The sequence below is a fragment of the Strix aluco genome, chromosome 12 (genome assembly GCF_031877795.1).
Source record: "Strix aluco isolate bStrAlu1 chromosome 12, bStrAlu1.hap1, whole genome shotgun sequence".
Classification (NCBI taxonomy): Eukaryota; Metazoa; Chordata; class Aves; order Strigiformes; family Strigidae; genus Strix; species Strix aluco.
The window spans coordinates 15,026,999-15,251,513 of NC_133942.1; the positions used below are offsets into that span (position 1 = coordinate 15,026,999).

At 42.7% G+C, this 224,515-nt stretch overlaps 1 protein-coding gene across 1 annotated transcript; it reads left to right on the top strand.

Moving 5' to 3' along the window:
* Nucleotides 1–13,716: 13,716 nt before the first annotated feature.
* Nucleotides 13,717–207,221, top strand: ADAMTS17 (ADAM metallopeptidase with thrombospondin type 1 motif 17). Its single transcript, XM_074837324.1, has 22 exons — nt 13,717–13,786; nt 14,506–14,867; nt 24,949–25,114; nt 41,138–41,310; nt 52,548–52,631; nt 53,231–53,388; nt 59,660–59,703; nt 88,776–88,881; nt 109,537–109,677; nt 110,985–111,135; nt 125,273–125,374; nt 127,022–127,167; nt 132,343–132,509; nt 135,208–135,335; nt 146,406–146,526; nt 162,486–162,643; nt 166,934–167,093; nt 169,100–169,235; nt 183,173–183,377; nt 187,736–187,888; nt 203,568–203,745; nt 206,949–207,221. The coding sequence occupies exons 1-22, from the start codon at nt 13,717–13,719 to the stop codon at nt 207,098–207,100; spliced, it is 3,261 nt and encodes a 1,086-aa protein (XP_074693425.1). The 3' UTR covers nt 207,101–207,221.
* The last annotated feature ends 17,294 nt before the right edge of the window (nt 207,222–224,515 follow it).

A 224,515-nucleotide genomic window follows, 5' to 3' on the forward strand; every position in this document is an offset into this window, starting at 1 on the left:
AAACTGTGAAGAATTAAAAAAAAAAAAAATTTGCTGATTTAGAAAGAAAAACACCATCTCCACAGGCACTTCCCCCAGCTGTGGGTTTGAAGAACAACAGACAACCAGTGGGCAGAAATGAAAGTCCATGCTGAGAGTAAGAACACAGCCCAGTTGTGAAAATGCCCAAGAGAGTTGGTTTGATGGCCGTTAGCTGCCCGAGAGCTGGGGAGCCTTTCTGTGTGGGGCAGCAAACGAGCCAAGAATGTACCTCTGAGTGATTTTGCTGGTCGTGTTCAAAATCACCAAAAATGTCTGTTCCTGTGTCCTGGTCAGTTTTACGGGCTCCCTCCTGCTCTGTCTGTGCCATACAGAGCCACGGTTTTGTTTCTTGCCTACAGAATTTGAGCTTTGGCTGCCCAAGGTGTGGATGTTGAGGAGGATGAACGCCTCTGGCTTGTTGAGGGTCATGCAGGATATTTGTATTCCCCCTGAGAATGTGATTTCATCTTAGAAAATTTATGAAATTATGTGATGCCCACGCTTTAGAGACAGAGAGTAAGCAATGTCTGTCAGACAGCAACACAGTACTGTGAATGACCAGCATCATGGAGAGGGAGCTGAGCTCTCCTGAGCTGAGTTTCATGAATAAGAAGAAAAGTCAGAAGAGGGCTTGGTCAACTCATTGCACAGGTTTTTCTTACAGATGTAGGTGTGAAAGACTCATTTAAAGGTTGGTTTCTCCAGCTCTTCAGTGGGAAGCATCTTCTCTCCCTCTGTCTCTGTATTTCTGCATGATGGTTTGTGGAAGGTGCCAAGCAAAGTCAGAGCAGTCACCACTCCCCTGAGAGAAGCCAACACCAAAAGCTTGAGAGGTGGATACCGAACCAGCAGCCCAGGATAATCCCTCCCCTACTCTGGTGTGGGGCAGAGGTATGTTCGTGCTCTAAACCACGTTTTGGGGGAGAAAGGGTGTTACCGTGAACAGCTGCAGCTCTCAATATTCTTGCCACTCACGTGTACCACAACCAGCTGCTCTGTGCTGCAGGGATTGGGCACATCCTGAGTGAGGAACTGAGTTCAGCCTTAGGTTAATTTCTTTGAATCCCCACTGCCCAGTTCATGTTTGCCATCCTGGCACTCAGGTTTTTGGTCTCCATTGCTGCTTAAGCTCATCAACAGAGATTTCTCCATGCCCTGTCTCTGCTTCAACCTGTAGTAGCAGCAGTGTTTGCACACACTCCTGAGGGAGCACACTTGCCTACTGAAGTGTAAGCTATTTGGTAGATCACACATGAGAGGGGAAACTTCACAAAGTACTGGGACATAATGTGGGAGAGGGGAAATCATTGGCCAGAAAACTAGCATTCCTGCAGGGAAAAAAAAATAGTTTCACTTTCTGTCCTGTCATCCATGTGTGTTAAGATCTTAAGCAGCAGAGAGGAGGTAAAGGCTTGACATTAATCCCTTGTCAAAGAATGGGATTCCCAGTTGAGGAAATGGAGGTGATCAAAGCAATGTAATCTTCACCCTAGCTGACTACAGAGAACTTCAAGTAGGGGTCTGAAGGTTTATTTAACTGAAGTACCCTCTGTGGGATTACTTGAAGTTTCTAGCTTAATAGAAGACAAGGCTGAAAGCACAGGTCTAAGCTTCAACATAGACTCTGCAAATACAAAGTCATAACAACCCATGTAGGATAATGATGTTGATGTTCCAATAGTCCAAAGATTTATGAAAATATCTTCTATTTACTCAGCTGGAAAGAGCCCTGTTCTTCTGGAGTTTTGTTACCCCATAAAGCATTCAGAGGAGACCCCATAATCATTTCAAAGTCAGAAACATTAAGTGGAATAACAAGTATAAACCCTATCCACAGTGACTTTGAAGTGCAAGAAGCATGTCCTTGTAGCTGTAGAATATTACTCTGCTTTGAGCAGGGTGGGAAGAAACAGCTCCCAGGCAGTTGTTTCAGGTGGTGAAAAGTCCATATTTTTCCTACCACAAAAGAAGCTGGTCTAAAAAAAGTTAGAGTTGAGCAGTGAAGTAGATGATTAAATTCCCACTGAAATTTTCCCTGATGCTGCTGAGAACTGGATCCAGACCTCAGGCGATCAGATGGAATGAGAAGGGCAGCATGGCACTGCCTTCTCCAGCCATCAGGTGCGGGGCACAGCCTGTGTTTCCTCCTCCTCTAGCCCAGGGCAAAGTCTTCCCTGGAAAAAGATCTTCCATCTGCAGGACCCTCACCTGAAGAGACCTGCCTTTGCCCTAACTGGGCATGTGGCTCCTGAAAGACATCCCTGGGAAAGCACTCCCTCCCCTTTCAAGCCTGAAATTTCACTTCCAGCAAGCAGTCTGCCTCCTGTCCTCTGCGTTGTTCAAAATCTCAGTAAGGACTGACTCTAAAGTCTGTGATCCAAGGCCAAATTTACCAGGAAGAGGTAAATGATGAGCTGTGGTTATCACAACTACCTCAGTGGGGGAGTGAGTGAGAGGGCTGCTGGGCTAGAGGAGAAAAGGGACCAGAGAGAAACTGGAGCAAAATGGCTGGGGCAACACAGCAACAGTTTAAACACAGAGCTGACATCACCAAGAATCACAGAGCAAAGCAGTAACAGGGCTAGGAAGAAAACAAGCCCCAGGAGAAGAAGGAAGAGGAAAAAGACAGTAGTTCAGTAATGCTGGGAATCAGCCCTTTCCAAGCAGCAGAAGCCAGCTTTGCCTGGACTCTGAGATGAACTCTGTAGCCAGGACAACTCCTTTTCCCTGAGCACCGGTGGTTTCAGACTGAGCCCAGCTGATGAGTTCCCAAGGCAGGAGCAAAGGCGGCAGGATCTGGGAAACACTCCTTTAGAACGTTCCCAGTGTGTGAGTGAGGGGACAGGGAGGGACTCAGCTGGGCTGGGCCAGGGTAGCCACAAGTGGAGGCCAGCAGACCTGCAGCTGTGGCAAGGACCCCAAGGTTCACCTCCAGTTGCTGGGCAAGCCTGACTCCCCCTTAAACCTCGGCGTTGGTTTTGTGCTTTTCCTGGCTGACTCCCCAAGAGTCCTAGAAGAATGTCTAGAAGACTTTAGTGTTTGCTTTCTACAACAAAGAGCAGAAGAAAGCTGCTAAAAGGCCTTTCGAGTGTCAGCACCTATGGGTAAGTTTCTTGGTTATGCCATGGGCTGCATACAATGCAGGAGAAGTCCTAGTAGTTCAGGAGAAGAATTTGTGTGAAGCAGGAGCTAAATCTTATCTGGCTGTGCTAAATCTTATCAGGCTATGTAAATCCTACCTAGTTCCTTTGCTATTTTAAAGGAGGAATTATTCAGCAACCAAAGAATGTTTCCCACATTTCCCTATTGCAAAGGGCAGTGCTGTCAGGTAGCGGTTGTATGTTTGGAGCTTTTTTTCCCTTTCGAATCCTTTGGATCCTTCAAGGATGGCACTTGAGCACAGAACAGGACACTGTAGCTTTTGCCTGAAGTAAGGACTATCCTATAACCCATATGATACTGCAGGGCACGCACAGCATTTATTGAACTTGGAAATTGTCCCCACATCCACTTTTGTGCTGCAGTTTCCCCTCCTGCACCCAGTTGTGATTCTGCTCTGACATAAAATCCAAGAAAAAGGGAAGCTGGGATGCTTACCCCTTCCCCTGCCCTGGCACGCATGGCCTGCGTGAGGGAAATTGTAAACCAGCACTGCCACATCTCTATGCTGTGGATTGCAAATATGGCTGCTCCATCTCTTGTGGGCAATGATTTTTAATTTTTTTTTAACATTTATAGACTTATCCAAAGCAAACATCAGAGCTTAGCCACAGCTTGTGGGGTTAGTCCCACATCCTGACGGATGCAGCCTGCAGCTGAGAATCCTTGTTCTGGGCCATGGAAGGGCCACACTCCTTTCACTGAATGTTAATGAGAAGAAGACAAATTCCTGCTCCGTAACACAATGTTGAGAACAAAGAAACCTTTAAATTTTTCCTTTTTTACATATCAGAGAGGATTTTACTGCCTGTGGAGGGAATGGATGCTCCACTGTCCTGTTGTGTGATAGAACCGTAGGTGCCCGTGTGAAACATGCAGCAAACGGTGCTGTTGGTCTCCGGGCCGAGGCAGCCGGCACCGGGCACGGAGGAAATGTCTCATCTACGGAAAGTAAATGTTTCTCGGGCCTTCCCCCCGGGTTCTGGCTGACAGGTCCCTGCGGAAAGCCCAGAGCAGCACCGCTGGTCTGGCTGCGCTGCAGGCAGTGATGAGAAACCTCGAGTACCTGTGCCCTCACAACCGCGCGTGTTGGCTACCTGGTTATTGCTGCGAGGGCCCACGAGGTGGCAATAGCAGGACACTGCTCCCTGCTCGGACACGGCTCCCATGTAGCAGTTTTGTCCATCTTTTTGCTCTTTAAAATGACGAAATTCTACTGAAGATCGGGGTGCAAAAGTGTTTCTTGCAACTGGTAATTTCCGCTTGGTCGGCCTCTAAACCGTGAAGCAGGTGTCTGGTACATGGCTGGTAAAAAAGCACTACAGATTTTACTGAGAGCGAGTGTTTGGTACCAGTCCAGAGGACCGACAGTGTCCTGAGGGCTGGCATCTACCTGGGTGTCACCAGTGACCCTTTCCCGGAGGTGCAGCACTCTCCTGCAGACTTCCCCGGCCCCAGAACTGTTCCTGGTGTGTCTGATAAGGGCTGGGCATGAAAGGATGTTAAATCTTCTCCTCTGACTCTGCTTTACCACTTGTACTTTTTTGTATTGTCTATTTAAATTAGGTATTTGTCAAGCCACAGACTCCATAGCTGCTGGTAAGTGAAGCCCCATTCTCACCTAGATCTTTAATGTCTGTAATGCAAGTAAGGAGGATAAAACTCTTGGAACTGCTGTTCCACCTTAGGAGACAGACTCTCCCCCCCCAAGTAAATGAGGTGCTCTGTGCTTTGCACCATTGCCAAGAATAAAGCAAAGCTCTGAGGGTAGAAGGGTTTGGGCCAGGCTCAGTGTGTGCGTGTGCAAGGGAGGGAGCAGTGGGACATCACCTCCCCAACACAAAAGACTGAGGAGCAGTTGCATCTCAAACCCCTTAAATCCAGCAGGGGCTGAGTGTTACAGCCAGAGCACCCCGAGGAGTTGGGAATGCCAAGAAGTGGCTTTGTGTAAGGAAAAAAAACCTGTCAGCGTGCACTGGGAGGGCACCCTACCCCGTGTACTCACCCTAGCAGTGCTCAGCCTGCCTGGTGTGTTAGCGAGGGAGGATGGGAGCTCCCTGAGGACAGCCTGGCCCCAGGACATGTCCATCACCTACTGCTGAGTAGGTTGACCAGAGAGAGGGGGAATGTCTGTGCTTGTGGGCTGAGGGCTGTGAATAGCCCACCTTGCATCACCTGGCAACATCCCCCCACCAACAACTTTTACAAGGGCAGAAGGATGAATTAATTGGGTGCTGGCTGGGTGCTGGAAAAGACAAGGTACCAGGCCAGCTGTGCAGTGAAAAGGGGCTGCATCGCCCTGACAGGTACGATGGGCAGGGCCACAGACTGAGCTTTGGGTTTTGTGCTCCAAGAACATTGTCCTAAACCACCTCCAAAACCACCACAGTGTCCTGGCATGGGGCACCACTGAAAAGTGCTCCCTATAGAAAGCTGTTCCCAAAGTTCTTTAATGCAAATAAGTAGTGGTCACTGCAGCCCCAGGCTGAAGCAGTGTTAGATGTTGGACAAACTGGGCTTTTGCATAAATGCAGAGCAGAGAGACAAACAATGAAGACCAAAATCTAGCAGTTCTGGTTTTCCTCCGAGGATATCTCAGGGTTGGGGGAGGGGGGGGGCACAGTGCATACCTCCTCCCTTATTGCTGCTGTGGCTGGTTCCTGCCGGGAGGAAGTTTTGGGCTTGGGCTCCATGAAAGGTGTGTTGAGGAACCCAGCGGCTCCAAGCTGTGCTAAACGCTGGCTGCAATGGCCCACTGAGCCAAGCAAACAGCCTGCGCACTCCCACGCTCCCCTCGAGCCTCGGCAGGAAGAAGGGATCTGTTGGTTTAAACAAGCTTCTTTAATCCCATTTGGCACAACCCTTGTGGTCAGGCTGCACTCAACTATGACTGTGTAGAGAGCCGGCAACGGGTTTGCTTTGATAGTGGATGAAGTGTTTCCCTGAGCTCTCCCCATGCATGGTTGTGGATGGGGAGGAGGGACTCGGAAGCTGTAGACCGTGGGTGGCAGCCCCCGTGGCTCCCATCTGACCCCAGCTCTTCTCTAGGTTTCTCTTTCCGAGCCAGGAGGCAGCTGGATTTGACTTGACTGTCCCAGCAGAGATTGAAGCTTTGAGGTTGCCTGTCTGGCACTCGCTGTGCGTGGGGTTTGCCGTGGGCTGGCACCTAGCTCTTGGCGCAGTTTCCTCCACCACAGCTCGCAGACGGTGCCGGTGGGACTCCTCACTGCCAGCAGGTTAACTGAAACGCATCTCCTCTCATTCCTTGTGGGTGTCCAGCCCAGAAAGCCTGAAAGCAGGCAGTTATAAGTCCTAGAGTGACGCTAATATTTTGCTTTTATGAACAAATACTTGCAACTCAGCCAAAGTCAATTGCCAGCTCTGTTGGGAGAGAGGATCTAGCATCAGAGGAGGATCCCGATTCTGTTCTTGGTTTACTGTACAACCTTGCAAATAATGACAATATTGGCCCCAAATGGACTGGGATGAGGTATTGGTGGCTGTTGTTGATTAAAGAGCAGGATGTGTTTCAGACTCCAGAAGGGTTGCTCCCTCCAGACCTCGCACTGGCCCTCCATCTGGCCGGTTCTTACCTAGTGACTCCGAGCAGACTTTGCTGACGTGGGCAGTCGGGTTTCCGTGCTGGCTGTGAAGGAAAAGGCAGCCCTTGTTGTTGCTTAGAAGAGTGTTTGTGACTTGCACAAACTCTATCAAAATGCATGGCGTTACAGATGTGGCCCTGCAATGGTCACAGCGCATCCTGCCTGCCCTGCTCCTTTCTCCCCTGAGAACATAGATGTTTTGCTGCTTTAGGTCAGCTCAAGAGCCCAAAATGTGGGGCTCTTTCCCCACGTGGGTGCTCCAAGCGATCCCTAGGCTAGACAACTAACACAGATATGCAACATCAGTTGACCAAATGTCCCACTTTGCATCTCCAGGCTGTGAGCTCATCCTAAAGGCTGTGGGACAGTGTGTGCTGGAGGCTGAGTGTCCACAGCTCCCTCTCTGTGGGGGGCTGTTTGTCCTCCTGGGACAGTGCTGGGGAATTTGCTGACTCAGCTGGGGGTGATGGGGAGGGAGCATGAAGACTGAGTGATCCAGAGGGGGAGAACTGCAGAGCAGCCAAGTCTGGGGAGAAGGTTAGCAAAACTGTATTGTTCATTTTTAAAAGCTCCAGGCAGTCAGAGGTTTTGGGCTGTGAACTCTGCACTGCTTCTGACAGTGGTGTTACAGTAATGCTTCTGCACAGCTCTGCATCCAAATGGGAGCAACCAGGAATATTTGCACAAACTTGAGCAAAGGATTGCTCCTGGGGGGAAAAAATAATTCTGTATGCTATTGCTTTGTTGGTGCTATCACTGCTCATGGATAAAAGGTGGAGGTTTTTGATTGATAAATTTGTGTAAAAGTTAGTTCAAATGGTTTGACAAAGCTTTGAGGGCAGCTTGGGAACAGCTCGAATATGAGACTAAGGAAGAAGGGTTAGAGAACAAAAGTCCAGAGAAACGATTACCTGAGCACATTGGCTTGGGGCTGTTTCACTTTCACAAGAGAAAAGCGTGATTTACAGCCCCAGGCTGGGGGGCCAGCAGGGCTTGGCCTTGGGACACACTCTATCCTCAGCTCTGTGCTACCATCCAGTGGTGCTTGTGCTTGGAGGACAGCCCTTTCCACCTTGGCACGTGCCCCTGCTCCTGACCCTGCAGCTCTGGTGGGCCATGAGGAGAGGCACCCCAGCTCTGCAGTGCCTCTCCGGGGATGGGAAAGCACTTTGCTGGCCAGAGGAGAGCAGGCTCCTGTGCCATGACCCACCTTGGAGCCCCCGCCACAGCACCCGTCGAGGGCCCCTGACCCCCGGCAATCCCTGCTCGTGGGGATATTGAGTTTTCTGTTTGCTTTGCAAGTGTAATTGGCCAAGACGCTGTGAAGGGAGGAGAGAGTGCTCAAGGGAGAGGTGTTAAAGAAATAGGAAAACATTATTAAGAGTGTTTTAAGTTGGCAGTTTCCCTTATTAGTACTTTCATGATGGAAAGAAGCCACTTTAGGTCTGTGCAGTTGCACTGGGCCACCACATTCAGGCCCCTGTAGACATCCACGCAGATGGCTGTGCTGTCTTGTGCATCACCTCCATCTCTCTTCCAAGCCATGCACCACCTTCTTGGCTTACAAATCTCCTCCTCTGGCTTCTTGGGCCCAGCTGCAAGGAATATGCAGAGAAGGAGGAGCCTTATATGAAATATTTGGTTTTGGGAGGGTGAGCCTTGTCCAAGGCAGGTGTTGGATACAAAGGGAGATGTTTGAGAACGAGAAGGGGAACACCAGATGTGGATATGACCAGCTGAAGGACAGTGCCAGGGAAAGAGGAAGGTGGCGCCTGCATGACAGGTTCTGCTGTTGTCAACTCCAAGCATTCAGAACATCTGCCTCCACACCAAAAAAAAAATCAACGGCATCGTTTTTTGAGAAAGGATTATTTTAAACAATCCTGTGGTTGGCAACTTCTTCACTTGCTCCTGGGCAATAAGCCTCTAGGCTTCTCACAGCTCACATTTCCCAGCCTGTCATGGGGTCAAACATGGAGTGATGGAGTTAAATGAGAAATCAGTCTCATGATTGCAGGAGCCAAGGCCTGAAGAGGAAAAACCCAAACAAACCATAAAACAGAACAAAAGAAAGTGCCAGCTATTCCCAGGTTCCTGATAACATCATCAGAGGTGGCAACACTGGACTTCATAAAAAGCCTCGCTGAACTTTAGGGTCAGCCTCAAACAACGACAGCTCTTTCCTTTGTCCATTTGTTCCTGCATGCCTGGGGAGTGACGTGTGGCTGATTATTATTGCCTGGGTGATGGCTATCTATGCGCAGCTCTCAGATACCAAACAGACCCTGGACTAGCCTTGTCTGTGTTTAAAAATCCCAGTGTGGTCTGGATGGAGGTGGAGGTGCACTTACGTTTCTGATCTCTCTACATGACATGCTGCCTGCACTGGAGGGAGCGGATTCTCCCGGCACCTGCAGCAGTGTTACTCAATTGGGAACATGTTCTTTTATATTCCTGGCTTTTCTCACCCACAGCGGCATGCGCGTGATGTCATTTTCTGCTCCTGACAGCATTGCACCCTGATCCCTCCAAATATCTGTGCCAAGGCAGCGAGACACCCTGGGAGGTTTTGTACAGACAGTAGTGGCACCAGCGTGGGAATGTAGCCAGACCTCCACCCTCATGGGGGCAGGTGGGAAGCAGCCTGGCATTTCAGGAGTCCATTCCTCAATCCCTGTCCCCCAGAGATATTTTTCTTCTCTTTTCTCTGTATTCCATGGAAATAGGATATTTTTCCCCATTGCAGCTGGGTGAAGCTGTGAGGCCCCTGGAGATCGACAGAGGGGAGGGGTTTGGTGGGAAGATCTCCAGGGAAAACCTCACGCGATGCACTTGCTGTTTGTGAGCCAGACGCATCTCAACCAAAGCAAACTCCCTCTGACAAAAGGGAACCCCTGTCAGCCTTTGAATAAGGCTCCCTGCTAGCACAAAGAAAGGGATAACTTACCTTAACCGAAGCAGGCTGCATGCTCCCTTGAGGACATAGGGGCTGGTGGCTCAGCTCTGTCTCTGGACACCTCCAACACCACAGTTGCTTTTCTTTCTGCTCCTTATCCCCAGGAGCTCAGGAACAGACTGTCCATTTTAAGCCAGACTTGACAGAGAAGTCCCAGAGGGTGTTTTTCTCTCACAGGCTTGGGAGAATTCAGGCTGTTGGAAGGAAAAACCTTGTAAGTGCCTCTGCTGAGGGCTGCCCCAGAAGTATTAGACACTGGAGACTCTGTATGAAGGAGCACACCCTTAAACACCCTCTATCCAGGGAAGAAGCTTTAATCAAACCTCTGGCTCACCATGAAAGACCAATCAGTAGGAAACCCACTTCTGGCACCCCTATTTATATTTACTTGATTGTTTTAAATCACAAAAGAGCTTTTCTTGGTCCCTACTTGCCATTAAGCTGTCTCTGGCTTCTTTGGGGGAGCGTTTGCACAGGTAACAGCAGAACCTGCCAGGTCCATGCCCATCCAGCCTGGCCAAACTCTGCAGCGTCTGGGCCGGCAGCGGGGAAGGGATCCGGCTGCCCAAAGAGCGCAGCCAGGCGAGGAGCTGCAGGGAGAGCAGGGAAGGCATCGGAGTGTCCAGGGCAGGAGAGCATCACCCGTGAGGTCAGGATTGCCCGCTTAGGACCAGGACAGGAAGGGTTTGGAGAAGGGTGGCTGGAGAGAAGGGAGAAGACTGAGGAATGGCCAAGTTAACCCTTCGCATGCTGGCATTTTCCAGGCAGCAAGCCAAATGACTGCTCGGGAAGATGTATATAACACATGTCTGCAGTCTCCAAAGGGTTATTAACTGTGCAATAATGGCCATGAAACTTGGCTTTCTCGACGTACATTTAAAATTGCAAAAATATAAAACATGGGTTTTGAAGGGGGAGAGGGCTTGTTTTCTAGAAACTGCAGGGCCAAATCCACTCTCTGTGATGATGATAGGAAGAGAAACACGCCCCCACCAACACACACACACACTGGCTGGGGGCAGGGGAGAAAGGCAATCACCAAACAGGACCACAGCCCCCTCCTGTCACATGCGTTATCCTTATCAGCAACAATTTCAAGGTGTTTCTGAAGAGCCCATGGTGTTAAATTAATAAAGAAATTCTGTGTCTCACTGGAGCTTTGGGATTTGGATTCAATAAAATCCCTGCTGCTCCTAAGACAGTTTCCTCTTTTGTTGTGTGGGTACCTCTGTGGGGGCTTGTCCCTTGCTCCTGGCTCCAGCCCTTGCCGACACCAAGGCCTGCCTGTGATGTTGCCTCTGTTGTGGGGCGTTGCAGCCTCTTGGGCCCCTGCCCAGATGCTCTGCAACTCCGCGATGCTCAGCAGGGACCAGCCCTACCCCAATGCAGTCTGTGCCGACCAGCCCAGCCACTGAGCGAGTCCTTCCATGCAGTAAGTTACAGACTTCTCTTTATTAGTGCCCCTCTTTCCCCACACTATTAAATTTTTTCTTTCTCTGTATTGTTATTATATTTTTGGCAGAGGACTTTGGAAGGTGAGAGAAAGGATCTACTAAAAAGTGAAGCAAATCTAAACCCCCTCGCCAAACCCTTTTGAGGGGAGAGACGAGGCACCAGCTTCGGTCCCTTAGCAAATGAAGACAGCTGGTGGTCTGGGTTTAAACATGACTGTTTGGGGCTCAGGCCAGATTTGGCAGCTCACAAATCAAATTGCCTCTTGGTTCTCAGGAGTGGAGGATTGCCACGGGTGGAAGAGCTGTGGGGGAGCTGCTGCCCAGAGCTGCTGTGCCAGCCGGAACCCTGGCCTTGGAGGGAGGCGCTGAAATTGTTGGTTCACAACAGGTCAGGAGAGAAAATCAGGCTCTGAGGTTTTGTTTTAACCGTGTTAAGTTACACTACTGACATACAGCAAGGCAGTCAGTCCCAAACTGAGTTTTTGTCTTACTTGAATGGGTTCTGGGCCAGCCCTTTTGCTTTGGTAACTTCTTGTTAGAGAGCAGACTGAGCCTCGAAAGAGACGGGAAAACACAGAGCTATTAAATCTCACCTGATCTCATGTTAAGAAAGTGAATTTGAGCTGTGGGTCTTGGCTTCACTCAGATTTTGTCTGCTGGGAGCTGGTTGCAGGTCTTCAGTTTCTCTCTTGCTGCTGACCACTGGTAATGTCCTCCAAGTGCCACCTCACCGGAGGGACAAGGAGCTTCCTCGAGACCGCAGCAGGAGGTGGGGTGTCTGTCTGCAGCCCTGCCAGTATGGTGCTGCAGAGGCCCTGCACAGGGTGAGTCCTTCCGAGGGGCTACGCCAGCCCACTGTGTGCCGCAGGGGGTCCCTCGATGCCTGGGAAGAGCCCAGCCAGCGGCGTGAAGGGCTGGAGGCGGCTCTGAGATTCCAGCTCTCAAACAGACCCTCTACTTGTCACAGGAGCAGATCTCAAAGAAAACATGGCTCTTGTTGCTTGTCCAATGCCTGAAAGAGAGAAAATGGTGTTAACCTGCTCATCTCTTACCAGTCCTTTTCCTAGATTCAAGCGGCCCTTGTCTTAGCACTATCCCAGTTGCCTGCCCTCGTAGGGATGAGCATCCAAACCTAACTCCCCTTGCTTGCGACTCAGAGACATTGCCACTGTCAGTACAACTCTGGACAATTCTTGTGTAAGTGCTGCACTGAGATCTGCCAGAGTCATTCACACTCTTTTATGGGCCTTCCTTTGAATTCTTCTACGATTTCAGTAACAAAGTTGCAGATTTTTGCAGAAGTTTAAACTCTAGGACACTGCTCTGCTGGGCCGCAGCAGTTTAAAGCTGCTAACACGTTGGGTCTTTACTGCCTTCCACGACTCAGCCATGCCAGGAGCACAGGATCGGATCCAAAGCCCACCGAATGCAGCGGAAATCTGTCTACTCTTGGAAATCACCCTACTGCTTTCAACAGCCCCTGGACCAAGCCGACTTCTCCTGACCCCTGGGCAGCGGAGGACACGCAGGACGTGGCCCAGCCATCAGTAGGGAAGGAGCTCTTGTGGCTGCAGGATCTCAGTTGAAGTGGGAACTGGTTGCACCTGGGTGAGGATGTGAGTGTCCTCCGCACACGGAGTGGCACGGGAAAGGGAGCTGACAGGTAGCTTCCTCCTCTCCCAGACAGCCCTCTTAACTAGCTTGAACAACGTCCCCCCTGCTTTAAATCAGCGTCCACCACCGTAAAAATCAATTTTTGTATCTCCTGAGCTTTATGAGCTTGTTTCTTGTTTTCATCTATGTGATGAGTGCTTCCAAGAGTAGGTAAGATCATTGCCTAAAATCTTTGTGCGCTCATATATTGCCAACCTCATTTTTTCCCTGATCTTCTGAGTCCTGGGATCAGTATTTCAGATGGTCGTGGAAGAGGCTGCAGGAAATGTAGAAATGGCTGATTTTTTCAAGCGAGCTTCTGTGGCGGCATCTAAATTCTTTTAGTAGTGAAGAAAGGGGTAGGCAGAAAACGTGATGGAGGAGCCCACCAGTCGGCTGCTTTTGGTCAGAGCTCCCATGCCCTTGCTAGAGTATTTCCAACAGCTTCACGGGCCCCAAACCAGTTGCAGGGCCTGGAGAACTGGCTGCAGAGACCCCGGCACCGGGCACTTGGCAGGGGGTTGAAACGGTGGGGGGGTCACGACACCGGCTCTGCCCGGGTGCGGAGGGGGCAGGAGAGGGCGCCCCCTGCCGGCCGCCCCCACCCACGTGCACCCCTCCCCGCGCGGCCCAACCCTCCGCCCAACGCGTTCAGCTCACAGCCAATGGGGGAGCGCGGGGCGTGGCTCGGCGGGCGTCTGAGCCAATGAGGGCGCGGGGCCGCGGGGAGGGGCGTGGCCGGGCGCCCACCACGCCGGGGCTGTCGGCGCCGCTGATTACTTTTTCCGAGGGCGGGGAGGGCTCACTCCGGCCCGCGCCGCCGCCGCCGCCGCCTCCTCCGCTCCGCGCTGGGCCCCGCCGCTGCCATAAAATGTTTGACGGCTGCCTCCTGCCTCTCGTGTTTCCCTGCCTGCTGCTTTGGGGACTGGACGCCGGCACAGGTAGCGCTTCCCTCCCCCGGCTCCCCGCGCCGGCGTCCCCTTCCCCGGCGGCGCTGACAGCCCTCGACGCGGGCAGCCCCGTGCCGCGGGTCCGGCGGGGCGGGCGGTGGGCGCCGGCCCCGGGCGGCAGCATGCAGGCGCGGACCGCAGGGCATGCACCGGATCCCCTGCGTGGCCGCGGTCCCAGTCTGCAGGATGAATCGCTCCAGGCTTTTGTATTTTCTTTTCCTGTCCTCTCGCTGCTGCTGCTGTAACGTTTCATGTGGAAAGCTGCTGACTGTCCTTGGCTGCGGCTTCGGCTTGCTCTGCTTTTCCCCTTCTCCCTGCAGATTTTTATTGGGGTTGGTGAAATGCGATGCTTGTGTCTGAGCTATATATTTTTTTTAATGATACAAGTAGCTTTAGCATTTGCTTTATTCCTCTCTTCCCTGTACATTTTTGTCTCTAATATATGTGTGTGTGTATGTATAGAGAGAGAAATAAATCCTTTTCCTCCGCTGGCTCCATTGTCTCTGCAGCCTGTCCACAATTTCCAGTGCACGAGTATTTGCGCTGAAATCCGAGCGCGGGGCTGTCCTCGCCCCGGCAGGACGGGGCGTCCCCGCGGAGGGGCTCGGGGGGGGGCTGGCGGGGCGCGGAGCCCCCCGTCCGCCCCGTCGGGCCGCGGGACCGGCCGGCGGGGGTGCGAGCGCCTGAGCCTCTCTCCTTCTCGCCTGCAGCTGGCGGAGCGGAGCTGGAAGTGGTGATCCCGGAGCGAGTGGCGCTGGAGAAGATCCACCTGCTGCCGCCCGCCCTGCGAGGGGATCGCGGCGGCCCCCGGCGCCGGCGGGCGCTGCCGCGGCAGCGGGCGGCGGCGGAGGCCCTGCTGCTCCGCCTGCCCGCCGCCGGCGCCGAGCTCTACCTGCACCTCCGCCGCGACCTGCGCTTCCTCGCCCGGGGCTTCGTGGTGGAGCAGCGGCGCGGCGAGGCGCGGCGGCCGCCCAGCCCCCGGCGGCCCCCGGAGGAGCGGCTCTGCTTCTACACGGGACACGTCCTGAACCGCAGCGACTCCTTCGCCTCCCTCAGCACCTGCGCCGGGCTGGTACTGCCACCCCGACCCGCCTCCTCCCTCCCCGACCGTCCCGCGGCGAGCCCCTCCGCAGCCCCCGCGAGGTGCCTCCTGTCAGCCCCGGCCCCGGGGAGCCGCCCGACCCCCTGCCCCGCTCCCAGCCCGGCGGCGGCGGGAAGCGGCCCTTGAGCCCTGCCCGCGCCTCACCTCAGCGCGGGGCACCTCCTGCCCGTCCCCTCGCCTCCCCGGGCCCCGGCGAGCGTCTCCGGTGTCCCCCCGGGAAGACTTTCCTGTCAGCCCCGGCTCCCCGCTGTGGGAGCGGCCCCCGCCCGCCCTGCCCCGCGAAGGCGGGAAGCGGCCCTTGGGCCCTGCCCGCGCCTCACCTCAGCGCGGGGCACCTCCTGCCCGCTCCTCCGTGGTCCTGACCGTCCCCTCGCCTCCCCGGGCCCCGGCCAACATCGCCGCTGTCCCGCTGTGGGTTTTCTGTCTGCCCCCGGCCCTCCGCTGTGGGAGCTGCCCCGTCTTCAGCCATGCCTGAGGGGCTGAGGGCCTCAGCCACAGCATGTCCACTGTGGGTGGGTGGTGGGGCCTGAGGACCCTCTTCTTGTCACTATAGCTCCGCCATCTTGCTGGTGGCTGGGTCCTGCTGTGGGGGATTTGGTCTCTTGCCTGCCCGGCTCACTCCTCAGCAGAACATCCCGGGACAGCGGGCTCCTCAGCTCTTCAACTCGCCCTTTCCACCCGGCTCGTGCAGTCAGTGGTGGTGTGTGAGGGTGTTTTGTGGGAGCTGTGGCGTAGGGACACACGGCGCTCAGGCATGGTGAGAGGAACCATCCCGCTTGGGGATGCTTTTCCCGCCTCATGTGTCAGGATTTCTCTACCTGAGGTTGTAGTGTTTCTGCAGGTTCCCAGGAGGGCCTGGGCTCTCCTCTGAGCATTCTGATAAGAAGAGGTGATCTTGCATGGGACAGCCTTTCTGTTTCTCACTGGTGAAGACAGAGATGCTTGAGACGATGGCTAGTTTGTAATTACTGTTGATAACTTGAAAGTACTTCAGAAAGTCACCGGGGTGTTAAGCATAGACTCCCAGTACATGGTCCTGGGTTGTGTCCTTAGCTTCTTGGTACAGAGCTGTTGGTGGAGGTTTAGACTTAAAACTTTGCAGTAAGAGGCACTTGTGCTCTGCACTTGGGGCTTGGGCCTTCATTCCTGAACCATATGAGGGCGCTGTGCCTCAGGTTTAAAAAAAAAAAAAAAAAAAAAAGTGTCTCTGAGATGCTGAGTACTTGAGTGGCACTGTAAATTGAGCTGTATACCATTGAGGGCTTTCTCAGAGTTTAAAACTGATATCTCTAGTTCAAGCTTTAAATCACTAACAGCTCTACGCTTTTGTCACTAGGCACGTTTTGTTAATCCTGTTCATGAAGTGCTGGGCTTCCAAAGCTACCAACTCCAGCAGAGCTGAAAAGCACAAACGGGCAGAGGAGGAAACCTTTTTAAAAAGAGGAATGTAGTTGTAGGCACAGTATTAACTGCCTGAGATCAGGGAATGGAGGAGGGGGAGTTAAAAAGATTGGCGATATTCCCAGTAGAAAAGTTGGAAAAGAAACAGGACTAGTTAGTCTTTGTTCATTACTCTGCAAATACGAACCGCAATATTGCAATATCTGTTTGTATCACGTGAATTCTAAGCAACGACTAAATTGACATAACTGAGCTAGATGAGCTTGGGATCAAAAAGTGATCGGTGTCAAAGCTGCTTGGTTGTGGCACCTCTTGGGGACCAAAGCCCATAGTGCCACATGTGGAAGTGGCAGTGCTGGTAAAGCTCTCCTTGCCTTCACCTGTGCGTCTGGTCCTGGAAGTGCTGAGGGTGGTGTGGACAGATGTGTTGAGAAGGATGTCTTTCTACATGTTGGGATGCTCCTTTCCTATTAGAGCAATCCATTCATTTAATCTTCATTCAGAAAATTACCAGGAATGGGAAAGAGCTAAAAGCAGGCAGGTGCGTAATACTTACGAATGAGTTAAGTTTTATAACACATTTGTGAACTGAAAATTAGACAACAGAAAACTGAAGTGTCTTTAGGATGAGCCTAAACTTAAGATGAACCTCATTAACTTTTGAAATGGTTTCATTAAAGTGATTCACATTACCATGTATATAGACCTTCTTATTCTAGCTGAATGGACCTTTTGGCTTCTTAAGTCTATTCTTAAACATCAAACATATTGGATTTTAGCTGCCTTCAGTGTTTATGCAGCCTTTTGCAGTGGCCGCGCTATATCAGCATACCTGTAGCTATGCAATTTAGTGGTAAGGTATTTTCTGGGATCAGAGGAATTAAGAGTTTGCCTCAAATTGTCTAGGAAGTCTTGAATCTGCCATGAGTGCCACTGAGATCGGGTGACTCTAGAGCCCAAATTATTTGTCTCCTAGTCTGGCAATTTAAAATACCAGGACCATCACTACAGCGGGTTTTGAATTTTCACATTGCTTCCTAAAGCCCTGTTTGCAGCAGAAAGTATAAGGCTTTGCCCTCAGCAGCAGCGCAGCTTCACAGGTGGGGATGTGGACAAGGTTTGCACACTGGGCTAGAAGAAAGACCTTGGTGGTGGAAGCCTTGCGGCCTGTTTATCCTGGCATTTGTCTCCTGAGCAGTGCTGGTGCTGCAGCGGGAGATTTCCTGAAAGCTCCAGTGTGGGAGTGCTCATTGAACTCGAACTGGATAATCAGGACATCGTATTCAGAAAAGCTGGTTGCTAAGAAGTAGAGTAGGTAATAATACTGTATCCTGATTTCCAGCTGGCTCAGACTTTGTCGTAATCATATTCTTCCACTATGCCATAAATCACACAAAAAGTGATATAAAATGATCAGGGCAAGTAGAGTTCTAATAAAAACAAAATCCCTGACACAGTGGCATGAAAACTGAGCTACAACCAGACTGAGCAATTGCTTCCTGGTAGTGATATCAGATTTCCAGTGTGGCATCTGAAGGCTGTGTTTTGTTTTTTAAACTCTGCTCGCAGATGCTGCTGTTAACCAGTATGTGGTCTGTTGTAGTTTCCTGCTACAGCTTGCAATTGCGTTGAGAAGGGTGGCCGTACTCTTGTCAGGACGTAGCACGTTTAGGACTGGTGTACCTAAGGTCTCATCTGCACAGTTAACGGATACTCCAGCCCTCCTGTTCCTCTTGACAACCTGGGAATTGCAGCAGAGACAAGAGGTACTATGTTCCTGAAAAGCGCTGCTGCCTTCAGCTTGGCCGGACTGTCCTGTCTGGGGAATGCAGTTGTGTAAACACTTGGATTCTGACCCCACCGCAGGACTGAACTGTCCTTTCCTGGTGCTGGGGAGTCACAGGCAGGAGCAAAGTTCTGCAACTTGTCTGACCAACACTAGAAGACAGTAGGCGATAAAGGAAGTTGTCTCTTTTTTGGAAAGTTCCAGCTTTGTAAGGCCACAGTGTGCATTACCTTGACTTATGTAGTGGACTAAGGTCTCTGCTTCTAAGCCTGGGATCAATTCCTAGATGACATATGTTAGGTCTCTCTCCAGCAAGGAAATTCCAGTTTGATACATCGCAGAACTACTCATCCACTCCTTTCAGGTGCAATTTCAGTTACTTTTTGACTGTTGCTCTCAGTGTGCTGCCCCTACCCTCTGTGGCAAAGTTTGGCAGAGCAGCGTTACCTTCTGTAGAGCTTTTTGGAATAAAGCCTGGAGAGCACAGCAGAGGACCCTTTCAGCACCCTGTATTTGTGCTGTGATTGCAACGATGCTTCTTGCGAGTCCCAGCAGCGCTTATCAGTCCTGCAGACCCACGAGAAGAGAGGTAGGCAGGGTGCTGTGCTCTTTGGGAAGACTTCTTCCCCAGTTGTACATTGCAGAATGCTGCCTCAAGCTATCCGCAAAATGTGGGATTCCCAAAGACTTTGTTTGTTGTATTAATTTTTGACTTTTTTTTTTGTACTAGGGTCACTTTCACATGCTGAAGTGCTGGATTGCTATGCAGTTTGTTGGACTGCAGCGTCAGTACCCTACAACTGGTGTAGGCTTTTCATGTTTCTTGTACCTAAATTTTGGAATCAGTTACAGTTTTAAGAGGGTCGTGAGCTCACGTTAAAATGAGCATTAGGTTTTGACTTAGAAATGAACTTGAAAACTCTTGTCTGTTCAGGAACTGTATCTGAAAGCTGAAAAACACTGGGATGCATTTAGAGGCAGAGGTTTAATACTAAGTAACTTCTCATCTATTTTGAAATTCAGAATCTTTGGGTTTGGGTTCAGGACTGCTCTTTAGCCTGTCTCTAGTTAAAGTGGATTGTCCTCAGTTAAGATAAGAGGTTGTGGCTCCATCCTGTTCAGGCTTGTTCATATAACTTTTTCACACCCCATTTTCGTCTCCTTTGAACTCAGTGAGACTTCCCTTGTGCAGACTGGATCGGTGGAAGTGGACACACATTACAAGGGCTCATGAAATGAGAACAGTGATTTTCTCTTTATAGGATGGGATAGAGTAATTGAAGCTACACCCTAAGAAATGCATGCTGGAAGTTGGGAAACCTTAAACATTTTGCAGTATTGTCTCATACAATCTACGCAGAGAAGAAAAGGGTTTCTTTTCTTCCAAGCTTCATGCACATTTACCTTTGTTAAGCCTCATGCAACTCCTGGTGTACAAATCTTGCAGCTTGTTAAAATATTTCTGAATGGTGGCTCTTCATTCTGGTGTGTCCCCTTCACTTGGTACCATCCACAGGCTTTGTGAGGGTGTAGATGTAGATGACCTTTGGCAAATATGGGCAAGGAGAGATGATGGAGCATCCATCTGGACTTTGTGTCAGCCAGGTGTTTTGTTTTTTTCAGGAAGGTTGGGCAGAGATGCTGTAAGTCTGCTGGAGGTGATAAAAGAAAATGCTGATTATTATAAAGTCATGACTCTGCATTTGGATACTAAACAAGGTTAAATGCCAGATGTATTTCCCAGTTATCTGCAGTGCCTGGGAAATTCTGCCCCTGCTATATTGCCCATGTTGCTGTTCATCAGTGATGTTGTGGGACCAGATGCAAACACTCTTTGGATGCATAGCTGCCTCTAGGGTCTCTGAACTCCCGCAGCTTTCCAGGTGGGTGTGAGTGCCTATGCAGGAACTGTGTGTCTCAGTGTGGTTTTGGATCCAATATGGAAGGTCAGTCAGGGCAAAGAGAACTGAGTATGTTGGACTGGAGCCTCCAGGGAATGAGCAGTACCTCAAAGGATAGTGAAACAGTAAATCTGCTCTGTCCTTGAGAAGAAGAGGAAGAAGGATACAGAAGAGGCTACAGTCTATTGGTTTTAAGCCTGATTCTAGTCATTAAGGGCAGAGCGAGCAACATAGATGGGCACTTCCAAAAAGTACTTCCCAACAGTTCATCCTGTCTCTTAGGTACTTCAGGTTGGTGAATTGTCCCTTTGGAAGTGTTTGCCTTTCTTTGTTGACTGTAGAGGGAGATGATGCTTGGTTTAGAGCAGATGTCTGAAGCTTGGTGATCTCAGTCCTTGTCCAGCGATAGTGTTTTCTGCGTGCAACAGGGTGGCACTGCCCTTCAGGTGACTGCAAGAGCCTCTGCTGTTAGAGGAAGCAGGGCAGTGCAGGCATGCTAGGATTATAAAATGATGTGGTTTCCCCTGAGGAAACCTTCATCTCTGCCGAATTCTCTTGTCTGGGAGAGGAGCTGTCTGGCATTCATCCATAGATGGTCCATGAGATGAAAAGTTAAACCTCTTAAAATTACCGTGCTGGGTTTCTTTGTGCTGAGATTTTCTTTGCTCTTCCACAGTGGACAAAGGGAGGCACGTTGTGGTTTCCTTGTTTAGCAGACTCGGAGGCTGGGGCAGGCTGGGACAGAGGTGCAGTCAGATATTCCTGGGCATGAGGTGCTCTCATAACTGAGTTTAAACCTGAAATGACACTAGAGCAAGACATAATTTAAAGCTCTTGTTTTAAATTTGCTTGAATTGCACTTGTAAATAATAACTAACTTAAAATTGAAGCATGGTTAATAAGGACAGGACTAAAAGCCATGTGAAGTTTATTAAACTGTATTTGCAGTGATTTTTGTTCTTCACTTTAAATATTAACTTCCTTTTAGCTTTGAGGAAATGTTAAACTAAGATTTACAGTGTAACAGTTGAGAAATTGAGAAGGGGATGGAATTTGTCAGATGTTTAAAACTGTTCTCTTTTCAGCGTGTTTGTACGTATGTAACTAATGAACACTTAGGAGCACAAGAAAAATCTGTTAAAGATTCAGCATTTCACAGATCTTGTTCAACGATGTTGTGAAAATAAAAAGGGCTGGAAAAACAGTGTAACTGTTGGAGAGTATTAACGTGTGGGAAGGTCCAGAACCACGTGCAGAGAACATTGGAGATTTGGATTCCTGTCCCGAGTTAGCCCTCGAGCTGTTGTAGCTCCACCAGTACTACCAGGGGACAGAGACAGAACAGTGAAGCCAGTGAAGCAGGACGATTACAAGTGCTATTTGAGTGCCAGCACTAACAGTGCTGTTGTAAGTTCAGTGATACGGTGTGAGGACCTTCCTCCTTTCCCTGCTGTCATTTAGCCTGAGAAAAGCTCCAACGGCAAGGAAGATAATGTGTGGAGGAAGAGTGAACTGCTGGTAGTACAAGAGTAGATTAGAGAGCAACCAGGTTGCTCGAGTGACCAATGTATGTATAAAACTCTGGATAAGAGCATGTGAGAATATTTTGGTGGTTTGGAGAACAGGGCCTTTTTTGCTACTAAGCAATGTTGAGCTGACTTCTAAATTAAGGATATGAAATATTCTTAATATGAAAGGTCTAGCCACTGTTAAGCACAGTGGTGAGTGGGGCTGTAGTGGGAAGTGTGGATTATTGTTTATTTTAATCAACTTGTCAGTTTGGTCACCTGCCTTTTTGAGACTGAAATCATTCCAGCCTTTCCTGTTAGGTGAGCTGCAGGATTCTGTCAGCTCTATGGTCCTGTCATACTGATTGTAAAATCCAGGTTAGATTAATAATGAGGATGATGATGAATTTCTATGCACCTCTGAATTGTCAGGGCTCCTGATGACTCCTCTGTCTCGGGTGCTTTGGGATGGTGGGGCTGGGCAGCAGCTGCTTCTCCGGACACTGGGCAATACTGGGGTCTGGCACAGTGGCAGGTCCTGTTCGTATGGGCTCTCACAGCGAAAGAAGGATGAGAGGGAGTATCCCAGCTTTTGATATGCATCTCCCCAGGCAAATGTAAATTGGCAGATCCAAAGCATTTTATTTAATTGGAATGATTTCCAGAGATGTGGGAAAAATAGCTCTGACAGTTATGTGGCCTTCTGTTTTACTTCTTTATCTTCAAAATCCAGCTTTCTGCAGTCCCTGAACATCATACAGACTAGAGAAGAAAAGCACAGAGTATTTGTCTAGTGCTGATGTCTGGTATCTCATGCTGAGATTAGCACAGTGTAGTATCTGGTAGTTGGAGAATTTGAGGGAGGCAACACGAGGAATGCATTTCTTAGGGAAAAAGGAAAATAGTGACCAGAGTATTCAAGTTACTAGGTCCAAAAGATCGCATCTGGGCCAACGGGTTTGAGGACTCTTTAGAACCCAATTGGCAAGTTTGGGGAAAATTTTAACTCCCTAGGAATACTTTACAGGCCCAATCCTGCAAATCCTTCCTGCTTGAAACTCTACTTGGCTTGTCAGATTAAACTTGAGATTGCTCCTTAACCTATTCCAGGGTGAAGACCTCTTTCCCTCCATAGGTTTCACAATTCCAAAGCAAATGTGAAACATAAGTCCTTTCCAATGGTTTAAATTATTTTCACACTTGATGCCAGAAAGTTGGGATAATGTCGGGTGGTGATGAAACTGACTTCTTCTTACATATTTTTGGCACCAACAAAAATGGTTGGCAGTCTTTCAGGAGCTCTGGTGTGGCTTTTAGTACCATGGCACCAGATTTACAACCCTTCTTCTAAATAATTAAAACCTATATTAAAAAGGGGGGCTGGGGCTACCTCCCAGCTGGAAGATTGGAACAAGGAGGGGAAGTAGTGGAGAGCATCGTAAAGGAGGCTGGAAGAATTAGTCACTAGAGCTTTTGCTGTCTCTGAAACAACTCTGACAAAGCCCAGCTTGTAATTTAAATGAAGAGGCAGCCCTTTTGGAAACTCCAGGGCAGAGTGGGTCTTGTAAACTGGTATGCATTCTGTAGGGCCAAGAAATAATGTCAATTTTTCTTTGTAAGTGGGAGCCCTTCTGGGAGGTGTCAAGGCATTTTATACTTAATCAGTGACCGTGCTCCAAGGGCAAGGTCTCTTTTGAAAGCCCCCAAAAGAGGTGTCTCTTTAGAGACAGGGGACTAATTGTTACTGCTGTGCTTTGCAGCCATGGCAAATAGAGACACTGATTTTTTTTTTTTTTTTTTTCCTAAGTGGACTTTTGAAATTAGTGAGCCTTTTTGAGAGATCCTGGTTTTCCCTGAATGTTCTTCAGTTAGTACGGCTGTCAAAAGAGGAGAGCTCTCATTTCTGTTAGCAGAAATTTCTCTTGCTGGAAATACTAGGCCAAAGGGATTTCCTGGGTGTACGTGAGGACTGAATTTGGCAGGGAGGTGTGGAAATGTACAATATACATTATGTATGTAATGTATATTATAAATCATATTAGTGCAGTCAGCTGTTGAATATATAGTATTTGCATGTACGTGCAGAGCATTTATTTGGATGGTTGCCTGGCTGGCACAGAACACAGTGTGGGGGCAAAAAAAAAGTCTGGTCTCTCTTTATATGTTTAGGATGGGTGTTATAGGCATGCAACCTAGCAGGACCCATTTGTAAGCTCCTTCACCTATAAGGGGTACCATAGGCACAATCCGATGCCTCCTGGCAGGCCAGATGAGGCCTTCTGTTGCCAGCAGGAGAAGTTGGATCAGACCTAGAGTTCTCTCAGGGGGTATATGGCAAAGAGCTGTGTTTTGAGACTTTTAATTGCAGTACAAATAATCATTGGATTAGTACAATGAAAAGTAAGAAACCCTCATTGTACATATAACACATTGGAGAAAGTGAATAACTCAGTGTTGATTACTAAACCTGGAGGCTTTGTTAAGTTTTAAGGTGATATCTTTGCTTTCAGTCTCTTCTTTTTATGCCAGAAAAGGAGTGGAAAAGGCATAAAAGATCCTTAAAAACTCTGGGTTGCAAACAGAGGAGGGCTCTCCTGGGGCAGAAGCTGCCTTCCAAAGATGTTCTTGCCAGCCCTGGTGTAAGGTCTGGCCTTGGTGCAAGAAAGGCAGGGGTTTAGTGCTCTGACCTGTAGCCTATGGAGTCTACTGTTATTTAGACAGGGTCTTTGCCTTCCTTGTGTTACTTATCTCAGGGATGGTGGAAAACCTCATAAATGTGAAGGTACGACAGTCCATTCCCGGCTTGACCTCTGAAACCCAACCCATGGCTTGCAGGGAGAGCAGTGGCCGCTGTTGTAGTTGAGAAGAGGTATTTGGTCCCCATACAAAAAATTGTGGGTGGCACTGCAAGTCATATTTATGACATCAATTCGCTTAGTCTGCAGGAGTGATATACATAGGCGGTCTCCTGTTTGCAGGCAATCTCACCTCTTTGCTCTACTGGGATAGTAAATGCCATTTAATAACAATGCAATTCTAGTTGGCAATTTGAAAGGTGACTATGACAGGATTTCTGTGAATAGGGTTTATTTGTCCTCGTGTGAGCTGAGCATCTCAAGACATACGTATTTATGCTTCCAGCTAGAGCACCACTCTAGCTCCAGAGGGAGAGGAAGAAAGGCAGGGAAGGGTGTTGACAAGAGCCTTCACCTTTTTCTTTGTACATGTACAGTGCACAGTGTTTCTCAATAGCGCTCAGTGATATAAGAAATAAGCATGATAAGCAGATGAAGTTCTTTAGCCTGTATTATGCAGACTGAACGTGATCCTAATCACTTTTCACATCCTCACACTAAATAATGATTGCAGTGAAATGGTTTAGGTTCAGACTGAGTTAATAGACAAGGCTAGGATACCAAACTGATGGGGGTGTTTTTGTTCTCTTTTGCGGACAGGTTGGCTATATCCAAATTGGATCAGAGCACATGCTAATACAACCAGTGAATACATCAGAGACCTCATTTAGTGGAAAAGAACACTTCATCAGGCGTAGACGATCCACAAAATCAAGCCATCCCATGAAGTCGCACATTCCTGATGAGCACTGCAAGGTTGTAGCAGGTGAGCTTGAAGTGGCTCAAGAGAACAGCCATGAGTATGCAATTATATTTTTAACTGTTGTTCTGCCAGATATGTCTGTATTTTGTAATTCAAGTGTTCGGGCAGCTGGAGCTAGTGAAAATGGCATGCGTGAATGAATCCTTCTGCTACTTCAGGCAGAAGGAGTCACATCACAAATATAAAAATCATTAGGACATATGCTGTAACATTCAGTTTGTGAGAAGATGAACTTTATGGTGAGTCAGAGTAAACTTCTGCTTTGACCATGCAGTGTGACCACTGCTCAGGAAGGTATTCACAAGGTTTCTAGCCAAGGCCCAAATTCTGGAACTGAAGTCAGTGGTGAGGGGTGTTCTTTCATCTCACCTTTTCACAAGAGTTGTGCAAATCAGGCATGGATAGAATGGTGATCCTTGCATTTCAGAATAAGGAAAGTGTCGTTTCAGATAATTTCAAGTAATTTAATCACAAGTATCATCTGTGGAGTCCAGCTCCAGGGATGCAGCTCATAACAGAATGAAAAGATATCTGGAGAGGGGAAGAGACGCACAGTTTCTCTTGTAAAACAATCTGCTTTCTTTTTCAGTTTCTCACATGTCATCATTTTTACTTTGTGCAGAGCATACGATCCATAATAGAGTATATCAGGGTACACGGTCAACTCAGCAGACTTTTTTTTTGGTTTTTATTGCTTTTGTATGGGCTCACGTGCATTTGAAACTGGCAGATGTAGTTCAGCAAGGTAATTTTTTTTTAGCTAGGAACTTGATTTTGCTTTTTCTTTCTGGTGTTTGACTTGTCAAACTTAAGCTCTAGCTATCATGCTATAGGGATTTTTGTTTCTAGGGATTTTTGTTTCTTTGAGTGGCAACTTTTAAATTGTCTGCTTTAAGGTTTTGTGAGATAAATGAAACTTTTTTTTCCTCTTGCCTTGTGTTAGAGGGAATGAGCTCACAGAGATCGCAAAGAAACTTTTATGGTCTTTGGCTTTCCATGGAGATCTGTGAACCTGGGATTTGAGGTCTGGGAGTCCAAAATGCGATAGCAACTCCTATAGATATCCCTAGGATAACTTTAATCTAGCTAGATTGGATATTGAGGCAGCTACAGCTGTGACAGCAGGGATCCTGTGTGAGTTAGGTGGTGGAGTGCTTGAGCAGTTTGTGTCTGCCATCCTGCTATGCTGGCTGTGGATACAGTAGCAGCTGAAATGCAGATGTGCCCCCTGTGTGCGAAGCTCTTCTGGACCAAACAACCACCTCTCAAGCAATTTCTGGTGCTCTTCTGCTTAAATAGTTTAGCAATATGAGGTATATTGTTTCAGTGGGGTTTCTGTAGTATAACAAGAGTTGGGAGGTGAACCAGCTTCCTGAGAAATGGCAATGATTTAGATTTTAATTGCGTGTCTGGCAGTTAATAGTAGACATTCTCTAATACTCTGGATTCAGTTTCCAGTGTCATGCTGACACACCTTGCCAGTGTTAGGATCCTGGCTTAAATCCTATGGGTCTCCATGGGTATGTGAGGTGCTGGCAGTGTGTTCCAAAATCAGTCTTCAGTTATGACCCAGTGTCACAGTGTTAAAGTTGTTTTTTAAATTAAAAAAAAAAAGTGAGGATTGTGGATCTGATTTTGACCTAGAGTCCCCATTGGAATGGGAGACTATTAGTAAGGAGATCCAGTTTTTTGGTGATGGTCCTCCTGCCAATATTTTTCTCCTGTCTTTTACCTTCCTCCAATCATGGCACCACAGAAGGTCAGTAGCTTTATTATATTTTTGCACTCAGAGTGTGTGCCTGTGAGCTGCTGCAAACCTTGCTGGTGTTCTAATGCTTAACAGCTGAAACCCTGAAAAGATGCAGCTGTCTTGCACCCTCTTCATTTAGGTGGGGTTTTTTTGTTTGGTGTTAATAATAAAACAGCTGTTGATATTATTTCCTATCACTTTTCAAGAGAAAATGGCTAACTCTATTCACTGATCATATCCTGTCTTCTCCCATTTTTAAAGCCAAACAGTCAGATTGTCAGCTAGTATAAACTGATCTAGTTTTTGGCTTCTCTGGAGCAATTGAATTTTATCCTTTCTGGAAATCTGTGTGGATGCATTGCATAGAAGATATTTTTTATGAACTCTGCGAAATCCCTTGTCTAGGTTTCAGTGTGCCTGTATATTCTGTTCCTTTTGTTCCTCCCCTGCGCCATTACCCCACTAATATTCCAGCTTCTGCCTTCTACTGGATGGACTGCATATTAAATGGAGGCAGTAGGTTAGGGCATCTGGGCTGGCAAAGGGACAAAATGGGAAGTAGGACTGGCAGGTTTAATGGGTACAAGAGTAAGACTCGCTAGTATGGGAACAGTTGAGTGGTTGGGAACAAGTGCTTTTACTGGACGTAAAAGGGACACAGCAGCAGCAGAAGGCACAAAAGGCGTCCCTATTGGGAACAGCAGTGGAAGCAGAGGTCTGAAGGACGAACTTAAAGTTTGTCTGTGTGTCTTGGGTTTTGTATTTAATCAAGCCTGTGTACCAGCAGAGATGACTTGTGCTTGCTCATCAGGTTGCTTCCTAGCTGGCACTGCTTGTTGATAAATCCTGTAGCCAAGACCTTTATTTTCTCTTGTGTGGAGTTGAGCTGTTAGTAGTTCAGCAGGTTTATCATTCTCATGGGTTCAGACTAAGCCAATCTTCTTTTTGATTCTCTGAGTATGAAATCTTGGTTCTGGTTAGAGTTACAGATCCCCTATGTCTCTTTTTAGAGGAAACATTTAGAGGAAAATTCAGCACCACTCTGATTTCCTAGCCAAGTACTGTAGGTGCTGCAGTAGAAAATGCATTACAAAATTTTTACACTGTAAAATAAGTCAGCCATTAGTTAAAAACTGAATTGAACAAAAATCAGTCCAGGAAATCTGCCTCATCCTTTTGCCACTGAACCTTTTGACCTTCTGTCTAGGGACAAGGTGCTGCCTGTCCTTGGCAGGACTGAAATTCCCTCCCTGAGAAGAGGGGCTAAAGGAAAGCAAATCGGGGAGACACTGGGTAATTATATGGGATCACAAATGCAAAGAGGTGGTGGGTGAGTACCAAGGTAGCAGAACTGAAAAATAAGACACTAAAAGGGGATGCTGCTAAAAAGTGTTTCTAGTAACACCTACTGCTTCCTGAAGGCTTCTGGGGACCCACTACATGCTGCTCTTCTCTGCTTTGTCCAACAGGCCCCACAGTTACTGGGATCCTCCTTGCAAGTTTTGTCCTCCTCAGGTTGGCCCAGAGGCAGGTCCTGAGCTTGGGGGAACTTCATGGCATGGGCGAGGTGGACCCTTGGTCTGACGTGATGTGATTGCACTTAACTCTGTGTGTCAGCAAAATTAATTGCATATCTGTTAGGTTCCTAATCCACGGACAGCCTGAGGAACTAGAATTTCCTACTGCAAGCAAAGTTGTTGAAGTTATTCGTATTTTTTGGGCCAAGAGCACGCGTGCACACACATGTACGTACACGCACACACAACTACCATAGCTTAGCTCATGCAAAAGTGGTGCCCAGGCTACATGAGCTGAATGTTCTGAGTTCTGAGGCAGAGGGAGATTGGTAGTCTTCTGTAAAATTTATTTAAGGCTATGGATCTTGTTCTGTGATTGGATTTTTTCCTACCTGATGCTAATTGAGGGGCTAAGCTAGGGTTGGATTTGGGGAGAGCATGGGCTTCTCTAACCCTTGGTGAGACCAGGACAGCTTTAGTCCTTTGCCCATCAGGGAAGTGAGGAAAATCTGGGACTGTGCGATGCCCTGCCCTGCCCTAGGATCACACAGGAGTTTGCAAACCAGCTAGGAACAGAATTTTATATCCCTTGGGTGCTGATTCTTTGTGTTGGCTGGAGGCTGGCTGTGCTAAAAAGGGAGCAAAGCACCCGCCTGCTGCACAGCGGGGAGTGCTGCTTGCTCGTGCAAACAGCCACCGGTTCAAGTAGCCATGTCATAAAATAATGAAATTGCTCATGGGCTTTGCCACTTAAAGGCAGACTTCTGAATGTTTTTCATTGTTGCGGGAAAGAAATGTAAGTCATGGCTGTTAATAGGCTTAGCACGTTAACGACCTAATTGACTCCTGTCTGGTTTGGATTAACTTTTGTGCACAAGGAGTTTAGAAACAAAAAATTTAATCCTTTCTGACACACAAAAGGTCCATTCCTAATGAAATTGTATGGAAATGATGATCTAGAGGCATGCTTCCAGAGTTTCTCCTGGGATAAGTTCTCTTTACTATGGTACTCACCAACATTGGCGAAGTGAAGGACTGATCAGATTTGTACTAGAAATTGTTTTTCACTGGCTTGTAATTTGGCTCACCCAGGCTAAAACTTGGCAAGAAAGAATGGATGTTGTAAATACATGAGATATTTACATGCTAGACATTTTAGATACACATCCTGTATTGTGAAACAACATAAACAGAAAAATACATGTCTGTGTAAATACAATATAAAGTGACTATTTTTCAAAGCCACAGACTCGACATGCTTGAGCATTTTCCAGTCCTTTGCTGTTGTTCTTGTATTTTCTGAACAGACAAGAATCACCTCTAAAGATATTTTCTTATTAAAATGATGTAATTCAGCAGTACCTAGCATGATCTGGGGTTATTTGGTAGTCAAAAAAAACGCAAAGCATCAGGTGCTGAATTTTTAATGTTAGTTATTGATCATGTCATAAGAATTTAAACAGAGCTAAATTGCTTAATGGCAGATTTCTGTTGGCAGCAATGGTCCTGTAATATATGAGCTTGATTGTAAGAAAAGATGCAAGGTGATGTAATGACTTGTGTGAGTATTTGTAGGGGGAAGAGGAAAGCATTTTAAGAAAGCAAAATGGACTTAATGAGGAAGTGCCATGTGTCAGCACTACTGAAGGGATAGAGAGAACAGCTTTCCAAGGGCATTTCTGGTACTTTCCTCGCAGACCCCAGCCGTGGGAGAAGGAAACTGAGCCGAACAGTTCCTTGTTAATGTTAGCAGTCTGGTTTGATAAGTGGTTGTTAAAATCTCTAAAACAACTTCTTTAGTCTAAGTGGTGTAACATGTCCTACAGCACTCAAAATTATTTTTAGAGCTGCAGGAGAACTTTGTGGGAGCCAAATTTCTCCTGGAATAATCTGTATAAGAGGATTAATCTGGCTGTAGTCAGAAATGGGAAAGTACTTAGGGTCTTGCATGACTGGATCTTTGAGATTTGCATCTGAAAGTGCCTACTAATGGGTTAAAAAAAATTCCAGGTCTGCAGATTCAGGGCTGATGTTTTAATTCCTTTGTTTAAGTTCTGAAGTGCTCAGCAGCAAAGGATGGATCCCATCACCGTGGGCCAGGTGCTATTGTTAGTCATATGATATGTGTATATGTATTATTTTTATCACCTGTCATCCAGCAGGAGAAAGAGTTCAAGTCACAATGCGCATTTCTGCTCAGGCATGAACATGAGCCCCTGTGAGGCAAACAGAAAACCTATTAAAAGGTTTCCAGGTGCATATGCTGTGAGGGGGAAGGAAGGAAAGGTTGGGTTTCATTTGCTCTGAAGCATGGTGTCATTAGGAACATGGGAAATAGCTTCACACCGGTGATGTAAAACACTTCTTTGGTTCTCATCTCTAGACACGGGGCTGCATCTGGGGCACAAACCTGCTATCACACACTGTTCTGATTTTAAAGAACAAGTTTGATGACTTTCTTGTCAAAGGTCCTAGACTAGTGGTCTTTCTGGAGAGAGAATGGAGTCATAGGGAGTTTTGTAGGTTTTAATACATATAAGTAAGAATTTCTCTACAGATGAGCCAGGTGTGGAGAGAAAGAGATCTCTTTTAGTGCATCATACATGATTTTTGCAGTGCCCTCAGGTTTGGCCTAGATCTCCATGAATAGAGTTCTCAATTTATTTGTGGGGATGGGAGGTCGCTGCAGGGCTGATCTGTGTTTCAGCAGTACCTTGTGATTCCCGCCAATCTCAGACCCCATAGGAAGAGGTCCTGGCAGAGAGGAGATGGGCAGACCAGAGAGGGCTGCAGGGGAGCTGTACCGTCCCCTTTACTAACCCTCCATAGCTAAGAATGGGTGTAGAAAACACCTGAGATAGGGCTTCTTTCATTGCCTCATCTCTCTGTGACTTTGTATTATGTGCAATAAAGCTGTTTCCATTGACAGTATCTACCACACCCTCAGCTGCAGTAAATGGATATAGTTATGTTAACTATCATGGAACAACGGTTGAATGAAACTAATTTGCTGAGATCCGGTAACCTATTTGGCATATTTCCTATGCCATCAAAGTCTATGGATGGGAAAAAAAATTCAGTTTTTCTTGGTGAGAGAAAATATCAGTGTTAAAGACAGAATCAAGCCATGTTATGAAAGCGTAGGAATCTCCTCCAACCGTGTCATAAAACTTTCTGTTTCTTTGGGAAAAGTAAGTTCTGTTATAACTTTTCCAAAGGTCTCCAGTGATGTATTAAAGTCCCCTTACATAGAAGGGATTTGATATAAAATACAGTCTAGGAGCATGAGAGAGAGCAGCTTGTCTTTGGAGGGAAGGTTGTTATTTCATGTTTATGATATAGACCTCATACATTACTCTTAAATGTGGGTTTGTTTTAAACCCTTTTGTCAGTTTAAATGAAGCAGTTTTCATTTAATGCAAATGTGCTGCATGGAGAGGAGCATATAGTGAAAAAACGGGAAGATCAACATTTTAATTCACAAAATAACAATGCGTTTCTTTTCTGTATAGTTACTTCTCAACCTGTTTTAACAATTGATCAAAGCTGGTAATAATTTAAATAAGTGCTAGTATGCAGGTATCAAATGTAGGGAACGCTTTCCCCGAACAGGTATAAATCCTAAACACATGTTACTGCTACGTTGCATTTCCCCATCTTTAATCATTGTCTCTTAGCTGTGTTTTCTCTGCAGGTTTGACTTGGCCTGAAATAGCAGTTGTTATGGCCAAAAAACATCTGCACTAAAAATAGAGAGACGTAATGCAACCTGTATTAGTCCATATTAGGAAGCATCTGTTGAAGAATTAAAGCAAGGATTTCAACAATGGGCTACGCACAAGATGTAATGTGATTAAGTGTTTGCAAGCATAGAAGTATTCCCTGTATCAGAAATTCAGCGCTTTACCCATGGGAGAATGTCTCACTTGTGTGGATAAATCCCTTGGTTTCTCCAGGTTCCCGCTCTTTCAATCGGGGAGTCTGGATTTTCCCTGTAAGTGTGTGATTGTTTCCTTATGGCTGATAAACAGCAGCCTTTTGGAGCAGCCTACCATTCAGAAGTGTCCTTTTCCATCACATGTGGCAAGTGAAGTTTTATTGCCGGTCTGTTCTGGATGAAGCCCTCAGCATGAGGGCAGCATGGATAATGTGGAGCAGGAGGGACGCCAGTTTCTTCTTCCTTGACTGGCACGGTGCAGAAGAGACCAAAAAAGAAGATACACAAATAGGTGTACTAAATGGATTTCTTCCCCTTCCAGAGCAGCTGCACGCAGTAGAGCTGTACTGCTCCTTCACTTGGTTCCTAATAAAACCAAGTGCTAGTTTTCACTGGAACTGAATGAAATCTAAACTGGCAGGTGGTAATGAGCTAGCTTGTCTGGTGTACACCGTCCTTGTCTCAGGATGTTCACGGGTATTCCAGCAGTCATTCTGGCTAGAAAGACAGACTGGTGGCTCCAAGGAGACTAAGGTACAACACTTACCTTTTAGCTGTCTTTTGTTTCTTCCATATTATCATAAATCATTGCTCAGGGTTAAAGCCAAGAGTTGGGAATTGGGACTCTGTTGGCCTCAACTCCTAATGTTGTTTGACCTTTCACCTTCAGCAGATCCCTTGAGATCTTTCTTATAAAAGCTACCAACTGCTGGACATCTGCATGTTTGGGGCAGGTTTTGCCTCTGTCCAAAAGCTCTAAGTTTCCTTTGAGGTAGTTTGTAATTATGAGTGATCAGTCATAAATAGTCCAGAATGAACCCAAGACTGAAGTCATTTAGTCTATAACCTCTAACTCTCAAACAGATTCTTTATTTGCAAATTAGGGCTACTAACTCTGAGCTGGCAGTTTGGATCCTGCCTTTGGATCTCAAAGTTGCTCTATAAACTGCCAGTTTCTTTCTTGGCTGATCTGTTCCTTGTGTAGTTTGACATATCTGTATACATTAGGGATTAAAAATAACTATTACACTGCTTTTTACTTCACTTTGACCTGCTGAGCCAACACTGTTATGGGAGATGAACCTGTATTCTTTACTGGCTTTTGCAGATCACCAGAAGTAAATTGCCTGGCTTTCAGGGAGGTCTGTGCCATGTCTCTCAAGGTATAGGTGTAATGGTGAGGTCAGACTGTAGGTGGGGAGCCCCTGGTTTGGGGAGTCCCTGAGCTCTTCCAGCCTCAGCAGAAGCAACTGGAGTTTGGCTGTCAAAGCTCAGGATGGGCTGGTAAGGCTGGCAGTTGTAAAAACATTCTTTGCAAACTAAGCACATTTGCTAAAGACTCATTAAAATAAAATAAACCTGGAGGCCAGTGATGCCATTTTTCACAGTATAACTGCAGCCAAGCGTTCTATAGTCTCTAAAGCCCTGAAGTGGATTAGGGCTGTGCTTTGTGATTGGTCTGGGATCTGCTGAGTTTAAGTGATCAGAACTGAGGAGTATGAGTTCAGAGTCTGATGTACATCACTCGGACCTAATTATATTTGTGTTACAGGATCTTCTTCCATGGCCCCAAGCAAGTTGAGATCTTTGTGTGTCTGTCACAAACAAAGGAAATAAATTCAGCTTTAGAGAATTTACAGCTAGTAACAGAGCAAATTAAATACAGGATGAGAAACTGAGGTACAGAGGCTAAGGGAGTGGCAGAGCTGATATTTCCATTCCCACTTCAACACTCTTACCATTAAGGCATGCCTGCTTGCTGTGACATTAAATTGTCTTCTGTGACTGTCTTACATGAGTGAGTCCTTGTTTCTAACTGAGTGGAAAGCCCACAATGAAGAGATGAGTGCAGGAGTTCAGGAGGTGGCAATCTTTGAAATTCTGCTGACAAATTGAATCAGTGAGTGGACGGAGATCATAGTGCTTATCCTGTGCTGTCTTACAGGCCTGACATTAAAGACAAAGTCCTGATGTGTTATGTTGATGACTTGAATATGTTTTGCAAAAGAATAAGGTTTTAACTGATGTGTCCAAGCCACAGACTAACTTGGATAACAATCCTTGCAATAAAATCTCTGTGGTGTTTTGAGATGCAGCACAGAGTTCATGACTTCTGTCTCGAATTCTTGTTTGCTGCTGTGCCAGACAAATAGTCATGAACTTGTGATTTGGTATGAAAGTGGCTGTGTAAAAAACCAAAACAAAAACAAACAAAAAAACGTTTTCGGGAGGTGGATTAGGGAGCAATGGATCATTTTGCTATGCAATGATTCTTCCTACCAGTTGATGCATGATTTTGTCTGCCATTCTAGTCAGAAAGAAATTGGAGGTGCATAGCCATTTTGTAGGCCAAGGCCTTAAAAATGAGAGGACAGCTTGCAGTCTGTAATCAGCTGTGATCTGAATGAGCAACCACTTTTAATCCCTGAATTTCAGACTACCCACTGGCATCAGCTAGCTGTGGTAAACCTGAAATCCCAAGCTTTTAATGGAGGTGTAAAAAGACCAATGCACGGGGATTATTCTGTGCTGTGTCCTGACAGAGGTGAAAAGGGCTCCATGTTCCAATAGCTGGAAATAGATTGGGGAGTGCTGGCTGTGGCAGCAACTCCAATAGTGTTTCTTCTTCTCAGTTTCTTTCTTCAGTCCTTGCTTGTGTTTACTCTGAGGTGGACGCCACAGGAAAGGTGTCAAGGAAGCAACTGTGTGGAGTAAGGCCCCTGGAGCTGAAGTATGGTTTGTGGTTTGGGTTTTTTTTTCCTTCAAATCAGTGTTTTGAAAAGAACCTCTCTGTTGTAGTATGGATGAAAACTGCAGCTGCAAAGTAACCAATGCACTGAGCTTTGGATTCAAAGCCCACAGGAGGCAGTGAAGGGATGTTTCTGGTGGCGTCCATGAATTTTGAACTGGCCCCCTTTATGTGCCTGTGGTGATCTCACAGCTCTGAGTTGTCCCATGATCTGTGGTTGCTCTTTTAGCTCAGGCTGTGTTAGCACATATCCTTCAGTGGGCTGACTTCTGCTGCAAATGTTTTGTCATCCTGGAAGTCTCAGATCTCTAACCCTGTTCAAATTTGTCTTCTAACCATGAGCAACTTGATCTCTAGGCTGAGCAAACAAGGTTGCTGACTTGCTGTGGGCATCCACCATGGTGATCCTGTGCAGTCAGTCTTTTGAGGAAGCTGTTCAGTAAACGGTTTGAAGCAGCTCTGCTGTCAGATCCAAACATGAGGAGTAGATTGATTTAACTGTAGTGTATTTCTTTTGATGTGTTTTTAAATAATAAACACACTTCTCTGTGTTTCAACCCCCCACCCTTTGATCTTAATTCAAATGAAGAAGGAACCCTGCCTGTATTCTGTTTAGGTTTTGCTTTTGCTCTGGTCCTGGGATGTCCCGCTGACTTCCACTTTCTGTTTCACTTCCTTCCTGGTCTCCACCTTACACCTTGCCTTCTTGATTTGAAATGAAATCAAGTCATTATGCTAGATGTGAAAATTTCTTTGACATTAGTGCTATGTCTAGATTAAATAATAATGCCCAAAGACATAGATGCAGTATAGTTTAAACACAGGATTGAGAGCCTTTTGAGAGGTGTTTGTATCCTACTACAAGTACCAGAGAAACTTTGTGACATACTGTCCCTCTGATAAGTCAGCAAATTTGCCCTTCCTCTGACTGACATACGATTTTGTGTTAATTAGTAAGCATATATCGCAAGAACTTCCTTTCTTTAATTTCTAGGCTTGGTTTGTGTGAAGGATCTTTTTCTTTCTTTCTGTTTTGCTTTGGAGAAGTGGTGATTTTTACTTTGATGTGAAACTAATAAAAACTGCCAATTGTGAGTACCAGTGAAGGATTCTTTAGAAACTCTTGGGGCACAGGGAGAACTAACGTTAGCTGTTTGCCCCACTTGCATACTCTCTCCTTTTTATGCTGCTGAAGTAACAGCGTAAAGGAAACAGAGCTAGTTCTCCATGTAAGGGTGTATAGGGATGTTAAAGGGGTCCTGGGTGAAGGGAAGTTAGCAGAGGGCTTCCTGAGGAAGAACTGGAGAGGATTTTTAAGGCTGCAATAGAAAAGATCATCTAGGGAGAAATCTGGCCTTGCAGAAAGGGCTCTGCAATTTTACTTTTATTTGTGGCTTTTGTTGAACTGCATCCAGAAACTTTCAGTAGGTTTAACTAGAATGAGGTAGCTAAAATTACAAAGGGAAAGATTAGGGAGAAAAGAAGTGGAAGGCTATAGGAGAAGAGGTTACTTTTCAGATGAATCTGGGAACTACTGTTGGAAGGGAGGTAGGAGGAGCAGGAAGGGACTCTGCAGTTACAGCAAGAATGTGCCAAAAACCAGACAGTGCTAGACAGGACTTTTGGTGTGTAATAGGAAAAGGTCATTTGGGGCGGTTGCTTTGGAATTGTACATCTGTTGGATTGCCATAAAAAGCACTGAACATAAGGAGTTTTCTACTGAGGCTTCAGAAGAGCTTGTTGTGCTTCTGATTGCAGTAGGGACTATGTTTTTTTGCCACTCTGAGGAAGATTTCAAAAACTGCTGGACTGCACAATATGATATGATCATGTTGCTTTTGCAGGTGACTAGCCAAGGAAAGGTAAGACCCTGTAAATAAAGGCCAGCTAATGAGCTTGTGCAATGTTACACTCTCGGATCCTCAGGATAAAATGGATGTATCATCCTTCTCCCATCACCTAATAGTCTTGAATGTTGTGGAATTTTTGGCCAGATAGACTGTGTAACACACTGTCAAAGTGACTGGCAAGAGAGTAATGTCCCTTGTGCCTAGCCACCCGCAGCATGTATGTGCTGTGTTGTAGATTGACTGTTTCAGCTCATATTTCACATGAAATCCTGTGACCTCTTAAGCGGGGAACACCTGACTCCTAAAATAGTGTGCAGTTTGGTGATGTATGCTCCCCACAATGTAAACTCCTCTGACAGGCTCCTGCCCATGTTTTATAGCCTCTTATGCCTTCACACTAACACTTAACATCTGCACCACAAAATTTGTAACATCAGTTTGTTCAAATAAAGAATCCACCAAGCATTTAATCCTTGTTTTAATGGCTGATGTTTATTTTAGTTTGGGGTTTCATGTACTCATGGAGGGATTCTCTGCCCATAGTCCATAAATCATGCGGGGCAGGAGTGACGCTTCTCTGTGCTGGCTTGTTTCTGAAGTGAGGCTCTAGAGATGGGGATTTTTTGATACCTCCATAAAGTTGACTCACCTCAGGTATGAGTTGCAGATGCGTTTAATGAGGATTTTTACTCTTGGTTTTGGATCTTTTTCTCCTCTTCATCAGATGTCTGTGGTATGGGATATGTGTATTTCTTGTGCTGTGTTTGTGATGGTTCACCCATGCAAATGATAGTTGTGTTTTCTCCATGTGATTGATTATGCTGGAAAATTGTTTGCATGTGTGATAGGAAGGAAGACGTAAATAGAGACCACTCTGAAAGTAGCCCTCTGCAAGGCCAAAAAGAATGTAAAAAGTTACCCTACAGAGGAGCTACAAATTTTAAAAAAACGGGGGACACGACACTCAACACCTCTGTTCAAGTAGTTTGTGTTGCTTTGCCTCTTCTGTAGCGTATCATCAGTGACCACCTGAACTCTTTGTAAGCTCCCCTGAGTCCGTTACATCTTGCCTGTTTTAAGTGCTCGGTAAGCTTACACTTGGACAATGTGAGGGAGAGGATGAGAGTAAGAGCCCAGATTCTCTAGTTAGATCACTCTGTGTTTCTAGGCAAGCCTGTGGGGTGGTAGTTTTCCACACACAACCTCTAATCCCTACCACCCAGTGGAAAGCAGCCAATCCACAGATTCGAGTAAAACTCATGGAGGAATGGGGGCCAGAGGCTTTGTGTGAACCAAGACTACCCAGCAATTTGCCAGGAGTCCCTTTACGCTGCTGCTCTCCAGAAATCACACCTTTCAAAGTTTCGTACAGCTGCCTTTTGCAAAGAGGTGCCGAGTGGAATCAGCAAAGCCTCGCCAATTCCTTCATCTGCCTCTGGAGGAGGGACCACGCCGGGCAGTCCCACGGCAAATGACCATGGCATGACCTCTTCTCCCCGGAGTGCAAGCTACAGTCTAGCATAGTGGGTTCCTCCTCTGACACAAGTGACTTTTCCACCGAAAAGGAGATTTTTGAAGTGAAAACCTAGAGTACTCCTAATTTATTTTCTGCCACTTGAGCCTTTTTACACAGCTCATTCAATGCCAGGCCCAGACTTATCTGAGTCTAGGTCTAGGCCCCCATAAGAGCAACTTCTCTATAGATAGGAGATTTACACCAACTGAAAAATTTTAATTTATTAGGGAATTACCAAATTAAGAATTTCTGATTGCTAGCAGGAAGACCCAAAAGGTCAGTGTTCTCACTGGAATAATTTGCCTTCTCTTCCTTTTTCTCTGCTTTCTCCCCTGGTATTTAAATGATAACTTTGGAAGTAGTGCAGCTAAAGATGCGTGGATATGCAGAGGGAGGGATGGGTGGATGAGTGGAATGAAATGAATAACCAAACAAACGTGGGATCTTTTTCACAGAAGTTTGGTGAAGTCATCTCCATTTCATAGTTGGCAAATCGAAGCTGCATTCATCTTTCCTTCTTTCTGGTATAGTCACTCCATTTTATTTTATTGCCTAAAGCACTTAGAAACATAGATTCCCTGCTCTGTGGCAGCTTTGTCATGGTTGTGCACTTTTCTGTAGCTTACTGGAGTCCATGTGAAAACAAGCCTTGAAACTTAGTTATTTTCATCTTTTCTGCTGGCATGTAGCTTCCATTATTTATGAGCACCCCAAGTTTTAATTTTTTGCTTGTCCGTGGACTCCTGTGTCTTTTTAGACCCAGGGGGATATTTCCAAACTCTTAAAAATGATTCGATACAAATCTGATGGTTGTTTTCTCAGTTTAAAATACATACCAAGTGTTGACAGTTAATGCCTTGGGCAGAAGAGCATGTGAAGAGCTATACTGGGTGACTGCTAGACAACTCAGAATAGGGATATGGGATGGACATGTGCAAATGTGCATATTGACAAGACAGAAAGTGGATGAATGAGAAGGTGGCAGGGAGTCCATTTCAGGTGGGATTTGGGGGGCTTACAGCTGATGGAGGTTATCACCCTGAATCTAAGAGGGTCAGTCAGGGAAAACTGATGATCTGGATGTGAGTGCATTTACCAGCCTGGGAAAGAAGGGAAATTCAAGCTGAATTATGTAAAGGAGCTGATAAACAGACTGTGGAAAAACAGGATCAGTGAACGCTAACTCAGATCTGCCTGCTGCAGAACGGTGCTTTGCTAAGAGAGGGTCTCAAATTAAATCTACAGAAAATTAAAAAGTGATTCTCTGCTCTGGGAAATGAGCAGCATGTGTGGTGTGATGTAAGAGGCATTGTCTGATCATCCATTATGTCCTATCCCATGTCACTTCTGCATTGAATGCTGTGTTTATGCTGTTTCAGGACCTGCTGTGTGTTTTGCTCCCTTTTTCATTGGAAGAAATCAGCATTAATACCAGTGTCAGTATTTTATCTATTATATGTATTATTATATATAGAGAGAGAGTATATTGCAAGCTGAGCAGTAAGCAGATGTAATGTCAGGGAATCTTGGCGGTTTGTTTCTTATTGCAAAATAAATTTGTTTTAATGACTTCATTTGCTTTTCTTTAATTTACAATTGAAAACATTAACACGTTTTTTGTGACCACAATGAAGCGAGCAGATTCAGTTTCAGATCTGAACTTAATTTCTGTTTTATTCATGTCTCAGCTGCTTTGCACGTCTGCCTTTGAGCTGTGAAACACATTTCACCTTTCAGTTTAGAAGACGACAAATGACTAATATATTTGTACCTTAGTTTGGAGGAAGGAAGGTTTAACTTCTGTGTTTTAATTTTTATATTAATGGTAGCTGACCACTGCTTCATTTTCTAGTCCTTAGAATAGGTCCTTTTCACAGGTTCTTGTAACTTAAGTTCATTAAGGCTCAGCTGGTCTAGGGAGTCCCCTGCTTTTGGTACACACACCACGATAAAGGCATGTGAGCTCCGCACGTAGGTGGCCAGTGACTGCAGCTGCGGGTGCTGGCACTCATGCCAATAGCAATAAATGAGCAAAGAAAGCTTGAGAAGGTCTTATCTAGCCTGACCTTCTGCACTTCTGGGTTTCATCCAGAGACTTCTGCAGTTGGCCAATAATGCATGTTCCAAAACAATCTGACTTAATTTAAAATTTTTGAGACTCTATCTTATGTTCTATTACATTGCTCTAAGAATGCTGGTAGCAAGTTAAAATGCAACTGATGGAAATATTGACTCCAGGAATATCTTACAACTTCCCTGGCTAAGGAGAACCTGCAGAGTTTAGAGTGCACATTGTATCCCAAAGCACAGGCTCCTATCCTAAAGTTTTCTTCAACGGATTTTTCCTTAATTAACACTTGTTCCATTATAGTGGAATGTTATTCCTTTCACAAGCCAGATTTCCAATTTCTGAAATTTTTGCAAGAGCGTGACTTTTTGGTTTGAATTACAGTTAATATTTTGCTTTCCTGGACTTCTCTTTTCCCATTCTCTTTCCTACGTGCATGTGATCTGGTGGTCTCATATGAATCTGCACACAGAGTTACAGATGTACTTGGAATGGAACCTCTTGGTTGCTTCCTTTAATCAGCAAAGAACACTTTAATTAAAGGTCACTGCCATCTGAATGTGCACAAGAATGTTTGTTGAAAAGAGTATAAATGTTTTATTACGATCTGCCAGCCTTAATAAGTATTTTGACTTTTAGAAAAGAAGAGACAAAAGAAAATGAAATCAACCAGTGACTGGAGGGAGAGAAGAAACGCCATTCGACTTACCAACGAGTACACAGTAGAAACTCTGGTGGTGGCAGATGCTGATATGGTCCAATACCATGGTGCAGAGGCTGCCCAAAGATTCATCCTCACAGTGATGAATATGGTAAGTAGGCATTTTACTCTCAAATGAAGAAGCAAGAGTAAACAGATCATATCCAGGGTAGGTTAAAGCTGTCTTCCGTGGGAGCTGAAATGGGTAACTGTTTTGGCCTTGACGTTTAAAGAAAGGTTTTGGTTTTCTTGTGTTGTGTGCCTCTTCTCCTCCATCTGTGTGATTCCCTGTATTTGCCTAAGGATATCACAATAAAAAAAAAAAAATTGAAACTGAAATTGCAAGTTTTCAGTTGAGAAATATTCCATAATTGTTCAGGTGTGGTGTCTTCTACCATGTTTTTTGTACTGCTATGGTTTACCTTGGAAGAGAGTATCCCGGCATGGACAGATGGTGTTGTCTGAGATGATGTTTCTTGGGTTCCTGAAGATTTCCATGGCACACCTGTTTCATAAGAGATATTTCTCTAGGTCATTGTCATAGCGGGCAGTCAGTGTTATAGAAGACAGCTGTCATATTGATTTCCAGCAGAAAACCTGGCTTTAAGTCAGTTGAAATGCTTTTTATCTCTGATTTTTACATAATGAAAATGGCTGCCTCCCTTGCTGTAGAAAACATGGCAAACTTATCACCAAACTGCCAGCTGATCCCATTCTCTTTACCCCAGGACCTTTTGTGCTACGTGAAGTGGCACTGATCATACCTGTGAATAGTTGATGGAATTGGACTTTAGAAGAATTCTAGAAATTCTGCAAAGAATCTGCCAGCAGTGAGGAGAACCTTTTGAAATTGCAAGCTCATATGAATTGTGGCTGTTAATTTGTTAGCTGTCCTAGTAGTTAAGCCTTCCGTCTCAGTTGATAAGGGAACACAGAGCCTCTCACAATGAATGCCCACTCACTCGTTGGCAGTGCTAATAAGGAAATAATGGTTAAATTGGATGGCGACACTGAAAACTCTGCTCAGAGACGGCAGGGGTCCTTCCAGAGGCTGCACAAGGAAGTTGTGGAGGAAGCTTGTATTCCTCTGCCCATGCTATTGTAACATCCAGGAACAGTTCATTCTCCTGACTACTGCTCTGTTGTTGTTCATGAGCAGCAAATTGGCTTGGAAAAAAATAACAGTTCTTAATAGTAATTGACTGGTCATGCTTCCCAGTGAAGAGCTGAGTGATGGCTGCTCAGTGCATAATCCGGCTCTGGGACAACAGGTTTTTGAGAGGTCTTGTATTCCTTTATCAAGCACTGCTGGTGTGAGGGAGCTCTCCCGTAGTGAAATGCTTTGCTGATTAAGCAGGGAGTTTGTTTAACTAGTCTTTTCTGTTAACAAGCTGCTTTTCTGTGTCCTTTCCTCTACCTTTTATTTTGCCTTCTAGCATGCTGTGACAATAGTCACTTAATAGGGCTTCATTGTGTCTTTACATTTATTTGGATTGGTTTGTAGGAAATATCTTCTTGCAACAAAGCCATTCATGTCACCATCCCTTCAGGGTCTACTTACTGGCTTTCTTTCATTTAAGGATGTGTTTTTGGGGGCCACAAGAGCCTTATTCTTCTCAAAGTCATGGTTCTCCAACTTCAAATTCACATACCAGTTTTGCAGTGAGTAGGTAGAACATAAGTTCAGCTCTGAACAAATCTGCTTCTCAAGTCACTTTTTGAACTAACAGAAATGCGTATTCAGGCATAACGTATGGGTCAAGGCTGAGTTTCTTTCTTATGTCAGATGCTTGGGACATCGAGAGGGGTGATGGATGCTTTTTGTCTGCTTTTTGGGCCCGGGGGTCCTCCTAAAATCTGTTCTGCACTGATTCAGCAGCGACATAATAAAAATCTGCCATGGTGCCCCACAGTTCTGCTGGGGCTGGGACAGGGCATTATGGCTGGGAGAGCTTTTAAAACATGTGTCTAATCATCTGTCTTGAAGAAACTCGTGCCAAAAGGACAATTATTTCAGTGTAGCCATTAGTGCATCTCTATGTTGTATAGCTTTATCAGCCTGTGGAGATTGTTAGAGTGGAGTACACTGATAGACCAAGTCCTAAACAAAAGATTGCTGTGAGTACTATTGTCTGTCCAGGCTGAGTACTGCAGAACATCTCAGCAACATCAGCTTGCCAGGTGTGAATATATATGTGTGGAGAGGTGCTGATAGATGGGTTGGGTTCTCTAAACCCATTTACTAAACAAATACTGAAGCTTAGTTTCCAATGGATTTGGCTGATGGACTTTTAAGCTAGGTTCTGATGCTGTAGTGTGAGCTCACCCCTTTAGCAGGCACTAGAGAGTGCACATGGAAGAGGACTCTTGGCTGAGGAACACATTTATCTGACCTCTCCTAAGGTGTAAAGTCCAGCTGAAATGCTTCCCACTGTTAAGTCATTGCTTCTAGGTTCTCACCCATGTGGTCTGTCTGATGTCTGATAGGATTTGAATTTATGGTTCAGCTTTTCAGCCTCCAGAGGAGCACTGACAGTCTCTCTCTCCTTTGTCTGGCCACCTACATTCCCACACTTGTAGGAATATAGTATCTTTCAGGCCTCTGCCTCCCCGAGGAAACTGATTGTGAGTGGCTGGCAAGATCAGAAGATACTGAGGAATAATAATAGCCAAACTCATAGGTGGCATCATTGCATAAATCTGTTATTCTGAGGCTATAAATAAAGGTGGAATTCAAGGAAATCAAAAGGGATTTTGACATTCCATTTGCCATAATGAAAGCTGATCTTCATCCCTTCAAAAGAGGCTTGAAGAATATTCAGAAAATGTATTTCAGGAAGAGAGAGAGATAGAATAGTCATGTGGTTTAGGTAGGCCTTAGCTGAACTCTTCCCTGAGCCACACTCTTTGGGTGGTGCCTGAACCAGCCACAGTGAATCTTTGTGTGGCAGTTTCTCATCTGTAAAACTGTGGTACGAGGAATAGCAAACCCCAAACTCCTTAGGGCAACATCTGTTACATCCTTCTCTGGTGCAGCATCAGTTGTGCTCCGTGTAGCACACAAACGAAGGCCTCCTGGCTGCTTGGGATCTTTTCCTGCCTGCCTCGATACGACTTCTGTCAGCCTGCTGTGACTGTTAGTTGGGGGACAGGATTTGCCCCATGATATTAGGCAGTGCTTATACAGCTACACTGCAGGATGGCGGGCTGCCTCTAAAAGAAACCAGAATGTTAATTTTGGCTTGGATGCTTGCATTTAAGCAAATAGAACATTACTGGTCAGGGGTATATTAACTTAACTCCTCTCTGTAAGCCATTACGTTTACTGTCAAACCACAAAACAAGCATTAAGAGGTCTTATTAATGCATTTTATATTTATAGACATTTTAAATAAAGTGATCTGCCTTAAAGTATTTAATATCTATTTATGTTACAAGAATTTCTGAAGGGGAAAAAGTCAGCATTACAAAATACTGCTTTATTGCTCCCTTGGTAAATAGGAATCTTAGGAAAAAAAACCCCACCACCCTCCTCTAGAATAACAGCTAAGAAACACAGCAAATCCCTTTTGCAACCCAGAAATAACAGGTAGGACTTTATATAGCAAATGCTGTGTTTTTAATGATATTCTGTAGTTCTGACCATCCCCGTGAACAGAGAATAGATTCACATTAAATGTACTTGTTTTTTCTGAATGTCATTGTAGAGGTGCAAGCTCTTCCATTTACTAAGCTAATATTTGAAGTTGCATGACAGATTTTTCCACGATCATGGAAGAATTTTCCTCTAAGGTACTCTGTAATGTATAAGTAGGAATAAGCTAGTTGTTGACTTCTATAATTCACCACCTCTAAAATGAAATATTTTCTTGTTTTCTGGCAAGGTATTTGATTCAGCACAATTTTCCTAATGGATGATTCATGGTGGCTTTGTGATAATGTTAAAAAAAAATAAGTTGATAAAGAAGTTGTCAAATGCCACCATGTACATCTGCAGCCTTAGTGAGGCAGTGAGTTTATGGGCATGGTGGATGTGAAGACATGGACAGGGAGAGATATCAGCAGAATTATAGAAGTGCAAAATCAGCTACTTAAATATAGGTGCTGATTTATTTTTCTAAGTTAAACTCCCTTGTTATTGAGCTTTTGCACGGTGTTGCAGTGTTTGCATTTCATTTCATGTCTCCCCTTTGAATCCTTTGGTTTGAGTGGATCTCCCATTCATGCCACCCTTTGGTAACTGCCAGTGTTTAGAATTTCCTCTAAATTCCAAAACAAAGTGCCTTTGTGGTAAAACATGCTTATTTTGCTCACCCATTCTATTAGTCTACATCTGCAACTATAACTTCTCATTGCATTTCATCCATGCGGAGGCTGTTAGGATGGATGTTCTGTTTCTTATGAAGTCCTGTTTTGCTCTTGCAACACTTCATGGCTTCATCCAAACTAAACTTCAGGTTTCTCAGCCAGCAACTAGAAGACCAGTGCATTGGCTTTCTTTTTTCCACTCCCCTGCTTTTCTGTGTATCTGCTTACAATAGCTGCCATTCTGGGCTTGGTTCGGGAGCAGGTTCTGAAGCATGAGGCTTGCACTGTTTTCTTGCAGGAGTTTTATGCTTTTGTTTCCTCTTGTGTTTTCTTTTCATCTGAGAGAAGTGGCCAGTAAGACAAAATGGAGATTCTCTGTCCTCGTCGGCTGGCAAACTGTACTGGCCCCTGTTGTGGCTGGGTTTCATGACTTATGCTTTCAGCTTCTTGGAGAAAACTCTGGTTCAAATGATTCTGAAGCATATGATAAATGAGGTCTGAGCTGCTTTGGAAAGTTCTGCCCATGGCCATAGTGTTTTTAATGATGAGGAGTGACTGGTTTCAGTTAGTACCTGAACAGAAAGTTGTGAATGTTGGCTCCTTGCAATTCTGCGGAGCTTACTTTGCAAACCAAGTCCCATGCAGACTGACCCCTTGAGCATTTAGGGACAGAGATGTCTGAATTCCGAAGACCACAGCATAGTAATTTAAAAGCTGATTTCTATGGGTTTAAAAACTTAAAAAAAGAGGGATTTGGTTTTTTTTTTTCCCGCTCCTAAGTGAAATTTTGGGGTTTTTCAAATAAATTACAACTGTGGCTTGGTTTTGAGCTTGCCTTTTCTGAGACAATACAGCATGCAGGCGTAAGTTACTGTAGTATGTGTTAGTTCTCCTGCAGCTGTTGCTAAACCATGTGATTAGTGCAGAAGCTCTTTGCAGCAGCAAGCAGTAACTTGAAGTTAGTGATATTTTGGATGTTATTGAGGGAAAATTTTTATGTTGTTCTTTAGAAATAATACTGGTTTACTCTCTGAAGCCTTATTTTACACTCCGCAGATCATTTTTCATTTTGGATTTCCCCTGTGAGAGTTTTTTCTATGTTAAAGAAGCAGATAAAATCACTTTTATCATGCATGCATTGATGGATTTATATCTCCCTGCTTTTGGGGGCTGGCACATAAAGGCTTCAGAGCTGCCACTGATAATTGTCTCCCTTACCCTGATATGAATTTTTCATGATGGGAACAGGGACGTAAGGGAAAAGGATATAAGTATTTGATCACTGTCTACAGATTTCTCTTTTTGCTCCAGCAGCCCCAGGAGAAAGAGTTATGTCAACTGTATCTTATAAAGAGCCATGAATATGTTCTTTTTTATAATGTTTAATGGGGTCATTTGAAAGCTTGGCTTTAGGTGAGTGTTAGAAATCCTATAGCACTTTTCAAAACAAGTGAAAGACAACCTCAGTAACCTGACTAATGGTTCTGCTGTCCAAATGTCGTCCAGCAGCCAAGGCAATGGGGAGGCTCTTGCTTGAGTGCAACACTTAGGGAAGAAAAAAGCAAAAAGCCAATTTACCCTCAGGGTTGCTGTTCTGAACTCCAAAACATCTGAAACACACACGGTCTCCCTCCCACTGTCCACCTGCAGAGGAAGCTCTTGAGAATTAAAAAAAAATTAAACTGATGTAGTTTAATTCCTCTCTTAGCCCAATTCCTCATGTCTAGTTTGTGCTTTATGCATGCTGGGGCAGGCCTGGACAGCTCATGCCAAAGCTGCATTTATTCTGTCCCTTCCATGTCAAAGCTATAAGGAGAAAGAAAGGCAGGAGGAATGCAAACGGAGGAGGAGGAGAAGGATGGTTCAGCCTTCAAGCTTTTCTGTTTTCTCTAGGGCATTCTTTGCAGTAAAGCTCTGTCAGGGAAATGCAGATGAAGGAGGGAGATGTCAGAGACAGGCTTTGTTCTTTTTCTTGTTCTTCTGCACTTCCCCTTCCATTTTTCTGTCTGTTTTGTATGACACTGCCATACCTCTTCTTGTTTCCAAAGTCAGTCTCTCTATTCTGATGACTCCTCACAGAATGGAAGTCAGTGCAGCGTAGAAGTTCACCTGCAACAGGGCAACCAGCGATCATGACCACACTTCAGCCACACTGACAAGTTTTCACATCCCTTCCCTTCAGCCTAGTGACGAAGAGCCTCCACTACTCTTCCAGCCAAGCTGCTTTCTGACACTCTGGTTATGGCTTAAAACAGTAACCTTTGCATTTTGTTCCATGGCAGCGTGTTAGTGGGTTTCATGCAGCTGACGCTGTGTTCCCAGCTGCCTTATTTTATTAAAAGCTTCTAAAATACCCCAAATATTTTTACTTTTCCCATTGGAAGTGGTCACAGCAGCCTCAAGGGTGTGGTGCAGGCTTGAGGGAGGTATTGCGAGTGGGAAGGGAGGTGTCTGTGAGTCAGTCTCTCTATTAATGGATGCTGTCCATGCAGCAGGAAATCTTGAGAACATCTGCACTAGGAAATCCCATTCCTCCTCCCCTGGTACCAATTATCTCCGCCACCTCACTTGGCACCGTTAGCTCACGTGCCGTTGATAGCCAGTTGGACGTGGTGCATGAACAGCTTCGACATACCGAGTCTGTGGGTGATGGTTTCCTTGTAGGCTGGGTGAGAAGGGCAGAAGATGGTTGTTGCCATGATGGAATCCGATTCCTAGCAGGAAAGACTCTATGGATTTGAATTCTTTTAATTTAAAGACACCTGGATTCCATCATAATGCTTCCTTTGGGCACAACCACTTTGCACGGTCTGGTTTAACACTGCTTCTGTGCTGCCAAAAGGGCTGTGAATAAGCTGTGCTGAACTCGGTCTCATATTTTTTCATCAAGTCATTTAAGGTCTGGTGGTCTTCTCACTGTGGTTCCTTCTAGCCTTAAAGACTGTGATTTGAGACAGTCTGGGCTTTCATTTAAAATGGTGGTGTATTGGGTGCAGCTAGTGGGGGGGAGGCTGCAGGGGCCTCTCTGAGGGGAGACCCAGAGCTGCCCCGTGCCAGACACAGCCGGTTCCAGCTGGCTCTGGAGTGGCCACACCACAGGACACAGCGGAGCCCATCGGGAAGGCTGTTGGCGCCTCTGGGAAAACACACTCAAAGGGCAAAAGGCTGCATAGGCTGTGAGGAAAAATCTGTGTGAGCACTCAGGTGAGAGCAGGAGGAGGAGGAGATGCTCCAGGTGCTGGAATGGAGGTTGTCCTGCAGCCTGTGGAGAGACCACGGTGGGGCAGGTGGCTTGTGGCCTGTGGAGAGGAGCAGGCGCTGGAGCAGGTTCTCCTGACAGGAGCTGCGGCCCACGGAGGGGACCCATGCTGCAGCAAGGGAAATGTGTGAGGAGAAAGGAGCAGCTGAGAGGAGCTGTTATGGACTGACCCCAACCCCCATTCCCCTGCAGCACTCGGGGTAAGGGGGAAGGAGGTGGAGTCAGGAACGGAGGAGTGAATTTGAGCCTAGGAAAAAGTGGTGGGATGAGGCAAGGGGAAGGTATTGTTTTAGTTTATCTTTGTTTCTCTCTACAAATTATTTTAATTGGCAATAAATTAAATTTTCTCCAAGTTAAGTGTGTTTTGCCTGTGATGGTAATTGTTAAGTGATCTCCCTCTCTTTATCTCAACCCATGAGCTTTCATCTTATTTTGTCCCCCTGTCCTGTTGAGGGGTTGTGAGAGAGCGGCTGGATGGGGTCTGGCAGGCATCTAGTCAGAGAAGCTCAAGTACCATGTGGCTGGTTGCCTCTCAGTCTCAAACTCCATGTCTCCATTTCAGTCCTATGTCTGGGCTAAATGCAAGGGCAAATCACTTGTGCAGAACTGTCTTGCACTCTGTTTTAACTGAGAAGTTTCTCTCAGCATAGTGATGAGAGTGTATATCCTTTACTCAATTAATGAATAAGAGCTGTTTGGGTGGTAATGTTTGCTTGTGCAGACCAATTTGCAGGTACACTTTTAGGTCTGTTTCCTTGCTAATTTGCTTCCAGATCTTAGCTTGTTTTGAAAGACAAGTTTATTTGTGGGTGGGTTGTGAACAGTTCTCAGCTAAATCTATGTGTAAAACTTTACAGGGGTCTTTTTGCTAACAGGAAAAGGAATAGAAGAATTGGTGAAGGCAGATGAAGCTGGAGATAATGTCTCTACTCTTCAACTTGGTTCATGAAAGATGATTGGAAATTGTACATGTGATATTTTGACAGTGCCCTGCAGTTCTGGTGCTGGACCATCTTAAATCACAGTGCAAATGTTTTCTTCAGCTGAGCTTATTATGATCACACTTTAAATCCTGAGAAATGGTGCAGAGTTGTATGAAACAAACAAAAAAATTCCTGTTCCTCTGGCAACTGTCTGTCCATCTCTGAGAAAAATTTTTGAAACTTCATTAAGAAATTATTTACCCCAACATGTGGGTATTGTTAGCTACTGTACTTTCTTGCCTTTTGCCAGTATTAAAGCATGTACTTAGAGATTTGTTCTTACAGTTAAACAACCTGTAAGCATGGCCAGAATATGCACTGCTGCTTTTGCGTGCACCACGTCTTCAAAATTCAGCACTCTGTCTGTCCTAAAACATCAGGATAAACGCTTCTTGATAATACACCTGGGTTTGTGCCGTGGCAATAATCAGCAACCTGTTGTTATCAGAGTCCAGTGGGCCAGTGCTGTGATGTCAGGCAAGTTCCAGTATGTTTGCAAGTACACACAGTAAAGTACTGATTGCAGTGCAAAGGAGCCAGTCTGACTGCAAATGTCTCCCTTTTAATCCAGTCAGAGCTCATAGACTGAAAAGTCTGGTTCAGCCTCTGAGGCAGTGAGAGTGGGGGATGGATGCAGTGCTAGCTGGAGCAGATCTCTGATGGGAAAGGGTCTGTCTCTTCTCTAGGTGGGTTGTGTTTGAATGCTTTAGTTGTGCTGAAGTAGAACAGCCACTTGTATCAGTCAGGCTTATTTAGCAGGGGGAAAGGTTATTGTTCCTACTAGGCAGCACAGACTACCATCAATCTGGTTTCTTTGGGCTCCATTTAAGAAAATAAGCAAACAAAGCTTGAATACACAAGGAAAGTAAAGCCTCTTTTGCGTGCTAGTGTCTTTTTGGTTAAGTATCCAATTGTTGCTGCTGCTAGCGAGGTTGAGCTCTTCTGAGATCACTGATGGATGCAAATACAAATGCAGTCAAAGTTATCCTTAGACAGAGAGCAGCGGGTTCTTGCTATGCAAGTTTTGCCAGTGAAAACCATCTTTTGAAGTCAGTGGTGTTTGGATCTCTCTGTGCTGGGCCTGGAGGCAGACAGCTTGTCTGCGCTGATGGAAAGGCAAGCGCAGTCATCCATTAGGCTTAATGATAAGAACCTCTTTGCTGTGCTCTCATTTTATGAGTAGAAACTTTATGGGATAGTTAGAGCTAGTAGTGAGCTAGGCAAAGCAAAGGCATCCATCCCAGGCAAACATTTGTTAGCCTCTGTAGTGGTACAAGAGAGACTGACTTGATCAGCATGATTGACCCTCTCAGCTGAATGTCCAGGTCTCCATTTACACACAGGTCAACTGTCAGAGCCCTGCTCTGCAAGTGTCAAGTTTATCCCCCCAGGTCTATAGTGAGAGGCCTTAACTACTCTACTAACATACTCTGGAGCTAAGCAAATAGTACCAGCACTTGTATGCGTTTGTACACCAGCCGCACGGAAGATAAATGGCTTATTGTGCTCATAGTGAAGGTCAGTGGGTCAAATACTGAGTAGCGTCTGTCTTGCAGTCTGTGCCTAAATTATAGGAAACATTTACGTGTGTGCTTAGAGCCAACCCCAAACACTAAAGAGCTTAAGAACACTCTTACACTGAGCACATTCCTGAGTATTTGCACAAATAGGAAAAATACCAAGCGTTGAAAACATAGTATCCAAAATGTGTTCATGTCTTGGGTTTGTTGTAGGAAGTTAGCTGAGCCTGTGTGGTATTTCTAGCCAAACGAGCTGTGAGTAAGGAATATAGCTTACCTGGGGCCAAATCCTGCCTCCCATTAGTCAAGAGTCTCTCTTCAATGGTCTTGATTTTATTTTCTTGACTGAGTAGGGAATACAATATTCATCCAAACGTTATTATTTGGTATTTTACACCTTTCTAAAATAAACCCCACCCTCACCTTTTTTGATATAGTCTAGTTAAAGCATTTGTACATGGAGAAATGGGTGGAATAAAATTCTGGCATCAATTAAGATCTTATGTTCTAACCTATAAAAATGAGGTGAAGTATCTGAGCTGGAATGCAAAATCTGGAGAAAGTAGTAAGGTAGTTTCCGGTGCTATTTTTGTATTTCCTGAGGCTTGTGTCATTATGTGCTGCCTTATTACTATTCTCTTATATAAGATATGAAAATAACAGAGGGAAATTGCTTTTCCATTCTATTTCCTGAAGTCTAAAACACACCATTATTTCATCTTGCATTCAGATATCTCTGATATTTAAACGCTGAAGATCTGTATTAGTTGGATGCTTCATAACGTATGTCCATGTCCCTGAGACTTTGGATTAGGTTTAGAGTTCCTTTGGAATATTTCTCTCTTTTCCTTTGTTGCTCCTTTGTCATTTCTCTTGTTTATTCCAGTTAAAAGTATTTTTCTTTCTGCAACTAGCTTGTGTATTTCTTGTTTTATTTTGTTTTTTAATGTTTTTTGTCCCTGAATGCTGAATCTTGCTCAGATTAGTCTGTGACAAATTGGTCAGGTGGTGAAGCCCAGTGCTGTACAGTAGGAGCAAACATACTCTGGTTTTGCAAGTGTTTTAGCTACACTGTAGTATGTGGAACTGTTAGAGTGGTAACACAGTAGCTCTTAAAAATTATTTTATTGAGTGTAGTAGCACAACCCATTTGGGCTTGTTTTGGGTCAGTTTCTTGAAGGACAAATGTCTAAATTAGTCACAATTAGTTCCTTCAACTATTACTAGGTCTTGATATTGTTACTGATATACTGTGGATGTTTTCTTTGCATTTTGACAGGTGTACAACATGTTTCAACATCAAAGTCTTGGAATTAAAGTCAGCATTCGAGTGACCAAACTAGTGCTGCTTCGCAACCGTCCTGTGAGTTCTAACTCATTTTTACCCTGCTGCTGTAATCGTTCTGTGGGAGTCTCAGGGGCAGAGCGAGATCCCTGTGCTGGGGTGGGAGGGGGAAGTGGGGCATGTCTGGCCATGGTGACAAATTGTAAGTAGTGCCTGCCACACTTCACCAGGCAGTATTGAAGGTGGAAAATATTGGGGGCTGTGGGAGTGAAAGGAGGTACAGTCCTTTTATTATCCTTCCTGGTAAATCTTTGCCTGCTTATAGTTGTGAACCAGTCTCGGGAGTTAACTGTTGCAAAGATTAAGAATTATATGGCTCTGATAGCAAATACATAACTTCCAGCCTTAGGAGACTTTTGAATGTAGTGCTGTATTAGAAGCTTATGACTGCTGCCAGCTGATGGAGTTTGTTCTGTAGATCAAATGACAGAAGTCAGTGTGGATTCCAAAGTCTCCAGTTCACCTCCTCACATGAAGCTGGTTTTGCACTTTTCGTTCTCCCATGTCTCTATCTTTGAGCCTCTGATTTTTCATCAGAGGTCTAACTCTTTGCATAAAGACTACAACTGATACTCCTTCTTTTGTATCTCTTTTTTTTTTTTTTTTTCCCCCAAAAGGCAAAGTTGTCTATTGGGCACCATGGAGAGAGGTCTCTGGAGAGCTTTTGTCAATGGCAAAATGAAGAATATGGTGGGGCAAAATACCTTGGTAACAACCAGGTTCCTGGCGCGAGGGATGACACCCCTCCCGTGGATGCTGCTGTTTTTGTGACCAGGTATAGTAAAGTCTGGTTTATCAGTTTACTGATAATGGCCCATAGTCAGTGATGGGGTTATCTGGTCTAGCAGGAATTAAGAAAAAGATCTGTTGATGATGATACATTTGCTACTACATGCTGTTCAGATGCCTCAGATGATTTGTCTTGTTTCTGCATACACTTAACAAGGTCATGCAAAAGCATCTCTCCTCTTGAACGAGGGCGTTGTTATATGGTCACTATAGTATGTCGTAGTCAGGATACAGGCAAGACAAGGCTGCAGCACAGTTGATACTTTTTTCTCACACCAGCTGTATAAGTGGAAAAAATAGGTGAAGTTCTGGAGCATAAGCCCTTCTGCCTAGCAGAAAGAAGCTGTGGAATTGAGAACGCAGCTGGGAACAAGTGTTCTGTGTGTAATTAGGTATGAATCATTTGAAGAGCCTGAGAGGAGCAGACAGTGTGTCAGTAGTGGGGAGGTGGTGAGGGACTTATCTCCTAAAGGAAGTGAAAGATGAATACCATAAACGAAATTAATTTTCTCTCTCTTGCCCTAGGAAATAACCACTTTAACACCCCTCTTCTATCACAACTGTGATAGAGGAGGGGTGTCATTCTTAATTTGTACATTTGAAAAGGGCTGCATTTATTTCAGACATTAAATAATCTGTATATGAATACTTCAGCAAAATTCCTTGCAGTCTGCAGCCCTGCACCTATTGGTGTATCAAACACATCAGGGTATGGCCCAGATAAAGCAAAAGGGTGTTGGCCCTACTAACCAGTAGTCTTTTTTCCTCTAATTTTACTACCTGAGCTCAACCTCACTGTACAATGCAAGTCCTATGTTCCTCACAGTTACCATAAATTCTGAGTAGCAAATCCATGGTCTTTTAAGTCGATCACATACTTTAAGATGTAAATGAAGAAGGCATTGTTATAGAAATGATCGCTGAATAATTAAAGTGAGCACAAAAATATAGTGTAAGGTGGATGCTGTATGTGCTAGGAAAACACTACTTCCTACCCCCTTCTTCTCCAGTCTGAGACAGGAAATGTCTGTACTGCAGTTCAGTATTACCTCTTTCACCTTCTTTTCTGTGCCAACAATGTAAGTAGAAATACATGTTTTTGCATAAACTGCCATTCTGATTGTAATAATCTGTTGTGTTAATAGTCACATAGCAAACTGTTCATGGCATTTTGGTGAGTGTTCAGTAAAGTAGCTGGCGAGCAGGGCATGGGGCCAGCAAAGTTCCTAAGAATGCACCTTCACAGACATGTGAGCAGTTCCCCCAAATTCTTCTCTCTCCTCTGTATTCAGCGTAGTCCAACCAAGCACTTAAGCAGATACTTAACATTTTAGACAGGGTGAATAGTTCCTTTGAAGTCAATGGGCTGCACATCCTGGTTATAGTTAAGCATGTGCTTCATTGGATCAGGGCCTAAATAAATAACTAACATTTTTGTTAAACTCATCTGGGCATCCAGTTGTCCTGCATGACAAGTGAGGCATACAGAATCTCTTCTGATGTGCTCTAAGCACAGGGCGGAGGGAATGAGCAGAGCATTTCATCTGTGCAGTCTCTTTGCAGCTTATAAAATTGAATGCATAATGTCAGGCTAAATGAGTTGGACTCAGGCATTTGAGGAAGAATTGTAGAAAGAATTTGTAGGAAGAATTGTTCAGTAGATTTGCAGGATTTTGCAGTCAGAATAGCTGGAGAAGTACAGGTTTGGTTGGGTTAGAAACTAGATTCAGATTTTATGAGTAAGCTCAGGCCAGGGAGCACATTGCTGTGCATAAGAGCAGCATTTTTCCTGTTTGATAGGCCAGCAGTGTGTACTTGTAGCCTTTTTCCTTCCTTCTTGCTGTATCTTGTCATCCTTAACCCATCCTGCTTCTGCTGCATAGAGGATGCCGCATTGCTTGGAAGACTTCTGGCCCAAGCAGCCCGATTCCTGCATCAGGGAAATGAGGTTTTCTGCTCTTGGCTTTGGAAGTGTGTGTGTGTGTGTCCCTGGACCCTCCCCAGACTGTACAGATGGACCAGTGGTAGAGGATATGGGAGCAACAGCATGTCCAGCACAAGCAATAGCGCCAGAAAAAGCAGAAGCTGAATTTTCAGCAGCTGCAGCTGCTTTAGGACTAGAAAAAAGATTCTTTGGGGTCAGCCTCTGAAGAAATCCCTCTGGTTCCAATCTGGCTGTGTTCATTTGAAACACCAAGCCACGCTTGCCTTTTGAAACTTCACCTCTAACTGATGTTCCCCATATACTCATTTGTATGCAAAAGTAGATTACCTAGGTGGCAAATACGCCTCCAGTGGAATTTTAATAGTATCCAACTGATTGAGTTCCAGGTGAGAGGCATACTGTGTCTGTGAAATAAGATGTACCGTTGTACAGTTCAGTAAATAAATGAGACGGTGGGAATAATCTGTTATAGCCCTGAAGGTCTGAGTATAGTGTTGTGGTCTCTATAATCATCAGACTTTTCTTGTTCAGAGTCTGGTTTTGGACTTGCAGAAGTTCAGATCTCTGGCATCTATGGATAATGTACTTCATATTTTATTGGGCAGCTGACCAGAATAACTTCTGTCTGCAGAATCTGTATCTTAGTGATCCTAGAAGCATGTCTCATTTGAAACACATTCCCCCCCTTGATCTTCTGTCTTTTGCATTCCCTAGGAAATCTTCAGACATACTGGTGTTCTCTCCTGGCTGTAGGTGTTTGGGTCACTTTTTAGATGATGGGTGATGTGATAACAGAGCAAAGAATGACACAACACTGATAGGACCAGAATTCAGAGCTGTCATTAAGCAGAGATTTGGGATTTTTGTGACATACTGGTGTAGTTATTCCATTTGCAGCCTGCTCCTCCCTTCCACATTTCTCCAGCCCTTTGCCTTCCTATTAAATGGGCAAATGAAGCAATTCAATGTGCATCAAAGAAACTGGGTGTATAGTGCTACTAAATGTATACAGGGGTGTGGAAACTTTATTTTGGCAGGTTTTTGACTGTACCAGTTTCCTCTGTCCTTTAGCTTTATGACCCTGCAGGGTTAAACTGGTCAAAAGATGTCATTTGAAGGATGCTGGGAAGTGGCCATCAAATAGAATACCTCTTATTCATGTTGCACAGTTCAACTACTGTCCTTTCTTACAGGAAGGACTTGAATTGCAGAATTTAGCTTAGTACAGTTAGGTATTTTTTTCCAGTTCATGTGAGCCAGATGGAAGAATGACTGTAGGAGGAGTTCTGAGCTCTTCTGGCTATTTTATTGAACAAAACAACTGACTTGTTGTCATTTTTTTTTAGAAGAATTGTTTGTCCGCTAATAGAAACCCTCTGCACAGTACCACAGTGATAATGGCTGAGAATTTCACAGGTCCCTAGAAGATGAGAACACACGTCCTGCTTGATTCAGCCAGTGGCTAGAAGTGAAGAGTAAAATTGATTCACAGATACAGCGTGTGATTTCAGTGTATTATCCAAAACTTGGTGTGATAAGGTCAGATCTTGGATTTGAACTGCAGCTCCTGGAGTAAGACTTTTATTCCAGTATTGCTCTAGAAAAGATTCTGCTAACAAAACTATGTCTCTATGATAATATTCATTGCATGTGCAGAGGTCTCTTAAGATATTCTTGGAGTACCACTGTAGTATCATTTGTGTCAAGCTCTCACTTCAAAAATACGGATGCAGTCAAGCTCAAAAATGTGCCAGAGACCTGTGGTTGAAACCTTTTTAAAAGCAGATCAGTTTCAGTGCCATGATGGGGCCCTCTTACCTCACTGGTGTGACTGATCCACAGGTGAGGTAGATCTTTCTTAATGCCTTTTCAGTCTTTGGCTCCCCTCTGATTGCCAGGAAAGGTCTGTAGGAGTTTCAGTATATAGGTTTTGTAATGGGGTGGCTGCTTGCCTTTGGAAGAAGACTGAGACCCACCAAGTTCATTTGTGACTAAAGGTTTGGATGTGCTTTTCTGTTTGGCCACAGAGTTTTGGGGTAAAATGTTTACAGTAGGTCCGGATGATTTAAAGCCTAGCATTTTGGTACACGATCTTTGAATAGAAGGATGGTGTCTCTTGGACTTGTGTTTATGACAGTTTAAAAGATGGGTTGAGGAGGTTTCATCCTTGCAGGCCTGCATGCAGTGAATTGGGCAGCTGTGTTCAGTTCTTCCTGACCTATTTCAAGTCCTTCCCTGACCAGACAGCATCACAGCACTCTCTTTACAGACAAGGGTTGTTCTACCTCTGTAGGAGAGTCTGCAAGTTGTGCTGGATCATTTACGAGACCCCTCATTTCATGGCATGGTGCTAATTTCTCCAGGGAGCTGCCTGAAAGTGCCAGACACCTTTCAGTGCAGAACAGAGTGCAAGGAGCAAAATTGCTGTGCTTTATTTGCAGAGCTGGCCAGCCCCTGAAGAGAGATGCTTTCCTAGCAATGGCCTCCTGCCATCTACTAATAGTTCAGCTATCTGTTGTCACAAGAAAAGCATCTGTTTGATTTACCAGTTTATGTAACATAATAAGTCCTTAAATAAACCTCCGTCAAGTTGGCTCTGGGAACTCAAGCAGGCGTGCTTGTGCCAGCTCCGTCAGAATACTGCCGTTAGTCTGGAATGCCAAGGTGTCGAGACGCAGTAAGGCTGCGGTGAAAAATGAAAGCTGGGGCCGGTGTGTGGTCATATCTTCTGATCTTGTTTTGTTCCTATCTGATTTTTTTAACACTTTAGTGGTGGTTATGGTTTTTCTGCATCGAAGCACGGTTAGTTTTCAGTGTCTGCTTAACAAGAGCTGGTAAAAGCTGTTGTTTCTCTCATTCCAAGCCCTTGACAACTTGATTTGTGACTTTCAAAGGAGTTTGTTGTGAGGGATTTGGGTTCATCTGCCACAGTCCTGGGCCTTAAATCCCTTTTCCTATAAACCCTAGTTTCATATTTTTCTTCAAGAAAAAAGTATTTTTATTCTTTCTCTATTTTTATCTTTCTCTAAGTATTTTCTTTTTCTAAGTATTTATCTTTCTCTAAGTATTCTCTTAAGTATTATCTTTCTCTAAGTATTTTTAATCTTCCCCCTGCCAAACTCTTAAACTCAGAATCCCACTGAGGACTCAGGCATTTCAAATGACACACTCCAAATGTACTAATACGATTCTCTCACTAGCCTCCCCACAGGGTGAGGAAAGCCATAATGATAGAGATTATGGTTCCTCAGCTTCCCTTGGGTTAAGGAACTTCTGAAATGTTTTAGCACATGTGATGCTTTTCTCCAGCTCCTCTTCATAGCGGATTGCACTGCAAAGCAGGTCTGGTGAAGATAGCTCCTAAAAGTTTAGGTCTAAGTGCTTATTGAAATTTATTCAAACCATTAATTTAATTATAAAATATTTTTCCTCCCACACTTGTTTTTCTGTCATGAGCAATCTCATTTACAACATCTTCTCACATGAAGTGTCATCACTTAGATGGTGAGCTTCAAGGATTTTTATTCTGTTTCTGTTTAATACAGCTCTGTGGATCCCTGGTTGATTTGTGGGTGCCAGTGGCATATGTAGTATCTCTTCCTGCCTTGATGAGATCTGGAGAGACTGGATGAGATGTGGGGGAATAACAGAGACCAAATGAAGTCTCCTGAACCTCTGTGTTGGATTCAAATCATAAAATAGCAAATCTGAGTGTAATAAATTTAGCTGAAGACAATTCACCTAGCTGTTACCTGGCAAATCCTGAAAATCCCTTCTTCCTTGTCCACATCTGTCTTCCTCTGTTTAGTGCTGCTTCTTCCTTGTCCTTTTCTATTCTAGTGGAGAAGAAAAAAAGCGAAGAACTGCAAATTTCTGGGTATATATGATCAGTTCTGCATTTCCAGGCAGTGTCCCCACCTACCTCCTTCTCCCACTTTTGATGGTGCTGTAGCATCACAGGGTGTCTGCTCCTTTTTGTTGCAGTTCTCTTGTGAAAACAAGAGGTTCGGTTTTAACCCAGTTGCTTCAGAAGCCTGATGTCACAGCATGAGGCAGTACTCTTTTACGTGCTAGATCTTAAGTCTGTTAAATTGGACTGCAGTATATGGAGCTGATTCACATAATTGTTTGTAATCTTGCAGTAGCAATCAGCGCTGCTATCTGTGTTGTCATCGTGTAGACTGCACAGCAGTTTTAAAAAAACCCCAAACCTCAACACCCATGATATGTGAGTCACGCATCACTGCGTTTTCCTAGCCTGAAGTCTGGAGGCACAGGATATATTTCACTTCTGTTCTGTTTTTCTTTCTAGGACAGATTTCTGCGTACACAAAGACGAGCCTTGTGACACTGTGGGTAAGTCAAAGAAGTAGGGGAGAGTATTTTGATAGCCAACTCCAGGCTAAGAGGAGTGTTCTGGGCAATCTTTCATTCTTTGGTTTGCTGTATTGTTGCTTTTGCTATTCTGTATACCTCTGTGATGCAAATACAGGTTACTTGAGCAGGGTCTAAACTATAAATATGCCATTAAATATTAACCTCTTCTAAGCACTGGAGGTGTCTGAGTTCAGGAAGTAATCTGAAGTATTTCTACTTCTTTGGAGCATATGTAGAAGTAGATAATTGGAAATTAAGAAACTGTCTTTTGGTGTGTCTCTGTAACGCTCCTTTTAGTGCGCTCTCACCTTAAACAAGAATTTGCAAACTAATGGATGCATTTCCAATTGTAAGAACCTGTGTAACACTCCCAGATCAAGCTGGCACTCAGACACCGGAGAAGAATACCTCATTGTAGGAAAGCCAAGTTAAATCTTCTTTTCTGCCTCCTACTCCTCCTACTTCCTAACTGCCCTTAATCTTATCCAAACTCTGGATACACAGGGTTCTTACATCCTACACATTAAATACTTTGTTTATTTATTTATTTATTTAACTTAGGTAGCAGTAACCTTCACTGTATCTGTTCTCTTGGTATTTTTTTTAATCGCCACAGTAGGAGCAGTGTTTGGATGCATAGCTCAACATCCTCTCTATGATGATTGCATGATTTTTTAGACTTGCCTCAAAGTCAAGTGGCCCCTTATCCTACATTCTGTGTAAACTTGGAATGGATCCTGATTTTCAGCTGATCTTGCACGTCAGTGTTGAGAGAGACACTTGCAGACTAGGGGTTGCTGAGCTGCCAATAATGGGTGAAGAAGAGCATGGGGGAAAGTGCCTTCAGCAGGAGCTCCGAAACTACCTACAGAAGTCTCATCTCAGAATGCAGGTCCTTCCATCTCTCTGTTGTGGAGACTGATCAAGTGAAAGGAGGAAATACAGAGCTGAAAAATACATACATTTTCTTTTCAAACATGAGTAAGGGCTGGCCTCTACATCCAAGTTTTCTTTCCAGTCAGAATCCCTCACAATGCATTTATTCTGTGTCCAATGGCAAACACACTTCCACTGGGGAAGGTTTTTATACTGTCTACCTGTACCTGGAGATGGCTGTGGTAAGATACGATACTGAGGTTAAAAAAAAATAAAAATAAAAAATCAAGAGATGCTGATGGAAGACACATGCTGACTAAGGTCAGAGCTCTTTGCATTTTTAAAGACAGTACTGTTGAAGGTCTCTATTCAGGGAATAACATTACCATAGAAAGCATGACTAAGGAAATATTTTTATGACTTCTGTTCTTATAATACCCAAGTTCTTGTGCTGTGACTTGCTGCAGGCTGTGGCTGCAGTGGAGAAAGTGGAAGATCAGCGCAGTAAAGATTAAAGTCATTTGTTACTCTTGCCAGCATAGTTTTTCCAAGATATTTAGAAGGTGAATGTTCCTGGGACAAAACCAGTCTGGCTTCTTTGCTCTCTTCAATTCTATTTTTTCTTCTGCCTCCCCTGACAGTTTCATTATGTGGCAGCAAAGTATTAGTGTCTTCACTTACACATTTTCTATGCCCCACTGTTTCTGCTGTCTGAACCCAGAGGCGCTGTGCCTTATCCCTGAGTACAGATGAAATCCTCCATCATATGATACCATCTTTTCTTAAATACTGTTGAAATAAGTAAATATTTTGATAACACCCATTTTCAAGCATTATTGTCTGTACCCAAATTGGTGAGTTACTGCAGTTGTTTCAGATTATCTGCAATTTAAGCCCTTATCTCTGTGTTGTATACACTGGCAGCATATTTTGAAAGCTTTCTTCAAAACTATAAATGAGGAACTATTCTGGTAGGGGTGTCATCTGAAGGAAGACCACCCAAGTTTATACCACACTCCGATATGTCTTCTGTCCCTGCCTTGTGAAATACTTCTTATGCTTAGTGACTGGAGGTAGAGCCTGAAGAAGATAACCAATTCCTCTGGTCATCAGCGTGCTAAGAGGTAAGGCAATGGTGCAGTATGAAATTGGGATGCTGGATTTTGAGGGATTCCTATCCATAAAACAGATATTTCATGTTTGAGTTCTTACATGTGTTCTAAATCCATAGGATAGTATCTGATAATTATGTGTCTGATGCCTTAGATATATCATATACTTCTAATTTATTTTACTTATGATCATTGTCTCTGCCTCCTGTGGATGGATATAGCACTGTATTAGCTTCATTCTTCTTTCTCTGCCAAAGGTATTGTATCAGTAATATAACTATGTAATTTTTCTTTATTGACGAAATTTAGCCCATATGTAATCCATTCATATTACAGATGTTAGACCAGAAGGGAATTTGGCCTTGGTGTGTCATTTGCATATGTGTGACAGCACAGAATCACAGAATCATCTAGGTTGGAAAGGACCCTGAAGATCATCTAGTCCAACCGTTAACCTAGCACTGACAGTTCCCAGCAGAGGAAGGATAAATTAAGGAATGTACTTGCGTGCCATGCAACTGGTTTGAGAAAGTGGTTAGTGTTGGTAGTGCTAAGTTTTAACATTCTCGTTTTCCTCCTTAGTCAGAATAGGGAAAAATAGGTGTCAGTTGTAGAGAAGTATGTTTTTAATAGCCACTGTTCCATACTCTGTATATCTATATGGGTTATGTAAGTAGCAGTGCAGCATGGCATTTACTTGAACTTAATAGGAGTGCAACAGTCAAAGTAGGCGGATGCCCGTTGGTGTACCATACTGGCTTATGAAGAATTCTGTTGATGTTTGAGACATCTCTGTTGTTGTCAGATTCCTATTCCTCACTCCAGCTCCCAGATAGTCCCCTCCAAATCAGCAAGACTGCCTGCGAAAGCAAAAAGCTAGTCCAAAGAGTGATGTTGCATTTGGTCTTGACAGTGATGCTGAGGTTATAACACTCCCAAAGTTCTCTAGAACAGCAACTTGCTTTCATTTCTTGTCTTATACTTTGCTTTAATATATGAAGAACATGGTCTCAGCAGATGCATATATGTTTTTAAACCTGCTTATGGATGAAGCTGGCCATTGCGATATGATACACTGCCATCCTGTAAAGGAAGAAACATCCTTCTGGTAAGCAGGCACTCTCCTGAACTAGGAGACTGAGCCTACTGCTCTATATAAGGCAGAGAATCTGGACTCTAGACTCCTGATTTCTATTCCCAGCTCTGGCATTGACTCATTATGTGACGTTTGGCAAGTCGCTTACTTACATTCTGAATGCTTTTGTCTACCTTTGTGAAATGAGGATTTTGAGTGCAAAGCTATAGGAGATTGCACAGCTTAAGAAGTTCTCATATAAAGCAGTGTGATATATAGTGTATATGATGCAATACAGGTCCAGAATCTAATGTTGCTTAGTCATGTTTAAGAGACTATAAAGAATCTATTAGATTATGTGTACTGAAATAAGAGGACTCAGAGCGCTGTAGGTACCAGGTTTTTTAGTGACACTGCCTTGATTTTCTTTACACTGTGAGAAATATGGAAGCAAAACTTTCCCTGGTGGAAGTATTGAGGCCCAGCTGTTGTTCGGAAGTGGGATTATGAAGTTTAAATAGCTTATAAGAGGTGTTCATTTGTGCTCAAAAAGATCCATATTGAAAAACCTGTCTGGAATCTTTGCCTGCCATGCAGACACAGAGAGAAAACAGCAGCAGGAGGTTTGTATTTGTATTCTGGCAGGGGCCCCTCACTGAAACCAGTTGCTCTGGGGACTTCGTTCAAATTTTCTTGGCCTAGCTGCCAAGGTAGTGTGGAAGGTTACATAATGGCTGAAACAAGCTCAAAAATGGTGAAAATATGTAGGTATGTCTTTGTGGGATGATACCCCACTGGCTGCATCAAGAAACAGAACCACATTTGTTTAAGAAATACTTTGTTAATGCTTATTGCCCTGCTTGGTTGTGTAAGTCAGCCCTAAGAACGAATGAATTCAAAAGGAGGTAGACGGAAGGAAAACAATATGCCTGTGTGCACTACATCTGTAACGACTGTGTTTCAACAGCCGCAGTGGTGGGACCTCCGACACACTCTGCAATTGGAGCAGGGAAGGTTGGTTTTGTGCGACACAACCTTGTCACACACCAGTCAAAGTTTGCAGTCTGCTGCTGCTTCAGACTCATCTCTCGTGATGTGACTCTAACCAGATCTGCCGTTTCCTGCAGAAAAATCTTTGTTCCAATTGAGCTGCCTCTAAGCCAGCCAAATTGAGAGTTTAATGTCTAGCTATTAATATCAGGCTGCAGCTTGGAGCCTTGCACGTTGTCAGAATCCAACCTTTCTGTGACATAAGCAGATTGAGAATGCCCCTTTCGTTCAATATTTCCACTGCTAGTGCCAAATAAGCAGCTTTACGGTTAGTTAGGAATGATCCTGCATATTTCAAGGCAAAGCTTGGCCTTGATTCCTCAGTGTACATGTTACCCCAGATCCAAGCTGAAGCTTCCCTGTATTCAGCTAATAATAAAAGTGGGGGCAGTGTGGAATTGGGAAATGGAAAATGAGAATGTGTCTTAAATATCCTTAAATTGCCCTGGTTAAAAATGTCTTTACCTCTGCTGCAGTCACATGTGCTTTTCTGTGGCCTGATGTCGGGGAAAAGAAACAGAGTGTAGTGTATATACTGCAGATGGGCAGGTTTAGTTGAAGGAATAGCTGCCTGGAGAAAACTGAGCATCAGAACAGAGGTGATTGAGAAACATAGTTTTCCAGACTGTTTCCACAAGTGAATCAATATTTTGTGAAAAACATTCCCATCTCCTGGCTGCCTTTAATTAAAGGGCTCAAAGATAATTTACTGAGAGTCCTGAAGATTATAAACCCTTCCATAATTTCTGTTCTTTTTCTTGAGTCTTCCAAACACTGCTATGTGAATGGGGAAATCAGGTTTTGGTTTTGCCACTGTGCTGCTGGGTGACTGCACAGATGATATCCTTCTGCTGTACCAGTGTGTTCATATCTTAGTCCTTTCCTTCTTTCAGAAGTGTTTAGAGAGCTATGGATGAAAAGGGCTACCAGAGAGAGCTGCATGTTATGGTGCTATTAGACAATTTTCCTCCCTTTGTAGCTACACCCTGCTTTCTTCTTAGGAGTTTACCATAATAAAGTTTCAAAATATGCCCAGGTTTTGCAAATGAGACACTTGGTCTACAACTCCAAGTAGATTTCATCCTTTTTTTTATTCCATGTAAAACACCTGAATAAAGGACTGCACATTTTTACCTTTTCCTTGGCCATTTGCTTGCGCAGTCAGGTGGCCTCTTGTCCCCAGCAAGTAACAGTTCTGGTCGGTCCTGCCTGTACTCTGTACTGTTCATTTAAATCTTCTTCCCTATGTAATATTGATTCCAGTCCCCTAACAGTGTCACAACAGAGAATTAATCCCCAAGGAAAGGGAAAAGACTAGCTGGTTTGCTGTGAGTGGAAAAGAAAAGGAGTTCTCACATTAAAAACATTTTCCATAGTGGTTCGTGTTGAATGTTTCTGTATATTCCAGGGCGGGTTTTTATTTGATGCCAGAATAAATAGAAATACCTGCTGCTTAAAACAATTCATTAGAGAAGCAGTGCTTGCCTTTAGCAAAAGCCTTGCTGGGACTGTCCTTCAGACCAAAATCAAACACACTTTAATGCATTAAAATGAACATACTGTAGGTTAAAATGTCCCTTAAAGAAACACCGTCAAGTTGATTTGGTGTTTGTGACAGAAAGGGACCTTGCAGCACTGCAAATTTTTGTGTCACTTGTGGCTGTGTAGGGCAATGGAGAGTCAGACTGCTGGCTTTATGAAACCAAAGGGAGCCATGGTACAGTGCAGTGGAAGACTTTTTCCCTTGCCTTTTGGTTGCTAGGGAATAAATGCTCGGCTGCACAACCCAGACAGTGCAGAACTGTGCTAGTGGGCATATTCATCACTACAATCTCTCAGGCCACACCCTACCCACAACGGCCTTCCAATTTCTTTTCACCAGCTAGTAATCTCTCCTCTTCCAATTCCCACTAAAAATTTGTGTGCCAAGTGAGTGTAATATAAGATTGCATACATTTTAATAGAAGCACTGGGATGAGCACAGCCACTCAAGTAATCAGGAATTCCTGCTGCCGTAACCCTTGCTCTTCCTCACTTCAGTGTCCTGTGTGTGTTTTTCCTTCTTGTTTCAGGGACACAGCTTCAGCCAGGCTGGTTCACATGTGCACAGCTGTTCGCAGGCTCACAGCTAAAGGCCAGAGGAAAATCCTGCTTACACTGGACTTAGTGAGAGTTTTATTAGTGATTTCAGTGGGGTCAGGATCCCGGTCCTGTTCTTATATGTTGTCTGAGACATGCAACCCTTCTCTGGGCCTCTGTCAAAAAACTGGCTGAGTGTTTTTTCTAGAAAGACTAGTTAGTTTGAGGTACCTGAGACATCTTTGGAAAGCCTGATATCCTGAGGATGGTCCTTTGTACTTTCTGAAAATCAGTTGATATGTCTATTAAGCTATTTGAGCATTCAAAATCACTGAAATATTTTAAAACCTTGCAAGGAAACAATAGTCTGTGGGGGCTAGAAAACAAAACCCAGTAGAAACCACAGTGAAGCTGACCAGTCTGCTTTTGGAAAGACAAGTAAAATAGAAAATAGAAACAAAGGCCATATATACACAATCTATTCCCCTTCATCCAGCCTGTAACAAAATAAAAAAGCTGGGCACACCACTTGTAACAGATGACTTATTTATTGTTAAATACATCAACTTTCTCATTGATTTATGTGAAAATTTAAAATGTGTGCAGTGTAGTTGATTGAGTGAAGTGCTGATAACTATTTTAGAGAGACTTAATTTCTGGTTTTATTGTTACAGAAAGTAGAGCATTTGAATTTCATTTGCCTTTGGGTTTGTTTTGCAGCTCAGTAGTCTTGTTTAGGTTTCCCTTATTCATTCCATATACTAAGGGCAGTGGTGGATTCTTGGTCTCCTTGGCTGAAAAATTACTGTCTTTTTGGAAGAGACACAATAGCCAAACACAAGATACTGTCCTTAGTTCAGAGCTTATATGGTCCCATTACAAGGTCTTTTTGTAGAAAAGAGGTGACCAATCAGTCTGTTCTGTTCTCAAAGTTTATTAATCTGTGAGTGCTATCACCTGAATTTCTCATTATCTCAACTTTTTTCTTCATCTCTTCTTTGTTGTTTCATGTCTTGGGGGCAAGAATTAACTTGCGTAATTAAAGCAAATTAAAGCATTTAGTGGAGGGAGGGTTAGTGACAGATTTTCTGTACATTTGTCATTATTCCCTCTTCCATGTGTTTCCAGTCCCTAGCTCTGAAGTATCACAAACCCTCAGTTGCTGTCATGATCAACCCCCTTCCCTTGCCTTTTTGCCAAGGGTCTATTTCTCTTTGGTGGTAGTTCAGAGCTCTTAGAAGCTCTTGCTCAATTTCGTTCCTTCATCTTCTCTTTGTTCAGCTGGGCCTGGACACCAAGAGCTTGCTCTCCCCGGAGAGGCCTGGATGGTCTGTCTTCCATCACGCTAACCGCATGGCTTGCCCACTGAGGTCATGGAATTTCCCTACGTTTACTACACTTTGTTCTTCATAAACCTCCAGCAGTTCCTTATTATTTCTCCTCCATACATCATTCTCCTTTTGTAGCCCCAAAATGTGTTTCAAGCACTTTTATTTTCCAATTATTTATCTGTCTGTCTTAGTAAGCTCCCATCCCACAAGATAAAACAGTAGACCTTATAGTGGTGGTGTATGTTGGAAGCTACCTTGTTCTCAATAGTTTGGAACTAAACACTGTCAGCAGGGAGGAATAACACACTTCCTGCTCTGTACCTGGCCTTTCATTTCCTCCACCATCAAACTGGTATTGGTAATTAACGCTCATAGATATTTAAGCTGGCTTGCGGAAATACATACAGTCTTTGTCAACTGTAAGGCAGCATGTCCAAAATCTTCTCATCAGTTTACCACCCTGCTTTTGTTTGTTAGTGTAACTTTGCTGATCTTAAATCTTGATTTTCTTGTTGTTTACTCAAACCCTCCAGTCAGGCTTTATGGCAGAGCTTTTGTCTTCCTTATTGTGACTCACCCCAAAGTTGGTGCAGGACATTTAAGCTTATTTTAGCTTGAAAACTTTACCATCTCCCATGGTTTCATTAATGGTTCCTGGTAATGTGTTTTGATAAATGCAAGAGAACAACTGTCTAAAATGCTGTGGAAAGGAATCATAGTATTCCTTTACCAGGCAACGTATTTCTGAGTAAATATCCTTCAGGCCGTCACATCTCACCTTGTACAAGGTGGGTGCTGATTACTATTTGAATGAAAGATATCTTCAAAAAACTCACTGGCTACAAGAATTGTGTTATGGTACCTTCTCATCAGGCATCTAGGACTCCAAACCAAATCCTAGCATAATGTCAAATTGGTGTGTAACTAAGCTCCTTTCTGTTGCCTTTATTAAAAGGAGTATGTCATGAGGCAAAATATTTGTCATGAGTTTGTTGATATTTATTCTGATACTCTGACTTGATTCTTTCATTTCAGCTCTATGTCATAACTCACTTTATGTGTTAAATCATTGTGCAGTTTGACTGGTACGGGTGCAAACATGTACTGCATTCCACTCCAGGGCCATTTATGTCTGTGTGAAATTATATAGACATGTACACAAAACACCTGGGAATTTCAGTCTCCTAGCTTCAAGGGCAGATACCTGCATAAGATGTTTCCTTCCCCATCTTTATACCCCTCACCCCCTTCCTACGTCTGGGGCTTTGACATGCAATCATGGTGGGGAAAAGGACTCGTTATTACTGTTTTAACTAACAGTTCCAAATGAATTTATGTGGTAGTGTCCTTCGGAAGCAATTCAGTAAATTTTCCTGCTACCATGGAGTAAAAAACGATCAGAAACATAATTTTTTAATGTTTCTTTTTCTTCTGTTTCTTATGTTTTTGGTTCACCTGAATATACTTCTGAATTACAGTTTTATCTCCTAGACAGTTTTCTGCCTTGATTATTTTCTAAATCAGAGATGATTTGTGGGACACTGCCTGAGAACAAAGGCTTTGCTTATGGCTAAATACCATTTAATCACAATTTAAAGAAATTGCCGTTGTTTATCTCTGAAAGTGGTCATTGTGTTTGCAAACAGACAAGCTGAAGGCAGAAGCCTAATTGATGTCCAGCTAAGCACACACTGCCAAACAACTGTCAAGAAAAGCTCTGGAACTGCTCCGTGCTACTGTGTGTGTGAAGCTGAAAAGCCTTTGAGGCAGACATGAGCAGAACAATCTCATTATATTAGCTCTCTGGACAGACCATTTCTGTCTTTTGCTGTTGTCTCTTGCCTCATCCATGTAAATGGAGACTTGCAAATTGCAGATTTTACATGCTTTCTGCACTGCTTCACCAGCTTCACACCCCAGCTCCATCACTTCCCCTTGCTGAGGATTTGTTTCTCTGGGGGATTCTCGCAAGAATGAACATAAACCAAATCATCTCTTCTGCTTTCATAGCTCATCCTGCTTCCTCCTTTCTCTCTTACAATATAAGGCTGTGGAAAGAGAAATAACATTCGTTTTCTACAGTGTCAAACCTGCTGTCAGTACGCTATAAATAACCCATTGCTTGCTATTGTTGTCTGTGCTAGAAATGCCAACCCAAGATTCTCTGCAACACAAAGCAGGATTTTCTGCTATGACACACTTCAGACCAGGTGGACAGGGAGAACATGGAAGTCATAAAAGCGTTTGCTCATTGTTTCTTATGCAAGAGCAGGGAACAGATTTTCCACGTCCTGACTTCCAACCCAGTGCCTTACCCGTTAATTCACGGTGCCTTCCTGATAGACCTGTGCCATTAAACAATAGACTGAGGGGGTTTTTTTCATTTTATTTGTAAAAAAGAATTTCTTGAGAGAAGGAAATGAATTTGTAAATAGAGCTTTTCCTCAGTAAAATTCAAAGCTCTTTACCAAAGAGATCAGAACTGTTATCCCCATTGTACTGAGTGAGGAAATGAAGCCTAGAGATGTGAAGGGATATGCCAAAGGACAGAGCTGGCTGGGGGCTAAGCCACAGCTCTTGAGTCTCAGTCCAGGCTCCTCAGCTGGAGGCAATGCTACCTCTTCTCAGGCCTTCCCACTGGAAGCTCAGCTTCTTTGGGCAGCAGCCAGTTCTTCAGGTCAGTAAAATAATGATGCAACTCTTCAACAGGCCAGAGGTTTGTGTTTCTTCTTTCCACTGCCTGGGTCTTTATTTTTACCTCTGTTTACACGTTCCAGCCTGGTCAGTTTGCTGCAGACTGCAGCCACATATCGTTTAAGAAAGCTGACGCATTTATAATTGAGAAACCTCTGAGGTTTTTCTTCTCCTTCTGTCAGACATAGATGGCTTTTATCCAGTTGACTGCTTTACAGTGCCTTTATCCTTTGCTGGCTTGAAAACATTTCAGATAGTTTCTATTGTTTTATAGACCCTGTAGCTAAAAAACCAAGCTGTGTAAAAACATCTGTACATAGCTGTGCAATAGGCTACAGACATGTAGGGTAATAAGGCATGATTGCATTCATTGTAGCATTTGCTCCACTGGATAATCAAATAGAAGCATTCCAGTTGCACACAGGATATGTAAGAGTAAAGGAAGGAAATGAAGGACAGTTGCCTACTGTACTTTTACATTTCTTTTGTCTTGCAGTTGCCAAGACTAAATGCAATTTTGAGAGTAAGTTTTAAATAATGTAGAGATGAGATTTTACTACTGATAACCAAGAAAACAGCACTGGGAAGTGTGCAGAAAACTTCGCCCCCCCCCCCCCCCCCAAAGAAGGAAGCTTGATTTGCACTGATTTTCATTTGGGTTTTTTTCAGCTTTGGTTAACCATCTGTTAACATGACCTAGTGTAATACCTAGCCTATCTTGCAGGGTGCCTGGTCCTGGAAGGATTTTGCTACACCACATGCACTCAATAGATTGAAAGTCAGTTTAAGTCCTTGGAATGTTGTTGGTTTTTATTTAACAATTCTCCCACTTCCACTGCCTCAGCACAAGCTCTAAGCCTTCCACTTGTGATTGTGCTACACATAATGCAAATAGGAATTGGACATGTAACAGGACTTTGCACCACTGAAAATCTTCGCTGTGTTTACCAGCATGCTGGAAATGAAGTAGGAAGTGTGCTCCAGCTATGATCCAGTACAAGCTCACTTCATGGCTGTAAATGTTCATGACAGGTGCTGTGGGAGAGGTGATGAAATTTTGAGCTGACCCAAGAATGCACAGACAACGGTTTGCCATCATGTGTTAAGAGAGAAGGGCCTCCACTTTGTTGACAAAGTCAGTATTTTACAGGGCCATCCCACTTCATAATTAGATTTGCGCTGTATTCACAATTGTTCAACAAAATTGAGGGGTTAAATATGGTGACTGCTTCATGATCTGTGGTCACAGCTGTATTTAAGCATCTAAAAATACAGTCTTATTTTTAGAGGTTCTGTCCCACACTTGAGTAATGTTTACAATGCAGCAAACTATAAGTGATATAATTGTATTTAATAGTTTCCTGACTCCAAGCTGATCAGCTGTGACTGTTTTCTGCTATAGTCGTATATGAAAAAGTAAGTAAATTTCACCTACTTGGACGTCTCAACTAGGCTATTAAAAGTGGTATAAATGCTCTGTTGCCCATAGTGGAATTGCATTTAAATGTTAAATGCAAATTTATCTGAATGCCCTACACCTGAAAAATCATGCCATGTAAGTAAAAATCCAACATATTTCAGCATGCTTTTTAATCCTTTGCATTTCACTGTTGGACAAGGATTCTGTATGTCAACACTGAATCCTGTGGTTTATTAAATGGTAGATCATAAAAAATGAGTGATCAAGGAGCTAAACTTCCTTCAGTAGCTGTTGCTTGTAGAAGTGGAAAAGACATTTAGAGAGCACATAGGAAGTTGAAAGAGATGATGAAGCAGTTACAGAAGACTAAGCTGATGCACCATATAATTTTGTATTAACGTGTAGGATTGTAAACCCTGGCAGTTCAGGGGGATACAGGATGCGTTTGCGTTATGGGGGTGGCAAATGTCAGGGCCCTGGGTGCTCCCCCAGACCTCCTGGGAATTCCACTGCTTGGGCCCACTTAGGTAGTGGTTCAGGTGTCTAACTTTGAGGAAAACACTTCAAGAAAGCTCTGCTAAGAACCTTTCTGCTCCCCTTGCTTGGGTGCAGTGGGACTGTGCCTTCATCAGTGAGGCCACTGCCTCTACCTCCCTTAATCATGCTCGACTTCAGCTCCCCTTCCCTTTTGGAGCAGCGCCTGCCTTAGCTGCTGCCTGACAGCAAACTCTAGTGAGGGGTGATGCAGACAGCAGGCGGTAATCATGTCAGCCATTCCAGCTGATTCTTTTACTCCACAGAGACTGTGTCCAAAGGTAAGATGGTAACTTCATAATTTGCTCAGAACTGGTGTCTTAGGGATAATTTTGGTCATCTTTTGGCCTCACCTTAGAACATCTGGCGTGGAGACAATGCTCAGCTAAGGATTGGCCTGCTGAATCAGCACATTCACATTTCTCTGTTTAATGTCCAGAAAATCCAGAAGAATTCTTTTAACCTCATTTCTTGGGAAAGTTTAAACAGATAGAGGTGAGGAAACAGGCCTAACAGATAAAAAGAGATAACAGCAAGCCAACATGACTTCTAGGAAAGGAAGCAAGATCATGGCTCAGTGACTTGTTGGAATTCTTGAAGACTCTTCCTGCCAGAACAGACAAGGAGAAGGGGGAGTTGCAGTGGGCTTCACATTCCTAGCTTTTTCTAAAAGCTTATGATGGAGTTTCATTGCAGTAGAACATAAGAAATAATTGGTTTCAGCAGCCCGAAGAGTAAGTAGGAAAAAGTACTGATAAAAGATCCATTATATTTCTGCCAATTCCAAATTTTTAGTCAGATACTGCAGGGAACAAAGGTTGCCTCTGGGCTTGTGTCTCTGGAGAAATGGTTAGGCTCATGAGGTCAAAAGTAAGATTTTGCATTTTTGCACATTCTAGGGAGGCAGGAGGCATTAATAATCAACAGCACTGGTATACAGTGAAAGATTTAGATTTTGTAGGATCTTTTGGTTTTTCAGCTATTTTACAGATTGCATGGGAAATTACACCAATCTTCATTAACCCTGAGTGAATACAATGTGGCATTTGTGATCCGTGGCTCTGATAGGCTTAACTTAGTTTTCTGTTTCCTCTGAGCAATTATTTCTTTTGAAGAGGTGTAATGATTCTCTGGGTTGAGATACAGACTACAGAGAAATTGGTTCTCTCTCTTAGTTTATTTTTGCTTCCTGGTTAGACCAATGCAAAAATATGTAAATATATCTGTGCATGTGCATATGTTTGCATTTCTATATCCATTTATGTGAATGTATACATCTTTGGATAATTCCCATCCTGGAAAAAAATTACTGTCTCTAAATGCGTGGTAGAGTACTTGGAATTTTACATACCTGAATTTGAACAGGTCTTCCTTGTAGAAAATACTGGGGTTTCCTTATCAAGTTCTTGCTAACAGGAAGGTGACTGTAGGAGATGGTGAAATTTTAGCCGAAGTCTCACTGACGTGTGTATATATATGTATGTGTATATACAAACTGTCCTTTGAACCCCTGGGATTTTATTTGGACACAGGGGTTCTGCTATATACACTTTTAAATTTCAGGTTCAGAATCCTATAATCTGCAAGGTGTTTGTCTGAATTAGTCTGACAAGTCTTTTTAACTTTTAGATTACCTGATAGAAATATGTTGAACTTACTAAAATAAAAAAAAATCCTAGACCCAACCCATCAAATATCTTTCTCCTCCTGTACTCTTTCAGTATGTTTTGTAGAATGCTAAGGATTTCTGTGTTTGCTTAGCTTGGAATTAGCCTTGTATTTCTACTTTAGTTAGTGGTCATGAGCAGTCAGCAGGTTGAAGATATTTGTTGGTTTTACGTAGTTGTGTCATACATTTTTGTGGAGCTGTTTTGCTGGATCTGTTTGCATTAAGGCTCTGCCTGACCATAATTAGACTGCTGGGTACACATTAATGTTCTGCTGAGGATCTACTTGTTGGTTTTAATAATGTCATCCATCAGGCTCTAGCATGTACAGCAATATTTGTGCTGTAGTAGACAAACAGAGTAAACACTGCAGTTATTTATAAGAAAACTGGCCAGTAAGTTAGGAAACTCTGTGTGGATGTTTTTATTTATTGGAGAGTTAAACTGATGCTCTAAAATGAGTCCATCAGTCTAACCAGACTTTGTTGTTCTTGAAATGAGAGAAAAGTAAAACATTGAAGTTATATTTCTAACTCAAATTTATATTTTTTTATCTCTGTTTAAGAAACCTGTAGACTTATGTTTCCTATCTTCTATGCCCTAATTTGTTTGCTTTTCTAGCTATGTCTGTTGGTCAGAGAGAAAGTACTACCTCCCTGTTGGTCTTGTCTGGGTCCAAGTACGGATGAAATTCCTGACTACACCTCTCTCACCCTATGTCTTGACTCCTGAACAGTTCTGGGGAAGTGCTGGTGCTCCTTCTAATCCCTTTGATGACCTCTTACAAATGTCCGTTGACTTGGACTTCAGAAAAGCAACATTGTTCACTGGAGTTGCTCTGTCCTTCCAGATGGTTTTCCCTGTGATTCTTGCCTGACCTTCTGTATCTGGACACATACTTAAGCAGCATCTGAAGTAGAGATGCTTTCCTGAACCTGGGCCTTGGATCCTGCAACACGAAAATATTGCTTAGGACTATTGAAGTCTTTCAGAGATGTCAGTTGCCTCATGAGAGTCTGATAATGTAATTATCATTCAGTTTTGTGTCTCTTCCTCCCTGTGTCTCACTTCCTTCTTCCATAATGTTCTCTGATTTGCTCCAGATTTCTTTCTATGTGTTTATCTGTCTCACTTGGGTCTTCTCATTTCCCTTCTCCCTCTGTGGAGCAAAGTGAGAAGAGGTTCCTGGCACAGCCCTCTCACATGTTTGCATTCTCTGGGGTGTCTCTCTGAAACTGGGGAACGGGGAAAGGTGCAATGCTCTCAGCTCACAGCAAAGGCCCTGGATTCTGAGAGCATTTGGTCCTTTCCATGATGGGCCTCAACTCTTGACTGCTGCAGCTTATGTTGTAGTGCAGAGGTGTGTTTGCTGTGTTGCTTAGATCCTTGGGATTTTCTTGTCTGAATGACAGATTTAAAAGTGATAACTTTTGATTGAGTATCTCAGAACAACCCCTCTCTTTTCTATTTTTATCTTTATCTGTGTCACTTCTTGCATTTTCCAACACGGGAAAATTCTAGTCCACATTTGTTCAATGAACTGGTGTGTTCACAGAGATGCAGAATACCCACTCAGGCACCTGTGGCTGTGAGCCACAACATGGTCTAAGCACTGAAGTAAATAAAGCTTTTTGGCTTTACACTGAAGTAAAAAAGACAAAGACTTCTGGAGGTGGGAACTAAGTAAAGAAACCAGGAAGTGGCTTAATGTGCCTTCTCCAAAGTCAGTGGTAATACTCCTATTGATTTCAGTAAGATTTTGATCAAGCCCATGGTGATTATGATAGCTGGTACATATAGACCGGATGTAATACATACTCAAGTTGTTTTCTGTGAATGCCATGAAGCGGTTTATGCTATCATTAATCAGGTAGCTTTGTTGGGAAATGCATCTCATTACATGGCAGCTGACAGGAGGCTACTGCCACTGGGCACCGAAGCAGGCTTGTACAAAAATATCCTAGCTACGTAGCTGGAAAGGCCAGCTGTTACCGTTGCAGATTCTCTCCATGAGCCACTTACTGAGTGGGGCTTGACAGCTGAGAAAACCCCTACAATCCAGGGTGCACACTCAGCATGTAGTTTTCAATCGGGACACACAGATTGGATTCAGACCTGAAAACGTCACGCAGGCAGCATACAAGTATATAGGAGCTTCTGCACTTCCCAGGGGTGTTTTATTTAGAGGCACGTGAGACTGGAAGAGGCAGTTCTCCCCTTGTTGGTCCTGACACTTGAGCACAAAGACCTAGAGCAATAACATGAACACACGTGCATCAAAATGTCCCACTGTCTTCTGCAGGATACTGTGACAGTAAGTTCTTTAGTGCTGCCTGCAGGTGCAGTCCCCCTGTGAGCCTCACGTGCTGTCATTTCTGAATTCAGTCTATAAAGGCCTCGGGACTGGGATTGTGCCTTGACTTGTGTCTGTGAGGCACCAGGGACTTTTCTGGCTGCTGTCAGTCATCACAAGGAGCTCAGTGGTATTCATCCAAATTTGTGTTTTCTTTCACAGGAGCTTGAGTTTGCACATGAGAGATTTCTTTTTATTAAGTGTGAGAAAAGCTCATGCTGCTCTTTTTCTTGGTGAAAATTTCTCTCTAACTTGGGTTACTTTTAAAGGTGACACTTTATTTTTGAGTAATTTAGAGAAAGAGGTACTAAAGAAAGTAGATTCAGAACATATTAAAAATATCTCCAGCTATGTTACCTCTGAAATTAACCATTACTTGTTTTCTGTCACGCTGGTGCTGTGATGTGTTTATGTCTGTGTAAAGTACCACGCAGGTCCTTCCCGTCCTGTGGAGTGGATGTTGGAACAGCTCTGTTTGGGAACCCAGAGGAGGGCCCTTTAGGTTAATAGTCATTTTAACCTGATTTGGCATGTGTGCTTTGTGCTTATGTCTGTTTACCCCAAAGACAGTCTTTCCCTAGTAGCTTTTTAACCCATTGGCCAATTTGAGTCAAATTAGAGGATATGTTTCTTAGAAATACTAAACTTTTGGAAGTTTTCTGAAAACTAGGAAATTGAGTCGAGGAGAATGCCCCTCTCCCTTTGATGCTGCCATTGAGGAAAAGATTGCATCACCCACATTTACATCAGAAACCCCAAGTGGAAGTGAAAATGTGTAGAAAATTAAGCCATTAATTGTTGGGTTTTTTTTTTGTCACCTCCCCTTCCACCATACTGTCACGCTCTGCCAGAACAAATGTGCTGCCTGTGGTACTGCGTGAGGAGAGAAGCAGAGCCATGGCATGCCTTAGTCTCCTCTTCCTGCCCGCCAACATGGAAGGATCATTTTCACTCCCTACTCCTGGCAGCAGAGGTAGTAGCCAGTGCTGTGAGGTATTAGGGACCAGCTTCGTTCTCTTGCATGATACAAGCTTTTCAACCCAAGTTCTGACTTCAACAGAGTAGCTCAACTCTATTAACATTATCAGGCACAAACCCCAGGTTTGTCAGTTTTCTCAAGTCGGGCAGGCTGTGAGGTTAAATCAGCACTCAGCAAAGAATTAAAACAGAAGGGCTGAACCAAGAATTGCTAAATAAATTTATCAGTGCGTGTGTTGGCTGGCAGCTTGACAAAGTGAAGCTAGGAGTTTAGACAGCCCTGTAAGTCAGGATGTAGGAGCTGTAATTGAGAAGTATCACAGAAGCAATTTGGAAAAGCATCTGTTCAAAGTTTGATTACTGTGAATCATCCCGTTCTGCTGGCCTGCTCTGCTAGTTGCCTGAGCTGCTCTTATTTTGCCAAGAGAACAGCTTGACACGCATACAGCGCCTGAAAATAAAATACACTTTAAATATTAACATGTTTCAAAAGTATAGATTCATTCACTTTTTGAGAGTAACAATTGCTTAGTCATTCTTTAAGAACATGGAAAGAATTTAATTGAGAGCCGTGGAAGAATGCCATTCATCAGCAGCACAGGTGTTCAGCCATCTCCAAAACTGTCCCGTTCAGCAGACTGTGTTGAAACTCTCCAGACACTGAAACATTGTTCATTATGCACTGCTGAATGTTGTGTAACGGTTGCAGGACTGATCCTTGCTCATGAACCCACCCCCGACCAAACCACAGCAGGCTAAGATAGGCATGGCTCAGTAAAGCTCTTGAAACTGTTAAAAGAATCTTTTAATTTATTTGAATAGCTTCATGAGTTTCTTAGTGTTTGCAATTACGAGAGAGAAAAACTGGAACTGAATGCTGGACCCTGACTGTTAGCTCTTAAAGCAGATGCTGTTTGGTACAGAGACTCCAAATATTTTTTCTGATTTATTGCCAAGTCTGACCTTGTCTCTTCATTCTGGAAGGGAGATACTGAGGAATTTGAAGGCTCCAGGATCCCTGCTGCTGAATTCCATGTTCCTCTTTGTTTAGCAGTCTCATTAAAAGCTCTGATTTGATCTTTTCCTTCATTCCCCTTCATTCTCTCTGAACTCCAGCCCTCTGTTGAAGCAGATGGCTCAGATGAGTTGCAGGGACAAATTGACAAATTCAAAACTGGAAGTCACAGAAGTCATCTGAAAAAGCAAGATGAAAATAGCCTCAAAGCTGGTTTTGGAACCCTACACAGTTTGCAAAGCTGCAGCTTTTGCAGACAATGGCAGTATTGCTTTTCCATTTCTTGGAAGATTATGACCTTCAGATGGCAACCCATCCCGAGAACAAGATGGGTGTTAGCAGACTAACATAGGCATGTGGCAGAGTGGTGAGCATGGGACACAGTAGCCCTCGAGCACTTTCCTTTCTGATTGCAGAGCTGTTATTTTTTTGTCTTTTGGTGAGTTACTTATTTCTTGAAAGATGCATCTTAGGGGACACTGAAGCAATTCTTGAGTTCAAGCCTATTCCACCAAATAGGACAGGTCAAAATAAAAATACTGAAATGTTGAAATAAATTTGATTTTTAATAATATCTGAGAAAGGAGGGCTGTTTAGAGAAGGTGAAACTCTTCTCTTGTCAAACCATCCAGCAGGTAAGAAATGTGGATTCATTTCTATCCCATGTTTCTCTGCTTTAGCCATTGAAGTGAAAGACAGTTATTCACACAGCTCCACAAACCCTGAATCCAGTGCTGCATCCTCCCTGTTGCCTTGGTAGGTTGCCTGTCTTTTGCATATTATCATGCCAATATTTGCATGCATGTGAGAAGGGAAGATCCTGCTTAATCCTGCAACAGTTTGTAGAAAGGACCAGCAGGTTAATCTCGGCAATGCAATCTACATCCACTTAACAAAATGAGGCCAACAGAAGACATTCAAATCCAAATGCCTTTGAGCCCCAGGCAGAGGTGACTTTCAAAGGCCGGGATCCAAATCCTGATATACAGTTTGGTTTCACAGTTGGTGATGTTTTCTTTGAGTTCACAGTCACATGTTCCTGCAGTCTTTCAAAAGCGTCAGATCTCTTCTGACTTCTGCTGGATCTGATTCCTTTTTTGGTGTAAGATACCCTTGAGCAACCTTGTCCCCTATGCCTGTCTCTTTTTCTTTCAATAGTTTGTATCCCACTTGTTTCTATACCAGTTCTAACAGCTGTTCTTTCCTTACACTAAGTGCCATTTTTTCTGCCCACACTAAGGCACAGGCCTCCCTGCCTGAATACTCTCATGTCCTTATCAGGGCTTGTTGCAGTCCAGCTTCTCCCTTTCCTCAAGTGAACCCATAATGCCAGAGACATATGAGCCAGGGCTGTAGATCCATTTTTCTCCAACAGTAAGTACACACAGAAGTTCTCAGAGACCTCATCTTCCTTTCTGATCTTATCTCCTGCCCTCCTTGACCTCTGCCTCCCACAGAAGTGACTCCCTGCTGCTTAAGAGATCAAAGTCATTTTCTTGAAGACTTCTGGAAAACCCATACTATCTCCATTTGCTACACTTCTGTCCCCATCTCTTCTCATTCCCTAATCTCTTCCCATCTTTCTCCCTTGTTCACTAAATTTGAGTTATGCCAGGCTTCTGTATACTTCCCAGCACTATGTGTTCACTCATCCAGTCCATCAGTCCCTCCGCAACTGGAATCCTCCTCTCAGATCCACCTAGCTAGCTCTTCCTCTGCCTTTCCTCTTAACAGTAATACAGCTGTTTAATTTATCTCGCTTTGAGTAATTAAGTCCATGTATTTCCATGCATATGTGTAAGCATGAAGACTTTCAGCACTGTGTAATGTCTGTAATCAGATGGTGAATTAGCTGGCATTTGGGAATCTACATTTGGGAATAGTGGTTTGATTTGGACTAAATATGCCAAACTTCGTATTTAGCTAGAGAAACAGGAATGCAGAAAGGAACTGTGGTTTTGCCCATTTGAGATCTGCATTCAGCAGCAGCCTGGGCTCCTGTCGCTGGGGAGTGTGCAGGAGAAGCTCTCTGGAATGTGGCTGTTAGCATATCAAAGTAGAGTAAACATGTAGATGATACCCTGCTTCCTCTGCTCCAGTTAATTAAGCCACTCCTCATGTCACGTTAGACGGAGAGGATTTATTAATGTGCTGTCATCTAGGGAAGCAATGGTTTGCTGAAAGGGAGGAGCCATGTTAATGGCATAGAAGATGTCATGCTGAACAAAGAGCAGATGTCAAGTAAACAGGGTATTGCTTTTTATCTCCTTTGCAGAGGTCTTAGATCCTAGTGCTTTATCAAAACAGCTTAGAAAATTAGGGCTAGAAAGAACTTCAGGTGGTCTTTTAATGCAGTCTCTTGCTACAAGGCAAGATCAGTGATACCCACAGCATTCCTGATGGATATCTGCTCTATGAGGCTAACAGTATACTTATTTCCAGCTTTCTTTAAATTACTGTGAATGCCATACCTCTCCTCAGGTATGGTCAGTGTGGTGAATATTTATGCTTGTGGTCACAAATCCTTGTTGAATGGCATTGGAACTGAATGTGGTTTTCAGAGATGCCCATGCCAAACCTCTGAGGGTTTCCAAAGGTTGTCTGCTCTTTGCTGGCAGTGTTAATAGCCTGTCTGGCATGTTTTTGTGGGCCTTGATTAAAGCCTGTTCTAGGCCAAAAAGCTGTTAGAACATCTGTGGGCTCTCTTCATCTCATTGCATTTGGTATCTGAAGCGACCTTTTACTAGCTTGGGTGAGGACAATTATCCCTAAAGTCATGAGAGGTCTCGATCTCTAGGGCTTTTCAACTGTCTGGGCAGCCCCTTGTATACTGGAAGAGGCTCTGCTTAAATCAGTGAATTAGCACAGTGTAAATCCAATGCAAGTAGCATTAAAATAAGGCTCTTGACATCTTGGGGTCTGTCTGTGTGTGGGCAAGTTAGCAAAGGAGCAGATAAATGATTCATCCATTAAACTTAGAAAACCACAGGAGGGTTCCCAGGAAACATAAAAGCCCTGCAGAAAAACTGAAAGCTAAAGCTGAGAGTTGGCCATGCTGGGGAAGGGATTCCACATGTTCCATTAATTGCTGTCCTGCAGGGTAATTAAACAAAGAGAAAAAGAAGATAGCAAAAGCGCTCCTTTAAGCTCTAATGATTTGCAGGATCTTGCCGCCTTTGCAGGTTTACAGATATGAAGAGCTCTGGCCTCACAAAGGCCTTTTTATCGGAAAGGTATAGAGTAGGGCAACTTGCACAGACAAACCCTGGTTAGATAACAGCTAAGCTGTTTGAAAATGGGGGCAGCGCATTCCTGCACAGTTCAGTGTGGGCTGAAAGAGTCACTGAGAAGTTCTGTTGAGCTTCAGTGGTGCCATGGCTAAGATTTGTGTGTATCTGTGTGAATCGCAGTCACTTCACAAAGACTAAGGCACATGGTTGAATCTGGCTCTCATAATTAGTCCTGATCTTGTGAAATGTTATTCAGGGCCAGTTGCTAGACCCTTGGGTGCCGTAGCAGTATTTCAGTACCAAGTATCTTTAAATATTCCCAGAAATCAGGAAAGTATCCCCTATAAAAGGTATTGTGTATTTCATTCATTTGTGCTATTAGGACCTTGTGTTCTGAGGAGTGTTACATTATCAGCTCCAGCAACATCACAGCTAGTGTTGTGAATATCAGGGAGAGACTTTATTTGTTAGTCTTTCAGGGTGTGTGTAATGAAAATCAAGAGATTCAGAAAGTAACTACGCTTTGTGTTTCAGCTATTTATTTTTCTTGCTGGATTTTTGGGATTCTGACAGCTGTTGTATATACTGGAAGTGACAGTGTTTTCAGAGTTACAAGGAAGAACAGCTTTTATTGGGCACTACAGGACAACAGTCGGTCCCGTAGGGGAGGTGTCCAGCCACAGAGTACACTGAGTTCTGGGAAAGCATGCTGAATCTCTGCAGGTCGTGCTGGTTTGGAGGCAAGGAGCAGAGTTTTATAAAGGTCACGCTGAAATTTGGGATAAGGTAGATTCTCCAAAGGAAGAAGAGGATTCTGTGATGGTGGGCACATTTGCACCAAGTTGGCTAAGCACAGAAAGTCAGGGTCTGATGTGTGTACTCAGAAGTAGTGGTGGCTTCTTGTGTGATCTTACCAGTTATTTGAACACTGTGTCTTAGCTCGCTTTTCTGTAAGGCTGGTGTAGTACTTGCCAGTTTTTTAGTGAGGCAAGGAGGAGTATATATGGGGACTTGGATACCAGCTTGAAAACCTTGTATGAAAACAAATGTGTGCTGTAGAGTCAGAGGAGTGAACCTCACATGCCCTTAGAGGTTTTTTGGGTTTCTCAGGAATCCAGATCATCTTTGCCTGCAGAAATGACATGGGCTTACCAATGCTCAAAAAAATTGGTGCTAGAAACTACTTCCACTACTTTCCAACACCAGCTAAAAGTAGGGGAGTTGTATACATGATACACCTGCCTGGATGGTATTCTAGCTTAACTTCTGCAGAATTACAAACTTTTTGAGGACTTTGACTATTCTCTTGATACCTGAGTGCCTACCCAGTCCTGCATAGATGGTTGTATTTGGACCAGACCCGTGTTGCCTTGTTTCCTTCATATGGTTCATCCATCTCCCACCTTGGAGGGAATTTAAGCCCTCAGGAGGGAGTGGATGTTCTGCCACTCAACAAGGTCAAGTGAATTGTGAACTGATTTCTTCCCTGGGCTCATTTTTGTCTCTTGTGTGGCACCAGCAGAATGAGACAGACAGTGGGTTATACTCTCTGTCCTTTAAATGTGGAGGAAAAATGGTGTCCCTGTTGTCAGTGTAGATTTCTTTCTCAGGCACACAGCAATGGAGCTTATTTCCTATTTCACATTCCCTTTAAGGGTAAAGGCATACTTATGGGAAGGCTTATTTGAAATAGGCTGTGGCTGACTCCTTGAAGTGCCTGGGAGCCTGTTCCATAAATGGTTCGTGGCATCAGAGGCTCTTCCTATACAAATACTTCAAAAGAGTTCAAAATATTGTGACTTGCACTGGATACAGCACTTGGTGTGATTGTTAACTTGTTTTCGTACCTGACTGTAGCTGTCTCTCGTGCATTGGATGGTTGTACTATAATTCCTGTACTTGTGATTCATAATGAGTGTATTGTTTCCAGCGTGGTTTTCATTAAATACAGTGACAATGAGAATTATTGCAAAGGAAAACAGTTTCCATACGTGAATATTAAACTCTAATGGAAACCATGTTGTTACTGCAAGATTAACAGAAATTGGCATCTAGATGACTATCCAGCATTAAGCCAAATTAATCTGTGCCACTAAAATTGCATGTCTGGCTTTGAATTAGCACATTCTCATAAAAAGAAGGAACAGCTCACCATGTTAGCTTCTTCTGGATGATCCCTGTAAACCAAACTTGGAACTGGAGGCTCAGTAGGACAGTGATGGTAACAATCTCAACCTCTCTGTGTTGTGTATGCTGGAGAGAGTCCTTCCATGGATACTGTTCTTTTTCACCTGGATACTACTGACTTCTTGGGACCTCTGTTTATTCAGCTGTAGAACAGGGATTGCGTTATTACCTATCTTGGAGGCAGTTTAATGGGTAATTCTTTAATGTTTTTTTTAAATTTTGGGACCTTTTATATGTAGGCTTTATAGAAAGGAAAAGTATTTTTCAGTTTTAAGTATCATAAGCACTGAAAGATTCCCTTGGTGACTGACTTGATGTGTAAATACAGGCAGGGCATCTCTGTCAAACATCATTGCCATTGAACGGAAAGGCAGAGCGTGAATCACATCTAGAGTTTCCTGATTTTACTTGTGTAGGATGTTAAGAGAAGCTACAGGAGTGTAATTGATGGCAATGTATGAGCTGCACAAATTGAAAATCGTAGGAGGATGAGAAAAACATCAGCTCAACACCAAACTAGTAATGGTGGGGAATGGGAGGTTTGCTCTGTGCATGTGGATATGCAGTGAGTCTCCATCTGTGCCAAGCAGACTTCAGGACTTCAAGTTTGGCTCCCTTCCCAACAGCAAATACATTGAGAAGAGGAAAGCTAGCCAAGTTTTAATCAAGTAAAAGTTCTGTATCCAGAGGTGGCTGGCAAAAGAAGAGATTAAAGTATTAGGAGTGCAATGAAAACAAGACATTAGAGAGTTGAAAGCTGGAGTACCTGGACAAACCACTTGCTGAGTGAATATTCCACAGTCATCAGAAGGAAGCCCTGGGTGTTTCAAATAGGATGAAATGTGAATCCACGCACCAGAACTTGTCTTCTTCCAGCTTTGGCTATCACTGTGGCAAGTATGTAATATCCTAATGCCTAGCTGAGCTGGTAGGATAAATGTAATCATTCCCTTAGAGATATTGCTAGTAGAGGGCTCATTAGCTGGCAGAAAGGCCAACAGCTGCAAACTGTTTATGTATGACAACTTTTTGGATAAATCTGAGTTTACACAGTTGCCTGTGTCCTAAGGTTTGCTGTGGAAGTGTAGATAGCTTTGCGTGTTCAAACCCAAGCACAGAAGTTATGGACTGTTATTATGCAATTTCTCATGAGAGAAAGGAAAAAACCCTCACACTTGGTAATAGTAAAAATAGTAATTGGCTTTCCTTTCCCTCTACCACTGATGCTCCTGCTCGACCTTTTTTGATATTAAAAATAGATTTGTGGTAATTGCTGGCAGTTAGCAGTGTATCTGGAAAGATAAGGACTTTTTCTGTCCCTGAAGAAAGCCACTGTCTGTGTATTTGCATGAGCACAAGAGAAGTGTGGGGTTTTAAAAAACAAAACAAAACCAAACTAAAAAAAAAAAAACCCAGTTCAACTTCTTTCCTATTTTTCATTTCACACACCTGTCTCTCAAACAGGGCCAGAAGCAATATTACCAAATAAGAGAAGTACCTCTTATATTATTCCCAGCCTGGTAGAACCACAGCATGCCAGGATTTTCACAAACATGTCTGAATTCATGAAGTTTCTGTTCCAGTTCTGCAGACTTGAAAGGCTCAGATAAAAATCTGGATTTTTAAGAAGCAAACAGCAGTTTCCATTCATCCCAAGGAAGAAAATAAATCATATTAATGCAGCTACCAAGGCATTGTACTACTATCATTGTTGGTTAAAGGTGTATTTTTCTCTGCATATCAATTATATGGATTATTGTATTGGGTTACAAAAAAGTTGAATTTATCTTAATGGCTCAGATATATTTACCAAAGAACTGTGTTACGTTTGCAGATCAATAGCATATTTGCTATTTATGTTCTAATGAAAGAATGGTAAAATGTGTTGGTCCAAAAGGAAATTATAGTCTTAGGAAATAGTTTGATAGAAAATATATATTTCAAAAACATTTTTGAGGCAAGCTTTTTCAGGCTTAAAATGCTATAACAATTTGTTATAACTGGCTTGCTGTCCAGAATGACTCTTATTAATAAGCACTCAGCAATTCATGAGCTTGGACTTCTTACTGAGTTCATTTCATGTACTGCAAAGGTTTCTGCTGTCTGCCCTTCTAGGATTATGAGTTTCCCTGCCCAATCCACTTCTGTTCCTATATTGTCTGATCCCTGGGCTCCACTTCAACAGAAGTCTTTAATAATTGTAATAATAAACTAATTTTAGATGTCTACATTTTTAAATTGGTCATTGCAAATGTTATAAAATGGCCACACAGGATTCACATTAAGCATTGAAAATAACTAATAAAAATAAAGTGACTAAGAGTCTGTAACTGAGCCACAGTCACTTCTTTTTTAGCCACTGATGGATGTACAAGTCCTTAATCATTAGTTTTCTACCTTTGAATAATGAGGTTTTTAGCACAGAGCAGCATTATTGCCAGTTTCAGTGGGGTTTAGAACCACTAAACAAAGACTTCAGAAGAATCACCATTTGAGGTAATGTATTTGACATTGTAATTGATATTTAACCTCTCTTAATATATTGACAGAACTCTAGACTGTATTGCTATATCTCCCAAACATGGCAATATTGTGCCCTTCCATCTCCAAGTGACAGCAAACATTGACTCAGCCTCATTTTGTGAAATTTATCAGAAGGAAATTAGTATGAATCATTTCAAGCTAAACTGGCTTGCTCGATTGACCACTGAGCTTGAGATGCAATACTGTTTCGTTGCTTCTCAGTTAAAACCTCATGTGTTGGATAGAATTGAGATATATATTGGCACTGGTTAAATTGAAGATAAAGGCAGAAAAATCAGGTTTAGTGGTAGGAATAAAACATTTTCAGTAAGAATCCTGCTCTGATCATTGCTGTTAGCTGTACCTAAAACTTCTGAAAGGTAACAAAAATATCCCTCCCCCTTCAGTAAAAGGGTATTTCAGCTGAGCTAGGTCAGTTTATTACAGAACTATGTTTGCTCATCCCCAAAAGGCAGAAAGATCTCCAGGAGCAACTTTTGCGTAGATGGTGGTTGTGCTCCAGGGTCATAGCCCACCATTGTGGGAAGAGCCTGGGCTGGGCAAGCTAATGAGTGAAGGGCAACTTAACAGCCCTCACTAGTTGTCCTCTCTGGTGGCGGGGGATCTGGGTTACCAGCAGCTGATGGGCCATCACAGTTTTGTCTCCTGTGACAACACAGTGTGCTCCAGTGGAGAGGCAACTATGGAGTGGATTAGCAATTTGGCATGAAGCATCCTTCCTCGCAAGTACCCTGTTTCATGTATGCATGCTGGGAGAGGATTCAAAAACTTAAAAATGCACAAAGACACAAATCAAAAGAAGCAGAGGGTTGGCTGTGTCCCCTAATTGTTCCTTTTCATCTCTAGCTGCTGTGACTCAAACACTCAATTTTTGCTTCCCTTTAACCAAAATCTGGCAGTTCCTCTTAATCTCAGACCTTCTGCTATGGGTTTTACAATAAACTAACATTTTCCCAAACAGTTTTTTCCTTCTGCCAAAAGTATTCCCAGAAATTGCTGATCCGAAGTAGAGTTTGAAGCAAAAGACTGTTATTGGTGAGGGTGTTATTACTCATAAGTCACCATAAGGGTGCATGGTAGCAGATATAAATCAGGAGAAATATCTACTTCCCTTTCAGAAATCAACCAGAAATGTTTTGTGATCTTTAAAAGAAACAAAAAGCATGTTCATAGCCCAAGACACACTGCAGACACCTACAGCTGAGATTCTGTTCTATGACCCATTCGTTAGGCCCTCAGGTGTGAGGACTCAGGTTGCAATCTCTTTCTCAAAGTAATATATTACTTCCTGAGCAATTCCTTGACATCCTTAGGACTATTCTACAAGTAAAAAGTAAGTCAGTTTTAGAAGAGTGCAGAAATCCAGCCTTCTATGGTCATTGATTTAAAAAGAGTAAATCTTGATTGAATTTTTTGCATGTGGTATGAATCTGGCCTTCTACAGTTAGCACTTTTAAAGTAGGCAAGTGTTAGTGTCTGATTTCTGCATGGTCTTCACTCTCTGCTGCTAGTGCTGAATTAAAAGGCCTATCCCTTCACTCAACCCAGAATCCCCCTGACAACAAATATCCATGTCCATATTGTTGCCAAAATGGCAATAAAAGCAGAACTGGACTTCTTCCAGGTCTAAAGTTTTATACCATTTTCACCCTGATAAACAGAGTTTTGTCAACTCTGACAGAAGGAAAAAAAAAAAAGAGATCATGTCTCCATTGCATGGTTGTGGTCTACTCATTAAAGGCAGCTTAGATCCTAGCTGCCCCTCTGTGAGAACAGTGTTACAGTGAGGAAATAAATTTCTTGTTAAATATAAGCAAATGTATATGCTGTGAAAAATATTGAAATGCATTTGTGGAAGGTCTTAACACTTCCCCTTCTTCCAGCATGGCAGAAGGACGTGTGAAACGATGGGATGAACTCCACCTTTAGGTTACTGCATGCTATCTGGAAATCTTGTTTTGTGTGTGCACTTGAACCATTTGTGTGGCTTTTGAGAGGTGCTCCTTTAGCAGTGGAGGATTTGTATAAATAGAGACATCCTTAGGCTCTGTCTTTAACCTTTGTGCATAACTCCCAATGGCTTAACTGCAGTTTCCAGGTGGCAGATGAAACAAAATCTCATCAGCAAATTGTCCTGTGCGTGGCCTGTGATGCCATCATAGCATTTCCAAGTACAATGGCACTTTCTGCGAGGGACAGTCTGGATGCAGGAAGGGCATATGAGAACTATTGTATTCCCATAGCAGAAGTTTCATGCCATAACTTCTGAATTCCTTTTTGAGTTCAGCCTACAACCACTTTTAGTGCCCACACAAACAGGCCTGGAGAGTACTCTGCAAATGTCCATGGGATCAAATCCTAAATTCCACTAAGTCATAGAAGACTTCTGCCACCTACACTGGCTTTGTGACTCACCATCAGGAGTTTGCCAGCTTTTCTGACTCTGCCACTCTTGCTTTCTTAAAGCAGGAAAATAAGGGAAAATGTAAGGTCTTTTCAGAGAGTCTCTGCTTTTATTGTTTTATTCCTTCTCCCCAACTTTATTCTGAAAACTGGGAGAACTCCATTTAAATGCTTAAGGCTACTTCACTGCATCTTCTAACATTGTAGTAGAGGGCATTAATAGACAAGCTTAGATTAATTTTTTGAGACAGTGAAATATATTTTCCAATGAAAGCAGTGAAGGTGAGTGTGTTTAGCTTGTTTCCTGTCTGACAAAATTCTAGACTGATTTTCCAACAGGACGATGAACAAAATACTCACATGATTTTGTCTGCAAACTGCTCTAATATTTTTCATGCTGGGTGCATTTTTTATCGTTTTGGTTGAAGTTACTGCTGTATGTTTTGAGTGAATGAGCTGTTTCAGAGATTCTGATAGGAACGTTCTCTGTGTTTCTGTTACAGGAATCGCTTACCTGGGAGGTGTCTGCAGTGCTAAGAGGAAGTGTGTTCTTGCTGAAGACAATGGTCTCAATCTGGCATTTACAATTGCACATGAACTTGGCCACAAGTAAGAACTTGTCCTTCTGTTTCTTTCTTTACTTATGCCACTGTAACATACTTTTATTTAAAGCCATGCAAGAGAAATTACTAGTGTGGCATGTTTGTTATGATTTCATAAGTCTAGCAGATTGATAAATAACTTAATTTTTAGGAGGCTTATGTAAATATTCATTTCAGCACATGTAAATCTTTCTATTTGATCTTCTCCTATTTTCTACATTATGTTTTGATTGAGTAGCACAAAGAGGCCTCATTCTCTTACATGATTGATGGTAGTAGTTAGAGACAAATTCTGCTTTTGTTTACGCTGTAGAATAGGTCCACAAAAATGACATCAACTTCAAAATCTTTGAACTTGCTAAATTTTCTCTGAAGTTCAGTTGTCTATGTCAAGGATTTTAATAGTTAAATACTTTGGTAATGGTTTCATCTTTGCATGTGAAGTATTCTACTGCAGCTGAAATAGTGAACATCAGTATTTTGAAAATGCCCTTAAGCAGTATTATTTGATCAACAGAAAGAAATCATATAACTTGATCTATCAGCTCAATCACAGCTAACGAACACACTTTGAACAGTGACTGGAAAGAACAGCAAAGAACGTGATAATTCCTAGTCTGACAGAAATTTGCAGAATGAGATTACTGGGTACTTTCTGCAGGTGACTTTGAAGACTTTTTAAAGCTGCCTGTAAATATCCCACGGAGAGAAGAAAACAAAATTGACTGGAAGAGTCACCTGCATCATCTTAGTGCAGTTAATGAGTTAACCCAAAGACCAGCATCCACATTCACTGCTATCCAGGCTAAGTGTAATATGCGCACACTTATAATAGTTACGAGCTTTTGTTGCTTTCGGTTGACATCTCTCTGGTTGCACTGTGTCACAGTTAGACTGTGTAAGGTACAGAATTAGACCAGGAACAAATTTATACAGAGGCAAGGACTGTACCTATGGGATTTTCAAGTACTCCTTCTTTTAGCCTCTTTGGATGGAAGGTGGGAAATCCCACCATTGTTCCTTTAATAAGAAGTTGTGCCTAAGTTTTGTCTGCACCCTTCTGGACTCCTACAGTTTATGTGTCGTATCTTCCTTTCCGACTGTCAAAAGTGTTTGACAGCTAAGTCAGAACCAATGTACTGTGTTGAGATTCTGGCCAATCTCATTCCATGACAAATAATTATTTTATGGCAATATATTTCAAAGTTGCATGAAGGATATTTAGGTTACTACCAAAAATGACAAGATGAAAATGAATCTCCTGTTCACCCTTCAGTGACACCATGGGCAGCTGAGCCAAACCGAGGGTGGTTTCAGCAGAAATGAAGGACGTTTGGTTTTGGTTTTATTTAAATTGCGTGCCAAGATGTTAAACTGAGCCTAAACTTAATAACAAATTAACCTGTGGGTAATGTTAAGGGAAATTCAGCACTCATCTTTAGATGGGCCAAGAGCAAGAGGGAAAAATACTTGAGCTGCAGAAAATCCAGCTGTGTAAAAGAGTGAGACTGGTCTGCCCCGGTGTTTGCCAAGTTTCTCAGCAGAGCTGTCAAGCTTCCTTCTAATAATGCCTTGCAAAAAATCTACAACATAAATAGGGGATGTAATGCTTTCAGATACAGCTCTCCATCTGTGCAGAAAATAACAAACTCCATTTTCTTTTCTGAGTGCAGTTTTATAGGTAAGACCATAATGTCCTTTCTCTGCTGGTTTTCTTTCTTTCCCTCCATCTTGGAAAACTATTTCAAGAGGAGGATATGAGATGTCTAAAGGAGTTGACAGGGGGTGGCTTGGGTTCAGTACCCTGGAGGATCTGGACAGTGAGTATGTTATTATGCAGAGAATCTTCTGCTTCAGGATAGTCATAGATCCCATTGTGGGGAGGGATGGAGAACTTAAATGAAGATTGCAGGTGATGAAGGACAAATGATAAAGGACGCTGCATTTTCTAGCAGAACTGCCTCAAGAGCCACTTTACTGAAAGAGAAGAGACTAGAACAGGCTCGGGCAAGAGAGACTGGGAAGAGTCCTGAGTACCAGAGGGGTGTGAAGGGTCTGTAAGAGCCAGTCTAGGGACCTAAGGTGTCTGGGGCTGGGAAATGTAGTGCTCAGAAGGCATGTGAGCCAGGAGGCTCCAACTGAAGCAGGTTGGTTAGAAGGTTAAAGAAGCTGCTGGCAGGATTCTGCTGCCACAGGTGTTTTGGGGACACGTTCTAGGTTAGCCCATTTCACAATGAGTTGCATTTCTCTGTCACACACTGGAGCAAGCCCTCCGGCCTTTCTGTCCCCTCTTCCCTTGCTTAAGCCCAGCCATAAGCATGCACAATCAAACCCCAGTGTGCCAAATCAAAACAGAGGGAAAAAAATACCATCTCTCTCTCACCACCCAACCCGAGCATCAAAATCATCCCTCTCTACTGTCATCTACCAGTGGCCTAGTTACTTCTTTCAGAGTCTGGTCAACTTACTGGTGCTCTTCTAGCCTTCAAGTCAGCAGGAGTCTTTTCATTGACCTTACTAGGTGTCAGGCTCTTCCCTATTCTTCTGTTTTTAAACTGCAACAGGATGCTCTGAGCAGTCCTGTTTCAGCATGTCTTGTGCAAACAGAAGGATTGTTTGCAGACTTTACCTACAGACTCGTAGTTTTTAAGTGAAATGTAAGGAAACCCATTGTGGAGACGAAGAAGCTGATGTGAGATTCAGGTTTTAAAATGAAAACCAAGGAAAACTAGGTGCAAGTTTCTTAAAAAAAAAAAAAAAATCCAATCAAAACTTACATCCATACTGGCAAAAGTATAAATTTTGGAGACCCATAATTGTGAGCTTTACTGAAGGCTGATTTCCTTATGAGTGTAGAAAAGCTGAGATTTATTACTTCTTGCCCTAAGACTAACAAATGTCTGTGAAGATCACAAGACCAATTTGGCATTCACAGATAGTTTCTGATGTAGTCTTTGGAAAAAGTGAATGGATTACTAATTGATGTGTCAGATTTAGGAATCTGCCACTAATGTCATTTGGACTCACTGCAAAAAGCACTATTACGGACAGCTGCACTGTGAAAACATGGAGACATTAAATAGGTCCATTGCGGCGATACTTATAGGTCCTATAAAAGTTAATCTGCAGGTTTAACCTATAGAGTTGTTGTTGCTTGATGATGGGGTGAGTGATATAACTTTTCTCTGTTGTATTTCTATCTTCAAATCTGGAGCAGTAATTTTGGTCCGTGGACACAAAGGGAGCATCCATTTGTATTTAGATACAATTTTTTCTTACAAAGAGTCCAGGAGAAGAATTTTGCTGTTACAAAATGGTAATAGGCAGGGTAGAGACCACTGAATATGTGATGAGGCTGCAAATCATAACCTTCTTACCATACAAGACAGGATCCTCAGCAAGCCACTTCCCTTCATTCAGCATGGGCAATAGCAGATGTCTTTTAAAATAACACACTTTAATGTAACCACTGTTGGTTGGATTTTATCCAGGGATTGCTGGGTGGAGTACTGTGTTCTGACCTACACAAAAGGGAAGACACAGAGACCACAGTGGGCCCTGAAGTCTTAAAAAGTCGAAGTCCAAGGTCTTCGTATTGTAAACAGCTTAATATGCTGAATACTTTCTTATTCTCATCTTTCCTCAGACTAGCAGGGCATCTCCATCAGTATGACCTTGAAAATGCCCTACTGTTGTCATCAGGATCCTGAATGGTGCTTCCCTCCTCCTCCTCCATGAACTGCACCAGTGTGAAGCTAATCTGAGATTCATACCCCAAAGACCACCCTGAACAGCTGTGACTTTTGGGAAAATAGTGCCACTTCCCCCTCCCCTGGTTCTCTTTTTGCCTACAGCAGTGTCATTGTTACCATTTTCAAGTCATTCTCCAAAGAAAAAGGCAAATAAGCCTTTTAAACAAAAGCTGGGATTCATCCTTATATCCGTTATCCCCTAAATGAAGCGGGTGTGCTGTAGCCAGTGGTTTTTCAGGACAACAATGCCAGCTTTGTTGCCATTCCTGTTTCTTTCAACAGCCTCAGCTTTCCTGTTGTGGGATGCGGGGCAGGCTTGGGTGAGGAGGGAAGATTCCCATTCATGAGCTAGCGGAACCTGGCACTGCCTAGATGGTGAGAGAATAGCTGGAGGTGGTATGGCTGGAAGCCACACCGTGTCAGATGCCCTTAAGAAAGTGAATCAAAATCAACTGACAATAAGCAAGATGCAGTCTGTTGCCAACAGTCTGAAACCGCACGGCCTCAAACTTGAAGCTGAAACAGATGAGGACAAAAATGAGTCCAAAGGTAAAAAGCCTATAGTGCACAAACCAAACACCTCTGGAATCAGGCAGGAGAAGAGGTTAAAACCAGCAGGTTTCTGTCCAGTATGATTATTTGCTTTAGATGTTAAGTGTTGATAGATGTAGCTTGGTTAAAATTACTTTAGGGTGCATAATTATTTGTTGCATAATTAAGTATAGCCTTTGTGATGTGTCTCAAGCAATAGTGGTGTTGCAGGTAAGGGAGAAGCACTGTCTGGATGTTCCCTTTGTGGCCTGAGATTTATGCTAATAGACTTGTGAATAAGACCACCTGCCTGGTCTGTCTAGTGCAGCACCCAGCAGAGAGAGTGTCATGCAAATAGTTGTAAGGCAGAATGAAAATATTGCAGGCTGAAAGGGAATGTGCAATGAGCAGATCCAAGAGGCACAGAATAACGCCCTGTGACAATTTACTCTGGGAAAGCCAGGTCAGTGTGGTGCAGGCATACAGGCTTAATTCCTAAGAACCAAACAGGAAATTAACAGCCCCCCCTTCTCCCCCACCTTGCAATTTAGAAAGATTTGGTCATAATGCATTTTAAAAATGAAGTTTCATGTGAAAGCTGAGGACCACCACAGTGAATAGGACACAGATCTGAGCAGTCAGGTAGTGCTGCAGAGTGCACACGGTGCTGATATAAAACTGTTTTTTTTTCTTAAGCAGTCTCTTTTGTGATTCCAGTCAGAGCAGTGCCGGCAGCAATGGAGCCAGCCAGCCAAATCATGGTGGTGGTGCAAGGGGAGTGGTTCTGGAAATGATATAAAAACAGGGGGACCTTTGCTACAAATTCTCTCATTTTATTCTGGGATTATAACATTTAGGTGCAGGATGTGGGAGCTAAGAAAAAAACCAACAACCCTCTTTGTCCTTTTTTAGAGCAGTGCACCGTAGTCTAGCCTTGAACACACAGCTCTACTGATGTAGGCAGCTCAGTGTAGTTTCTATCCTGGCTGACTTTAAACATTAACTCTATTTTTCAAAAAAGCTCACATTTGAGCTTCTTTTTCTGCCCTGTGTTGCTCTTTTGACCATCTGCATTGTAATGATGGCAAATGCAAGGATTTCTTCGTAGCATTTGTAAAGAGCTAGTTTTCAGAAGGATGAGCAAAGCAACCAGTAGGATCCTTGAGTGTTATGGTGCTGACAGCGAGATCAGTCACAGAAAAGAAGGCAGACCTTGCAACTGCTGTTTGAAGTGTAGTGGAGGCATGAGTTACTCCCACATTTATCAGGCAGGTTCTGCCTGACCCGAATTTCTGTGGAACGTTTTTTTTCATTGCTATTGCAAAAGTAGACCAATTAATTGCCAGGAAGCAATCCCCAGATTACTTCTTGCCTCCCAAAAGACATTAAAACCAACATTACTAAAGTTGCAGAATCAAACATGTAGAAGTACCAAAGTCTCAGTTTCTGGATTATCTGGACAATTTTAACTCTAGTCCCTCTGTCCTGCAAGTGAGGCCAAATTTCTATGGGTGGGGTAGTATTTCAGCATGTAGTTAAAAACTCTAGCTTAACACATGCCCATAGGCATCTTATTCACTCCTGTGCATGAATGTTTTACTAGAGAGAGACCTTGCAAAGAGGTGCCCATCTTGGGCTTGTAGGGTAGTATCCATTTATGTGATGGCTCGGAGATGCAGCCTGTGGCTGGCAGGATCTGTCTGGTGACTGGATAAACCTCTCCAATGGCACTGCTGGCAGTTTGGATGTAGATTCTGTCTTGTGGTAGAGAGCTGTGGCACAGTCTCCTCTGTGCCTTTGTAAAACCCTGTGTGGCTGTTTTGACCATGTTGCAAAAGACAATGTGTTGGAACTCGCATGTCTGCATTTGTAGGGGTTGAAAATCAAGGTCAGTTGGATCCCAAGGAGGGCTGGAGCCAGAGGCAATCCCATGCAAGCTTTACTCTAGCCAGCTCAGGTACTAGTCCCTGTTGCTGCCCCAAGACTTCCTGAGTAGCTGGGTAGTTTGATTCAGGCAGTTACTGCCCCAGCTATATTCAACTAGTGCCAGCACTCTCCATTTTAAGTCTCACAGGAGTATGTCACTGTTCCAATATATTGCAGTCTCAGGATTACTGGGAGTGACTGACTGCCATGTAGACATACCCTGAGGCTGGCCAAAAATGCTGGCAACAGTCCGTACCCACCCTGGAGCTGCTAATTTTATTTTCTGCCATTTGTGTTGTAAATCTGTTGTGGAATGTCTCTCTCTGTTCCCAGGCTCCCTTTTCTTGTTCCCCTCCTCCCAGGTTTCATTCTTCTTCCACAGATAATTGCAAGCACATTTTCACAGTTAAGTTGCCCTTCTCTGTACAACTTCGAAAGGACATAATGGAACACTGCCTATTTCATTATATATGTTTGTACATTGGAATTGATATGATCTAGTCAAAGCAATTATTTAATAACATACTCTAGTTTTGAGAAAGAACGAAGTATAGCCTAATATTTCAGGAGATGCTTCTTTCACTTTTGCTAACACACTGAGGGGTCTGTTTTAGATTAAAAAAATTCTTATGTACCTAAGTAGCTTGATATTAGTAGCTTGGTAATAGCTTTTTGAAAACTGTGTACTAAATCAGTCAAAAGGAAGCAGAGATCAAAGACAGATATAGGTCTAAACATATGTAAAAAAAAAAAAAATTAGGGGAGACTTCTGCAAGCATGGATGGTTTGACCTGAGGAAGAGGTAGTGATGGAGCACCACTAAGCAGAAGGTGTGTTTGCCCAACATAATACAGAACATGATACCCAAGGAAGTTAATTTGAATCCCAGAAGTAGAATATTCCTGTTGTATTAAACTTGTCTGGGCAAGTTGTTTTTTTCAATGACAGTAGGATATCACATAGAGAAAAATTGCATAAAGAAAATTACATACAGAAATCACATAAAGAAAAAGAAGATTGGGAAGGAGAAATGGAGAGGTTCGAGTAGTATCATGTGCCAGACGCTGGATAATAGGCCTGGTTTTGGGTGGGGTTTTTGAGTTTTATGTAAAACTACAAGATATGTACAGGTATGGAACCTGCTAATCCTAGCGTGGTGGTGGGGTACCTTCCCTCTATCATGCATATCATTTCTCACCCTTGTATCTTCCAAGTTTGATAGTTTATTTATAGTGTTGGAGTGTAACCACATTGGAACTGGGCGTGGGAATGTCCACTTCCCATTGCTTTCTGGACTTGTGGCAAGGAGTAGTGTGGTTCTGGGCAAAGGTTTCTATGGTTTTACTCTACACTTTGTGAAGGATGTTTGTGTAATCCCTAGTGAAGCAATGTTCTCTTGCAGTCCCTCTAATTTCTTTGGTTTTGAGCATCTTGTACAGCTTTATTTAACATAAAACTGCACCAAACAGGAAAACAACAGTCATTTAGAAACTCCCAGACAACACCATTTTCATTTAATCAATAGCTTTATGGCTTTGCCAGCTATGTCCTTTTTTTTTGAAGGCTTATTCTGCTGAGTAAGTCAAGGCCGTGTTAAATAGCTGGGCCATAATGATTTGGCAAATCTTGCATATGCTTCCTGCTACAAGGGTTCTGGTTTCATACTTCATTGGCTTTGCTGGCAACAGCCTAGTGCACCCAGTGACCCAAAACATAGGGACAGTAAAAGTCCCCATTGTGCAACCTCTACAGTACACACCAACACAGGAAATATTAAGTTTGCAAGTACCATTTACCAAATAATAATTTGTTTTTATACAAGAGCAGCAATCTAGCGGAAATATTTACTTTTCCACTAGCAGTTGGGTTCCAATAGCCTGTAACCCATGCTGTCTGCCTGGCCTGCTGCGTTCAACAGGTTCCAGGTGAAAATGACTGCAGAGCTGGGGAAGGTGATAAATCCCAGACTGTCACTTGGAAAAGCCTTTGGTAGTAACTCAGCAGCAGCAATGCCAGTGGAAATGTTGCGTCTGAAAATGTGGTTCCCTTTACTGTTGTGTCAGTGGAAGGCTGCACTGTAGTGAAACCAAGTTGGCTGCCTCTTGGCCAACAGTTGTGTTGGGGAATAAAATTCAGAAAAAAGAGTTTACTAGACAAATGAAATAAACAGGCCTGCTTTGTTCTCACTGATCCCTTTCCATTTGCAAAACCCTCCCTACATCAGATGCTGGGCCTCTTTCCATTGCTGGATCCAAACCAGCAGGGAGTTTTGTCATCTATGTCTTTACTTGAACCCCAGTTTCCAAAAAAGAGAAGAATAACCCACAGTTTTCTCAGTTTTCTGCTGAGGTAAAACAAATCAAAGCAAAAGGAGTCTGACCATAATGGGTTGTTCTCACTTGCTTGAAAAGTTTCCTTCCCGCTGAGCTCTAACTAGCTTAGGGTATTGAGTCTTAAAAGTGAGCATTACTGTACCTTCTTTATCTGCTCCAAAGTCCACTGAGACGCTTTTGTATGCCAGATCTTATTCCCATATGAGACAGTTTGACCTTTCAGAAATTTTTGATGTCTGCCCTCTGGTAGCTGACTCTTACCTGCCAGTGAGAGTCCAAAGCCTGCCTGTCTCTTCCAGCTGCTACCGACTGGGCTCCCTTCCTACCACCCTGCTGTTTGCCAGCATCATTCTGGAGATAGCTAATGAAGTGGCGGGTTTCTAATCTAGTGTTTTAAATATTCATTTTCATTATATACATTAAAACTAGACAGGGTAAAGAAATGTTCCCTAGGAACAGTTTAGATAGTCCTTGTACTTAGGAGAAGTATCTTTCCTTCAGAGGAAAAGCACAACTTCCTTTCTTCCTCTCAAAAACACAACCACTAGGACTTTTCAGCGGGTAAATTCTTTTCTGTCTACCGCCTCTTTTATCTCAGGTAAAGCTGCTTGCTATGTAATATAGGATAGATTTAGCCTGAGAGGGCAGGATTCTTCCCTAGTATCCATCATGAGCCAGCATGGTCATCAATGGTCAATTTTTGATCAAAATGCAGATTACCTGGATTTAGTAGCTTTACAGTAATGTGGCCAACTGGCTTTTCTTACAGGAGCATTATAATAATGACTTGTCTTCTGCTTTTCTGCTTGTGTGCACAAGCATCAACTCCCATCTACTCATTTTGTCATCCTCTCCATTGGGTATATTTTTTTACTACTTTCTCCATTATTTCACTCTGTTATTGACACCTTTTCAATACTAATCCAGATACAACCCTGAGGCTCCTCTCCATTCAAAGAAAAAAAAAAAGCAACTTGTTTGTTTAGAAAAATGTAGTCATATTTTCTTTTTATACCTTGAGTACCACAATACATGCCTGCAGCTCATTCTGTAATTTTTATGGTGTTTGTTGAAGTAACCATACCAGGTTTGCGAAGTGTGTTATTGCAGGCAACACCTCTGAGTATGATGTACAGAATCACATGAGAAAAACTCCTACATGGTCTCCAGAAAGCCATCAGCAGTTAAATGACATGTATGCTGCACCTCTTATCAGCTAAAGACCCTCTAAAGAGATATCTTCTTATGAAGATAACAGATTTTTTTGTTTCTCTGTAATTTGTCTTCACATTAACATATTCAAGCCAAAATTATTCAAAGCAAGAGTATTTCTTTTCAAGTAGCTTTTTACTTTCTTCATGTGGCATTCTTAGGCAATATGAAAGCAAACTTGGCTTCATTAGCCTTGAGGTTTGCAGGCAACCAGGCACGCCCACTACCCAAAGAATTCCACTTCAGTATTGGTCTGAACATATCATTTCCAAATTGCTTTGATACCAAGCCATAATTTGCAACGTTCCTGTTTGATATCAAGTCTCTCCCTGCTGATCAAATGATTGAGACTAAGTGAGATAGCGTGCTGAGCTTTTAAAATCATTTATGAACAGCCAAGGCCAGATGGTTCTGGGATTATGAATTATTTTCCCAGCTGCACCATTATGACATATCCCAAGAGTTTAAGGAGCTGGTATATAGGAGCAGCATTACAGGAAACAAAGTTTCTGTAAGGATGGGGAGCACTCCTGAGTGATGGAAGTGGCTGTGACAAGGATACCACTGAGAATGCCATGTCCTTATAGGAAATGTCTTCAGCTGAACTACTGCAGACTGATCCATTGCTAGATTATAACTGCAACTGGTAGAATTGGATCATGCATTTCCTGTGCAACTTTTTTTCTAGACAGTTGGGGGTTTTTCTCATTCTTGAGAAAATGCAAAAGAGGGCACCCAGGTTTGTTACTGTTCACTACAGTCACCTGTCTTTTTAGTGAATCAGTGTAAGAGGGTCACATAGGATAGATTTCTTCTTGCACTGAATCTGCAAGCCCACAGTGATTGGCAGCGTAGACCAAGAAAGAAGAATAAAAGAAAGGGGCTGAAAAATACTTCGTTCTGTGAAAAGGACTTCTTGCTGTTCTGGGAGCCATAAAGCATGTATCCACTGGCTTGTCTGGGGACTTCAGAAGACTTGATGCTGGTAGAATTATATGTGTGTATATATATATATATTACAGTTACTTCACACCTCTTCGTCTTTTGATATTGGCTGTCTCCTCATTCCCACCTCCAGGAATGGAGAATTCATCTCCCAGTGTGGGGAAGGCAGCCAGCATTCCTGACTCCTACAGTGCACTTCCCAGGCTGCCCCGCTTCCCCCAGCACTCGGCAGTGGGTGGCTTCCTGATGGGATAGAGTGTGGGACATTCGTGGTTACTTGTGTTACACATATTTGCCAAATACGCTCCAATGTCTCTCACTTCCTGCATTTCTTTTAGGGTGTCTTGTGTTGCATCTCTTCATTCAGGTTTGACCCTCAGTCATTAATGTAGTTGGCTGGAGGCTTTCACAGGAGTTTTGGAAAAGTGCGCTCAAATGGTTGCATGCAAGAGCTTCCCCTTAGGTTGCTAACACTTTGAGTGACAGCCTCATCAGCCGTTCTTACTGAGCTTTTGTTTCTTCCTTAGTGGGTGGGAAATCTCACCCAGCTATCCCAGGGTTTTGTCTTTTTTCCACCCTACAATTTATATTCCTTTTTCATCTTCTGAGGAAATGCATGTCACATTTTCTGAGGTCTCATTCTCACCCACTTCAGGCAGTGCTGAAAACAAACAGCTTGTTGCCCTTCAGCATGTTACTTCTGCGATGCACCAGGGTGCTTTCTGCATGCAAGGAGCTACAGATGGAGCACAGCAACCTCTGCTCACCAGAAAAGAGAAATGAGCAGTCTCTCTGCCCACCACTGTTTCATTCATAGTCACTGTGCTCCTTCTGCCACAATTGCCTGTTTTCTGAATCCAGACTGAAGCAAGTGAGCGAGCGAGTATTTTTTATTTCCAGGAAATAGATTAAATCTTTTGGAGGGCAAGGAAACAGCTTAGTGCATACATTTTCATGGGGCCATTAACCTTTGGCCCTCGGATAACTTTATTCTTGCTTTAGGGTTACAGCTCAGCTGTGATCATGACAAATAGCCAGTGTCTCTTCATTGACAGCTTGAGAGAAGTGATTCCCAGTAAAGAGGCCCTGGCGCATGTTTTACAATGGGCGTGTTTTACAATGAGCATGTTTTACAATGTTTGATATATCTCTGTTCACCTCTTCAACAGGGATTGGACTGTTAAAGCGGTCCTTGTCTCTTACCGATGCTGTTGTGTTAGAAACCTGCTGCCTCTGTGTGTTGTGGGCATCTATCAAGGCACGTGAAAGAGTTTAGAAATGCTGAGCATCTGATTGGATGACTGTCATGGAGATGGGGTAGTGCTCTGGGGATGTGAAGCGGCCAGGAGTCTACATGCTGTGTGATGTTAAGGCCCAATAGGGCTAAAAAAGAAAGGCTGCAGTGGAAGCCATTGTATGCTCTGATCAACATGAAAGATAGTGAAATTGTTACTGTAAGCGCAAGTGTGCTGAGCTCCTGAGCCTGCTGGGAGAGTGTGAGGGCAGAGAAGGAGCATTCTGAGCTCTGGGCAGTCATTCCCATGTGATGTTGGGCAGTGCTCATGTGGTTGGATTCATTGCACAAGCCTTTCCTGCATCTCCATTGCCTGCGTAGGTTGAGGTGGGTCCCTGCTGCGTCAGCACGGTCAGACTGGACCACTATGGCCACTTTTGAGTCCTTATGCAGTGGGGGAGTGGCCATTACACACTTACCCCTGATAACTGGGAGTTGTACCTTACTTTACATCTTTAAAAGTGATCTTTCAGAGAGACAGGATTCTAAACAGGACAAGACCCCACCTGTGCTGAGAGAGTTGGTCCTGAATGGTTTACACTGTGCTGTGTAATCACAGTCCTTTCTGAGTCTGAGTGCATACTACTGCTGGAGCTACTCAGGGGGACAGCTCTTACGTTTAAAGATTTGTATTGGATACTACATGGGACTTGGAAAGGAGTGAGCATTAAGATCAGAAGGAAGAAGGGTGTTTTCCTGAGGTAACGCTACCTCTTCAGTGTGGAGTTTCCGCCAAGGTTATTTGTACATATATTGATCAACTTTAGCTTTTTCTAGGACTTTGTATTTGGTGGAGCACTCATTTTTCTGCCACAAAGTACACGACTTCCTGCAGTCTCAGAAGCTGCTGATTCTTGCCAGAAACACTGTGAAGCTTTTTCAGGAAAAGGTTGCTATGCTGGGATCGCATCCTACAAATTAGATTGTGGAGGCAGGCCATTGGAACGGTAAGTGTTCGGTTGCATTGCAACTGGATTCCTTCATCTTACCAAACGTCTTGGAATACATCAGGCAATGCCTCCTTACTGTGAATCAGCCACTCTGCAAAAGAGGCAAGGATTCTCCAGAGAGAATCGCATGAGCAAATGTCCGCTGGAAAAAGTAGTCAGTAGTGTGAACATGTGATATTATTGCTGGGGAGAAGATCATAAGATGATTCACCCTGTTCTTCATGGCCTTGGTCTCACTTCATTCAAACCATATAAAAGGGCTGTCGTTGATGTCAGTGGGCTTTGGCCAGCTCTGTTACAGGTATCCAGGACCATGTGAGCAGAAGGCTTTTAGATGAAATGTTCGAGCGAGTAAAAGGCCACACTGCCTGTTCCTGCCATGTCAGTCTCTCATGTGTGCTATCTGTCCCTTGCGGCACAAGCTCATGCTTGCTGCTTCCAGATTCCATGGCAAAAGAACTAATTCTTTTTAAATGAAAACCATATCATAAAGGGCTGGATCTGTCATGCAGCTGAATAAACCACAGCTTTCCACACTGTTATTCACCATAGGCATTCGTGTGTTCTCACTCGCTGTTGTTGACTTCTTGGCTGTTTGATGAGTAGATAACCATATAAAATATCTGGTTACTTCATTACTGGAGAGTGACATAAACTTGGTTATGAAAACAAGAGTCCAGTAGCCATGGCTCCCTTTAAATGTCTCTTCTGATTAAAAAAACCCAATAGTTCAGCACCCATCCTGAACACCCCTGTTCTAGGTAACATTATGTACACAATGACCATCTTTCATTACTTCAAATGCTTTAAGTAGGGTTATCTCCCTTTCTTCATCACAGCTTCCCAAAGTACCTCCTGACAGCTTCTGAAATAGTCAAGATATATTTAAGCCACTGTGTTTACATGTTTGAAAAGCACAAGGTAAAAAAGCCTGTTTTCCATTAATCCAACAGTCTTAGTGACCGTTGTTTTTGTAAGAAGGTTATGCAAGCTGTTTCATTGCCTCCTCCCCCAGCTCAGCTCACCTCAGCGTTTCCCCAGCATTTGTTAGTTTGCCCTCCATCCAAGCCTTACTTGGACTCCCTGCTGACCCCTCTTGGCTATCTCTGCCTCTCTTCGGTTGCTTTGCAGATGCATCACCTTCCTAGGTCACTGCCTTAAACTTACTGTCCTCATTTTGCACTGCAGCTCCAATTATAATTCCAGCCCTAATGAGCAACCCCATTTCACTTCTGCCTCTGTTATGCCTTTATTCTCAACTGATTGGAAACCTCATAACTTGCAAGATATCAGCATTTTATATTGAAATGTTAAACATGTTGAACCAGTTCAGAAGTAGGCATCTTTCCAGTGATGCAGCTTCAATTTCAAACGTTAATAAAAATTCCTAACATTGAATTTGATTTGGGACTGGATGGCTCACAGGCTTGATTATGTGATGTACTGTCTCCCACTTCTAAGTTGCTGGTTCAAATCCAGCCCAAGTCAGTAGCTGCTGAGAACTGTTGACGTACGTTCTCCACTTAGTGACCTATATTGATGTGAGTTTAATGGCCGTGTTCAATGCTCTCGGCTGTCAGCCACGCACCCCATATATACGCACCACTTCCATACCAGCATCTTCCTTTGTGGTTGAGATTGGATGGACTATAGAGGCAGGACTCCCTTCTCAACCATTCATGGAGACCTGATAGGAAGTGGGAAAGGGGAGGAATTTTGTCCTTCAGTTATATCCTTCATATGGATAAACAGATGACATTTATGCCCACAGCGTGTCGAAATAGCAGGCTTTCCGTGGGGCACTGTCATCCTGCCCACACTGAAATGTCAGAATGGATAAATTACAGCTCCCCTTCTCCCTTCCCTCTCACACTATGTGACAATGTTGTCCAGTCTGCCCTCCCTTTGCATTTATATTTCTCCAGTGGGGTTTAGAAAGAAATCTTTAGCTTAATCCTGTCTCTGCAGTTAATGCTAGATTACCTCTGCGTGAGTCATGGCAGGCTGGGTCACAGGGAATGACTTCTCGCGTATGCTCTTTTGAGAAGGTCTGTAGTGACCTACCCTGCTGTGATGTGCAACTCCTGGTGCTGCATATAGCTCTTAGCAATTCACTGTTGCCTTGCAGAAACAGAGCCTTTTAGAGAACATCTGCAGGCTGAGGCATCTGTTATAAACACAGGTAGAGAAAACATGCTTTCCAGCGAACAAAGATCAGCCAAGAATGAGCTGAAAAGCAAGAGATATCACTGCCTTCTCCTGTCCGCCTCTATATTTGGGACATTGCTGGAGCAGGCCCTTTGCCCAATTCCTTGAGCCCGTGTTGGTCTGCAGGGAAGTGGCCCCAAGGAGTTCTTCCTTTTTAATGTCTTGCTGAGCTTACACAGTTGAAGTCGTTTGTGAGTTGGTTCTTCAGGAAAAGAAAGACTCTACCTTGGATTTCTCTGTCTGTAGAAGGGAGAGAGACCACCATCCTCATTTTCTTCTTGGTAGCTGGATGGCCTCACTGTCCTTTGGAGAAATGGTGACTGAGGTTAGTGCCAGTTTTGTGGAGAGCAATCAATCGTGTGTCATGCAGAAGTTTAATAAGCAGCTGGGGTGACAGCCAGGTCACCTTGGGTAGCCTTGCTAGTCCTGAGTGTCACTTGTTTCTAAAGTGAACCGGCATTTGACTCACCCTGAATTATTTGCAGACAAATGGAATGGTTTGGCTTTCACAGGGAGGCTGTGGAGTTCTTATTAACAGCTAGCTGAAGTGCTTATTTGAAACAGAGGGATTGTAGAAGCTCATGGTGTTTCCACTTCTGGGTGTGGTTTTTTTTCAGGCTTCCCTTCTTCATCATTCTTCTACTTGCTACCCTCTTTCTGCCTTTTTCTGAAGAAAAGCTCTTCTTTTACTGCTGATGGTATTTTCTATCAAACTTGCCCTTGCCCCCACTTCCTAATCTCTCTCCACTCCCCAGAGGGGGAGTGTATGATAATAATCCTGGGGATTTTTCAAGTGGTCTGTTACCAGCCACAAGTTGCAGCTGTTGAAAAAATTTAAAGCATCTCCTAAAACAGTTTCCCCCAGCCCTTGGCGTTTTCCTTTAACTCGGATTTGAGACTTTAATAGGAAACCTATCGAGAGTCATAGTGGTTCTGATGAAGATTTGTATACATGACCTTAAGAACTTGGAGGTGCAACGCACAGTGCATTGAAGGCAGTAGGAGGCTTTCCACAGGCTTTGGTGCGCTTTGGCTCAGGCTTTTAAAGAATAACAGGAAACATTGGAAAACACACCAAAGGTAAACAGAGTGGTTTAGTTACATTAACTGTCTAGAGGAGAAGCTCCACTAATGGCCGAAACAAACAAAGCAAGTGCATTTATTTAGCATTGCTGTGGGAAAACAAATGGCTGTTAATTGCATTTAGCTAAAAAGGGTTACACAAGAAATTGGCCAGCTCGGGCCCAGAGCGTAATTCTGGCGTCCTGACCCAGTTCTGATTGCTGTGTAGACTCTGATGGGGAACAGTGTCCTGGAAAGGAGCACAGACTTCAGAGAGGCCAGGGCTTTGAGAGACTGCATACTATTTTTTATTCATAACAATGCTACTTTAAAGTCTCATTCTACAAAAAGCAGCATCAAAGAGATCTGTTGCTGCAGCCTCCCTGTGACTCCTGCTAACATTTGCCTTGCTGTGATTATGTTAATGGTCAGAACTCAAACTGGTCAGTCAGCTCGTTTCTCGACTCACATATGATGAACAACAGTAAATATGCTTCAGGACTCCTTCGGTGACACCTTAGTGTCTTTGATAACCAATGCATTATTTATATTAGAAAAGAAGCTGGAGTGTGAAACCAGAGTCTCATTGTGCTTACTCTGAATAAACGTAGAATGAAAGGAGTTTATGAGCTGACAGTATAAGCTGTTCTTGCTTGCCTTTGGGGAATCTCATTGTCTTCAGGAGGAGAATGTGATGAACCGAAGGCTGAAATTTACCCTGTGCTTAGAATGGAGCTAGTGACTGTGGTGTTAGTAACAGCACAAAAGGAAATCAAGTCCTGCTCATCTAACGGCTCTGCTGGCTTTACAGTGTAAAGGATAACTAACATGCAGCATGTGTTTGTTGCTCCTGATAAAATGGACAGTTATGACTCAGAGAGCACAGAGGACAGTGGGTTTGCACGGTAATGTAGTGCCATTTTGACATTCCTACTTCTAATCTAAGAGCCATTCTTATCGGCTCTTTTTTCAAGATCTGTTCATGTAAGAATAGAACTCCTTCCCAAGGCAGAATATTTCAAGAGACTGATTATCTGCTTCTAATTCCATGTGAACTTCTGAATAGCAGGTAAGATTAGATGATCACAAAGAAAATGCAAAGTACTGAATCAGCGCTTGCACTGCTGTTTAGTACAAACACATAATGCTCTGTCTGATTTATTTCTGTTAAAAGGAGAGGGACTATTCATTAGTGAAAAGAATCAGCATGGCATTACATTTACTATGTGTTTAGGAAAAACTGATCCCTTTGATGTAGCTGGAGACCCTTGAACTTCAGAAAAGAATGTGTTAGCATGCTAGGGTATGCCTTAGTCCTGCAGGTCATTTAATCCTTTCCTCAAGTGAGTCATTGTAAGGTAAAGTAGATGCTGGGAAAAGTTCTGCACTGCCAATTAAAACAGGCTCCAAAGGTGTTGCTGGTTTCATTCTACCAGAAACTCATCACAGAGAGGCCTAGAGGTTGCCTATGTACCTTGAGGCCAGATCCCAAGCTAATATAAACTGGCATGGTTCTTTTGACTTAGCAGAGTTCCTTTGCTTTATACCAATAGCTCCGGCTCAATTCCTTTATGCTTATGACTTTTTTAAGAATCTTTGTTAAGAAATCAGGAATGATTCAGAAAGGTGTTGATTTCCACACATGTAAGAATTGAATGAATTTCAGAAGCTTGTAAATAAGTCTGAGATGTGAGTTCTGACTCAGTCTTTACAGAGGATACATCCTATCTGCCTCAAACACCCCTGCAAAATCAAAGCTGGGTAATGAGTGTTAGTCTCAGCATTTCTCCTAGGCACACACCTTTCAGGAGGTCAGGTTTAAAATGAATTTGAGGACAGGAATGTACTAATTAGTAACCGTTACCCTTGTTGTTTGCCAAAAAAAAATTCCCACTTCCAACAAATTTAACAAAGAATAAATGAAGTTAATCAGAAAGATAAGGCACTTAATTAACAACTCTAGACCAAACACTAGTCTTTTGTGGAAGAGATAAAATCAGGGAGCCTAAAACACTTGGAAAGTCAGGAAGATGGTTTGTTTTCACCCTTTTCAGCTGAGGTGCCGTTCAGGAGGCCATTCAGGAAGCTGCCAGAATGGGAGGGCTGCCAAGTCCCAGCCCACAGAAGCCCTGACAGAGTAGAAACCTGAAGAGCCCAACTTGGAGTCTGAGCATTCTGTGGCAGTCTGTGGCAGTCACAAGGCGGGCAAGTTGAAAGAAACCTTGGAAACCTGCCTCGTTTCCATTAGAAAAATTAACAGGATTGCTGCATGCCCACAAGCCTTCTAAACTGGCATTTTTGGGCAAACTTTCCTCTGGAAGATTTTCAGCAAGCTTACTAACTTTGCTTTGTGGTAGTTAGCTCTTCCTTTCCCGACTTTAAGGAATACAAACTTTAGATGGGCTTATTTGCATTGGAGGAATACTGCTGGAACTTTCTTCTTAGCATGTGAAGAGTTTTCTCTGTGTGTAGAAACAACATGGGTAAAATATTTGGAGTGAAATCCAGGCTCCATTGAAGTCAGTGGCAAAACTCCCATTCACTTCAGTGGAGCAGGAATTTCACTCTTTACTGTTTTGAAGTTAGGGTTACTAATAGACTGTTAAATTATTCCTGCGTGCATCAAACAAAATGTGCTTGATGTTAATGTTTCTGCTGTGTTCAAAAGCCACAAAGGTTTAAAAACAAGAATAACTATGAACTTCTTCGTAAAAATTATGTTAAATGTAGTTTTGCTAGAAATAATAATGTCCCTGGAGATAAACCTAAAATAATAGACTCCACTATATAATCTTCACTTTAAGCTAAAAATAGCATAGATGGCGGTTTAATCTAAGCCATAATTATCAAACTGCTGAAGCCGGTTTTGGTTCATTGCAACTAGAAATGTACGTGGTGTTTAGGCTTTGAACAGTTGAGTCCCAAAACTGGAGAGAAGCAAATCCAAGAGCATAGTCAGAAAGCAAACGGGAGGCTCTGATTTGTAGAGAAATAGCATGGATTAAAGAGTCCAACACCATATTTAAAGGGACTGCTCCTGGCTTGCTCAGTCCAGCCAGCTGGAGAAGTAGTGAGTTCCTATTAATCTGTGTTTTCAGCCCCAAACTGGTGACTTATTTTGCTAGAAGGTGACACTGGCCATACAAGGCACCTTTTGTCTGAAAGCTATTTTCCATTTCATGTTAGAACCAAAGGAAGAATGTTAACGTTTCAAAATGTTATTATTCTGTATGATTTTAAAAAATGGTTTTAATGATCATTTCTAAGTAGGATGGAAAACCCTTGACTCACTTTTGCTGCCAGGCAGCATGGCACGATGGGCTGAGTGTAGGACCGCCAGTCAGGATTCTGACGTTTCACTGATGTAGCAGGTGAACTTGGTCACATCATTTATCCCTTCTTTGCCAGCGTGAAGGCTGTTCACAAGGGCTTGCCTCCAGCAGAGGAGTCTCACTTTCCTAGAGTGGCAACAGAGATTTATTCTGAACAGTGATTTACTGTAGCAGCCCAATGGTAAAGACTCCACTAATGATAGAAGGGTCCTGAGTGGAAAACTGGATGGAGGTTAAAGTAATACTTTTCTATTTCTGAATACTTTTTGAAATCCTCACTGAATGTGTTTGAATTCCTTCATGTATGTTTATACTACACAATCTGCTGATTGTTTAGATGGTTTGTTTTGCTGAGTATGTCATATTCTGTTCTTTCTGAGAGTAGCATGGGGCAGTCTTGGTGCTTGTTTGGACAGTGGTTGCAGAAATGAGGGCTTGGTTATGCCTCAGGCTCCTATCTGAGCATTGCTGTTACAGAGTCATAGTTTAATATAGGTTGGAAGGGCCACTGGGGGTCATCCAATCCAACCCATCACTCAAGGATCAGCTTCAAAGGTAGATGAGAGAGATATTGTACAATACCACAAATTTAGAGAAATGTTTTTCCTAACAGTAGAGTTATTCCAAATTCACACTAACACAACAACAAAATTGGTCTATCTCTAGTATTAATTGGTTGACCATTCTCTCAGAATGATTATAGGGACCATAGCCACTAGATTTGTGAAAGCAATCCAAAATTTTCAATAATTACTAGCTTTGATATTCTAGCAGATATCCTTCAGCTGTGCTACATCACTTCTCCAGGTTCACATCTCATGAACCCTCAAATAGTACATTTCATGGTAGGAAGGTCCCTAAGAAGCACATTTAAAAGTTTCAAATGCACGAGTACTAAAACCTTTGTGAAATTAAGGCAATGGATAAATTAAAGGATCCCATAGTTTATTCATGAAACAAGTGCCCAGAGCAGTAGGTGAATGATACTGTGTTACATGTGCAGCCTGGTTTTGAGTTGTTAATTGCTAAGAGTTTTATTACTAAGTCCAATGGGAAATGAGAAACCCACATAATAACTCGATAGGTTTTTTTGTCTTGTTTTGTTTTAATCAAACAGCATGGGAATGAGCCATGATGATGATCATCAACCCTGCGCAGGGAGGTCTCATATTATGTCTGGAGAATGGGTGAAGGGCAGGAACCCAAGTGACCTTTCCTGGTCTTCATGCAGCCGCGATGACCTTGAAAACTTCCTAAAGTAAGGATTGTGCTGATTATCAAGAATCCAATGTGTTATTTGAAAGTGAAAGTCTAACCAATTTTCCTTAAAAAAAGTCCGTGTGTGTGTGTCATTAGGGTGTGCAAGTTTGAATCTGTTTCCATTACAGTAGCCACCTGGAAGCTGAGGTTTGCAGAGAGGCAGAAGAGTTATGTGCAGTTTTCAGTGTGCTGATAGCTTCTTAAAAACAATTCCAGTTCACCTTTATTTTACAAAAAATGTCCTCCATGTTTGCAATGACAGAAATCTGTGTGTAGGTGGCCTGAAAAAATCTCCGCTGTAGGATGCTGCCAGCTTTGTGCTGTGGCTTTTACTGTCATTATTGTTATTAAATAGCTTTTATTTTATGGAAACTTTGCTTTGCCTGGAGGTAATTCTGATGTGTTTTCTCACTCCTCAGCGAGTGTTGGTCGTAAACAGTATACTATAAACTTCTTTCCCACTGCATCTGTATTTCGGTTCATCATATTCAACAGTTCAGGAAGGATTTCTGTCCTGCTGCTTGTTAATTCTCATGTACTATAGCAAGCACTGGAATTGTCTGAACTCTGTAATTGTGGTCTTAAACCCTGCAGTGCAGCTCTCTGACAAACAGCGTCTGGCACAGTGGCCAGTGCTTTTGTTGCTAGAAATGGGTTCAGCACAGAAAATTCCCCACTCCAGGGATTAGAGGTGGGAGAGAAAGGAAAATAATGAAAGCAAATGGGATACCTACTGTTACATTAAAGGCATGAAGTTGAAAAAGAAGTTGCATCTGAACTCACTCTGGTGCCTGATAGAGGGGAGATGTCAAAGTGATACTCCAATTTGTAAAAGATTGTTGCGAAGGCAAAGGGAAAAATCTTTCCTTTATCTGTGATGGATAAGAAAAGAAGTCAAGGGCTTAAAATTCAGCTAGGGGGATACAGGTGAGACATGATAGAAGACTTTCTAGCTGTCATTGTAAGGCTTGTGAAGCTTTCAACTAGATAACCTAAGGGCAGAATTCAGTCTCCATCAGATTTTTAGGAATAGTTTAGACAAATGTTTAACACAGAATGATGTGAATATAGTTAATTCTGCCTTGAGGCCTGTGGCCAGTGATGAGTTCCCAAGGACCTTTCTATCCATAGTTTTCAATGATTTAGAAGAGTTCCAGATATATTCTGGGAAAAATCACCCATTTCACATGAGGTCATCAGAATCCCTGTTAAAGAGAGGACATCAGCTTCTCTACAGCAGTGATCTAACACTCCAGTTCAAAGGTGCTTTCCCTTAAAGGCGTATTTAATTCTTACACTCCACAGGTCCAAGGTCAGCACCTGTTTGCTGGTAACGGACCCCCGAAGCCAATACGCGGTGCGGCTCCCTCACAAGCTGCCTGGAATGCACTACAGTGCTGATGAACAGTGCCAGATACTTTTTGGGACCAATGCTACATTCTGTAAGAATATGGAGGTAAGAGCTCATGGGGTGTACCTGGAAGCAAGGTGGGAAGTGGAAACAAAGCTGTCAAGCACTGGGGAAGAAGAGGAATCTACTTTCTTCAGAACTACCTAACGGGATTTTCAGCATGTTCAGCACTGCTGATACAAAATCAGTAGTCAAACTCCCGTTGACCTTCATGTCAACAGCACATACTTATGCAGCCCTCCTCCTTTCCCCACACTGGTCTTGTTAATCTCCTAGAGCAGACCCAGAAAAACTTTTATTTGTAGTTGGTCTTAATTTAGAGACAGTTCCCTTTTGACACTGTTTTGCTGACGTACTCAGTAGAGATTGTTTTGCTGGAAGTTCAGCTGAGGTGAAAGTCTTTTCTCACAAGAGTGCTTGCCTAATTCCAGAGTCAGTTTGGATGACTGTCTGGATCTTTCAGTAGACCCCACCTTCAGACTGCTACAATGTTCTTAGGAGTTGACTCTAACTCAGTGCCAAGGAAATATTAATGACTGCTTGTTAATGAGGCCCTTTAGAGATTTGTGCAGAATTAGTCTCCTTCTTGTGTGTTTTCTAAGTAACATGATGTTTAGTCAGGATTGGGGTGCAAAATGGCTTATATCATATGGTTGGTTGGCAAAATGGGAACACTGATTTTTGGTGTCTCTAGAAGCAGGTCATATTTGAGATGAGGCTGTCTGACTTGTCCTCTGGAATTTAGACAGCTAAACTTTTCCTTGCACGTAATTAGATGTCTTCATTCTGACCAGAACTTGTCTGCATCCCATTTTAGATAGGGACTGAAGAAACACTTCCAGTGTGGCCTCAGAGATACCCAGAAGAAAGTCATGAGGCACCATGTCCTGTCACCAGCACCAGCTGGCAGCACTCTGTTCTATATAGACAGGCATGAAGCGGACAGGTTTCTTGCTGTCGTTAACCAGCCATTTGTATTTTTTAGTTGTCCCTTATTCCTGTTCTGAACAATCTTGGGATCTTAAATCAGTGTTAACAAAGAAAATAATAATCGGTGATAAGTGAGGTTTCTAAGTGCCAAATTACTAAAACTGTTGAACACATGCAAGTCCTGGGAACGTGCTCTTAGTTTCACATTTGCTGTTTTATTTATTTTGGATTTGGAAACTAGCTAATATAAAACAATAAGAAAAGAATTTGGGTAGGTTGTATTTTCCAGCTCCATCAAGAAAGTGCAGACCACCAGGACTACTGTACTGGAAGCAAAGTATTAGAATATAGGTCTGTAAAGAAAACCCCAGATCTACCCAGGATGATTCAAGTTCTTCCACTTGTGTGGGTGTCACCCAGCTTGACTGCTCTTGGAATAGATATTTGCTATTTCCCTTGTGCGATAAAAATCATTCTGTTTCTGGATAGTCCAGTGCCTAATGAGAATGTCAGCCTACTGGTAGGTGGTCAGCATGTCTCATGCAGAAGTTGCATGTCCAGCCTGGAATTGCTTCAGGGACAAGTTGCTTGCCAGAATAACAAGCCAACAGGCACTGTTCTTCTCTGTGAGATACAGACAGCAGGTGTTTGTGTCTCCCAAGATTTTTCACCAGTCTTCTTATTTGACATCTTTAGAACACAATTAAAACTGTGCTCTTTTCCTCCATCACTCCTTTAGTATCTCCCAAAGAAAAGCATATTTTGTGAGGACTTCAGTACTTTCTAATGAACAGCCTTGTAGAACTTCAGCAGATTAAAACCAACTTGCAACCACTTATTTAGAAGTATTTTTCTGTTACAGACATGCATTAAGAGTTAGCATTCACACTGTGAAGTTTTGGATCAAGTATATCACACGCCATTAATTTAAGTAAATATTTGCATCCTGTTATGCTACTCTGAATTGGCATTTGAAGGCAATGAAAGGAAATTCTTTAGAGGAAATCATCAGCTTTAATTTTTAAACCTTCAAAGTTTGTGTTCTTTTCACCTTTGTGTTTCTCATGCCTCATCTGCAGAATGCTTATATCGTAAGTCTCAAAGCTGTCTACAAAAATATGAACCAAAAAAAAATTGGCACTAGTCATTGGCATTAGCTGTAGAAATTATTGGCAAATATAGCTGTCTCCTCTTTTAGCCAATGGTAATGTGGTATTTTTAATTCAATAAAGTATTAAAAAAATCCAAATGTAAAAGTAATAAAAATCTGACAGTAAATATTTGTTACAAAAAGGAAATAAACTTCAGGAAATGAGCCTGCTCAATCTTTTTATGATTACATGTGTCTACTGTCTATTTTCTTATTTAATAGAAGAGTTACATTATAACATTTCATTGGAGATAGTTGAGCTACATAATTATATCAGGCAAACTAGAGGACCTATATTCAAAAATGCCATAAAATTTAGTTTTAGAGCAAATTTCAGAGATTAGATGAATCCAAAATTTCGACGTCTTTGAGAAACTGCAGAAACTTTCAGTGCAGTAAGCTCTTTCCCTTAAAGGTATCAAAGCCCACATTTTTAAAGGAATGTAATCTCCTTTGCCTTCACAGAGAGTCAGGTGCCTAACTGCTTGGCAGTGTCTGGACCTCGGACACTGGTCCAACTAGATAGTTAATCCACAAATATTCAGTCTTATCTGGATGTTTCAGATTGTGTCTCCAAAATTCTTCTTTCATGTTTGTTTTTAATGATAACTCAGATGCCCTTGTACAAAATAGTAGCTCTCAGAATTATAAGTTTGCCAAACCAGCTATTCTGCAGCTCTTCTGCTCCAAATTTGCAGAACAAAAATGAAAACATATGAGGTAGGCTCAGCTTTGCATATTCTATACTTCTTGATGTTCCTTTTTAATTTGATTGGATGCTGCATCTACATTTTAATATACTACAATTTTAAAAAATGAACTTAATAGCAGCATGCGTATATGATAACCAGCTTAATTGTAGCCTGTTGTTGTAATCTATGACCTCCGAGATGTATCATTTAGGATCTGGTTCTGTAACATCCATGTTAGGTAAGATTTACTAGTGCATGTCACCTTTTAAAGAGCTGTGGAATCAGGCTTTTAGGCAGGGAACAATCAATTTCTCTTTATTTGAAAAGCACCTTTTCTATTATGATACTTTATAAATAATAAATGGCAAGATGACCTGCCAGCCCCTTGAGGGAATGCAAGTCCATTTTGGTGCATGCTCTGCTCATAGTTTTATTGGTTTGAGATATATCCAGGTGGCTGCTTTTGGATTAACTTTAACCTGAATATTAGATGGGTGAGTCCTTGCTTATCATCAGGAAAGTAAATGTTTTCATGGCTCCGTGGAAGAACTAGTTTTGATCTGAGGAACAGAATAAAATAATAGAAGTTGGACAGTTCTCAAGTGAGATGATTTCACATATGATAATGAATATCTCAAGACCCTTCAGTAGTTCTCTGTTCGTATCTGTTACATAGTTTTCTCCAGTAATATGGAAAGGGATCAAAAGTGCTTTCACATGGTGCTTTCTGTTAACCTTTCCCATTGCAAATGTTAATGATCAGTGAGAACACTTACCTAGCAAGACACACAAATGTGCTTCTACCATACCAGCCATGCTGCCTGTTTTCAGGTGGGAGGCTGTATGGTCATGCCCCTTGCAGTGCTAGAAGAGCTTTTGGCCCACCTAGAAGTTGGCCCAGTGATCTTTATTTTGAGCGAGACAAGTTGCTTTTAGCAGAAATTAAATAGATGATCATGTCGTTCTCAAGCTCTGAGCAAAATCATGATATGAGTTGTGGAAAATACTAAACTGTAACGCACCATTGACACTGCACGGTGCATTATCGGTGTACCCCAAACACAGAGATCTTTTGGGATTCTGGTTGCTAAACGTTGACGTGGAGTCCAGGACTAACATAGTAAGTTGTGCAAATTACAGGAAATTCAACCTGTCTGACCTCTGCTCTTCAGATCCACACTGCACTATGAATCGAGTATTGTGAATTCCTTTGACCCTATGCAAAAGGAAGCAAAAACCTTCAACCCCAGTCAAGCGATGAAGGCTTCTGCAGAGAGCAGGCTTTAACTCTTTGCTGTCCCCTTTATTTAGCAGTGCTGTCAGTGAGAGGAATAGCACAGACGGTTTGTGCTGAATCTCTCACAGAGCAGAGATGCTGTTTCTCCACCAGAAATACGTAAAAACTCTTTGTTCATAACCTCACATGAAAATATGCTGTGTGTTTAATCAGAACACTGGGTTTATTTTTCAGACTGGCATGCCTACGAACAGAGGCTTTTGCACTGAAATTATATTTATGGAAAAAATGTGATTTCTATCTCTTGTATCCAGTGTTTGGCTTTTTGTTTTATATGCCTTTTGGCTTATTTATTATTAACACATTTTTGTGGGTTTTTACATAACCATTATCTTTCAGTATTGTTTTGAGTCAAAACTGTACTTAGGCTAAAATGGCATATGGAAAGAGATTAGCGTTGCTACAAAGAGATTTTTTTCGGAAAAAGGGACACTGTCAACTCGGATGTAACTGGGAATGTGAATTTTGACACGATACTGGTTTTAGAAAAATTAAAACAGCTAGAATTGGCTCTACTGGGGTTTTTTTAAGTTCAACTTGTTTTTTAACAAATATAGGTATCACCCAGTATCTGCAAGCTATGGATCAGCAGCACAGAAAGAGGGCAAAGTTGATTGTAAGCCATAGGAGACTGACTAGATTTCTGGGCTAAAATGGAAAAGGAGAGGAACCAAAAAATAAAGTAATGGAAAAGCAACAATTGTAATAATCAAGTAGATTTTACATAATCCTTCAGCTTTCATATTGGTGGTGGTGAATATAGCTAAGCAATTGTGGGTCTCTGTGGTCTTGATCTTGCAAAGAGACTTGCGGAGTGGACTCTTGGACTCCATGCATGGGAATCAATGGGCCTCTGTCTGTTTTTTCTTTGCAGGGTCATTTTCAAGATCCAGACAATGATAGTAAGCCCTATTATTTAGTAATGTATAGAATATTTACAAGAACATGGTAATTAGATTGAGAGCTGATTTATGCTGAAAATAATAGGTTGCATTGTCATTTTCTGTACAACCAGGGACTTTGTCTACATAATTTTCCATTACACACTTTAACATTTATGGAAATATAACAGTAAATCTGGAAGAGGATGGGTTTGGTTTTCTTGAGGCTTGCAGGATAGAAGCCTGGCAATTCTAAAATAAAATGAGATTTTCTTTTTTAGAAGTAAAGGTAACAATTTACTTAATTGCCATGCTTTATTTTATAGTTTTTCTAATGTAGGTTGTTAAAATTCAGACTATTTTCACGTTGCCTGTTTCATATGAAACTGAAGTGTCCTATTTCACTGCTTCTGTATGTTGCAAAAAGACCTTTTTCTCTTTATTTTCAGTGGAAATACTTTTTGTTTAAGAGAGAGAAATAAAGAGAGAGAAGTAGAGTTCCTGCCTGGGCAGCACAGCCCAGTTTACAATTATTGGAATGCTTCAGAAATTTTTGTACGTGTTTCAGTTTGGAAGATGGTCAAAACACATTCTGGTGCAGTGGTTTAAAGAAAAATAAAAAGAGAGAGGGGAACCAAAATAAAATTATAAAAATACAATGTGGAAATTTAAGAATATAAAAATAATAAACTCTTAAAAATAATACAGAGTGTCTATTAAGAATCAAGCACTTGAGCTTGGAAATCCTACATTTCTTATTAAAGCACAAGGGGAGGAGAATTAGTGTAGCCTTGTGATGTGGCATCTACAGCTGAAGTTTGAACTTAACTAAATTAGCCAAAATGCGATTGAGTATCAGCCTGAAAATAGTGTATAACAAGCTTGAAGGGCATTCAGACCTCTCCCGCTGGCCTTCTGGGAACTTCCCATCTGCAAAACACTTCAAGAGAAAACTCCTATAATCTTCACAACCACATCTGAACAGTGTGTGTACCTATCTATGTTTATTTTACTGTCCCTTCCTTCTCTTTTCCCATGGCCAAGAAACACAATCTGTGATTTCATTCTTTTAATTTCCCCCTTTTTTTTTTCCTTTTTCTAATGGACAACACTGCCTGTTGTTTAAAAGATCAATACTTTCCTTATCCTGCAATCAGGTGTTAAGGCCTGAGGAGTTCACTGGAAGTTACTGAGTGAACATTGCTCTCACTGAAGACAGTAAGAGATGGGTGTTGCAAAGTGCAAGGTCAGAATTTCAGGCTTTAAGTTGCAAACACAGTGTTACACAGAAGTGATCAGGTTGATTATGAAACTTGCTGGAAGCTCTTGCCCTTCCTTCATCATAGGCAGATATCTTCTCCTGAGCTAGATGGTAGCACAACTCACAAGCCTTTTCTTGGTGGGCTGTGTGTAGTACGGACCTCAGCACTTAACACATGGCATGTACAATACCATGCTAATATAGCCGCTGTGGTTGTGACATAGCTGATTAGCTAGAGCTCTTTTAAGTGTACTGAGGTAGAAATGGTAATAAGTTAAAGTACAAAATTTCTAACATTTAATACAAAGGAATGACTCTGTTCCAGTGCCTTGCACCACATGTTTCTACTTCTTCCAGGTTTGACCACATAAGGATACTTCCATGATTTCTTCAGCTGATGTAACATGTCCAGTTGAATTCTCTCATTTAAGGTGCTGAAAATTGGGCTCAGCAAAGCTGAAGAGCACATACAGCAAGAAAGAATTCTGTATTGGTAGGAAGGTGGACAAAGCTTATCTTTTTCTACTTGAATTTCTATGTGTCTATGAATTGTAGACCCACAGGAGCTAGTTTCATGAATGCCCTAAAGGCACTGAAAAGATTAATATTTAACAAAGTCTTCTTTGCCATAAAATTAGTTTGTGGTCTCATTAATACTGTCTTTTCAATCTCTTTCTTTTCACTATTACTTTAATTCCAGTTATATGAAAAAATGAAACAGAACTGGTGCTTTGCAAAGAAGTACTTTAGGCGGGGAGAAGGCATTTAGTTTGCCTTGAGAGCACCAGAAATTGCTAAAACTAGAGACAGTCTCAGGGAAGCTGTGTGGTTTTCCAGAAGCCCTGATCTTCTACCAGCTTTGAAAGGTTGCCCTCCTTGAACTATTTCCAGTCAGGCATCTCAAACCACTCTTCACTTCTTAAAATACTGGTTTCTTGTATCTCCCCCAGATTGGAACAATTTCCAGATACTGCATTGCACATTTCCAGTGTAGAAGTAATTAATTCCAGTTTAACTTCCTCACAGGAAAGGTTGAAGAGCTTGCAGTAGGCCAAACCCCTCTCAAAAGAAGAATTTTTACATTTCTCCATCTCTTACCATCTACCCTGCAGAGCCATTCATAGAGCCCTAGGAGCAGTTTTACTATGAGAGCTGATGGCACACTTGGCAAAAGATCCCTGCTGCATCCGCTGTAGAGAGGTCAGGGCTCATCGTCCTGTCTGTAAGTGTGTTTGGGGCAGTTCTTGAGTAGCCTGGCTTTGCGTTTGCTAACATTATCAAAACATGAGAGCTCTGGATATTTCTAATCCTTCAGCTTTCAACTGCTCTTACAAAGACTGATTATAACCAGTTCATTTCATTCAGACCTTAGACATCCAAACCTGTCTGTGGTGAGCAGTGTGTCGTGGTAAGTTACTGTTATGGAAGCTGACAGATATTTTATCTTTCTTCCTGAAAGACAAAGGGGAAACATTCTTATGTTTTAATTGTAGATCAGAAAAGCTCTTGGTATCACCCCATATATATATAAGGGCACATTTCATATGGGGTCTCTTGTTGTAGTTGGAGTGATGCATAGCAAGCCATCTAGCTCAGAGAACCAAACCCAGCATGACACTCTTCATGTTTGCTGAGTTCAGTTTGTTTTGTTTTCTCTGATACAGAACATTAACAAATCTCGGAAATGACTATGTTAAGTTTTTTGTACCATTCTACAAGGAAAAGAGTAGCACCTGAAGGCAGTTAACTCTCAAGGACCATTTCCTTAAGAGTTCTTTAACTGCCAAGGGCCATTTCCTCAAGAGTTAAAACAATCCTGTTGATTTTATACATTTGAGCCTGGTGTTGGTGACTTTCCACTCGCAAGTTTTGATTAAGAGGCCATTCATTGAGTTAATGGAGTTACACTGATGAAAAAAACTAATATAAAGGGGAATCAACTCTAAATTTGTTTGTTGCCTCCAAGCAGGCAGGTTATTGGTGGTTCATCCAAAAAGCATAATGTGCACGTGTGTTTCTGTATGTTCTTGAAGAAACAAGGTGATCACCAGGTAGTGAAAATAAGGAAATGTGTTTTAAGAAACCTTTTCTAGTTGCATATATGATTGGTTTGTATAATACAGTCTGAGATGCTTTCTGTCGAACAGTAAAGATCCATTCTTCTTTGTCATTAATGAATAAAATTACACATTATGAATTTGTGGGATTGTTGCCCAGTGTTGTTAAAATGAGAAGATGTTAGTAGATATTGACTATTGCCTGAATATTCTAGGATAGTCCTTGTGATTCTTTATCAAGCCTTCCCTTGACTTCTGGATCATTTGGACAGATAGACAGACGCTTCCACTATTGGACCTACCACTTGTTCCTTGGAATATCAGCTCTAGAGAAAGGTCAGCAGCTGGCCACTGATACATGTATCCAAACTTCACAGTTACCTTGTCTGGGGTAGCACATGTCTCTTTTTCAAAAGTGCCTTCCAATTTTACAGGATTCTGATGTTGAGCACTTTTCATCTAGTTTTCAACAGCAAGAAGCTCCATCTAAATTAGCAGTAGCAAACGACAGTGGTCACCTCCATTGTAGGTTGTCAGTTGTTTATGCACCCAAAATTAAAGGCAGCAACAGTGTAGAAATTGGGGGCATTGTTTTTCTCACCTTGTTGTGTAAAGAATTCCTCCTCAGAAGCATGCTGTGAAGCTTCAAGAACATGTAGTGTTTTGAACAGGAAGGCGTGTGTAAATTGTGTGTTTATTATGCTTAATAGGTGTTAATTAGGATTCTGTTTATAAGCATATTTTCTTTCACAGTTAGCTATATGCCAAGCCAAAACCTTGGCAAAAGAAAAGAGATCTGATACTTCATTGAAAGCCAGCCTATTTATAAGTGTGCCTGTGTGCTATGTGGTCTCTTGCTCCTCTTTCTTAAGGATATTTACTCTTTCTAAGTCCTTCTTCATAATCCCCTCATTGGTTTCCTAGTGGTTTAATTCTCCTGCTAGAAATAAGAGGTTCCTCTTTCCAGAGGGCAACAGGCAGTAGGAACAAATTCATTCTCAGGAGAAATAAGTGTTTCTTTTTTTGAATTAATCCAAGGTTTGAGAGTGAATTGTAGGGAAAGAACTAGCTTCTGCAGAGTTGTTCCCTGATGGGAAGGACATCTTTATTCATTGGATTCCCTTGATGCTTTGGAGATTTGGAAGCTTCCTCTTGTAGGGTAGTAATCTGAGGCTTTGAGACAGGGGAGTATTGTGAGCCCTTTCTTCTCACTGAGACCACATGAGGTCACCGGGCAGAATCACGCTGATTTTAGTAAGAGTGGTGATGCAAAGCTAGCCCAGAAACTAGCAGATTCTAGACTTACTGCCTGTGGGCAAAGAGCTGGCTGAACTAATTCTGGCTTCTCCTCATTTCCAGCTGCAGCACTGAGTTAAAGAACCTAAAATAGATTGCTTCCCTAGAGCCGCATGTGAGTGGTCATAGCGCTTCACACGCTGCGAGTCTGTGCTGGCGCACATGTGGGATGGAGTTACATGTAAGGTAAACACTGACTTCAGAAACAGTATGTGATGTGAAAAAGCATGAAAAGCTGTGAAAGGTGGGAAGGCCCACAGCCAGACATGTTCCTGGGAGTATCCCAGAGTTGTTTCTGGTTTTACCCTGAAGTTTAGCTAGAGCAGGCAGGGTGAGCCTGTGGCTGTGACACCAAGCAGAGGACTGCAGAGCTCTGAGCAGTGTTTTCGCTTGTCTCCCAGCAGACTTTCAGCAAGACATTTAATCCCTTTCTGTTCCTCATCTTCCCACCTTTAACAGAGGGATAAAGCTTCCTTTATCTCCAAGCTCCCAGGAGTCTGTTTAGACTGCAAGTTCTTTGAGGAAGAGAAAACACCTGGCACAGTAAGGCCCCTTTCTCAAACAGATGCCATTATAATACCTGTAATCGGAAGCGTCGTTCACCTGCCGAGCAGATATCTCCTAGCTTGGGAGTTTCCGGACTCTGACCTCTCTCAGGAGTGGTTTCTAACAGCTGTGCAGACAAGTTTTCCTATCTTCCAGGAGTTTTTGAGAGTCTAAAATTTTCACCTTTATAAAAATTCCATTTTTATTTCGATTTTTAAATTTTATTTTCTGTCTGTATAAATTCCTTAGTGGTTCAGGTGAACAAGCATTTCAATTTAAAAAAAAAAAAATTAAATTTTTATTGAAATATTACTTTTCAACAACCATCTCACTTTTTTAAAATTTTGTTTTGCCCTTGGATATACTTCAAACTGGGAGCTGATCCAAAGATGACCTTTCCCCCCAGACAGTTTCAACAAATCAATATTTTTCCAGTGAAAGATATCTATCATTGGAAAACCCTAACTGGCACTTTTTGAATGCTGCAGGGAAGACTTTGCAGGCAGAGACCTGCTGTCTAAAAGCTGGTTGCTGAATTTACAATTAGCAGTAATACAGCTCTTTTGATGGATTCTTCTGTATCAGTATAAGCTCTGAACTGCCACTCACACACAAGCAACTTCGTTTCAAGTCCTGCCATTTCTCACTTTGATATTTCCCCACAAAGCTGGCTATTTAACTATTAAAAAGTCAGTCACTGTGACTGGTTAGCTATAGGACTGTTTAATGGGGATTTTTGTTTGGGTTTCTATTGTAGCTGAGGAGGTTATATGATCTCTTTTGAAATGAGCTATTAACATGATAAAACATCTTGGGAACACACAATACCAAAGCTGACGGTTTAATCTTTGCTGGGGTATCTGAATGCTGTATTAAATACAGGGGACTGCACTAACAAGCGTTTGAGCTTTGTAGTGGTATGGCACTAGAACACAGAGCTGAAGCGCAGTTACCAGATTTTTCTGTAACTGTTTCCTGAAATATGCTTTGCATTTAGTATTCTGTATCAAACACAAGGATACTATAAAAATCCTATGTTTTCTGTACCTCAAAGATGGGAAATTTCAGAAAGGTTGGTGTTGCTAAGGGATTTTTCCTTGATTTATCTCCCGGTGTGTGTGCATGAATGTGTATACATGTATATATAGGCACAAACATATACATATATTTGGACATCTGCACATGCACACATGTATGTGTGTATTTGCACCCGCTGTGTCTTTAGGCTGGGCTCAGTTCTGTAGTTCTGCTGGTACAGACACACCTGTGGAGGTTATCTGTGCCCGTTGCTTCCCCCAGGCCATGGCTCCTACCTGGGCATGTTAGCTGGCTTTATCACCTTCCACGTGCTTGTGGGCTATGGAGGAATTCTGGCTGGCAACCAAAACTGTACAAAAAGCTGCTTCATTTTTATGACTTTCTCTTTCCACCACACCCCCTTCCTCCTTCCAATTTTACATCAAAGAGGAGAATTTAACCCTGATTTGCGTGCAGTTTACAATCCAGGGACTTGAAGCTGAAGCTTAACAAATACTGGCCTTGCATAATGCACAGATATTTAGCATGGTGCTCATATGTGTCTAGAACAACTTTAGGGATGTAGTGAATTCCATTGCATCTTCACCCAGGATGTCTTTCTTACACAAAGCAGAAGCAGAAGGTTTCCTTCTGAAACCACTGGGCAAAATTCCTGTCTGGGTCATTCAGGAGATCACACTGAAGGGTTTCTCATCACATTCTGCTCTGAAGCTTTGTGGATATATATTAGAGAGAGGCTGAAGCCTAGAAAGGTGGAAATACTTGCTATCTGCACCCTTCATCTCTGAAGCTTCCCTTCATTTTACGCATCGGTATTCCCCAACCACAGTTTGAAAGGAGGCATTGCTGGTGGTGCTTTCACAAGATCTCTGCCCACAATCACCAAGGGAGAAGAGAGAGTCCAGACTGTCAATTAATTCCTGAACTTGACTTAACAGTAACAACATTTATAGGTCACCAATACAAATATTTGTAATGACAAAAAAGCTGTTAGAGTTTAGCAAGTATGTCATGTTCATAGACTGCATTTAATTGTGCCCTGTAGCTAGATGTGGCACGCCCTACCTCTGTGGTACCTTCCACTCAGTTGTGTGATATGCTTTTAACATATCTTAACTGCTTTTGAATCCTTTCTATTTGTCCATGTGTGTAGCCTTAATATAAAGAATAACCCATCACCTTCAGATCCCAAGGAGTTAAGACACATGCAAGGGTGATGTAGCTTTACAACTAGGAAAACAAGCATCCTCTCAGAGCTGTAAGTTTGGCATTTCAGGGAAAAACTTTCTCAATTTAAGTGCGTTATTGTCTAGATTAGTGTTTTTTCTGTAACACTTGAGGACAGTTAATTGATGTACTTTTTTATTTTAGAACTCTCCAGAAAAGGTGGGGGTTTGAGAATCTGGGCATTGCAGTGTGGAACAATTGATTTCTCAGTAAGCTCTGAAATCTCTGGCTTGTCAATTCTTCTGCCTCAGTATACCTATCTGTAAAACAGTATGTGATGCCCTTATGGCTAATTGGTGCTTAAGTGCTTTCAGAGCTGTGGGTAAACCGCTAATTAGTCACAGTCATTTAGTCAAAATTACTAAAGTCTGATATTTTCCCATATGCTCTATTAGTTTGGGGAAAATGTTTTGAAAATTCATTGATTTAGGTTTCCCTGGTGTATTTGCTGTTGTTTGTTTGTTTGACGATGACTTTGTGTTGTGGTTAATACAGATGTTGCTGAACTGTGCCGTCTGCTTCTAGTTTTTATGAATGTTCTTTTGGTTTAAATAGTGCAAAATCCTCTTTCCAGAAAGAAATGTGGAAATAAAACAGGATGCAGATACTGCTGTGATAACTATTTGTTTCAGAATGTTTTACATCATCACTCTTGGTATTTGGATTTATCTCGTCTGCACCCTCTGCCGTACAGATCTATTTTATATAGACATACCAACATGCATGTACACAAAACACACATGCACCCACAGTCTCTTACATTACATTGTGAAAGAACCATAAGGTTGAAGCATGTTGACTCAACTATTTAATGAGGTGCAATAAATCTTGACAAGACCAGCTGGCACTGGAGTCAGGGTTCTCATCTTTTTACCATTACATTGAAACGTGAACAATAGTGGAAAGAAATGTAACTCTTCTTTTTCTTTTTTTGGTATTCAGATCTGTAGCACTGTATTGAAATCATCCAGTTTCATGGAATGCAAGTCACGGTGGATGCTGTGGAAAATGTTAACGATGTAAAGGCCCTTTTTCCTGGTTCTTTTTCTCAAATTCTGAAAATGTATTGATCTGACAGATCATGCAAGTGTGGTCAGCATTAATATCCCTGCAACACACATTGGCTGAGCAGAGCAGCAATGTTGAGTAATGATACCCGGAATGTGTTTCAAGTCTGGTAGCAAGTTGTGCTGTACCTCTTGCTGCTCTTGCCTCACATCTCACTTCTCACTTTCTCCAGCACATTGGTCTCTAGCAGCTATTTCTCACCACCAAACCTTTACTACCCTGCCTGTCACCAGGCTTCTCCTCTGCTGCATGGCACACCACAAAATCCTTTCCTCTTTCTCATTCCACCTTAAGATCTTCTTCTCCCAAGGGGCATTGCTGGCTGATTATAGCTAGCACCAGGTCTAGCAGGGCTGACTGTGTTACTTGAGTATCTTTTTAAAAAATACAAGTAATTAAGCAGCTTGGACATCTAAGAATGTAGCATGGTTCCAAAGCACCCATCTTGGCCTCCCATATAGGATTCTTTTTTAATGGACCAGATTTATTATTATGAAAAGAAATCTGCTTAATTAATATACTACTTGTTTTGTTCCTGACAGTGGCATCCATCAATCTCTTTTATGTTTCCAGCCCAACCACTTAATGCCAATCTATCCTCAAAAAATAATTGCTCCCAAACCAACTAGATGCCTCTGGATTCACTTGAGAAAGACTGCCTGAGCTTTGAAGTGTATCCCATAATGATAGCTGACATCTCCAAAAGTAATAACTGCACCTCATTGCTTTGTGATTACAGCATTTGATGTGTGCTGGGCTCTGGTGCCTGGTGGAAGGAGATACATCCTGTAAAACGAAGTTGGACCCGCCTCTGGATGGCACTGAATGTGGCGCAGACAAGGTAATCAAAATGCTCAGTAGCAATCACTTTGTTTTTTCCAGCATTGTCTGTGAAATAATGTTTCCAAGATGTTCAGTATTTACCATAAACCCATATTTTATACTGATTCTGTTATAGAAACTGCTCAATTAACAGCTGGATTGGGTTAATTCTTTCTGATTTTATGTTACGTGTATTTCAGTAGCCCCTGGAGACCTCAGTAGTCAAGTTCTGGTGGTCTAGGCATTCTACAAACAGTGCAGGAAGACCCCATGCCTCACTCTAAGTGCACAGTCTGAGTACCCTGCGAGTCATGTTAGGTAGTAGCTCGCTCCTGTCACCTCTGTTCATTGCTGCTGGTGCTGTTTCATGAGAGGTGTTTCTTCAGTGTAGCTAAGGTAGTAGTGTTCTTGGCTATATCTGAGGTAGCGAGTGTGGAGAGCATTTAGGCTGACATTTGGGGAGTGGAGAAAGATGGGGAAAGAAAAAGGGGCTACTTAAGAACTTAATAGTTTCTAAAAGTAGCTCAAAACGTGTTGAGCTCAAATTAGGTGATGTTCAGTTACTTTTGAAGCATTGTTTGCTGTACTGTATGTATATATTCAGATAACAAAGTCATATTGTTATAAGAAACACAAAATAAACTCTCAGATTAGTGGATCTCCCTCCAGTGAAAATCACCATTCCAGTAACTGGTTGCAATGCCACAAGGGTGGGAATTACGGAGGCTCAGCTGTTGCCTGCCAGCTGACCTACTGTGCTAACAGAAGTTGACTACTTTAAGTGAACATGTTTAACCTCTGAGCTGGGCTGTGCTAGGTGGTATGTGGTATGTAAATGTACGTGATTGATTCTCCCAGTGCAGATGATAATTTGTTAGGCTATGAAGGAACTTGACTGGTTTGGTAACTGCCAGCCCCTTACTTACTGGTTTTGGATTCTAAAATTTTTTGCATGTTGTATGGTCAGGGAGGTAAGAAAGAGTAAAATTATAAAGTTTGTTGCTAAAATCAAAGATTAGAGACCTTTTCTTTGCTTGCAAATAAAGATAAGCAATGGCAAGAAAAGCTGTGTCCTGGAAAGCATGACAAGGAAACTGAGACAAAAGATTTTTACATATATGTTTTTCTAACTACAGGAGTCCTGGTGATTCTTTCATAAGACTGCTTAGCAGTGCTTACTCTATCATATCCTGGACAGAGCAGGAGAATAGGCCAAGTTTGCTGCTTGGTCAGGAGCCAGCGCAATTCTATTAGAATCAAAGGTTGTTTGGGGCTTCATCCAAGTTAGGTCCAAAATACCTCAATTATTTTGTACATACTGGGAATACTGTTGATGAAGACATTGCTTTGGGGTATAATTTCTTGGACTCGGTTTCTGTGAAGAGTGTGGCTTTAAGTCTTAGCACTTAGATAATTATCTGCTTTATAAAGCAAGGGGCTCAATTCTGTGATTATTGTTTTTAATGACAGAACTCCCTTCAGGGGTTCATTGAGGGTGACACAAATTTCCATGTTTCACCTCCTTCTCCCACCTCCATCTCACTGAAGCCTTGAATATCTTAGGGCTTGTTGTAATCTCTCAGACATCCTTTTATGTCCACCTGTGCAGAAATATTTGCAAGATCAGGGCTTCTTTCCAGCCTGTGCTAACACAATTGCATTTCAGTGGTGCCGAGCTGGGGAGTGTGTCAGTAAAACTCCCATCCCTGAGCATGTTGATGGAGACTGGAGCATGTGGAGTCAGTGGAGCATGTGCAGCCGGACATGTGGCACAGGAGTGCGATTCAGACAGCGGAAATGCGACAATCCCCCGTAAGTCTTCACGTCGTGCTGATCTCTTTTTGCGTGTAGCACTTAGACAATCCTTGCTGCAAGAGTACGGCGAAGAAATGGGCAGCAGAGCTGTGCAGAGGACATGAGAGATTTCTTGTTCACAAGCACCAAAGCCAAGTCAAAGTCCTGGAGTGACTCGGAGTGAAGTAGGTTCTGTGGAAGTGGCTTGAAGTGTTACCATTGGAAGTGGCCCATTGCACTGATTCAAACATAGATACAGTTGAATTAAAAACGTGCAGTTTGGCAGGAAAAAATGGTGCTGTGTTTGCTCTCCAGCACTGCAGTGATTGAGGAAGGATTGATCTGGATCTACAGACCAAACTGAGCCAATATGTCTTAGAAATCAGTTTGGCAGCGAGTGCTGGCTCTGGGCTTGGGAAGCAATAGAGTGTCTGACAGTGGTCATAGTGTCATACAGCTGTGTTGGTAAAGCACCTGGGGATACTCTGTACATCAGGATGTGCTGCATATGAAAAGGAAAGTTTTCCTGTACACAGAGTGCAGTGGGTGGGTGCTGTTTAGCTCCTGCACAGTGACTACAAATAAGCCTATGGTGTCTGCTTGGGCTTGAATTTTTTTCTAATTCAGGAAGAAATGTAAGTGTTGTTATCTCCCATGTGCCATGTTTCATCCGTCATGTCAGCTGAGGCACATCTGGAAGTCTTTTCTTCTTAGGGGAAGCCTGAACAGGTTACCATGGTAGCCATTTATCTGACCACCCCTGTTTCTGTGCATTATAACTTCTGAGATGAGTGAAGGTGCTCACAATCTTGAGAGCAGCCCTCCAAGCTGTGTATCTCTAACTTTATTCATATTTTAAGGTTCTCTCCACAGACAAAGCACAGGAAACATTTCTTTTTAAATAGGGGCTGAAATTCTGGCTAGCAACATAGTCACTTTGAAGACATGCCTAGATGATGGATAGGCACAGTCTGGCTGCTGCTCAGCTGTATTCATGTGAAAGGGATATTTTTGTTTATTCCTCTCCTTAAATAACGCTGAACTGCAATTGCATGTCTGTAATGTCCAGGCTTGATTTTTACCATCTCATTTTCCTGAACAAGGGACTGAGCTGGTTTCTTTGCTGTCAGCTACAAAAAGTCTCTTTAACCACAGTGCTGACCAAACCTAAATCCATTCATCATTGTTTCTTAAATTACAGGAAATGCTCCCTCCAAGATTGCACACTGATTTTAAAATTCTCTTGCTCATATACATTCTTGGCTGGGGATACACACGTGATCTTCTTTTGCTTCAAATTCCTGGCGTCAGCCCACTTCTGCAGCTGGTTTATTCACTGTCCAAAAATATTGGCTAAGGGATTTATCTTTTATTTTATATATATTTGGTCTTGGGATTTATTTTTTTTTTAACTGGAATCTCTACTCCTGCCAGCTGACTTTTGAGCCTGTGGGACTATCAGTATTTTTAAACCAGTTGCTTCACTGTTTGATTTGGTTTTTCCTCTCTGTAATTTCTCCGAGTATTTGCATGTATTGCCTCCACACGGTTGTAAGGCAGTGTGTCATGAGCCAGTTTGCATGGGCAGACTTTTGAGTTGTGCTGCCTTGTGTTCTTGTCTAAGCTTTGGACTGTTGTTGTACAGTGGGATTGAAGAGAAAACCACTGGCTTAAACAGAACATCAGAATGAAATCTCCACCCCTCCTCCAGTGGCCTCTTGTCATATAAAAGGGTCATGGTAGTATAAATGGGCTTTGATTTCTTCACTTCCATTAGTGGGTGGATTCTCTTGTCGTAAATACAGTGGAAGATGGCCATGAAGTTGTCCACCAGAAGATCTCACATAGTCACTGTTTCAGGCATGTGTCAGGGTGGGCTTGAATTACACTGTTTATTGGAAAACCCAGGCAGTGCTAGAGACCATGTTTTACAGGGCTTGGCACCTGGGGTTACAGGGATTTTTCCCTTCAGATTCTTTTGCAGAATCTGATAGAGATGATGCCCAAAGTCTTGGCCTCAGCATCTGGAAAGGTGGAAGGGACACAAGGAAGAATCTACAAAAATGGAATGAAGCAGAAGGAAGGTATATGAACAAGTGCTAGGTAACCATTTGTGGGAGAACAAGGAAAGTGGCTGTCATTGTTTTACTTCATCTTGCATGATGAAAACCCTCAGTATCCTGTTTAAACGTGCCAAGAAGCCTGTTCTACTGAAATACTATTACTGAGATCAGTTAATTAAAATATTACTTCAGTAATTCTCCATTCCCTACCCAAACAGTAACAGAGCAGAACATAATGAGCATGGCAGAGCTGTGTCTTCTCCATTTCTCTGACTGCCTGTCCATGACTGTTTATCTGCTTGTTCCTGAACCCCTTGAATAGACACTGTATATTCTACTAGTGTTTTACTGGAGCTAGTCTAGTAGAAGGCAGTGATATACTACCAAATAAAGTATGATGCTGTTGGACAGAGGGGAGCTGAGGTGGGAAGGTCTTGTTGTGTATGTTGTTTTTTGTTGGATTACTGGGAGTAGAAACATCCCCCAGATCTGTAAGATGCTCTGTTGTTTTGTGGCTGATGAGACGAGTGCTTCCAATTCTTTAATTTTGAGAGAAACTACATCAGGAGTTTGTTTTACTCCTTAATTAGAAATGGAAGAGAGGTCAGACTGCTGAAGGGCTGAGCAGAGGAGTGCAGGCCAAAAGGCACTACATTCCTGCAGCTCCCACTGACCGGGAGTGGTGGGTGCTCAGGAAGTCTCTGTCTCCTAATGGATTTGGTTATTATTTTAGTACTGCCAGTGACCATTAGTACCAAGAGTGAGAGCTGTTTGCTTCCAGTCTGTGTTGGCAAACTCATAGCAAGTCCCTCAGAAGTTAGTGACATCTAAAGATTAAAGCCAAAGCAACTGCTGATGAGCACAGTCCATAATAGTCCTGCTGTGTCTCCTGTTCCCTGGGCATCAGCTTGATAACGTGATCGAGAGAGAGCGCTCTGTTACTCTTTGGGTATTCTGACTGCTTGCTTTTTTGTTTGTTTGTTTGTTTTTTTCCTGTGCACGTACACACAAACATGCACAGAGTCTCTTACGTTCAATGGCTACATTTCTTTTGCTGTAGCCAAAGAGATGGTCCTGAAACCAAAGTTCGTGTGTCTGATGTCTTTATGTGAGAGCAGGGTTCATGTGGGAGGAAGCCTGCATCATGCTTCTAGTCATCTGGACTGAGTGTCTGTCTCGTCCAGCCTAAGGCAGCAGACACAATCCTCCCAGAAGATTTCTGCATCGATGTCAGCACATCTGCTGCCTTGCACGTGCCCGTGGCAGAGAAGAGGTGTTAGCAGTGCAAGCAGGCTTTTGTTCAGCCTGTTCTTCTGGTGACTCTCTGTGATGTTACAGCGTCACTGGAGATCAGCATTTCCATTAAAAAAAACCAAAACAAAACACTCTGGGATTAATGGAGCTACTGTAAAAAAATTGATCTAGGCTGAAATTTGGCATAAAGCTCTTCTACGCAGAATCAGACGTTTCTGTTGCACCGAATGGTGAATTCATCATGTCCAGCAGAGGTAGGAAATCAAAGACCCAGTCCTATAGCCAGCATGTAAAAGAACAGGGCAACTCTTGCTAGGATCACTGACACAAATAAATGATATACAATGAGGGCCTTGGTTTCTAATTAGCTGAGTGATATAACCTGATGTTCATTGCTCTTCTGGGAGGGAGTGGGGGAAGAAGCTTTTGGAATGGACTGTCATACTGCTAAAAACTGGAATTTGGCTGGAGTTGCTTTTTATAGCCATCTGTTAAAGAAAAGTAAGAACATGACTTTATCCGTCTTTGCTGATTACAGCTGGGGAGATAGTTATGTGACAAATTCAGGAGAGTATCAGCAAGTAGCTACAGAAATTATCTGTTAGGGTGGCTAAGTTTTTTGTTTACTTGGGTTTTTTATTTGTCTTGCAAAGAAAATATAGGCTGTTGTTGAGACTTTGAGATTTCCTTCTCTGGGGAATCATAAATAAGAATAAATAGATTTTGCAGGTGCTTAATCCTGATGTTGGATTAGTGGCCTTTCCTGCATGTTTAAAAAACAAATGTGTAAAATGGCGTGGTTTTAATGGATGGAGATTATCTGCTGCACATATTTGTGTCTGGGCACCCCGCTTATGGTACGTTATTTTAATTTCAAACTGCTGAAGACAGAACCTTAGAGGATGTGTGCTGAAGAGACCTTTGCTGTGCCCCCATTGTTAAGAGTGTTTGAGGCAGGGGGAAAGCAAATGGTGGGAAGAGAAAGGTGAAACGTTCTGGGTTGCCTGCTTCTGACTTGGGTATTTGGTGTGATCCAGGGCACAGTAGCATCACCTTGATGCCTCTAGGTTCCCTATTAAGAATATAAATACTTAATTCTGGTATTCGTGATGGAACCACAAATGATCTTCTGAACTGCCTGACTGTGCAAATATAAATAATACTTAGACTTTAGGTGTCACGCTCAGTTCACCTTCCAAAGCCTCACCCTCACAAGTCACCATCAGTTAAGAAACTTGTCCCAGGTCAGAGGAAGAGTTAGTCAGAGCTCAGGCCTGATGTCATGGGAGAACCCAAAGTTCGGGAGTGCCTTACTTCAAGTCCTTTTCTGAAACTGCTGGTACACACACACACACACACACACACGTATGTTCTCTCAGTCATTTGTCTACTCCATCTGAAAATAGGTTAGGACAAGAATGAATTGCTGTTGAAGTCAAAGAAGAAATTCAGGTCAGCAGTGCAAAATTAGTCACATCCCTTGGTTCGTGACCAGAATACAAACAGTTAAACACTCTGTATCTTCTAAGAAGGCTGCTTAGTGCCCACAGGTGAACAGTATTTTGGATTACCTCTTATCTGACCTGTGCAGTGTGTAGGCAGCTCCTATTTATTGATCTGTGTGTGGGATACTACAAAAGAATATGCTTCTGAAGTACTCCAGAGCATCTGTTATAGATATAGCCAATTATAGATCCAGAATGGAGCTTGAATAATTTTATGTTGAAGCCACTGAGAGCAGGATTTGCCCTCCAACAAGGAACATCTGAGAGGAAGGATCCTTCCTGCTATTTCAAGAGTTGCCTTGGACAGGGAAAATGTGCCTGTGAGATGCAGTGCTGTTCTGGCTGACCCTGGTTTGTCTTTCCCTTGATAGCCCGGGGCCAGGCGGGAAGAACTGCCGGGGAGCCAGTGTGGAGCACACTGTGTGTGAGAACTTACCCTGCCCTAAAGGTGTGCCAAGCTTCAGGGACCAGCAGTGCCAGGCCCATGACAGATACACCAACAAGAAGAAAAGCCTCTTGACAGCTGTCATCGTTGATGGTAAGTTTTCTCATCTTCCTCTGTAATTCCTTGCTGTTCTTTCACTGCAGCTTCTCAGCCCATCTTGATTTCATCTGCAAGACTCCCATTTGTTGGTTACAAGACTGCAGTATGTTCCCCTTAGCTACAGCTGAAAGACTGATTACAACATTACAACATTAGTTGTTCTTGGTGCTGCCCTGCTGTTCTTTCAGCCTTCTTAACAGAAGATACAGAGCTGTCAGTTCTTTACTCATCTTTTTGTAATGCTGGGAGGGAAGTGGCTTGGTTCCCAGTCTGAACAGGCAGGTATTTGGAAATGGGAGTTTAAACACTAGAAAGTTCAAATTAATTTGAAACTGAAAAAAAGAAAGATTCCCTGGACCATTTTTGATGTGTGTCAATTCTGGACATTTCAGCGTGATTCCCTACCCTACTTACATCCCTTTAATGCTTGCTTTGCTGGATCTTGCTGTTCATCTACTATTCAACCAGATGTTGGGGGGATATGCAAAAGGGTCGTAATAATGTCCTTTCTGCAGGAACAAGCATATTTCACTGCACTCTGCTGAAAAACAGACAAAGCTCGTTTCATTTGGTCATCTTGAAGACATACTTGAACAGAGGAGGGTGGTGTTGGAACTGATAACAGAAGACCAGACGTTGGATAAGCCCTTTCCTATGCTAGCACTGACAAATTAGGTCCAACACCAAGACGAGCGTACAGACAGCATTTCAATTCCCACAGCAGACCCTCCAAGACCACAATTGCTTCAGATGCTCCGGGAGACAGGCTGGTTTTGCTGCTTGTTCCCCTCTTCTCCCTTCCCCAAATAGCTTTGCTGGGTGAATACACAATGCAGAGCTACTTCCCTGACTAATTTCAGTCACGGAAGACTCTCCCAGTGTTTTCCAGGGGTGAGCTGTCTGACTCTCTGTTTCCAGTCAGGCACTATGGGTTGCTGAGGGTCCTGTAAATAGGAGAGAAAAGAAAAAAACCCAAATGATTCAGTCTGATGATTCACTGATCTCTGATCAGTGCTGCCAGAATTAGTAGCATATTGCAGTGGGAACTTTATTCAGCCACAGAAAGGGAATATGCCATTTTTTGGCCACCTGAAGACTGAACAAGCTATTGCTAAAAGATAACAGCCAACGTTGTTCCTGCTATCTAGCAAAGTCTCACTCACCTGAGCCATGTTGCCGTGGTTTCCATGAATGCAAATTGGAAGCCTCTCCTGCCCTGCTGCAGACCTCACAGCTGCAGAAAGAGAGGCTGTCCAGAGGCGGTCAGACTAGTGGTTTCCTGCACAAGCTGCTCTTTCAACAGCTTTCCCAGCTCCTCTGTTCACTCTGCAAGTAAAATCAAAATCCAGCCTCTGTGAATTTGCTTTGCATCAGACACAAGGCAGGGAGTTTGAACATCCACAGGATATGTCAGTTCCTCTGACAAGCAAGACAGATGGACAGAGGGCAGCTCAGCTTCACATCTCAGTGTCACTGTTTCCTGAGGCATGTTCGAGCACCCATGCAATGTTCTCCAGTACCTTTTTTCAGCATATTGAAGCACCACACTCAGAAGCATTTAAATAGACCCAGATCCAAACCAACCTTGAGCTAATCTTCACTGTGCTTGAACTCTACTTACATGTATTAGTGAGGTGGGAGCTGTTTTCAGGTTTTTGACTGCATTGAAAACTTAGAAAAAGCCTACACCGCTTAGCTTTATGTATTGGCAAACCTCTCTTACGTCTGATGAGTGGAGGTACTTGACTATGCAGAACAAAACATGTTTTCATTTCAATGTCTGTAGGTTCTTCCTTGGATGAAGTCTGTGAGTAGCAGAGTCAGCTCCAAAGGAAAAACATTACATTGCCTAAATATCTGTTACTTAAACAAATGGCAAATTCATTCAGCAAACCCTGACATCTGCTGTATGCTGCCAGTTAATAATACAAATCTTTGAAAAAGCTTTTTTGCTTAACTCCTTCTCTAGCTAAACACAATAGTAGCTTTTCCAAAGTGAGGTCTAAATATATAACAATTGCCATTAGCATGGATGAAAAATACAACTTTACTGATGTATTTCAAATTAATTTGGGTTTTTTTTCTTGGTTTTCGCAAGAAAGGTTGGACCAGATGATCCTTGAGGTCCCTTCCAACCTGGTATTATTCTATGATTCTCTAGATATTCTAGCAGCATAGTTTACTGACAGAAGTGTTTGTCGGACTGCAAATATCAGTTTAAGGAAATAGTAGGTAATAAGTATGCAAGAATGCTTTAGATTTATGTATACAAGTGTTCTTACTGGCAAACTGGTGCAAGAAGTCAGTCCATAAAGAGTAGAAATGGACTGGAGAACTTGTTCTTCTTAAATCACTGGCTGCAGTCTGAATTTTGAGACGCTCACACAGTGACGGGCTGCTGAATGTTCCCTGTAACAAACACCTTCCATTCACAAACAGATACATGGAAATGCACTGATTAAGTGGTTTTCTGTGTCTTAAAAGACCAATCTCATCAACGTAACCCTATGAACATTGATATTTTAAAGTGGGGAAATGACAGGCCTAAGTCAAAAGGCTCATGTTTCTTCAAATATGAGATTATAGGCAGATACCTTTCCAAATCCATTCATGTAGAGATTGCATCACCATTGCCTCAAACACTTGTTTGTGCTATTCCTAAAGGCAATTGCTTTTGCATTTCTTTTTCCAGATAAGCCGTGTGAGCTCTTCTGCTCTCCTTTGGGGAAGGATTCCCCTGTGCTGGTGACAGACAGAGTCCTCGATGGTACTCCATGTGGGCCTTACGAGACCGACCTCTGTGTACATGGCAAGTGCCAGGTGGAGTAACTTTCTCTTGTTTTATTTTTAGTGGTATGTGTAGTCTGGGGCAGCTGTGTATATCCCAGAAGAACAGGCATCCATGTGGGTGGCTGGGAGGCTGTCTCTGAGGTGAGAGGGCAACCCTGTTTTATAAGACCCATAGCAAGTGCTCCACAGCCCTGTCTCGTGGTCAGAGAATTATGATAAATGCCCAAGGTATGAGATTATTACTGAACATCTGGGAATGTTCAATGATTACATTTGCTTGTGTGTAGTCATGAAATGGCTTGGGTGGGAAGGGACTTCTGTGAGGGGAGCAGATGGGAGTGGAAATCTGGCTTGCTTAACTGTTCCATTTTGGCTATTAGGAATCACTGAAAAAACACTGATGCTGCAAACTGGATTACAAATTGTCACTAGCCTGTTACAAGTGTTACATTGCCAGCATCATGCTGCTTTTCAGGTCTACCTGGTTCCTGCCTAGAAATATTGAGGAAGCTTTTCAATACCAGTTGCTCCTTGGCTCCTGCAGCTGCATGAGCTACTGGCTTCCCCTGTGTGATTTCTCATAGAATCATAGAATGGTTTGGGTGGGAAGGGGCCTTAAAGATCATCTAGTTCCAGCCCCCCTGCCATGGGCAGGGACACCTTCGACTAACCCAGGTTGCTCAAAGCCCCGTCCAACCTGGCCTTGAACCCTTTCAGGGAGGAGGCAGCCACAGCTTCTCTGGGCAGCCTGTTCCAGTGTCTCACCACCCTCACAGGGAAGAATTTCTTCCTTATATCTAACGTAAATCTACCCTCTTTCAGTTTAAAACTGTTGCTCCTCATCCTTATCCCTACACCCCTGATGACGAGTCCCTCCCCACCTTTCCTGTAGCCCCTTTAAGTACTGGGAGGCCGCTCTAAGGTCTCCCCAGAGCCTTCTCTTCTCCAGCTGAACCCCCCAAACTCTCTCAGCCTGTCCTCACAGGGGAGGTGCTCCAGCCCTCCGAGCATCTTCATGGCCTCCTCTGGACTCACTCTGACAGGTCTATGTCTTATGCTGGGGGCCCCAGAGCTGAACACAGCTCTGTGTTTTTGTTGACTGTATTACTATATAATGCCAAGGTGAGTTACTGTAGTGGCTGATCAAAACTGTTTGAGAGGCCTGTTTCCCTTGCAGTAAGAAAAATGTTCCCTTCTTTTCACAAACTAGGCTTTAAAGCTCCATGCAGTAGAGAATATAGGTTTAAAGGCGCAGGTCCTGCAGCCCAGAGCAGCCCAAGCCAGTTTTCTTTTGCCTCTCATCTGCATTTTCTTGCTTGGGTCACATAAAGAGCAAGCCAGAGAGAACGTAGGGTAGGCTTCCTTCAGCTGTACCGCAGTGGGACAGTGTCCCCTTGGTTGTCCTTGGATGGACTGGCCAAACCCTGAAGGTGCTTGTTTCCTTCTGCCTCTGGTCAGACAAAGCAAGAATGGAAATGAAGAGGACTCTTTTCAAGTCTTTGGATTTGATTCCCTTTTCCTGGAGTGAAGGTGTGATGGCCTGTAACCGTTGCAATGATGGTTATTTCTGTGTAGCCAAATTACATATGGAACCAAAGTAAGGTGTGGGAGATCTTTGTAATACAACTCTTCATGGTTTGCTGGGCAGTGAGACAGTTCATAACACACACACATAACGCACATTGAATGCTTAGGGAGGCCATCTCTTAGACCTGGTATTTCAGATTCTGTGAAAATTTAGTGCAGTTATGTAGACGCATGCTAACTGGAGATTTAAGGTTTGGACAAGGGAAGGGAGAGAAGAAAATATTTATTTAAAGATCATGAATTACAGGACATCATTTGGAATGGATGCTCCTAGCAATGTGTTGCAGTTGGATTTGAGTCATTTGTCATGGACACTGTGACAGGGCAGACGGTTTTTCTCCCTCCTGCTCATGTAGCATTGCTGCACACACATTAGTGATGTGCCAGACAGTTGAGTTGGCTACTGCAACCTTGCCAGTGCTGGATTCTTCCTGGCAGTTCTCCCTCCACATTTATCCTCATCTAGATCTATATCCCATGCTAGGAGTTCCTCCTTTCAGTATTAACCAGCCTGTTGTATCCACCAGAACAGCTTTCTGGCATTACCTTTTGCTTCCGCTAACTTCACTGGAGACATGCTGGTTTGCCCTGGGGGCACAAGACACACTGAATTTGGCATTTTTTCTGATTTCTCTGAGCAGTGATTAAGAACTAGCAATTTTTATTGCTTTGAGCCTTCCAGGCAAGGAGATAGATGAACACAATGTTCACCTGGGTTTGAAGGCATAATGCAGCTTTACTAATAGCAATGCAACGAGATAAATGAAAAATCTTTGTCTGGATTGAATTTTGCACTGCTGCAGGAGGCACTTCCCACTGTTTCCTGCCAAGTGCTGCTGAAGAGGCATTTTTAATTCAGTCCTTCAAATTTATTCAGGTGAAGAATCTGAACAGCAAGTTGCTGGGGAGCCAGCATGAGTTTGATTCTTTATATGCTCTTCAATACAAAGTGCTTTGCGTAGAGCCAGGTGCATGGTGCATCCCAAGTTACTTAATTTTTCCCTGTTTTCAGCTGTATCTGAAAAAAACTAAAAAATCCATTAATAACCTTTCATAGTAAGGCCAGCTGTGCACCTCCAGCTGTGTGCCATTGACCATTACGCTGGGCTGGCCAGCTTTACTGCTCCAAACATTCAGATCAGCCACAAATGGTAAATCAGACATTATGGCAGTGTACGTTTTCTTCTCCCAGTGAGGAGCAGTAGCCAGCTCCCCTCCAAATGAAAACCTTTATGAGCACAGAGCTTTGGAGGTACATCATGAAAAGCAAATTGCACTCTAAGTCGGGGGCAACTGCCTTTAACTGTGCAGAGAGGTGATGACAGCTGCAGAACATTCAGTCCATTTGCATCTGGCTGAGAGAAAATGCAAAATGATCAATTCAAGCCGAGCAGATTTGAAAGGCTTGTGAACTCATTTATAATACTCTTCTGCCTTATATGCAGTTTAGTGCTGAGAATTGCCATATGTGACTGTGTACCCCATTTGCCGCAGATACTTGTCTAACTAACTGCCTATTAAACCAATTTAATCGGCATATTTATTTAATTACTCTTCTCCTTATTTCTTTACCCAGTGTAGACAAAGCCTGGCAACAAGCATTGCAGGGGGGCTGCAGAAGAGAATAAGTGCTGAAATCAGAGAGTGGTATTACTGTTATTTATTTTCTTGTGTAATCCTTCTAGTTAAAGGCTCTCAAAGGCAGGAATGACACATTTCTAGTGTAACAGACAAATTAGCAGTAACCATTGCCTGTGAACATCTAGTCCAGGAAATGTAATAGCTCTTTTTCCTTCAGCAGTAGATGCTCCTAAATGAAACTCATGCATCATTGTTGCACGACGAATGAATGTTGATGAACATGACAAAGAAAAAAAACCCATTTCTTGCAAGGAGAGGGGGATTTTGAGAAGTGAAGCAGGAACAGATTCTCTGAAGCCTCAAAATACCCTAACTGCATTTGGGCACTAAGGGAGGAGAGTTTTCCTTCGATTGTACTTTGTGAACTTATTAGTTTCATTTTAAAGGCATGAGCTGAGCTCCAATCTAAACAGTGTGAATGAAGGCTTTTCATGTCAGCCTCACTATCCCTGAAGCAAAATCATCATAAGCAGCAGCATCCCTGTATTTATCACTTAAACCTGAAGGCAGCTGGAGTGAGTAAACTTGGTTAATACTTTGGTCATGCATAGAAGCACCAGAGAGCAAAGTCAGCCCTAAAATCAGCCTAGGGGTTCGTAAGTCACCTAGACTTTTTATAATCTTACTCCTTGTCTTTGAGACAAATCATAAGGTCTTCGTTCAATTTTGTCCTGTCCTTGTTTTATTAGAGTTGGTTTTGAGGATGAACATTTCATTCTTGATAGTGACAGAAGTTTGCCAGAATGAGGATGAAATGAAAGTTATGTAAGACCTTCAGGAGCTGGTCTCAAAAATTAAAGGGAGCATTATAAAGTTATGGCTTTAGAAGAAACATTGTAGAATAATGACAGATGCACTTATCCTTACCATCTTTTGAGCAAACTAGATGCCTTGTTCAATGTGTATAGAGGTCTTGGACCTTTTCTTCTTGAAATGCACGTAGTCTTCTAGTAAGGAGAATTTCCATTCTCCTGAGATTTTTCAGAGACAGAAAACCTGTAGCAGGCTGGAGAACAAGACCAGTCTGATGCATCTGAGGAGGAGGAGGGTGAGTGTTCATCTAGGTTTTGCAGCGTCTCTCTCTTGCCTGCTTCCACAGTTTGCTTTTCTAGCATGGACATTGCAGTCGTGGTGGATGGGGTAGGGTAACCTGCAGCTCAGATTGCTTTTATCTTCTCATCTTTCTCTTCCAGTGACAAGTGGCTTTCAGAGAGAGGATTCCCTGAGGCTTTTGTTCTTCCTCAAGACTGTTCAGTGTATGTTTCATGGGTCAACATTCATGGAAGCACTGTGCTTTCTAACCTCTTACAGTTCACTCTGTGCTGCTGATGTTAATAGAAAACTGCTGGCAGAAGTAGAGCTGAAAAAGGTGTCAGACATCACACAGCAGTGGAGTGGGGAGAAGACAAGCTGCTCAGCTGACTGTTATGACACACATGACTTTGTGCTGGCTTTTCTCAAAGGAGGATTAGTCTAAGACTCATGATAGCATGAGAACTTTCCAGTGGGGACTACAGATTGTACTTCAGGATATAATCTAAGGTCTCTCTAAAAAGAGAGACCTCCTATATAGCGGAATTGGGCTAGAGATCAAGGGCAGTCTTTGCTATGATTTAACATTTTAAGAGGTAAAGATGTTTTGGCTCTATCTACAGTTTTCTCATGATTGTTTTGTCATGTCATGTCTACTTTTAACTTGCTGGTGAATCCACAGTACATTCAATGATGACAAGCCACACATTAGGCTGTCCTGGCACAACAAAAATATAGAATGACTTTCTTCCAAAAGTGATTGTCATACAGCACAAATTTGAAGATGGACACAGTTTCAAAATTAGTTTTTGCAAACTGGAGAAGGGCCACAGGTGGCAGAAGATAAATTGCAGTTGTATACTGGACCTGTTGCTGGCAAACAGTTTTCTATGTACTCAGTACCCACTTTTTGCATTTGATTGATGCATGCAGTTCTGGCTTTGCCTCCTCTCTTGAGTATTTTCCATGTATTATTCATATTCCTGCATTACAAACTGTGGTACAAGATGTTCCAGACTGCATAGCTTGTCTTCATACAACAACTTGGCTTAGCACTGTACTTTGATAAATTATTTAGTGTATGTGCACAAAATCCAGAAGGATTGTTTGAACTACAGAAACCTGTTGTATAATTGCCTTTTTTTCAATTTCTGGGTCTATAGCAATGTAATCTGAGGCCTAAAAAGAGTATCAAGGCTTTTGGTGAGGAAGGCATAGTGACAAAAAACAAGACTTTGTTGATATCTTCTATCTTACTACTTTTTTAGTGTACTTTACAGTACATCATGCTGTTTCCCTCTATTCTTCTTCTGTGTTAACCCACAGAGAGCATATAATAGACAATTCATTGTGTTATCTACCTTGGACGCTTTAGATTTTGCTTGTGGCTTGGGCAGCCAAGAATCGACCGGAAGGGAGGCTACAGATATATCGTATAGTGATAAATGTATATTATTTTCAAATCCAGAACTGACATGATAGACGCCTCTTTTAAAAAATAGGCACTTGACATAAAATCCTCTGGTATCTGCAGCTTGTTGGCATTTGTACAAAGGAGGGCATAGACAGGGTGGGATCAGGTCAGAGGTGTCAATTCAGATGAAGCTGGTTTGGAAGGATCAGAAAGGGGTAGGTACGGAAAGCAACCAAAGAACAGAAGCAAAGGAGTTCCTGGGATGGGAAAAGGCTTTGTATTATTTGCACGTTCACTCATATAGCCTGCTCTGCTGCCAGAACATGGGGGTTTTAATACATAGCCTTCAAGCTCTATATGTGAAAAAGTGGTTATCAAGAATAATTGTACCTAGCATCCCCTCAAACTGCTAAGGGATCTAAACACAAAGTCAATGGGCAAGTGTATATCTAACACAGATAAGATAATGCTAATTTAAAATAGGCAGTGCATATCTCCTGTTCCAGCAGAGCTACTCTGATTCAGATAAAATCTGAAGGCTCAGGAAATGAGAGGAGGATATTTGCTGAACTAACGTCTACATGGACTTCAATCCATCACACAAAATGTGTTGCGGAACAGAAATAGAAGTAACTTACAGATGAACTGCTTGATTAGGGATCTAGGCTTACCCTGCCGTACAAATCCTGACAGACATCCATAATCCTCCACAAGGGCAGTCGTGTTTAAAACAAAGAAATAAAAATTCTCTTACCCTCAGATCTGACTGTCAGTTGCTCACACATGTACATTCTTGTTTCATGTGGTCCATCCCTGGAGGTATCAATGGACACTGGATATTATGGACAAAAAATTGGCAGTGTAGATGAATCTGTCATAACCAGCATGATTAATTTGTAAAATGACACATGTTGCATCAATATTTATATTTGATCCATTGAGACAGCTAGTTAGTTCAGCATATGGGAAGCATTACAGTTTTGTGAGCCTACAATGTCATTTCTTACACAGGGTGGGTGTATATAACAAAAATAATTGTGTTTATGTAGCAAAACATACTCACGTGGGCTGTATCAATTGAGCTCTTGCACAGCCATTGAAAATACAAATAAAAATATAATTAAAAAATATCCAAGCAATACAGAAGATAGTTTACACAGAAGAATCCAAATGATGTGTATTTAGAAGAGGAGTTTTCCTATGCTGGAGCCAGCAATGACTGAAGCTGGAAATACCACCCAACAAGCAGTATTTTCAGATGTTTAATTATAAAAATGAGAAGAAGGAGGAGGGAGAAAAGGAAGGGTGGACTGAGATATCAGCTCAGAAGGAATGAATTTCAGGCCTTTGGCTCAGGAAGCGTGCAGTTACCTGCCAATTTAAAGGTCAATAGATAGTTCCAAAACATAGTGTCAGAGTAGGAGACTGCCTGGGTTGAAGATCATTAAGAAACCTGTGGATAGTTGTGACTGTCCATGCTGAGGACTTGAAGCCCCAAAAGACTATCGTTAAGTTTCTTGCCAGCATTCCCATGTTTCACTATGGGCAAGAGACTGGCTTTGTTTAAAATCCCCTTCCTTTTTGTTCAGTTGATGCTGTTAATAGCAGTACTGCAGCACTGCAGGCTTTCAACAGCTAGTATAGGCAGGAGGTGGAACTCCTGCGTGGTGTCAACATCAATCCCGTTGCCAAAGTTATGGATCTCACTGTCCAAGTCCATGCTGGATGGTACAGGGAAGCTCCAAGAGTCCAAGAACAGGGCTGACAGTGGCAAATGCTCCCACAGGCTGCTAAACAGATGGTGGTTATGCCAGGATGGCTTTTTACTTTTTATTCTTTCTTCTGAACACGGACGAGCTCCAAGTGCCCTGCTCACTCCTTAATGGATCGTCTTGGAGAGAATACAAAACTCCTTCCCTTCTCACCAGTTCATTCAAGTCTGATGGAACTGAAAGTATCTAGCTGTTGCTGGATGGACTGGTCCATGGACTCAATCTGCTACCTGCAGGATAACTCTTGGGTCACAAAACACACGGGATGTTATTTCAAGGTCTTTCTTTCTTCAGAATGTAAAGCTTCCCCTTTCTGCCTTTCTGCTTCTTAATTTAAAAAATCACCTTAACTTGATTGGTTTGCTGAACTGTACAGGAAGCAGCACAAAACAAGTTAGAGATGGTAAAGATCAAATAACTCCCTTGAACTATTTGGGTTTTAAGGGATTGTTTCTGCACTACGAAAACTTGACTTTTGAGCAGTGAAACTTTGGATTTTCCCTTTGCATGCAGTTAATTAAGGCCTCACTTTTTGGAAAGCTTTCTCCAGGTTGAGGGCAGCTCTATCTGTTTTAATGATTGACAGTATAATACATAGAGCGTACAGCATAATGTCAGTGAGAAGCTGATGATGTACAGACTTGACAGATCTTACCCCCACTCTGGTGGAGCTCAGGCACAAGCCTCTGGCTCCCAGTGCTGGAATCTCAGGGACTTTCTCACCTTGGAAAAAGCTGGACATGCCTCTCAATTAACAGTCCAAGGACTGCTGGCAGATACTTTCCTCCCAGCAAGGGTGATGCTCACTGTGTTTTGTTTCCTCACCCTTCCAGCCCTGTCTCTTCCCCTTTGCACTTGTTTTAAGAGTGACAGTATTTTCAGTGTGGGGAATTTTCAAAGGATCTGAGTGACCGAGGTGGTCACTGTAATGTGTTTCTAAATGACTTTGCACCTTTTGGAATCTGTTGTCAAATCTTAACAAAAGCTGTTTCCTTATGTACTGTTATTAAATACGTTTTTACTTTGGAAATGATTGGAAAGCTTGGGGAGGAAGTGTGAAGTGCTTCCAAGGTATTTTTCCCCAATAAAGTAGCAAGAATGCACCAATTTTCTTACTGAAGCCAAGAAAGAAAACTGTTCTATTCTCTTAAAGATTTTCCTTTGTAAGAAGACATTTCCTGGCCCAAATCTGATGGGGTCTTTAATCCTCAAGCTCTGGACTGGAGGGAAAGTCCACCCTGTGGATGGGAGGGATGGTGCCATTGAAGGGAAGGCTGCAAGGGCCATTCCCAGCTCCTCTGTCACAGGGAATTAGGGTGAAGATGACAGGTAAAAAACAGCAAAGGTTTTGGGAGGTATATTTGTGGGTTCAGTGGGTGCCCTTTCATGCGTTCAGAGAGGGTCTCTCAAGTCAAAGTGTGTCAGTGACCTAGTAAATGTGGGAGGAAATGGCTTGTCTTGAACCCCAGTATCAGAAGAGGGGGGACTTACTCTCTGAGAGGTTTTGCTGGCTTGCACTGGTTTACATTATCTGGGAAACTACAGCGTAAATGCAAAGCATGTGATTGCTAACTCCCCATTCTTTGCCTGTCTCCGTTATAGTCCTACAGACTCCTCATGTAGCTCTGGGAATAAGTGTGGTTCAACACTCATTATATTCCCTTTATTCATTTGTGTGCTCACATAGTGCTAATAACAATGCAGTACAATAAAAGATAGCACTGGAGCTTAAATTAAATGCAGCCTTTCCAGTATCTCAGCAGGGTGGCAGGCAGGCATATATTTCCAGCTGCCTTTCAGCAACCCCATTAATAAATCATATTTATTTTCCTGGAAGGAGAACTGCTGTGACATCCTTCTGTTTTGGGGGCAGAATCACATTCAATATCCCAAAATTATTTATTGGACATGGGTGTGACGTTTAGACTTGAGAACTGCAACTGCCAGAAACTCCATGGTCTTCTTCCTACCTTCCTTTAACTCCCATTTATACGGGTTTTTTTTCCTGCAGTTCTTGTCCACCAATTTACATGCTGTTCTAGTTAATGAGCAGCATTTCCCTTGTATGTGTTCAGGATGATCATCCTTCCTCAACATGTGTCTGTCTCTAATGATTTACCCAGACAAACACTCCATCAGAACACGTCTGAACGCTGGCAATCTTTGATCCCTGTAATACATCTGGACTTAGGCAGTGGCCAGTGTCTTCTGAAACAAGGGGAATGTGAGTTCAGGTCCAAATTACATGGCTTACACGCAGACAGTCTCAGATAAACAGCCCAAGTTCTCTTAATATTTCCCTGCTTACCCTATTTTTCAAAATATTTGTTGTTTTGATTGTTCCATAACATATGTCTCCAACTTTCCTCTGGCTTTATTATAAGAAGGCAAGGAAGGGAGAGACCCAACAGCCTTATTCAAATAAGTGTTATTAGTGACAGTCCTGCTAACTCATTTGCCAAGAAACTCTTTATCTACAGAGAATAAATCTTTAACTTATTTTTAATAGTAGAACCTCTGCTAATAACTTGAATAATGACAACTCTTATGTCAGTAGAAATTTATGTTTTAAAAGTGAATTGCTGATATTTTGAGGGTCTTACATGGACAGAAAACAATTTACGTAGACTGATGACAATAAGTCTTCTCAATCTCGAGATCTACAAATGTTCAGTGTTCACCATCATAACCTGTAAATGGTTTGTGAGTAAGGAAGATTACCATGACAATCTCTATAGAGACAGGGAGAATACTGTGAGTATTCTAGTAATATCTGTCTGTGGAAGCAAAGCTACAGATTTTTATTGGAAAAAGTTTAGGTAGGTATAGAAAAATATGAAAATACAATTTAAAATTAAGTTTTAGGTGAAATTGTTAGATTTTTTTTTTTTTACAATTGAATGTGTAAGCTTATACAGTGCAAACATATGGAAAAATTCATAATTGTGTAAGCAATCTTATGGTGTAGATTGGCCAAATATGAACCTGACCTGCTTCCTTCGAACTACTTCTGCATTGCAGGTATCTTGAGCCATCTGACGAATGAGGTCTCTTTTTCAGCTATTTCAAAATTGTAATCAGAACTGAGTGTTACACTCCCCGTTAAGATCCCAATCCGAAGCAGAGCTCATTCAGTGAGCAGCACACTGGAACCTGTAACAGTACTCTGAATTTTTTGTGTGGTGAAGGGCTATGGCCAGGATTCTGGTTACTTGGGTTAATTTTCATTTCAGGAAGTCACATTTTTCTCTTCTCTAAACAAAGTATCTCCGTAGTGGTCCATTTCTCTGGGATGTCTTTGAGCTCCTCAGATGGAAATTGCTATACAAACATGAAACATTATTTTAATCTGTTGTGTCTGAAGGAAGTTAGAGTGGTTTAGTATGAAATCTATGATGATATCTGAAATAACTAGTGTTTGTGAAACTCTCTTCCATTAAATCTTCTGAATCAAAGTTCATGCTCTTAGTGTTAGAGAAGGGGGTTCCTGAATAACCAACTCAACACCATTCCAAATGAGTGCTCCCCTGATTCACAGTGTTCTCTCCCCATTCAGGTTTTCAGTCAGATGTCTATCTTAGTCTTGACCTCAATGTTTAGAGATACTTTAACCTTGCAAACGAAGTAATGGGGACCTCTGGTTGTTGTCATTAGAAAATTGGCTGCGATGGAATCATTGGCTCAGCTGCCAAAGAGGATCGTTGTGGAATCTGCAGTGGTGATGGCAAAACCTGTAAAGTGGTGAAAGGCGACTTCAACCACACCAAGGGGATGGGTGAGTAACCCTCAGCAGCATTGTAGTGGAGTGGGGGTTCTCTTAACTGCTTGAGGAGACTTAAAGAGTGATAGTTATAGCTCTTCTTGGATAGTGTTGGACTCATCTGCTCTAGTAAACACATAAGAAACACAAACCAAAACCCAACTCAATTCAAATGTGGTGTTCTGTCTGCTTCTTAGTCAGTTGCCCAGATACCAGCCATTGCCTCTGTCTGAAATTCAGAATGAAGTTGTGTTTCTCATTTTGAATACTACCAGTGCTGTTGATTTTAAAGAGACAAAATCACAGTATCTTTCCCAGTGGGAGGGAAGTCTGATTTCAGCACCATCTTTGAGCTCTTCGAGAGCTCAGAATGATGCATGTTGCGTGTTGCAGATGATTCATGTTATAATCAGGATATCTCAACCAAATGAAAGAGCATTCCTCTCTGAATATTTTTATTGATTCTCTGCCATCAATAATATCCAGTATAGGATACAAGAGCTTCCAGTCAGAGTTAAGACCTTCCCCTCTCTTGTTAAACATTAAGGTATATACAGCTTGGTGTTTGAATTAGTCTTTGTTCCAGAGTTTCTGTATTGCGCTTCTGAGAAACCTGTTATCACACATCCTAATCAGGCAAAGGGAGGGAAAGACAGATTCAGGAACTGCAAGCTGCTCCAAGAGAAGGGAATTGTCCAGACAGAATTATTTCACATTTAGTGAATACAGAATTGCTATTTCTGTATGGAGAAATACCTTCAACACATGCTACTCCAGGACTGAATGACACAAAGATTCCCTTTAAGCACACACTTCAATTCTGTTTAGTTACTAGAGCACTAAAGCCACACCAGTGCTTAGCAGCTTCCTTTAATCAAGGTCTCAGCACTGAAGTCTGAGGCTGCGATTTTGCTTATTGACCTCTTCCTCTGCACCCTCCTCCTCCTTATCTGTGGAGCCAGCTGTGATCTGTCACTTCCTCTGAGATGCAGGTAGGATTTCCCACCAGCACCCCATCTTTCTGGAGCACATTTGTGCTGTTGCATTGCTAGGCCAACCTGTTGAATGATTTCCTGCATTACTGCCTTCAACTCTTTTGTCCCAGTTATTTTCTACCTACTTACGTCAAGGCATTTGCATTTGATGCAAATGGTGGGAAAAGTTTCTCATTTCCCTTGAAAAAAACTATTCTCCATTTCTATAGCGGATTTTGTAGCTGTTCGTGAACTTCTTAATTGCTCCTGAAAAGTAACTATCTTTTATCTTTTCCAATGAGGCTACAAAACATCTTGTGCAGATAAGTAAGAAATTTCTGGGTCACTGCCAGGAGGTTGCACCCGTTTCCAACTAGACAGACTGCTTGAGGGTGATAACTTTACAAGACTGTAGGAACAGAACAGTTTCAGTCTTAACTGGTTGTCTGGCTGCCAGGACACTACAGGAGGCTTTCACCCCCAGCGCCCTGTAACCTAATAAGAAGAGATGGCTGACTGAATTGTGGTCAGTGTTCAAGCATTTATTGATCCTTATTCTTTGCTAATCATCTCAGAAGCGCAAATCTGTCAAAATGTTGCTTTGTCAATGCAATGTTTCCAGCTTTACCCATCCTACATAATCTATAGGATAATTGTTTTTACAATTATAATCTCATAAACATTTATTAGGTGTTTTAATTTATTAATTTTAAAGGGAATTAAATTTTATGTGAGAATAGTTTTAAAAAGTGATATCCATGATATGCCAAACAATCTTCTTCCAGGCTGAAAATCATCTTTGCTTTTTATTTTCCTAAATTATGCTCTTTTAATGAGCATCCTAGCCTATGAAAATGGAAAGAATATTTACAGTCTTTCAATTGTTCACTGTTCATGTTTTCCTGCTTTTGGATTTCTTCTATGTTAGACACTGAAAACAGACTTGTTGGTTTCACTTTCGTTCCCAGCCCTGATTCTACAAACATTTTATGCATTGTGAGTTACTCCCATCAGTTTTTATTCATATACTGCTGTTTTGCAGAATCAGGTCCTCAGGTTAACTTACTGAATCTCATGAAGTAGGCAAAGCTCCAGAGTTGGGTCTGAGTTATCACAAGTGAACATGAGGTTACTCAAGAAAAAAATTGGCTTTTTTTCTTTAAATTGACATTTAAGCAAAAATGTACAAAAATCTGTCAGAAGTTGGGGCAAAGGAGAATACACAATATGACTACAGTAACAGATTCAGGGTTTGGATGTGTAACAGATTGCACAGGTCAGTGGCAAATCCCCACAAACTTGTTACGATCCAAGTCTAGGCCAACACAGTGAGTCAAGTATGCTGATTTATTATTTCAGAAGAGAATAGACTTCAAACATGAAGATATTAATTGTTTTGCAGTGGTATCTGTTTTGGGAATTGCAGCTGCAACCTTTGGGCCAGATCCTTAGCTGCTCTGCACATGGGACTCTGTTGACTGCAGGATTGGGCCCTATAAATCCTGTGATTGCAAATTATGTTGTCAAGCCCTGTAAACTGAACTAAATCCGTGCCAACTCCTTTCTGTTTCTTAGTAACCAATAGTCATTGTAAGAAGGTTTCCACATGTGTGATGGCAAAGGCAAAGGCTGTTCCCAAGTGTTTCTCGTGTAAGATACTTGAATGCTGTTTGCAGTGTCAGTGGGTGTTGGTGACATCCTTTGGTGTTGGTTCTTTGTCTTCTTTTGGTTGGATTAGATGGCGAGTTTGGTATCAAAAGCCATGGATAAACTTCAAGTCCTTTTACTATTTAGCCTGGTTTGTCAAAGATATCAAGATATCCTTTCCTTTTAGAAAATCTGTCTGCATGAAAGCAAGCCAAATTTTCATTAACCAAGTAAAAAGAACCAGGCCTATTTCTTTTTTTTCCAACCTTAATGGCACAGATAAGTGTCTGCCACTCTGGTGGGGCACAATGGTGGAACATTCAAAGTGCCTTATAGGAGGTCCAGCAGTTCAGATCTTGCCACCTGTGATCCAGGGTGATCCAGCTGGCAGTGGATTCCATTTGTCCTTTGGGAAGGAGGTCAGAAGCCTTTATTTGTGATGCTAAACATCACATACACTTGTGTGCAGCTGGCTGTCTTCAGTAGGCCAACTGAATGCACTGTTTAGACTGAGGTTTACTTTTGACTGGCAGAGCGCCCCGTACCTATTTCTACAAAATAATTTTTCAAAAACAAACACAGACTTGTTCTGAAGTCTGTCTCTGTCTCCCTGCCACTGTACAGGGGACCTGGAAATAAAGGACAGCTCTTTGGCTGGGTCTGTTGGGTAGTTGATTTATTTTCATTGCTGGCCTTTGCTTGTGATCCAAAAGAAGGACCACAGACATTTGGATTTTTTTAATGGCAGAACAAACTAGGGTGAGATATGCCAGTCGTATCATTTGGGGAAATGAAGAGTGTATCTTTGCTAGCAATTTTTCGTTTTAGGATGGTGGAAAAACAAGCTTTTTATTGTGTACACTACTTTTCCAGGACATATTTAAAAGAAAGAAAGGATATTTGAACGGTAGTGCTGTAGCGCTGGCTAGGAGCATCCTTAGCCAGCACAAGAAACTCTTTTTTCTCTGAAGGGTGTACATCTAAAGGATGAGAAAATAGAGCCCTAGGGCTAACTCTGGGATGTCTTACAAGGGTTTAAGCAGAACATGCAAGTTAGAAATCCCGGCAAACAGCTTCACAGCAATAGTAGGAGGCTTTGAAATCTATCCATGGCTCTCCAGTGAAATGATTTTCTTCCAAATGAGCTATCCCATGGCTGGAAGTGGACAGGTGCCGATGGAGGAACTACTCTCAAGCTAACAGCAAGTGCGAATCAGCACAACTATTCAGAAAACGGACATGTAGTTACCATGTATTTCCACTCCACTGCAATGACTAGCACTCAGCAAAAGATGCAAGGTGGTCATGGAAACAGATGCCCAACTGGTGCTTATCCCTAAAATATTACGGAAGCTGTGCTGGCCATGACCAGCAGGTAGGCAGGGCAGTCTGATTTCCTTGGCTTCTACCCCAAGATCTTTGTTCAAAGCACTTTTGGGAAGTTTGCTAATGGGATGAGCACTGTTGACTTTCTCACACCTAATTTTCATGTGTGTACAGGGATAAGGTACACTGCCCAGAGATTAGTACTTTCAGCCATGGGATAATTTTTCCTTTACCTTGGAGTCTGTCTTTCACTGCAATGTGAACCAGGAGAACAGTTTTGTAGTAGATCAGTGACGTTCTGAAAATCACACTAAACTTTCTGTTCTTTCTGGGAATAATAACAATGGCTAACAATGGATTTTCCTGTGTGAGCTGCTTTCCTCTTGCAAATCTCTCCAGCATTTAAATGAAGATACAGTAGCCACTGTTCACATATTAATCTCCTTGATGACAAAGCCACCTCTTTGTTCTGGTGTCTCTCCTAATACGAGTTACACCATATAATTTGTATCTAGGATTTGCTTCAATCACAGTCTTACATTCCTGAGACACTGATGTAATGCAGATTATCCAGAAAGATTGGTGCGTGCCAAAGTAACTGTTCCCAAGGTGGAGTATACTACATACAGCACTATAAATTATCAAATAATGAAGTTCTCCTGTTGTACTTTCAAAGCTTCATCTTAACAGGCTGATTTATGGGTGAAATTACTAGAAATACTGCCTGATAGTTGCCAAATCTCATCAGTCTTTAACCAGTTCCTCATTTAAAGCAGAACTTTAAGCCCAACCTTGCAAACCCCTGCATTGCAGACAATTATGTTAAGACCTAACAGATCTTTGAGAGTCCTTGACTCAGGGCCAACTCTGAGACTTAGTGTCTTACTAGCTGACACTTGATAATCTTTCTGGCAATCTGCAGTTACAGTTTGCTTAATAAAATGTGCCTGAAAAACAATGGAGGTGTTTTCTGGTGCAGTTAACTCAAAGATCAGGAATATTCTGTGACCAAAAGCCTCGCATTAGCTCTAAGGACCAGACTGGAGTGGTGGTAGTGACCTGAGTTTGTACTTGTGGCAAATTTGCATGGATGTTATATAGTATGTTTGCAATAGGATTTGACCACTAACTCACACAATGTTGCTGGGAATAATGAATGAGAGTCTCAAGATGGTCCCAGTGGGACATGCCCAAGAATTCTGCTTCATCTCTGAAAGGACAGGTCAGATCCATACAACTGCAAAGTGGTTCACAGTTCACTAACAGAAGAGTAAAGGTCAGCAGTCAGGTTTGTGCCACATGATCTTGGTGGGTTAGTACATTATGTTTCTTCTTATTCAGGAGCTGTGAATGCAACCTCCCAAAGCCATCAATCAGGATTAGAAATTATATGAGAAGAAAAATCTGGTATAAGACCAAACTAAACAGTCTCCAGAACTAATACGCTATTAATAGCTTACACTCCACTATTTACTATTGTAAAAAGTAACATAAAAGTCAGCTTTTCCACGTGGTGTTTCTCTCATGGCACAGTGATGAAATGAGAGTGTATTTATGGCACTAGCTGAACCTCAAGCACAGCTCACTCACCTCTGAAGCAGTATGACACACTCCTGGCTGCAGCTAGGTCAGGGACGGATCCAAAGTTCACTGAAGTTAGTGACTGGCTTTCCACTAAATTCAGTGTAACTTTGTATCCAACCTCTGCATGATTTAGCTCTAGGCATTTGTATCGGCATTGTGATTTAAAAAACAAATAAGTAAATAGTCCCTCTGTAGGTATGTAAAATTACCTGAAACTTGGGCATGTTCCAAACTGGCTTCCTAACAGGGGTGTTCAGGTGTGTCACAGGGCCTGTTTCCCCGTGATGGACTGTCATTAATCACACCTTTGCTGTGTGCTCACGTCTGGTGGTAACTGTCGGTTGGGTTTATATGCAGATGCATGGGGTGCAGTGAGGATGGTTGATTTCTGAAACACTCTGTTTTGACTGTAATTTGGTATCTCAGCTGATGAAAAACCAACTCCTGGCTTTTCTTCCTGAAAAAACTTCCTGAATTTTATTCAATGTTTTGAATAAAATGCAACATCTGTTTGCTCTGATTTCAGAACAGATTTCAGAACAGATTTCAGTATTGCCTTAAAAAAATTGACCCTGGAAGTAATGATTTTTTCCCAGTGAAACCCACTCTGTAATAGCAGATGGGAGAGCCGCTGCTCTGGCTTCTGTACACAGACATGGTTTGCAGCTCTGCTGTCCCTCTTTCTATTTTTTCTGCAAGGGATGACTGACTGTTTCTGAAATATCCTGAGTGTGGGAGAAGTAAGGGGGAACAAGTGCAAAAAGAACTAAGCTGAAGGGTCAAATGGAAAGTCAGATACAATGATCAGGGAGAGAGGGAGTGTATCTGGCCCAAATCAGCTATCCACCCAACGCACCTCATGAAATCCCAGAGCTCCAGCCTTATTCATAGCACAGCAAAAGGGCTGGCCACTCTGCTGGTTCAGACAGGTAGAAGTGAATCCGCAGTTTGAGATTCAAAATCCCCATCTGTCTCACTCCATGTCATAGTGGTAAGAGAATCACTTAGTCCTGGGATGCACAAGGCTGTCAGTATCCTCCTTTGAGGCCCCCCTGTATCAGCGTAGCAGAAGCATGGCCATTCAGCTGCACTTGTCCCTAAAATAGCTCCCCAAACATTGCTGAATGCTAGAGGAGTCACTGCTCCTCATGCCAGCGCTTCTCCAACCCATTACTCTAGACTGCCCACAATTTCCATAAAGGCAGGGCTGACACAGAACGGTTTCACACAGCCTTTAAAGCAAAAAAGGGCATGAGGGAACATACAGGATAAGCTACTTAACATCTACAAGAAAGGGGAGAGCAATAACCCAAAAGAGGTGCCAAGTTATACACTGCAAAGTAAACTGGGTGGCCAATTAGAAGGAATCAAGTCATGGTTGTGATGAGATTAGTGTCATTTACAAGGGCCTGATTCAAAGTCCAATGAAGCCAGTGGAAAAACTCTGCCTGGCTCCCAGACCTTTGAAATGGGCCTTAATGTTCCTCAGTTTTATAGTTTAAAGGCACCTCTTCCACCCCATGGAACAAGTCCGTAACTCCACATGGCTCCATGGTGGGGGAAAATAGGCTACATTTCCTCGTAGCTCCTAATTATTCTTACTGTAATTCTGTTAGTCAAAAGTGGTATAATTGTGTCATATTGCTGGTTGTTAAAGGAAGCATGAAAAGGCCAAGGGAGTTTCAGAAAGATAAAAACCAAGAGAATTCTATAAAAATATGATGGGGTGCTGTAAAAACTTCTCTACCATGTCAAATGCTCAGATGGTCTAATTTGGCATGTGTGTCTGCTGGCAGTGTTTACAGGTGACTGGTGGTCAGTCCTTGAGAAACTTTCAGCTCTGTTGTTGCATTAAATCTGAGCTGTGGAATTCTGTTTAGCAGCCCGATGCAAGGAGACCGTGACCATTATATCCTCCAGAACTTTTGTGTAAAGCTGAAGTGTAAGTGAGAAAACATTTTTTCCCCCTGCTTGTCCCACTAATTCCTGCTGTTTAGTTCTAGCATCATCAAAATGTTTTGTGGAGGTGAATCCTTTCTGATACTAATCACAGCCTTGAGCAAGGCTTTTTTCAGAGGGGAAAGCAGGAGTATCTACTGGAAACTTCATTTCAAGTCACAGATGTCTGTTCTGTGATGTGCAGTGTTGCTCCTGACAGTGACACTTTGCATCCTCTCAGGAACAGTCCTCATGTATCCCTGCCAGTACCGCAGGAGAGACAGGGTGATTCGAAGGGAGAAAATCTAATTAGGCCCAAGCACAAGCCTTAAGTCACAATTAAGCAGCACACGTGCATTTCTCTCCCTCTTCTCAGGCTGAAATGTTAGTCATAACCATGGCATGTCACAGCAGTGGAACTTGGCTGCCAATACAGGGATCTCATCTGAAGTGTTTCCCACCCATTCCCCAACCTGGACAGGAGTTGATTTTTTCATGGTGAGATACTGGATGATTTCTGCCGCTGGCTGGCTGTGGCATGCTCTCATCCATCTCCTTTTTTTTTTGCCATAGGTTACATCGAAGCAGCTGTGATCCCTGCAGGTGCCCGGCGGATCAGAGTGGTTGAGGATAAACCTGCTCACAGTTTTCTGGGTAAAAAGACAAAAGAAAAAAACGTTTTGATTCAAAACTCAGCTCTGTTTTCTGTTAAAATGACCCCTCTGTAAATGACCTGTAAGATGATACGTTTGTTGATTTCATTCTTGCTGCAATCTCTCTCTGCTTTCGTGGCTTGGTTTTATGATGTTTGCTTGATGTGATAGTATGTGACACTTACGGGCCCTGTGCAACCTGAAAGGACCAGAGAATACTTCTATACAGGCAGAAGAGTTCCTGAACAGAACTTGGCAGTGGGTTGAACATAGCTGCCAGGAGCATGCAACATTTTGGGAGGGAGGGGAAAAGAGAACAGCGCATTTAGAGAAAGGAATGACAGAGATACAGATAGGAAGGTGCCCAGCTCAGACTGAAGCAGAGGCAGGACAGGGCAGCTGATACCCCTCAATAACCTGACTGTGAGGTGCCTGTGCCATTTCCTGCAGCAGCAGGTTTTCACTTGATGCTGTACCCAAGACCTGATCCTTCACTCTGAGATGGGCTAGCTGAAGCCTCTAGTCCACTTGCCTCTATTTTCTCAGGCCAAACAATTTGTTTAATCCTCTTCTCATTTCTACTTCTGTGTTCCTTTTGAGGAGAACAGGCTTCCTCTCCTCTTTTCCCTGCTAGAAACAAAGTTTTAGATGTGGGTGATGGGTCAGATTCGTATGTGAGGCTGTGGTAGGGCAATGTCTGTCAACAAACTTGCTGTCCAGCAAAGACTGAAAGGGCATTTGTAAGATGCAACTGGTCAGCTACCACATACATCTGTCAGTCTGGTCTTCTGCCTCTTCTCTCCAATGTTAGGGGTGTTTCTTTTTGTGTCATTACTATGCAAGAGATGAAGGGCTTTATCTCCCATCTACTTCTAGGGAGAGCAAGTCACAGAAATGCTAATGCCCCAGTGCCCTGAATTCACACAGGAAGCCTGTGGCAGAGCAGGGAGTTGAAGGAAAATCGTCCAAGGCCCGAAAGAACACGCAGCACATTGAAACATCCTTTGCACACTCAGAGCTGCATGGCCATGCATAAATGGGGGAATTCTTCTGTCTCTCTGAAGTTCTTTACGCTGTGTGGGAAAACAAAAGGATAAGAGAAAATTCCAAACTTCCTCCTTTGTTCAGTGAACTTTTGCAGCTTATAGGTCCCTGCATTGTCAAAATCCAAGCTCTTCTTGCTGTTGATGAGCTCATTAACACATGATTTTTGTCATTCCATATCAAACAGTGTTTCAGCCCTTCCACATGCTGATATTCTCATTGCAGTGGTTGGAACAGATGCATGTTCCAGCTGTCCCTTAACTTGGGAAGTATTAGGCACTGTTTTCACTTATGCATGTTCTGGTTCTCCCAAAGTGAGATTCTTAGAGTGGAAACACTGCAAGGTTTTAGGATAGAAAAGCACTCTGAAAGAGGGAATTGCTTCCAGAGGTGTATCAAGCCTGTGGTAGGAACTCTGAGAGGATTACAAAGCTTGTTGCTCTCTGTTTTGCGGAAGAGAAAACAGAGGTGTTGCAACTTGCTCACGACTATGCAGGGAGTCAGTAGCAAAGCTCAGACTAGGACCCTTGGTTTCTGATTTCCATGTCTTTTACTTATAGTCCTCCATCTTCACAGCCAAAAGGAGATGTTAATATCCAGTACTGGGATATAGGATGTCACTGAAAGCGTTTACATAGTGATTGTGTTTTAGGATTTCAGATCTAGTGCCGTTGGCTTTCTGTCTTAAGGTGCTACCAAAGTTAGCAATATCACTAGGAAAGATGCTTTAGTTCTCTGGCTTTCATTCTAGATTCAGGGGGGAGAAAAGAGGGCAAATCATGTCATTCAGCTGCCCTTAGGTCAAAAGCATTGGTGTTTGTGCCATTTCTTGGTAGGAAGCACATATCACTACTGCTACTATTTCCACTTACGCTGCAGCCAACTTGCTGGGAGAGGATTACGCCTACACGTAAGATGTTTGACATAGCAAAGCACTGGTGGAACAATGAGACCCAGTGTTTCCTTGGGTTTTGCAAATACTCTGCCTTCTGGAAGCCAGCCTTTCTGTTTGTCTTGGTGGAATTTGCACAGGGTATTTGTCCGGGGCTTGGTCTTTGGCAGATAACTGCAGCACTGAGAGTCTTATGTGGAGCTAACGACTGCCCTTCATTGTGACCACGTAACCTTAACTAAAGCAGATATTTCCCCACTGCGTGGTGAAGATTAGGATTGCATATGTTTGAGAGCAAGACCTGACCTTGTGTGCATCACATAAAGATAGATAAAAATCTGGCTAACTTAAAGTTTCTGAATGCTTTTAGCTCTTTGGTTCATGGTCAGGAGCCTGGAGAACTTCTCTAAGCTTTCCAGAGTTTTCTCTTTCAAGGAACACTGGACACAAAGAAAAGATACTCAGTGTCCTCCTAACCTAAGTTGAAGAGTAGCAGCAGGAGTGTTCCAATAGGACCAAGAAGATGACCAAGAAAACAAAATCCAATCACTCTGATAGGCCTCATATTGCATTGTAAATCCACGTCTGAATATCGAAGGTTTTTCTATTTCTATTACACTGACAAAGTTGAGTCCAATCAGGTCCTATTTCCACTCAGAACCGGGTACAGCACTTTGGAAATGAGTCCAGCATAATTTGGAATCATTATTCCATGTGCTGGGAGCAGCGCCTGAAGAATTTCCCTCCACCTACGGGCAAGCCACGCTGGCTACCTTGGCTGGCTGTAACACTTAAAAACCACCTTGAACAGGAAATGCCTCGGCAGTTTGTGTCCACAGGCTGGGAAGCAAGCTGGAGGGACCCAAGGTGGAAATAAAGATCTGACTAGATGCCAGGTTTAGAAATAGGTTGGTCAGTTCCTGTCTTCTAGCCAACAAGAGAAAAAGAAGTTACGGGTTGTTGCTGGGGTTCCTTTTTCTTTTGCTCTTCTACTGTACAACTTTGAGCCAGAAGAAGGTTGGAGATGTAACAGTGGATTCTTGCTACTGCCTAAATACACTCACAGTGGGGAGAAGAGAAAGAACTCTGCTTCACTACCCTATTTGAGGCATAGGGTCCCAGGAGAACTACAGCCAGCTGTCCAAGGCAGAATAAATCCTGTGGGTGCTAGCTTAAATCAGTGAGGACTGCTTGGCACACAGGGCTCACAACTGCTTTCCTGTTTCGGCTTTTCCACCACAGTCAGACAGGTTTTGTTAGAGAAGACTGTGTATATGCTGGTCTCCTCAGCTTCTGCCACTGAGCCCTCAGGAAGGTTTGGCAAGTGTTCTTTGTTGCATGTTATTCCCTAAAATGGAGGTAAAGATACTCGCTGTCTTGCAAAGTGCTTCTGCAATGCTTGGATGAAAAGCACAGCATTCAGTAAGAGCAAATATCACCTCTGGGGCTAGGCAGAGCCAGGCCTGCAATAATTGTGTGTGACAAAAGCCACTGGAGAAAGCAGTACTCTCTGTCTAAGAGACATGGAGCTTTTATAGCTGCAGCACTGATCTCTACTGATGGGGCACTTGCATGCAATGAAGACAAACAGTGGTGAAAACATTGTGGCCCAAATACTCTGCTGAGTCTCCAGTGCAATTCCTGCAATCCTCAACAAGCACCTTTGGGAACAGGGCCATTTCCAAACTCTCCATCTCCTCAATCACTAAGGGAGCGGTGCCTGCAGCAATCAAAATCAAACCTTTCTCAGAAAAGAGGTCCACAAAGTTTAAACATTTTGTCTTTCATCAGCAAGCTATCTTCCTTTGATGGTGAGCTGGAACCAAAGCACAGTTATAGTCATTCAAGCTCTTATACACTGTTTTGAGCATGTGCCGTGATATCTTTCCTAGTCAGCCATGCTGCATGGAGATAGGTCTGTCTCATCCACAGCTTTGATTAGTCATGTTCACAGCTCCTCAAGGCCAGTGTGATGGCTGCTTTGATCTGCCTGGAAGCCGCTAGGCTTTGGCAGAGGAAAGCAATCCTGCTTCAAAATTTTGTCTGAAGTTTGCAGAAGGTACTTTGTAAATCGAGGAACAAAGCAGAAAGAGAAGTAAGCCGCAGACAAGAGTTATATTGCTGTAGCGTACAAATACCAGGACATCATCATACGCCTAGTCTGTGTGCCAGAGAACTTTCCTCAGAAAAAACATTCCCCCACATACCTCCCACTCCTCCTGGGGAAACCATACCTGCAGTTTACCTTCACCCTGATTTTGGAGCCTTTAATGGGACCACGAGAGCTGTCAGGAGGGTTGTGTGCAGCAGGACAGAAAGATATTCCACCTTTCTCCAGTAACTCCCCAGCATGCAGATCCTCAGAAAGGCACACACAGATGCAGAGGACATTGTGACCTCCACCTGCTCCAGACTTCTGCAGAAGTTAGACACTACAAACGATGCTCAGTCAGTAAATTGAACGTGCCCTGAAATATTCCTGGATGCTGAGGCCAGCGGTCCTGGAGCATCTTGTGTATGGACCCTCAGCCCCCAGTGAAGGGGGGGCTGCCTGAGTACTGCTTATTGAGAAGGGACCCTGGATAGTCCTGGATCCTGACCCACTCTAGGAGTTGTTTGGGAGACTTCAAGTTGACCTGGGCCATAAGATATACTAGGGACCATTTTAACAACATAGAGGTTTGCAGGTGCCTGGGAACATGTCTGTGCACTGTACATGGAATAGTCTAAAAATAGGTTTCCACTGTGAGATGGTGCCCTGTGCTGGAATCACTTCAGGTATCTCCTTTTACTTTTGGCAGACCCTCTGTGATCTGTGGAGCCAGGCACTTGTCCTGTTGAGCCAAATAAAAAAACAGTTTTTCAGGAAACCCCCAAAGAGAAAACCAACAGGATTTCCTTCCTCTCAAACCTCATTTGAAGAAGGGGTGAACTGGTCCCTCATTTCTTGAAGGAACCTTCATTGTAATAGCTATATAAAAGGTGTTAGGCATGGCCAGCTAGAATAAAAGGAGAGTCTATGTAGAATAACCCAGTATCACTACAAACACTCCCACAGTAAATTAGACCCAACTGACAAGTAAGTCAGCTGTGTTGTGCAGTTGACAAGAAATCCAATTCCTTTTCTCCTAAGCATATTGGGCAATTATATATAGCCTAAGCACACCTAGAAGGGTTTGCTGGCTATGGGGCCTTGATCCAAAGGGATGACAATGGGAGATTTTCCTATTGACTTGAAAAGGCTTTAAGTCAGCTCCTCTTATCTTCTTGCAACACACTTAGTTAAGTGAAAGCCAAGGTTGCGTTCTTCTCTGGAAGAGAATAAAATAGGCATGAAATACTGGAGGTTAAGAAAACATCTTGTTACAGGCTTAGCCAAAAGACACAGTTAACCTTGAACTAGGGAAGCCCAGTAACACACAGGCTATTCTGTCTGTCTGTCTAATGTCAGGGCAAATTTGATCACGGTGCATGGATCTCCACAAAGGGGCCTGGGACTTTTTCTCTCCGTCAGAACAGGGTCTGCCAATTTTCTCTTCCCTCAGTGCATCACACCAACATCTGGATAACTGTGCTTCCGTTCTAACATAGAAAAGACGTAAACCTCTAAATCAACTTGCACTGACAAGTCAACAGCAATGTGATGTCCTTATGACTGGAGTTGTTTTTCAGTGTTTGAGGGATATCAGTGATCCTGATGCAATAGGTTATGCTGGAAGAAAGGACATGTTACTCCCAAGTATCTTTTCTTCTCGATATTCATCTTACAGGGCTTCCTTCTGCAGTAGAGCTTTCTACATTGTCCTTACTGACACATAGAGGCACTTCCTGGCAGGACAGACATGATCCTACAGCTCCTGGCCTTACGCATGTGTGTCCAACTCACGGACTCCAAAAGGAGGGTGGCAGTGGAAGGCTGTTCCTTGCTTGCTGATGTTTTTTATTTATGGCCTTGTTTCCATCAAACCCAGTGGTAGATAGTATCTCACCTGCTTCTGCCTTTTGAGAGCAAAGAAGATATCAGAAAGTATCCTGACCATAAGCTCAGCTTATTTCTGATGCTGGAGCTTTATAATGTCTGTCCAGTTTTTTAACTTGCAAAAAAGCCTCTGGAGTTATTCAGAACAACCTAGAGGCCACTCTAAATTATGCCTGTAGCTAGTGCTTGAAGGTTGAAATATTCTGCCCTCCAGGCTTGAGCACAAGGGCGTATTAAGCTGATGTGCCAAGTTCATGTTCTGTCCACTGAGCAGTCTCTGCTTTGTAACTTGACTTCTCTTTACGGCTGTGACAGCCACATGTTAACTTGTTCAATGTTTGCATTATGGAGCACACACAAACTCAGCAACAGCTTTACTATGCACTTGCAAATCTTTACATGTGTATCAACTCAGGGTTTGATTGATCTTTGTCTCAAGGAAAGTTTAGGAAAATACAGTTCCAAAAGCTGGTTCTGCTTGGAAACTAAAAAAAACAAACCAAAACAAAAAAAATCCCAACCAAACAAACAAAAAAACAAACCCGCAGAGTTTTCTTGCTACATTTGGAAGAAGAGTTTAGAGATAAATGATCTATGAATTTTATGTTAATGCTTGAAGATCAGAATAGGTTTTCTTATATACTGTCTGAATGAGAATCTCTGAACCCAGCTGCTGCCAGACTTTAGTCAGTCTCAGGATGGGCAGTCTACATAAAAATGTACAGATCTGGCCTATGCAAACCAGACTTTGGTTTACAGCCACTGGTGCTCTCATACTATTTCACCCCAAGTACCAGTTTTAATAGCTGTAAGAGTATAACACTGCAAGTATGTGTTTCACCAGAAGTATCTTCAGGTGATACTCAAGCAGCTACTCTGTGATATAAGATTCTTACATCTTGTCTGCCAATTTGGTATATGTGTCTGAATTTATGGTACCATCCATTTTTATAAGATTAAAATCTAAATAGTTAGATTTGAGAATAATCCATTAAGTGATCTAGGTCTTAATTTCCAATATACCAGATATTCCAAGCATGTTCATTTTACATACATGTCTACATGTTTCCCATGTAAGCTTTGACAAATAATGCTGAGATTATTCCAGGAAGAATTATGGCTCTAACTGATTGTTCTCTAATTATGCTTTCTGTTTACAATCTGCACTCTGCTCAGCTTGGATAAGGACCATGGGCTAGTAAATTTTGGGCTTTCCTAGTCAGTCACTTCTACTTTGTGGTTCTTGCTTGTGAACACAGTGCTGTAGTATTTTAGTATTACCTTCAATTCCAAATTAAATCTCTCTTCATGGAAAATCAAAGAAAAACATTTCAGTTGTACGAGCTTTCCTTTGCAAAAGCAGAGCTGTATATGTAACTGAATTCAACAATATGCCATGAGTATGTGTGGGTTTTGGACACATCCTGAAATAGGTCAAACTGTGGAAGAGTTCTGCATTTAGCCCTAAACCAGTCATATGTTTTCCAAGGACAGTGTGTAGTTATCTTTTCTTCCTTTTATTTCCTTTGTAACTCCTTCTGCACACTCTTTTTCTTCCTGTTAAATTTTCTCGCAGTGGAATGGCACAGAGAATGTCTCGAAGTTTTGAAACTGGAGAACATTGCTTATTTGGAAAGCAGAACATAATAATTTTAGGTAGTAAAACCTTAGCAAGACAAGTTTATATGACATTATTGTTACTTAATAGCAATGTTAATAAATTAGAAATGCCTTCATCAACTGAAGTACAGAATATGACCAAGTTAGAAACATTATGACGAGTCAGCTAAAAGTATACTTTTTTTTGCTTTAAACTCGTGTCCGTTACAAGGCTACTGCATCTTGTACTTCAGGTGGGCTGAGGCAGAAGCTCAATAGTCTATATTGTAATTACAAATTTGCTTACATTTCATTCCATGCTGTTTGATTCATTTCAGCTTTAAAAGATTCCAGTAAGAGATCCATTAACAGCGACTGGAAAATTGAGCTTCCTGGTGAGTTTCAGATCGCAGGCACTACTGTCCGGTACGTGCGAAGGGGTCTGTGGGAGAAAATCTCTGCCAAAGGACCAACTAAAATACCACTGCACTTGATGGTAACTTTATATCCTTTGTTTGTGTTTCTTAAGTGATGCAACCTAAAGGGTTTATATCCTAGCTGAAAGTTAAATTTTGATTGTTTGCTTCCTCACCAGAGTTTCTTAAAGGTATGCTGTAGTGCCTCTTTGCATTCTTTTGTGGCATTGCAAGGGCTGGAGAAACCCATAAATTATGCTGTATTCTGGGAGAACATGCATTGTCCCAGTAAGCTCATGTCCAGTACAGGATACTCCTGTAATGTGTCACAATGTGATAGGTCCATTCTAGAGGATGTAGGTTTCCAGGGACCTTCTTTATTTCATGGACATACCTGCTCACACACATGAAAGGATATTTGCCAAAATATCTTCTCAGCTTATGCCAGAAAGTATTCTGTATTTAAATACACTGTTCCTCTAAGAGAAGAGATGCAGATTTGGCATGTACAGATGCTACGTATGAATTTGACCCTCTGTAGTGACTTAGTTACACACAGAAATGTTCCTTGTTTTCTTTATATTTCTTTATATATATTTTTCAATTTTATGTATTTTAAGGTGTTCTTGAAAGTTTTTCCTAATGTACAACATAGTCCTTCTGTTAACCAGGCATGTCATTTTATAAACAGTCATACAGCTGCTTTATGAGAACATGAGTGAGAAGTCCACAGGGGTGAGAACAGGGTTGTAGTCCCAGTCCTGTCACTAATGGGTGATGGGGTGACTCGTGGGTCAGTCCCTTAAATTTGGTGGTAACCTTTATGTTTCTATCTGTAAGATAGCTGTAACAATGCCTGTCTCATATATGTGTTGCTAGTTGAAAGTCTACAGAAAGCTTTACAGTTTCTGTAGAAAGGTTTGCATGGAGACATAGAGTATTTTAATGTATGCAGTTTCCTGTAACTTTTTTATCCAATTACATTTTTCTATGTGCTTTTTCTTTTCCTTGTGACTTTTTGCCACATTTGTTCACTGGAGACTATCTGTAAGTGCTGCTAAAAATCAGAAGTCTCTCCCTTTCCTCACCTGAATTTTTTGGCTCGCTGGTGTTCATTGTGCAGCATTTCAGGGCTCAGTTTGAAAAGCTCAGAAGTTGCTTAAACTTTTCACACACACACAAAAAATAATAATAATACTCCACTTCGCCAGTACTTTCCCTGTGTCAAAATATGCTGCATAGGAACATGAGGTGTTTTGTCTTTGTTTTCTCAGACATATGAGTAAGTTTACCAGGTTCACATACAGATCAGTGTAAAGTTGGATTCAAAGAGGTTACTACTGAATTAGTGGTGCAGGTTTGGGCACACCAGCACCTTCCTGACTTAGCCATGTAATTCAAGGTCTGCCCGCACAAAGGATGTGTATAGAGAAGCTGCCTTCATCATCAGAAAAATCAGCTTATGCTTGACTTTAGCCTTAACACAAGTATTCCCCTCCTGAAACCAGGTCTCTGACAAAGTATCTTGAACTGTCAAGGTCTTCCTGACCTCATGTAAGAAAAAGGAATTGCACAGGTACTGTTTGTGAAGATGCTCTGCAGGGTTCCTCTGCCAGCTCTTGGGACCTTCCAGGGCATTACTTGGTTGAGGTGTACTGCAGTAAAATCTGGTAGCACAATTTTGTGAACTTCAGCATCAGTAGAGCTTTGTTTTTAAAGAAATACTCATTTCCCCTTCATTAAGGAGTAGGTAACTAACATAGGAAACTAGTGATTATGAGGTTCTCCACAAGTATCCTGTCCATATACAGACTGGCATTTTCAGCAGGTATGAGCAGAGGAAATTTTCCTTCTTCACCTTCCCCCCCAGAAATGATTAAAAAGGAGGAAAGTAAAAGTTACCAGACGATTAAAAAAACATGTGGCTTAAAATCACTGCCAGTTGTAAACAAAGCACACGTGAAGTCTTTTCTTCAAATCAGATATTAATCTTTTCCTTGATACAGGGTAGCAGGTTTCATTCTTTCAACACAAGAAAGGCAGGATGGTTACCAGTTACCTCTAAATAGAAAACTGTTGTTCAAACAGTGGTGAAATACACTGGACTGACAAAGAGCCAGAAGCTTCAGTCAGTCCATTGTGACCTGCATTTGAAACCAATTATACACACATACACACACACCCCCCAATTATATATGGCTACGAAATTGCATGAAATTGGTTTCATATGGGCCTTTAGATTCACTAGTCTTGCACCCATATTGAGATAATAAGAATTTCTTTTTAGGAGCTGGTTTTTAATACTTGAGGCATTTCTCCAAGTGCATTTCTGTAACTATATTTCTTGGAGAAATTAATGTTTGTGTAACTAGGCCTGTGCTAGACCTCCTCTCAGCAACAGAGGACAACCAAACACTCCCAGAGCATAAAGATGCTTTAGAAAAGACTGATCGATCAATTCTATAGAACAAGCTGTTTGTATCTAACTCACTTAAAGAAAACCAGAGCAAGACTTGAGTTCTCTGCCTCTGACTGCCTTGTATTTTGAATTGTGTTTTTAAAAAAAACATTCATCTTTCTTAGAAACTGTAATGATGGCTGGCTAGTTTCAACCTTGATACTCAGTTCTGGTAGTAAGGCTCCCTCTGTAGCTGAAGCAAAACCATATCTTTGTTCCCCACATCTTCTGGAAGAGGCTTTTCTGCCCAGGGTTATGCACTGTGCAGAGCAACTCGTGGGTGCTGATTTTGTGTAGGCCCACAGTGTTCACTGCACAGACCTCCAGGATGTCAGTGGCACTGCAAGCTGGACCCTTTCTTTCAGCATATATGGTTATTTTTTTGGTTAAATGAACTTATGGCAGCTTTAGTGAGGTTATTGGTTAAGTAGGAGTGATTTCTGCAAATCTGAATGGGAAACAATTGTTGTTGGGAGAAAATAGCATTTGCAAATTTGCTTTCTTTAATTGGGTAGCTGCTTGCTTCACTAATGATAGCCCTACTTAAAATGATCTTGTTTAATAAGGTGCCACTCCTATTTCAGTAGGTGACAAGAGCCAGCAGAATTCACCTGTCTAATGCTGCTATTATGGGATAATAAGTATGAGTAAGTCTAAAACCACACCATCAGCATTACAGTAGTACTTCTATGGCCTTTGTTAACAGTGTAGTAGCTCAGATTCCATGGACCTCATACTCCATTGGGTATCTTCTGGTCACTTCTGACTCAAGCCAGTGAAAATGAGAACCAAATGAAGCCCAACATGTAAACCAAAACAGGACCAGAACTGTCATCTGCCTGTGGTGAAAAAATAAGCATTTTTCTCTGTTCCTCTGTCTTTGTTAACAGTCAGTGACTTTTGGAGTAATAACACTAGAGACATCACATGTGACTCCATGAGAAATAATAAGCCTGCTGCTGGAAGTAGGTTTCACCTTCCTCTAGCAATATGCAGGGTATGAAAATGTATATGTTGCCAGCAGCTGTATGATATGACTCTTGTCATCCTCAGGTTTCTGAGACAATAAAATCCTGCTCCTACAGCTTGTCAGCAGGAATAGTCATGCTCACTTTGAGTGCCACGTTTCCCAGGAGGCATATGACTTTTTTTGCATCAGTTGTTTTTGCTTTGAGAAGGATCACTTTGTTCCTTCAAATGTATTAATAAACATTTCTGCCTTCAAACTATAGACTGCTGCAGCCCAACTCAAATGCAACAGTAAATGCTGCAGCTCACAGAATCACAGAATGGTTGAAGTTGAAAGGGGCCTCTGGAGGTTGTCCCAACCAAACCCCCTGCTCAAGCAGGGTGGCATAGAGCAGGCTGCCCAGGACCATGATCCATAAACAGCACAGTATTAACCCAGAACTTCCTTGTTCTCTACAAAGGTCCCCAACCATCAGCCTGAGTCTCTGCATGAGTCTTGGAGACAACTTGCTTTCTAGAAAAGAAGGGTAGGACAAGTATGAGGAGTGACTTTTTAACTCTAGATGCTCATTAAAATAGTTGTTCTATGAAAACCGCTGATTTAGTGCTTTGTGTTGTCTTACTATGTCACTTTAGATAGCCAGTGACCTGCTGATCACATTTGAGGTTTAAACAAAGTTACGCACCGAATTCCAGATTTAGACATCTCCATGGCTGTTTTAAATATTCACAAATCATAAGCAGTTTTTGCTCCCACAGATGCCGTTTTACCAATACCACTGTAATTTCAGGTTTCTAGTTGAAGATTTGGTTGCCTTTCACGAGGTACTTCTATTTTAGATATATTGGCCCGAGACAGCATTTCCAGGATTACTGTCTCTGCAGTCTGTTGGCTTTCCCAGTACACTGTGTTGTAACAGCCTTTCTTTTCCTGCTGAACCAGGTGCTGTTATTTCATGACCAGAATTATGGAATTCATTATGAATACACCATTCCTGTAAACTATACTGCTGAAAACAGAAGTGAGCCAGAAAAGCAACAGGATTCTTTGTACATCTGGACGCACAGCGGATGGGAAGGGTGCAGCGTGCAGTGTGGAGGAGGTAAGGCCATTTGGAAGCTTGGTGGGACTTGCTGGACGGTGTTTGCAGACACCAGCCATTAGAGAGGTGCCTGCAGAAGACAGTGTTGCCAAAGCATGAAGGAAACTGGCCATGGGAATGGATGTTGCCATAATGAACTCAAATGAGAGCTCATTCTCACCAGCTCTCCCAGCTATCATCCACATCCCCACAGTTAATTTTCACCCAGCATTTTGGCAGGGACACTGCTTTGTCGGCTCGTTACCGTAGGCTGGAACTGCACCTGGATTAGTGCTCCACGGATGGCTCAAGGCGCCGTGTGCAGCCCCATATCTCAAGCCTCGGTCACATTCTTGGAGCAGAGTTCTCACAGGTGTTCAGGCATGTTCACTGAAAGACACTTCCTTCCCCAGGAATGAAACAGGGGCAGTGCTGCTGTGACAGCTCCTGGAGATTGCATCAGATGCTCTTAATGCGGGGTGGACTTTCTGGGAGTACATGAGCACACTGCAAATCACACTTTTCAGATGATCCCTAGGATGTGCTGAGACAGATTTGCTGAAACCCTGGGGGGAATTGATACCTGTGAAACCAGAGACTGGTTTGTCAGCCACTGTCCATTGAATTTTCAGTGCTGGAAGAAGTAGCTTTTTCCCTGAGGAAAATGGATCATTTCCATGCATTCTGGCCAGTCTTTCTTCACCAGCAGACCCAATTATTTATCATATTATATGACACAAAGAAAGAGTGCTCATCTTCACATTTGAAGGCTCACTGCCCTCAGTGTACTGAAATAATGGATTTATTTTTTTCTGTAAATAGAACTCATTTTAAGTGGACACTTACTTTTACTCATGTTTTAAAACAATAATTTCTTAGAGCCATTAAACCCTCACATGAATGAGTAGGAAATTTGTTTATGGCTCTTTTGATTTGTATTGCAAGTCTGCCACATACTTGAATCAAATCTGTACCTGGCAACATGGCTCCCACCAGTAATAGCTTGGATGGCAGTTAATCTCTTATATTTTGGTTGTCAGATGCTTTTACTACTTATCCAGCTGGGAAGGGTCTTTTCCCTTCCATACAGACTTTCACAGATTTTTTATTAACAGAATTTATTTTTTATTATCTGCTGCAGATCATGAATAAACTCAATTTAATGCAGACTCAGGGTTAAGAAGAGGATCTGAGAAACCAAAATAATTAGCAGTAAAGCAAAGTCACTTACTCAGGGGTGACATTTTTCTTGTCACATCTGGTCATTGTCATGCCGCCCTGTGGTACAGCTTTCCTGATGTCACACAGTGGAAGGCTGAACCCTGAGGGCCACACTGCTGTGTCTCAGTGAAACTCCTGATGCATAGACAGTTTATGTGAGAAATGTGATGTCTCCTACTGGCAGGGTTTTTAAAGTAGTATATCTGGAGGAGCAGAAGATAAGAAATAATTTATTTTGGTGCCTTAATTTCATCTCTTTGTGAGATACAAACAAGCCAAGTTTATCAATCTTGAACCCAGTCATTCCTTTTCAACCTGACTCTTCCTGAATGGGGAGCAGCAAGAAGCAGCTGTCCTGTCATTATCAGTCACTGAGGGGTGGGTGGTTGTGTGGCTTCAGCTTACACAGCTGGAGCATCTGCCCTAGGTGATTACAGGGCACAGCTACATGTGGAGGAGGAACCAGAAATGAAAGCAAATTACTTTCAAGATAGTTTTCACCTTAAACACGAGAAAGAGAAAGCCCAACATGTTGCTCCTGTGAAGCAGTCAATTTCACAATTATTGGGAAAAGATTTGTAGCTTTTCCAGAAAAAAAAAAAAAAACAACAAAAAAACAGAACAATAGAAAAGTAAGACAGAAGTGGAAAGTAAGATTTTTTACAGAGATGGTAAGTCTGTGTAGATTACATCTTGTACAGACAGTAGGGAGCTCCTAGCTTTTGAGTTTTGGTTAATGAATTGACATGGTTTTGTTCTTAGCCACTGGTTTCCTTTTTCAGACTTCTTCTTTGTTTGACTTGTAGGTGAACGGAAAACCATTGTGTCCTGTACTCGAATTATTAACAAGACCATGACACTGGTGAATGACAGTGACTGCCAACGAGTGAATCGTCCCGAGCCCCAGGTCAGGAAATGTAACACACACCCCTGCCAGTCACGGTAAGGAGTTAAAAAATAATAAAACCCAATAACCTTTTCCTTCACAAATCACCCATTTCCAAAGCCTCCATCTGGTGAACATGGTGAAAATGTCTAAACATGCTAGGACACATTGTTAGCCATAGTAACCAGCTGTAATATTCATTTCCTACTGTTGAGCAGGTCAGATTTTCATTACCTACTTCATAGTCCATTTAACTTGTGACCAGTAAGGCCAGATTCCATGCAAGCTGCCTTCATACATTGTTTGGGGATGGTTTTCTTTTCCCATTGGCTGCCTCCTGGGTGACAGAGCAACTTGCAATATTGTGCTGGTTTGACTGGGATAGAGTTAATTTTCTTCACAGTAACTAGTATGAGGCTATATTTTAGATTTGTGCTGAGAACAGTGTTGATGCTACAGGGATGTTTTTGTTACTGCTGAGCAGTGTTACACAGAGCCAAGGCCTTCTCTGCCTCTCACCCCACCCCAACAGCGAGTGGCTGGGGGTGCACAAGGAGTTCGGGGGGGACACGGCCAGGACAGCTGACCCCAACTGACCCCAGAGATATCCCAAACCATATGGTGTCATGCTCAGCAGATAGAGCTGGGGGAAGAAAGAGGAAAGGGGGGACGTTTGGAGCAATGAGGTTTGTCTTCCCAAGTCACCATTACACATGGTGGAGCTCTGCTCTCCTGGAGATGACTGAGCACCTCCCTGCTGATGGGAAGTGGTGAATGAATTCCTTATTTTGCTTTGCTTGTGCACACAGCATTTGCTTTACTTACTAAACTGTCTTTATCTCAACCCACGAGTTTTCTCACTTTTACCCTTCTGATTCTCTCCCCCATCCCACTGAGGGGGAGTGAGCAAGTAGCTGGGTGGTGCTTAGTTGTTGGCTGGGGTTAAACCATGACAAATATAAAGCTAGACAAGAGTGCAGTGACTGCATATCTAATCTTTTCTATTTTTTTAATCATCACGCTCTGACTAATTGTCAAACAGTGCTACAAAGAAACCTCACAAACAACTCACAGCCTTTAAGCTACTATAGCTGACCTGCTGTGTTGCATGCCTGATCTGTATTAGCATAGTTCAGACTGGGAGTCTCTAGGTGAGGAGTGTCTCGTCTTCATGTGAAGTTTGTACAGTGTGTAGTAACACCTGCGTAGTGTTGGAAACATACCTGCATCTTGCTGAAGTCAAGAAATTATGATGAAGCGTCGTTTAGATACTTTTCTCATTAAGGGTGCTTTTCTGCATCAGTAGGAGTAATTAGAGATCTGATAGTGATAAATTCTAAAACTAATAAAAAGCTCTCTTTTTAATCTGGCAAGCACTTTTAAATGAATTAATTTTGATATTCAGTGTATAAAAAAAGATGTTTCTAGCCAAAATGACAAAGCACGGCAAGTCAAATTAATTTGTTCAGTTTGTTTTACTAACAAAAAAGTTCACTCTTGCTCTGTGATAATGTTTAGCATTGTGGGGTAGTCTAGAGACTCCACTTTTGATAGTAGTTAGAACATAAAATCAATTTAGGATAAAGCTCAACAATATCTAAAAAACCATATTCAAAACAACCTGCTAGCTGTTGCATCTTGTGTAATCAGACAAGCCAGGGAAACATACCTACAAAGCTAATCCTGCTGGCAGAAACAATGGGGAAAATGAGAAACAGCACACTTCCTTCTAATTAGACCTGCACTCTGATTAAAGTGCCCTGAAGCAGGGAAATCCAGTGTCAGGTAATCCACCAACAAGGCTGGGCTGTTTCAGGTTTCGTTGTGTGTCCACACTGCCTGTTATTGCTGCTGTACAATATGGTGGCCATACTGCTTCCAGTGGTACTGAAAGGTATAATGAGATACCCTGCATGCTTCTAGGTGTGTGAGGATTGCCAAACTCCCAATGACTTCAAGGAAACAACTGTCATTTCCATGAGGAAGTTTCCTAAATTCAATGATGGTGGGATTTCTGTCATGTCATTCTCTCAGAAAGACAGAAACAAGGAGCATCTGCTTGTGTTTCAGCCCTGGCACGAAATATTTCTTCTAGACCTTTTTGTGAAGCCATTGGGAGGAGACTGGAGGGAGCCCAGGCAGGTATCTGGAGGGGTTCAGGTGATAGAGATGAAGAAAAGCAACTTCTAAAAGCTCTGGAAGTGGGCAGCTTCTGCCTCTAGTAGCTGAGAGCAACAAAGGGAGGCCTTGGCCACCAGTCTGTTAGAGCCACAAGACCCACAGTGCTATTTCTCGATGGGATCTCCATGACCCTGAGCCCTTGGTGAAGTCTCCTCTGTTGCACACTTTCACCATGACATTGCTGCCTGACCAGGACAGTGACATTGGAGTGGGTTAAAGATGCAAAACCTCCTGAGAAAGGACTGCTCTGTTCCTGTATCCAGGTTGTGTTTCTTTGGGAATTCAGGTCCAGCCCTTCATGTTATTCCAAGGTATCTCTTCTTCTGTATGGAGTTGCCAGGCAATGTATAGCCACAATTTAGCACAGTTCCCCCCAGGAGCAATTAGCACTGGCACGGTGATGCTCTCATTGGTCCATTTTTTTCAGAGCAATGACAGCAAACACCAAATGTGCTTCGTACCCGGAAAGGCCACAGAATGCTTGCTGATGATCGGATAGACCACACTCCCTCATTCCCTCCGTGTAGACTACACTTTCACACTTAACATGCTTTTAACTGGAAACATTTTCAGAAGCACATTCTCTGTGCCTCTGTAGAATTTAAATTTCCACTTGCGTTTGCCCACCCAGATATTAGAAATGCATGCTTAGCATATTCTCTGACCAAGAACATCTTAAAGAAACCATTCTCTTTCACCATGTCAATGCTTTTTTTATAAGCCCTGAATTTGTTTTAGGGTTTCAAGTAAAATTATTGTAGCATCTTGTTACAATAAGGTCCTTTCCCATTTCCACTCAGACCAAAGCCCTTTACCTGAGTTCAGAAGAAGGAACAATGCTTTCCTTTCTGTAGTAAACCTGCTCTGTTTTGTGCATTTTGAACTGCACTTACACTTTTACTCAAAACTTAAGAGAATCACTTTACAGAGAATTTATCTCTAGGGAAGGGTCTAATGGCCAGCACAGGGCTGGGTCATAGGACACTCAGTCTCTGTTTCTCTTTTGGATGTGCTCTGTGACTTTAATTCACTATCCCATACTGTCCCTTTGCTTCCTCTCTCAATCCAGTTATAATCTGGATTGCAAACTCTTTGGGATGGGGTGAGATCGTGTTGTATAAATGGAGGAGGAGAAGGAGGCTATTGCTGTTGAGATTGTAATAAAAATAAAATAATAATAACCCACATTATATATATAAAGTGATCTGGAGGAAAGAAGGGTATGATATTAATAACAGCTTCTTTCTTCCAGCACGATCCCAAAGTGCTTTGCAAATTATATATCCCTTTGAACTTCAGCCACCTCTTGGGAGAGCCAAATAACGTGGGGCAGGGGACAGTAGTTTCATGAGGCCAAGGAGAAGATTAGAACTCTGCAACTGCAACGCAGCATCTGAAAAAAACAAAGCAGGGTTGAAAAAAGGATTGGATACACTGACGTGTTTTAAAATTAAACGTCAGAGAAGAGAATTTTCTTAAGGGTTTTGTTGAAACTGGCAAAAATAAAAGAATCTTTCATTCTTTATTATTGTTACTCTTTCACCTTTTAAAAAAAATGCCTCTTTTTCTTCCTATTTTATTTTTTATGTTCCTTGACCCTCTTTTTCCATTAAATTCTTTACAGCTTCCTTTCCTGTCCCAACTGCACCCTATTAGCACCTCTTTATTCTAATCCTTTGCCTAGCTCTTTAGATATTTTTTACAAAACCCTGCTGTAACCAGATGGAATCTGGATTCTTGCATGCGGTGCGTATGGGTTGTTTCCAGCACACTGAACACCAACCCAAATATATAGGCAAACCCAGCACTCATGTTGGCACAAGACTCAGAAATCACAGATCACATCAGCTGTTATTACTGAAAACATAGGTCGGCCAGTGGCCACACACTTCAACATGCATGGTTGGGTCTATGAATATGAAACTGCTCCCCTCTAATGCAGGAAAAGAACCAAAAACACATGAAATTTCTCAACTGTTAGACTTGTAATGGCCTGTATGCAAACACTGTTAATTTTCCTCCTCTTTGCTGTAACAGATTTTAATAGAGGTTGAGTTCTTTCAGGGACCTGCTGAATATGTGGTATTCCTACACAGATGCTTAACAGCAGCATAAAAGCCAGAAATCCCTGCCTTCACCTACAGAAAACCACAGGAGACCTGAGCCCTTATTTTCACTGTTTAGGACTTGAAAGTATCTCCTGAGTCCAAGGGTTAGTTTTCTGCTACTACCAGCAGGATGTCATAGACTCCTTTCCATAAACCGCTTTTGCTCCACAGTCTCCTTCCCTCACTAGAAGGCTCTCCTGTGACCTTGCTGTTCATGTGGGTCAAGATCTTTTATTTCCAGCCTTAATTATTCATTGTCATTTTTCAGCCATTTATTCTTGCATCAGCTCTGTTCCTTTGCTTATACAGTATTTTCCCTTCCCAGTTCTTTGCCTTGGGCTAAGTGCCATACAATACAGCAAACAGGAAATACAGGTTATCTCCTTCTTCCATCATTTAACTTATTATTGGATCAGAGACTGTGCATCAATTCTTCATTCCCTTGGTCACCTTGGTCACCTTATCTACCAGTGCTTTAATTTAAGGGATTTAAATTCATAATTTGAGTGCATAGGTGACCAGAATTATATGGAGAATCCCAGTCTTAGTCCAATCTAGCCCTTACACAGTTACATTCATACTCTCCTGTCTTCATTGGCAGTAACTCTCCTGATACATGCTCTGCTTTTTTCATGGCTGCATCATATTTGTGGTTTACAGTCATTCTAGATGTTTTCCTCCTCGTTTGTTTCAACATATGAATCCTACTGTAACACAGAAATGCTTGTTATTAGTCCCTAAGCACACAACCTTGCACTGTATGCTATTAATTTTCATTCTACCTCTGTTACTGCAGCACTCAAGGTTATTCAGTTCTTCCTGTATGACATCCTAATCCCCTGTTGCATTGACAGTGCTTCTAGACTTGTTATTGTCAACATTTTCCCCAATTTTCAACAGTTTTCTTCTTTTTGTGCCAGGGTTGTTAATGAACATACTAAATTAGATCAAATGCAAGACAGATCCTTCAGGAACTCCACTGGTAACTAGTCTAAATTCCTTTCATACCTGATATTCCTTTACAACACTACACTGTGGCCAGCTTTCACCTACCATATACATTAGGCATTGATATCCATGTTTCCCAGCATATCACCAGTTTCTCCAACTTACATAAACATTTCCAGTGCAGCAAAAGGAGTTCTTTACTGATAACCAAATAGATTAAATCTACCACATTTCCTTTGTCTGGAAAAGCAGTTATTTCAATCGAAAAAATACAGCCAATGTGTTTTGCCTGGAGGAAACCTGTGTTGCGTCCATTCACCACTATGTCCTTGATTATTGTTTCTCTCCAAATCTGCTCTAAAAACTGGCACAGTGCTGAGGTCAGTTCTGTGGTTACATGGATCGCTTCTCTCTCTCTCTCTTTCTTTCTTTCTTTCTTTCTTTCTTTCTTTCTTTCTTTCTTTCTTTCTTTCTTTCTTCCCTCCCTCCCTCCCTCCCTCCCTCCCTCCCTCCCTCCCTCCCTCCCTCCCTTCCTCCCTCCCTTCCTCCCTTCCTTCCTTCCTTCCTTCCTTCCTTCCTTCCTTCCTTCCTTCCTTCCTCCCTTCCTTCCTTCCTCCCTTCCTCCCTTCCTCCCTTCCTCCCTTCCTCCCTTCCTCCCTCCCTTCCTTCCTTCCTTCCTTCCTTCCTTCCTTCCTTCCTTCCTTCCTTCCTTCCTTCCTTCCTTCCTTCCTTCCTTCCTTCCTTCCTTCCTTCCTTCCTTCCTTCCTTCCTTCCTTCCTTCCTTCCTTCCTTCCTTCCTTCCTTCCTTCCTTCCTTCCTTCCTTCCTTCCTTCCTTCCTTCCTTCTTCTATTCCCCTTTCACTTTTCCATCTGTGGACTGGAACCCAACACTGAGCTCTCCAAGGGCTCACGCACCGCACTGATGCTCACCAGGGGAAATGAAGACAGGTATAAGTCAGCTGAGGCTCTAGCTGGCTCAGCACCTTGCCGACCTGCCCAAAAGGCTAGCGACCACTCAGAACACAGTGCCTCACTGTGCGATGGTTGATAGTGCCCATTGCTTTGATTCCTGGTCTGATTTAAGCTCGTGGTGCTTATCTGTGTGACCCTTGCTGTCTGAGAGTCCACCTCTCCCTTTAGACTCCACCATGTGACAGTGCTCTGTTTAACAGTCCAAGAATACAGAATCTGTCTCCCTGGTGCTGGTTTGTGTGCACCATGTTTATTTGTGTTATCATCACAGGTAGATGGGGAGCAGAACAGCTTTGAATTTATTTTGTGAGATGAAAGTCTTGCAAGTAGTAGAATGGGGGGGGGGGGGGGTGAGGGGGGAGAGCAGTATGATGGAAAACTCCTTGAGAATATTAGCAAATTACTTGCAGAACTGTATGGAAATTATACTAAACTGGAGGGACATATTGGGAGTGTCTGTTAACTGAAGGGACTGAGCTAGACATTTAATGGTTCCAAATGGGTATGTTCTTTCATTAATCCAGTCAGAGTCTTTTGGAACCTGTGCAAATGTTTATCATCTGTAAGGTTCAATGGCAACGAGTTCAAAACCTTATCTGTGCCTTGTGCTAAGAAACATCTCCTTTGGTGTGTTTTGAATTTGGTTACATGAAAAAGAGAAAAGAAGGAACAGCCATGGGGAGGGTTTCAAATCATTTTAGCCTGGAAATCTGGCATAAATAGTAATGTTAGCACCCTCTGATCCAAGGAGGCACCACGTAAGAGCTCATTTTGAAGTACTTCCCAAAACTGGAGTTGGGATCTCTAGAATCAGTTTAAGCTTAATGAATTTGCCAGGACTGTGCTGGACACTGTGCAAGACACGGTGGCTGCAGGCAGCTGAGCAAGCGGGCGATGCTGCGCTCTGGTGGCTGCTCTGCCGGGAGCCGTCCCAGGCTGCCGGCGGTGGGCAGCTGCCACAGGTCTCCGGTGGGGCTTTGCAGGCATGGAAGCCAAATGCTGAAGACCAGAAAGCCCGAGACACTTCTGGGCACCTTTGTGAGCGGGTAGCTGATGTCTTGTGGTGGGCACGTCTGTTATCACCATCCACTAGAAGGAGACAAAATCACATGCATTCTAGGTTGTAAGGAGTTCATCAAGGACAGCAAAAAGCAATCAGTAGTTAATTAGCTACTGAAAGACAAAAAGATATATTCAAGCAAATCCAGCAACTCAACGCAATGAAGCAATTCTGGAAGAGAAGAGAAGGCTTGGGAACAGAGAGTAGAATGAGGAGGGCTTATTGGCTACTGCTAAATGCATTTACATCAAGTAATTCAAGATGACTTGCTAGAGCAGAAGTTAATTTGGCATTAGTTTTCACATGGAGTCATGAGACAGGTTTCTTAGCTTTGGTGTAAACACCCAGGCTGGTTTACATCACAGTCTTTCCCATTATAATGTCTGACTCAACTTATGGTTGAACACTGCCTTGTTTTAAAATGTTAAATGATCTGTGCTTCTTTGGTTTGAGGCTCTTCAGGGCAAGTGCAGTCTTCACCCACAAGGAAGGATTAGCAGGATAATCTACCAAAATATGTAATTGTGAAATTCACTCCTACTGCTGCCTGCTGTAATGTGCTTCACACTGTTTGCATCCTGTGGTGTGAGCTGAGGAAAAGGCACTGCCTTTCTTGAAATGCAGGGAATGGAGCTGGACACCAGTTGCCCCATCAAAGATACACCAGCCATGGTCAGGGTAGAGCTAACTTGCTGCAAAAGGGAGCTCTGCTGGTGTTCTGTGCCTTAGTGTAGTGAGGCAGCTGCCAGCAAGAAGGACACCTACTCAACCAACGCCACACTGAGTCCTCCAAAACTGAGTGATCTGCTTGATTTGGGAGTGGGAGGAGGGAGAATACAGTCTCTTCCATTTAAAAAAAACTTCCCAAGGTGCATGTAAATTATAAAACATTGTCCTATGGCTGATCTTATAAATGGGGAAATTAAAAAAAATAAAGCTGTCAAAATGATAATCACTAAAGAAAAAAAGAAACCTGTGTGAGTGAAATTTGGCAAGTCTGTTAGCAGAATGACTACTGTACTGGAAAATTACTGAGCACTGTTTATAAAGGCAATCAGACAGGAATGTTAGTCTTGGAGTCCTACTTTCGACATCAGCAGCTGTATTATTCTACTAGATTCCTTCTACTTTTTTCGAAAAAAAAAACCCTTCTAGTGACTGGGTGTGGCACAACCTGTTCCCAAAAGTCAAGATTCACCTGATTATTTTGACCCCAGTATAGCAGAGATATGGTGGAGAGTTTCAGAAGTGTGTAGGGAGAGAAAGATATGATAGCAGAGTGTGTGTATTTCATGGAAATCAGGACTCCATTTGTAAACAGTGTTTTCTACATAATCAAGCATGAACTTAGTTTGATAGCTGTAAGCAAAAAATATCTGACTGTCCATGTGACTGATTCTCAGAAATCTTTTCCAGTTCTCCTTACTAAAATTATCCAGTGTGAAATCCTGGCCCCACTGCAAGTTGGTCTGAGTTATGCCTAACATCAGTAGAGCCACAGTTTCATCCAGGTGCCTCAGAAAACTTAAGAATGACTTCAGCATGATTTTGCATCCCAAACTGGTGCTAAAGACAACCAGTGCTAACTAGACATGGAGTTATACCCACCTGTCCATCAGTGCAACAATGTATGTTAATCCAAAAGGTATGCAATAAAATCTATTAGAAATAAAACCCTCAGATTACACTGCTTTAGATTACTTTCTGTCACAAATGCTTTTTCAGACTAGCTATGTTTTGTTTAGTAGCAAATTCACTCTGATACTTTATTCAGCAGTAGTTGTAGTTAAGAGCCAGTTCTAAAAAATCAGGTTTAATAATCGCAGAAAAAATTGTTATTGCAAATGTGTCTTTGGTCACATCCAAACTATTATTTTGAAAGGAGGGAAATTAATTTCACTGTAACATTGGGGAGGGAACAAAAGTAAGACAATCCTTGTAGATAGTGAGTGCATGTGTGAATATGTCATGGATGTTTAGTTAGTGGAACAGAACCAACTTGTAGGCACTGGTCTTCTGCAGCGCTCGAGACAGAAATAGCTAGGTGAAATTTAATGGGCTGCGATATTTGCCCTAGAACATGTAACGGCTTTATGTTATAAGAGGCTACAAATCTCTGAAAATTGACCTCATGTCTTTTGATTGTGCTCCTCTACCTCATCCTTCAGCCTGGACCCACTTTATCTTCATAGCATTTTTTCCAAAATCCTTAGCTACAAGTCTTCATTTGCAGACATTCATCTCCCTGAGTTTATGTGCCTAGTGCTGTAGACAATTTTTTTCCCTAGAAAATGTGGGAGTCTTAGACGAGTAGGTAAAGTGGATAATTCAAGGTTAATGACTAATCCAGACCATAGAAAGATCAAATGATGAACTGAACGTCCAGAAGATATTTCAAGTTTGCTCCAGGGGCCTGCCAGATGAGCGTTGCCAAAGCAGATTAGAAGAACTCCCAATTTCTCAGCAGAGATACTGAGAGGTCAGAGGTTGAGGAAGACACAGAAGACAAAGATTTAAAACAGCCCTCTCAGATTGCATGTCCTGCCCATCCCAGCTTTTTGAGGCTAGAGAAAAACACACCCTTCTGGGCATTTTTTAGCTAGAAAGACAGCCACTGATTGGGTTAAAAAATCTGTGCTTAAAAGCTCATCACTTTCTTCCTAAATCTAACCACCAGCAGGGATCATCTAGCTCTTGAATCTTCTATAGAGGTAGGATTACAAAAACTAATTCCGTGAATAAAGCCATCGCTATGGTTGTGAGAAAGATGAGTGTGTTTGTCACATAAATCAGTGCTTGTTGGAAACATGAGAGGCTCTCCAGGGACTCCAGCTAGAGCACTCACAAGGTCCAACAGAAGATAGGTTATAACCTGGGAGGGAAAGACCAAACTGAAAAGAACTGTGGTGTCAAGCAATCCCTAAGATCAGTTTACAGGCTCAAAACATAACTGGAAGCCAAATGCTCTATATGATATACACAGGGCTTAGTGTACAACAGTTAATTGGCTTAGTTAATAATACAGAGCTAGCTTGGTGGTTTGAGTTAGAACACTGGAATTATTTTTTACATTGTCATAAGAAAAACACCTTTTTTAAAAAAAAATGAAAAGTAAGTCTCATTTTTAAACACATCCAAGTGTGTTCAAAAGGTGTAATGACAGTGTAGAGAGGAAAATCTGTCTGTAGTGTAATTTAATAGTAACCATAATGTGATACTGTTTGTATATCACATTTTTCTTCCTTGTGTGTATATAACTTCCAGATAATAATTATGCTAATACCATGCTGCACATTCCTTTACCAATATGAAACTGGCAGGAACTTTCATATTTAATAACTTTATCCATAAATCCCTTGTCTTTCCACTTCAGTTGTGAATGATGTTGTTGCAATATAGTTGCAGTGATTCTGTGTCGTACAGGCACTAAAGTAATATTTTCAGCTGCCTATGAAGGAGGCTTTGGGAGAACTGTGGGGGAAGATCAGGATACTGCCAGTACTGCATGTAGGACTTGCATTTACTTGTTTGTCAGATCATTTTTACAAGCCATTGAACCAAGCAGAGATTTTACTTAGACGAAGTTTTGTGGTCAAAGTGATCATCCCCGTGATGCCTTTGAAAATAGCCTACTTTACTGATATTATTATTATTCAAACATTTAATCTGTCACTTATCTCTAGGATATGAAACTAAACCCACCACTTTAAAATAGTCTTTAATTTCTAGAGTATTTTGATTCCGTGTTAGCAGCAATTGTCACAAGTAGGATGGCTGTGAGGTTTCAGAGATCCCTTACAGTATAGTCCCACCTTATTTATAACCACTGGACTCAGATGAGGATTGGGTGCAGTGGATCGGTAGCTGAAGCTGGTCATACAGATGCCACTCTGACAAAAAAAGCTGGAGATTGCACTTTCACCACAGGCACAGCTTTGTATTGGTTCCCTGGGTTTTGACTCATGCCCCGTGCAATCATTCTGATGATAATATTTGTTTTTTCTGTGTCAGTTTTCCAGTTACACTCTGTCATATCTGTGCTAGACCAGCACTAACTAGAGACCACTGAACAGGGTAGAAAATGAGGTGATTTCTCAACTCTACAAGAGCAACCACAAAAATAAAAAAAGGAATTTTTCTTCCTGAAAGGAAAGTCATAACCTTACTTCTTAGGGCATCTTGGAAATAGTTGGCATGCTGCATGTTGCCCATCCTAAATGCAAGCTCACAGACAGTCTCTGCCAAGAATGTATTTTTATCTTTCTCCTTTGCTTTCAGTCCCTTTCCCTTTTTCTTTTGCCAGTAGCTGTAGATCACAGTGAGAGTACAGTGCTGAAGTGAGTATTAGTTGAGTGGAGCCTGTACAGAAACCATTCCCAGCCCTGTGACTCACATGCAGCTCATAAAGCAAAGTCACTCTTTCCCCCTCCATGCCCTTGTTGAGCAGTTCCTTCACCCAGATAGATAACTCCCACCACATTTGCTCTGACAGCACGGAGCCCAGCTGATATCAAGGGAGCCTGGCTATTAATTTTCATGAACACTGATTTCTGCACTTCAAGGCTATTTTTGTCAGTCTTTCAGCCCTGGTATTCGATTACCCAGCTGGCATTTTCCCATTCCATAAGCAAAATACCAAGCACTCAGCTACAGAGATGCACCAAAACTACTGTCTAGAGAAACACATTTGGTGGCTTGCCAGCTGTTTTAGCCAACAGAAATTCGCAGATGTGTCAACTGCTTTAATGCACAGAAATATTTGAGCGGGGCCCTGTTCCACAAAAGACAGGTGGCCAGCCTGCCCGCTCCCATCCTGCTCAAACCAAATGGCTTCTGCCTTCACTGTCAGCACAGTCATCAGGGCTGTCACACCAGGTCATCAGTCATAGCATTTGGCAAATGAATTAATGACAATTGTACCAAGTGAAGATGTTTCTACAAATTGCGCTGAACTGATTTTCCCCTGTTCAGGAATGGGAGGGTGGGAAAAAACAGTTGTTTGATTCGTTGAGGAGAAGTTACGTGGCAACTTCAAAAGAAATATGGTTGTTAAGTTGGCATGTATGGTGCTCTACCTGGACTACAGGAGCCTTCAGCAAAATGAAATGGTATTTCTGAGCAGACTTGGTTTTGAGAAGTCTTATCTGAGCCACTTATTGTAATGGACAACCCAGGATTGGGTGACAAGTAAAAGATTCATGGTATAAGGATACTAATCTAAATGACAGTCCTAAATAACAGGCTAGAAGGTCAATTACCTGGTGAGAAAGGCCTGATAGCCTTCCGGTGCACAGCGCCTACACAGTTATTGTTCCAGTCTTTCACTTCATACAGGAATGCCTGTAATTACAGAGAACATGTTCCTCACTGACAGATTGCAGGAAGCGTAAAGATCGATGCTGCTTTTCTTTAGGAAAAAATTGTTCTTCCCTACATACCTCCTAATTCAGATTCTTCTTAGATATTTTATTCACTGTCTTGTAGCCCAGCTCTAACCACAGTGCTGCTTCCAGCACTTGCTGGAGTCAGTGGGAGCCTTTCAGTTGGGCTGGAAGACAGCGGGGTGAGGTCACCTCATTTCCCTTGCACGTCCACAGCCAGAGACTGCTCGCAGCAGCAGCGCGTCCCTTACTTTGGAGGAACCTGAACACCTCACAACATTGTGCTGGGTGTTTGCCAAAGAGCCTTTAAAGACATAACAAAGCAAACAACTACAAAAAAAGGCCAGGTATTTGTTCCCAGCACACTTTGATCAAAGGGGAAGGGAATGGCACCTGAAATGTGCTTGCAAAGCAAATGAATCCCAAAGGCTCACAGGAATGATGGGTATAGGGAAATATCCCCACACCCCCATCCAGACCAACACATCCTTGTGAGCTACGGCAGCTTTGAAACAACACTGTAGGATCCTTTCTATAGGGAGAATCTTCTCTTTTTAAGTACTTCTTGAGCCTTGGCAGTTAAATGCAATTCAGATTTTCTAAGAATGACCATGGCCAGTTTTTCTCCATTTTTGAGGCCCCTAATGCCATGAACTTCAAACAGATGAGATTCCAATTAAACAGCCTGAAAAGCCCAACTGTGAAAAGTAAAATATGACCAGCGGCTGTGAGAGGGTGATCTAAAAGTGAGGCAGAAGATGTCTTTGCATTCTAATAGTCTGGGATGTAGAGGATTTGTATGCTTTGAGGTCATATAATGTAGGCCTAGAAAAGCTGACTCTGGTCCTGGATGTGGGAATGCCGTTTGGGGCTTGGTGTCTGGCCGTAGCCCCATCCCAGTTTGTACACAGTAAGTATAGGTTCTCTGCCCAGCTCCACTGCACGGTGAAGATGTGCATGCAGATGCAGCAGTGGTTTTTCCCAGGTACCTCTCAAAAGAAACAATGTTTGTGGGAGAGGATGATCTGTAGACAAGTCTGTCTTTATTTGGAGGAAAAATGCAGCCACATCGTAGAGACTGGGGGTTAAAGGGAGCTATGAAGAGTTTGTGTTTCCATCTAGCATGGAGACAGGAGTGGATATTCACTTGTATGCTGACACTTTTCTGCTTTGCACACTTCAGCTCCCAGAGGTGATCAGGCGATCTCAGTTGTGACAGCAATGCAACACCATCGAAGAACCCACAAATCTAGGAAGAGTTGCCCATTTCTCATTGTTTTTAAGTGAAGCATAACGTTTTATCCCACCGGTTTTTTAACATTCCTTCTCTGGCTCCTTCCCAGGTGGGTGACTGGCCATTGGAGTCCCTGCTCTGCTACTTGTGAGAAAGGTGTCCAGCACCGGGAAGTGACTTGTGTTTATCAGTTGCAAAATGGCACCTACGTTAACACGAGAGACCTCTACTGCCTTGGCAACAAACCAACAACAGTACAAAGCTGTGAAGGACGGGACTGCCTTTCTATCTGGGAAGCATCAGAGTGGTCAAAGGTAGGAACTTGATTCAGGAAAGCAGCCAGACTGCACACAGCTCTGGATACACTGGCCCTAATCCAGCTAAGTGCTTAAAATTATGCATGTTCTCACAGTATTGGGAAACTGGTAGAACTGTCATTTGTCAAGAAGATCAGTTTGGAGCTGAGGTTTGTATTCCATACCGGATCAGTTATTAAGCCAGGTTTTAGATATCATTCTATAGTAACTATATCATTCCATCTGAAAACTCCGACCAGTAAGGAAAAACATTTTACTGACCTGAGGCCAGAAGTATAGTAACCCACCAAGGCTTCTGGCTTCATTTTAATGCAATATGAAACAAATACCAGATTTATCAAGCATCTGCATGTTACAGAGAATGTACAGTCTTTGGGCCTTATCCAACCTTCTTTTGTGTAATTCCAGGAACATGGAAAAGCTGGTTATACTTTGTATAAAAGCTGCATCTCCACGTAGCTGCAGAGTTAAGAAATTGTCCTCAGATATTATAAATGCATTTCAGATATAAATGATGTGTGCTCTAGACAGTTAACCTGTGTTTTCTTTAGCAACAGAGTGAACTGGGAGTATGCCTACAGTTCATGACCAGGACTCAGCTAATACAGGGCAACTTTGCCTGTACCTTGTGAGTAACAGTCCTGGTAGGATGTCCATGATAGTTTTGATATTGTATCTGTTAGGCTCATCTGAATGATGAGAAGATCTTTCCATTCTCGGTGCAGTGCTTACAGCTCTACCAGTCTCATTCCAGACTGGCTGTGTTATGGGACTGTCCAGCAACAGTCATGTCTGTGGGAAGGATTTTTCCTTGTTATTTATCTCTATTTTGAAAGAGTGAGCTCCTGTTTAAAACATTGTCAAAGAGCTTTGCAAAATATTATTGTTAGAAATGTGCTTAAAACTCACAGAAGCTCAGAATACAAGGGATCTTGCACTGAGGAACTGTGTCTCTTAACAAACACAATGTGATTCCATTGTCCACCTTTTGAGCAAGAAATCATTTGGCAAGTGAGATGATAGTTAAGTGAGAGAAGTGTTTCCTTTGAGTAGGATGCTGTATCTGTTCACTAATGCATGAGATTTGTTTTCTTTCTGAGCTCTTTCATTTCAAAAGATGTAGAGAAACACACCAAAGTTTTAATAAGTTGTCTGATAGGTCTTTTGTGTGTTATAGAAGTGACCCTTTCAGATGATGCCATCTTTATTTCTTATAGCTGAACCAACTGTTTATAGCTGAGACTTATGGTCAGTTCCTACCTGTTTTCCATTGGGAATTTTTACTTGGGTCTTTTGTTAACAATCCCAGGTACTTCTCCCTCCTTTTTATGAAATGGAGTAAGTCAAGTTACAGAAGACTTTTTCCAGAGTGAAAATCTTCCCCATTTGTGACCATATCACTCATTCCAAATACTTAATATTTTTAGATAATTATTTCAATAACTGGCTTACTTTTCCTTTGATAAATTTATTTACCCTTTGTCATGTCTGCAGTTGCCCACTCGTGGTTTTGAATTTGTTCTTGTTCTGGCACATGTCTGCTATTATGTAGCACAGTTGACTCCAGGACACATTTGATACTCTGCCAGTTTAAACACTTCTGATAACTAGAACTTTTTTCAGTGGTAATCACTTTAATCCTCAACATTTTAATCTGATGTTGTGGAGTAAATATCACAGTAGTGGTATCATTTTATAAATCCATTTTCTCATGTATGTTTTTGAACTTTTTGGTTATACAACAAAAAACAGCTGACCACATTGATGTCTGGTCCCCCATCAAAACTGTGTGTTTTCAAAGCAAATTCCAATGCAATCTTCGTTGTGGAAAAAATTAAGTTCCCCTTTTATTGCCAAACACTTGAGATTGTTTTGGACAAAGTACTGCTCAACCCATTTTTAATGACAAAAATAGACTGTCAGAAAAAGGTGGATGTTTCTATGGTTAGAGAACTAGAGAAAAATATGGATTTCCTTCATATTAAGGAGCTGTGTCTTAACTGCAGAGTTGCTCCTTTACAAAACCTTGTGGGATTTGACTAAGTAATTTGTTAATAAAATAAGACCTGATAATCTCAGCTGGACACTCAGGGACTGCGCATATTAATTTGTAGACTGCTCTGTTGTGGAATCTCTGTAAAATCTATATGTTAAGAAATTCTTCATGAAAACAGAGGACTTGAGGAAAGAAAAAAACACTTAAAGAGGGTGATTTATGTGTGACCACCAAAGATCTGTTGGAAACCATTTGAAAATGCTGTTTTGTCTAGGAAAGTATATGCAATATTAATCTGTGAATGACTTAAAAGCTTGTGGGAAGAACAAACAGTTGGTGTTTTTCCCAGACTTGCTTGTAAAACCCACCTAGAGATTTCTCCTACTGTGAAAAATACTCCCACTTCAGTTTGATTTACTTTGAGTAAATTGGACTATTTGAAAGATTTTATATATTGTGCTTTGTAGTTTGAGAAGAACGAGTGCAACCCTGAAGAGTCCACCCCAAGGACTGAGGAAAATGATATATAATTTGGGAAAGTCTGTACAACTTGGGGCAAATTCATGGCTTTAAGGTACCATTTAAGGAGCTCCAGCCTGGGATCTCTGGCAAGTCTTGAGCTCTGAGGAGTCCAGCAAAGCAGTTTCTGGAATTCTGCAAAGCCTGGAAGAATTCATCCCTGTATCTAGCAGAACTATACAATTGTGCTTGTTACAAAGATGTTACATCCGTAAGGAGGTCACGCCATGAGCAGCACATAGTAAATTAAGTGGAAGGTTTCCCAGATTTTCAAGAAGTCACTTTGTAGTGCTCTGAAGTATTTAAAGGCATGTCTGTTTGCTTGCCAGCTCATAAACGCTTGTCATTCATGTCCTTAACAAGGCCAGCAGGTCAGAACTGCCTGGATTGTATTTTTAAGACGGTTAGACAGGCATGCTGAGATTTGTCCATTTGATGTAATTTATATCAAGCTGACGCTTGTTTCCAGCATAGACCCCCTGGATGGAAAAGCTTCTTGGAATACGTTCAAAAGACCTCACAGAATATCTCATATCTTCACTATTTATTCAGTGTCAAATCAACTGTCTTTTCCATGCTGATCCCCTGAAGGGGAGAACTTGACATGCTAGAGGAGGTTAGTTTTTATCTCAGTTGGTACATATATCATTTTTCCACCCACCTGTCCCCAGTGGCTCTTCAAGGAAATTTCTCACTCTTAACCACTGCAGTGGCATGAAAATGAAGAGCAGAGAGACTCGCTATGCTGTTGTGTAGTGGCATGCACTTACATGGCTGTGACAGCATCAACAGATCTGGTACTCTATTACCAAACTGGTTATTTAAAACAGAAACTCTGTTTCAGTTCATGCCAGTGTCCTTTTCCCACCTAGTACAGTCAATGAAACCAACACAAATTCTCCAGTAAAACAGAATTTCCAGCCAACCGTTGGCAGAGATAATGAATGTGTGACCAGATATCCCTGCTCTTTAGAAGCTGCCTTTGTGGATAATTTGTGCAAACATGAATGAATGTTTGTTAGAGTGCCCAAATGTTTGAATCAAGTCTTCCTTCAGCAACTGCTTTGAGCAGCTCTAGTAGCCTGATGGCTTCTCAGAGGAGTCCAAACAGTCCCTGCTTATGCTTTTGGTGTTAAGAAGTCTGTCTTTCATCCCTGCTGATGTCTGTGGCTAGCTTGCTGACCATGGTTGGAAGCTGATCACAACTCTATGGTTCACTGAATAGTGTCTCTCCTGAGCTATCCCCTTTGTACATTTGAAGTTCTTTGGAACTAACATAGTGATGAGAATATAGCAAATCAAAGAGTGAAGGTCATGTGTGTGTTTTACATGAGAACATGTGTGAGAACTGTGACTTTGCCGTGGTATGCACAAACTGTACAGCAGAAATGTGTTTGTAACAGTGGTCTCATGTGATTTAAAAATGCGTTTATCACCATCATTTTACTCCCATGATAGATCAAGGGATGTGGCAGTTCTGTGTTGTAAATCTCAGTGTATCCTTTTTCAGTATGAATGATGCACAAGCCCTTAAACACAAGTTTTAGTGTTTTTTTCATCTGTAACACCAATTCTAGTAAAATGCCAGCTGGTATTTTTCAAAGAAGGTTGATTTTCAGAATGCCTTTTTTCATAAGTAAAATATTTCACAAGCAGATATCATGCTTTTCAAATTACTTTATGTTTGAAAGAGGCTTAGATTATTGAGAGAAAATCTTATGGTTTATCAATTTTCCTCAGTGTTTGTAAAAGCACCTGTTCCTTTTAGCTGTGTTACCAAGATAAGTGTTATCATTTCTAGGCATCGTGTAACAGAAAACAAATACCTGTTGTTTTGCAGTGCTCGGCAGACTGTGGTAAGGGGATTCAGAAAAGAACAGTGACGTGCACAAATTCTCAAGGAAAATGTGATGCAGCCACCAGGCCAAGAGATGAGGAAGAGTGTGAGGATCACACAGGCTGTTACGAATGGAAAACAGGCGATTGGTCTAAGGTAACAGTGAACACTACACGGTAATTTCCTTCTAAATGCAAAGATGTTCGTAGTGCTATGCTTCCGTGTGCTGTCTGCATTAATTTGCAGTTTAAATTTTGATTGAAGGTTTTTCTGGGATTTAAACTTACCCCTTATGGCATTTATAATCCACACATTGCAACACAGGCTTATGGATATGACCCAGCAAGTTTTAGAGAAGTATATTCCAAATGGGATATAAATGAGTATTAATTGGCAGCTTAACCATCCAAAGGCAAAACCTACACAAGATTCCCACCACAGATGGACTCTTGTTGTCAAAAGCTACTTTATAAACAATGCTGAAACTGCTTTCCATATTTCAAAAAGCAAACTCTGAACAGTTCTGGTGAGCAGATTGAATTCTACAGAAAAGACTTCATTAGCAGTATCTTCCAGGAGTGCAGGGACTAAGGAGATGTCTCATGCCCAGCCTGGGCAAGCTAAAAAGAAAATAACAGAAGTTTGGTTTTCTAGAGTGTGAATATGTGTTATAAAATTTGCACTTCAAGTTAGGAACCTAGTCACTGAGAAAAGGAAATCTCACAAGGGGGCTTATGGTGAGAGCTTTGTTTCCTTCAGAGCATCAGTATGGAGCTGAGAAGAGAGCTGGACCTTAGTCTTCTTATCCCACAACTGATAAGTCTGAAAGTTTGGGAGAACTGTTGTTAAACTGAATACTACCAGGGGGAAGCGTGGGGAAGCCCTAGCAGACTCACACAGAAACAGAGGGTAACTGAGAGCTCTCACAGCTGAATTCTGTTCCTCTGCCTCATGCAGGTCCTGCATGCAGAGTCAGACAGTACACTATTTTATTACCACAGATACAAGACTAGAACTGTGTAGCTGAACTTCATGCTAGTCTGGGACCTACACAGCATAGTCCAGTCCTAGACTTATTACGACCATGAATTTAAAGGCAGAGCCAAAACCATCAGTCCCTTCCTCAGGGCTGGATTTTACCTTCACTTAGGCCTGTCTGAACTTAGTTTCTCTAGTGACATCAGTGGAATTAATTCCCGAATGCAGTGGATTAAACCAGAGCAGAGTCTCCTCTGCATTTGCATTCTGATCTTAAAGTAATAGGTGGTTTTGCTTGGGAAGGAGGCCTGGCAGTGTGAGAAACTCAGCCTTTGCCAGTGTTGTTCATAAAGCATCCTTTACATTACTGACTTCATGTTTGCATAAAGAACTAAAATTTCCCAGGAATATTATATTCCAGTTTGGTTTTATCTTATCTTTGTAACTGTACTGTTCTTTAAACAGAAAGCCTACTTCGTGTTCTGGAATGTACGGCATGTGCAGAAACCACTGGGATACAGTAGTTGCATTTTGCTTTCCAAAAACCCAAACTCCAGCAAGGAAAATCCAGTGAAACAGAGGCCCATGATGGGCAAATTGGCTTATCTGCAATTGCATTTTTTTACATTGTGATTAGGAATTGCAAATATTTATAGATACACTCTCTCATAGATACATGGATTTAATGGTGTCAGTGCTGGAGAATGCATTAAGACCCTGCCACATAAAAAAGGACTGTATTTATGCTGAGCCAGGAATTTATATCACAGAATGTTTAGAGTATTGAACATTATTTTATTCTTAACTTGGCACACAGAGTCCATGCAAGCTCGCCAAAACAAACAGTTCCTGTGTGTTAACAGGTGAAATAACATTATTTATTTATTTGTGGAATTTTAAAACGGTTTGGCATGCAAATTGACCGGGATTCTCTTTATAGTGAGGAATATGAAATAATTGTGTACTCACTGATTACACAGATTGAAAGTTCAGTATTGTATGAATGGTTCCGATCTGATGACGATACTGGCTCGCTGCTAGAAAGGCTGTAATCATACATTGGTCACAGTAAATAGTGTTGATGGATTTAGTGTCTGTATGTGAGCAGGACAGGATCAGTGCAAAATCACTTGTTATTTGCAATTCTTAACTCAGGATCAGGATCCTCCCTGTGCAGAAGGGCACAAAAGCTTATGTGCTGCATATGTGGCCTGCTTCTGTCTGCAGAGAGCTTGTGCCAACTCTCTGCTTCCCAGGAATTTCACCCTGTGTGAGTCCAGCAGGATGTTCTTGGACTTAGATTTGGTTTATAATGAGCATTTAAAATTCTAGACATATTGGTTAGTTCTGACTGGACACTTAGATCACACAATTAGATTCTTATTCTCTGAGTAGAGGGGTAAACAAAAGGCACCCCTGGTTTGCTAGGAAAGGGTATGAGTAGATACAATTCTTTGAAGAAAATGTATTGTCCCAGAGACCCAGATAGCTGAAATGTTTGGTGTGGAATTCAATTCTCAAATCCTGAGTGAAGAATTTTCATCATGAGAATCCAGAAGCTTTAATGCAGGGTTTAGACTTAGGAGGAGAGCCTTTACAGACAGCAGCAGCTCCTCTTTGGTGTTGTCTGGCTTAAAACAGTTCCTCCTTTAAGGAGAAACACAAAGTCTGTGGGAGTTAGATTATAGTGACCTCTTTAAAATTCATACTTCCAGGGAAAAATTCCATTGTAAAACATTTGTTCCTGGTGCTGTAAAAATCAATGTGAGAGATTTGTGCTGACTAAGATGGAAACTTTTTCTATTAATACAAATTGATCTCAGAACAAGCGACAACTTTTTGTAATTAATGCATTGTGCATTTGTTTCTTGTTGTTAAGAATCATCAGGGAAGCAAGATTTAACTAGCAGTAGTAATTATCACAGATTAAAATAAGGGGCTTTGATGCTTTATGTGCAAACATCTTGCGTGGTGACGCACATTGGTGGCCTCCAATCCTTAATTTCCCAAACCAAGATCGTTTGAAGATACCAGGAAGTCATGTAAGAAAGAGGCAAAACCTCATTTTAAAAGTCCAGATACAACTTGTAAATAGAACAGGCTGTTTGGGTGGTAATGACAGACTGTTATTCTTATATTGTTAGTATTTATAGAATACATGGACTTTGTGCATGAGAAGACAGATCACTTCCCTAAGGAGCTCCCAGCCCTATATAAATAACTCACCTCGCGTCTGATAGCAATGAGTATGGTTATCCTATGTAAGATCTTGGATCCTGTTGCATTCAGCAGGTGCAAGAGTGGGCAGCAGTAAAATCTCTAAATGTGTGCCAGACAAGTTGTAGAAGAAGCAAGGGCTGGAGGCATGGCCATGCTGATCTTTAACCCGCACCTACCAGCCAAAACCTTGTCCACTGGCCTTGGTAACGGCTCTGCAGCCATTACCTCTCCATGCTCTGAAGAGGAATTTCATTCCATTTTCTGTCAGGTTTATTTGCAGATGGTCCTTACTTCACATTATAGCTGTGGAGAGCATTTGGAGCTAATTGATCAGATTCAGCAAGCAGTCTTGGCTGTGGTATTTGTATATTCCAAATGTATTTGCAGCATATTTCAAGTGTTGCATGAGGAACTGATATATCTAGTTCACTTTGCAAACACATAGGGCTAGATCTCTAAAATTATTTTAAATGTCTTTGAGGTTACCTTTGTTAGTCCAGTGCTTGAGATTTACAGGCTGTGTACTGTAATTCTAGAGAGTATTGTTCTGTTACTAGTAACCATGTGTAACCTCTGTTACCACTGCTATTAAACTTGCAGCTTCTCTGCACTACCGCAACTTCTCTTTTAAACCCCATATCTTAAAGGGATATAATTATTATTTTTAGCATTTAGCACAAACACAGCATTGGTATTATGAGTTACATAACTAAACTGTTCCTGGCCTGAGAGTCTTCGAACCTAGTAGAAAGACAGATTGCACAGTAAGAGACCCACTGAAGGTGTTAACCTGAAATCACTGTTTTATTGTTGTCTGGATTCTTCAGAATTGCAGTTCATTATATCATCCTTTTTTGTATATGATGCAATATACAAATGGCGATCCAAGCCGTCTCCCATTCAGTTGTTTCTTCCAAAAGGAAATTCCACATCCAGTTTGCATTCAGTTAAAGAAACAAACATCTCGTACACTCTTTCTACTTTGAAATAGTTTGTCCTTGTTTGAAATCTGAGCTGTTAAATGTTCTAGCACTGGAAGCATTTTTACATTTTCATTGTAGTTGTGCTAGTCAAAAGAACAAACAGGTTGCTCAGTTTCCCAACACTTGCCTCAGACTCCTAGGCTGCTGAAAATACGCCTCTTGATGCTTTAGCAAGACAGTAGTTCACTCTTTCATGATGAATTGTATTTTACTTACAAACTTTATGTCAAGGATTACATTCCTGTGAAGAATGCAGGCAGCTAGTGAACAGAATGTGTCTCTCTGTATGTGGCTCTCCAGGAAGCTTAGCGGGACGCACGGCCTGAGTCTGCGCCCTTCGCCTGCTCTAGGCTGTGCTTGAAGGGAGCAGCTGCAGGACCCTGACTTTGCATTGAAGTCTCCCTCGACTCACACGGTTGAAAACATACGTCCTAAAAGATGTGGGGGTGCACTGCTGGCCTGCTCCAGGGAGGTGCAGGCTTGATGTATGGCCTGGGCATGGTGGTGACAAAAGCTTGACGGTGAACAGCGCTAGGAACTGCTTTTTAGCTACCCAAGGCTCCCCCTGTGTCCTCAGCTCTCTCCCCTTCTGCTCCAGTAATAATGTGGCAGGGAAAGCACTCAGGTGCACATGTACAGGCCAAAGCTATATTTTTTGAGTTCCTTTCTCCAGTTGGCTTTTGGACTCTTCCAGGGTATAACTGAGGAGGCAAGATTATATAGCAGGAGCAATTCCCCACAAGATTTTTATGGGTTTTTCTTCATTTCCAGTTTTACTTAATTATTTCAGTATTTTATATGTCTCGACATATTCTATTTCTGTCCTGTGACTGAAGTACTGTATTTCAAGCCAATAGCACAGAACGGTTCAGGGTTCCCAGTTTCATTTTTTTGACTATTCTCCTTTTAACTGGTATTATATCAAGGAAGGTAGAATTACAAGCAAGATACACTAGCTCCATCGTTAGTGCTGACTTTCACAAGGGTGCAGTTTCAGCTTTGTGGGTAGAAGTTTAAACACGCAACTCCTGTCCCTCAGGCAACAATTTAGCTCATTAACCTATTATATTACATAGCCCAATGAAAAGATTTTTAGAAAAAGAAAGATACATAGAAGCCTTATAATATATTGGCTTTTCCATATTTTTTCTTTGCAGTTACAGTAGGTGCTCTGTAGATACTAAGGCCTGTATTAATCTCAGATAACCCAATGTAAATCCAGTGTAACTGTCTTTCATTCTTCCCTACAACCCATTGGCCACAAGCCAAGGATCTCACTCAGCACAGTGGGTCAGATATCAGTCTCTCTTACATTAGTGTAAATCCAGATTAATTCAGCCACTTAAGTTAATGCAGGCTTATGCTAGTGCCATGCAGATCAGAATCTGACCTGACAGACTGTGCAAGATCTTTGGGTCTTGTGTAGGAACCATTACAGATTCATGCTCTCAGGTGAAACCAGAAATATATGACATGTCAAGCTGGGCTTCAACTGGGAGAGAAAGTAGAGGAGAAATCTCTTTTTACCACTTTACATCTAGTATAACCACCTGGCACACCTTTCACTGGATTCAGAAAGATTGTACGCTCCAGAAACTGGAAAGGACTAGTAAGGATCAGCTTGGCAAAGTGTGATGTTAAATAATATTCTTGTTGCCAAATGGTGTCAGTAGTGATAAAGTACATCTGAAAAATTACCTATAGCCACCTGCCCTCCCTAGACATCAATAGTTGCCAATTTCTTTACGTTATTTTGCTCAGCCTATGAAATGCTGGCTATGGGTTCTTATCCCAGGAGAATATTAACAATACAGAGCAAAAAAATCTGATTTCCTATAAGAAAAATACTGGGTTTGTGCCAGACACTGAGGTGTTTCATACTGAAGATCAGCAGTCATTCATCACAATGGGTGGTAACAAGGATTTTGTAATTGCAAATTAATTGCTTTGGCAGGATTAGAGTAGATTGTATTCTCTAAGAGATAAAACCCCTAGCCTCACAGTACACCAAAAAACATGTTGAGGTTGTTTTTTGTGTTGTTGTTTGGGGTTTTTTTTCCCAAAAAATACTCTACAATCTTCCAGTGCCAGGAAGGCATGTTTTCTGAGTTCCAAATGTTTGGGAACGTCAACAAAATCTTCTATACGCCTCACTTTTAATGATTAATTCACATTACATGATAAGAAGAGTAAATCAAGGACAGCTGTGGTTTGAGAGGTATATTCAAAGCTGTTATAAATATAGAAGCAAACTGTCCTTCATTCTAACATTCATTACAAATTCATGGCTTGACCCGCCATCTGTTTATGATAAACTATGGACAACTTGTTAATTCTTCATAAAGGTCATAACTAAGTTCATCTTCTTCTACCTTGGAGAAAATAACTTTTCTTGTTGAACTGAGAGAAAACTCTGCAGGAGGAATGGCCGCTTAGAACTGCAGTCGCACGTCACAGCTGACAGACCCTTTCCTGACGCTTACTCACTTTGGCTCAGCAAACAGCTTCATGATTTATGGCTGCTCGTGTGCATTCAGCACCATAGCTAGAAACTGATGTTGGAGGATTGTCTACAGGCCTCACTGATGCAAATAAGTTGTACTCCACAAGGTGATGGAGCTGGATGTTACAGAAGAGAGCCCAACAAGCTTTAGTATTCAAACCATCCACTTCTCTGGTCCTAGGTATGACCAGAAGCCAGAGCATCAGAGTGTCCCAAACCTAAGTACTGCCTCTCTGGACTGCTCTAAGTTGTACTGCTAGTTGGGGTTCCCCATGGTTTGTTCCTCTGGCACATGATCACTGATGTGCAAACCACAGCCTTTCTTGCCAACAGCTAATCTCAAAATACCCCTCGTTACAGAGGATGAGAAGAAATGGCCCAGAATTGGTTATATCAGCCAGGGACACTCCTCAGTTTGGGAAAGTTGTTGCCAGTATCCTAGTAAAAATTTCATGCCTCCCTTTAGAAAGGAAGATGGAAAGCCGTTACTCTGCATTTCTGAAGTAGAATGGTAACCTTCTGAGTTGTGATGAACTAAACCCACCACCTTTAGTTTAATCTCCATTGAGGAAATGCATGGAATAAAATAGATCTCTCTGTGAGAGAAAACTAGTGGTTTTTTTACAAAGCAGACACCACTCCTCTCTTCTGCTGCATGAAATCAATTTGGTTGATAATACTGTGGGCCAAATCACTGACCCACCGCACTCAATAGCCAACTCCCAATGACTTCAGTGAGTTAGGGATTTCAGCATAAAATAGGGAATTCTGGCACATGGTTTGCAGTTTACGTATGACAGAGCTCCAAGGCTGTTGGTTATTTTTTTTTTGTCTTCTTCACTGTCAGTGCAGGGCGTGCTGGAGTTTTCACTGTTCCCTTCTTGATTTTATTCCACAAACTCAGGTAAAAGAGAAATGAACCATCCTGAATCCAGCGTAAGGGTTCTCAGAAAAAGACTTGGTTCATTGAAGTAAAAGCCTCAGACGGGGAGACATGAGGGGACACATGTCCATGTTCCTGCCGCCACTTCACAAATCTGTCACCTTGGGCTGCTTAAAGCCCAGCCCAGTGCCCTTCTACTGCCTTGTACGACCAAGTAGAACTGATTGCTTTGTCATGAACAAACTTAGAAATATAGTTTTTCATACCTCCACTGGAAATATGCGTTTTAGGAAAGAAAGGAAAGTTCGTATGAGTTCAGCTCCTATTAACTACAGACTTCTGTATGATCTTGGATCCATCACTTAATTGAACTCACATCACTGAGTCCTAGCCATTGGACAGTTAGGTGCCTTGTTTGAGATAGTTGTTAGGCTCCATTTACAGTCATTGTAAGACAGGCAACTCCAGATAGTGGTTTTATCTCCTTACCTTAGCAAAGGCTGAATTGCCTTTTGAAGTGGTGATCTCTTTCTGCTCACTGCAAAGAGAACGTGAACAGATTCACTAAGATGAATCCCACGCCTTTTGCTCTTTGATTCTCTGTCCCCCCATCTGTGCAACATTTTTAGCTATGGTCAGAGGTGTAAATATTGTATAATGGCACTAAAACAAGGTTGAGCCTCTATCTAGACTTGTGCTAACTGCCAGCCCCAGTCGATGCAGCTGTAGCTGGAAACCTAGGCATGGAAAGTGAAGAGATGCTGACTACAATGCTGGCTGGCCATGTCGTTCCCCTGGGGATTATAAGCTACAGAAACCAAGTCCTGCTTATGCCTTTGAGGCAATGGCCACTCCTTGTTTGCACAACAATTTGCACAGCTCATCTCTGCTGGAGTTTCTGGGAACATCCATAGTACAAATTATTTCGATGGTCCCTTAGTAAGGGAAAATGTGCTAGAAAAAGACCATATTCATCAGTGTTTTGTTTGAAGTGGAGCATGTTCTGTCACAGTGTTATTGTCTCATGTTCCAATACAGCCTCCAGTGATCCTGTTAATTGGAAGAATAACTTTTCCTTTTTGATATTTTTTATTTAAAAGCCTAGTTCATTAAGTGCTTTTTTTTTTTTTTTGATGGAGAATTAAAGCCTCCCACCAAGATCAGTGGATTGGAAATTGAATTCCATCGTGACTATTTTACTCTTTTTTTTTTAATACGAAAAAGAAAGCATGAAAGACAAGCCTGTTCAAATATTGGCATTCATTTTCTCTGAGTTACCCTGAGACATTACAGTGTCTAGGATCATGTTTTTAAAAATATGAACAGTAGGTAATTCATCATTTAAAGTTTGTACTACTCATCTGAAGAGGTTTTGCCCCTTGAATCCTTGTGGCACACTATATATATCACTAGCAGGGACTGCTATAATTTTGCCCCTATAAAATAATAGCCTTTTGAGATTTATGATGACTACTGAGGCATTAAGGCAACAATCTTCCAGAACATCTTTAAAGAGCAATTAGTATCAGTCTGCTGGTGATCCCTTGTTTGACTGTGCAAAAAGATGAAATGCAGTGTTAGTTCAGCATCATACATTTCAAAGCTGAATGCTCCTTGTCTAGAGAACGCTCAGGCAGGACTGAGATGACAGAGATGAGCAACCTCTTGCTGAAGTTAAGTAATCCTAATGGAGTCCTTAGTTTAAATAAGTTTTTTAATAAATTACATTTAGGTAGCATTGATCATTAACTGATGAATAACCAAAATATGTGTTCAGTGGAGCTTCAATTCCCAAGATATGCTTTCAGGCTAACACCTGTGACAGGAGTCAGTGTGGAACTATAGCTCATGTAGCCATAAAAGCATTTCTCAGCATAAGCAGCACACACTGCTGTAGAAGCAGGGTGAGTTCTCAAGCAGTCAGCCTGAGCTATGTGATCCCATGGTTACATAGTTGTCCATTACTATCTAGTTTACTTAAACTTAGTTCGATTATGCCTTTTACATAAAGTGTGTTGCAGCATCATTTCCTTGCAGTTTTTCAGGTGGAATAAGCTATGGAGTATTTCCACTTTGTACCTTGCACAGATCAAAACGTTGCACATGCGCTATAGGTGGCATGCTAGAACCCTATAGGCAATACCGTATCATTTCACATCTCTGCCTGATCCTGTTCTTGAAATCCAGTTTGAAAGCTTGTGAGAAGTAAATTCTGCCTGATTGGTATACTGAATTAAATGACATTTCCTCATTAGCATCCACCTGGGCTGCATTGCACAAGTACTTAGGGGCACTGTCACTACCCAGAATATTCATGCATTCAGCTCTTAATCTCTGAACTCTCTGTACACAATGGAACTTTTCAGAATAGCAAAGTCAAGCTTAATTATGCAGTGAGACATGCTGGATGTACTGGTCAGATCTTGTTCCTTAGGGTCACGCAGTTTAAAAGCACAGCTGCGGGCAGTTTGCAAAGATTGCCTCTCTCTTTTCCTTCTAAGATACTGTCACATCAGCCATGAGCATTTTCTGCTGTAATTTATTGTTTCTTCCCATACTGAGTCAGAAGGGTATGCATTTTTTTCCTTGGCTAAATTAAACAAATCAGTCATTTCACAAAAGTTTCCAAATGAAAGATTGTTGTAAGCAAGACCAGATATGTTCTCTTTACAGATCTGGGGTTCAAAAAGAAGAAAAAAGAAAGAAAAAAAAAAAGAAAAGAAAAGAACAAGGAAGCTTGAAAAACAGCTTACAGTTTGCTTTGGGCTAATTAGATCTTATCAGTGAAAAGACAGAAATTTCTTTCTTTAGCATGATGCCATGGTGGAGGTTGACCTGGTGTTTATGAAAGCATATTGCATGCTGCTTTTCAGCTAGAACTATAGAGTTTAAATTAGTGATACTCATAAAAAGCCTGATGTTAAGATGTGCAGAGCACTGACTTTCAGAGCACACACATGTATACTATTAAGGTCTCAAGAACAGAGCAATTACAGGACATTTGTCATTCATCTGAGATGCTGTGTTAGAATGTTATTAATAGGAACTTGTCTTGCTTTCTTTCTGACTTTCACAGAGGCAAGAAATAAGACCCCTGGGGGGAAAAGCGCTCTACCCTATCCTAACGCCTTGAAATACTTGAACTCTGAAGTCAGTAAAGCATGACTCTATCTCTGAATATTGGAGCTTTAGCCATAGTGTTATCCTTGGCTTCAGCAACTTTCAGAAAATTGGGGAAAAACCAGTATCTTTAAACATCAGATGTCTGCAGACTGATGAATAAAGAAAAAAAACATATTGCCTTCAGCTTAGTTATGACAGTCATCTTGAACTATATCTCCCTCCAACAGATCAGTCTTCTAAATATTGGAGTACTTTCAGGATTAGCTGAAGGGATGATATGACTTTCTGCTGGAAAAAGCAAGTCTCTTACAAAAAAGACTAACATCTATCTCTTAGAGGTTCAAAAAGTGACGTTTTTAAAGGTGGCATGTGGTCTGAATGCATCACGGCCTAGCCAGCAGCCCTCAGCTGAGGCATAAGCAATGCTTCATTATCCCATTGATCACAGCCTGTCCTCTGTAGTGGTAAATCTGTACCTTTTTCTGTCCCCATTAAGCCTCAACACAGGGATTCTTTGGACTGGTCTCTCTTACGCATTCCTTCAGCTGCCCAACAGCAGCCCTGCCCTGGCTTCATTCATTCTTACTCCTCTCTCTTCCTCTGGCTATCTTTTGTAGATCAGGAGTTGAAGTCCCTGACAGATCTCAGAACTTACTGTAAATTCATTCTATTTTAATACATAATATTCTCCAGAGGCATTTGCTTTCAAAGCAATTAGACATCTGTCAGCACCTTTGGTAGATTGCAAGCTTTCATATCAGTATCCTAAGGTGGAAATAGCATTCCGGTTGAAAAATCGTAGCTTGGTCTTAAGGTTGGAGTTTTTCAGTGAGTAAATCTTCTTTAAGCTGATGAATGCAGCTGCTGCCTTGATAATTTGTGAGTTTATTTCCGTCTGGATATCCCCACTGGCTTGCATGTTACTGCCAAAGAATGTGAATGGAGGCATTTTTGTATTCCTTTTGCCTTCTCAAGCAGTGTTTGAACTGGGAGTTACAAGGGCTCTCATTAGGTTCAGTTTTTGTAACTGTTCATTAACCCCCTCTTTTTTACGGTGCTGAAGAATCCTTTGATCTTTCCATGTGGGTGGATTTCCAATTTACAATGGCTATATTGTCAGTTTAGTGCCTTATGGTTAAACTACATGAATTTTGCCCATGCATTTTTTTGATAGTGGTATCATTGGCAATGCCTGGAGGAAGGAAAAACCCTCTTCTTTGTTTGACACCAGTGTCTCTATCCAACCACTTGTTTGAGTCCGTGCTTCCCAGAGTAGGCAAGTTGCTTGTGGGTTTTCTCTCAGTACTTGCGTAGCAGTTCAGGTGGCAGGCAGAGATCCACGCAGCTCCAAACCAGGTTCCAAACCCAGTCCTCCACATTCCCAGATCACTTTACTCCATCATGGCATCAAATTGTGTGTGTTTCCTGAGAGTTACATCAGTGCTTGTAAAGGCTTTCCCAATTTTCTGAGTATGTTAATAGCAGTATAAGAACTCAATATTTGCCCAGAAAGTCCAGTGTCCATCAACAGCATTTTAAATATGATCAGCACAGTTACTGGAGCCTCCCAGCGTTCTACGCAGTGGAACTGTACCAGCTATACAGAAGCTGGATCAGGTGCTGGGCTGTAATGCTACTTTTTGCCCCTGCAGCCCAGGCCACAGTCTGCCACAAGTGCTGCGCTCTCTCTGGCAGCTGTTGGCTGCCTGGAAGTTCCTCTGTTTGCAAGAAGGCTGCAGCACCCTTTGTTACACAGACTCCTCATAACCTCTGTCCAAGTCTGAGGGGTTCTGTATCAGAGGGCACAGAGTGAATCTAGCCCTGAAAATTGTTCTGTGGATGTGCTTGCTTGCTCCATAAATATTTGGGAACAGAGAGACCGTAGCAATGCATTTAGCTGTCCAGAGTAGGAGGGGAGATATTTATGGGAATTTGCTGTTCAGTTGGAGTTTGATTTTTATGCCTCTTTTAATGATGTCCTCTTTTCATAGTGCAGCATGAGTAACAATTCCCCCTTTGTATGTATTTTGTATCTATTCCTATTTCCTATTGAAATTCCTAGGAAAGAGACTATCCAAGTACAGAGTTGAAAATTTCGTCTTAAAATAAGCCAGATGTCCAACCTTCCTTTAGCTGCCAAGCCCAAAAGAGTTCAAGAAAGATGTTAAAATCTGTCTTCCTGGCTGTGAAAAACTAATTGCATAGCATAGGTGATGATCCCAGTCTCCCAGGAGAAGGAGTAAAACTGCTTCGGGCAAAAACTCTGCTGTTATTTGTCTAAGGATTGGAGTTGGCAGTGTCTGTGGAAAAAGTTTCATTGCTTGCCCTCCTTGCTGGTTAACAAATGCAGAGAGAGGAACACAGGCAAAGGTAGGTGAGTGTTTGTATGTTGGTATTTGAAAACCTTATTCACCTTATGCGAAAAATGCTTTTTCTTTCTTTCTTCCCTTCTTTCTCTTTTTTTTCCTCTCTCTGTTAAGAGCATTCGTAAGCACAGGGAGTGCCTAAAAGCCAGAGACAGAGGTTTCAGACTCACTGTATTACAGTCATGAGAAGGAACCCCATGGCCTGGACGGGTTATTTTATGCCTGTGTGGTAACAGCTATTCTGTTTGTAAAATGGACGTACAATTCACTCTCCTTGCAAGGAGTTTTGTGAGGATTAAGATTAGTACAGCACTCTGAAGACTAAAAGTGCCATTGAAATCCTGAGGATTAGAGGTTTCATATGACTAGTGAAGTGGAAGGGCCTAATAGTTGCATTTATCAGGATAAAAATTGTTAACTTTAAATCCAAATGTAATGGCCATGCCTGACTGACTTCCAGACTGGTAGAAGTCACTGAGGGCACATGATTCTGGGGAAGAACAGAGGGACACTCAAGACTCCCGAAATGCCTAGATCTCACTGCAGAAGCTCAAGTCATGAAGGAGGTTTAAATAAGGGGCTTTAATGATTGCTTTTTGGAATAGCTCACTATAGGGCATACAAGGGAAGGGCTCATTCAGCATAGTCCTAAATACCAGAACCATTGTTGAGGTATTAATAGATGGTGACAAAATTTTTATGTAGAATCAACGTCTGAAAACCTAAGCGCAAAAAATCTGTTGTAAACTAGTGAGTTGACCCTAAATTGAATTAAGAAGGATGTAAAGTAAAAACCCAATCATTTATTTTAAAAAAAACAAGTTCCAAAATACATGTAAAACTTTAATATAGCACAACTGCTATCTTCAGAATACAATAATCAGGTCTGGAGGGGGATGCATAGCTGGAAACACAGAGGAAAGCTGCACACCAGGGTGGCTTAATGGCAAAGTCCAGAAGGGGTCTGAGCCAGAGATTGTTCCAAATGGAGAAATTCAGTCCTAGAGAAGGTCACTGGGAGAAAGAATAGGAATAAAAAACAAGTGGAATATAGGGGGGAAACTAAGAGAAAAACTAATACAAATTCGGTGAGTACACCAAATACAAGAAACCTGTTTAATCAACAGTGATTAATGTGGGTGATAAAGAGTCTATGTTATTTGTGACAACAGGCTTCACTGATCCTACAACTCCTCCTACCCAGAAATAAATTGTTCACATCATGTAAATGTATTTCCACACTGGGTTGTGTGAAGCAGGACTCAATCAGCTCTGGTTTACATGGTCCTGTTCATCTGAGGCCATTTTTTCTCAGGCCTTCCAGTGATCCACACAGGAAGGAAAAGCTCCCTGTGCTCCCCCCAGAACAAAGCTAGGCTTCTTGTATCAGATGGTCTTTGAGAAGCAGCAGAGGTTTCTCATGATACTTCCAGAACAAAATGAGCATAGCTTTGCTGTACTCTCCCCCATAGATGGGAGAGGTGGAGGCCTACTTGCATCCATGTGTTCTTTTGCCCTTGGGTCCTAGTCTTCAAGCATACACGTCCTTCATACCTGGACTTCAATTCAACCTTACTGGTGCTCATCTTTTGAGTCTCTTCAATGTTTAGCATGCTGTTTTTAAGAATTACCACTCTGAGGTGACTGTTTTTCACGGAGAGAGCTTCAGTGCCCTGACTTTGTTCAGAAACAGCAGAGGACAGAAAATATGATCTTTTTTACATCATCCTAATTATATCTCCTGAGTTTTTCCTCACCTCCTCCTCTCCCCCATCATTTGCTTGTGTGTGGCTTTAGCAGAAATAGGAATCTTACCAAAGTCCTGCAACCCATTGTTTCTTTATTTTAAATACAAGGTTCTTTTATTAACTCCAGCTGGTGCACCTCACTGTGCTCACTGTGTTTGCTTTATTAAAATTGAACAGCGTGCAAGTAGGACATTGTAAATCACAAGTGACTGGGCCAGAGGAAGAGGGAGGGAGAGGTAGGGACTCCAATTGTATGACAACAAAGAGAGCATATAAACAGGCTGGGCCTCCTGGCTAATAGAAGCCAAAACTTGTGGAGTACAATTTGCAATTGCTCCCAGGAGGACAGACAAGTGCCAGACAGTTAGCAGGGATAGATGAGAGTGAATAGTTGAATACCTGATGTGTTCTCTCGTATACTGGAACAGAGCTTCTCTAGAGGTCTGGGCATGCAGTAGGAGCTGCCTGCCTCTGCTGTAATCCTTGGGTTTATCTTATATCAGTGCCTGGAAGTGGTCTTGTCTGTGGAGGAAGCCTTGTTAGACCATCCAAGTCTTGGAGAGGGCTTTTAAACCAAGAAAACCAGTACCACTGGGTCCCTCATGGAGAGTGAGGTGGAAGCTGCTCATCCATGATTAAGCAGTATACGTTTTCCAGCTTTGCCTCTTTGTGGCTGGTGGAGGGAATTACATCTCTGCCTGCTTGAACCTCGCGGGCATCCACAGGGACAGTCTGTGTAGGAGGACTCAGCGCAAGTCCAGACAGAAAGACAACAGCTTCCTTCCCTGTTCCAGGACAGTTCCTCTGCTCACAGCACTCCCTGAAGCTGCAAAATCATCATGGACAAATGCAACAGCTGTATGAACTGTCCCTAGTTGACACGATGCCGCTGTTGTTGAGCCCTCAGCACCATAGTGAGCTGCCAATCTGCTGCACACTTCAGCTCTGGCAGTGATTTTTCTGGTGTATGTGTGTATGTGATTTGGAAGCTACTCTGCTTGGACCATGTCTCAGTGCCTTCTCTCCTCCAGTGCTCCTCAACCTGTGGGAAAGGCCTCCAGTCACGCGTGGTCCAGTGTATGCACAAAGTCACCGGGCGCCATGGCAGTGAGTGCCCTGTCCTGTCCAAGCCAGCGGCCTACAGGCAGTGCCACCAAGAGGTCTGCAATGAGAAGATAAATGTCAACACAATTACCTCGCCCAGACTTGGTGAGTGAGGGGTGTTGGGGGGAAGATGCCACCTGCAAAGGACCAGACAAAGCCCAAGGTCCCAGTGTGCCCAGCGTGACAAAAGTGGGGCTTCAGAGGATTGCCCAGGGCCAGAAATTAGGAGAGGGCCCCCCGGTCAGACTCCAGACTAAAAGTCTAGTGTGGATAGGTCCTCTCTTATCCATCAATCCCTGCCTCAGATTTTGCCCAGGCTGGAGCGCTCAGCAGTGGATAGACCTGAGAGACCAACAGGAGCACACAAATGGTGGGTGATTGATTGACTGATCGCAGAGGTGAGGGAGCTGACAGGCATATCTTTCTCCATCACAAACACCTTCACACTCTGCTTTTGCTGTGGTGAGTGTAAAGTATGGTAATTTATCCATCCATGCCCCAAGAAAAGTACATGACCTCGACAAGTAGAGCATCGCTGTTTTTTTTTTCCTTTTCCTTTGCTGCAACAAGAATGTGGTTTGATGAATTAATTTGTCCAGGGAGGCAAGAGAACATCCAGCCTCTTTCTGTGAACCCCTTGATTTTCTGTCACTGTCCTTCTCCTCACCCTCCCTGCATCCCCTGTGTACCTGGCTGAGATGAGAATATGATGATAAGCCATCTGTTTCCTGAAATACCTTAACACTGTATTTAAGAAATGTCTCTAGTTAAGAATGCTTCTGTTAATACAAAGTTGTGGGAATCCATGATTTTCCACATCATATTTGCTCAGTTTATAAGGGGATAAAACTATATTTTTCCAAACTTCAGCCCCGTGTGTTCAGTCACAGCTCCAAGAACCAAGCTGGTTTCTTTACATTTCACACATCATCACCAGTAAGATGAAGCTAAACTTAAGGCATCAGCTACACTGACACAGCCTCATCGGTGCCTCCCATTACTTTTCAGTACAAGAGGCTGGGTTGTAAACAAAGCTGCTAAGAGCTTACCAGAAAGAACAGCCTCCACCCTCTCAGCAGAGCCAGTCTTGTAGGCTAAGAAGCCTCTAATACCTACGAAAAGGCAGAGCTGCTAAGTGACAGAGAACCATTTTCTAATAGCACTGTCCAGTATTAAGTAACACTTGAACTAGGACTGGACTTGAAGCTTCTGAACTGAAATTTGTTTCCCAAAAGTTTAACAGATGTTTAAAAGAATATGGGAAATTTTATTCTTGCAAATGCAGTCATACTGAGGAGATTCTAACCTCTTTTTTTTAAGAACATGCGAGAGTACTTCCCAGATATTTTAGCACTAAGAGCATAGTGAAAGGAAAACATTTCATTTGAGAAGTAAGCCCTTGATACACTGATGAGACAAGAAATCCATCCTAATTCACATTTTCGGACAAAGCAATAAAAAGCTCACGTGTTTAGAAGACTGAGGAGGCTCAAGTCCCTGCTGAAAGTAATCTGCAAGTAATTTGGGATGCTTTTGTTTCTAAACCAGGCATGGAATCACCAGGGCCAGAAACAATGATATTTGATATTAGCAGAAAGATATATCATTGAGTGTTTTGCTCTTCCTGCTTATAAACAATTCTCATTGGATTATCATTAACAAAATTTTCTGTTTTCTGCAATGGAAACCTCACAAAAAAAAATTATACAGAAAAAAATTCTGTTAGTTTACAAAACCCATGCTGCCTTGTCCCCACACCAAAATGTTTTTCATCCTGGGTAACATTTTCAGAAGTATCTAAGTGTGGAGTTCACCTCACCTGACTTTCACATCTGTGTCCAGTGTCCCTCAGTGAAGACATATTCAGAGGGGGTTTATTCTGTCTCTCAGGCACCTGACCCATGTCGCTTCCTTGACATGCTTCCTGTCTTACTTCACAACCTATGAGGGACCTTGGACTTCTGAAATATGAGTCCTAGCCTTGTTTGTGGCTCAGTGTCTTTCTATTATGTAAGGTCTATCTCAGATGTTCTTGCAAGACGTGTAGTTTATTCAGCTACATCATGTTTTCTGTGCCTGGTTGGAACCATAGCTAGTGGGGAGTGCTGCAGCTCTAACCCCCTCAAAACGCCCCTCTACTGCTGGCAGAGTCAGAAACAGCTCTACCCTCCCTCTGTTTAGGATGGTCACTTCCACTCAAATTTTTTTCTTGCAATAAGTTGTGGGGGGTGTTTTTTTTAATTGGCTTCATGTTCCATTTTTTCTGGGACAGTGCAACCTCATTTCATCAGATTCTATCAAACTTTTGCTTCTTGTCCAACTGAATGAAGCTTCAGTGATAAACATTCCTACTAGTTTTGCTGACATTGTTTTCTGGTGCTTGGCACTGAGACTTACAGCTAAATACAGGATAAGAGCCTTTCCTGGTTTCATCCAGCAGAGATGAGGAACAAGGGACTCAAGATGCTGCTGGGTCAGCACCTTTTGATGTTCTTTAATTAGACCATTGTTTCCCATCTCAGAGGCCACAATAATTGTTTAGAAGATTTTCCAATTATCACAGCATTTGTAAGAATGTTACATATAATTTATAAATCACGTACCGTAAAAAGCACTCACTATATGCATGCATTTTTATCAAGTGTACAGTTTCACTAACATATACTTTTTTTATAAAAGCACATGTAACCCTTTAATTATATTGTCAACAGATTCAGCAACAGTGCCTTTGCGCTGCTTTTCCTCCTGCACAAACCTTTTGTCAGTCTGAGGGAGTTTCTGCCATCCATTTCCCCCTCCCAATAGCTAATTTTTGTCCTACTGTTCTTACTACACTAAGGAGGATTATTTTTATTTCCGATTAATTTATCTTTACATCCATCAAATTGAGTTTGATTTTACTCCTCTGTAAAAATGTTTTCCACCAAGAGGATGATGGCCAGTCCTGAAAGCGTGCCTTCGCAAAACATTCTCCCTGGGATCACACAGCTTCCCATTGACCGCTGTGAGGTGTTCACATGCTTAAATCTAGGCTGACGCTTTAGACATTTTTTTCATCTAGACCTCTTTGTCACTGAGACAAAGTAGGTACAACGTGAGGAGGCTTGCACTCCCCAGCCATGTCCAGCTGCACCCTTGCAGTAAGCACTTCCAAGAGCCTGATATTTCAGTAGAAAGAACATCATCTGATCTCCAGTGCTGACAGTGAGATTGGCCCTTTCTTCCCCCATACGCAGTGATTTTGATCACACCCGCAATGCTGTTCTCTGGCTAATCTGCTAGTTTCTCCTTTCTTTTCTTGTCCAAAGCTGCTCTCACGTACAAGTGCACAGGCGACCAGTGGACAGTGTACTGCAGGGTGATCCGGGAGAAGAATCTGTGCCAAGACATGCGATGGTATCAGCGCTGTTGCCAGACTTGCAGAGACTTTTATGCAAACAAGATGCAGCAGAAGAGTTAATGAACCTGTGCTACTTCTTAGAGTATTACAGCTATTTGTATGTAAATCACGGACTAGTAGGTCTGAGTACTGGAACTTCATGAGTTGCTACAATGTGGTGGATTCCAAAGCATACCTAATAAGACTTGAAACTAATTCTACAGACTGGATACCAAAGTAATCCACTCATCCACCTTAAAAAAACAAACCGAAAGAGTCATCTCAAGGAGCCAATCATTTTATTGTATTTTGACATCCTTACATTTTTCATTAATGCTTTTTACTTTAATATATTAAATCACCAGCCACTGGATGGCTTGCTACCATTAAAGAAAAGGACAAGAGTTGCAAAGTGATTACATTGACTAAGGTTATGGGTACCTCCATGGAGGAAGGCCTCTGGCAAAATAATTCAGCAAAGGTAGAGACATTAATCTTTTAATCTTGGCTTTCATCTGATGTTTTCAATTCCCAACAGTTATCCCACTGTGGAGTGGGCTTGGAGGGACACACATAAATGAAAGGCTTAATTTAAAGAGAGGATTTGCTGTAAAAGCTTGTGAAAACTGATAGCCGGGGATGGACATCTCTGAAATTCCTGCAGAAAACTCAGTACAATTATATCCAACATTCCAAGTCATATTTTTAGAGCAACTAATAGGGACTGCTCTTCTTTCTAATTTTAAAAAAACAATCCTCTCTCCCCAGAATAATATAGTTTCTTTTATGAAACCTAATTTTTCTCTGAGCTTAATGAAATGGAAGCTTATTAACAGCAGTAGATAGTTATTTTTAAACCTAAACCATTTACATGAGATGGAAGAAGTCAGAAATCATTTCATAGAATCATAGAATACCAGGTTGGAAGGGACCTCAAGGATTTCTTGGCCTAATCTCTCCAGTTTTTGGAAGTCAATCAGATAATGAGACTGAATGGTTTTTTTAAGAAGACCATGAAACTGGATAGGATTGGTACAGAACAGGATTTGGAACAAGCTTTGTGTGAAGGATGGAGTGGAGAGTAGACAGGTGTTTCCTATCTCTTGGCTCTTGTGTGCATCTGAGGTTATGTAGCCTTTTGAGTCAAAAGTAGTCAGGGATACAAAACATTCAAAGTGTAATCTTGAGCTTGTTGAAGCCGTAAGGCTAAGACTTCCGTTGCCTTCAGTAAGGGTTAGGGTTTTACTCACTGTATTTTAACGCTTCCTGTCTTACTTTTGTGGTGCTATCAGGTTTGGTGCTATCAGATCGGTGCTATCAGAGCACTTAGCAAGTGCTGCATATATGATACCCTCTTCTATGTCTCTGCACTTTAAACCAAACTCCTCTCTGAGATGTGAGACTTGAAACAGGAGCTCTACCCAGGGCAGAGTTTGTCCCCTCCGTTAGTCCTACAGATCACTGTCTCCCTGTCATATCTTGCTCCAACATGTATCGTTTCCCTTGCCAGGGTCCAAGGTCAGTTGTGCAGTGGTTAAGTTACAGCCCACTCTTCATGATACGAACAGAGCCGTGTGGATGAATTGCAGCTTTGTACTCGCTCTAGAACTGCGTGTTACTGTTTTAGTCCTTGGAGATGAGTGCAGAACTAAGCCCAGCTACTACCCCCAGCCCCTGGGCCAGTCTGGATTGCAGCTCACACCTGTCCTCAAGTTGTCTTTGTTGCTGTTGTCTCTTTTTTTCAATGCAAGGAGGGATAAAGACTCTTAGTACCTAATATATCTTTAAAGTAACTTCTTCTTCCTTATTACAATCCTTTCAATATCCAGGACCTCACTGGAATAACTCATTAGCATTTTATTAAGGGCTAAGTTTTTCAAGCACAGGGAGCTAATGTTCATTAACAGACTATTACTGTGTGGGCTTCACATTTGCATCTGTGCCTATTAGTGCCAATGAGCGTGTGTGCACACAAGGGCTGGCCTGTATGCACAAAGGCACATTTGCACACAATTTTTTCTCAAGTGCCTGTCTCAGATAGATCTGCTTTCCAATGCCCCAGATGATTTTCTCTATCAGGGAAATGATTCCAACTTGGTTTTTGTTATACTGGATGTTCTTCTGGCATTTTACAGTCAGGATCAGACCTCCTTCTTCTGTTATTCCTACCCTGTAGCCCAAACACAGAGGTTGTGTTACTACTTAGGAAGTTGTCAACGGAAAACCTTGCTGGCAGGGGTGACAGGGAAGATTTAGGCAATACCACGGTGATGTTCAGTTAGGCAAATTAATAGGTAGATGAACTGCTAATGAGAAAGTTCCATGAGATTGGAGAGAGCCCGGAGGACCTGATTTATATTGATAGTTCACAGTGGTAGTTTTTCCCCTTGCCTGTTGTCATGCCCTGCCTGTACAGCAGGGCTGCGACTGTCCTTGCTGCCTCCCTACCGCCACAGCCACCTCACAGCAGCTTGGCTGAGATGGGTCCCCTTACACCCTTTGCTTGGTTTGTAGTTTGCTTTTTTTTTTTTTAATGGGCAACATTTGCCCATGAAGTGGCCTGGCCCAATGAAACATGCCCCCCTTGCTGATCATTTTTGGCATTACTAACACTCAAGTTGCGCTGTTGAAGGATTTGCCGTCGGACTTCTCTGTTATCTTGGAATAACACCATGTGCATTTATTATAATGAGAATCAAAGGTGCTTTTAAAATAGCAGGGGTCATTTTTCCTTCCGGTGCTGATCTGTCATCCTCTCTAGGCAAAGGTGAGCTCCTAGAAAGGTGCATAGGAGAGGAAGGATTTTAATTCTTATGTTTTTCACTAATAATTCACTATTGGCCACTGTCCAGAACAGGATACTAGGCTAGTTAGACCTGTGGGCTGTTCCACTGTGCTAGGTTCTGGACACCAAAGGACATTTGGGTCCACGTTCTGGATCCTACTTAAGGAAACGTGAATTTACAAGGAATTCTTTCAAATGTCTGAGCACTGAAAAAACCACCTCACTTGCGCTCACAGCCCACAGATTAGCGTGCATCAACCTTTTTTTTTTTACAATCAGAAACCAACATTAATTAAAAACTGATGGCACAACACAGCTTCATTTTATTACACTCTCTTACTTCATATGGTGACAACCTTCCCATTTTATAATAGCCAGAAAAATAATAATACCAAAAAAGTTAAATTGTGTTCAATACTCCTGCACTTCTGTTTTGTATCATTTTATAGGAGCTTTACAATGAATTTACAGCTATGCTCTGCCCTCAGTTACTACATACTGGTGAAAAGAAAGCTGTTTGTTTCAGTGTATCTATGACAATACTTTTTTTAGTTGTTCGTAAGAGATTGACACTCTTTTGATTACAGTGGTGGTATTTCCATATTGTAAACAATACTCTGTACTGTTACTAAAGTACTGTACATTTCTAGTTGCACAATTGTGTTATTGAGTGTAGATTCTCACTATCTCATGTATGGTGCTATTTTTTGTTGGTGGAAAAGAATCTTAGCAGTCGATTATTGCTTGATATTTTATTATAATACAGGGATATATTCTCCATGGCAATAATATCATTTAAGTTTTTCATTACAGAGTGAAATGTATATATTTTTTCCATTAGCTAATTTGCATATGTACTGTATCCATGGTAATTTTCTTTTTGGTGCTGGTTATAAATAGAAAAGATAAAAACAGTCAACCTGAATGGAACCAGTTGTAAATGAAAACCAAAAAAAAAAAAGAAAAGAGGATCATTCCATTTTGAAAAAATTGAGTATGTTGAATAATAAATTTATTTTTTCCATAACAACTTTAATAAGGTTTCTGAACTTGAAAAAAAATACAAAGCAAACCAAACAGCTAGCATGAAAATTAAGAGAAAGGAGTGAAGCTGTAAGTAGTACATTATGCATCTGTCTAATACTGGACTGAGACTGAGATTTGGTTAAATCTAGGCCAACTGTTTGATAGCTGTGGTAGGTGTAAAAGGTCGTTTGTCAGTAAAATTCTGGTATCTCAGAGTTCCCAGTGCGCTAACAAATCAAGAAATGATGGGTCTTGTCCTGGTCGGGTTGCAAAATAAAGCACAGGGAATGTTAATACCTGATTAATGCCTTGCAAGGTCTGTGGTCAGTGACACAACAGTAGAAAATGCCTGTCTGGAAAAAGTGAGCCAGGCTGCATTTGGGGTATCGCTGTGTACGCCTGAGCAGGCTGCGGGGAAGGTAAAGCTTATACATGCGGGGAGGGACATTTTGCAAGTGCTTTTGAGAAAGGTTGCTTTCAATGTATGTTGGAGCTGAGATGAAGTGGCAGCTTGCTGTATGTTTAATGGTAGCTGCTCCACAGGCGCAACCTGATAATGAAGACTGCTGAGCATGTGGAAATTTATATTGGAGCAAAACTATCCCATCCATTGGAAAGGTATCTACATAACCTAGCTGCACACTTCCCTGGTGTGAAATAAACAGAATTACTTCAGTGCCAAGTGTTTTGGATGTCTTTGTTGTAGGTACTAGCCAGAATCTTTGTACTATTTCACTCCCCCCTCAACATGGTGAAGATGTTTTTTGCAGATATCTTCACACAGCTAGACCTGCAGGATCCTGTCCCGGCCTGTCTTACAAAAATGCCATCATCCGTATCCTGTTCCAGCTCAATTCTTGTTAAAAGGACACTTCTTGGAGATGGGAGCATTTCTAAAGCAGGCTTAAAAACAAACCGAAGCATGGTTGATGTGAGAGTCCTCCTCCCAAAATGATTTCCAGAAATGGAGTTTATACTTACATTAAAAATAGAGCTCATTTACTGATCTCATGCTGGCTTCTTGGTAACGGCACAACACTGATAGGCTTCCTGGTTTTCAGAGGTAGCCTTAGGAGATACCAGCCCAGCTGCCATTATACATGTGACTGTTAACAGCAGCAAAATTGTAGAAACTCCATCCAAGTGTTGCTGTATATTAACACATCATCGTGTTTGTGTATTGCCTGGAGTCAACATATGATTGCAATTGTTGACCTGTTTAAACAATAAAACAGCTATAAGCCTTTGGAAGCCAAAAGGCTTTACATTAAGCTAGGATATGGCAATGGGTGGGAGGGGTGTAAGGAATGCTGTCATACATTTGGCTTGAAATTTTCCTGGTATGTGCCAATATCTCTTCTATAAATCCAGTAGGCTTATATACTTAGTTTGCCTATTTTGCATGTAGCAGTTTGCTGTTTTTTTCTTATTCCTAATCCCCACCTTCTAACCAAGAAACCAGATGATTTGAAGCCATTGTCCTTCCCTGTGATCTTAGTTGTCTTTTTATTTAAGTCACCTCAGCCAAGATCATTAAAGGCGGGTGGGGTCAGATGGCTTTGGTGCTCTGGTACAGAAGTACCAGGAGGAAAGTATAATCCCTCCTCAGCTGCTTGGAGCTCAATTCTGCGTCCACCAACCCCACCTGCTTCCTTCACTCTGTTGCAAGTCCTGGTGTACACGGCAGCCGTAGCTGCCTCTTGGTCCCTTGCAGCAAGGTGGCGGGACTCTGCTTTCTCTGGAAGGAAATTTCTTTCCTAAAAGCTCAATATGGATCATCTTATCCTGGCATGAGCCCCATGCATCACCCAGAGTACCACTTTTGGAGGACCTTGCTCTGCTGGTAGAGTGAAAACTGCATGTTCCTGTGTGCTTTTCCTAACACCCCTGGTCCATTGGGAAAGGTGTGTTTTCTCATTGAAGAGTGTTGGCACAAACGCCAATATGCTGTGGAGTTCCAGGCAGAGAAGAACCATGCCAGAAGCACTCACACTTCTGATGGTGTAAGAAAAGAAGCCCTGGTAACCTACTTGCTGGCAAGTTACTTGCCTCACTTGCTGTCCTGCTGCTGTATGAATATAGTGCACAAAGAAACAGGCAGGCTGTGGGAACTGCTCCTGAACAGCATTTCTTCTTCCAGTACTTGGACCTGTGCTGAATATGTTTGATTGTACTCCATACCACTTACACTTCAGCGTCCTTCTGTTTATCTCAATTTGGAGGCAGGTCAGTGGGAAGACAGGAGTTCCTCAAATGCTGCTAATGCACAAAGACCAGTTATCTTTTCTGTGAGCATTTTTTTTGTCCTTTTATCATGTCTCTGGCTTCTCTTCACACTCTTCAGAAGTGGGCTGGTCTGCCTGGAGAGAGACTTTCCAACAGCATAACTGCCTTGGACAAGCAGGATTGAAGCATCTTCACTTTGGATGGGAAGAACTGTCTGTTTGTAAAAGGAGAGTTTAAACAAGAGAGTATATAAGCAGAGAGGGACCACAGACTTCCCTTAGCAGTAACTACCCAGAAGGTAATCAGAGAGTCTCCAAAGCTGACCTCCATGTGTCTTGCATCTCCTTGCCTTTCATGCCACTTTCATGTGACAGACCCCACGAAGAATGCCTGGAGGCTGCACTGTACCACATTTATTATTTTGTCAGAGCTGCCGTGTCTGCCAAATGGTGGCCAGACACTCAGACAGACTTTCCCAATTAGCAGAGTCCTGCAGCTAATGTCTGGGGCTTGCGTATGTGTTCCCTGTGCATTACCACAGCCGAGACGCTGGCCGGGCCACATGGCCTGGGGTAGGTATCTGCCTCGGCCGCTGGGCTGGAGAGAAGCAGCTGGGCTTTCTTGAAAGTTGTGGTTTTCCTCAGCATCTCTCGTTTGGCTGTGAAAGGCTCCTGTTTGGGTGTTTCATCCTTTCATCCCTCTGTGGCCTGGCTGGAGCTGGAGCCTCCAGTGTGACTTATCTGGGTCATGTCACAGGCCTTGGCATCCTCCTCGACCTTGGGAGAGAGCGACTTTGCATGCTCGCCACAGTGGAACCCACAGGGTATCGGTGTATGGGGCTGGCTCCTGGCACAGCTCAGTCTCCAGGTGAGCCCTTGCATCCTTGGTGTCTCCAGCCTCTCCTGAGCTTCAGGGGCTTATAGCAGTCTCAGTGTAACTCCAGAGATGCTTGGCTTGTCCTTCCTCCTCTATTTCCCACAGGCCCATTTTGTGGCCTTGCCCTCCCTGCATGAGCATTGTCCCTTTCCCCTCTTCCTCTGCTTGCAGCTGCTTTGTCCCCCACAAACTTGCTTTGCACCCACCAGAAACTTCACCACCTTTGCAGTCTATAGAGAATACCTTCCCTCATCTGCTCAAGTGCTTTTAGTCTCCCCCCTCAGCCCTCTGAAGAAAAATCTTTTTCTCATCATACTCCTGTAATAGCCTTATGACTCCCCTTGCTGTTGCTTTCTGGATGGTTTTTGTTCTGAGGTCTTTTATAATGAGTCAGTGTTCTTTGTGCGGTGGCACTTAGACTCCACACCCAGACATGTGGATGCTGGAAAGGCCATGCCCAAAGAAATGATCCTTCTCTCAAGAGTGGTCCGGGGGAAAAGGCAGATTCCCAAAGCAGCTAGCTGGGGTTATTGCCAGCAGCAATCTGAAAAGGCATGGAGATGAGCATAGACCGCTTCTGAATCGAGTGAGTAAGCCTGTACTGTGGTTACTGCACTGGCAGGGGAGGGAAAGGGATATTCCCCACTGGTTTTATATCCTCAGACACATTTTTTGGAAGTAGCAAAGGGTAAAATTCACATCACTTCAGAGATGCCCCTTACAGAAACTGGGCTGCAAAATCCAGCCCCAAGCCTGGATACTGCTCAAAATGTGGGCTGGCAGAGAGGGAAATGCTCATTTGTTCAGCAGGAGGAGAGCGCTGGTAGCACGCCAGTCTGGGCGGCTGGCTCCGCTACCCCAAAAAGCGTCAGCTGTTGAAAGATCACTGACAGTTTTCTGTAAGGTCACTGCATACTACAACATCATTGTGCAGCCATCCTGGAGACAGGCAGTGGAACTATTCAGACTGTTGATGAATTGGTGAAAAAGGGGTATCCTCTAACAGGATCTTTAGGTTGCACAAAGATCAGTGCAACCACGGCCTGGCCAGCAAAGCCAGACAAGCCATTCTTGGGTGGGTTTTTTTTTATTTTCTTGGAAAATACATTATTTGAACATTTTGCAGCTTCCATTTATTTCCCCAGCTCTGTATTTTTCCCCTTGATTTTGTCTCTAATGGCAAAAAGACCCAACCAGACTGCAGCTTTGTTTGGCACCAAACTTCCCTCCTGAGATGATCACACAAGAAGTCTTTTATCACTTCGGCGGCTCTGAGCCAGAGCTGCTTGTGGTGGAAGTCGCCGGGACTGTAACCCCGGGCTGTCGTGGGACGAGAGTCAAGCTCGGGCTGTCAGCAAGGCGAGTTGCAGCAGTCGGAGCCCCTGCCAGGACACGTCAGTACTTCTGACTGCTTCCCCCGGTGCTGCTCTCATTAAGGAAAAGGTATGAAATCCACATCTAGATTGAATTAGTCCTTTAAAAAAATTAAGTGTTGTTTAAAATATAAATCCTGTCCAGAATCATGGTCTAATTCCTTAGGAAATCATTATAAATCGAACCTCCCCTGCTCCCCACTGCCTAATAACACCATGTCACATCTCGGTTTTCTCACAGAGCTGATTCACCTTCTGTGCCACTTGTGCTGCGTTGGCTTCAGCACCATCACCTCTGCTTTATGCCCAGGTACGTGTCGAGGAAGGAGGGTCCTGCTGAGCTACCAGACTGCTGGTCTCCAGCCACTCTCGCTCACAGCTGCTTCCCCACATCGTTTCGCAACGCCAGCCAACAACACCTTGAAGAGGAGACTGTGACCTTGAGCCCAAGAAGTCGCATTTCCCAGAGGGTAAGGAAGATTCCAGCCGTTTTGTTTTTTTTTCCCAACCAATTTTGCTGAAGAAACAATTTTAAAGGGGAAAAAGAAAAACCACACTGTTGTGTAAGCAAGATGGAAAACAGCTTTCTGTGGGTTCCCAGGTATTTATGTGCCATTCTCTCTGCAACATTTTTAGCAACAGCATTGCTTGTGGCTGGCTGACTATTAAGTACGGATGGTTTTGCAACAGCTGTGTGCACGGTACCTTCCTTCGCAAGCAGCGCCTTGTCCCTGGCTGTCCCCATGGCTCGGTTTATTTGTATGCAAGGCAACTGTGAGGTTATCGAGGCTTTCCATCAGCTGTGCAAACTCACAGCAGAATCAGCTGTGTGGGTGTCCCTTTCTGAGAATTACAGCTTTTGGGTAGTACACTCTTGGGCAGCTCCTGTGAGAGATCTGGTCTTAACTATCTCTCCAGAGGAATTGCTGCTTGTGCTAATACTACAAACTATGGAGTGTCTATAGCCATATGTATGAGAAAGAAAATGCATATTTGCTTGTTTGTTTTCCAGCCTCCCCGTAGAATGCTTCTAAAAGCAGAAGTATCTTTCACTATGGAAAAAATTGACAAAAACATCCTCATATTTGTCAAAATTTTCTTAGATGTTTTTCAGGGTATCGCTAAGACCAGCCAGGCTCCTCCCCTTTCCTCCCCTGCCTTACCCCAAATACTTCCATTTTTGGCTAAAAAATCTCAAGTTTGGGATTTTTTGACCAACAATGTCAGCCAAAACCCAAGCTCTTTTCTCTAATTTTTCCACTTAATTTTTAAACTGTCTTCTGGCAAAACAGAAATATTGTTTTGATGGAAAATTTTCAACCAGCTCTGCTCATTAGTTTCTGCCAACAGTCATACAGGCAAAACAGTGCATCTTCCAAGAGAGGAGACTGTCCGAAGGGCCGAACACGAGGCAGGTGATGACTAACACTTCTCTCCCCAGCTCTGTGCCCCAGCCAGCATTGTGCTCTCTTGCAGGCTTCAGCCCTTAATGAGAGCCATCTTTCTAGAGATGTTTCCAGCCTAAATCTCTCTTGGCAAGTCAGCTCAGTAATTCAGGTACTTTGCCAGGTTAAAGGAAGATGTGGGTGGCACAGAAGGATCTCCTCTGACTGAAGGACTGCGAGACTCAGAGGAGCCAGCCATGTTGTGCATCCCTTATCCGCGTTGACTAATATTTGGACCCCTCCAGGCAAGTACCGGTCGGCGAGGAAGGGTGGGGAGATGGGGCTAGTCCAGCTCACTTTCAGAGCAAGCTTCAGTGTGCTGTTGTTTAACGGAGACACTTAGATACGCCAGCAGCTGAGCCACACACAGCCATGAGCAGTCTCCGTGTAACCCTGAGGACCTCCAGGGACAAGACCCTAAAGTGGCTGACAGGCTGAAATAACACCAGTCATGTCACTGCTGTGTATCTATTACCCATCTGTCCATGGCGAAGGGGTTTTTCACACTGAATCTGGAGCATGAATTCAAGGGGAGCCCAGCACCTCTCATTTCCTGGGTTCCTGTGATGAACTGGGAGACAAAGAAGGACTATGTTTTTGCAGAGTGGGGCAGAAGCCAAATTTCAGAGTTTGGCCTCTGCAGCCAAAGCAGCATCTGCCCATTGGCTACATGGGCAGTGGCCTCAGGGGATAGCCATCCCTCAGCAGTCCCTAATATTTGCAGAGTGCTCTCCGATCTTTCAGTGAAAGACCTTTTAAATGTGCAAAAGTTTATAGCCCTTCTCTGACCATTGCTGATTTTAGAGGGTTAAGTTTGGAACAGGAAATACAGTGACTAAAGGAAAGCCATTAATATTAAATTCTACCCTTTGCCAGATAGTCTTGTGTTATCTTTGCTCTTTCATGAAATATTTTCTAGTTTTCCTTGCAGGGCATTCTTCACAGGGGTAGCAACTGAGGAGCTGTAACTTGGCACATCTCCACCTGCTTTTCTGTAGCAGTCCACATTTGTGCTCTGGGATTTGAAGAATTTCCTTTGCCTCTAGAATTGATATGCAAACAGTCAGCTGTACAGACATCAATCTGTCCCATACACACGCCGTGTGACCTAAGAAATAATACAGGTGGTCAGCACCATGCTGGTGACTCCTGAATCTCTGGAGCAAACAGACTCATTTTACTATGCCTAGAAGACGGGAGGTCCTGTATACACCCTCCAGTAACATAATCTGCTGTGCTTGACTGATCACAAAACACCCACCAAGATTTCCCTAACAAAATTCTTGATTTTTGCCAAGGAAAGCAAAGATTTGCAGGAAATGAGAGCTGTGACCTTACCACTTCACAAACAGCTTGAAGATCTCACGACGCTCATCTCAGCAGAGAGATGCTCATGCCAGAGCAAACGTAGAGCCCTGTGTGGTCAGCGCACAGCTCTTCCAGCATCCCTTTCTTTACCTCCTCCAATAGGCAGCCACTCTGCTGTGATAACAGCAGAAATGGGCCAACTTAGTCTTCTCCTGCCTGTTTGCTGTGTTGCTGTATGTCACACTATGTATAGGAAGTGCTATGTGAGCAAGTATGGAATGAGGGATGTTAAAACTGGGAGAGGTGAGTGTTGCTAGCTGCATAGCCCAGCTCATACCATTTCTCCCAGTAGTGATCTCATCACAGCCTAAAGCTGTGTGCTTGAGCTGCTGTGCACCCTGGGGGCAGTTAAAGCCTAAGGGGAGATTTTCAAACAGAAAGAAATGGGGCTCTAGAGATCCCCATAACTCTAAGCAAGTTGTTGTCTAGGGCAATCGCCATTTCCGTTAAAAAGGTCTTCCATTTCCCATTGATACTTCTCAGGTTGCAAGGAGAGCCATTCTTCTGCTCCTGAAGGCCCTAGCTGCAGACACAGCCTTGGAAGGGAAGCTTGCTCTCATGGCTACGGCGAAGGAATGGGAAGCACGAGATCTGGCATGAAGTCCTGCTCCCATTGAAGCCAGTGGGATGTTTGCCATTGGCTTCAGGAGAAGCCAAGATTTCAGTCTGCAGCCAGATTTGCTGGTGTGTTGAGCTGTGCTGAGAGCAGGACCAGAAACGGTTCTTGGTTTCCTGATAAAGCTGTTACTGCCTCAGCTCCTCTGCTGCAGATAGCTGGTTTCTCACCTCACATTGCCCCCTGCTTGCTTTCATGTTTTCAAATCTTATTCTTACGCCAGAAACTCTTTGAGGAGGAGACACTGGCTGCATGGTTTATGCCTGTTGTACTGTCCCATGACTGGAGTTCCTGGACATCCCCACCCACAAAATCATCCCCTCCATTGTGGATTATGGACAGCGCAAGAGGATGGCATAAAGCAGTAGCAGAGGGCTGGGATAAGTGGCTTAAATGAAGTAAAACACATAGGATTTACTCCAGGTGAGTAACAGTGCCTTTTCCTTAAGGCAGTGGCTTGAGTCAGCTCTAGAATTAACTCTGAGTGGTTCAAGAGAGCCTGGAGAGATTTGTAAAGGTGGTCCAGGGATGGACTTCCCTGCTTCACACTTCACACCAACATGAACTGTTGGTAATCTTGATATTTTAAACACCCCTTTTTCTCTTGTCTCCTCTCTTGCAAGATTCGGTGGAAGCCAAATTGTGATAGTGATGAGCTGTGGTATAGGTATTCACGAGCCTGATAGTAAACCTTTCCCAAATTATTATTGTTCCCCCTGCTAATAAGCCACCTCAAAGCTTGCCATGCTGCTGCAGTTACGTACGCAGTTAAGTGTTACGTAGGGCATTATATAGTGCTCCCCGATGCATTACACGCCCTTCTGCCAGCTCTTGCAACCCACACAGCATCCACATTTGGGCAGGGTTTGTGGCCTCCTCTGAAAAGCAGATGAAGGAAGCGATTTCAGAGTGGATTGGGATTATTGTGTTATACCAAACAGCCCCATTTTGGCCCATACAGGTCCCGTTGTTTTTATTTGAATGGACACATGGTGGAGCCTCTGTATGCCAAGGTAAAGAGACATTGCAAATAATTCTTGTTCTTTATTTATTTCTCCCTGACCAGGACTTCTCTTTCTATTCATTGTGTGGGTTTAGTCTCTACTGCCCCTTTCTGGGAACATCTGTAAACGCATCACATCTGTAAAAAAAGGCATGAAGGTTTATCTCCTGGACCAAGAAGGTTCCCTGGCTTTCATCACCTCTCCAGATGCCATGTTTGACATCACTTTCTCCTCCTGGCTAGCCATAGCTTGTGTTCTCTGGCCATCTGGGACTTCATCTTGTTCCTTGGACATTTCCACAAAGAGTAGCTGGTGGGAGAGTCTTTCTGGTAAGTTGAAACCATTGTGATGCATTTTTTCCCTACAAGCAAGGAGTTTGTAAGGGTAGATGCTTAAAGTCGAGGTAATGTTGATCATATAGAGATCCACAGCTAATAGTTTTGCTATGATTTTCTCCAGCAAGCGAAGCAAAGCTACCAGAAGTTCAGTGCTGGTGCAGGAGCGCACCCCAGTGTTAACTCTTTAGGCACAAATATTTTTTACAGGCAAAAATACTTTTTCCTCCAGTAATAAATGGGGAAGAATGAGGAGGAAAGCAAAGAAAAAACCCAAATGATGCAGTATCCTCTCCTGATTGCTTAGCTTAGCTCTGCAGCACCATTTCCCATCTGTCTTTCACATCATTCTGAGATTGTTCCTCAAGAGTATCTTATCAATAGATCCTTTCTCAACTTAGTGACTGCCTCTGAGCCAACTTTTTTTTTTTCTGGTTCAGTGGCTGGCACAATGTTTGCATGAACTCTAAACTGTCAACTTGTTGCCCTTCTATTTTCTTTGCTAATAAGATCACCACCAGCTCTCATGTTTCCTAGCGCAAGTACAATCAAACAAAATGAACCAGAATAAGCAGAGAATTAGTGCTCATTCTTTCTTAACAACATGCCTGTGATTTTTTTTCTGCATTAGCGAATTCAATCCAGCTACTTCTGCTCATGTTAATTCACTGTAGCTGCTATCCACAGGCTCTGGGTTACATGTAACAATGAGACAAGGGGACAGTGCTTTGCTTTTAGCAAGACCTCAGCATTTGTGTGTTTTGAATGTTGAGGAATGGGTCAAGGGGGGCGTTATCTGATCCACTGCCACCTGGTTCTCTGTGGTATTCATTCTGTTGCTGGTAAAGTCCCTCCTGGGAGCTCAAACGAAAGATGACATTTTGTACCTTTCATCTGCTCATTCATCACTTTAATTCTCCTAATAGCTCCTCTTCCCCCTTCTTTTTTTTTCTCTTGTACTTGCTCTGATTTTAGCACTCCAAGAGGCAGCACAGGGTCCTGGCATGGCTTTCCCACGATCCTGGTAGATTTAAAGGCCAAGCATCCAGTGCACCCACATACCACGTTGATGGTCTCCTCATGAGCATAACCCCGGATCCAGCTTCTCATGGAGGACACCGTGGTGAAACTCCCTTCTTCATCCAGGCCTTGGACCTACAAAGACTTCCCTGCCAGGTTGCTGTCTACACGGTGAGACTGGACTGTGGGCCCGTGAGCCTGGCCCCCACCTCCACAGCTCCCCAGTGTGGCCACTCAAAGGTCGAGGGCTCCCGCAGCCACCGAGGGTCAGCTCTGTCCTCGAGGCCTTCGTCCCGGTCTCCTGGCTGCCTGGGCACTGTGCCCGGGCTGGGGACTGGCTGCAGGACAGCCCTCAGCACACAGCTCAGCTCCGTACAGAGGGCTGCTGGCTACTGCAGAGTGGGGTGTACGCAGGCAGCGCTGCGGGGCGGGGGGTGCTCTCTGTTATATGTGAGATGTGAGCTGGGCTTGCAGCTGGCAACTGCTTTCTCTTTGAGCCATTCACTGGGACTGTTTCTTGAAGAGAAAGATCAGCATGTGACTCTTGGGTTTTAGGAGATTTTCCTATCGCTAACCTCAAAACAAGCGGAAACACTGCCCCCTCCCCCTTTGGACCACAACCCTACACCAGAACAAGGGCTCTGGGTGGTTTTTTTCTTCTTATGAAGCTTTTGGGGTGTCTTTTTTTTCTCCTATCACCTGAGAAGGGCCCTGGCACTATGATAAAAGCCCTCTCTGCCCACTGGGGCCCCCCTCCTTGTAGTGAACATGGTCCAGAGGGAAGGCAAAGGTTTCGCCAGAAGCACATACCCATTCCATGGCTCCAATTAGAGAAGATTTATCTGTGTTTATTGCTAACAATGTTCTTCCTGGCATTTGGCTCAGCTGGGAGCCCGATTAGTGACTTAACAGTGGCCTTGAAACCCAAGACCCATGTTTCTTTAATTTTGTCCAATCTGCTGGATACCTCGGGAAACGGCTGGAATATTGTAAAGCAGCTTCTGGCAGCGAAGAGTCGCAGCAAAGGATTGCATCGAGTCCTGGTAATTATTCTCAGCCTGTCCACCTGAGGCCTGGCTATGCAGGGAGCTGCAGCATTAACCAGCAGGGACACAGCCCACATAGTAAAAGACATTGTTCTGCTCTTCTTCCTTTTCCTTACAAGAAACTGATTTGGCTAGTTGTGCTTCGTTTGATACCTGGTGATCATGCTGCTACTGTTTGTGTCACTTCACTACTGTTCACAGTTTGCAGTTGCACCCTTTCTAAGTCTTTATTGACAGCCAGACACATCTTTCATTGCTTAATGTATGCTCACCCCAGCTTGGATCTGGGCTGTGCTGACATGCCAACGTGTTGTGCAGCCTTGGGTGAATCAGTTCACTTCCCTGTAGCTTTGGAAACCGCTGTGCAACAGCAGAGGTACCACTAGAGCATTGCCTGGCTTTGAGCTCCTTGGAAGAACAAGGGTAGGGGTAAAACCTGTCCTGTTACTCTCTGGTTAAAGGTTGCCTGAGATTATCGTTTGAAGTGAATAGAAAACAACAGCCCACAGAGCAGCTCATATGTCCTTAATGGGGGTCAGTCAGTGGTTTCGAGCATTTTCAAAAGCTACTTCACAGCACAGTTACTGAAAGGGCAGAGCCAGCTTGGGGTGGGACCGCTCTGTTGGGTTGTGTGCAGGGCACAGGAGTTGTCTCAGGGCCATGCTTAGCCTTAGCTTTTGCTGTGACAATTACAAGTGATAAAATGTCAGTTTTCTCAATTTTCCTCTCCACAAGTTGGTTTAAAGGGAATGAAGGCAGATCCTGCTATAGCTTATTACATTACTAGCCAACTCAAATGACTCCCCACTGTCTTTTCATCTACATGAGACTCTTAATGCCCTAAGTCTTTGCATGTCCTGGCACAGAGCCCAATTGAAGCATGAGCTCCAACAGAAGATTTAAATTTAAAGCTGTTCTTTTGGCTTCAGAAATTTGCAGATTGAAGCTGAGAAATGCAATTCAGCTGTTTACTTGCAGATCTGCAACAGCCCTGCTGTGCTATTGCACTGGCCTCAGTCAGGCAATTGTGTTAACAGCACTTTCCAATTAAAGTAGCAGCCTCAGTTACAGAAAATGCTTTTCCTATCTGGCCAGTTATCTCTTTTTTTTTTTTTAATTACTCATAGAGCACAGGGTGTTTTTTTTCCCATCCCTTATTATAATTAATCCATCATCATTTCTGGTGACTGGGCTGGCTTTTGCTGGATTTTTTTATTTTTTGCCATTTCCAGTTTCATCTTGGGCCAGTGCCACTCAGACACCACATTCCTCACACAATGGGGAGTTCTGCTGTGGGCGATCAGGCAAATATCAGGTGCACAAGCAGCTCCTGAAGTTCTGCTTACCCAGAGCAGGGAAAAAGGACACCCTTTTCTGGAAATAGTCTTGACAGAAAATCCCGGAGTCTTGCTATGTAAATTATGGCCACTTCTCTGAGTGAAATGTTCCTACCCTGACAACTTGACTTTTAAGACTTCTACAGCCAAGATCAAGGCTTCTTCTCGTTACCTGAACGTTCAGAGTCTCCAAGAGAACAAATGGTATCAGATGAACCCTGCGTCTTTCTTCATGGTACAGATAAGAGCATTTTTTTTCATTTCACCTCACTGAGAGGGACGTGCTGCCTGTAATGCAACGAGCTCAGCATGGCTTGTCTGTTGGGATGCAGTGGGATCTGAACTGGGACCTGGGATTTTCACTCCAGCCATATTTGCCATTGCAGACAATGCTGTAACTGTCTGCCGGTTTAATGTGCTTTGTAACATGAGCACAGAACTGCTTAGGCTGGGACTGCACGAACTGGAGAAGGACCAGATGCAATGACAGAAGCACAGGTTTCAGTGCTGACACCCTGTCCCATGAGGCCACAAGGCCCTTCTCTCCTACGACATGCTTTTCCCATCATTTGATCAGCTGTAGCTGTCACTCTGGGTTGTGCCCAGCACAGTGACCCTCAAATCTTGGAGCACCCCAGTTCTGCAAGACCCTTGCAAGGATGCTACATCCAGACTCCCAGACTGACAAGAAAGCAAAGCCTGCTGCTGCCCCCATGTGTTACTTGCTCATTATTGTTGGCACGCACGTGAAAACCCTATTGGCAAGCATGAAGGAGAGCCAGGCTAAGCACAGCACAGCCTCTTAGCCACTGAGGTGAAAGATCTTGCTTTGGAAGACTCTTCTGTTTCTTCTGTTCCTCCCGTAAGCTCAGGGCCCTCCCTGGGGCACCTTATATTCAAAAAATTGCAACGTCAGATTGGACATGCTTGGAAGTGAGACGAGCCGGAGACAGCATAGAAACATGCGATGCGCAGCAAAGCACAGAGGTGTCATCGTCCCCTTCTGAAAGGATGCGTGTGCAACACTCGGAGGCTGCCA

What these genes read in the sequence shown, in the direction of transcription:
- ADAMTS17 (XM_074837324.1), top strand. Translation starts at nt 13,717, where the DNA reads ATGTTTGACGGCTGCCTCCTGCCTCTCGTGTTTCCCTGCCTGCTGCTT. An exon ending in TCAGCACCTGCGCCGGGCTG is followed by an intron (nt 14,868 to 24,948) that starts GTACTGCCACCC and finishes TTTTGCGGACAG; the next exon opens with GTTGGCTATATCCAAATTGG. An exon ending in GACCTTGAAAACTTCCTAAA is followed by an intron (nt 109,678 to 110,984) that starts GTAAGGATTGTG and finishes TACACTCCACAG; the next exon opens with GTCCAAGGTCAGCACCTGTT.